General features: G+C 39.2%; 3 protein-coding genes, 3 long non-coding RNA genes and 1 pseudogene across 17 annotated transcripts; 4 read left to right on the top strand and 3 right to left on the bottom strand.

Annotated features, from left to right (window-relative positions):
- Positions 1-1127: 1127 nt before the first annotated feature.
- On the bottom strand, positions 1128-146122 carry SLC41A2 (solute carrier family 41 member 2). 7 transcript variants are annotated; one of them, XM_077954831.1, is made up of 12 exons: positions 146022-146122; positions 124250-124364; positions 113163-113884; positions 99154-99261; positions 85707-85778; positions 79552-79696; positions 76486-76632; positions 62841-62988; positions 57489-57568; positions 42581-42712; positions 40886-41034; positions 1128-3937 (listed from the first exon to the last, which is right to left on the bottom strand). In XM_077954831.1, the coding sequence occupies exons 3-12, from the start codon at positions 113715-113717 to the stop codon at positions 3752-3754; spliced, it is 1722 nt and encodes a 573-aa protein (XP_077810957.1). In that variant the 5' UTR covers positions 113718-113884; positions 124250-124364; positions 146022-146122; the 3' UTR covers positions 1128-3751. The 7 variants fall into 7 exon arrangements, with proteins under 7 accessions (XP_077810957.1, XP_015008137.1, XP_077810958.1 ...); XM_015152651.3 differs by lacking the exon at positions 124250-124364; XM_077954832.1 differs by lacking the exon at positions 99154-99261.
- A 26447-nt stretch (positions 146123-172569) lies between these two features.
- On the bottom strand, positions 172570-174761 carry LOC701173 (keratin, type I cytoskeletal 18 pseudogene; annotated as a pseudogene).
- A 9176-nt stretch (positions 174762-183937) lies between these two features.
- Positions 183938-192317, top strand: NOPCHAP1 (NOP protein chaperone 1). Its single transcript, NM_001194107.2, is given in 4 exon segments — positions 183938-184085; positions 185760-185846; positions 189329-189465; positions 192068-192317. Coding segments are annotated over 4 exon segments (558 nt in total). The 5' UTR covers positions 183938-183970; the 3' UTR covers positions 192287-192317.
- A 472-nt stretch (positions 192318-192789) lies between these two features.
- Positions 192790-253948, top strand: LOC144333007 (uncharacterized). 3 transcript variants are annotated; one of them, XR_013401299.1, is made up of 4 exons: positions 192790-192918; positions 212020-212177; positions 214835-214998; positions 216257-217427. It is a non-coding gene; the product is annotated as an uncharacterized LOC144333007 (long non-coding RNA). The 3 variants fall into 3 exon arrangements; XR_013401301.1 differs by lacking the exons at positions 192790-192918; positions 216257-217427 and adding exons at positions 193953-194111; positions 253266-253948; XR_013401300.1 differs by lacking the exons at positions 192790-192918; positions 212020-212177 and adding an exon at positions 193960-194111.
- LOC144333005 (uncharacterized) lies at positions 217493-219953 on the top strand. Its single transcript, XR_013401297.1, has 2 exons — positions 217493-219378; positions 219693-219953. It is a non-coding gene; the product is annotated as an uncharacterized LOC144333005 (long non-coding RNA).
- LOC144333006 (uncharacterized) lies at positions 225874-228222 on the top strand. Its single transcript, XR_013401298.1, has 2 exons — positions 225874-226260; positions 226575-228222. It is a non-coding gene; the product is annotated as an uncharacterized LOC144333006 (long non-coding RNA).
- ALDH1L2 (aldehyde dehydrogenase 1 family member L2) lies at positions 226786-288261 on the bottom strand. Of its 4 annotated transcripts, XM_001089566.5 has the most exons (23): positions 287863-288261; positions 276760-276904; positions 273250-273484; positions 271409-271574; positions 270056-270157; positions 268746-268835; positions 266686-266820; positions 265378-265503; positions 264743-264834; positions 261880-262027; positions 256187-256306; positions 255462-255589; positions 253288-253438; positions 250068-250138; positions 249879-249984; positions 242555-242642; positions 241684-241777; positions 240082-240181; positions 237129-237227; positions 234959-235124; positions 233199-233304; positions 229092-229291; positions 226786-227035 (listed from the first exon to the last, which is right to left on the bottom strand). In XM_001089566.5, exons 1-23 carry the CDS (start codon positions 287908-287910, stop codon positions 226980-226982), a joined length of 2772 nt encoding a protein of 923 aa, XP_001089566.2. In that variant the 5' UTR covers positions 287911-288261; the 3' UTR covers positions 226786-226979. The 4 variants fall into 4 exon arrangements, with proteins under 4 accessions (XP_001089566.2, XP_077810961.1, XP_077810959.1 ...); XM_077954835.1 differs by lacking the exon at positions 273250-273484 and having other exon boundaries at positions 287863-288108; XM_077954833.1 differs by lacking the exons at positions 226786-227035; positions 229092-229291 and adding an exon at positions 231141-231463.
- Positions 288262-288358: the final 97 nt, after the last annotated feature.

Here is a 288358-nt window from a genome sequence, read left to right on the forward strand (position 1 = left end):
CTATTCCTGAATATCATTTCCTTTTAGAAACCTTATCTCTGTTTACTATCTAGGTTGACAACAAGTTTGGTTCAGTAAAGTGCTGGGGACAAAGACCTGTCTCAAAGTAAAGTCATTAGAGAAATAGAGTAGGTTGCTGGATAGTTGAGGGTTAACTTGATATCTGAGGTGATAAATTTAAACATCTGTCAGAGGAGTTGTGTGTTTTTCATGAGCCATATTGAGCACTCAGGTACAGGCAAAACATAGAGAGCTGTCTTTATCCAGAGTTTGTGTTCTGTCCTGCCAGCATGAGAGAGGCAGTTGCAGATGTATGGATTGATGAACCAAGCAATGTAAGTTGGATAATGAGAAGAGTGAGGAAATGAGGAGAGTATTTGACCGTCAAAAACTAGTAAAGCAATGCATTGGAGGTATCATATGTATACATAAATTACCCCAGTCTCCTCTGGGAGATTTCCACACTGGCTTGATGTTCTCTAGTTCATCAAGAAGTAAGCATAACAAGACTGGGTAATTATTTCTTAAATTTTATTCTTATTTGAGTTTAAAACAATTCGAAGATGGCAGAACCCCATTATAAATGGGTACACTATACCATAGATATAAGGCAAGGAAGCCCAGTTACTGAAAGATTTTTTTGAATGGCCTTTATTTGGCCACATCATTGATAGTTTATGGTGTGGAATTTTTGGACATCTCCCAGAAGATATATTACCATAAGTTTCCATTTTATCAGGTTCTAAGAAACTTTATTTTTGAAAGAAAAAAAATGGGGAAGAAAGAAAAATGTTTTTAAAAGTGTTATCTGTGTATAAATAAAGTGGCTGATAAATTAGTGAAAAGGAAGAAGTTTGGAAAGCAGAAGTTTTTATGTTGTATAAAAAGACAGTGAATTAACACTACTTAAGACTAATACTAGATGACTGTTGTGGGTAAATGAGTCATTTTATCTGTTGCTTACTTGTGTGAAGGCTTTCAAAAGGTCAGTCATAATTTAAAGGAATCTACATCCCTTTTATAATCAGTGAATTGGTAACTAATTTTTTTTCTTCTATTACATGCCTTTTAGGCATTTGGTTGCTCTCACCAAGGTTGGGTAGCAAAAGAGAAAGGAGACAGAACTCTGTCAGTCATTATATTTATTTAACAGCATTTATGGCAAATGGCCAGACCTGGGCAGGGTGGTAGCAATGATAGATTTTACAAATTAAGGCATTGTTCTTTATTTCAATATTTTCATTTACCTATATTTTCCTTGTCTTAGGACTATGAATAATTTCGACCTGGCAATACTCACCATCAGGATATAATAAATGGAGATTTCTTTGTCTGAAATTGAAAAGATGTAGTAATACTCTATTGTACTTGTAAAAATTCTGTTTTTCCAGTTGGCTTCCTCTCGGTGAAGTAGTTAGGTAGTCCTGGTATATCTGGAGGGTCATAAACGTGTCATAGAAAGAGTACTGGCATTATGAAAACCTGGATGTTAGGGACTTCACAATTTGGTCATTTTGCAGTGGTACAATCTTAGAAATGCAAGTTCTCTGAATGTCGGTTTCCTCTGCTGTAAAATAGACATAGGAACATCCATCTGACATATTTCACAGGTACTACTGTGAGTATTAAATGATATTGTGTGCTGGAATGTGTACTGGAATGTGTAATACAATAAAGTTGTTGATTAATGCTTTTCAAACGTAGCTTGCCCTGTATATTTTTTAAAAATCAAAATAGAAATCATTGGGAAACGTAAATGTTTATGAATCATACAGTCAAAATGTAAATAATTTACAAATGCTTTACAATAAAATCAAAGATATTATTCATGGATTTTTTTTAAGTAAAAAATCTTTGCAGCTAAATATTCATCAACTTAAACTTATTCTTTCTTTTATAAGAATGTTCACTATGTGACATTACAACTCTCCAAAGGAGAAATTCTATAATTAGTTCAGTTCTCTGCCTTAAAAGTTTCATTATAAGGCAGAATGGAATAAAGTTTAAAAATAAGCAAAAATATATAACTCTAAACTACAGTACCCTCATTTAAAAGAGCTTAACAAGAATACTTTTCCCAATATATTTATAAACAACCTAATATTTGTATAACACAAAGTTACAACTTAAATCATGATGATCAAAGTTAATGTGCATTTTTATGCCCTTATCAGCTTAAATTATTAAATATCTAACGGTCTTGAGATTGAATTTTAAAAAATGAACTACACGTGCTTTAAAAACGGTTACCTATTCAATAACTAAGGTGTTGGTCAAGTGTTTAGAATATAGGCCAGAGTTTTAGAAAAAATATTTGAGAAATATAGTATATATGATAAGGTCCCATGTAGAAATAAGCCTGTACAAATGGATGTTTAAGCATGAACAATAATTGAGGTAACCCACCAACTTCTTTTTTAAAAGGGTAAGTCATGGGCTTCTTTAAAAGAGCAAATGAATCACTTGCTCATTTTAAATCTCCTATCTTGATTATATTAAATAGTACCACTTTTTAAAATAAGAAATTATTAATTACAGTGTAGGTAACAAATTAGCTGGGCGTGGTGGCACATTCCTGTAATCCCAGCTACTCAGGAGGCTGAGGCAGGAGAATCACTTGAACCCAGGAGGCGGAGGTTGCAGTGAGCCAAGATCACACCACTGCATTCCAGCCTGGGTGACAGAGCAAGACTCTGTCTCAAAAAAAAAGAAAAGAAAAGAAAAGAATATAGGTAACAAATAGTAAATTCCGGTCAGTAGCAAAATTTTTGGACCAAATGACAAAACCATGTCAATAAAATGTGTTTAAGAATAACTATATTGCTGATATTCCAACAGCACTATGACCTTTGCTATCAGCAATCCAAGATTTAGTTCTTCATCAAAAGTCTCTCTCTCTCTCTCTCTCTCTCTCTCTCACACACACACACACACACACACACACACACACACACACACACACACACAATTTCTCATACCGTCTTGTCTCTACAAATGCATCTCAGGTTATCTTCTGTTTTTGAAGATTACATTTTTTAAAACACTTCAACATTTTTCCAACAAATCAACGATCAAAAAATAACCCACTGCTCTCATTAACAATCTCTCAAGATCACTCGATGTTTAAAGGTTAGCCTGACAAGAACTTGCAGAAATGAAATTGAATTGGCATCAGCACAGGGTAATTTTAGATGGAGGTAAAAGTGAGTTTATCTTATGCTCAGCAAAACATATTTAGGTCAGTTTAAATATGAGCAATTGGTAAATTTATCCTCAGTTAGCATAGTGGTGGGCATTGTTAATACGATTCAAAGCTTGGTTGGGCACCCTTCGCTTTATAGTATGCCTGGGATACAGCACATCTGTGAGACAAGAAAGGCTAAACTAGAGCTCTGCTTCTTCTAATCCTGCATTACAAATTAAATAATACAGTACATTTCTGCTATGTTTGTGGTTTTAAAATTATTCACTATAAACATCCTATATTCTTCCCTAATTAATTTCAGAGCTGGAGCTTATATCTATGTCTATGTCAAATTATTTATTCTATGAAAAGCAGCACAAATACTCTTCATTCTGGTTTTGACACAAATTCCTTAAAAAAAAATTAAGGCCATTTAATTGAATCAGGGCCAACTGAAGATTACCCTGGCAAAAGTCAAACCACTGATTTAAGAGTTTTGAAAAAGAGCCATAAGTGGTTGTCGTGTATTTTCTTCATTGGTAACTTGAGAGCAGTTTGTAGAATTTATTAGTCTCCAACATCTCCATCTCGATCTCCAATAAGCCAAAGAAAATGAAAACTTAAGGCTAACAGAGCTGTCCCGAGCAGATCACCCAATGCTGTTAGGTAGGGGATAGAGAAACTATCCGGGTCCTTTCCTTTCCTCCAGAAGTGATGGACCATCCAGTCAGCAATCCACAGCAAGGTAAATACCTAGAAAAGAACACCAGAGATTACTCCTGCTGCCTGGACATTCCTAGCCCATGAAACATGGCCACAAGCCTAAACCACTGGCTTCTGGAAGGAACCGCATATGTCTAAGTCAAGAACCATGCTTGAAAAGAAGAAATACTTAGTGGACAAGAATATCTCCATTTCACAAGAAAAAAAACAGCATGTATGTTTACAGGTACTAAAATTTTTCTTGAACTTTTCATATAGATCTCATTCTAGCCTAATAGCCATAATAATTTTGATATTTTAATAGCATTGTACTGTTTCCAAAAGACTTTTTCTATGTGATAAACCTGTGAAAAAGGACGATATTATGAAGAAGGAAATAAAAATTAAAATAAGGAATTATTTAACAGTCTCCTGCTGCAGGTATATCAAATAAAATAAAGATGGAAAACTGACCATTCATTTACTAACTATAAGGCCATTTGTGACTTGCCAAGGAAAATTTCAGTTCAGTAGTAAGACCAATAACTAGAAGGTAAATGCATTTAGAAATGGCTCATCTATGTAGTTATAGATACATAGATATATCCATAAAATGGAAATAGTTTAAAAGACTATTCAAACATGAAGGTGTTATATATAAATATTTTCTAGAATATCAGGAATATAAAGACTTTTGTGATGCTTTGAATTTTGGGACCAGATAAATGATTTTTTTCTTTGATCCACCTAGAGTAGGGAGACTTTCTAATTTTCAAATCCCTGAAGCAGTGAAAGAAATCTGGGACTAGAAAGGATAATGTTCACTGGTTTTGGACAAGTTGGCAAGTATAGCACAGTGGTTAAAAGCACTTCTTTACGGCCCTTCTCTATTGTCTACTAGCTGACTGTAGGCAAGTTACTCAACCTTTCTGACTCTGTTTATCCAAATGAACATTAAAATGGTACCTACCTCGTAAGAATGTTGTGAGGATTAAATAATATACTAAATAATTCAGTACCTGGCACACAATAAACTTTCAATAAATGTCCGTTATTAGTCTATTTTAACAGTTTTATTCTTATTACTATTTGTGGCCCCTCAAGTATTGGGAACACCTGGTATGTGCAGGAGGAAGCCAACCCCAGGTCTAGGGTCTAGGCCAACAGACCTTTCACTAACCTGGCAAGTAGGCCGTGGGGGTGAGGCATTTGCCTGGGGACCTAAACTGCTGCGTGCTATCATTTTAGCTCTAACACCTTTACCAGGAAGGAGAGTGGCTTGTCCAAACGTAGGAAGACATGTACCTATTCCAAATGCATGAACTTTACATGCTTTGGACATCTGTCAGAGGTTGTACTTTAAGCCCTATTGTCTTTTGCATGTGGTCAGTTCTTCATTAGTGTTTCACCGGTAGAGACTGTTTTGGAATCATATAAAGTTTTACCAGGACAATCTGTTTTGGGTATGGAGGAAGCATGAAATATTAGAAAGAATCCTGGACTTGGAAGTTATAAAATCTGGATTTGATTCTCAGTTCTGCCTTTGGGTAGGTTTCTTACCACTCTGAGCCTAGCTATTCTCATTTGAGGAAAATATGGGGCCTAATATTTGCCAAACTTACTTTGAAATAATAAAAACTTTGGTTTAGGGGGATGAAAGGAAAGGCAAAAAGGCAGCATGATGTCAAGTTCCATCACTGAAAGCAAAATGCACAGACTGAGAGACAGAGAGTCATCCCATAAGACCCCCAGTGAGCCAGGCCACATCTAGACTCTGTTTTGGATGCCCTATTTTCAGAGAAACTGGTTCATATCTGCGTCTTCAGTACCTAGCAAAGTGACTAACCTAAAAAGTAGACAACATCTGATTGATGGAATGCAAATCAGCTGGAGACAGTGTCATATAGGAGATTCCTATGAGAATAAGAATTGTTTGTCCCGGGCAAGGTGGGTGGGAGAAGTGAACCTGAGACAAAGGTTATGTCAGGAGACACTAGGTTTCTAGTATGTTGCTTCAGAGAGTAGAGTGTTAGGTTAAAGAAAAAAAGACCAAAAGCAGAACTTAAAAAAAATTGGCTATCTATAAATAGAACAAGTTATATAGTAAACTCAAAATTACTGAAGTATATGGAGGTTTAATAACTACATTTGCTGATCGAATAAGTAATATATACAGGAAGAAACAATTGTTTTTAAAAGAATGAGGGTAGCTAATTTCCCTGGGATTAGCAAGAAAAATAAATGAATAAATTTATATTCTATATTATAATATTACATGTTTACATATTAACAATGTGTTAAATATATACTTATATACACAAATTTATATATGATACATACATCATTTAGTAATTTCTTATATAATATCTGCCCTGAATGATTTTTCTAGACTAAGGTTGGCAAACTACAGCCCATGGGCCAAATTCAATCTGCCACCTGTTTTGTAAATAAAGTTTTATTGGAACACAACCCATTTTATTGCCTATTTAGTTGATTTTTTATTCCTTGCCACATTCTCAGGAAGTAGGTAGGCTTACTATTCCTAATGTTCATTTGAAGAAATTGAGTCGGAGAGGTTAAGTGGCTATGTAGCTGTCACAGAGCGCATATGTTCCACTAATCCTCTGACATATAAAAAACTTGCTGGCAGATTGCAGGGTTGAAATGTGTTTTATCTGTTTTATATTTTAAAAGATTCTGCCAGAAAATAAAACCAACCTTCTTCAAACAAACAAACAAACAAAGAAACTAAGGCAAAGTCCAAGAAACCTGCCCATGATCACACAGCTTACAGGTGGAGTCTGGTTCAAATTCACTGAGTCCAACACTAAAGCCAGTGTTCTTAACCATCACTACAGTACCTTGTTTTAGTAAAAAAAGAACTTTACATTATGAGAACATAAACTGGTACAACTACTTTGGAGAACAATTTGGTAATATCTATTAAATTTGAAGATGTGCATCTCCTTAATTCAGCATTCCTACATAGAAATAATGTTTTGGTTTTTTTTTTTCTGTGCCACTGGGGAAAAATAAAATTGTTCATGGTCAAAGGATACTAGCTCAGGGGCTCTGCTGACTCTAGGTCTCCCTGTTGCTACCCCAAGGACTGAGAAGACCAGTATCTTGGTGTACTTATGGAAACCATACAGAGAAATTCTTATAAAAGCATACTGAGAGATGTGCAAGAATATTCACTACATGTCTAAGAGCAAAAAATTGTATCTGTTGACACAGAATGGCTAAATTCACTGTTAAGTCACACAACTGAACACTATGTAGAAGCTAAAATAAATGAAAAATGAACTATATAAATCAACACGAATATATCTCAAAAGCACAAGTTGAATGAAAAAAGTGGAAGACTATGCATATCATTTCAATAAAGTTTATAAGTATAAAACTATGTTATTTATAGATATATACATTTGTAGCAACAGTATAATAAATAATATAATGGCAAGAATAGATGCCCATTTAGAAGGCTGATAACTGTTAGGGAGGGATGAAATGAGCTCAAGAAGGGATACACGGGAGTTATCAACCATATATATGATGCATTTTTATTTATTTTGAAATATTTGCTTCAGATCATTGATAAAGCTGAGTGGTAAATACATGGTTATCTTATTTCCTATTACTTCCTGTATGTTTATATTTCATAATTTAAAAAAATGTAAACAGTTGGGTTAATGGTAACTCACTGGCCAGGGCCACATGAGCTACAACTTAGAATATCTACTGAGAGGGACACATGAGAAAAGAAGTCAGTGTGTCCTGTAGAATCCACGAAAAGTTTGGACTTGGAAGTACCAGATGGTGCAGAGGCTGAAAGCAAGGCTAAGGCCAAAAGATTACTTAAATGTCTGTGTGTAGAGCTAGCTCCACATTCACCATTTCTGCAAACTGTCCTCTCCATGTAGGAAAATAGAAGGATGTTTTCTGGAGAAACAGTGTTAGAGACTCAGGACTCAAAGACACTAGAAACTATGAAGTACTAGCTGAGAATCGGGGGTAACTGAGAGTCTGCATACCTAACCAGAGTATTCCTCCAGATTCATATTTTGTTCTGAGAACAGTCAGGAAGAGAGGAGAGTAGATGCTCACCTTTGGAGGCCCCCAGTTAAATGGCCAGTCCCCATGTCCATTAATGTAAAGCATCCAGTCAACAGCCCACCCCTACTTCCATGTTACTTAACCTCTCCATGTCTCAGTCTCCTCCCTGTTCAAGACAGAGATGTGATGTGAATGTTAAATAATGCAGAATGGTTAGAACAGTGTTTGGCACATTGGAAGAACTTAAAAAAGATTTGCTATGATTTTTAAAAACAGGTTATGAAGAAATAAGAATCTGATTTTTTTCAACAGCAACACTGGGAGACAAGGAGTAACATCTTCAAAATCCTGAGAGGGAAATATTTCCAATCTATACATCTGTGCCCAATTTATCAGTCAAGTGTTGAGAGTAAATGAAAGGCCTTTTAAGACATGCATGTACTTAGAAAATATTTCTCCCATGTTCTCTTTCTTTGGAACTTTCTAGAAAATGTGTTGAAGCAAAATGAGGGCTTGAATCGAGAGAAAAATGGAATTCAGAAAATGGAAGAGGCAACATAAGAGAGCAGTGAGAGAAGGTTCCAGGATGACAGCTGTGCAGTGGCCCAGGGCACCAAAGCCCGAGCAGGAGAGTGGACTGCTCTGGATACGAGGTCTCCATGATAAAGGCAAGTGGGCAAATTATCTGATATAATAAACTTTGGAGGGGCAAAACACTAATTTAGGCATGTGATAGCTGTTGATGGAGCACCTGCAAAAAAAAATTAAGAAATTTAAAAATTCAGGCTAGGCATGGTGGCTCATGCCTGTAATCCCAGCACTTTGGGAGGCCAAGGCAGGTGGATCACCTGAGGTCAGGAGTTTGAGACCAGCCTGGCCAACACAGTGAAATCCCACCTGTACTAAAAATACAAAAATTAGCCAGGTGTGGTGGCACAGACCTGTAATCCCAGCTACTTGGGAGGCTGAGGCAGGAGAATCACTTGAACCCAGGAGGTGGAGGTTGCAGTGAGCCGAGATCATGCCACTGCACTCCAGCCTGGGCGACAGAGCAAGCCTCTGTCTCAAAAAAGAAAAAATAAAATAAAAAATTCAGAAATGTAGAAAACTATGCAAGTGGAAAAATATGGTAATTATCTCCAAAAGAAAATTAAAAAGAGATAAAGAGAAAGAAAATAGAATACACTACATGGCTCCGTGAGAAATGACATTTATAAGTCATAGTAATAAAACCATTTATTTAAAAAAGTTTGAGCATTACTACACTAGGAGGATGGAAGGTGGGGAAATAAGGCACAGGGCAAGGTAGCAAAATCCTCGTCTACCACAACTGGAAGTCAATAGATAATTTCTCAAGTTAATAAAGCAAAATTAGCAATCCAAACAAAATATGGGGATAAATAACAAAATAAATAGCTAAAGGAGCTTTGGAGGACTATTAGTAGTTAGAGTTTTACACATACACACACACAATTTAAATATATATGTATATATCCATATAAATACAAACGGGTTTTTTGGTTTTGTTTTGTTTTTGAGATAGAGTCGCGTTCTATTGTCCAGGCTGGAGTGCAGTGGCATACTCTCAATTCACTGCAACCTCTGTTTCCCAGGTTCAAGTGATTCTCCTGCCTCAGCCTCCTGAGTAGCTAGGACTACAGGCGTGCACCACCAAGCCTGGCTAATTTTTGTATTTTTCGTAGAGATGGGGTTTCACCATGTTGGCCAGGCTGGTCTCGAACTCCTGACCTCAGGTGATCTGCCCACCTCGGCCTCCCAAAGTGCTGGGATTACAGGCTTGAGCCTCAGCACCCAGTCACAACTGGCTTTTTAAAAAATTGAAATAGAATAGAATGGACTAGAATAGAAAGTAGCATGTGTAAAAAAGTAGCACTGTAAGGGTATTTCATAAAACTTTTGTTTTAGCTATGAATTTGCACATATTTATCTATGTATGTATATGTTTCAGAATAAACATATTTCTTACAAGTGCTGTGGTCAAAACATAAGAAAGCTACTCGGTCAGGCATGGTGTCTCATGTCTGTAATCCCAGCACATTGGGAGGCCAAGGCAGGTGGATCACTTGAGCCCAGGAGTTTGAGACTAGCTTGGGCAACAAAGTGATACCCTATTAGCCCCCTGTAGATCCAGCTACTCAGGTTGAGGTGGAAGGATCCCTTGAGTCCAGGAGGCAGAGCTTGCAGTGAGCTGAGATCTCACCACTGCACTCCAGCCCGGGTGACGGAGCAAGATTGTGTCTCAGAAAAAAAAAAAAAAAAAACAAAACCAAACAAACAAAAAAAACTGCTCATTTAACATACTCATCTTACATGTTAGGTTGTAGGGATCTAATGTATCAATCCCCGAAAGAAGAAAACCATGTCTTCTTTCTGTTTGGTCCCTTGGTTTCCAGCAAAATACTTATACATGATAAATGAAACAAATGTTTGCTATTGAAGAAGCTCTATCACTGAATAACTGTTACTGTCAACAAGTGAAAATTTCCTCATCTGTAAAATGGGGTTATCATTACCTACCGGATGGGCTGATTGCCAAAATTAAACAACATATGTAAAGGGCTAAGCAAATGCTTGGTTTAGAGTAAGTACTCAGTAAATATTGGTGCCATCATCACTGATACATCAATTATTACACTGTCTCAGAATTCATGGACTTTATTTAAAAGATTGTTGGAATAGAAGTCTGGTTTCTAACACTAATCAGTCATATGATTTATCACTTCTCTGATCCCTCATTCTTTAAAACAAATAAATTTATGTCTTCATAATCTGTTCTAGCTCTAAATTACAGAGGTAAGAAATTTCATTGTGAACTACGCAGAAATTGCTCTACTCACCTTTGTGATATTCCCTCTCTGCTTTTGCACATTTACTTATACAATATGAGTAAAGTTCTCTTCCCGTGCAATTTATTTTTAAAGGTATTGTGATGATAAAGTTCAAGCAGGTTTAAATTTATGCGTTTTTTGCAAGTTAACAAAAGACATCAGTTTCCTTGGAACTCTGTGTGTAATAAATTATTAAAATGACAATAAGTGGCAGACACTTCTTAAATGCAACATTTTTTGTTTTAAAACTAAATGATAATTTAAGGAATGCATGCTTTTCCTTGGGAAAGCACATTGAACACACCAAGGGTAGACTGTGCTTTTATATCGTCTGTTCTTTATGAAATATGCATAACCTTTCTAGGTAAATATGCCTTTTGAAAAGGCAACTTTGTAACCTCAGCTAATTATGCATGTTCTAAATGTATTTCTTGGAATTTAAATAAATATATAAAGTACAAAAATATATATTTGCTTTGGACGATATTGATTCTTTCAGCCAGCTCCTTCTTTGAGCTAGAATCAACATTCCCTTGTGTTAGCATCCCCTTAATGCCTCAACTGCCAATAACCACCTTGTGTATAGTGTGAAGAAAGATGATTTCTTTGGGAGAGGAATGCTTAGAAATATGATACAAATAAACCCGAGAAGTAGCAAATTAATACAGTTCTTCCTAACCCCTAACTTTACAAAGGTTGAATTCAGGTCCCCTACAAAAATATGCTTCCCTAATCCAGGTTTCCAGGCTGGAAACCCTACTCATTAAAATCTAATATTTTAAATGTCTGCTAAGAATAATTTAGGATTATCAATGAACAGGAATTCAGTCTACTTCTTATATTCAGATATAAGCATCTTTTCTTTGGCTTGAACTATTTCGTTGGGTGGCAGGTGGGGGAAGGTGGGAAATAAATGGTGTTGCTGAAAAGAAAACTAATGTTTGATTACCTTTTTCCTCCTGGGTACTATAGTGGGTATTAATATCTGTATTTTCAGAAGGGAAAATTTAGATGCAGAATGGTGAAGTGGTTGCCCGGTAACACAGCTAGCAAGTGGTAGAGTCAAATCCAGGTCTGTTTGATTCCAAAGCCCACACTGCTTCCCCCATACCACATTACCCCTGCTGCGCACTGATGGGGGGCAGCCGAAAAGGAGAAGGAAGTGTTTCTACTTGTAGATATGAAAAAACAAAAATAGAAACACAACCCAAAAAACAAGAACACAAAAAAGACCCAGATGAAACTTCCATTTTTAGCAGCATTATAAACAAAATACCCCAATGACCTACCAACAGAAAACAACGTAAAACGTTCAATAAAATATAAAAACTATCTTTTAAAATGCATCACTGAGCTGGCATGAAGGAAAGGAATCCTCGGAGGCCCAAAACAAAGGGAAATAGCACGCCAGGGTAAGACTATGAGGATTCTGAGCAGGCGGCTGCCCTGGGCCGTTTGTGCCCTGGGCCGTTTGTGCCCTCTGCCTCTCCAGGGGACATGGAGGCATCCTCCGCTGGTTTTGATGGTGGCACAGCAGACAGGAGACAAAAGCAAGGCCTGTCTCAGGTAGAGAGTCTAATGGAAGATTTTCATGTAAAATAAAAAGCTGCATCTCTGAATAAGAAATACACCAGCCCAGGCCGGGCGCGGTGGCTCAAGCCTGTAATCCCAGCACTTTGGGAGGCCGAGACGGGTGGATCACGAGGTCAGGAGATCGAGACCATCCTGGCTAACACAGTGAAACCCCGTCTCTACTAAAAAATACAAAAAACTAGCCGGGCGCGGTGGCGGGCGCCTGTAGTCCCAACTACTCGGGAGGCTGAGGCAGGAGAATGGCGTGAACCCGGGAGGCGGAGCTTGCAGTGAGCTGAGATCCGGCCACTGCACTCCAGCCTGGGCGGCAGAGCGAGACTCCGTCTCAAAAAAAAAAAAAAAAAAGAAATACACCAGCCCCTGCAGAAGGAGCAGGAAAGAAACTTATCTGACTGTGGTACTACCATGGTGGGAAAAAAGTCTCCCCTAAGAATTTATAACCACAGGTGACCACTACATGGATTTGGGCCAGGATCCAACTACCTATGTGATCTAACAATCCCAAATTGAGGACAGTTGTCCCTCGGTGTCCACATGGGAGGACTGGTTGCAGGACCCCTATCCCGCAAGGATACCAAAATCCAAGGATGCTCAAGTTCTTTACATAAAATGGTGTAGTATTTGTATATAACCTATGCACACCTTCCCCTATACAATTATGCTTTGCTTAATAATGGGGATACATTCTAAGAAATGCATCGTTAGGCAATTTCATCACCGTGCAAACATCAGAGAGTATATGTACACAAACCTACATGGTATGGCCTACCACACACCTAGGCTATGTGGTACAGCCTACCGTTCCTAGGCTACAAACTGTATAGCATGTATGTGACTGTAATGAATACTGTAGGCAACTGTAACAGAACCGGAAGTATTTGTATACCTAAACAGAAAAGTTGCAGTAAAAATACAGTACAAAAGATAAAAAAAAAAAGGTACACCATGTAGAGCACTTACCATGAATGAAGACTGCAGGACTGGAAGTTGCTCTGGGTGAGTCAGTGAATGAGTAGTAAGTGAATGTGAAGGCCTGGGACATTACTGTACACTTATGTAGACTTTATAAATACAGTACACTTAGGCTACACTAAATATATAAAAAATCTTTTTGCTAATCATTAAACTTAGCTGAAAGTACCTTTTTTACTTCATAAACTTTTTGTTTACTTTTTAAACACTTTTGTAATGACAAAACACAGAAACATTGTACAGCTGTACAAAAATATTTTCCTTCTTTATATCATTATTCTATAGGTTTTTTTCCTATTTATTTTTATTTTTTCCTTGCCTCTCTCTCCTTTTTTCTATTTTTGAGTTTTTACTTTTAAACTTTTTTTGAATATAGTAGTAAGTACCCAAACCAGTAACAGTTGTTTACTATCATTATCAAGTATTATGCATAATGAAATGTGCTAGACTTCTATATGACTGGCAGTGCAGCGGGTTTGTTTATGCCAGTGTAACTAGGACACACTAGATAACTAGCGTACACACTAGGTACAGCACAACTAGTAACACACTAGGACGGTAGAGCCACAACATCACTAGGTGATAGGAATTTTTCAGCTCCATTATAATCATAGGATGCGATCATATATGTGGTCTGTTGTTGACCAAAACCTTGACACAGAGCACATGACTACACTGAAGATTGTTAAAAGAGTAGATTTTAAATGTTCTCATCACAAAAAAATAATTTTGTGAGGAATGGATATGTTAATTAGCTTGATTTAGCCATTCCACAATGAATACATATATCAAAACAGCATGTTGTATATTATAAATATATACAATCCTTGTCAATTAAAAAATAAAAAGCATCGGTGTTCTAAAAGAGCAAGAGCTTGGTATAAAGAGTCATATGACATAGACATGAAATGAAACAAGATACTAATAGGAAAAATAATAGAAAGCAGAATCAGAACCTGAAAGATTTTAGACACTAGAAAAATCTGGCACAGAATATAAGTATGTATCATATTTTCAAAGAAAAAGAAGAAATGAACAAATTAGTTAGAAAACCAACCAGAACTTTTAGAAATAAAAGTTTCATCCTCTGAAATTTAACTCAATAAATAGGTGAGATTAATAGCACATTAGACACACTTGAATATATACGTAATGAAAGATGAATCTAGAGGAATGGAAAGTAGCACAAAGATATAAAGAGTGGGGAAATATAAAAATAGATGTCATAAATATGGAGGGTAGCATAAATATGTAGGATAGTAATTCTCAAGCACATCTATTTGGAGATCCAGAAGCAAAGAAAAGAAAAAACAGAGGACAGCCGGACGCGGTGTAATCCCATTGGGATCATGCCTGTAATCCCAACACTTTGGGAGGCTGAGGTGGGTGGATCACAAAGTCGGGAGTTTGAGACCAGCCTGGCCAACATGGTGAAACCCCATCTCTACTGAAAATACAAAAATTAGCTAGGCGTGGTGGCAAGCGCCTGTAATCCCAGCTACTCGGGGGGCTGAGGCAGGAGAACTGTTTGAACCCAGTGGGTGGAGGTTGCAGTAAGCCAAGATCGCGCTATTGCACTCCAGCCTGGGCGACAGGGTGAGACTCTATCTCAAAAAAAAAAAAAAAATTTAAAGAGAAAGTCACCATCTTAGTGGGAGATGAGAAAACCAGATCATTTCAAATACACAATTAACAAATTTGATCTAATGGATGTATATAGAATACTGTAGCCAACATTTAGAAAATATACTTTTTTTCAAACACATAGGTAATATTTATAAAAACTGTCCACCTACTAGGCAATAAGAATATTTTCAATAAAATCCCAAAGGATTACTGTCACAAAGGCCACACTCCCTAATTGCAGTGCAGGTAGAAATCAGTAACAGATACCAAAAAAATCCCATATTTTTGGACACTTTAAAGTACACTTCAAAATACATCATGTGTCAAAGGGAAATCATAATGCAAATTATTAAATATGTAGAGCTAATAATTAAATCTTATGTATCAAAAATTGTAGAATGCTGGAAATGCAGCACCTAAATGGTTATATTACAAAAGAAAGACTGAAAATAAATGAGTTATGTATGCATATCTAGAAGTTAGAAAAAGAAAAATAAACCTAAGGTAGAATGAAAAAATACTAACGGTATTAGAAAACAAACATGATAGTGAAGACAAAGTCAAAGTTGATCCTCTGAAAAGGCAAATAAGACTAATAAATGTTGGATAATCTTAAGATAAAAACAGAAGATACAAATAAACTATGAAGAATGAGTACTGTGCTAGATATTGACTATTGGCACTCAGCATCCATTCTCACTCCTTTTGTGGTCTTTCTTATCTTACGAGGAGAGAAACGCCTACAGCTATAATTCTCAGACTTCCTTACCAGTAGGGTTCCAGCTAGAGATTAGGTTACACCATGTTGCACTCATGTAAGACTTTGGAGGTATGAATTCAGTAGAACCCCCCCTTCCCAACCCTTTTTTTCCTCCTGTAAGAATACAATGCTGTGGAGTCTTTAGTAGGCATGAGTTTTCACAAGGGTTGACCAGATTCAGCAGTTAACAGCCTCAAGGTCTGGGAATAGCTGTGATGCTGTAGTAGTTGTGTTAAGTTTCCTAACGTCTCAGTAATACCAGGCATCCTGACTCTCTGGACCAAATCTGCTATAGCAAACCTAAAGCCAGTGGCAGCTCCCTTCCCTCCACACTGGCTTTCTGTCCTCCCACCCTGGCAAGGTCTAACAATGCTTTCAAATACCTTCCTCCATTCCTATCAACACACCTCTATGAGACTGGTATGAGCATCGGTAAACCAAACCTAGGCCAGGCATGGTGGGTCGTCCCTGTAATCCTAGTGCTTTGGGAGGCCAAGGCCAGAGAATTGCTTGAAGCCAGTAGTTTGAGAACAGCCTTAGCAACATGATGAGACCCTGTCTCTACCAAAAAAAAAAAAAAAAAAAAAAAAAAAAAGTCAGGCATGGTGGTGTACACCTGTAGTTCTAGCTACCCAGGAGGCTGAGGCAGGAGAATCACTTAAGCCCAGGAGTTCAAGGTGATAGTGAGCTATAATCATGCCACTGTACTGCAGCCTGGGCAACACAGTGAGACCTATCTCTATTAACAACAAAACAAAACCTAGAAACAATTTACATATACATTATCCTTGTGAATAGCGTTACAGCAGAGTAGATAAGTTAACAAGAAACAAGGTCATTTGTCATATTTAACATTTTAAATATTTACATACTTGACATTTAATCAAAATATGCACAGTCATTTAATGTAGGGTTTTTTTTGTTTTTTTCAGAGTTTTGCACTTGTCACCCAGGCTGGAGTGCAACGGTGCGATCTCAGCCCACTGCAACCTCCACCTCCTGGGTTCAAGCGATTCTCCTGCCTCAGCCTTCCAAAGTAGCTGGGATTACAGGTTCCTGCCACCACACCCAGCTAATTTTTTTGCATTTTTAGTTGAGACGGGGTTTCACCATGTTGGCCAGGCTAGTCTTGAACTCCTGACCTCAGGTGATCCACTCGCCTCAGCCTCCCAAAGTGCTGGGATTACAGGCATGAGCCACTGCGCCCCGCCTAATGTAGGGAATTTCTATATCACTCTTGACTTTTTATTTAGTTCCAATGTGAAAAGACAAAAAGTTATGTGTATAATAACAATCTTCTATATTGTTATACAAGAACTTTCAGTGAACAATGTGTACAGTTTCTATGATTCTTTTCTTTTCCTCTATGTTATGTTTCTTCTGACTATATTTCTTGAAATGTAATTTTGTATCTATTGAATCTAATAATTAAAAAATCAGGTCTTTAAAAATATGTAGATATGTATTTTACATTACATATATATACAAAAGTTGGTTTCCTTTATAATCCTATGTATTTTATTGCATGCATTTAAAAACCTTAACTTGAGAAGAATCCCTAATATTAAAAAAAAATTCCGAAGGAATCCATGACATAAAATGGTTAAGATCTTCTTTACAAAATAAACTCTTGTAATACTTTCCAGGAGACCTACACGATAATATTCATAGCCTTGATTTTTAATAGTAAAAAGCTAAAAACAATCTAAAAAGTCCATTAAAAGAAAAATGGTTGAATAAATTGTGGAATATTCACACAATAGAATACTGTGTAACAGTAAAATAGCTGAATGGTAGTCCAACTAAATATAGTAGATGAATAACACTTACATATGTGAATGAGTCTCAAATACAAGGCTGAGCAATAAAAGTACTTAAGCATATATTCAGTATGATTCCATTTTCTAAAACTTAAAAACATGTTGAAATAAAACAACATTCAGGTGTCCAAATACATACAGTAAAATAACAAGGGAAAACATAGCCATGAAAGCTATCAGGATGAAAAGTTTCCTCTGGAGAGGAGAATGAGGCACATAGGTGTCTTCTAAACCTGTAGGTACTAGGGCAATTGTAGTGTTATATTTTTGAGCTGACAGGGAAGTGTGCTAGTATTTACTATGTTATTATTCTTTATACCTTATACATATTGTTCTTTATTCAACAGTTAATGTACAATTTAGAATTTTAAAAAATATCATCATTCTTGGCTGGGTGTTAACTATTGCCTAGTTACACCTGCCATGGACACTCCCTCATCTGACCATGACATTCTGATGGAATAATGCAAAGAACTAGAGACAGCTAATGTCACCTGATATTAAGAAATGATAGCCTAAAAATCAAGGAAATATTCAAACTAAATAAGTTATTTCTTGGTTTCTAACAAGAAGAAGGAAAAAGAAAAAAAGTGTGAATGAAGCATATATAAATAACTAAAATAAATGAACATTTATTGATTTTCTACTATATGCTAAGTATAATTAGTGTAATACTCTTGATATCCATAGAATATTAAGGAAAGGTGCAATCAACAAAGGCTAGGCCCTGTACAACTTATGTGCTCCCTTTTTACTCTTTGTCCATAGTCAAAATGGCCCTGATTCTACTATCATGCCCGCTTCAAACAGGCCTTCTGCAGGTTGCCCAGCAAAACATTTCACTGGAAAAACGCATATTCGCTTATTGAAAAGTGTTTATTGAGTGTCTTTCCAAAGCACTACTCAAATTTGAAAAATTATTTTTTAAAAAGTTTTAAAAAATAGCATACACACCAAAATATTTGTGATGATGGCCTTTGAGTGTGGGGATTGTGAGCAATTTTGACAATAAGGAATATATGCTGTTTTATGAGAAGAAAACTCAATAGACTGAAAAACAAAAACAAAAATAGCCCCATGAAACAATGACCTAACATCCCTCTCTTGACTAAGCTCAGTATAGAGACCCATTTCTTAAGTAGGGGACATATGGTCTCAGAAAACAGATTTAGAAAGATGATTTTGAAATCTGTAGGAATTGAGTAATAGATACCTCTAGAAAGTGAAACTACCTGAAAAAATTTTAATTGCAAGTAAAAAAAAAAATCAGAAGTATAGCTCTGAACTTCTTTGACATAAGAAGGGTAAAAAACAAAACAAGAACCGTGATAAGAAGAAAACTCATTATATTGAGAGGGGATTAAAGGAAGGGGCAAAGAAATAACGGAGAAATTTGAACACTATAAAATAAATTTTGTTTTGACATGGGAGAGTCTAAAGTCATTGCTTGGAGAAAGAATATAGAGAACAGCATAGAGTTTGATGTACAAAAGGAAAAAATGCTTAATTAATTAACATCTTGGAAAAAGCAGCTATGAGAAATGACAAGTGTGAAAACCCAGACATAATCAACTTGGACTTCCAGAAGGTCTGAGATACAGCATCACATAAGGATTTGTAGATATAATTACTACTGCTGTTGAAATGCCAAAACTCTATGTTGAGAGTAGAGAATAAAAGGATGTTGATTTTGGCAGAAATCACAGTGGCAAAAACATCTACATTACATTTGGTTATTCAGTATATCTATACCTATCAACATAAAAATACTCATATATGTATGAGAGCTACCTACAGAAGAGTTTGCAATTTAAATAAAAAGGTAAATGATTTCTTTTTAAAACTAAAATCAAGAACAAGTTAAGGCTTAAAAGAAAACAACAGTTGCTTAAGAATAGACATATAAATCAGTGGAACAGAAGAAAGTCTAGAAATAGACCTGCATATATATATATAGTAAACTGATTTTTGACAAAGATGCTAAGTTAATTCAAGGAAGAATGATAGTCTTCCCAATACATGCTGCTGTAACAACCGGATATTCATACTGAAAGATACGAACCTCAAGCCTTATCATATACCATACACAAAAATTAATTCAAAATGGTCAGAGACTCAAATAAAAACTAAAACTAGAAAATCTCTAAAACAGAAAAGCCTCACAACTGAGGGATACGCAAAGATTTCTTAGGATATAAAAAGCACTAATCATTTGCAAAAACTGATAAACTGAACTTCATTAAAATTAGAACTTCTGCTCTTAAAATACATGGTCAAGAAAACAAAAAGGCAAAATTTAAAGATCTAATATACAACATAAAGACTAAAGTTAATAAAATTGTATTGTATTAGGGATTTTTGTTAAATAAGTAGATTTTAGCTGTTCTTGTCACACAAAAAAGTTACTACAGGAGATGATAGATATTTTAATCTACTTCACTATAGTAACCATTTTATTATCTATATGTATTTCATAACATTGATATGGAAGTGCCAGGAGGGGTGTGGTCCCTTTAAATGATATGGAAGAGGGGAAGGGAAGTGCTGAGGGGAAGGGAAGTGCTGTGTGGAGGAGGGCATGGTCCCTGGCTAGGGTTCCACCCTCGGGCCTGTGCCCATGGACCTATGTGAAGACAGGCATTTTTGTTTCTCTGCCCAAATGTTGCATTTCCCAAGAACACCCTGGCCTGCCACATCCCCATCCTGTGCCTATAAAACCCCCCGAGACCCTAGCAGGCAGACACACAGGCAACTGGACATCGAGAAGAGCACATTAGTGGAGGAACATATGGGTGGCTGAACATCAGGAGGAACACACTGACAGGCACCAGCATGCAAGCAGGCCATCCACCAGCAGAACAACGTGGAGTCTGGCTGGGGCAGGTGGAGGAGAGCCCAGGCCTCTGAGCGGCCTGGCTCTGGGGGAAAACCATCTCCCTTCTGGCTCTCCCATCTGCCAAGAGCTACTTCCACTCAATAAAACCTTGCACTCATTTTCTAAGCCCACGTGTAATCTGATTCTTCAAGTACACCAAGACAAGAACTCAGGATACAGAAAGCCCTCTGTCCTTGCGATAAGGCAGGAGTCTTAACTGAGCTAACACAAGCTGCCTACAGATGGCTAAACTAAAAGAGCACTCTGTAACACATGCCCATTGGGGCTTCAGTTTTAAACATTCACCCACAGACACTGCTGTGGGGTCAGAGCCCCACAGCCTGCCTGTCTGTATGCTCCCCTAGAGGTTTGAGCAGCTGGGCACTGAAGAAGTGAACCACACTCCCATCACATGCCCTGCAAAGGGGACAAGGGAACTTTTCCCTTTTCAACTGGGGGCTCATCCAGGATTGTGGAAGGTGTGAGTGAATGTGAAACTGTCAGGTTTCCTCTCTTCTGAAACTCCACCACCTTTCTCTCTTTCCTATGGGTAAGAGGCTCTGTCTCCCTTCATGGAGTTTTAAACCGCCCTAACTGGGCCAGGTAAAACCCCTAGACTTTGTCTCTTTTTTTTCTCTCTCTCACATGGTTTAAAATGGCTCTTATCTCTTTCTTTATAATGTTAACAGTTTTGCTACAGGCTGTGGCAATGTTACTAAGTAAAATGAGCATTTGGCTCAGTCACCAAAGGTGCAAATCAGACCAATTTTTTCCTAGAGGTGCATGTATGCTTCCACCTCGACAGCCACAGGCATGCATGACTCAGGGCACCTCTCCTTATTCTTACCCCTCCAAGTCCAGGCACCTGAGCATGCCTGCAGCAGGCAAAAGCCAAACTCAACAGTCACAAGGAGGGCAGGAGAAAACCAGTGGTAGCCATAATCCCATGGGGTCAACAGATAGGGCGCTTCTCGCCTGCTGTGCCAATGGAACATTTCTCCTTTGGCCAAGGAATTTGACCCAGTCTGAACCAAGGGAAAGATATAAGAATTAGAGGAACCCAGCTGCACTAAGCAAGGGGTTCTTCCCCCAGAATCTCCCCCTTTTTGCCCCTTAAACTGTTTTTCTGTTTTTTTCCTTTTCTGTGTGAGAGGGCTCCCCCTCCCAACTCTGTTTCTGATACGGAAGTTAAGGGAGGAATGACCCCTGCTGGCTGAGAACTGCAAATTCAGCAGGGCTCATTTGAGACACTCTAAACAGATACAAACAGCCTCTGAAATATCTTTTCAGTTCCAAACTCGACTCCAAGCTTCAGGCTGAAGCCCTAGAAAGAAAAACCAGGTCCAAGGGATCCAAAGCCAGGCAACAGGCACAATGTAAATGAGAAGGACCAATTTCTGCCGACTGAACCCCACTCCACGGAAGGAGGCCATGCTTTATGGCATAAACAGGCCCAGGGAACTCAAAGATTGCCAGCAACAGGGAGAAAGGGAGGCATAGGTGACAGCGGTTAATTCCTATTCTCCAGGTTTTCTCTGCTTCATGGGTACATACTGCAATTGTACCTATGGCCAGCACCTGCCAAGGTCACCAGGACTCAGGGATAAGAGGTGGAGAGTGAAGGGAGGATGCTCACTTTCTCTCTCCATTACATTCTGAGTTTTCACTGAAAGAAGGAAGGGAAATGAGGGAAGCCTCTATTCCCTGTCTTTCAGAATGGGCAACTAGTTCTCTTCACCACCCCCAGCTTATACTCCTCTGGAGTGTATCCTCAATCATTGGGACTGCTTTGACCCTCAGAATCTGGAGGAAAAGCACCTCATAGCTCCCTGCACAATGGTTTGGCCAAATTATGATTTACAGGAAGGACTGGCTTGGCCTCAGGAAGGGACCATTCATTTCATTACTATCTGGCAATCAGAACTTTTCTGTAGACGTGAGGACAGATGGTCTGAGGTCTCATATGTGTAGGCTTTCTATACCTTGCAAGGCAATTCCAACCTTTGCTGACAATGGAGGATTGACCCAGCCTCCATGTTTGCCATCTCAGGGAAGGCTGCAAGGGGCCAGGCCAGGAAATTAAAGATATGAGTCCCAGAGGCATCCCCAGCAGAGGAGCCAGCACCCTTAAGCCCTGCTCCTCTGGGTCCACCCCAACCTTTCTATCCAGCTTCAGCCTCTCCCTTACCCCCTCCTAGAAATCCTCACTCTAAACAAGCCCCAGTCTCACTCTTGCTCCTCCAACAGATGCCCAGTGAATTTGGGCCCGGTAAGGTCCAGGTCCCGTTCTCCCTACAGAACTTAAAGCAAATGGGGGATCTTGGCAAGTTTTCAGATGACCCTGATAGATATATAGAGGCTTTCTAGAATTTCACCCAAATATTTGAACTCTCCTGGAGAGACATTATGTTACTTTTGAATCAGAACCTGATGGACGCTGAGAAGCAGGCTGCTCTGCAAGTAGCAGACAGATCTGGGGATGAGTTTTGTATCACATATAGTGTCAGGGAAGGGGGCGAATATTATCCAATTGGAAGAGAAGCAGTACCAGTGTATGACCCTAAATGGGATCCCAGTGACAAGGTGGAGGACTGGAAGAGGAGGCAACCTTAGGTGTGCATAATAGAGGGCTTATGTAAAACTAAGACCAAACCTCTCAATTATACTGTTGTCCATGATCCATCAGGGATTTGATGAGAATCCCGCTGCCTTCCTGGAGCAGCTAAGAGAGGCCTTGGTAAAGCACATCTCTCTTATCTCCTGATTCAGTTGAGGAATAGCAATCCCAAAGGATACATTTATTACTGAGACAGCCCCTGATATCAGGAGGAAGCTATAAAAACAGGCCCTGGGACCAGATAGTACTTTAGAGAACCTCCTTAAAGTAGCCACCTCCGTCTTTTATAATAGACAGGGAGGCCCAGCAAAGGGAGAGAAATGCAGGAAATAGAAAGAAGCTTTAATGGCCCCCAAGCAACCCCAGAATTCCCGGAGTGCACCTATCAACTGCTAAAGATATGGTAAGAACAGCCATTTCTCATTCTAAAAGTTTATCCGCTCCCATATAGTCATACAGGGTCATACAGTTAGTTCAAGGTACAATATTGTTTTTCTTTTATTTCACTTCTTATCTCTGTAATCTTTGGCACTAAATTCTTTCCCTGTATAATACACGTATAACCCATGTATTCTTAACCTTATAAAACTTGTTTTTTTCTCTCATGCCTAGAAGCCATCAAACTCCAAACTGGCAACCAAAGCCTCAGACGATGACTCCCCTTTGCTAGGAACCCTTAGATAGACTGGGAGGAATCTGACTGCTGTTTTGCCCAAAACAATGCCCCCCATTGGCAGGAAACAGCTAAGAACAGTCATTGTCCATATTCTAACGGCAGTACCATGTACCTCTTCAGAGGGGGGAAATGATATGGAAGTGCTGGGAAGCGCAGGGTCCCTTTAAATGAGAGGGAAGTGGGGAAGGGAAGCGCTGTGTAGAGGAGGGCGTAGTCCCTGGCTAGGGCTCCACCCCCAGGCCTGTGCCCACGGACCTAGGTGAAGACAGGCATTTTTGCTTTCTTGCCCAAATGTTGCATTTCCCAAGATCACCCTGGCCTGCCACGCCCCCATCCTGTGCCTATAAAAACCCTGAGACCCTAGCAAGCAGATACACAAGCAGCTGGATGTCAAGAGGAGCACCATCAGCGGAGGAACATATGGGCGGCTGAACGTCAGGAGGAACACACCGACAGGCACCGACATGCCGGCAGGCCATGGACTGGCAGAACGATGTGAAGTTTGGCTGGGGCAGTTGGAGGAGAGCGCAGGCTGCTGAGCGGCCCGGCTCCAGGGGAAAACCATCTCCCTTCTGGCTCCCCCATCCGCTGAGAACTACTTCCACTCAATAAAACCTTGCACTCATTCTCTAAGTCCACGTGTAATCTGATTCTTCTGGTACACTAAGGCAAGAACCCCAGTATACAGAAAGCCCTCTATCCTTGCGATAAGGCAGGAGTCTAATTGAGCTAACATAAACCATCTATGGATGGCTAAACTAAAAGAGCACCCTGTAACACACGTCCACTGGGGCTTCAGCGGTAAACATTCACCCCTAGACACTGCCGTGGGGTCAGAGCCCCACAGCCTGCCCGTCTGTGTGCTCCCCTAGAGGTCTGAGCAGTAGTGTATGGAAGAAGCCAGCCACGCCACCATCGCATGCCCTGTGAGGGGGACAAGGAACGTTTCCTGTTTCAACATCAATGTAAACCTCAAAAATACATAATAACATTTTTAAAAATGAAAATAAAAAGACAATTCATAGACTGGGAGAAAATATTTCAAATACATCTATCTAACAAAAAAAGTAGTATCCATAATATAAAAAGAACTCTTAAAACTCCATAAGTCAACCCACTTTTTTTTTAAAAAAAAAAAAAGGGGGCATAACATGAATGGTTAATAAATCCATAAAAATATAGTCAATATCATCAGTCATCAGGTAAATGCAAATTATGATCACCATGATACTACCTTTACAGCCACTACAATGGCTAAAGGTATTAATAGAAAGCCTGACAATACTAGGTGATAGCAAGGATGTGGAGCAACTAGAACTCTCATACTAGTGGGAATGCAGAATGGTATAATCATTTTGGAAAACATCTTAGCAGTTTCTTGTAAAGTTAAACATTTACTTCCATAAGACCCAGAAATTCTGCTATAGGTGTTTACCCAAGAGAAATGAAAATATATCTGCACAAAAATGTGTACATGAATATTCATAGCAGCTTCATGCATAACAGCTCCTACTGGAAAAAACCCAAATGTTCACTCACGGGTGAATGGATAAACCAGTTGTGATTTATTCATACAATGGAATATTACTCAGCAATAAAAATAATTAAACTACTAATACATGTAACCATATGGATAAGTTTCAAAATATTACATTGAATAAAAGGAGGAAACAAAGAGTACATATTTAGATTCATTATATAAAATTCTAGAAGAGGGAAATATAATTTATAGTGACAGAAAAGAAACTAGTGGTTGCCTAGTGCCTGGCATGGAGGGGAACTGACTGCAAAGGAGCATGAGGAAACCTTTTGGAGGTGAAGGCAATATTCTATATGTTGATTATAACAGTCATTACATGGGTGTATGCATATGTCAACATGGGTGTGCTTTATATAAAGTATGCCTTAATGTCGATCTTTTAAATTCTCTTTGTAGATTGCAGATTTCGTCTTTGTATATTGAGTAGCAGTGTGCAGCCCTCCAAGCCAACAGCCTGTAGCCAGGGTCACCTAATGATAGCCTGTAGGGCAAATCTAGCCCTATATGGCCCACAAGATGGGAATAATTTTAGTTTTTAACATTTAAAAAAACAAAGGAAGAATATTGCTTTGTGACACATGAACATTATATAAATTTCAAATTTCAGTATCCATAAACAAAGTTTTATTGGGACATAGCCATGCTTATGTAGTTACATATCATATATGACTACTTTTGCACTATTATGGCAGAGTTGAGTACTTGTGACAAAGACTATATGGCCTAAAGGCCTAAAATATTTACTATCTGGCCCTTTACAGAAAAAGTTTGTGACCCCTACCCTAGAGTACAGGAATTCTTCCTGTCACTTCCCATTACCAAATAATGGAATTAACCAGATTGTTCTCAGTCCTTTTACTTATCTCCTGTGATTGGGGAGGTGGATCATAAGCTTTGGAGTAATATAAGTCTAAGCTCAAATCTTATTTACCACTTAACTACTACAGTTGTCCCTCTATATCCATGGAGATTGGTTTCAGGACCTCCTGCAGATAGCAAAATCCATGGATATAAAAATCTGCAGACACTGAAGTCCCTTATATAAAATGGCACAGTATTTGCATATAACCTACATATGTCCTCCTGTATACTTTAAATCATCTTTAGATTACTCATATAATACCTAATATAATGCCAACACATCACTTCACTCACGAGGATTCAATGTAGTGTGAAACAAATTCAAGTTTTGGTTTTTGGAACTCTGTGGAATTTTTTTCCTGAATATTTTTGATCCAAGTTTAGTTGAACACACATATATATATATATGGAACTCACAGATGTTGAGGGCTGACTGTGTATTACTTTGGGCAAATTTTTTAAGTTTTCAGTTTTCTCAGATTTTTCACTTGGAAAGTAGGGGAGATGATATACATCTCAGAGGACTGCTGAAGGATTAATGAGATAATGTAAATAAAATACATATTGTCTAGTTGTTAATAAACACTTAATATTTCTTCATATTCTCCTTCTAAATAAAGTATTTAAAAACAGGGCTTGTCAAATGGGGAAAAAAGAATGAGCCTGATCACCTACCAGTTAGTTTTCAAATTAGAAGGCACAAGCTATTATTTCCTACATTATATTAGTTCTTATGCTGGCAGAAGTTAGTTATCAAACTTCATTTACTTTTAAAAAACCTTTTATGCCTATATTCCTACTTGCTATAATCATACAATATGTAGTTTGTGTCTGGCTTCTTTTGATTAACCTTATGTTTGTGAGATTTACTACATTGTTGTATGGAGTTGTAGATCATTCATTATCCCTGATGTATATGGTATAATAGTACTTCACTGTGAAGCTTTACTTACTTTCTTTTCTTAAATTTTCATTTTCATTTTTAAGAGATGGGGTATTACTATGTTGCCCAGGGTGGTCTTGAACTCCTGAGCTCAAGCAATCTGTCCGCCTCAGCCTCCTAAAATGCTGAGATTACAGGCGTCAGCCACTAAGCTCAGCCTATTTACTTTCAATCATAAAATTAAAATCTCTTTTTCTCTCTGTCTCCGTAGAGACTGGGTCTCCCCGTGTCTTAAAAAATATAAAATGTCTTAAACTCCCAGCCTCAAGCGATTCTCCCACCTCAGTCTCCCAAAATGCTGGGATTTTAGGCATGAACCACCATGACCTGCCAAATGTAAAGTTTAGCATTCTAAACTGGCTATGATGTTAAAATACCTACAGTTATGCTCCAAATAATTACATTTCTGTTAACAATGGACCACATAGATGATGGTGGTTCTGTAAGATTACAATACCGTACTTTTACTGCACTGTTTCTAAGTTTAGATATTGTATCCCCATTGTTAAGCAACATATCACTGTAGTCGTTCATAGAATATTTTATTACACTTGTTGAGAATGTAATTTTACTTTTTAAAAATATACTTTCAAATTGTTTATGGGTGTAAGTTTAATCTCTCCAACTGATCTGTTACCTCTTTCAGATAGAGAACCTTGTCAGGTGCTTCCCTATTACTCATACAAAGTACACTTAATATATCTAATTTAATGAATACTTATTTATATCTAACATAGAAAACAGCGTGATGACATTCCTGGAGCATTCAAAGAATAAGACATAGTTATTGCTTTCAATGGGATATCAGAATCGAAATGAAGAAACATAACTGAAATGCCTTAAATAATTCACAAATAATACAAAACAGTATTCATTTTATAAATATTTATGTGCCAAGCAGAGGGTTGGGTGCTGAAGCTTCAGTGATGAATAAAACAGAATCCCTGGATGAGCCTGAACTGGCCACATCCTCTGCTATCCTCTGGAAAATGAAAGAGACTTTGACAGAGCTAAAAAGTAACAATTCATCAGAGAACACAAACTGAGGTTCTTCAGCATACCTTCAGAAGCAGATGATCTGTGGGAATTGACTATTAACCCAAGATTCTCAGAACAAAGAGATGACTACACAAAGTAGACAGATTCCACCCATGACCATTAGAACAAAATTTTTCTGTGTCACACTCCTTTGCATTCCTGTCTTTACAGATTATCTCTCTTGTACAATTCCTGGCTCTTTCTTCCTATGTAGAAATTAGTTTCTTTAATGCCAATCCAGGAACAGATTAATTGTTCTGCAGAACTATTTTAAAGCCAATCCAAGGATACGACTCCCCAGTAGCCTTGGATGGATTATGTCTCATTAGAGTCCTTTCTGGGAAAACAGTAATTAGTGGAACAAATGCCTAAAAATATCAACCTCATCAACAGGACAGTCAACTGGACAATTCGAATTGACAATTCAAAATTGTCCATGAAGATTTACCTCTCACTTTGGCTGATACAGTAAATAACACAGTCCAAGCCCTAGGGGAACAATTTAATTTCCTTAACTCAAATAGTTATAGTTAATTGTTACAGCTATAGATAATACAATGCTGTTGTATTTTCTCTTGGGCAACCTAAAACATTGCTAACACTTCACGCTACACCTGAACTAACATTACAGATGAAATGAAGCAATCTATATTTAAGCTAAAAAGGAAAAAAAAAAAGGCAGCCAAGCTACCTGGAGAAACATACAGACTTGTTTTCTTGGTTGGGCCTCAAAATTCTTATGTCTTGGTACTGATGTGCCTTCTTGTCCCTTCTTAAAATATTTCTTATTATTTTTGTTTGTCTTACAGTCACTTAATGCTTATTGTCCAGTCTCAAATGCTTTTGCACAGCTATTGTCCCAGCAGATGGTTCAACAAATGATTCAAAGATAAAAAGAACATGAAATCATGCTGATTGACACTTAAACTGAAAAGAGTTCTTTACACTGAAATCTCATCTTTAAGGAGAATCAACAGCAGAGTTGAATGTCTGGATAATTCTTAATTATTTCTCCTGAGTGAAGAGCAAAAGTGAGAACTAAGAATAAAAAAGTTTCTACACTCCTTGGAAAAGACTGATTGTTCTTTAGCCACAGTAACAGGTAGCCACCAAAACTGGTTTTAAATTCATTCAATCAATAAACGTGCCTCATTGAACATGCTTTAGAAGTTAGCCAATCAATGATAGTCCTTGTTCCTGAAGTAGCCAATTAGGAACTAATCCATTCCAATAAACGTACCCCTGAGGGCCAACGGTCATACCCAAGTAATCATACTTCTACAGATGACATTAGACCAAACATGCTTTTGAACATTTGCCAGTTCCTGAAGCCATGCTTCTCTAAAACCCTACAGAAGATCAATAGTTGGCTCTGCTTGTGCCTGATCCCAGTATAACTCCGTTACAATAGTAAGTAAAAATTCAGCTTTGTCTTTTTATTTCAGATACTGAGTGACGGTCTCACCATCCTTTGATACCCTTTAAGCTTCCCTTTTAATAAATGCAAAAATCTTTGGAAACTTTTTGCTTTAATACATTTTCCTAGATAGTACAAAAATATAATTTAATTACCTTTGTTATGCTGAACTAATACGGATGTTTAGCTTTCAAATTAAAAAGTAGTATTACGCTAATATCTATTCCTAAAAATAGCTAAACATTTTCAATTACAGAATCATTCAGGTCAGTGTTTTTTTTGGGGGGGTGTGGGGGGTGAATACTCTAGGGTCACAAATCAACCCAGATTTTATTCTGGCAAATTTCCTGAGTAATTATTTTTATGCTTTTCAATTAAGTGGTTTCACTCGGTTATGTTATAAGATTTTTTTGTAGATGATGTGAAAATTCCGCTAAATCATATCTGCAATGTCAGCAGGATTCAGAGCACAGGAAGCAATGTCCTAAGCAGAATACTTCAGAAAAGATGGCTCAGCTTCCCTGGTTCCACCTTCACCCTTATCAGGCTTGACAAGACCGAAAAGAGCTCTCTTTCCCAATGCCTCGCTACACAGGAATCAAGCATGCTGTGCTTCCAATAAGGCAGACAGTCATTTCATCTTCTGTGCATCACTGGCCTGGAGCCCAAGCATACCTCTCTAAAGAATTAACCATAAATATGGATTTAGAAAGGTGTCTCAATTTGAGACCTTACAACCTAAGCTGTAATAGCATAATCACACTACAACATAACACAAATGCAATCACGAGGCTGTTAAAAAATCATCTCAAAAATTCACCTGCTTCAAATTCTTATCTTAAGGTAACCACATTGATCAGCTCCAAAAGTTAAAGTAGCTGTTTTTACAGCTAGAAAAAAAATTCTAGGAACTATAGGTCTTCCCTTCACATCTCCTTTATCATTCTCTTTATACTTCTCCTTCAACCCAAGCTGACAGACAGAGAAACCAATTAAGAGACAGAGGCAGAACAGTCACACAGAAAAAATAAAGAGATCCTACTTGCAGTTAGAATCTGGTAGAATTAAGTCCTGAGGAGTGAGAAGAAATGTGAAGATTAAGTAACCTGTTTAAATATCCTGGTTGCTTAGGTTTATCCTTTGAGATGCCATCTGGGAACAGGGTTTGAGTTAGCATCATGATTTAAAAAAAAAAAAAGACATAGCCACATCATGTAATGAGGGCCTACTGTGTGTCAAGTATTTAAATATTATAACTGCTGTGCAAAAAGGAAGCCTTATTATTTTATATGCAAAGAAAATAAGACTCCAAGGAATAAAGTAACTTGCCTGAGGCTAAGCTAATTAACTTGCTCAGCTACTGGGTGGTTATCCTGGGATTCCAATTATAGTCATGTTGTTACCATATGGCTACATTCTTCCTTATCTAGAAGAGTGACTCCAAGGAATGGAGCAAGGTATCAGAATCAAGGTAGAGACTCTTAATGCTGGTTTCATAGGTTCTGATTGCTCCACTGCCACCCTCAGAGAGTCACCATCCCAGTAATCCACAGCTATTGATGATGATGATGTTGATAATAAAAAAATAAGACAATAATGATGAAAATAATAGCACCTTAAATGCATTATTTCATCCTTATAACAACCCACAAGGTTGGTCTAGTCTTAGCCCCTTTCTACAGGTGGGAAACACAGTGCTTGAGCAGTGACTGCCTAAGCTGATGCAGGTAGTTGATGGTGGAAGCCAGAGCCCAAGCCCTATAAATTATCTCACACTGCATCAGATGAATGTGTCAGATCTCTCAAGTTTGTTGGGAGTGGAAAAATAGTTGAAAATCACCATTCTATAGAATAAACTAAACTCTTTATCATCTGTTCTTTAAGCTCCTTGATGATCTTGCTACAACCTGTAATTTCTAACCTTATTTTTCATCACTCCTTTTAACTCCCGGAAATTTCTTGCTGTTTTCCATAAATACCCTGAGTTTTTCTCATTTGCCTAATGCTACTCCTTTTAGCTGAAATGGCATTTTCTATGGATTCCAACAAAGCAAAATGTTATCCACTATAAAACTTCCCTCCTCACATTGAAAAAACTCTCCCACTATTGAACTTCCATAGTACTTTGTCCTTCTCTCAGAAAATTCAGGAGTTATTTATGTGCTTGGAATGGATTCCTACTTGACTTCAGTAGGCATTGATTCCGTGTGGATCCTGTGGAATGAATATCCTTCTGGGGCAATATGCCTGGCTGGAAGAAGTTGAAGATCTAATGAAACCAGAGAGAAGAGGCAGCTGTAAATCTTTAGAAGTCCTGAAAACTATGATCCTCAATAAGAGCAAAACAAAGCATCTTTTTTTTTTTTTTTTTTTGAGACAGAGTCTTGCTCTGTTGCATAGGCTAGAGTACAGTGGCATGATCTCAGCTCACTGCAACCTCTGCCTCCTGAGTTCTAAGTGATTCTCCTGCCTCAGCCTCCACAGTAGCTGAGATTACAGACATGCACCACCACGCCCAGCTAATTTTGTATTTTTAGTAGAGGTGGGGTTTCACCATGTTGACCAGGCTGGTCTCGAACTCCTGAACTTAGGTGATCCACCTGCCTTGGCCTCCCAAAATGCTGGGATTACAGGTGTGAGCCTCGCGCCCAGCCCCAAACCTATTCTTATAAAACACAGTGGTTAGGAATGTAGACTTGAGCCAGTCTCCATCTTGCTGTGTGGACTTGGACAAATCACTTAACTTCTATGCCAACTGCCTCATCTGTGAACAGGAAATGAAAACAGAACCTTCCTTACTGGGCTGTTGTGAGGACTCAATCAGTTCATATACATAAAGTGCCTAGAACAGTGCACGGCTCATGATAAATACTATACAAATATTTGCCATTATTATTTCTGAAACTCATATGTGGATTGGAAAAGTGGCTCCAGTTGCAAGAGGGGAACTGTTAGAGATCAAAAACTTTCAGAAGAAACAATTTAGATGAAGCATATAAAATGGCTTATCTATAACTGAAGCAGTACCATTTTCCTCTAAAAAGTTATAGACCAAGAGAAGATATAAGTGAACACTATAAAATAATAAATCAAATGATGGCAGAAATAGGAGAATATACACTTTCTAGGTAAAGTACAGAGACAACAGAACCAAGGAGTCCATCTGGAAACCTGAAGGAGATTGTTTTAGGTCAAACAAATTTAAAACTTGATAGCTTCTAACTTAACAGATGAATTTAAAATTAGCTATTTAGACTTGGAATACAATTGTTTTCAGGAAAACAATGTTTTAAGTATTGCCTGGGTTTTCTGGTTAATCCATAAAAGCCAATTTAACTTAATATTAGTCTAGTAGTAACAACAGATGATTTTAATATTAATAGACTATTTTAATTACCAGACTGTTTTAATATTAACATATATTTTACTAGTCATGTACCACAATGGTTTTGTAACACATCATCTGTACTGTAGGAATGGCAACTCATAAAATCATATATCATGAATGCAGGAAGGGATTTGAGTGACAGCTAGGGTCACTCAAATAATTAAGGTGGGTCACTCAAATAATTAAGGTGGCAAGCATAAACCATCACTTAGCTGGGCAAACTAGGAAGTATAGTTTGCCCAGCTAAGTAATGGTTTATGCTTGCCACCTTAATTATTAACAGCTCCTCGTTAATTAAATCACAGAGGAAATTAAGTCACAGACAGTGTTGTGACTTAGCAAAAGTCATAGAGTTAAGAAGAGACTCGAATTAGAACCCAGAAATACTTATTCCTAGTCCAGGAGTCTTCCTATTAGACTGCATGGACTCACCAGTATGAAGACGATGATGAAGGCTATGATGGTCAGGATTCGGGGCACCTGTACACATGAGATACAGAATCTGTGGGAGTAAAGCTCCCCTTATCCCAGAGGGACTTTCTGGGGTCAAGGGCTGAGGGATTTAGGGGATCCTTGCTTGTGTATCTAAGGCTGGTCAATTTCCTTTTTTATTGTCCCTACTTGTGGCTTCTTGCTCAACACCTCCCTGGAATGGGAAAAGTTATGGGGGATATAAGGAATTTAGTTTGGGATGTGTTGAGTGTGAGATGTCCCTTCAACGTTTAACTGGAGATGTAGAACAGGAGTCCAGACTGGAGATATCAGTCTGAAAGTAAGCAATGAAAGCGTGGTATGTGAAGCTTAGGGCAGTCATCAGAGAAGAAGAAGAGTTCTGCAGTAAAGAACAGGGGCCAAAAGGAAGGTAAGTGGTAAAGAAGCGAGAAGGGGCTCAGGGAATTGAATAACCAGCTGTAACACTGAGGGAAAGAAAAAAATGAGGCCGATGACAATAAACATGATAAACTGCAGCTACTACCATTATTGGAAACTTACTATGTTCCAGGCACTCTACCAATATATATATTATCTTAGCCCTCATTTCTAGCCTCTGATGTAGGGGAAAAATAAGGTTACAAGAGGTTAAGAAACCTGACTACGAATACAAAATAAGTAGCAAAGCAGAAATTCAGACTCAAGGGTGACTCTGAAGACTCTGATCTTTCTACAATGCTCTGCTTACTGGGAGCTTATCTTTTCCCCTTCGTATGTGATGTATGGATGACAGACAGTCTGGCTTATATTTTTCTTATGTGGAAAAATTTACTTTTATGTCTCTGTAGTTAAGATAATATTGAATCATGTGAACATGACTTCAGAATGAGGATACTGTCAATGCTCCTTCTGGTAAGTATGTAGAGGTCACTGGCTGTATTTCTGCTCCAAGCATGTTCTACTGGATGAGCAATGGAACATGTTTGCTCTTAATCTGCACTACTAGTATTGTAGGTATATTCATATTACAAACACATGTTCAACAACCAGGAGCTTTGATTATTTATAAAACAGAAATACTTATTAGGAAGTTTATTAGTTAATATGCTGATTATAAGTTTTGTCATGAGGGGCATTTATCTGTGCTTGGGCTTTGCTGAGAACAAGTATTTTTTTCTTGAGAATATGAATCTGTTGGAAAATATGAGATGGTGCAATTTGCATGTATGTATAAAATTCAAAAACAAGTATTGCCTACTGAAAGTAATAGCAAAAACTAATGAGACTTCTGTTTTTAAAATTATATTAATAAGAAGTATGAACATTAGTATTTTGCCAGGCCCAGTTTTATATTTGTTGATATTGAGGTTCTCAGTGGTTAAAACTTATATTGTCTGATCTCCTCCCTCCAAAAAGAATATATTAAAGCACCTTCAAAGAATGAAAGTTATGCATGGGCACAAAATTTAATTTATTCTGAAGTTACAGAAGAAAAAGACTGTATTGTTACAAGGAAGTAAGTCTTGGGCTCTTCTTTAGCTGTTTCATGCATTTCAATCTAATCTACAGCTAAGAGAAGATTCTTAAGGGCAGGGACAATCTTTTTTATTTCTTTTGTACAGTGACTAGCACAGTAGTTGGCACACTATATGTACTATATACTTGATACAATCCTGATATTTATAATTCTCAACTTTATGTATTGAGAATTTGTTGTCATTCTACCCTTTAAAGGAAACATTTGTTTCTCCCATGTGAAAACACGGATATAGCCAAAACCAAAGTTTTTCTACAACTAAACTTTCAAAATAAATTTCCCATGGAATTTGGTGCTGTTAGAATTTTAGTAGAGTTCTTAATAATCTGATTTTCTGTAAGAAACAATAATTGCCTAAAATAGAGAATTCAACATTTCATTTAGAAATAGTTTTAATTCATTGTTTACTAATTATATTAACAAATACCTTGTTGGAATTCAATAGAATAGGGCTATTGAATTTAAGGGCTAGAGAAGTCTCATTTTTCTTTTCCCACTGTGATATTTTACAACAGAAAACATATTTATATATTTCATATTTACATAATCATCATAATAAAACAGAAAACTATAATAGTAAAATAAAAGGGGTTATTGTTTTTAATCAAATGAGTAAAATAGATTATAAGGATAATGAGATTTGAATAGCAATAGACTTATTTACATTTGTGATCACTTATCTAATTATAGTCTTTTTTTCTCCTTTTTCAGTTTTTCTTTTTTTTTTTTTGAGACAGAGTCTTGCTCTGTCACCCAGGCTGGAGTGCAGTGGCATGATCTCGGCTCAATGCAACCTCCGCCTCCCGGGTTCAAGAGATTCTCCTGCCTCAGCCTCCTGAGTAGCTGGGATTATAGGCATGAACCACCATGTCTGCTAATTTTTTGTATTTTTAGTAGAGATGGGGTTTCACCATGTTGTTCAGGCTGGTCTTGAACTCCTGACCTCGTGATCCACCCGCCTCAGCCTCCCAAAGTGCTGGGACTACAGGCGTGAGCCACGGCGCCTAGCCTCCTCTTTCAGTTTTTCTAGGGGCAGTCTTTTTGCCTCTTGTAGGATATGTCATCCGACAAGATGACATGTTTATGTTTTTGTTTTTTCATAGACAGAGGATATATATTTAGGATTTCTAACACAAAGGAGAACAACTAATAGAAGCCTTAAACAGTGAAACAAACCAAAATGTACTGCTGTTCCTTCTTTGCTCAAGAGATTGTCAGTATGCTTATTTAATTGAGAGTTTTCTTTGTACCTCCTCAGGTTTATTATGCTGTCAAGGGACTAGTCTTTGAAGAATACTGTAGGGCTTAAGACAAACAAACAGAAAACCCTGAAAATGACAGTAAGATTCCCTTTGTTACATCTTAAAAGGAAGGCTAACAATGCCCATCCTAACTTGGAATCCTATATTATGCTTTTGAGTTCGTAAGTTAACAGGCTTTGAGCAGTCAATGGAGCATCCAAATAAGTAGATGTGAAGGCTGGGAAAATCACTGCTTAGAGAGAAAGAACCCAATAAACATGTCAAAATTTGTAGAGGAAAGTATACTCTGCTTCTGTGAAATCAAAGCTGTGGGTTCAATGTGCTAGTTTGACATAAATTTAAAAATTATATTCTAAAACAAACAATAGTGCCTTAAGCATAGCTGGTAGTCTTATAAAAGCTGACTGATGGTATAAAAGGTATAATGGATCAAGATGGTTAGCTAGGTACCAACCCATCCTTACTGTTGAAGAAAAATAAACTCAAAAAGCCATGTGATTGGAGGTATGTCAAACAGGAATGTCTCTTAGCACATTACTGTGGTCTTCACACGGTCTAGCTACTCTGATTGCTCTCGGGGACTAGGCAAGAACACGAATAGAGTATAACCCATCACATCTTCTGACTGTGGTCCAGTGGCCTAAACATCGCATAACAAAACCATATTTGATAGCTTCCTTCTAATTGCAAGACACATAATAAATACCCCTAAACAATGTAATTTGTGACTTACAAGTAGTTTTTCTTAAATTTAAAAAATAATTTCAAAACATGAGAGCTAGTGTGTGCCAAGGGCAAAATAAGAAACTAACTCAGCCATTCCAATGCCAGAGAATTTCAAATTTAAGTTGACTTTTTACTTTTCATTTGAAGTAAGAAATACCCATTCAGCTACAAGACCAAAATTGAGAGATGATATACTCTGAAAAAAAATCTTATACTAACATCTAAAATTTGAAAGTTTTATTTTAAAAAGTCCTTATTAAGGAAAACTTCAAGCATATACAAAAGTAGAATCGTACAAATTAACCCACTCACTGTCAGGAACTTCACTGTCAGGAACTGAGCTTCATCTATTATCAACTCATGATCAGTTTTACCCCGACACTTCTGCTTCCCAAGAAATCAAGTTATTTCATCTCCAAACATCTCAGGAAAACCTTACAGTTTTAACTGATCACTATTAGAAGTTGTGGGATTGTGTTTCATTTTTTATTGCTTTTATTTCGGATATCTATGTCAGTGAGAGAGGAAACTAGTGTTTATTGAAGACAAGGAAAATAAAAATCTAGATTTTTTTAGTTCTTCTGTGATTTTCCATACTTAAATAGTTATAAAATTTTCTCCTCCTTCCACTGAAGGAGATGAAGCTGGCAATATATAGTCATTCAGTTTTAACAAGCATTAATTGAGCACTAGGGACAGGGCTGGGTGCTGGAGATACAAAAATGAGTGAAACAAAGAACCTATCTCTAGAATGGGTGAGACAGACACAATAAATATTATAGATAACGTCAATATAATATGGAAAATGCTAGGATAATGGTATTCACAGGGTACTTTGGGAAATAGAGAATAAGGCAATTCAGAGAAAATCAGATATTCAAGAAAGGCTTCCAGGAAGAGATGATATCTGAGTAAATGCAAAAGTGCTGCAAATGATTGTTACTATGTCATTATAATAAGTGCAATATGAAGGTTCCTTCAAATCGATTTCCTTCATTTAGTGGGTTGGGGAATTAGCAGGGAGGCTCCTCAAAGAGTATTAGTCTGTTGAAGAGTATAAAACAACATTAATTTATAAAAACAGCCACTATATCATGTCCTGTGGGGAATACCAAAGGGAAAGGCATGGTCTCAACCCTCAAGAAGGTAGGAATGTAGATGGGGAGAAATTCAGCATGCATTGGAAAACTGCACTATAGAATATCCAATCAAATTAGAGAGTTTAGGGATGAGAAGAGTGGCATGAACTGAAGTATTTGAATAAGAGCTTGGACCAAGGTTGTGAATATAAATTCAACCTAGATCAAAAAAGGAAGACAATCTAGTAAAGAATATTAAAAAGGAAGTTCTAAGTGGTCAAAGATTCTTTGTCTTTAAGGAGTTATTTCGTCCTTCTGTTCATCTTTGGACTGACTGCAGCCAGGTGGGGAAGGTCAAGATCTTTTACCCAAACCTTAAAGAGGTGTGTGTGCATGTGCTTATGTATATACTAGTGTCAGAACATGTAGATTTGATCTAAGAATTTACAACCTATTCTAAGCTATTCCATTAGAAAATGCACAATATCAGGCTGCAAATGCAAAGATCTACTCTGGCGGATATCTGATTCTTGGGAGAAAAATGAAAAGCAAAGCCCATAAAAATTAAAGTTATAAAAGACACATAAGAAAATTCAATCAACAGTATAGTTTCCAGTTGTCATTCTGAAACAGTGACATACCATTTATAATACTATCTTTTTCTTTTTTTTTTTTGAGATGGAGTCTTGCTCTGTCACCCAGGCTAGAGTGCAGTGGCGTGATCTTGGCTCACTGCAACCTCTACCTCTTGGGTTCAAGGGATTCTCCTGCCTCAGCCTCCCGAGTAGCTGGGACTACAGGCGTGTGACACCACGCCTGGCTAATTTTTTATTTTTAGTAGAGATGGGGTTTCACCATCTTGGCCAGGGTGGTCTCGAACTCCTGACCTTGTGATCCACCCACCTCGGCCTCCCAAAGTGCTGGGATTACAGGCGTGAGCCACCGCACCTGGCCTATAATACTATCTTTAATAACAACAACAATAGCATCAGATAACACTTACATGGCATCTACTATAAACACGCTTTATATAAGTAACTCATTTAATCCTCAAAGCAGCCTGTCTGGTAGATAGTACAACCTCTCCCATTTTACAGAGGCGGTAACTGAGACACAGAGAGACTAATAATTACTCTTTTCTCAATTCTACTTATTCAACTTTCACTGGTGAGAATTTAGATCAGAGGTTTAAAAGGCATGTAGGTACACAGTGGATATATGTTGAAACTTTTTAATAAACTAGAAAAATTACTTATATCCTTCATTGACTTAAGTGAAATGCTACATGAGAGTATGTTGGCACAGAACCATAAACATAAATGTCAAATAATCCATTAGGCTAAGAGGTAGAGTTGCAAATAGGAATATGCTCCAGCAATGGCTTGTTTATCAGCAATTCAAACACTAGTTTCTGAATATTTCCCCTGGGATTGAAGAATTAATCTTTTTCACAATCGTTACACAGAGAACAGCATCAAACATATATGACAATAAATGACCATATAATATACAGCAATAAAAGTAGCCATTTGCTATAAGTTTTGTCCCTACTGAACAGTAGAAAAACATTACTCCCCAGGTAGAGGTACTTGCTTTTTCTTTCAAACTCTGAAAGCACTTCATATAGAGCTAAACTCAGTACTTACATTATAGTACATTATAATTCTTTGTTCATGTAGTGGCCTTCCCACTAGACTATGAGACCTGAGTACGGAGTCTGAACTTATTCCTCCCGGGATTTAAAAGCCATCCCTCTATCTAGTAGCATGAAAGTTTACTGGATGAATAAATTAATTAATTATTCAATAGGTGACTGTCAGTAAAATCTAAGGCACTATGAAGCATAATAGACAAGCTAAAAATGTCAAGTTGTAAGGGTTTTGTTATTTTAAGAATAGATTCTAATTTCCCTTGTATTTAAGGCCTTTTCTACACCAGCCTTAATCAACCTTCTTAACCTTATCTTGTCTGTTAGATCCTAGATATGAATTATTGTACCTTGCACAAGCCCTGTGCTTTCTCACCTCTGTGTTTTAACTCAGTAATCTCCAAAAAGTTTTAGATTATGCAGCTCTCTCAGTATAAAATATTTGGTATACTTATTTAACATTGTGCTAAAATATATTTATTACTAAGCAAACACAAAAATAGAAGAAAAAAGATACTTTAAATAAATGAAGTTTTAATCTTTTCTTCCTCCACATGATGCATTGCTCTGTGTGTATCCCACTTTGAAAATCGCTGATTTATATCAAAAACAAATCTCATAGCATTTTGTGAGAATTAAATGAATCAATACATATAAAGCACTTATAATGCTTCTGAGCATATAGGAAACACTATAAATGCCAACTAATTTCATTATCATCATTATCATCAATGTAGTTTCTTTTCAGTGGAATAATGTCTACATACCTACCTTCTAGCCTCATTCCTACATGCCAAACTCCTTGAAAGTCAAATGATAAATGTTATCTCTTCAAAGAACTATTTGAATCCATCTCTTAAGGGATTAGGACTTACCTCACTGAAGAAGGTACCAAATCTACAAAGTTTAGCAAGGAGCCATGCCCAGGAAGCCAAAATAAAACTAGAACCATTGGTAAAAATTAAAGATGGGTTTATGGAAAATGATGCAAATGCAAAGAGATATGATTATTAGCCCCATGGGAAAGAAAATACAAGAAAAGTAAATATAAGTCATAGTGAAATTAACTGACTCTATAATAAACAATGTTTACATGGGCCTAACAATATAAATATTGATGACTAACAAAAAATTGTTTATTGGTTTTCAGAAGATCAAATCAATATGAAGATGTTCAGTTGATTTTTGAGATGGTAAAATATGTCATGTGTTTTTAGATTTCCATAGTTGTACTTTTACAGCAGTCTCAGCATAAAAGAGGTTTCAAGAAGTTTTAACTCTTACCTGTAGCACAGCAGCAAATAAATACACTACTATGAAGATTATAGTTAAAGAAGTATGACCACTTTTCATCAAATGAATAGTGTAGAGGAAAATTAAATGTCCAGGAATCACTAAAAGCAGCAGAACTTGAGCAGACTTATTATTTACTCCTGTAATATAAAATGTAAAAGTAATTAAAACGAAATTATATTTTGGTTAATAATAGGTCATAGTTATTAAAATTTGAGGATTACTTTCTAGTTACTATACTTCATACTATCATATGAAATTTGATTGCCAAAAATAAATTTCAAGTAGTTACAATTCATTTCATTCTCTGAAATTTCTACCATATATGTTAATTAAATGAAAGGTGGTTGATAAAAACTTGCTATGAAGAACATCGGTCACACTTTTAATATCTATCATAAAAACAGAGGGAAGACAAAAGAGAAAATATAAAGTTCTTAAAGTACAAGAATGTTTTAGTTTTACTAATTTCTTTAGACTTCTATCGCTGGTATTAAAAGGGTAGCCATTTCTGATCTTCATTCATAGGTCAATAATTGCCAGGCACTGTGGCTCACACCTGTAATCCCAGAGATTTAGGAGGCCAAGGTGGGAGGATTGCTTGAGGCCAGGAGTTCAAGACCAGCCTGGGCAACATAGTGAGACCTCATCTCTACAAAAAATAAAAAAATAAAAAATTAGCCAAGCAAGGTGGCTCGTGCCTGTAGTCCCAGCTACTCAAAAGGCTGAGGTGGGAGGATCACCTGAGCCAGGAGTTTGAGGTGCAGTGAGCTGTGATGGTATGCTACTCTCCAGCCTGGGCAACAGAGCAAAGCCCTGTCTTAACAACAACAAATTTTTTTTAAAAAACAAAAGTCAATAATCACACTTATTTTCATCAGGGAAAAAAATATATATAAGAATTGTGAGGTTTAGGCCAGGCATGGTGGCTCAAGCCTGTAATCCCAGCACTTTGGGAGGCCAAGACGGGCGGATCACAAGGTCAGCAGATCGAGACAATCCTGGCTAACCCGGTGAAACCCCGTCTCTACTAAAAAATATAAAAAACTAGCCGGGCGAGGCGGCGGGCGCCTATAGTCCCAGCTACTCAGGAGGCTGAGGCAGGAGAATGGCCTGAACCCGGGAGGCGGAGCTTGCAGTGAGCTGAGATCCGGCCACTGGACTCCAGCCTGGGCGACAGAGCGAGACTCTGTCTCAAAAAAAAAAAAAAGAATTGTGAGGTTTAAAATTATGGTCTTAGTTTTTTGGTAATCGTGTGCCTTTGTTTTTTCATAGTCACATAAATAATGCATCATCCTTGAAACCGAGGTTATCCCTTCTCATCTGGTTTGTTTGAGATCAAATTGCCTACATTTAGAAAGGCCAAAATAATAATATAGATAAGATAGTACATCTGCCTCCCAAAATCACCTGGCAATGATTCTTTTGTCTTTCACAAAATAAGGTTTCTCTTTCACAACTAATAAGCAAGATACCTCAGAAACAGGCATCAAAGAAACATTATACAAAGATCCTCGGCAACTGTAGAATTGATACACATGCCTTTTCATTCACTGGGATTAGCTCTCAGAAATAGGAAAGTTCAGCAACTCTCACAAAACACATATTCAATAAATGCTGCCTGCCTATAATCTTAGAGAGCAATAGGCCTTGATCTAAAATATGCAAAAATCCATGAGCACATACCTGGACCAAAGAAAGTTCTAAATGGGTAGTAACAACCTTTGGGTTCATCAGGCAATTCTCCTGGAATGCTATGTAAATGGAGGTAGGTAGAAATCCTGCTAGCCTGAATGGCCACCAAATTACCACCAATACCTGAAACACAAGGAAAAACAAAGTAGCAATCCTCATATTTTAAACAACTTGCATAAATTCAACCAAAAGCAACCCTCTTCATGTAACATTATGGGCCAATAAAACAAAATAAAGAGTTCTGAAATGTTGATCTATTTAATGTTTAAGTAGACATTCCAAAGGCATAAAGTGATTGTTAGATAAGATTAATTCATTGTGTTTTCAAACTTGACTGTATGGTATGAAAGCAGACCAGAGCAGGTAATTTTTAAAAATCATTATCAAAACCAAGATATAAAATTAGGTACCAAGATCCTTCACGTTTATCACCTTAATGACAGGGAAGATAAGCTAGACTTACTCAAATAGATAAGGCTAGAAACTTTTCTTCTCAGTTTACTAAAGAAATTGGTACAGAGCCACTGGAAAAAATACTCATTACCCTCTAATATAATCCGAAGCAGAAGAGTTGATGCCAGGATGTGAAATGAATTCCAAAGAGTGGTAAGCCCCTCCAAGGTAAGACAGGATACTCAAATGGTTTCTCCTTTTGCAGAGTATAGGAGAAAGAAGTTAAGCCATAAAAGTGAGTAAGAAGAAAACTGAAAAATTCAAATTCTTAACTGCTGAGGGTAGGACTGCCTAAGATTGAGGAAAGAGCAAGAGAATCTCAAACCCCATCCCATGCCTTTCACTAAGAAACATCAGCAACTGACTGTTGGGAGAAGAGGAAGAGCACAGATAGTTAAACCTTCTAGGCTGCAGGCATATAGCCCTCCAAGCTGCACACTAAGCACAGGATAGCCAGAGCATGCCCATAAAGAAAGTTGAGGTTAGTGGTGTGCTGAAGGTAATGATAATAACCACAAAAACAAACCCAGTTCAAGTGCTGACTAGATTGACTCAATCCTCCATCCTAATGATGTAGCAGAAGAAAAGAACTCCTATTTCTAGGCAAAAATAATATTTATCTCAATCTCCAATGGTCTTGTATATATAATGTCCAGCATTCAATTAAAAAATTAAAAGACAGGGAAAAACAATAAAGAATATAAACCATTGGAGGAATTAAGAAATCATCAGAGCCAGACCCAGAGATAAATCAGGTTTTGAAACCATCCAACAAGGAATTTAAAATAATTATAATTAATACGTTAAAGGATCTAGTGGAAAAGGTATACAAATATATTAAAAGACAGAGACATAAATTAAAAGTAAAAATATGGAAAAAGATATATCATGCAAACACTAAGAAAAAGAAAGTGAGAGTGACTGTATCAATATCAGGAAAAAAAAGGCATTCTAACAGGGAATATTACCAAGGATGGAGACGAACATTGAATAAAGTTTAAGAAGGTCAAGATGGCCAGTAGTAGTGGCTCCCGCCTGTAACCCCAGCACTTTGGGGGGCCGAGGTGGGCGGATCATGAGGTCAGGAGATCAAGACCATCCTGGCCAACATGGTGAAACCCTATGCCTACTAAAAAAATAGAAAAATTAGCTGGTTGTGGTGGCGTGTGCCAGTAATCCCAGCTACCCTGGAGGCTGAGGCAGGTGAATCGCTTGAACCCCGGAGTTGGAGGTTGCAGTGAGCTGAGATCGCACCACTGCACTCCAGCCTGGCAACAGAGTAAGGCTCTGTCTCAAAAAAAAAAAAAAAAAAAAAAAAGTCAAGTCTTCAAAATACATCAAGCAAAAACTGATAAATCTAAGAGGGAAAACAGACAGGTCTGTTTTTACACACAGATTTTACCACTGTATCTCATTCATTGAGTACACATATAGTAAGTCCTCACTTAACGTCATTGATAGATTCTTGGAAACAGACTATAAGCGAAATGATGTACAGCAACTCCTAGAATAGCATCATTCAATGTCATTATATTATAACATTGATGAGAAAAAAGTTGGTTTTGTTATGTATTGTTTCACCTAAAGTCACAGTTTTAAGAACCTATTAACGATGTTAAGTGAGGACTTACTATATTTTAAAAATCAACAATGATATAGAAGACTTTAATACTACTATCAGCCAGTTTAACCTAAAGTACATTTATAGAACATACTACCCAAAACAGCAGCATACATTTCACACATGCACTCATGGAACATTAATGAAGACATCCAGCAACATATAAAATGTATATCATAACCAAATTTGATTTATCCTAGGAATGCAAGACTGATTTAATACTACTATCAGCCAGTTTAATCTAAATTACATTTATAGAACATACTACCCAGAACAGCAGCATACATTTTACACATGCACTCATGGAACATTAATGAAGACAGACCATATTACAGGCAATAAGACAAGTCTCAATAAATTAGAAATGATTGGAACAAGCAATGTATGTTCTCTTTCCATAACAGAAAAGTAAGGTATCTGAGGATTCCCCCAAATATCTGGAAAGTAAACAGTACATTTCTAAAAAACCCATAGTTCAAAGAAGAAAACACAAGGAAATTTGGAAAGTATTTTGAATTTACTACAAATGAAAACATAAAATATTGAGATATGTGGGAGGCACATAAAGCAGTACTTAGCAATCCATAGCATTACTTATATTAGGAAAGAAGAAAGCTTTCATATCAATGATCTAAGGCTCACATCTTAAGAACCAAGAAAAAAAAATTAAACCACAAGAAAGTATAAGGAAGGAATAAAATAAGAACAGAAATCAATGAAATAGAAAATAAAAACAGCAGAGAAAAATAAATGAAACAAAAAGCTGGTTCTTCGAATAGATAAAAAAGAGATAGAAGACACAAATTCCAATATCAAGAATGAAAGAGACATCATCACTACAGACAGTGCGTGCATTAAAAGGATAATATAGGAACATCATAAACTTTAAAAATACTAAACAATTAGCAAATCAAATCCAACAACACATAAAATGTATATCATAACCAAATTTGATTTATCCTAGGAATGCAAGACTGATTTAATAGCTGGAAAGAAACTAAAGCAACTCAGCACATTAACAAATGAATGCAGGAAAAAATAATATAATTGTATGAATAAATGCAGAATAATTTATACAATTTTATATTTATCATTAACAACTCTTAGCAAACGAGGAATCAAGTAGGACTTCTTTAACTTGATAACCACACACCCACACACACACGAAATCTGAGATATGACAAAGGAGGAACTGCAAATCAATAAATAGTGCTATAGACTTGTAATAAGTAGTGCTAAGATAATTATGGAATATGCCAAAAACCTATGCAATTTGATCCCCACTCTCATCATGCACAAAAATAAATTCCACATTAATTAAACACATCATGCAAAAGAAAAACATATTAAGTTTTACAAGATGATACAGAATGGATCAAAAAGGATTTTTTAACAAAAGAGATAAATTATACACCATAAAGGAAAAAGTTGACAAATCTGACTACAGTGTAATTAAAACCTTCTGTTCATCAAAAGACACCACAGAGAAAGTGGAAAGACAAGCCACAGAGTGGAAGAATTTTTTTTTCAACACATATAATTGTCAAAGAACTACTATCCAGAATATATAAAGAACTCCTACATGTAGAGAGAATCAGTAATTGCAGAAATGCGAATAAAAGCATAATAAATATCATTTCATACTCATCAGATTGGTAAAAACTTTTAGCGTAAAAACATCAACTATTTATAATAACGTGGAGCAATGAGCACTCTTACACAAAGCTAGCAAGAATGTCAACTGTTACAATCCCTTTTGAAAACATTTTGGCATTGTGTAATACAGTTGTTGAGGCCAAGTGTAGTGGCTCACACTTGTAATCTCAGCCCTTTGGGAAGCCGAGGCAGGAGGATCATTTGAGCCTTGGAGTTTGAAACCAGCCTGGGCAATATAGTGAAACTTTGTCTCTACTAAAAATAAAAAAAATTAGCTGGGTGTGGTGGTGCACACCTGTAGTTGCAGCTACTTAGAAGGCTGAGGCAGGAGGATGGCTTGAGCCCAAGAGATTAAGGCTGCAGTGAGCCATAGTCATGCCACTGCACTCCAGTCTGGGTGACAGAATAAGGCCCTGTTTTAAGTAAGTAAGTAAGTACGTAAGTAAGTAAGTAAGTAAATAAATAAATAAATAAATAAAGTTGTTGATAGCCATATCCTACAATCTAGCAATTCCACTCTTAGACAAATACTCAAAGAAATGCCTACATAGGTACAACAGTTGGAAGAATGAGCTCTGAAAGAAGTATGAAATCAAGAGAACTTGACATCTTAAATTTATGAAGGACTCCATTTAAATCACACCAAAAACACTGGCGAAGGAGATTTCTGAACAAGAAGAATTAGAGAACAATTGCAACAGGATGTCTGAACCAGGTGCTAAAGGTCGAAAGCTTTGATGATATCAGAGAGAATCAGAAGGCAGCAATCCTCTGGCCAGGTCTGTTACCCACTGTTGATCCAAGTTACCTGGAAGCAAAACAGATTTCCCTCCAAAAAAAAAAGTGTGATGAAACTACCTTGTTTTTGTTTTGTTTTTATAATAGGATTATCTGACTTGTGCTAGATTATTAATTCTTTGCTTAATAATTTAGGATGTAATATTTAGGATCCAGTTTCTTACTAAGAAAAAACCCAGCTCTAGCAGCCTCCAAATCTAAGCAGTTTAATCTTGGGTATCCATAAGCATTATACTCAGAAACAAAGATTGAGTAATTTTGTTCAAAGATATTTAGGTCAATATTACCTATATATCACCTATATATTGCCTGATACCTAGTGAAGTTTTGGCATTCACTGAATTCTAATAATGTTAATTTGTTATTGTGGAATAAGAATTTAATATTTTTTAATTGCAGAAAAAATGTAAGTACAGAAACAGGAAAAGCACGAGCTTCCCCCCTTCTAAGCTGAGAGGCTGATCGCTTTTTGTGCCAATGACCAAAAATGAAGCAATTTAAACATTATAGTTTTAAGGCTGAAATTATAATGTCTTGATCTTAAACTAAATGTAGCTTCATGATTTCCTCATCACATCTCATTTAGTAAATAAAAAATTCATTAAAGCAAAGCTTAAGATAATTTAAAATGCAGTTCATCATAAAAATTTTAAAATATGTATCCCAGGGAGTTCTGAAAAAATTTATAAAGGAAAATAAATTTCTTTAAAAATGTGTTTAAGAGTCACATGGACCAGACAGAATAATAAGGCACATAAATGCAGAGCTGTGTTCTCTGTAACATTCTGACTGTGGCTCAAACTATGTGGGTTTGAAAATCACCTCAGTCACTTGCTATGACATCACTGATATTTAACTTCTTGGAGCTTCCATTTTCTAATCTGAAAATAAGGATAATTTAATATCTATCTAATAAGGATGCTGAGAGAATTAAATAAAATAATGCATACATGAAAGATGCTTAGCACAGTTTCTGGACATGGCAAAGGCTTAAAAATGTTAAATATTATTATCAATAATAATAAATTTATGTAAATAATGTGATTCTGACTTGGCGTTTTCTTAACTGTAGGTCCTGACATTTTCTGGAGAATTCATCGGTCAGAGGATGTCCAGAAACTGTATTGCTTTTCAATTCACAGACTACTTTGTTTTAAAAAATATATATGAAAGAGAATAAATCATTTAGTGCCCATTCTATTTATTTATTTATTTATTTATTTATTTATTTATTTTTAGAGACAGGGTCTTGTTCTGTCTCACAGGCTGGAGTGCAGTTGCGCCATTTTGGCTCACTGCAACGTCGTACTCCTGAGCTCAAGCAATCCTCCTGCCTTGGCCCCCTACATAGCCAGGACTACAGGTATGCATCACCATGCCCAGCTAATTAAAAAAAATATTTTTTTCTTTAGAGATGGGGTCTCACTATGTTGCCCAGGCTAGTCTTGAACTCCTGGGCTCAAGAGATCCTCCTGCCTAGGCCTCCCAAAGCACTGGGATTTAGGCATGAGCCACCAAGCTTGGCTAGCACCCATATTTTAAATAATCAATTAAACAGCCTTCTGTTTACTCAATAAATTTTCCACTAGAAGTTAGAAGTGACTATCTTTTTAAAGTCTGGATTTTTCTAAATCTGAACTTACTTTCTAAAGAAAAGAATAGAGGCTGGTCCAATGGTAGTGGGTTATCAGAACTTATTCACAATAGTGTTGCTACAGTTGGTATACAACTATCAACTGCTAAACTCACTGACGTTAAAAAACAAACAACTAGACAGAACATTGAATAATTAGCATGTATTGGTACTCATCTGATAATAGCATATATAAACAAGGCCAATAGTTTATACCTCTAAGTGAGGGTAAATGAAAAAGTCTCAGAAATTGAAAGCGGCAAGAATATTTAACTATATAATGCAAGCATTTTCACAAAAAGTTACTGGGTAAACCAATAAGGGGTAACTTAGCAAAAACAGCTTTGTAATCTTTCTCTTTATAGTCACTCAAAAGGAAAAGAATCTAATATCAAAAAACTATACTTAATGCAAAGCAGAAGATTACATTCAGATACGTTTTTCAATGATGGATATTTTCCGTAGGAATGCATAAATTGCATTCCTCTTCAGTTACTCTGGGGATATTCTTGGGGGTAATGTTCTATGTGGTATTTTATTGGATATGGAATGCTTCAATGCAAAAACAGACAGCATCTGCTATTAACCCAAAGTATATCTGTTCTACAACTGCAACTTCCCTTAAATTGAGTTTGAAACAAAAAGCTACTAATGATTAATTGTAGCTCTCTTCTAAAACCCACAAATTTGTTGGTAAAACTTTATAAAACTACTTTTATAATTTATTTGTTGCCATGTAACAGACAAAGATAATGATAATAAATATAAATAAAGTCTTATAAATAAACAGCTTATCACCTTATCACAATTGTAGTCCAGGAAACACAGACATAACTGATGTTATAATTGTACCAAACTAAAAAGAAAATGAATGAGAGACTTCAGAAAGACACTGATATCATTTTTCCAGATAAGGTGAATAAAATTTTTAAGTAAACAACATAATTATTGAAGGGGCTAATTAAAGTTTTAGCCTCTCATGGTTTCATCATGATCATTGGTTATATTTTTAAACTATAACAAAATTATTACCTTAGAATAGTTTTCTTTATTTTTTATTTTATTTTTTTTTTTTTGAGACGGAGTCTCGCTTTGTCGCCCAGGCTGGAGTGCAGTGGCCGGATCTCAGCTCACTGCAAGCTCCGCCTCCCGGGTTTATGCCATTCTCCTGCCTCAGCCTCCCGAGTAGCTGGGACTACAGGCGCCCACCACCTCGCCCGGCTAGTTTTTTGTATTTTTAGTAGAGACAGGGTTTCACCATATTAGCCAGGATGGTCTCGATCTCCTGACCTCGTGATCCGCCCGTCTCGGCCTCCCAAAGTGCTGGGATTACAGGCTTGAGCCACCGCGCCCGGCCTAGTTTTCTTTAATGTCAAAAAATGCTTTCTTGCTATAATGACATATGTTTCTACTAAAAGCTAGTCTGTCAACATTTCTTTTAAATTATTTAAAGTCTTTAGGGACTAATTGTGTTATTAAAGCCAGTGGAGAGCATCTAAAGATAGTCTCACATAAATTAAAAGTATTAGTAAAAACAACTTGTCAATACACTAATTAATATGCAAGATTCCTCAGTATCCACAAGACCGAATTTTAAGTGTCTGATGCTTGAATAAGCTCAGCTGATGAAATAAAGTTTGAAAGTAGGAAGAAATTATCAGTAGGTTCATCTAGGGACTGTTTTAAAATCCAAATTTATGTTTTGTTAAATTTAGAAATATATGTTTCCAGTAAATGTTTAGCACTAACGTCATGGAATGTATTTCAAATTCTGTCAAGAATTCCTTTGTACATTCCGAAGGGAACCCAAAGCAAAAGTTCATTTTCTTAAGAAATAAATCTTTATAATCAACAGTATAATAAGTCTGGCCCCTTCCTACATCCCTAACTATTTTCGCCATCTCTACGTACCTCTGCATTTTCACCTGTTCTCCTCTCAGGACTTACCAGAACTCACATGCAGAAATTACTCTTTTAGTTTCAAGAAATGCAAAAAGATGGAGGAGAAATAGCTTCCATTTTTTTCATAGTTTTAAGAAGAAATACATTGGAACACACTTTTAGTGAAGATCTTTTTATTTAAACAAGGGTAGGCGTATTCACCTCCCTAATCCCTAATGCATTACCTTTACCATTTCCCTCCCAACACACTTGTAGACAAGGTGGTAAATGGCTGATGAACTCTCTAAATTTTCTACTTCCTTTACCATAGATCATGCATTCTTTTTTAAATAAATTACGTATGTATGTATGTATTTAGAGACAGGGTCCTGCTCTGTTGCCTAGGCTGGAATGCAGTGGTGCAATCACAACTCACTGCAGCCTTGATCTCCTGAATTCAAGTGATCCTCCCACCTCAGCCTCCCGAGTAGAGGGGACTATGGGTGTGTGCCACCATGCCTGGCTGATTTTTCTTTTCTTTTTCTATTTTTTTTTTTTTTGTAGAAATGAGGTCTCACTATATTGCCTTGGCTGGTCTCAAACTCCTGAGCTCACACAATCCCACCTCCTTGGCCTCCCATAGTGCTGGGGTTTATAGAAGTGAGCCAACATGCTCAGTTTAGATTATACATTCTTAACAGAGGTGAAAACTGGTTCTTGAGGGGAGAAAAAAAATCACTCATTTTATTTATAAAGCCCATTTACACATACAGCACATAAATGGATAAAAAGTAGATGTGTAATATGAAAATTTCATGGGTAGGTACATTTAGAAAAAAAAAATGATTCAAACGGCTCCTTCAGAAGGTGATGATGAAAATAAAAGATGGAAAAACACTGCCTTAGATCAGCAATTCCCAACCAGTGTGGCTCAGATGGGTTACAGCTGTGTCAAGATACTATCCTCTAAGCTCTTGGCATATCAGGAACCTCTGGTTGCAAATGGCTGCCTTCTTCACCCTAGGGTGCCATCCGAATATAATTTTTATGTGTGCTATGACATGAGAAAGATTAGAAAACACTGTCCTAGAGAAATGAATCTCTCTACTTTGTTGGGACAACTGAGGCTGTCAGTTGTAAGGTCCTTGTTCATCTTAGTCTCTATCCCCTCGCCCATATCTGTGTATTTCCACCTGTCTTTCTTCAGGACTCCTTTTCTTTTCTTACCACATTGAAATAAGGGGTTATCCTTTCTTCCTAAGGCTACTGTGTGGTCCATCACTTCATGGGCCTTGCTCCCTCATTATTCACCATCTCTCATGCATCCTTGATCTTTCCTTCTCTATTACTCCTTTGCCTCCTTGCCAACAAACGTACCCACATGTCTCTTCTCTTGGAAAAAGTTCCTCATCTGGACTTCCAAGTGTTATTCTAATTCTTTTCTTTTCACTGTCAATCATTTAACATGAAGTCTAAAAGTGCTACTTCTAAGATGTTTATTGTTTTATACTATTTAATAAATACAAAAATAACATTTATAAACATATGTAAGTTATAAAGATTTATACTACAAAAAAACACCCATGTACCCACCACCCAGTTTAAGAAAAGGAATGCATTATCTTTAGATTTGAAGTGCCCTCTGCACTCTTCCCTAATCTCATATCCTTCCTTCCCTATCAGAGTGACTATATTTGCGTTTTTTATTCTCTTGCTTTTCTCTGTGTTATTACCACACACATGTATATTCCTAAATACTATATAATTTGGTTTTACATACACTTGAACTTTAGATAAATGGAACAATTTATCATATAAGTTTCTGAGATTCATCCTTGCTCTTCTGGGACATGTAATTTATCCATTTTTATTGTTAATAACATTCTATTGTAAGACTGTACTCTCATTTATCTAGTCTGCTACTCAACAAAACTGAACTCTCAAATGACTTCCTGATCACTGAATAAATAGTCCCTCTTGATTCCTTCTTGGCTACAATAACATAGCTTTCATCCTCCTTCTAACCAATGCATCTCTAATTCAGAAGTTATTTCAAGAGCAGATAAAAATAGGATAAGGGAGAGGAAGTATGCGATTGGGGATGTCTTGTTTGGGACACTGGGTAGCTGACACCACTAACTGACACAGGAAACACCAAAGGGCAGGTTTGAGGGGAAGAGGATAATTTCAGTTAGAAGTTTCAAATGTTCCATGTAGAAATATCCAATTTAAAGTATGGATCTAGAAAGGAACAGATATGTCAAGACTAGGGATAAAGCCATGAAATGAAGCCATATGACAAGGACAAGTTGTTCTCAAACTTTTGCATGTATCAAAATCAATTGCTGAGTTCTACCTCAGAGCTGCTGATTCAGGCTTAAGAATTTGCATTTCTAATGAGATCCCAGGTGATATTGCTGGTCTAGGGACCACACTTCAAAAATCTCTGGATGAGACAATATTGCCCAGAAAGAAGGTTAAAAACTAAGAATAGGAGCTCAAGAGCAGGGACTTGAAGAATACAAAGAGGCAGGCAGAAAGAAGGAACCAGTGAAGGAAAATGAAAAAGAATTTTCAGAGAAGGGATCAGAATGGTAGAATTGCAAAAAGGGTATAGTAAATAGTATTAAACAACTGAATAGAATGAAGACTGAAAATAAGTCATTGGATAAAGTAATTAGGAGGTCACTGGAGAGCTTAGTAAAAGCAGTTTTGTAGAGTAAGAAGGAAGAAAAAATACTATAATGAGTTGAAAAAATACAGACTACACTTGGGAAAGTTTGACTGTCGAGAGTAGGAGAGAGAACAGAAGCTTGAGAAGGCAGAGCACTATGGGAAAGGTGACTTGGGATAAAAGACTTGTGCACATTCATAAGCTAAAGGGAAAAGATGTAAGAGAGGAAGACACGGGAGATACCAGAAAAGTTAAAATAATTGATGGAGTAAGGCTCCTGTTGGAGTTGGAATGGAATAGTATCCAGGGCACAGGTGAACTAGTCGGTCCTGGGCAAAAGAATCAGCTCTTCTGAGATAGGGGTGAAAGAATTTAAAAATAGACATTGTTAGAGATAAGAATAGTGGTGAAGGGAAAGGAGAGAGAAGCATGCTGGGAGAGACATGCCTAAAGCCTCTATTTCCTCTGTAAGCCTGCCCTACAACAAACATTAAAGGAATTTCTTCAGGCAGAAGGAAAATAACACCAGATAAAAACCTGCATCTACACAAAGAAAAGAGTGTTGGAAATATAACTTTATATGAGAAAATATAAAAGATATATTTTTTCATTTTTAGTCTCTTTAAAAATAACTGAAGCAAAAAATAATAACAATATATTACAGGACTTACTACAAAGTAAAATGTATTTCAAAAAAGAGCACATAAGAAAGAGGAGTGGTAATTCAAGTATAGTGACATAAGCTTCTTATCCTATATGTAAAGTGATTCATTATTGTTTGAAAGTAGACTGTGATAAAAAAGATATAAGCCCTAGATCAATGGTTCTCAAAGTGTGGTCTAGGGGGTCTGAGGAAGGCTAGATCTAGAAATCCCAACACCTAGCTAACAGAAGTACCAGAAAGAGAGACTCACGTATATGTTAGCATGACAAAGGCTTTAAGAAATCCTGTAGTAAACAAGTTTGTTTAACTTAATGTTTACCAAATTTGATTGACCACAGAACTCACTTTTCAAGTTATACTTATTAACATCTCACAGAACTGGTGTTACCAAGAAATACATTTTGGAAAATGCCACTAGTTCTGAAAGACATTAATACATATTAAAAGATATTCTAGTCACAATATGAACACAGATAGGCCTTACTTTAAATAATGTATGCATTCTTGTAGGTAGTAAAACATAAATTAGTAGCTGCATATTTTGAGGAAAAAAATCATAGGCTTTAGAATAGACCCAATCTGGGCTTCAATCGTGACTGACCACTCACAAGGTAAGAGACCTTAGACAACTTACTGATCTTATTGTGAGGATGACATAACATGCATAAAAGAAACCTGTGAGTTACCTGGTACTTAGTGGTAGGTACTCACTAAATAGCAGATAATGATGAGGATAGTGATGAAGATAAACAAGGGTCCTCTAAATAGTACATTCCCCAATACATTTTAAATGAAATTCAATTCTCAAATGTTCCATCTTCTTTCAGGAACATAGAATAAACCATTTCTATTAATGTTTTTTAAAGAGTGGAATTTATAAGTTCATGGTGTACCACCATGCCCAGCTAATTTTTGTATTTTTTGTGCAGACAGGCTTTGTTCGTGTTGCCCAGGCTGGTTTTTCAAACTCATGAGCTCAAGCGATTCACCTGCCTTGGCCTCCCAAAGTGCTGATAGCCAACTAACAGGTTTACTTCCTGAGAGGCTAAAAATACATTACTATGAATATCACGCAATGCCACGGCACAGACATCCAAGGAGAGCATTTCAGTGAAGCTCTAGAATTGTTTCTTATGTAAGGTAAAACAACTGAAATATGCATTAAAGTCTTATAATAAAAGGGTTATTGTAATTTAAGTTAGATTTCTTACTGAAATGTTGTTTAATATAGCTCTAACAGTCATTATGAGTAATGTTTATGCTAATGAACTCATCCATTAATATTCACAGAAGAGGATCTGAAGAGGTGGGAGGAAAGCAGTAGTTATTCCAGGCAGTGAAAATTAGATGAATCTTTGTGGGGACAATATAAAAACCTAGCTAGAATAATAATGAAAAAACTTGTACGTGTCTTTGCGAAACAATGAGTTCAACCATGTACAGAGGGCCTTGAAAGCTAGGAAGAAAAATTCAAATTTGATTTGATAGGCAGGGATAAAAAAGCCACTGTTTATTACATGGGTCTTAGGACCCATGTAATAAAAACAATGTTTAAGAATGACTAGGCTATTAGTGACACTTAATTTGCATCAAATAGAGAGTGAGTCAGGAAGGCTACTTTATTACTTGAATGATGGCTATATTGAGACATTAGGCTACAAGGGTAAGACATGCTTGTTATATAAATAAACGAGTGAGCAAGTGAACTGTGTTAAAGGGCAAGTAGACAATGGCTTGGTCACTTTTCAGTCAAAAAGGATGAAGGACCAGGTTGAAATAGATGGTCCCACAATTTTATGTGTGGGCAATGGGGAGAATGGAGGCACGAAGAGAGAGACCTATAGGGAAAATGTGTTCATTGATATTCTAAAGGGATATAAAAATTAAAATACTCAGTAGAAATTTTAGATATGAAATTAGATTTCGAAGAACTTGCCTTTATATGTCATATATATATTTTACATATATACATATATACATTTTTTTTTGAGACAAGGTCTTGCTCTGTTGCCCGGGCTGGAGTGCAGTGGCATGATCTTGGCTCACTGCAACCTCTGCCTCCCTCCCAGGCTCAGGGGATCCTCTCGCTTCAGCCTCCCACGTAGCTGGGACTACAGGCATGTACCACCATGCCTGGCTATTTTTATATTTTTTGTGCAGACAGGGTTTGGTCATGTTGCCCAGGCTGGTCTCAAACTCACGAGCTCAAGTGATCCACTTGCCTTGGCCTCGCAAAGTGCTGGGATTACAGGGATGAGCCACCATGCCCGACTGACACATTTTCTTTTTACATAGATACGCAAAGTAAATTACACTAAATATGTAGTATATCCTGGGACATGTTTTTCCCCAAGTAGAATTACTGTTTAAATTGCATTGGTCTAGGCTATACTTAAAATCTACTTTAGAGTTCAACAGTGAGAACACATGGACACAGGGAGGAGAATATCACACAACAGGGCCTGTCAGGTCGGGGGCAAAGGGAGGGAGAGCATTAGGACAAATAACTCATGCACGCGGGGCTTAAAAACTAGAGGACGGGGTGATGGGTGCAGCAAACCACCATGGCACATGTGTACCTATGTATCAAACCTGCACGTTCTGCACATGTATCCCAAAACTTAAAGTAAAAAAAAAAAAAATCCACTTTAATGACAGCCACCCCAGAAGCTGGTAGACTGGATTAAAATGATCTTATTAAATGTGATTCATACATAAATGTCTGTGAATTTAAATATTATAATTCCCATTTCATAGATAACAAAAAAATATATGACAGATTTTCAAAGGGGTCAGCTGAGGACCAGCAGATTTTTCTCTTTAATTTTTTTTTTTTTAAGACAGGGTCTCACTCTGTTTCCCAGGCTAGCATGCAGTGGCTAACTGTAGCCTCTAACTCCTGGGCTCAAGCAATTCTCCTGCCTCAGCCTCCTGAGGACACACCTGAGAATACAGGTGTGTGCCACCACACCTGGCTAATTTTTGAATTTTTTATAGAGATGGGGGTCTCACTATGTTGCCCTGGCCTCAAACTCCCAACCTCAAGCGACCCTCCTATTGAGGCCTCCCAAAGCACTGGGATTGCAGTCATGAGCCACTGCGCCCACCCTAGATTTTAATGAACTGAATGGACTCAAGCAATGTTTAAACCCAGCTGTCTCTAATTTATCCACAAAAATTGACCAAAGGAACAACAGAACAATATACGATAGCAGATAATCCCAATGTAAATAATAAACTAAATCTGAAATGTATTTTGCCACATTAATCTTAAGTCAGGTATCCCTGACTCTCAAACTAGTGGTTCATGATAAGATTAAGAAAGAGGACTTTTCAGAAATGTATTCCACCTCCTGAGATCTGCGAATGTCATTTTCACTGTGAGCAACAACTTAGGGTTGGAGGGAGAATGGCTGGATAGGAGTACAGACCTCTTGAATCTGAGCCCTAAGACTCCTAATAGTACCTAAGAGTATACAAGATTTGATATTATCAGGAAACAGTATATCTAATTCTTACCATTAATAACTGGCGTGTAAACAACAATCCCAACCAAGTTCGGGTCAGATACAGTTGTGTCCAGAATAAGGCCCCCAATACTGAAAGAGATAAAATTATACAATTTAGAGAAGAGGAAAGAGAATATACTTCAAGTTATTCTGTACATACAGACACCCCTCCTTTTTAAAATAAAATACTCACACATTTTAAAAATAGAGCAAAAAGAAAAATATTCAAAGTAAAAATCAATGTCAACAGTAAAATGTTGAAAATAAAACATGGCATAAGCTCTAGCCCCAAATTTCAGAATTCTGATGTCTAAGATATGCAACTTGTGAAAAGAAAAAGCATATGCTTTAAATGCATTAAAATGTCGTGAACAGCATACAAGAAATTATTAACCATGTCTATTTCTGGGGGTGAGGGTGACAGGGGACTGACGGTCATTTTATATTCTTCTGTGCTTATTAATTTTTTAAAACCATGCCATTGATCACTCTCATAATTTAAAAAATAATTTTAAAAAGAGTATGTTTTCATATTTGAAATAAATAAGGCATAAAATAGGTTATTTTTATTGTGTTAAAACTAGATATTGTTAGGATGTGTCTTAACTAAAATAATGAGTTATTGCTACAGAAAGAGCTGATCTTGAGAACAGAAATCTGGAAAACTAACATATCGTTATATGGTAGCAAGCCGTACACTTTCAATGTGTCAGTGGAACTTGGAGACTTTTTTAAGTTTCCAAGGCCATTATCAAATAGTTAACATCAGTTTCTGAGTCTATGTAGTATAAAACATTGCCAGTCCTAATATTCCATGGGATCCTGTGCCCAAATCTTCCAGAAAAATGCCATCTGCATTACAACAAAATGAACTACATACTGTCACAGAATGGGATTGTCAAAATATCAGATCAAATGTTCTTACCTGATAGTTAACATTAAAAAAGTATCAAATCTTTATTATTTTAATTCTTTAGTAAATAAATGAATTATGTCTTAATATGCCTAAACTGTAGGCGTTCTCACTAAAGAGGTACATTGTAGAGCCCCAAAATAGTCCTCTTTAGAAATATTTTAACATTTTAAGCCCTAATTAAAAGAACAAAGTACATATTTCAAGAACAAACTAGTTATGAGTCAAAAAATAAACCTCTCTGACAGAATATATAGATCCTGTTGTGGATATAACACAACAACAATTGCTAAAAATACACTTTTTTAAGATTCCTGTTAAGCCCGGTGATAAAAGTTACTATAGAAAAAAATTAGAAAAGACAAAATGAATAAAGTAAAAACCAACCCTAGTTACATCATTGAGTTACACTGTTAGTATGCTGTTATATAGGCTTCTAGACATTTTTTACTTACATATTTTGTTACTTATTTAAATTGACAATAAAAATTGCATATATTTATCCTATACAACATGTTGTGAAATATGTATATATTGTGGAATGACTAAATTGAGCTAATTAACTTATGCATTACTTGACATACTTATTTTTTGTGGTGAGAACACCTAAAATCTCTTGGCAATTTTGATGAATACAATACACTGTTATAAACTATCATCACCATGTTGTACAATAAATCTCTTGAACATGTTCCTCTAACCAAAATTTTTAATCCATTGACCGACATCTCCACAACCCAGCGATTTTACTATATACATTTTTTTAAATAAAAATTAAATGATAAAAGTAGTTTTATTTGCTTTTATTAAATTTTATTTTTATCATGTAGATGTATGTCATTAAAAAAGTAAAAGTACAGCCGGCATGGTGGCTCGTGCCTGTAATCCCAGCACTCTGGGAGGCTGAAGTGAGAGGACTGCTTGAGACCAGCAGTTTAAGACCAGCCAGGTCAACACAGCGAGACCCTGTCTCTACAAAAGAGTAAAAATATTAGCTCGGTGGGTGCATGCCTGTAGTCCCAGCTGCTCAAGAAACTGAGGCAGGAGGGTTGTTTGAGCCTAGGAGTTTGAGGCTGCAGTGAACTACAATCAAGCCACTGTGCTTCAGCTGGGGAAACACGGCTAGACACAATCTCTATTTAAAAAAAAAAAAAAAAAAAAAGAGGTATGTAAAAGTACCATAAAGTTTATAATAAAACAATAGTCCCTAGCCCCACCTCCAGGTCCTTCTCTCTACTAGAAATTATTTTTAACTTCTTTAGTAGTTTCTTCTGGCATTTAATTTTTCTAAATAACATGCTTATAATGCTATTTATTCATTTTAAATTTTAGACATTTAGCAAATGACTTCCTACTATGGCAGATGAGTATTTGACCTCTCTTACACTTCCCTCCCCACTTTGATCCCTTCCCAAATCCCTTCCTCCTCCCATCCTGCTAATCTGGTTATAATTTCTGGTGAAATACTTAGGGGTGACTTTATTATAACCACGGAAATTTCATTATTCATAGCTGAGCCACAGAGTGTATTATTAGGTATCTTCACTTACACTTTTTGTTTTGCCTCCTATTTTTCTTCACTTTTTAGGTACCTATTACTAATTCAACCTCACATGTGTAACTAAGTTTATGAAGTACCTTTCAATGCAGTCAAACTCATCAATTCTACTTTTATTTGTCTTAGAGACCTCCCTCCTTAAGCCCCTGTTCTCCTGCCAATCTGGATGGTTGCCTGTCTAGGCCTGATGCACAGCTGTCATCCTGTACCTTGCCTCCAATACCCCCTTGGATCTTGGTCATGTACTATAACAAAATTCCAGTATTTCGTGGGATCCTGTTGCCTGAATCCTCCAGGAAAAAATCAATCTACATTACAGAAAAATGAACCACATGCTGCCACAGAATAGATTTCTTCTTTCCTGTATCATCTTTCTTGATTTATTTCCTAACTTTGATAGACCACACCTCCTTTCAGCTTTATACAAAAGGGTAGAGGGGCAGTAAATTCCATGAGATCCTGCCTGTCTGAAAATTTCTTTAGTCTTCTCTTACACGTGATTGATACTGTGACTATATTTTATGTTCAAAATAATTTTCTCTCAGAATTTCAAAGAAATCATTTTAGTGTTGCTATGGGACATAATTCTGGTTCCCAGTGCTTTATATGTAACTTATTTTTTCTCTGGAAACATTTGAGATTCATGATGATATGCTTTGATTTGGGTCCCTCCTACTTTAATTTATTGCACTGGGTACTTAGCGGGCCCTTTCCATTATGAAGCTTGTGTTTTTCTGTTCTGGGAATTTTCTTGTATTATTTATTTGATAATTTTCTCTCCTTATTATTCACCTCCTATTGTCCATCTCTTTGCTTCATGGGTTGCTTTTCAGGAGGGTTCCTCTATTGTAACTTCAAACTTTTCTACAGAATTTGTTTGTTTCTGCTATTTATGTATTTTTTAATTCCCAAGAGCTCTTAATGTTTTTCAGATCTTCTTTTGCATTATGTTCCTATATTATGAATATTATGCAATAGCTATTATGCAATAACTTCTCTTATTTATCTGAGGATACTGATAAGAGTTTTCTGAAAGTACTGATGCTACTTTCCTTGAGTATCATTTTTTTTTCTGTCTTTTATGTTAGAGGCCTTTATGAAATGTCGAGCAATCCTTTACTGGCTGCCCCTGTTTAAGGGGCACTGCAAGGCATACTTGGAGTTCTCTGTGTACATGGGCAGAGTTTGTCAGCAAGTGGGACTCACAGAAGACAATCAGGTGGGCTTGCAGCTCTTTCATCAAAGGACTCACAAGGGTTAGTATCTGCAGGTCTGATCTTTTGTGCTGGTAAGTTTCCCCAGACAGGAATTATCTAATTTTTTGCCTGGGGGTAAAAGGCTGTCTCCCAGCATTATACAAAGAAAAGGAAGTGGGATAGGGTTCTCATTGTTCAGTGTGTAGACTTTTGCTTAGTCTTGCTATTTTTCTTTTTTTTTTTTTTTTTTTTTGAGACGGAGTCTCGCTCTGTAGCCCAGGCTGGAGTGCAGTGGCCGGATCTCAGCTCACTGCAAGCTCCGCCTCCCGGGTTCATGCCATTCTCCGGCCTCAGCCTCCCGAGTACCTGGGACTACAGGCGCTGCCACCTCGCCCGGCTATTTTTTGTATTTCTTAGTAGAGACGGGGTTTCACCGTGTTAGCCAGGATGGTCTCGATCTCCTGACCTCGTGATCCGCCCATCTCGGCCTCCCAAAGTGCTGGGATTACAGGCTTGAGCCACCGCGCCCGGCCGTCTTGCTATTTTTCATACAGTACTTAAGCCACATCCTCACATGTACATGTGTTTTTGAATCCAGAACCTCTCCAATTTAGCCTCTTGAGAGGTTATTCTTGTCTTCTGCTAGGGTGTGAGGGGACAGTCACATGGGTGCTAAAGCTGGAGAAAGATTTTGGGGATCTAGTTGCTCCTTACCTAAACTTTCAACCAATCTTCTTCATTGAAGCTTTCAGATGTACTTGATGCCTTCAATTCCTCTTTCTGGGTTTCTGAGGCTTGCTTCTGATAGTCAGTTAGGTTTCAGCTTTTTTCATTCTGCTCATTCAGTTAACAGCTCTTCATCTGATTCCTATCTTTCTAACGTTGTCAGATCTCTCACCTGCTGCCGTCTTTGCTCCCCTTCTATCTTGGTGGTTTTATAATATTTTTATTCTCTTACTGTCCTTTTAGTAGTTTCAGGAAGGAAAAGAAATGTTTCTTAACCTACCATGTTTAGTAGGAAACTCATACTCTTTTCTAGGTTGTTCTTTTCATCAGATGTATAATAAATATCTTTCCGTAGCAATAGAAATGCTACAACGTTACTTTAATGGCTGATATTCCATTTTGTGACTATATAATAATTTATCTGATCAATACCATATTGCAAGACCTTTATGTTGTCCTATTTTTTTTTTTAATTAAACACTCTGGGGTGATGAGGATGCTTGCAGCTAAATCTTTTACATACATCCTTAATTACATCTTTAAGGTCATCAGAGTCCTAGATATGGAAATAGCCAACGGAATATACATTTCTAAGGCTTTATGATATTCATCTGAGCAACTTAATACTCAGAGTAAGTAATGTCCTTGTCAGGTTAACACACACATACACACACAAAGACAAACACCACTAAATTTTACTCAGTCTGGTAAGGCTTTGGTTGGAGAGAAGTTTGAAACTGGTAGCCAAATGAGGTTCTTTATGTCTACTGATTTCATTAATAATGCCTGTCATTCAGATCCCTTGTTATAATACCTGGGAGAATAATGAATTGGCTATACAAAATAATTAACCTAAGAAATAAAAACAGGCAATTCACTTGTTTTAATATGCATGTACATATATGCTTACAGAAGACACACAAAGACAGAGAGAGACATACACACACACACACACATTTTAATACTAACCTACTTATAACCATAGCTGTTATGACAGGCTCCCAGCCTGAGTGGAGAACTGTTCTTGTGGCTGGATGTTTGGCAGCTATTATAATCCAAATAGGAGTTAGAGCCAAGAAAAATACACCAACTAATGGAGAAATGTAGTAATAGGTCTCTAAAATTAAAAAAAAGAAGAGAGAGAGACAACATTTAAATCTCTCTTCTGTATAGCAAATCTAAATTATCAAAGTTTACTAGAAGGTATGACACTATCAAACATATTAACATGCTATACATTTTCTATAAACTTCAAACAAATTTATAACTGTAGATAAGGCAAAAATATTAAACAATGTAACTGAAAAGTAAGACATTGATTGAACAAACATTTATTAAAATAGTTACATGATCTACATGGAAATAGCATAAAAACAATAAGAACAAGAAGAACAATAACAGTAAAAGGGCTAACATTTATTGGGCTCCTACTATATACCAAGTACTATGCTAAATGCTTTACATTCATCATCTCATTTCACCGTCCCCATCCATATAAAATAGATACTGTCATTTCTATTTTATGAAGAAACCGAGGCTTAGAAACTTAAGAATTCAGTGAGGAAGGCCGGGCGCGGTGGCTCAAGCCTGTAATCCCAGCACTTTGGGAGGCCGAGACGGGTGGATCACGAGGTCAGGAGATCGAGACCATCCTGACTAACACGGTGAAACCCCATCTCTACTAAAAAATACAAAAAACTAGCCGGGCGTGGTGGCGGGCGCCTGTAGTCCCAGCTACTCGGGAGGCTGAGGCAGGAGAATGGCGTCAACCCGGGAGGCGGAGCTTGCAGTGAGCTGAGATCCGGCCACTGCACTCCAGCCTGAACGGCAGAGCGAGACTCCGTCTCAAAAAAAAAAAAAATAAATAAATAAGAATTCAGTGAGGAAATAGGGAGAGCTGGAAGAAAATATGCATCTGACACCAAAGTTAATGCTCTTAACTTTAAAGGTAAATAGGATATTGTTTTTGTCCATAGGGAACTTATAGTACGGGCATTCCATAAAATATTGGCTGTCTACTGATAATAGATATCCAAGCTCCAAAATGAAATAGAAAACCTAGGTTTGATTCTCAATTCATATTTAACTGTCAATCTCCCTAGGGTTAAAAGTTGCATATCCCTTATTGAAAGTCTTATCATCTCAAGGCATTTTTTTGATAATATCATTTTAGCTGATCAGTTTCATTACTATCAGGGATTTCAGCTAGGATATTCCTGGTTTCTTCTCCATAACTCTAATTAATTTATTATGCAAAGTAAGTACTTTTTAACTTAAAGGCAGAGTTTATCTTGCAGTCCTATAGCCTACAGCCTTAGATTACTTAATCTAAGTCAAATGTTACTTAATATTTTGATCTTACAGAATGCTGCAACCCTTACCCCAACTCTTATCTTTGACTGAATTTTCTATTTCTTTTGCTTCTTAAGATATTTAAAGATCTTCTCACCTATGATTAAAGATGCTTGAACTATATACAAACCCAAAATTTTTATTTTTTCCATATCATGTAGGAATAAGCAATTATTATAGATATTAAAATAAAGCTAAACAAATTTTACTCCTAAGCTTTTGTATGGATTTGCCATCACATCTTTAAAATAATTATACTAACAAAATTAATTTTTATATTTTCTTCTATTTAAAGGAATATGACTAATGCTACATTGTGTCCTTTTCTCCGTGATTTTTTAAAAGACGAAAAAAACCTTTTATTTGTTGAACGGATTCCCAGTTCTCCTTCTAAGCCAATAGATAGGGATAAATAACATTCCAGTTAAGAAGCATTTTAATCTACTAAAACAACTAAGGTTGCCAACAATCTCTTTAATAGAACTAAATAGAAAACAAAATGCATTGAAAACCACTAAACACAAATGAAAAGAACTATTCTGCTAGGTCAGATCATCTTAGTATTTTATTCTCAGGTCAAGGGAGGAGCACCCTGCTAGACTTTAAAGAAGTTATCCTCAACATTAAATCTCTGGAAGGACATCTGAGGTTGAAAAAAGCACCTACCACCCCCACCCCAGAATCGCTGCCCTGAATTTTCAAAGAGGAGAAAAAATGCCTTAGGAAAGAAACTAAAAATAATGAGCAGGCAGTTCCTTAAAAAGTTAAACAGAGTTTAACTTGACCCAGCAATTCTACTCCTTCATGTACACCCAACAGAATGGAAAACATATTTACATAAAAAGTTGTACATTACATAAAAATTTGAATGTTCATAGCAGCACTACGCATAATGGCCAAAAAGTAGAAGCAACCTAAACGTTCATCAAATGGTGAATAGATAAAAAAAACTTGGTATATCCATAAATGGAATATATTACTTGGCCATTTCATTAATCCATACAATTGAATGTTACTCGGCACTTCATATGATTCAAAACTGATGCATGTGACAACATGATGAACCTTGAAAACATTATGCTAAGTGAAAGATGCCAGACACAAAAGGTCATATATCAAATGATTACTTTTACATACAATGCCCAGAATAGGCAAATCCAAAGAGAAAATAGATTGGTGATTGTCAGAGGAGGGGTGGAATGAGGAATAACTGCTAAAGTATTCTGTTTTGTTTACAGACAGGGTCTCACTTTGTCACCAAGGATGGTGTGCAGTGGCATAATCTTGCCTCAGTGCAGCCTCAAATCCCTAGGTTCAAGTGATCCTCCCATCTCAGCCTCCCAAAGTGCTAGGATTATAGGCATGAGCCACCACTCCAGGCCCAGCGTTTCTGTTTCAGGTGATGAAAATGTTCTGGAATTAGATCACGGTGATCCTTGTACAACCTTATGAATATACCAAAAACCACTGATTTGTACACTTTTAAAAAGTGAATTACATGGCATGTGAATTACATCCAATTTTTAAAAATCCTCACAGAGGGGAAAACAGGAAGGAGGACTGCATTCTTCAAAAATGTCAATGTCATTAAAGACAAAGGATATACATACATACATAGACAAAGAGAGAGAACAAAAGATAAAACAAATGGGGTAAAATGTTAACCTTAGGTGAATCTAGGTAGAGTATGGAGGTGTGTGTTGTTTTTTCTTGTACTGTTTTGATTTTTGCAACTATTCTATAAATACATAATTATCTTTAAATAAAAGTTTTTAAATGTTAAAAAAGTGAGAAAACCATGATAAAATCCAAATTTCCAAATGATTTACTGTAAATGTATTCTACTTCAATTATCTGCCAAATCCAACATGCCAATTCCCACCAAATTAGATCATATGGATAATTCTATAGGACACTCCTAACTTATTCCTGGCTAACTTCTAATCCAATTTTGATAGGTAGGGAAAATTACAAATATATAAAAAGAGATGATACAAACATTTCTCTTTTTTGGAAATACTGGTGTTTTATAGACGTCATAAAATTAAAGAATTACTTTTAGAAAACCACCAATGACACAATCAAGAGGAAAGAGTCAATTAAAAGCCAACTATGAACTTCCGCATTAATATTAAAATGTGAAATCATCTTCCTTCTAAGTGAAACACATTTAAAAGATCCTGGTTAAAATAATATTTTGTATTAAAATGTGGGTATATCATAATAGGTATTAGGGTAGGCTGAATAAAATCTACATAATAATTCACAGGACCTGTGAAATGCTACCTTATACGGCAAAAGGGGATTTGTAGAAATGATTAAGTCAAGAATTTTGGGATGGGAAGATTATCCTGGATTATTTGTGTGACCCCTAAATATAATTGCAGGTATCCTTACAGGAGGGAGGCAGGAGCAGATTTGGCTGCAGAAGAGGAAAAGGCAATGTGACCACAGAAACAGAGACTGGAGTCATACAGCTACCACCCAAGAACACCGGCAGGCAGCCACCAGAAGATGGAAGGGGCAAGGAACAGATTCTCCCCGGAAACCTCCAGAAGGATCCAACCCTGTTGATACCTGGATTTTATTCCTATATAACTCATTTTGAATTTATACTTAATTGTAATTGTTCTGGCTTCCAGAACTGTAAAAACAAAACAAACAAAAAAACCCCAAAAACCTTTTATATTGTTTTAAGCCACAAGGTTTGTGGTAATTTGTTACAACAGCAATAGGTAACTAATACATGCATATTTAAAACTTTTTGGAATGTTAAGCCTAATAAATGTCCATATACATTTATACTGATTCTGTGATATAGGCAAACTACAGAAAAGTACAGATTAACACAGCTAAAGTGGTTCAAATTGCTCTGATGCCACCTAACTGGCAAACATAACTAGCATCTTTTGTGACTCACAGTTTTCATTTTATATTGTTGATGGCATTTCCCAACTGCTATTATCTCATTTCATTAATAGTTTCATCATTCTCACCCCAAATTCTTCTGAAATATGTAGCTGTTATGATTGACAATTTTTATGTATCAGCTGTTTCTGTGTAAACAACAAAGCAATGGGCACTGTAAGTTGTGATTTTTTTTTCTAAATGCCCCTTAATAATCAATCTAAATGTTCTCAGGGAACTGAAACTCTAGAAATCACTCTAACCTAAGATGGTACAGTGCTAAAAACCCCTCAAGCATAGAGACATTCAAGATAAATTTAGATTCTATTCACACCACCACATTAAGGCAGAGATATTCTAGAATGGTCTGTAAATAACCAGGTGGCATCCTTGTTAGTCTCCACAGGAATGCAGTAACCTGAGGCTAATTGCTACTGCTCTTACAGCTTCAGCCAAGTCATCTGTTTAAAGTTAATCTTGAAAAATGAAAAATCAATCAACATTTTGCCTCTCAGATCTTGCCTACAAAGAGAATATCTAATAACTTTTCAAATCAATAAATATCATGTACACACAAGAATTATATAGCATTATATAATATGTGAAAAGGAATTTAAAAAATCTTATTGGAACTTATGCAAACAGAAAGAAAGAGCAACAATCATGTGAACATACATATATTCCAGTTACTGGCCCAATGCTGAATCCTGTTAATAACTTTTAAAGATTACTATATGTTTAAAGATTACTATATGAATGTATAAATGCCTTTATATTGTCCCTGTAAGCCACACAAAAGTATATCAGAATCCAGAGCTTAGATTACTCTCTGAACTTTCTATTTCCATTTGAGATAGATATTTTCTAGCCATGTGTTGCCATTTTTATTTTTCTATAGTGGTACTAATTCCCAGATACTTTCTGCTAAGGCAAGATATCCTTCCAATGTTTCCCCAATACTATATCCTCATCAAAAAGATTTTTTGTTACAATCTATTATGTTAGAGGACAGTTACTGTGCCAAATCATTCTGAATAACTTCTAATCACGTTAACTGAAGTGCTTTCAAAAGCAATAAGGCATTTGGTGAAGTACTGTTTACTAAACATCTATTTTGTACATGGCACTATAGGGTGCTACAAAGAAATAAAATAAGAACACAGTTTTGTCCTTAAGAAGGTTATATCCTCATAAGAGAAGGTATAACATTTATAGAAAAAGCTATTATGACCAGCCAAACATTAAACATGTCATAAGAGAAGTGTCAATTAAGTGCTATAGGAATTCATAGGAGAAAAAAGATGACTTAAGACTAGGAAAATCTATAAATGTAGACTTTAAAAATGAGAAGGATTTAGATTGGCCTTGATGGGAAGAAGAGGATGAATTGGAGGAGGGGAATAAGAAGGAAATAAAAAAAAAAAAAAAACAGATGATATATGAGATCAGTAACAGCTGAGTTTGGCTTGAGTAAACGGTATAGAACAGGAGAAGCAGGCAGAAGCTTGAGAAAGTAAGTTTCCAACTGATTCTGCAAGGCCTAAATACCAGGCTAAAAACTTTAATTTTGTCCATTAAGCAATAAAGAGTTACTAAGGATGACTACAAAAAATAAAGTCAATTGGGGTAAACAAAGCTTTAGGCTTGTTTTATTCTTTTTTGGAGGAGTGGAGAGGAAAAGGAGGAAAATTGCGTATTTACTTCAGATACCAAAAATCAGCAAATTTCAGCAGAAGCAAAAGAAAGGTAGCACACATTAGCTGGGTGTGGTGGCTCACACCTGTAATCCCAGCACTTTGGGAGGCTGCCACAGGTGGACCACTTGAGGTCAGGAGTTCAAGACTAGCCTGGACAACACGGCAAAACCCCATCTCTACTAAAATACAAAAATTAGCCGGGAGTGGTGGTGGGCGCCTGTAATCCCAGATACTTGGGAGGCTGAGACTCTGTCTCCAAAAAAAAAAAAAAAAGAAAGAAAGAAAAGTAGCACACATTGAATTGCATGGATGCAGAGAGCCTTAGTATATGTACGAAAGCTAACAGGACATGACGGGGTATTCAGTCATTTCAGAATACCCAGAATTCTAAGTAGTTGAATAAGACTTTTTTCTTTTTTTATACATACTTAAGGTGTACAACTTGATGTTTTCATAGACATACATATATAATTATATGGTTAATTATATAGTTAAGTGGTTACTAGAGTCAAGTAACTAGATTTAACATCCATCATCTCAGATATTTAACCCCTTTCCACCTTTTTGTGGTAATTACATCTAAAGCCTACTGTATTGGCAAACTTCTAGTTATAATACAATATTACTATAGTCGTCATTTGGTACATTCATTGGATCTCTAGATTTATTCATCCTACATAACTGCAACTTTGTACTCTTTGATCTACATCTCCCCATTTCCTGCCTCACCTCCACCCTAACCCCCATTCCCTGTAACTACCATTCTACTCTTGGTTCCTATGTATCTGACACATTTTTAAAGATTCTCTATATAAGTGAGATCATGCAGTATTTTTACTTTGGCGTCTGGCTTATTTCACTTGACATAATGTCTTCCAGGTTCATTCATGTTGTTGCAAATGGCAGATTTTCCTTTTTTAAGACTGAACAATATTCCATTGTATATATACTACAATTTTGTTATTTACTTACCCATCAGGAACATTTAGGTTGTTTCCATATCTGGGCAACTGTAAATAATGCTGCAATGAACATGGGAGTGCAAATATCCCTGTGAAGGGCTGATTTCATTTCCTTTGGATATATACCCAAAAGGGAGATTGCTGAGTCATGTAGCAGTTCTATTTTTAATTTTTTGAGAAACCTCCATACTGTTTTCCATAAAACTGCACCAATTTACATTTCTACCAACAGTGTACAAGGATTTGCCTTTCTCCACATCCTTGCCAACACTTGTTATCTTTTGTCTTATTGATAATAGCCATTCTAACAGATGTGAAATGATTATTTCATTTCAGTCTTGGTTTGCTTTTCTCTGAGGATTAGTGACATTGAGTACCTTTTCATATACTTGTTCATCATTTTTATGTGCTCTTGAGGGAAATGTCTACGCAGGTCCTTTGCCCAGTTTTTAACTGGGTTATGTGTTTTTGTTACTGAGTTATGTGAGCTCCTTATATAGTTTGGATATTAACTCTTTATCAAATATATGGTTCACAAATATCTTCTCCCAATCCATAGGATGCCTTTTCCTTTTCACTTTGTGGATTGTTTCTTTTGCTGTGTAACTTTTAAATTTGGTGTAGTCTCACTTATTTTTGCTTTTGTTGCCTGAGGTTTTTTTTTGTTTTTTGTTGTTGTTGTTGTTGTTTTTGTGTTCTTTGTTTTTTGTTTTGAGACAGAGCCTTGCTCTGGTTGGAGTGCAGTGGTGCAATCTTGGCTCACTGCAAGCTCTGCCTCCTGGGTTCACACCATTCTCCTGCCTCAGCCTCCCGAGTAGCTGGGACTACAGGCGCCCACCACCCCGCCCGGCTAATTTTTTTGTATTTTTAGTAGAGACGGGGTTTCACCATGTTAGCCAGGATGGTCTTGATCTCCTGACCTCGTGATCTGCCCGCCTCAGCCTCCCAAAGTGCTGGGATTACAGGCGTGAGTGATCACGCCCGGCCAAATGTTGCCTGAGTTTTTGATGTGATATCCAAAAAATCATTGCCAAAGCCAATGTTAAGGAGCTTTTCTCCTATGTTTTCTACCAAGAGTTACATGGCTTCAGATCTTATGTTTAGGTCTTTAATCTAATTTTAGTTGTGTAAGATAACTATTTCTGTGTATGTATAAGATAAAGGTCCAGTTTCATTCGTTTGCATGTGGATATCCATTTTTCCCAACACCATTCATTGAAGAGACTATTCTTTCCCAATTGTGTCTTCTTGGTGCCCTTGTTAAAATTTATTTTTTATTTATTTTTTTATTTTTGGTTAAAATTTATTTTACTGTATATACTTGGGTTTACTTCTGGGCTCTCTATCCTGTTCCACTGTCTGTTCCCATGCCAAAACTAAACTGCTTTGATTACTATAACTTTGTGACATAATTTGAAATCAGGAAGTGTGATGCATCCAGCTTTGTTTTTCCTAAGATTGCTTTGGCTATTCAGGGTCTTTTGTGGTTCCATATGAATTTTAGAATTCTTTTTTCTATTTCTATGAAGAATGCCATCGAAATTTTGATAGGAATTGCACTGAACCTGTATATTGCTTTGGGTAGTATGGATGATACTAATTCTTCCAATCCATAAACATGGACTACCTTTCCATTTATTTGTGTCTTCTTCAATTTATTTCATTAATGTTTAATAGTTTTTATTATAGAGATATTTCACCTCCTTTTCTAAATTTATTTCTAGATATTTTATTTTACACAGTGTGCTGTATGTGAAACCATACTTGCATCCCAGGGATGAATCCCACTTGGTCATGATGTATAATATTCTTTATGTATTGTTGAATTCAGTTTGCTCATATTTTATTGAAGATTTTTGAAGCTGTGTTCATCAGAAATATTGGCCTACAGTTTTCATTTATTTTGTTGTTGTTGTTTAGGCTGTTTTTGTCTGTTTTAGAGATGGGGGTCTCACTATGTTGCCAAGGCAGGACTCCAACTCCCAGGCTCAAGTGATCCTCCCATCTCAGCCTCCAGAGTAGCTGGAACTACTGGTATGTGCCACCACACCTCACTAGTTTTGTTTTCTTGTGGTGTCTTTGTCTGGAAAATTGGTATCAGGTGATGCTGACCTTATAAAATGGGTCTGGGCTGGGTGCAGTGGCTCACACCTGTAATCTCAGTAACTCAGGAGGCTGAGGCAGAAGGACTGTTTGAGGCCATGAGTTGGAGACCAAACTAGACAACATAGTGAGACCCTGTCTCCAAGAAAATATTTAAAAATTAGCTAGGCATGGTTGCATGCACTTGTAGTTCCTGATACTTGGGAGGCGGAGGTGGGAGGACTACTTGAGCCCAGGAGTTCAAGGCTGCAGGGAGCTATAATGCCACTGTACTCCAGCCTGGGTAACAGAACAAGACCCCCATCTCTGAAAATAAAAGTAAAAAGAAAAATAAATGAGTTTGGAAGTATTTCCTCTAGTTCTATGTGTTTGGAAGTTAAGGATTGGTACTAATTATATGAATGCTTGGTAGAATTCAGCCATGAAGCCATCTGGTCCTGGGCTTTTCTTTGTTGGGAGGCTTTTAGTTACTACTTTAATAACTATTTGTTATTGGTCTGTTCAGACTTTCTATTTCTTCCTCATTCAATTTTGGCAGGTATATGTTTCTAAGAATTTATCCATTTCCTCTAGGTTATCTAATTTGTTGGCTTAAAATTGTTCATAATCGTCTCTAGTGATTTTTATTTCTGAGGTCTCCACTTTTATTTCTGATTTTTTAATTTCAGTCTCCTCTTTTTTTTTTCTTAGTCTAGCTAAGGCTTTGTCACTCTTATTTGTTAGAAGAGCCAACTAAGTTTTGTTAATGCATTCTTTAGTTTTTCTATTCTCTATTTGGTTTATTTCTGCTCTGGTCTTTATTATCTCCTTCCTTCTGCTAACTTTGGGTTCACTTTATTCTTTTTTTTTTTTCTAGTTCCTTGAGGTGTAACATTAGGTTGTTTATTGGAGATCTTTCTTCTTTCTAAATGCAGGTGTTTATCGCTATAAACTTCCCTCTTAGAACTGCTTTTGCTGTGTCCCTTAGGTTTTGGTATGTTGTGTTTCCATTTTCATTTGTCTTGATATATTTTTTTAATTTCCCTTTGGATTTCTTCTTTGACCTCTTGGTTGTTCAGGAGCATGATGTTTAATTTCCACATGTTTTTGAATTTTCCAGTTTTTTTCCTATTATTGATTCCTAGTTTCATACAACTGTGATCACAAAAGATACTTGATATAATTTCAGTCTTCTTAAATTTCACTCTTCTTAAAGTCTTCTTTGTTAAGACTTGTTTTGTGGCCTAACATATGATCTCTCCTGGATGTTCCACGTGCACTTGAAAAGAATGTGTATTCTGCTGCTGTTGGATGGAATGTTTTGTATATATCTGCTAGGTCCATTTGGTCTAAAGCATAGTTCAAGTCCAACGTTTCCTAATTGATTTTCTGTCTGGATGATCTCTCCAGTGTTGAAAGTGGGGTACTCAAGTCCCCTACTACTATTGTCTTACGATTTTCCCCTTCATATCTGTTAACAATTGATCATATATATATTTTGGTGCTCTGATATTATGTGCATATATATTAACAATTTGTTATATCTTCTTGATGAATTGAGCCCATAAGACTTTTCTTAATGCCCAGTTCTTTGAGCACTATATAATATATGGCCTCTATAACTAAAGCCTACTGCTATCATAAAATCCTCTCTTTATCTCTAAAAACTGCTAAGTGTTTTCAATATAGTTCAGGAAATAAACTTGGTTTCCAAAAGTGAAGCTTCTCAGCAGGAGGAATGGGGTCTTGGAATTTAAATGTGTCTGTTCCAATCTTGGTATTCAGAATACAAATATAAGGCATCCAACTGCTGTTCTTATGAGGCCCCCTAGTGCTCACAGAGCAGACACTTTAGCAATGTGAACACAGACACTTTAGAAATATCTTTAACTCTTAAATTAACTATGGGATTGATCTGTAACACATTAAAAAATATCTCTTTAGGGGAATCAATGATACAGAAAAAATGTAAAAGACTATTTTAGTTCATTTATCTTGAATTACTTTGAGCCAACTTTCAGAAGACAAGGATTAGAAAATCCTAAGCAATATTTAATAACATTATTTTTCAAAATCATGATCTGTGATAGTAACATTCCATTTTACTTTATTTCTTGATCCAGTTAAATTATTAATGCACCACTATATGACATTCAAAATATTGAAAGCTTTAGATGGCAACACATTATGACTAAGTCTTTTAAAAGGAGAGTTTATCCCTTGTATAATTTAAAAAAGTAAAATTTTAGGTGGGGCAGGGTAGTTCACACCTGTAATCCTGGCACTTTGGGAGGCTGAGGTGGGCAGATTGCCTGAGCTCAGGAATTTGAGACCAGTTTGGGCAATGCGGTGAAATCCCATTTCTACTAAAAATACGAAAAAAATCAGCCGGGCATGGTGGCGTGTGCCTGTAGTCCCAGTTACTTGGGAGGCTGAGGCATAACTGTCACTTGAACCCTGGAGGCAGAGGTCGCATCGCACCACTGCACTCCAGCCTGGGTGACAGAGTGAGACTCTGTTTCAAAAATTAATTACTTAATTAAATTAAATTGTAAAGGTCAGGTGCATTATTTTCCTCAATAGTTGTTTATCTTCTGGAATCTCATAGTACTTAAGTCTGTAACATTATAACAATTGTCATGTTTATCATGATAACATTCTTCAATGGCATTCTCTTTCTTACTTTCTTACCATTGTCTTTAACTGAGGAGATATCTGGTATTTGCAAGCAGCTGAAAAATGTGTTATAAATGACTTAATGGTAATTTAAATACCCAAATCTGCAAATAATATACCTGTATTTTTTATGTATATAGGGTAACCTGTCCCAGAACCAGTACCAGCCCTCCATCCCTACCCCCACCCTCTATGTTCCTGGGCAAACCCATAGAATTTCTGTCCTTTTAATGATATTGAGACAGAACGCTTTATCCTCTTCTACTCCTCTTTTCCTCTCTCTTTCCTCCTCCTCAAATTGGGAGAGACTTATCTAATTAGTAATACTAGGGAAAGGGGCACTAACTCATGCCTAACTCATGCTGTTACTGGCTTTCTCTTTTGAGATACAGCCTATTAGTGACAGTCTCTCTTCCCCAATACAGTTAACAGCTTGCTCTATGGGTTGAGGACTACAAGTTGTCCAGCTGTCTGGCTGAGAGTGTGTGGGTGAGTTTATAATAGAGTAAAAGAAGAACATTAAGCCATAGTTTCTATTACTAGCCATAGCTAATATTTCAATCCCTGACTTCAGCATCTATTTCTAAAGAAGGAAAAAGTATTATCAATTTATCATCCAAACAATATAAATGACAGCAGATTTAAGATTATCCCTTTAATAACATAACCTACTTTCTGTGCTTTTTTTTTTTTGAGTGTGAGGGAAGGGAATGAAGTGTTGTCTTTAATATACTTGAACATATATCATTCTTTGCAAATTGCACAACAACATAAAAAAGCCAAGACCTTTGGAATAAGAGCTTACATTTAGGCCATTGATCATTTCTTGTCTTACACCTCACTTAAAGTAGATGCAACTTTATCTTCTAAATGAGAGAAATATTCTTTGAACATATACACCAAGTCTTATTAAATATTGTTTTTATGCCACCCACTAAATAACTTAAGGCAATTTTATATACTAAATGAAGCTTCCTTGGTATCTCCAAAGGTCACAGAAAACTATTGCCTTTGGTTGGTTAAAGCCCTTTATTTCAAGAACATATATCTGAGACTCTTACTTCTTCAAATGAAATATGCTTTAGATTTATTTTAAGGTATACCATAAATCTGTATAGAACCCATGAACATATGTGAGGATATGTGAATAAATGTTAGCCTCTGGCTTGGCATATATACTCATGTTTTTTTCTTGTATTACTGTAAGTTTCTGTTTTCTTTAATTTGGCATCTAAAAATAATAAAACCACAACGAACTTTTAGCATTTAATCAACGCTCACAGATCATATTCATTTACCATTTACCCAGAACACAAATTTGCATTAAAACAACTCATTAGATTCCATAAATACTCTATCACTATTTATCAGGAATTACATATATGGCTCCAACTTTATACAGCATTCAGTCTAATTTTCGTGGTGATTTTTTTTTCCTTTTTGTTAGTAGCCACGAAGCTACTTATTGGTGTGGGTTTCTAATGGGGAAAAAACATTCCATTGGTAAATTTTAAGTACCACTTATAAGCTTATATTCTGAGATGATTCTAGGCAAAGAACACTGAAAGTTGACTCCTAGCTGCTGTACATTTAGAGGAAAGGACAGAAATCACAAAGTATGATAAGCCTGCGTTCAGCTTTTTAACTAGCAGTTATATAAACTTGGGTAATATACACAACTTCTGTGATCCTTGGTTTTCTCATCTAAAATTAGAGATGATAATCCTTATTTTACAGAGTTTTAAACTCTATGAGAAAAAAAAAAAAGTGGGAACCATAACACATAGCAGGTATAAAACAAATGATAGTTATCCTTATCAGTCTCAACAACAGTTCTAATGCAAATGAAGGCTACCATGGATTCATGGCATTGCTGCAACGATATTTATTTAAAGAGACTTGAGACAACACACAATATTTAGTTTTAAATCAACTTACCAAGACAGGAGTATAAGCCCTGACTTATCCAAGCCAATATGGCAAGAGTTATAAGGTCGCCAAAACTAGCAGCAATGGGTGTAGCAACATTATCAGGATTTATACCAGTCTTCTTTGAACCAACGATAACCCCAACCATTATTATTCCTAGAAGAAAGAATGTTCATTAGTTTTTAGGCTATGATTTAAAGAAAATCAATCTCCCAAATACCAATATGTGTAGGATAGACAAACAGCCTATCAGTTCCAGTTAGACTGCTTAGATAAGCTGACTAAAGCAAACAAAACATTTACTCTAATGCTTTGGCAAAATGCCTTTCAACAAACTCCAAGTGGGGATCTTTGAAAATTTAATAAGTTCAGTGTTGCATTTAGAGGCCTGAAAGCTACTAAAATTATGTTAAAGCTAAAATTTCAAATTTAGTGAGTATATCTTAGATATAATGTATTTGTGTGTAATGAATCCAAAGGTTTTAATTTTAACCCTCAAATAAAGTATGCAAACATTTAAAAAAAGGTGAGTCATATGTATATGTACAACAACTGGGAAGAAGACCAACAAAACTAGATTTGTTCACATATGGCAGCTAGAAATAAATGCTTGTTTCGTTTTATTATTTAAAGACGTTGAAGTGTTAAGCAGCGGCACATAATTAAATTTTAAAACATTGAAGGCGAGAACACAAGAAACAGTCTTTGTAAAAGATATTCTTTAAACCTGAAGTTTCTGTCTATAAACCTACGAGAGAATAAAAGATTAAAATTTAACTGTGTACTTGTACTTTTACATCCTAATTTTCTTAAATCATACAAATGGGATAAAACTATTAACATTTTTATTCACACTAAATTGTGTAGATTTTGTCACACCAAGATACTCATTAAGAGGATGTAGTAAAGAGAAAACTTTAAATGTGCTAACCACAAATCAATATGAAAGCCTAAGTATGGCTATGGAAAAAAAAATACCAGAATCTCACTACACTTTTAGAGTTAAAATGACTCTAAATGTTTTTGCTCCAGCATACTCACTTCATAGATAACAAAACTGAGGTCCTATAGAGTAGGGCTTAAATTCTTGCCTAAAGTCACATAGCTTATGACTGTAGCCCAGTGTTTTTTACTCTACCTATTATAAAGCCAAAATTTTAATAAGCAGAATTTTTGTCTTGCATCAAACAGTGCCTTACATTTCAGTATTCTGGAGGCTTTTTAAATTACTAGAGACTTACCTTTCCCATAATATCATTGGGAAAAAAAAAAAAAAAAAAAAAAAAAAAGCTATAGCAGAAAACTTTTTAAAAAATGCATTATGCAATAATCAAGCAAGATGTAATTGCTTAGAATTTTTTTCCAAAAAGCACATTTGAAGATGTATATGGGAAGTTCTCCTATATATAGTATCATCTATATCTTTTCAGCTGAAAACAAACATTTTATGTGTATCACAGTCCAGTGGAAAGAGCTAAGAGTCAGGAAACTTGTGTTTTAGTTCTGATTCGACTGGTAACAAGTTGATCAGACTGGACAAGTCACCTTACCTAAGTTTTCTCACCTACAAATATAGCTAAGAGTTTCTACTTTACATATACTAAAGTGCTTATAAAGGTCAAGTTATCATAAAATTAGAACACACATTATTCAAAGTAAGAAGCTTTAAACAAATACATTTTAAAATTCTGAATTTTTGGTAGTTTTGAAAAGCTTTCAAATACTTGTTAGACTGAACAATTCTAAATGACACTTTCTAAATGAAATAAAATCAGAAAGAAAAAAGAAGTAAATGAGCCTTAAAAAATAGCATGCTGATGGTATAAATTCTTTTTGGTACCAAAAATTTAATATTCTGACAGCTTGACTTTACTCTGCTTTGGTCAATGTTAACTCCATTCAATTGTAGTAATTCTTCATAAAAACAAGAAACTACCCCTGATACAATTAAAGTACTAAAACAAAATGCTTGAAAATATTTTGGAAGTCATAATTTTAATAAGATTCCCTAAATTCCCAGAACCTAGCCAAAAAAGTTAGCTGCATTGTATGATCACCTCACGTGACAATAATCCATTTTAAACTTTGCTGGTGATACAAGGGCAAGAAAATGGCAATTATAAAATAAAAAGAACAAACTCTTTATGATTTTGGTTCCACAATAAGCTAATTCTCTAGTGTAAAGTTCATACTAATAAATATAAAGAAAAATAACCAAAATAGAAGTTCTAAAGTAATTAATTTTTAAAACCTTCTGGCTCTTGAAAATTCTATAGCCAACAATATACTGTCTTAAGTATAAGGTTATATTTGTATTGCCACAGAAACGGAAGAAATTTTTCTTGAAATCTGAAACAAAAAAATGTCAACAGAGGATGGCTTTTGAAACCCAGAATTCCTGGAATACTTGTTACTCAAGTGACAAGCCAGTAAATCCCCTGCATGATGTCCAGAAAGAGTTTCCCAATTCATTTAACTTACAGAAACAAATCAATGTTTAGACAATTCTCCTGATGTTTTTGGGGAACTATAACAGAGTATCCAAGGCCAGGAGACAACCTCAGAAAAGCCTGTTGTACACTAAGGTTTATAAATAATGAAATGTAAATATATCTGGAATAATTGAGACATTTTTTAAGTTTGTAGATAAGATTTTTTTTTTTTTTTTTTTTTGAGACTGAGTCTGGCTCTGTCGCCCAGGCTGGAGTGCAGTGGCCGGATCTCAGCTCACTGCAAGCTCCACCTCCCGGGTTTACGCCATTCTCCTGCCTCAGCCTCCGGAGTAGCTGGGACCACAGGTGCCCGCCACCTCGCCCGGCTAGTTTTTTGTATTTTTTAGTAGAGACGGGGTTTCACCATGTTAGCCAGGATGGTCTCGATCTCCTGACCTTGTGATCCGCCCGTCTCAGCCTCCCAAAGTGCTGGGATTACAGGCTTGAGCTACCATGCCCGGCTAGATAAGATTTTTTTCTGTTGCTGTCATAACAAGTATCATTTAAATAAAAATAGTCATCTTAAGAAATAAACCGTTTGAATGTAAAAGGCTATAGAGTAGACATTTATAAATTCACTTACCCTGCAGAAGAGATGCAATGAAGGCAGTTGCCACACTGCTGGAGCACAAAAGTATGGAATGATCAAGGTAATATTTTCCTTCCGGAATCCAGCCCAATATAATTGCTGCCACCGCTGCTAGAAAACCAACTACTGTTGCCTGAACCTGAAAATTTTTTCATAAATCCAATTGAATTATTCACTTTAAAAACACATTTAAAATTTTTGATTATGTAAATATTACTACAAAAAGTCAAAAAAAGTATTGCATATAATAATTGAGCTACATTACCTTTTAGAGTAGTTACTATATTTCAGTTTTAATATTCCCTAAGATGGTGGGTTCTCAAACTGCCCTGATGATCTGGTGACAACAGGTATGGAATGGAGTCCAGGAATCTGTTTTTAACAAGCACCCCAAGTGATGCTGATGGTATAATTAATAGATCACCTAAGAAAATGCCACCTTCAGACTGAGAAGTACCCAATCCACACATCTGAAGTCTGACTCTAGAGGTAGTGTTGGCAAGAGATTGGATTTTATAATAGAAATATAGAAGTTTGACTCCTGGTTCTAGCACTTAATCTTGTAGCAAATATTTAAATTCATTAATTCAATGAGTATTTATTTAGATTCTAATACATATAATGTGCTATGTTTTGTGTTGGGCTACAGCAGTGGTCAATGTAGATTATTCCCTGCCCTCACAGAGCTCTTGGTCAGTGGGAGAGACAAACATTTGAAAATAACCTCACAAATAAGCACAACTATGATTAGTGCTATGAAAATTTCAGTTCCTAAACAGTAAGACAACAATGATAACCTCAAACTTTGTGATTTAAATTAATTATATAAATATATAAAATGCTTTCCACAGTACTGACATAAAGCAACACTAAAAAAACCTGTGACTAAGAAATAACACTGACCGCTAACTCAGCTTTAGATTAATAAGATGTTAGAACTAAAAGAAACCCTAAGGGAATCATCTATTGCACTGATGAGTTTGTGTCATGGACTCTTTTGACAATCTGGTAAAAACTCTATAGAATAGAGTTCTCTTTCTCTAGGCAAACACAGAGGCACTCAGTATTTTGAGTAGAATTCTTGGTGTTCATGGACTCTCTGAAGCCTATCCATGTGCTGGAATTAAGGACTCCAAGCAAAAAATACAGTAAATCAACAGAAGAGCCAGGACTACAGAGACCAGATATCCTGGACTCCAGTCCCATGAACTTATATTAATACTATAGCTCCTGTGGATGTCATCCACAGATTCAGAGCTGAGATTCAAACTAATAAGCACCATGATGAGTGTAGCAGTTAAAATATTTCAGTATTTTCATTCTGGTTAGTAAATAATGTAATTACACTTTAAAGCAGTAAAATTAATTTATAATATAAATTCTAGCACTATGATTCCAAGTCCTGTCTGGCTTGACATTGGAACACAGAGCTAGAGAGCCTACTGCAGACATCATGGTGTGTATATATATATAAATCTATCAATTTCTGAGAAAATAAAAGCACACAACTGAGATGAGGAAGTCCTATTCTGGAAACCTGCAAAACAATGACTAACTGAAAAATGACTAATTGTACCCAAGAGAAAGCAAAGTCTGGGTTCAAGTAGTAGATGGGAAGGTTAATAGGGGCCATGGGCCTGAAGAGATGTTGGTACAGGACATGTCCCTCCTGGTGAGGAAACAGTTCCTCATGTGGGACTGGAGACTTTGCTTTATTTGGCTACTTATATATGTATTTGGTCCAGGAGGCCATTCTGTACAATCGTGAAGAAATCTGTGACAGGCGATCTGCCTGGGACTCCATTTAATAGTGAGAAGAGCACACCCCTGAGCAAGTGGGAGTGTGGGCCTCCTCTGTGCTTTCTACCCTTCTCTCTTTCTACCCTCCACGGCCAGTATCCAGGCAGAGGAGACTTGTGCAAGCCCATCCTACTCCCCTCCCCACACTCATCATTTACTCCTTCACAAGCGTTAGCAAAAGAAGCCTCAGGAAGAAAAAACTCTCTCTCCCAACCACTACCCCCAGCGCTCCATTTTCTTTTCTTCTCGCTTTTGTCTACTTGTGACTGGACTTCAACCAATTGCTGCCTCACTGGCTGGCACCAGGTGTGTCCTGAGGGGCCTGGTTGGGGTTCCCTGTTCTTCATACACCCTTGGCGGAGTAAGGCACATAAAGACACAGGCTTCGGGCTATGGCAACTAGAATCAGTGAATTCCTAGCCATGTCTGACTCCCATCTTGACTGACAGTTGCAGGGAGAGAGGATGATAAAGAAAAAGTGAAGACTAAGAATGGGAGGAAAAATGAAAAGCTGAGATGAAAATTATTAGAATAATTTGACAATTTATACTATAACTCATATTACTTTGTAAGAGTTTAGGGTATTTAAAAGTAAATGGAATATATTTTCAAATTTTATATACTATTTACAGTACTCTACTGGTTGTTAAATATTTTGATTATTACCCCAGCATAGATTCCTACCATTTCAAGCTGAAAAAGCTTAGACATCTCTAATACAACGATGGTATTTAGAAGAGGAAAGAGACTTTCATGACTGTTATTTAACATACTACTATGAGTCCTACCTAAAGCAAGAGAAAGAAAGAAAGGGCATCTAAATTGGAAAGAAAGAAGTCAAATTATCCTTATTTACAGATGATATAATCTTATATTTGGAAAAACCTAAAGACTCCACCAAAAAACTATCAGAACTGATAAATTCAGTAAAATTGTAAGATACAAAATCAACACACAAGAATCAGTAGCATTTCTACATGTCAACAGTGAATAATCTGAAAAAGAAATGAAGAAAGTAATCCCACTTACAATAGCTAAAAGTAAAACAAGATAGAGCTAGAAATAACCAAAGACATAAAAGATCTCTACAATAAAAACTATAAAACAGGCCGGGCACTGTGGCTCATACCTGTAATCCCAGCACGTTGGGAGGCTGAGGCGGGTGGATTACATGAGGTCAGGAGTTCGAGACCAGCCTGACTAACATGGTGAAACCCCGTCTCTACTAAAAATGCAAAAATTAGCTGGGCATGGTGGCGTGCCCAGTAATCCCAGCTGAGGTGGGAGAATTGCTTGAACCCAGGAGGCAGAGGCCGCAGTGAGCTGAGATTGTGCCATTGCACTCCAGCCTGGCAGCCTGGGCAACAGAACAAGACCTCGTCTCGGGGAAAAAAAAAAAAAAACTATAAAATATTGATGCAAGAAATTGAAGAGGACACCAAAAAGTGTAAAGATATTCTATGTTCATGGATTAGAAGAACCAATATTGTTAAAATGTCCATAATACCCAAAGCAATCTACAATGTAATCCCTACCAAAATGCCAAAGACATTCTTCACAGATATAGGAAAAAAAAAAAAATCCTAACATTTATGTGGGATCACAAAAGACCGAAATAGTCAAAACTATCCTAAGTAAAAAGAACAAAACTGGAGGAATCACATTACCTGACTTCAAATTATACTACAGAGCTACAGTAACCAAAAGACAGCACTGGCATAAAAACAGACACAAACCAATGGAAGAGCATAGAGAAACCAGAAACAAATCCATATATCTACAGTGAACTCATTTTGCCAAAAGTGCCAAGAACATACACCGAGGAAAAGGCAGTCTTTTTAATAAGTGGTGCTAAGAAAATTGGATACCCATATGCAGAAGAAATGAGACCCCTATCTCTCACCATCTACAAAAATCACATCAAAATGGATTAAAGACTTGTATCTAAGACCTCAAACTATAAAACTACTACACAAAAACATCAGGGGCATTTTCCAGGACATTGGTCTGGGCAAAATACATTGAGTAATATCCCACCAGCACAGGCAACCAAAGCAAAAATGGACAAATGGGAACACACCAAGCTTAAAACCTTCTGCACAGCAAAGGAAACAATCAACAAAGTGAAGAGACAACCCATAGAATGGAAGAAAATATTTGCAAACTACCCATCTGGCAAACGATTCATAACCAGAATATATAAGGAGCTTAAACAAATCTATAGGAAAAAAATCTAATAATCTGATTTTAAAACAGGCAAAAGATCTGAATAGATATTTCTCAAAAGAAGACATACAAATGGCAAACAGGTATATGAAAAGGTGCTCAACATCACTGATGGTCAGAGAAATGCAAATCAAAACTACAAAGAGATATCATCTCACCCCAGTTGAAACGGCTTTTATCCGAAGGACAGGCAATAACAAATGCTGGTGAGGATGCGGAGAAAAGGGAACCCCCGTACACTGTTGGTGGGAATGTAAATAGCACAAGCACTATGGAGAACAGTTTGGAGGTTCCTCAAAAAACTAAAAACGCAGCTACCATACGATCCAATAATCCTGCTGCTGAGTATATAATCCCAAATAAAGGAAATCAGTATGTTGAAGAGATACTTGCACTTCCATGTTTGTTGCAGCACTGTTCACAATGGCCAAGATTTGGAAGCAACCTAAGTGTCCATCAACAGATGAATGGATAAATAAAATGTGTACTTATACACAATGGAGCACTATTCAGCCATAAAAAAGAATGACATCTTGTCATTTGCAACAACATAGATGGAACCGGAGGTCATTATGCTAAGTGAAATAAGCTGAGCAGAAAAACAAACATTGGATGTTCTCACTTATTTGCGGGATCTAAAAATCAAAACAATTGAACTCATGGAGCTAGAGAGTAGAAGGATGGTTGCTAGAGGCTGGGAAGGGTAGTAGGAGAGTGTGGGGGAGGTAGGCATGGTTAATAAGTAGAAAAAAATTGAATAAGACCTAGTATTTGATAGCACAACAAGGTGACTTCAGTCAATAATAATTGAATTTTACAATAAAATATAACTACAAGAGTATAATTGGATTGTTGTAACACAAAGGATAAACGCTGGAGGGATGGATATACCATTTTAGATGATGTGATTGTTATGCATTGCAGCCTGTATCAAAACATCTCACGTACCCCATGAATATATACACCTACTATGTATCCACAAAAATTAAAAATGGAAGGAAAAGACCAGTCTGGACAACATGGCGAAACCCTGTCTCTACAAAAAGTACAAAAATTAACCAGGCATGGTGGCATGTACCTGTAGTCCCAGCTACTCAGGGGGCTAAGGTGGGAGAATCACTTGAGCCCAGGAGGTCAAGGCTGCAGTGAGCCATGATTGCGCTACTGCACTCCAGCCTGGGCAACAGAGCAAGACCCGGCCTTAAAATAAATAAATAAATAAAAGAAAAATTTATTTCAAAGAAAAAAAAAATAAAAGAGAAAAGTGAAGTCCGGAAAAGTCAAATAGATTAACAAAGGTTATAAACTGTTTAATGTTAAAGCTGAGGTCAGATTGCAAATTTTTCTATTTCCACGTCTGTGATCTCACAAGCACTTATACACATATTCAAAAAGTGTGCTTTATTTCTTTGTCCTTGAATTACATGAAATTCTGTTCATGCAACCACGTTCTCAACATTATGTCCTAGCTGAGCTAGTATCAAAATTAGTGTGCATTCCCTAAGCTCACACTAGCTAGAGAATTACTAGGGGTAGCCGCAGTCTTCAGTTTTAGGGGTAGGAGAGGGTGAAGGAAGAAGAAAAAGAGATATTCACCTAAGATTAGAGAGAGCTGTAGATTATACATGATCTACACTTCACAGTTCAGTGTATATGTAATTGGTAAACTACTGTATTGTGTATATTAATACTAGTAACATTAACAAATTAAGGAAAACAAACAAATATCTGACCATAATACATAGAAAAGAACTCAGTTTATCTTTAAATAGCAAAGTAAAAAAAAAAATAGCACTTAATGAAGTGTTAAATACTTACTAAACAGATATATTAATGCAAATTCTGGCTCTATCACACACTTATGATAGACAATATTTTGTATATTTTTTCCATATTTTGTATATATTTTTCATATTTATAAAAACTAGTCTCTAAACAAAGAATAGCTTTCAGAGGTCATGGGTATCCATTTACTCCATCACTTTTTCAAGGTACTAAATTATTGTTTTGGTCTTTCTGAAAACAAAGGGTAGACTCACAGTACTAAAATTTACAACAATCTTATAGGTAACACTCAAAATTTGTACACCCAAGATCTGTAAACAAATACGTGTGCCACTTACCTGCTTTAAAGCCAGGTTGCCAATTATTAGGTTCCACTTTTCAATGGGCGAATCCATCTTCCCAATATTTACCTGTTAAAATGGATATTTTCATGTATCACTGAAGAAAATCTAAATGCTCTCTGCTGTGTTCAAACAGCACATGAAATCTTAAAGCCCCAAATAATTATTCAGTAAATCCAATGAGCTCACAGTGTACTTTGAAATTAATTCCGAATTTACTACCAGCCTTTCAGCTAACGCTAGGTTTGCCTAACATGTTTAGAGAAAAAAAATTTTTTTTACTTACCTGTCTTACAAGAACTAGTGGACCCGTTAGTATTACCCACTCACTGATGTTAACTTACAACTAGCATCATCATGTATCATCTTAGTATGCCAAATTTTGTGTATTGAGGTCCATTGTAAATAATTACATAATTTTGATCCACTAGCAGTTAATTCCAAATTATAAAACTAATGTAACTTGAAGAATTATTGACCCAAAAAACAAGATATAAACAAATCATTCACATGTATACAATTTATATTTGAGTCATGACTAAAACTGTTAGCAATAAAATTCATTCAGTTTACAAATAAATTTTGATCATGTACTTCAACTATTAAATTTTACACATCTTTCTGCTAAATGGAAGAACACTCTCCAAAATAATATTATCACTTACATACTCAATTGCTCTGTGAGCTAATTCATATTTCTCAACCACTTAGGATTCAAAAAGTGTATTTCCAAATCTGCCAAGTTTTTCTAATGCAGTTGTTTGGAAAGCAATGAACAATCATTTAGTAAAAACACTACACGGAGTTGCATTTCAATTACTCATGATGTGCTTGGTCATGAAAGACTTTCAAATGATCTACAGATAAATGGATAAAGAGGAAAGTAAGTAAGGGTTGTATTCATGGGTAGTTTTAACCAGGTACAGACTACAGTTTAGGTCACTGGCTTTAGACAAGCAGGTTAAGAGTTATATAAACATTTCCTCTATCAATCTGGAAAACAGATTCTGTTCTGTAATCTCACTGTGGACTTTAGTCTCAAAGCATCCAGCAAATGCAAATATTGAGATTTCTCAGTATTTCAGAATAATTATTAATGCAGCCTTTATTTACGTATTTCTTTACTAAGACTGGGAATCTAAATCATTGGTGAAATTCATGTTTGTAGTTCTAACAACCTGGGGCTTTGCTCAAGTGAGTAATAAGGTACAAGCAATGTTTACAGAGTGAACCTACCTCAGGTTTAGAGTTCAAGAAATAGGAATGAGTGAAATTAGTCTTATTTTTAAATAACTCTTATCTATATAATAACTCTTATCTATAGGAAGCAATCTAAAATGATTCCATGAAAAAGTATAAGACATCAAGACTCCAGGGTTGCTTAATAATCAATGGAGACATACACATATTCAGGTCTAGGAAAAGATCAAGAAAGATAGGAGTTACAGAATGAATGAGTGCTATGAATTGGGTTTGCAACTGTGCCACATTAATTTGGCACTATCACCACCAGCCCCTTCTAAGGCTTGTAACTACATTCCCCAAAATCCCCTCCCCTATAGCTTCAGGTAACAGTCTGCCAGTGAGAAGAACTTGCCTACGATTTGGAAGTCACCAGTGAAGCAGAGGCTATTATTTTTGGAAGGTGATCAGACACGCAGGTGTCCAGACTTCCTTGCTGTAATGTATGTATGGCTTTCTTTCCTGCTCCAGGGCTTCAGGCAGTTTCTCTGAGCTTCCTACCACAGATCTTCATTTCTCCAACTTCTACAATCATGTAACCCCAAATTTCTCTATTAAATTCCCTATTGATTCAATACATACCATGGCTCTGTCTTCCTCACCAAACCCAAAGTGACACTTTTCTTTTTCTTTTTTTTTTTTATTTTATTTTTTGAGACAGAGTCTTACCCTGTCACCCAGGCTGGAATGTAGTGGCATGATCTCAGCTCACTGCAACCTCCATTTCCCAGGTTCAAGCGATTCTCCTGCCTCAAACTCCCAAGTAGCTGTGATTACAGGTGCCCACCACCATGCCCAGCTAATTTGTGTATTTTAGTAGAGACAGGGTTTCACCACATTGGCCAGGCTGGTCTTGAAATCCTGGCCTCAAGTGATTTGCCTATCTTGGCCTCCCAAAGTGCTGGGATTACAGGAGTGAGCCACCACACCCAGCATCATTTTTTCAATTAATCAGTTTGCTTTTTTTCATGATCTCTAGGGTGGCATTAATCAATTAATTTGTTTTATAAATGAAGATCACACTCTCTGAGTCCCTTCCTAATCTAGAAGTCTCTGAATGTTTACTCTTCTTAGTCTAAGATAAAACAATAAATAACAAATTAAAACAATGTATGGCATACAATAAAAAATAAAATGTAGAATATATTTATAAATAATAACTTCTTTTATAAAGCAAAGATTTTCCAGAGTAAGATTTTTTTTTAAAAGTAAACTAAAGAGAAATGTTGCCCCAAATTTACCTTGTTAGGGAAAATATGTCTAGTATAGGCTTGCATTGGCATGCGGATAGAGGTGTGGCAGGACACAGAAAATTGATTTTGTTGCCTCCATCTTGTAAAAACTACACCAACAGGTGCTGACCCATCCTACTGTCCAGTGGTTTAGTGTTAGTATAAGCCATCTAAGTTTTTTCTAAAGTGGAGAGGGAGAAGTATGAGTGTTCTGTGTAAAGGCCTTTGCTAGACCTACTTTTTTAGATTAGCTGACCTGATGGTGCCCAGCTAGACAAACCAAGAGCTTAGATGGTGATCAAATATAATAGGGCATGATCTAGTGAAGACTTCTGTGTAACCCAGTTTTATTTAAATTATGTATATCTTAAAGTATTAGAAAAATAGACCAATATTTTTGCAGAGACATCAACTAATTTTTTAGGAAAGAGTAGAGCTGAGGTGGCCAGAGCCTGAAGATGTGTTATGTGTGGCCAGCACAGTGGTTTCAAAATTTTTGAATCTGAATGCCTTTAGGTAGAATCTGTCATCTCTAGTTTTTATAACCCCCAAATCCTTCTTCTGCATAAGCAGACGTTACTTATCTGACACTGAGACATATTAGTTATGAGCAAGACTTAGGATTTATTGGAGCTACATACAAAAGGGGTCTTGGATGACCTTGAAATTATAGATTTATAAATATAGCCACTACAATTAATACTAGAAAAAATATGTTTAATGAATAAATACTTGAAACAAAGGTACTGAAAGTCTCCATTGATGTTATTATCTTAAAAAACATGTATTAACTATATGTGCAAAAAAATAGATTTTTTTTTAAAAAAACCGAAAGTTACCATTGTTACTTCCAAGTGTTCGGTGTATGGATAATTTCTATTTTTTACTTTGTCCTTCAGTGAATTTTTCAAATTTTTACCACTGAACATGTAGTACCAGTATAATCATTTTATTTAAAAACAGATATTTGCAAAAGAAATATCTAATAAAGGGCTGCTATCCAAATGATACAAAGAACTCTTAAAACTCAACTATAATAAACAATCCAGTTTAAAAAATGGGTCAAAGATGTTAACAGACACCTCACCAAAGAAGATATACAAATGGCAAATAAGCATTTGAAAAGATGCTCCATATCATATGTCATCAGAGAAATGCAAATTAAGACAACATAGCACTATACACCTATTAAAGTAGCCAAAAGCCAGAACACTGACAATACAAAATGCTGGTGATGATGTAGAGTAACAGGAACTCTTATTCATTGCTGGCGTAAAGGCCTTTGCTAGGTCTACTGATATTAGATTAGTTGACCTGATGGTGGGAATGCAAAATGGCACTCTTCACTCCAGACCTTCCATTTAATTCTTTTTTTATAGTTACTAGTTCTCTTTTAAGGCTCCCTATCTGATCACTCATTGAAACATATTTGTCTATTATTTGAACATATTTTCCTTTAGTTTGAACATATTCATACTAGTGGCTTTAAAGGCTATTAAATCTAATATCTGGGCCCAATTGGAATCATTTTTCATTAACTGGATATTAATTATACTTTTCTTGAATGTCAATCACACTTTTCGGTTTCTTTCCACATCTAGTGATTTTGGGTTAACCAGACAGTGTAGATAATATGTTGTAGTGACTCTGGATACTGTTATGATCTTGTGATGATAATTGAGCTTTCATTTTAATAGGCAGTGAACTTGCCCAGACTCACACTATAGGCTTTTGTCTCTCCCATAGAGTGAAGCAGCTCATCTCTCTGCTTGGTTCTTTCAGCTACCAACAAATGCCTTTTAGTATAGCCCTTTGAAAGTCTCTTCTGCACCTGTGCACTTTAAGCAAACTACACCACCAAAGATTTGGGCACAAATTATGCTCAGATTTCAGGGCTCCCTCTCCATGCAATCCTCTTGCTTCTGAGATTCCTTTATAAGTTTCCATATGCTCTGTCAGCTCCCAACTCTGTCGTCTGATAATCCAAGCCACTAAGACTTCAACTTTCTGCCACTATAGCTATGCATAGATCACAGAAGACAATCAACAAACACAGAAATCTTAACCAGTGCATTTGTTTTTCAAGTGTAGGCTTGTCTCACATTTCTGCCTACTTTATTGTTGTTGTTGTTGTTGTTGTTGTTGTTACCAGACTCATTTAGGTTATTCCTATGCATACTCACTTTAGTACTTGGCCAAAGATTTCATCAGATCTTATACTCAGATTTTGAGTCTCCCCTTTCCTGCAATTCTAGAATTTCCTCCCTTAATTCCCAGCCACTCTGCCAGCTCTGAACTCTGCTTTGAGCTAATAAGACTATCAGTTTTCTGCCATATGATATCCAAAGATAGGGGATTTCCCTCAGGCAAAAACATCAATAACTTTGCAATTCTTACTCATTGTAGTATGGTCTTTTAAAGGTAAATGCCACTTTCTACCTGCTTCTGATCACTTTCCATTGCCTTCAAATAGTTTTCTAGATTTTATAATTGTTAATCTCTGGAGGCTTCACCCAACTATTTCATTCTGCCATTAATTAGAATTAGAAACACTGTTATATATTTTCATATGCTTGAAATATTTTATAATAAAACATTGTACACAAAAACACACACACAAATATCTGTCCGAATGTACAGAGATGATATATATGCTCCTTTTCTTGATTATGATGGTAGTTTTTACAGGTATATATCTAAACTCAGCAAACTGTAGACTTTAAAATTGCAGTTTATTATATGTCAATAAAGCTGCAAAAAGAAAAAAAAAAAGGTGGGGAGGAAACCCTAATTGATTAAAAACCTAGTGGACTATAACAGTTTTTGATTATACATAAGTAGTTCTACTCCACAAAGCTATGGCTAGGGATTGACATTTATAACTTAAGAAAGATACTTTAAAGTGAGGAACTAACAGGAATATGCAATTCCATTTGTATCTAGCAATCAGGTTGTACAAGAACATGCAGAATTATGCCAAATTTAGGAAATAATACTGAGATTGTAACTATAACTAAATTGTGCCATAGTTATTAATATCATTCTCTGGGTTTTAATTTGCCTTTATTTTAGAACTTTTAGAATCTGAATTGCAAATCTAACTTAAAATTATTAGGGGAAGAGATTTTGCCAACTTATTCATATCCCTCATATCCCTCCACTGGAATGTAAGCTCAACAAAGGCAGAAATATTTTCTGTTTTGTTTATTACTGATCTCCTGGCATACACAGCAGTGCTTGGCACATAGTAAGGGCTCAAAAAATGTTTTTGCAATTAATGAATGAGAAAGGTAGAGTGTTACTAAATAATTTAGATAATCAAGTGTTCTCTGAGAAGAGGTTTGAGGCAATAGAAATCAGTTTTGCCTAGAGTAGAAAAGTACTAATCAAATCATGCTAGGTGATTTACTCCTGGGAAATAGTTTCACAAACTTTTTTAAAAAAAAATACTGGGGCCAGGAGTGGTGGCTCACGCCTGTAACTCCAGCACTTTGGGAAGCCGAGGCGGGCGGATCACGAGGTCAGGAGTTCAAGACCACCCTGGCTAACATTGTAAAACCCCGTCTCTACTAAAAATACAAAAAATTAGCCGGGCGTGGTGGTGGTCGCCTGCAGTCCCAGCTACTCGGGAGGCTGAGGCAGGAGAATGGTATGAACCTGGGAAGCAGAGCTTGCAGTGAGCTGAGATCGTGCCACTGCACTCCAGCCTGGGTGACAGAGGGAGACTCCGTCTCAAAAAAAAAAAAAAAAAAAACAGTCTTTAGGGCAGTGAACACCATTTTTGACTTCTTTATACCTAACATTCAAAAGCTGAAAATTTTAGACCTCAAACAATAGAAAAACTCAACAATTTATAGAATCACTGTACTTGGTTCATTTTCTAATTATATACTACTATTATATATCTATAATGCCTACTATAATTTCATATATACTATTGAAAAGATTAAAATCCAGGAAAAAATTATTCAAGTTAATCATCATACCTTTAGAAACAAGTTTTGACTCAAGTAAGATGGCAAGATAAAGTTGATTTGGATACATCATTTTTTAATTCCCTTGTAAAAATAAGAAACCTATTTTATTTATTTATTTATTTATTTATTTTAAGACCAGGGTCTCACTCTGTTGCCCAGGCTGGAGTGCAGTGGCCCCATCTCAGTTCACTGCAACCTCCTCCTCCCGGGCTCAAGCAATCCTCCTGCCTCAGCCTCCTAAGTTGCTAAGACTGCAGGTATGTGTCACCAAGCCCAGCTAATTTTTTTATTTTTTGTAGAGATGAGATTTCACCATGTTGCCCAGGCTGGAAAACTATTTTATTGAAATATCTTTTTATCTGTAACTGTTTAGTCTTTAGATTTATAGAATAACAAGCTTTAAAAACAACTGACCTTCCACAGATTGAATGAGTAGACTGTATTTTATGATATCTTATGTTTCAAGTTCTTTATCTTTATACTTGCCAAAGGCCTTCCTTATAATCTTATAAGCTCATTTATCCTGATTCTCCTTCAGATAATCAAAAAAATGAGAAAGGACCCTTGAATGGAGCAAAAAGATTAAAGTAACCATCAATCGGCCTTCTATAGCTATAATTATTTTTCTCCTAATTTTACAAGTGAAAACAAATACTACATAAAAAATGTAAAATGTTTAAAAGCATTTTTTTTGCACATAAATGAAAAAAACAGCTTTCAAATAGTGACTGCTTTAAGTTAAAAAAACAAACAAACTATACTCATTCACCCTTCTCCCTGGAACCACTGAGTACAGTTAGAAACCTGCTTCGGTAGTCCCAATTATAGACAACAGGCAAATAAATTAAGGTGGTGACAGGTGGGGCATAAGGAAAAAGAAAGAGGAATTTCATAGGCAGAATTCACAGACTGGACAGTAACTGGATAGAGAGCAAAGAGGGACAAGATGATTGATAATGTTAATAAACTGACAAGAAATACAGAAAAAAGAGTATGAGTATAACTGGAAATAAGAGAAACTAATGAGTTTCGTTTAGAATGTATTGAGTGGTATCCAACAGGCAACTGAAAATTCAGCTCTCAAGGTCAGGAAAGAGTCTGGAGATATAGATCTGAGAACAGCAATGTGCAAGCAGTGCTGGATTCCATGAAATTACTGAGGAAGAACATGTAGAACAAGGTACTAAAATTTCAAGAAAACCTCAAATTTAGAGGATGAGCAAAGAAAAACAAACAAAAGACATAGACTGACAAGCAGTGGTGAAAGAGCTGGGAGAATGAGAACACAGTGAGGTCTCTCTCAAAGCCAAGGGCTATAAAGTTTTCAACTAGAGAATAATCGGTGAAGAGTTCACAGAAGATGAGGCTTTGGGGATTTTGCCATCAAGAAGTCATTAACTTAGAGTTTCTTAACAGCCCATAGAGTATCAGAACTGAAATACACCCAACACTTCTCTAGCATTCTGTCGGAACTGTAGTTCTCTACCCAGCAAACTTGAGATCTAGTTCTCTAAGCAATTAAAACACCATAAACTAAAAGAATATACCATGTTATCATAACTTGGCACCACAAGTTGCTACTTTCCCATCTACTAATTTGTTGGCTTTTACCCCTCTCAGATCCAGAAAGAATTTTTAGTGATGGCTCCTAGTGTTTAATTTCAGTTAATCCATCTATCAATTCTGTTGATTCTCTCTGAAAATTAATTCTGGACTCCAGGTACCTCTCACTACATTCACTGTTACCATCTTGAATATCATCTCTAACCTATTATTGCAACAGACTCCCAACCAGTCTCCCCGCTTCAGTCCTTGGCCCCCTAAATGCATATCTCAACGCAGTAGTCAATCTGTTAAAAAATATCTATCAGATCACATTAACTCCTCTGTTTAAAACCTTCCATTGGTTTCTTATCTCACAAAGTAGGCAAATCCATATATAATCTGGCCTCTGGCTCATCCCCTAAAATTGTGCCCCCTGGCTCACTTGGTCCCAGCCCTATTGGCCTCCATGCTCTTTATCTAACACAGTGGTTTTCAAACCTCAATGTGTATCAGAATCATCTGGAGAGTGTGTTAAAATTTAGATTTCTGAGCCACACCACTGGAGTTTCTGATTTAGTAGTTTTGGAGTGGGGCTGAGAATTTGTCTTTCTAACAAGTTGCGGATGCTGCTGACCAGAAGAGCACACTTTGAGAACTACTGATCTAACATACCAACAACAGTCCTGCCTCTGGCCCTTTGCATTGCCTGGGACATTCCTATCCCAAATGGCCTCAACGCTTCTTATTTACATTTTCTTACTTCCTTATAACATTTTCTTATTTCCTTGACTGAACTATCTTCTAATCAGTAGCACAGCTCTCAATCTATGGAATCTGGCAGCTCTACCCCTACCTCTCCAAAGAAAGGCTGTTAGATCACCCTGCAGCAGAGTAGAGACCACAGATGGCAAGCTTCTCCCCTGTGCTGAGCTTCTAATCAGCTCTATTGGAGACTCCTTCTCTTAAATATGGACAGATACATATAAGCAGACATTTGAGAACAATACCTAGTGTAAAATATAGACACCACAACAAATTAACTAAGGTTAAAAAAAGATTAAATTCACCTTCATTCAGGTTTAATGGTAGTATGTGATCACATTAAACAGCAAATATCATTTGCAGCATATTGTTTTTTAACCAGATTCCCTATAGCATGGCCTATTTCAAAACAGACTGGTGTTTTAAATGTATTATTTGGACTTAAACAAATTCTGGATAATGCTCAAGAACAATGCTTTCGAAATATTTTCTTTGAGGTAAGCTAGCCAAAACTTCACTTTTCCTGCCAAAGTTATCAAGTTGCTTAAATTCTTGTATGCTTAACTGTATTCATCAGAGCAAAGTTCATTTTCCAACAAATGAAACTAAAGCCACCTTTTAACTCCCATTCAGATGACTTTCTTCTTCAAATTTTCCCGCTTTTGTTTCTCAAGGCCTCTTCATTCTCTATCTCCTGCCAAAAAGCCTCTTGGATTGAGTTCTATCTACGCAGGGTAATCCACCAGTTCTTATAACACAAGTAGGAAAAGATGAAACACATGCATATAATTTCACTAATTCTCAAAATCTCAGTAAGACTACAAAAAAGTTTTTTTGTTTTTTCTTCTTAAAGATAAAAGCTAGAGATATACTTGACACACATTGCAGCTGGATGCCAAATGGTCAAGTGTTGAAATCAACATTCAGCTGACACCAAATGTCACCATTATATAAGGAAATACTGGGATACAGGAACAAATATAAATCTTTTTTTTTTTTTTTTTTTTGAGACGGAGTCTCGCTCTGTCGCCCAGGCTGGAGTGCAGTGGCCGGATCTCAGCTCACTGCAAGCTCCGCCTCCCGGGTTCATGCCATTCTCCTGCCTCAGCCTCCCGAGTAGCTGGGACAACAGGCGCCCGCCACCGCGCCCATCTAGTTTTTTGTATTTTTTAGTAGAGACGGGGTTTCACCGTGTTCGCCAGGATGGTCTCGATCTCCTGACCTCGTGATCCGCCCGTCTCGGCCTCCCAAAGTGCTGGGATTACAGGCTTGAGCCACCGCGCCCGGCCAGGAACAAATATAAATCTTAGACCATATGCTCCAGATACCTGAGACCAAGGTATCTCAAGTTAGTGTTACTGAAGGCAGACCATGCCACCACTAGGTGCCAACCAACCCCAGGAGCACCAAGGGATGGGTGTTTGTTGGAGGTGTAGATGGAGCTTAGACATGGGGCCTGGTGTATGTGTGAGGTCTTTCAAAGTGCAGCACATATTGCCAAGGGTGGGAAGGGAATTGGGGCAGGCCTCAGACCAGGGGGTGGCTCAGTGGCTCTCTCTACAACACGATGTTCCAAAACAGAACCCAACAAGTCCAAAAATTCTAACTCTGATCTTGGACTTCCAGGTCTTCCTAAGAATATATTTGTCAAGGTAGACAGAAAGAGAAAATGTTTAAGTGTGTAAGTTTGTTGTATAATTTTAAGCTATGTAGACATATGTTACATAGGTCTCCATTTGTATTGCTACCCCAAGCCCATCTGTTAAATGCTTAAAAAACATTTAAAATGCTTTTAACAAAGCATTTAACATGCTTAAAAAGCATGTTAAAAGCCCAACGGTCTAGAATGCTTATAAATATTTGACATTGTTACAATTATTAAATACAATAGTAACCTGGATTGATTTTTTATCAGATTCTGATATGGCTGACTCACTTTTACTATTCAGGTTCCAGCTTACATATACCTCCTCAGATAAGTCTTTCCTGACCACATTGTATAAAATAGCCTTCAGGAATCATCCGTCATCACATTATCCTGTTTGATTTTCTTCACTTCCCTTACTGATATCCAAATTTATGCAAATTCCATCACAGCAGAGACCTTGCCTGCCTTGTTATTCATGTATAGACTAATGGATTCTTATTTTATTCCATGGGTTATATATAATCTGTAACTGTGATTATCTATTGTATGGCTCCAATTTTCCAAGATTTGGCCTGGCCAGTATGTCACTCGTTATCCTTTTGTCATGTCCCCATTTTTTTTTTTTTTCATTTTTAGCACTTCTTTACTTTCCGGCACCACAAGATATTCGAGGTTCATTGTATACTTTTCTTCTCCAGCCCAAGGAGCTCCTATTATTTTTCAGTCCTTTTAATATTCAATAATTACAATGACTACATAATATAGACTAAAGTGAATTTACCAAAGTAATTCTACTCTATGAGTTTGGCTCTACCTAAGTGGCTGACTGATACTCCCAGACATCATCTATAGTTTACCAACTAACTACATAGAAAAGTATTATATCTGTAAATAACAATGTTTGGAACAACATTTAAACATTTTAAATATTAAGTACCAAAAATATTATGCATTGGTGCTAAGACCAAGACCTTAGCAGATCATTCTTACAAGGCACATGGGGAAGTTATTAGGTTTTTGTTACTGCTGTTATTTATTGATTTTGTAAACTCTGACAGAGTTACTCTGTGCAGGTAAAAGGAATGGAATGTGACTTACTCCACTATATGTAGAGCTGTGTCCTCAGGAAAGTTACTCAACTGTTCTAAGCCTCAATTCCTCCTCTGTAAAGCAGGATAATAGTGCTTATTCCATAGGGTTGGTATAAGATATCCCTGAAAAGCAGTTAGCAAAGGACCTGGCGTATAATAAGAGCTCACTAATACCAGATATTTCATTATTGTCCTCTGCAGATATAGCTATATGACCTTTTATATACTATATAAGGAAGGAACTTACAAAGTTCCATAGGGTACATGAGCCATTTTCCCTTAATTAAGCAAACCAGGCCAGGCACAGTGGCTCACGCCTGTAATCCCAGTACTTTGAGAGGCCGAGGCAGGCGGATCACCTGAGGTCAGGAGTTTGAGACCAGCCCGGCCAACATGGTGAAACCCCGTCTCTACTAAAAATACAAAAATTAACTGGGCATGGTGGTGCATGCCTATAATTCCAGCTACTTGGAAGGCTGAGGCAGGAGAACTGCTTGAACCCAGGAGGCAGAAGCTGCAGTGAACTGAGATCACGCCACTGTACTCCAGCCTGGGCAACAACAAGACCCGTCTCCAAAAAAAAGAAACAATGAAGCAAACTAGTAACATTAATAAAACATTATTTTATGCATTTCTTTCCAAGCATCTGCTTTACTCAAGAAACTTTAGGAAACTGACAGTTGCCTGGGTGGAAAAAGGGGGAGAGGGGAAGTGGGACAGAGGGTGGAGAGTCCTCCCATCAACAGCACGGTTTTCAGCTCCCACTTCTTGCCTTTAGATACGTAAATTTTTTCCTAATTGGTAGATGGATCAACTCTATCTTGCTCTATCCTCTTAAAGGAAAAAAACTTTATATACTAAAGGAATTTCAATTAGTAATATTAGCTGGTGACTTAGTTAAGTTTTGGCTAGCATTTCATAGGCAGATAGCTCTTTGAAGTGAACCTTACTGGCTACGTGGTTTTAACCATAACTTGGTTCCATGACGGCAAACCCCAAAATAACGTTATAATAAGATAATAACGTCCTTTTGAGCTTCTAAAAATAACTCAGAACTCTGCTACTGGCAGTTTTTAATTGTTTATGCTTTTTGAATGACAATTTTGCAATATGTAGCTGAAGACTTAAAATTACAGATTTCTTTTTTCTGAATAGTAATTACAATCCTAGAATTGGCCCTAAAAAAATAAGAATGGAAAAATATCTGTACAAGAATGAATATTCATCACAACTTTGTTTATAACAGAAGACTGTTAGAAGGAGCTTAAACATCCAGTAACGGATGATGAAGTAAACTGTAATAGAGATATACAACAGAAAAGTACATAGTCAATAATGACACGGATCTACATTTACTGATATGGAAAGATGATCATGATGTATTTTTGAATGGAGATCACATTATAAAAGAGAATATATAGAATTCTAGTTCTGTTTTAGAATACACAGTATGTATTTGCATTATGATATACCTAACTATATATAAGTATAGATATGTAGGTATAGAAGAATCTGTATCAAAATATTAGTAGAGGTTACATCTAAGTGGATAATTAGATTTTCTTTTTTATATTTTTCACTTTTCTTTAGTTTTTATAATAAGCATGTATTACTTCTACAATTACAGAAAGTTTAAATACCAATCAATCAACCATCGAACCATGACGAATCTCAATATCTGATTTACCCCATGCCTTAAACATTGATGATAAATACCAGAATGTCCTGGCATCAAAGGAGGTAAGTAACTACTTCCTGGGATAAAAGAGGGCCTATAATTATCAGATGAGACAATCTTTCAGAATATGGTATCAGGCATAATTACTTAGCACAGCCCTGAAGTGCAGAAGCATATCAGAGAAAGAAATATTTTCCTGATACAAGTTTCCCTTAACAGAGAGAAACAGTATAGGTAACACACATAATTTGAGGTAGGAAAAAACTTACTGCAGTGGATAATCTGGATGCCAATGTCATTTCCAAGTTCCCTTTGAGACCAAGAAGTGCCGGGACTAAAATGAAAACTTCTGTAACTTTTCTGAACACCTCCCAGTGCTGTAAGAAAAATAAAATAAAATTTTCTGGCACTCTTTAAAAAATACTTTAGAACAAAGACATTTCTAAAAATCTCAAAATCTCAGTCTTTTTCCCAACTTGGCATCTACATTTTGAATAACTACACAGTTCATGTAATCAGCGAGCACCTAGCTTAACCCCATTCTCCTGAGCTCTGAAGCTCCAAGTCCCTTTAGAAGATACAGTTAGAGCTGGGAGTCAGCTGACATGCTGCTACAACCCATTCTACATCTACTTGTTACATAAGCCTTATATTCCTAAAGGTTTTACTTTATCCCTTTATGATGACAATCGTTAGACTGGAACCAGACAATTGATTTGAATCTTGCTTCCAATACTAATTAGAACAAACCCACTGGAAAACTATAGTGCTATTACTATCTAATTTCACAAATGAAGGAATAAAGACTCAGAGAGATTAAATTATTTCCCCAAGATCAAAAGATGGGACCTAGAGTTGACCCCAAGAGTTCTAAGTAATTCCATGTTTTGATCCCCATTTTAAGGTGTGAGGCAGAGAGGTTCATAAAAACAGCTCTAAACTGGAAATAAGGTTTGTGCTTCTAGCCATGGATCTGTCATAACTTGGCTTCATGATCCTGGATGAGTCATGTATCTTTCTGATCTCAATTTCTTCATCCATTAAATGAAAATAATATCCGGGCCGGGCGCGGTGGCTCAAGCCTGTAATCCCAGCACTTTGGGAGGCCGAGACGGGCGGATCACAAGGTCAGCAGATCGAGACCATCCTGGCTAACATGGTGAAACCCCGTCTCTACTAAAAATATAAAAAAACTAGCCGGGCGAGGTGGCGGGCGCCTGTAGTCCCAGCTACTCGGGAGGCTGAGGCAGGAGAATGGCGCAAACCCGGGAGGCGGAGCTTGCAGTGAGCTGAGATCCGGCCACTGCACTCCTGTCCAGCCTGGGCGACAGAGCTAGACTCCGTCTCAAAAAAAAAAAAAAAAAAAAAAAAAAAAAAAAAAAAAAAAAAAAAAAAAGAAAATAATATCCGTCCTGTCTAGCCTTTGGAGAAATACCATGTATAAAAGAAAAATAAACTTCTAATCTCCCCAACCAAACGAATAGACCCCCTTCTCAGCCAAGGGCATTCCAAAGCAAACCTGAAAAACTAGCTTAGCCATGATGGGAAGGGGGCGGGTCAGACATGCCTCATTATACCCTCCTCCCTTTAAAACTCAGGCACAACTGACCAACATTAACATTAAAACAGAGATCTTAAGACTGACAAAATAGACTCTTTGTAGCAATGAGATACCAAATTCCAAACTGTCTCTAGTATACATGACAGCAGACCCTGAATGAAACCAAAGTATTTCACCCCAAAATGTATTTCTTTGACATATTTTTTAATGGCCCTGCAAAGCTGTCTCTTGTGGGGAAAATCTACACTCTGTAGCAAAACCTTTTCCCTTTTCAGGTCTTTTCCTAATCCAGGAGAGATTAAGAATCTGGCAACTTTTTAAGTCTGGTAAGAAACATTTACCGTCTATTCTCTCTGAAGCCTGCTACCTGGAGGCTTCATCTGCATAGTAAGAATCTTGGTCTCCACGACCCCTTATCTTAACCCACATATTCCTTTCTATTGATTCTACGTCTTCAAATAATTTAGTTCTTTAAACCAATTGCCAATCAGAAAATCTGTGAATACACCTATGACCTGGAAGCCCCCACTACATTTTGAATAATTACACAGTTCACGTAATCAGCGAGCACCTAGCTTAACCCCATTCTCCTGAGCTCTGAAACTCTGAATCACTTTAAAAGATGCAGTTAGAGTTGGGAGTCAGCTGATACGTTGCTACCACCCACTCTACATCTACTTGTTATACAACCCTCGTATTCCCTTATATTGATTGCAGGTCCCACATTCCTGAACCAAACCAATGTATAACTTACATGTATTGATTGATGTCTGCCTATAACTTCTGTTCCCCTTAAAATGCATAAAATCAAGATACAACCCGACCATATTGGGCACATGTTCTCCATATCTCCTGAGGCTATATCACAGGTCATGATCTGTAACCCTGGCACAATAAACTTCTAAATTGAGACCTGTCTTGGATGCTTTTTGGTTTACATATGATAATAAAAATAACAGATATTAAACTAACAGATATTAAAGAGACATATAAAGATATTAAAGATACAAGTATCTTAATAACACAAAGTGACATTTTACAGGTGCTATTAAAAGGTGATTGTACCAGTAAGAGATTTTATGAGCTAGGCATATTAACTTTATGTCAAAAAGTATCAAAAATACACATGTTATGAATACCAGGACAGATGAGAAAAGTAAAACTTATTATCTATCAGATAAATGAAGGAAAATTTCAATTTGTTTCCAAATTTTCCCTAGGCTGTTCCAAATAGATGTAGAACTGGGGGGCCTAAAGAGACCTCAGAAAATATTTATCAGATCAGTCTTCTGTAAAATCCTGGTTCAAAGAGTTCACAAGAGAAATCCCTCTAATTGGGTTCAAGCCAATTAAGGATGGGCCTAAAAAAGCACTGGGAGGGGGGGTTCAATGGCACCCCAGATTATTAGTCTTAAAAACTAACCATCAAACAATTTTGTCCATGTTTACAATGGGCTAATGATTCTGATGTGCTAGTGAAATATGTATCTTTCAAAGACATTGGTAGCAATGATGATAATGATGACTAACAGATAATAATAATAAATATGAATAATATCTGACATTCACTGATTGTTATGTTCCAGGCACTTTTCTTTAGACTCACTCACTTAATCTTCACAACATGAGAGATAGGTATGATTTTTATCAGATCCCAGATATAATTCAGAATACCTTTTACCTAGGTCATCATTTTATGGCACCTGCTATGATACCGTGAAGCATATATTTGGTCTTCAACCCTGTTTCCTGGCATATATCTAAAATCGTTAGAATCTCCAAAGTGATGTCTTTGTGTATGCTGATTGACGACAGCTGGCAGCCCCAGGTAGCTTCAGGATGGGGACTGGTCACCAGAAAGACCAAGGCATGATTAGAGGACTGGGACTTTCAAACTAACCACACCCACACAAACACCTTTGGGGAGGATGGAGGGACTGAAGGTTAAGTTGACCACTGATGACCAGTGGTTTAATCAGTCATGCCTACATCATGAAGCTTCATAAAAGTCCAAAAGGACTTGGTTTGGAGAGCTTCCACACAGCTGAACATTTGGAAGTTCCTAGATGACGGAGCACACAGGGAAGGCATGAAAGCTCCGTGCCTCTGCCCCCATACCTTGCCCTACATATTTCTTCATCTGTATTCTTTGTAATATCCTTAATGATAAACAGGTAAACATAAGTGTTTGCCTGAGTTCTGTGAGCTGCTTCAGCAGACCAATCAAACCCAAAGAGGAGATCATGGGAACCCCAGCTTGAAGCCAGGTGGTCAGAAACTCTGGAGGCCAGGACTTGCATCTGGTATCTCAAGAGGTGGACAGTCTTTTGGACTGAGCCCTCAACCTGTGGGATCTGATGCTACCTCTAGATAGATAATGTCAGAATTGAATTGGAGAACACTAATTCTGCATCAGCCAGTGTCTGCTGCATAATTGACTGCTTGCTAGTGTGTGGGGTAAAACCCCCATACATTTGGTCACAGAAGTCTTCTGTGTTGGTTGTTGCACCATGAAAGCATCACATGCCATCACGATTTAGACCTGCTAGAATGCATGCCTATAGGTTACTCCCTTTGGTTATTCTTTCCACATTCAATTCAACTGAAATACTTATGTGAGAATTACTACGAAATACTTAACACCTTAGCATTGGTGTGACAACAGTAAGAGTTATGAATTATTGATTTCCCATATTGTGCCAAAAAATTCTCCATTATTTTCTCCATACTAGTGAGAAATAAAAATCCAAATCCCCCCAAAGCAACTGAAAGAACCCCCTCACAGCCAAGAGGGGCCCCAGAATAATCTTGAAAACTGAGTTATCGGCCAGGACAGCATGGGAGATCAACAACCACATCCCATTATACCCCTTTCCTTGTTAACTGCCATAACGCTTTCTTCCCTAAGGGCTAAATAAAAATCAACCTTTTCAAAAGACTCCACTGCTGATCTTGACTGCTTCCACCCTCTTTTGTAGTTTCAACAAAACAACTGACCAGCACTCCTTCCTGATAAGAGACCACCGATCACAGAGTGGTTCTGGCCAGTCTACATGCAACTCATGAAGAGGTATGAAGTTCCACTGCACGTGCACACGTTTCTCCTTTTACAAATATTCATGACTCCTCTTACAGAATATTAAATATGTACATTTGGCCACCCCACTCAGCATAAATTCCTATTTCCTTTTTCTCCTCCTTTGAAGTGTCTGTTTCTGGCTTCTGACTAGAGGCTATGCTTCCCAGCCTGTCAGAATGGCCACCTTGCAGGCTGCAACCCTGTATGAGATATAAAGCTTTCCTTTCCAAATTTATGTACCTCATCATTCAAAAGTTAACACCAGGTCAGGCAGTGGCTCACGCCTGTAATCCCGACACTCTGGAAGGCCGAGGCAGATGGATCACTTGAGGTCAGGAACTCAAAGACCAGCCTGGCCAATGTGGTGAAACCTCATCTCTGCAAAAATCAGCTGGCATGGTGGCATGTGCCTGTAATCCCAGCTCCTTGGGAGGCTGAGGCAGGAGGATCGCCTGAACCCAGGAGGCAAAAGTTGCAGTGAGCTGAGATTGCGCCATTGCACTCCAGTCTGGGTGACAGGGTGAGACTCTGTCTCACACACACACACACACACACACACACACACACACACACAAAGTTGCCACCACCTGATGTGCTTGCAGAAGTTCCCAAACTTTCTCAGTTCATGGCATGCTTAGTATCTGAGAAATATTTTCATAGCATCCTTAGGACAAAAAGAATACCTAACAATCCTATGTATTAAGCAGTTAGGTCCGAACAACTTAATAAATATTTATTTCCTAACATTTTAGTAACCATTTGAGGAACTTATACAAGTAAACTGAAAGAAAAAAATAGTATTTTATGTCATTTTCTACAACCACAATTATTTACTAATGGGATATACATACGTGTTGGGCACTGCACAACTTCTAAATGTTGGAATTGGAAACTGTCACCCTCATTTCCTGTTTTATATTGATTTTTGTGTGACTCTTGCTTTTTATCACAGTGCTACTGAAAACACAGTTTTGCAAAGACATATCATCCAAAGAAATGGCATGTGATCTAATGTTGAAATGTTAAGCCACTTTGAGCTAGTAGTCTGTAGTGCATCCAGGAGACACTGCGTTTCCCTCGAAAACTTAAAATACCCCACAGTAACCCTGGGGTGTCTTGACACACAACTGGGAACTACGAGAAGGGCGAGAAGTAGTATGCACAGGGGTCAACAGCAAGGGCTCTAGAGTCAGATCACCTTCACTGAAATTCTGACTGTACAACGTACTGTGTGATTTGCGCAAAATTATGCTTTACTTTCTGCATCTAAAATATGGACATACTTGTACCACCTCAGAAGATTCTGCTCATGACTGTGCCTGCACATATTAATAATTGAGTGTTTATTAGCTGTAAGACCAGGATGCATTGTCAGTTAATTTTCCTGTCAAGAGGACATAATGCAGAAAATGTCCAGAGAGGGAATGCTGAGGCAGCTAGTTTAAAAAATAATGTTCACTTACTTACAAATTTCACCATGATCCAGCATGTGCTCTGGGGCTATGAACCTGCCCTAAAGTATGACTTCTTGTCATACCTAACTTTGCAAGTGCATCAATGCAGAAACTGAGGTATACATCTACAAGTCAAACATAATGTCAGATTACTTACATAAATACTAGACTTAACACCTAAAAATCTGTTTAAATCCACAAGAATAAACAAAAATGAAAATTAAAAATAATAAGTTGAAGAACACTTCTATAGACTCCTAACTTTAAAATGACAGAGAACATTTTTTAATTGGTAAAAGAAGGTTATGCAGTTAAAAAAAAATACATACCCCAAATCCTTATATATGGGAAAAATTTTATTGTCATTTAAACTTAGTTTGAAAATAAACCTATTCACTTTTAAACATACGACAAAATTACCTTCAATCATAATTATAGAAATACAAATGAAAAGGTGAAAAATTTTCATTGATGAGTTGGTAAAGATCAAAATGTTGGAAAACATACTTTTGCTAAGAGTATAAGGAAATAGGCACTCTTTTGCACTGCTTGTGAAAACGTAAAGGTTTAACTTCTTTGGTGGAATCTGATAATACCAATCAAACGTAAAATAACCATAATTTTGACTCAGAATTCTACTTCTAGGAATTTGACCTAAAAACAAACTTGCATATGAGTTCAAAAACACACCCATATAATAACTCTTCTTCATCACTGTTCATAACAGTCAAAGATTTGAGGGAATTAAAATCCCCTTCATAAGGTAACTTGGCAGATTGATTATGATACATCCTTATATAAGTGCATTATCTGTCTGAGAAGAATTTGGTAAATCTGTGTGTACCTACATTGAAAGAGCTCTAAGACAAATTAAGAAGATCAAAGTGAAGAGCTACATTATAGAGTATTATTTGGTTTTTGTTTTTTAGAAAATACATATATTAGTGCAAATGCATGCATTTCATATCTGCTGAAGGAGATACAAAAAAATAAAATAAAAACTGTCATTTCTATGGAAGGGCCCAGGGTAAGGGTGCATACCGCAGAGCAGAGACTTTTTTCTCCATCACTTATGCTTTCATACTGCTTAAATATGCTTAACCAGGTACACACATTACTTTTTTTTAATTAAACTTTTTATTTTGAAGTAATTGTAGATTCACGTGCAATTATAAAAAACTAATACAGAGAGATCCCATGTAACCCTTACCCCGTTTTTCCCCAATGGTATCTTGCAAAACTACAGTACAATATCATAACCAAGATATTGGCCATCCTGGCTAACACAGTGAAACCCCGTCTCTACTAAAAAAAAAAAAAAAAAAAAATTAGCCGGGCATGGTGGCGGGCGCCTGTAGTTCCAGCTACTAGGGAGGCTGAGGCAGGAGAATGGAGTGAACCCGGGAGGCGGAGCTTGCAGTGAGCCAAGATCGTACCACTGCACTCCAGCCTGGGCAACAGAGCAAGACTCCATCTCAAAAAAAAAAAAAAAATTAGTTGGATATGGTGTCACATGTCTGTGGTCACAACTACTCAGGAATTGAGGTGGGAGGATCACTTGAGCCCAGGAATTTGAAGCTGGGCTCCAGCCTGGGAGAAAGAAACCCTGTCTCTTAAAAAAATAAGAAGGAAGAAAAGAAACAAAGATTGTCTACAACCTATAAAAAACTACCTTGAGAGACCAAATATAATAATTATTCGTATTCAAGAGGGAGTTGAGCAAGAGCAAGAGATAGAAAGCTTATTAAAGGAAATAAAAACTGAAAACTTTCCAAAACTTGAGAAAGCTATAAATATCCAGATACAGTAAGGTCAGAGAACACCAGATTTGACCCAAATAAGACTACCCCAAGGCATATAATAATAAAATCTCAAAAGTCAGAGAGAGAATTCTAAAAGCAGGAAGAGAAAAAGAAGAAATAACATATAAAGGAGCTCCAGGTCATCTGGCAACAGACTTTTCAGCAGAAACCATACAGGCCAGAAGGAGGTGAAATAACATTTTCAAAATGCTGAAAGGAAAAAAAAAAAGCTACCATCCAAGAATACTATATCCAGCAAAGCTATCCTTCAAATATGAAGGAGAGAAAGTTTTTCCCAGACAAACAAAAGCTGGGAGCATTCAGCACCACTAGATTTGTCTTATAAGAAATACTAAAGGAAGTTCTTTGACCTGAAAGAAAAAAACACCAATGTGCAAAAAGAAAACATTTGAAGATATAAAATCCACTGGTAAAATTAAGTGCACTGCAAAACCAAGAATATTCTAATACTGTAATTAGGGTGTGCAATCTGCTCATAACTCTAGTATGAAGCCTAAATCACAAATCTATCAAAGACAATAATAGCTACAGCAACCTGTTAAGAAATAGGCAATATAAAAATGTGAAAATTGGAATAACGAAAGGTCAAAATGGAGGGAGCAGAGTTAAAGTGTAGTTTCTTAGTTTTTTTCTTTGTTTCTACTATTTTCTTTGTGATCTAAGATAAGTTGTCATCTCCTTAAAATAACATTTTAAGATTTTTTGTTAAGCCTTATGGTAAACACAGTGTAAAAATCTATAACTTATTCACTAAAAATAAAAAGCAGCAAATTAAAATATGCAGCTAGAGAAAAAACACAAAGGAATCACAGAGGAAGACAGTAAGAAAGGAAGAGTTACAAAACAGGTAGAAAATAAGCAACAAAATGTCAATTGTAAGTCCTTACTTATCAATAATAATACTGAATGTAAATTACTCGGTTCTCCAATGAAAAGGCATAGAGTGGCTAAATGGGTAAAGAAATAAGATCCAGGTTTCCGCCTACAAGAAACCCACTTCATCTATAAAGACACACCTAGACTGGAGGTGAAGCAGTAGAAAAATATATTCCATGCAACTAGAAACCAAGAAAAGAGCAAGGAGTAGCTATATTTATACTAGATAGAATAGACTACAAATCAAAGACAGTAAAAGAGAAAGAGAGACCACTGTATAATGAATGATAAAGGGGTCAATTCAGCAAGAAGACATAACAATTACATATATAATACATATATTATATATATATCCACCCAACACCAGAGCTTCTAAGTATATAAAGCAAACATTTATAAATCTAAAGAGAGAGAGATAGACTACAATACAATAATAGTAGGGGACTTCAACACTCAACTCTCAATAATGAACAGATCAGTCAGACAGAAAATCAACAAAGAAACACTGGAGTTAAACCACACATTAGACCAAACAGGCCTAACTGACATTTAGAGAACATTTCACCCAACAGCTACAGAAGATACATTCTTTTCATCAGCACGCAGAGCATTCTACCAGAATAGATTATATCTTAAGCCACAAAATATTCTCCACAAATTCAATAGACTAGAATCAATAAGATGAACCTCAGAAACTACACAAACACATAGAAATTAAACCACATGCTTCTGAGTGACCAATGAGTCAATTAAGAAATTAAGAAAGAAATTTAAGATTTAAAATTTTCTTGAAACAAATGAAAATGAAAATACAACATGCCAAAATCTATGGAATACAGCAATAGCAGTATTAAGAGGAAAGTTTATAACAATAAATACTATATGAAAAAATTGAGGCCAGGCGTGGTGGCTCACACCTGTAATCCCAGCACTTTGGTAGGCCGAGGCAGGTGGATCACGATGTCAGGAGATTGAGACCATCCTGGCTAACACAGTGAAATCCCCTATCTACTAAAAATACAAAAAATTAGCGGGGTGTGGTAGCGAGCGCCTGTAGTCCCAGCTACTCGGGAGGCCGAGGCAGGAGAAAGGCGTGAACCTGGGAGGCGGAGCTTGCAGCGAGCCGAGATCACACCCCTGCACACCAGCCTGGGCAACAGAGCAAGACTCCATCTCAAAAAAAAAAACAGACTTCAAATAAACAAATTAACAATGCACCCCAAGGACTAGAAAAGCAAGAACAATCCAAACCCCAAATTAGTAGAAGAAAATAAATAATAAAGATCAGAGCAGAAATAATGAAATTCAGACTAAAAAATACAGATGGGTTAAACGAAAAGTTATTTTTTGAAAAGATAAACAAAATCAACAAACTTTCAGCTAGACTATGAAAAAAAGAGAGAAGTCCCAAATAAGTAAAATCAGAAATGAAAAAAGATTCATAACTGAGACCACAAAAATACAAAGAATCATCAAAGATTATTATGAACACCTATACGCCAACAAATTGGAAAACGTGCAACAAGGATAAATTCTGGACACATACGACTACTGAACCATGAAGAAATACAAAAAACTCAAGAAACCAGTAACCAAACATAAGCCTCATTTCATACTCTACACAAAAATCCATTCCAGGGAGGGAATGATCTAAATGTAAGAGCAAAACAACAAAGCTTCAACAAAGTAATGCAATAGAGTATCTTAATTACCACAGGGTATGGAAAGATTTCTTAGACAAGAGACATAAAATACAAACTATAAAAAAGTAGAAGGAAAAGAACTATTTCAAAATTAAGAACTTCTGCCACAGAGGAGAGAAAAGGTATTAATATGTAGCACTAAAAGCCTCATATCCAAAATATAACTCCTACAAATCTATAAGAAAAACACTAACAGCTCTCATAAATCTATAAGAAAAACAAATAGAAAAATGGACAAAAAAAGCTTTACCAGTAATATCCAAATGGTCAGTATACATCATTAGTCATCACAGAAATCTCCATTAAAACCACAATGAGATACCACTCCACATGTGCCAGAATTTCTAAAAATAAAAAGACTACTGATTCCAAGTAGAAATAAGAATATAGAGTATTGAGATCTCTCATACTCTGCTAATTAGACTGTAAATTCGTACAACCAATGTGGAAAATCATATGACATCTACTAAATTTGAGTATCTCCATATCCTAAGACCTGGAAATTCCATCTCTACATACATACCCAAAAGAATTTCATGAACATGTGCATTAAGAGTCTGGAAGCAGCCGGGTGTGGTGGCTCATGCCTGTAATCCCAGCACTTCGGGAGGCTGAGACAGGCGGATCACCTGAGGTCAGGAGTTCAAGACCAGCCTGACCAACATGGAGAAACCCTGTTTCTACTAAAAACACAAAATTAGCCAGGCTTGGTGGTGCATGCCTGTAATCCCAGCTACTCAGGAGGCTGAGGCAGGAAAATCGCTTGAACCTGGGAGGCGGAGGTTGCGGTGAGGCGAGACTGCACCATTGCACTCCAGCCTGGCAACAAGAGTGAAATTCTGTCTCCAAAAAAAAAAAAAAAAAGAGTCTGGAAGCACCATTGCTCCCAATGTCTATCTGTAGCAGAATAGATACATTGTGGTATAGTATATCCATATAATGGATTACTATCCAGCAATGGAAATAAACTACAGTTTCATGAAATTTATATAATGTGGAGGGGAAAAAAGCCACACACACACAAAAAAACATGTTCTATACTTCCATTATATAGTTTATAAAGAGTCAAGTAAAACCAAACTATGTGTTTAGGGATACACACTTATAAAGACAAGCAAGGAGGCGCTTACCAGAAAATCAGATTAGTGATTACCTTTGGTGATGGGGACACAAAGTGCAGCAATTGGAAGAAGGCACAAGGAGGACTAAAGAAGTAGTACTGGCAAAATTGTATTTCTTGAGCTGGTTGATCATTATACAGTTGTTTATATTAGGAAAATTCACTGAGATCTATTTTGTATTTTGTATACTCTAGATGTATTACATTTCAATTAAAACATTTAAAAGAGCACATTCAAATAAAATATTAAAAAATATTTATATTATGTTTCTACAATGTTTAACACTAAAGTTTAACATTATAAAATCCTTAGGGCTAGCACTGTAAAAGTTCATAAAATCATAAAAGGAACTTTTTCCAATTACATGTGTGCTGTTCTCTCAGTATCAGGAAGTAAGTCAACATTACTCCAGATACACAATGAGCTATGTAAATATTCTGCTAAGCTGTACTCTAACACCTTAGTCCTATAGATGTTACCATTCTATAGTTAAATACTAAGTGTTTCTTCAGAATAACTGGTATCTCAATAAAAAATCCCAACCAAAACTAGTCTATCTATTGTCGCAGCTGTGATACTACTATAAGAACTTACAACAATTATATTTCAAGTGAATGGAGGTTTGATATCTCTTTGGTATTATTATCTTTTTAAAACTTTAATGTACTGCAATACAGTTCCTCTCATATCCTTTCTCCAACTGATGGTGGAAAAATGTTTCTATGTACATTTTCCATTTAGATAAAAATATTACCTCTTGAATAGCATCTTAGAGTCACAAATAACCTGAGGTTCCTTTAGGGAAAAAAACAATGAAAGATAAGAGCACATTACAGGATAATATGTCTAATACTTTCCATTTCTATGACTGATAAACAAAAACTGACAGAATAAATTGTCAAATTTTGGCAATTTATTACTTTAGAAAGATAATTACATAATAGGTATTTGGTAACCACAAGGCATTAAGAACACCTACAAATCTGCTAGACATGGTGGGTCACACCTGTAATCCCAGCACTTTGGGAGGCGGAGGCAGGCGGATCACTTGAGGTCAGGAGTTTGAGACCAGCCTAACCAACATAGTGAAACCCCATCTCTACTAAAAATACAAAAATTAGTGAGCCATGGTGGTGTGAACCTGTGGTCCCAGCTACTCAGGAGGCTGAGGCAGGAGAATCACTTGAACCTGGGAGGCAGAGGTTGCAGTGAGCCAAGATCATGCCACTGCACTCCAGCTTGGGCGACAAAGCTAGACTCTGCCTTAAAACAAAACAAAACAAAACAAAACAAACCGAGAATATCTACAAATCAATAAGGAGCACATAAATTTTAAAAATAAAAGATACAAAAACAATTCACAGAAAAAGAATGGCCAATAAACATATGACAATATGCTAAACATTAATAATAAAGAATGCTAATTAAAACATGATAACATTTTCCTGCCATTTGGCAAATATGAAAAAGATCAAGAAGACTCAATGTTGGCTGGGCACAGTGGTGCACACCTGTAAACCCTAGCACTTTGGAAGGCCAAGGTGGGAGGATTGCTTGAGTCCAGGAGTTTGAGACCTGCCTGGGCAACACAGCAAGACCTTGTCCCCCAAAAAAATTTTTTTTAATTAGTGAGGTGTAGTGTGCCTGCAGTCCCAGCTACTCAAGAGGCTGAGGTGGGAGGGTCACTTGAGCCCAACAGGTTGAGGGTGTAGTGAGCTGGGCCACACAGCGAGACCCTGTCTCAATTAAAAAAAGAAATAAAATAAATACCCAATGTTGATATGGACATGAAAAAATAAAAGTACTTATATTTTGACAGTAGGAGTATAAATTGGTACAAATTTTAGACTGCAACTTGACAGTATCTACAAAATTTTAAACATAGATATTAATACATACCCTAATATCCAATAATGCTGTTTTTAAATCTAGCCTATGAAAATATTATTATATGAATATATATCCTTATATTTGTAAGGATAGTTATTACAGCACCAACAGGGAAGAAGGAGTAACTAAATTTTGGTATATACATTCAGTGGAATATCATGCACTCAGTTTAAAATGCAGAAAATGTTTGTGTACCAATTTGGAGAGATGTATTACTAAGCAATGAAAATAAGTTGCAGAAAAATATATATAACATTTTATTTTTATTTTTGAAAAAACTCTCTTATGTATATATGTAAGCACAGAAAAAAGCCTGCAAGTGTATACAACAAACACTTCACAATGGTAATCTCTGCAGAGGAGGAGAGTTTTGATTTGGAGATAAGGAATAAGAGAAACTTCATGTTTTATTTAATACCTTCTAATGTTTGAATTCAATTTAATGAGTATATATTAACTTTTATTTTAAAAGTAAGAAAGTATTTAAACATAACATTTTGGGAAGTTTTTCTTTTAACCAAGCTATTTTGGGGTCTGTAGAGAAGAGTTACTTTATAGTCAGAATAACTATTCTTTCAGAATTTCTAAAGGGGAAAAAGAAAAACTCCCACATAGAAATAGATTCTCTCCCAGAGTCAGCATCTGTTCATTTTACCAGGGATAAATTAAATCTAAAGTAAATGTTTGAGAGTAGTAACCTACAAAAAGCATTTTAAACAGAAATGGAGTAACAAAAAAAGACAGGAAAGTTAAAGGAAGATGAAAGCCCACCTGTACTATATCCAGTACCATGCCAGCTGAAACTGTTCCAAAACCCGCTAACAAAAAGGGCACAAGTATTTGCAATGCCATGATGCCACTGGATTCCTTTGGTAATTTTGGGGTCACTTCTACAATAGCATCTTCATCACCATCACTAGATACATCTTCATCTTGTAACATGGCAGTGGTTTCTGAAGTCTCCCTTCCATCACAGTAATTATAATTGGCATAGTCATCATACTTTTGGCTGCAGCTTGATGATGCGTGCCCATTATTGGCATGAAAAGACTGCTCTGAGAAACTGTGATACTCCATGTGTTGCTCAGATCTATTACTAAAAGTCTGTACTGCAGTTGATAATCCATCTTGCCAAATGCCGTTTGCTTTTTTGTGCCTGTCTTCTTGGTTTTTCTGGTAAATTACCGGAACCATACTCAAGAGTAAATTTAAAAACTTGTCAGATTGAATTGTGTTTAAACGTAAAGTCCAATCTACAAAACCTCCTCCATTACTTGGACCACCACTTGTTTTATCGGTAATAGATCTTCCTTTACTATTAGTCATATTGTCATCGCAAAAGACCCTGTACTCCTCAGATCTCAAGCTTCGTGAACCACAGCAGATGAATCAGAACCACACGAACACTGGTTTAAATTAAGTTGTTGACTTCATTATGTAGAAAATATTTCCACTAATAAAAGATGTTCAGAAGTTCCACAGAAGGACTGGATCTGGAAAAACAAATAATTTTTAAAAATCAGATAAACAAGATAGTTTCAGCATCAAGATAGATACTTAAATTCTTACAAAGGTATTAAACACACACATTCTTAAACCAACCCTAAGGTACTGATACTATACTTTGTGGGCTTAAAACATAACTGCTTTGTGCCATACAACTTCTTTGTGTACAGAAATATAATACGAGCTATTTTTGTGCTCAGTCTTGGTTAAAAGTATTTCTTATCTTTGCATACTTTCTGTGATCAATATCCACATAAGGTCTTCAATTGCCTCTGAAATCCCACAGTGGACAAATGTTTTAAATAAAGTAATGGCTTTTATTACTATTGCAGGGACTCAGAATCAAATTGCTACACCCTTTGCATATGTTAGTACACTACAAAAGTAAGATATATGGCATTATACTTTAAACATTAAATAATAAACCATATTACTTTATTTACAATATAATATACATTTTATTATTAAGACATGAAGAGACAAGGATGATGTTTACTATAAAAACACTTGGTAGGTATCCTGAATACTATATAGGGCATTTATTTCACATATAAAATGAGGCTGGAGTCATATTTGTACCTCTGAGATATAAAAACTCATTATAATTGATTTGGGAATATAATCCTTCTTTCATTTAGGAATAAGAAAACTAAAAAGAAATTACAAATATTCATTTAAACCTCCATTTGCAAGCCAGCCAGAAGAAAGCTTGTAATGCACTTATTTATGCCCTGCTCTGTCCATTAATGGTTCTCAGTTGCTCTGGCCCATAATCCCAGGGGAGGTCCCTGACTGGCTGGCCATTCAGTGACTAGAGTCTCTTTGAAGACTTTGAACTAAGAGACACGAACACATAACTGTGGCACATCAAAGAGTGATGGGCACTGAAGCTGCAAGGTCACCCACCACCTGACCAGGGAGACAGCCTGACAATTGCTGCCATAGCTGGCAAGGCTTTCCAAGCTATCAGGTGCGTCTCAGAAACACCTAGACCTGTCTTATACTTCTAAGAGCATCCAAGACCAAACAAATGGCACTGATTTGATAAGGGATGGGTGGCCCCAACACCTAACTGGACTGCATTTCTGCCAAGCTAGACTGAGAATTGTTGCTGCTACTATTGCTTTTAATGAAAACTACTATATTCCTTAGTATTTGTTTCCAATGTCTTAGAATATCCAGCTCCTCTCTGGATAGGAAGATCAATAGCAAGGAGTGGCAAAGGGAGAAAGAGAAGCGGCTATGTAGGACATAAGTGGGTGCTAGGGCCTGGCTCATCAATTCTATCACTCACTCACTTTCCTTTCCTCTCTCTTGTGATTATGGAGAGGTCTGGGATCTGGGAATTCCTTCTGGGGAACATTCTTAAAATATAGATTCCAGGACACCAGACCTACTGTACTGACTCAGAATGTCTGTGTTTGAGGCCCATAAATTTTTTATTTTTAACTTCTCCATGTGATGATTATGGTGCAGACTTCCTGTGGACTTGAACTGAGACTCTGATGAGTAGATTAAGCACCAGTTCCCATTTTTGCCACTTATAGGCTGGCCAGTATACAGAGAAAGTTGGTGTTTAAAGAAAATCAGATTTGGCCGGGCGCAGTGGCTCACGCCTGTAATCCCGGCACTTTGGGAGGCGGAGGCGGGCGGATCACGAGGTCAGGAGATCAAGACCATCCTGGTTAACACGGTGAAACCCTGTCTCTACTAAAAATAAAAAAAAATTAGCCGGGCAAGGTGGCGGGCACCTGTAGTCCCAGCTACTAGGGAGGCTGAGGCAGAAGAATGGCGTGAACGGGGGAGGCGGAGCTTGCAGTAAGCCAAGATGGTGCCACTACACTCCAGTCTGGGAGACAGAGCAAGACTCCATCTCGAGAAAAAGAAAAAAGAAAATCAGATTAATGAAACCAATGGCCAGAGTGAAGCAGAGATGAAACCCTGTAGTCCCAGAAAGAGAGAAAAGAGCAGAGAGCCTTCCAGGTAATGAAAGGCTGAGCTATACATCTGGAACTTAGGAGATCCCCTGCAGCCTTACATGAGTTAGATGGAGTGGGTGTCTGTTCCTTGAACTCATCTACCTTTTTAAAAAGTAGTGAGTATTTCACTGCCCCAGTAGATCTTTAATCAAATAAAAGGCAAAACAAACCCCAAAGGGATTGAGCTATAAGACAGTTCTATTCCACAGGAGGACCAGTGATAGGAAACTTCTTCCTCCTGATGCAGAATTTTGAGGATGATCAAAATGGAAATGCAGAGAAATGTAGGTAAACAAGAAAGAAAGATGACAGTGTCACCACTCAGCCATTCTAAAGTCCAGAAAGCTCAAAATCTGTGCTTTGAAAACCTGACCGACTATCAAAACTAGGTAGAAAAATGGAGAGGAGAGAAAGAAAACAAGGGGGAATTTCCCAAGACCAGTCATCTCAGAATTTCCCAAGATCAGTCATCTCTCAGAATATGTGCAAACATGGCTAAGCACGTAGTCAACACTGAGCGGGCCCGTGGGATCCAGATGCACAGACACATCCAGGTCATACTTTTGCTCCTAGAATTCTTACTTTAGTATAAGCTATTCAGAAGTTTAGATGGAGAGATGGATACTCAACCAAGGATACCATACACAGAGACCATCCAAATGTGTACAAAATTAAAAACAGAGTGCCTCCTGGAAAAAGGAAGCCCTGTAAGTGGAGCTCTGGTCTGGATTTTAGCCCACGCTCTGTCCCCTCAGCAAACTCCTTCATGCAGTGCAGAATCTGCATAACATTACACATCAGACTAGGTAGTTGGGTAAAATATGAAACTGTGCTTTAAGGACATAAAACACATATGGTGGACAGATATTTTTTGTTGTTTGCTCAGCATCTTTTCCCAATTCCTTTAGCTAATGTTATCTCCATTACCTATGGTAAATCCATATCCCTATTCCATGAGATTCTAGTAGGTATATCAATCACAGTACCCTACCCTGCAGACCACAATATTGTCAAGTGGCTCAAAGAGGATCTGAGTCCCTTCCTGGAATTTTATATATTTGCTGCTTACTATTTCCTGAGTGCCCACTAGATGCTGGGGCTACAGTAATGAAACAAATAGGCACAGTTACTGCTCTGATGGATTTTACCTTGCAGTTGGAAGGAAAAACAATAATTAGGTAAGCAATTAAATAAAGGAGATAATTTGTGATAAAGGCTACGGAGGAAACAGTTGATTAAACAAAAAATAAATGACTTACAGGGCTATTTCAGAGGGGAAGGCCTTTGCGGGAAGAAAGTTCTCATTTTCCTTTAGAATGACTTAATTCTGAAACTTTCTGTCACTATGTCTTCCTCCTCACAAAGCTCCCTCTACCACCACCACCATCACCACCACTTGGAAGAAAGCCATCTACATGAGAAGAGGACCTACAGAAAGAGGGAATCAGAGCTGAGGTAATGAGAGAGTCCTGACAACATAATTAGAATCTCTATACCATTTAGTTAAAACCCACTCCACTCCTGTTCTTCCCAAGTATAGGCCAATAAATCTCCTTCATTGCTTAAGCTACTCTGAGTCATGTTTCTGTCCTAACAGCTGGGTTTTTTTTCTGTTTTTAAATAACGCAGTTTGAAAGTGCCAGGAATGACCTTGATACAAGTATATGCCACAGACCATATCACCATCGTGCATTGAGGAAAATGTGGGCTTTTAAAAATTTTATCCTTCTTTTTATCTGGTTAATGAATAATTATCAGTTATTTCAATGCTTGTTTATTGACAAGGTCTATTATCTCCTTAAGGATTCCTTAAACTTTCTTCCTTTAACTAAATAAATCACCTGTTATAAACTCTTCTTGCTGAATAACGAATTACAATCAAAATAGCTTTGCGAGTAATCCTAAGCAAAAAGAACAAATCTGGAGGCATCACATTACCTGTCTTCAAACTACACTATAAGGATATAGTAGGCAGGGTGCAGTGGCTCATGCCTCCAATCCCAGCATTTTGGGAGGCCGAGTCAGGAGAACTACTTGAGCCCAGAAGTTGGAGACCAGCTTGAGCAACAAGGCAAAACATTGTCTCTACAAAAAATACAAAAATTAGCTGGGCGTGATGGTGTGCACCTGTAGTCCCAGCTACATGGGAGGCTGAGGTGGGAGAAGCACTGGAGCCCTGGAGGTCAAGGCTGCAGTGAGCTGTAATTGCCTCATTGCTCTCCAGCCTGGGTGACACAGTGAGACTTTTGTCTCAAAAAGAAGAAAAAAAATATATATAGTAACCAAAACAGCATGATACTGGTATAAAAGTAGATAAATAGACCAAAGGAAGAGAATAAAGAACCCAAAAATAAAGCCAAATACAACCAACTGATATTCAAGAAGCACACAAAAACATAAATTGGGAAAAGCACATTCTGTTCAATAAACAGTGCTGAGAAAATTAGACAGCCACATGTAGAAGAATGAAACTGGATCCCTCTCTCTCACCATATACAAAAATTAACTCCAAATGGATTAAAGACTTAAATCTAATACCTAAAGCCATAAAAATTGTAGAAGAAAACCTAGGAAAAAACTCTTCTGGGCATTCGTGTAGGCAAATAACTTATGGCCAAGACCCCTAAAAGCAAATGCAATAAAAATAAATAAGTAAATGAGACATAATTGAATGAAAAAGCTTTTGCAGAGCCAAAGAAACAATCACAAGAGTAAACATAACCTACAGAATGGGAGAAAACATTTGCAAATTATGCAGCCCACAAAGGACTAATATCCAGGATCTACAAGGAAGTCAAATCAGCAAGAAAAAAACAAACGATCCCATCAGAAAGTAGGTAAATGACATGAATAGACACTTCTCAGAAGAAGACATACAAATGGCCAACAAACATATTTTAAAAGTGCTCAAAATCACTAATCATCAGGGAAATGCAAATTAAAACCACAATGAAATGCCACCTAACCCCAGCCAAAACTGCCATTATTAAAGTGTCAATAAACAATAGGTGTTATCACGGATGTGGTGAAAAGAGAATGTTTACATACTGCTGGTGGGAATGTAAATTTGTACAGCCTCTATGGAAAACAGCATGGAGAGTTCTTAAAGAACTAAAAGTGGATCTACCACCATTCGATTCAGCAATCCCACTACTGGGTATCTACCCAAAGGAAAAGAAGTCATCAAATCAAAAAGACACCTGCACACATATGTTTATCTGTTTATTACAGCACAACTCACAACTGCAAAGATACGGAACCAACCTAAGTGCCCATCAATGAATTAGTGGATAAAGAAAATAAACATAAATATAAATATATACATATACACACACACACACACACACACACCATGAAATACTGCTCAGTCATAAAAAAAGAACAAAATAATGTCTTTTGCAGCAACTTGGATGGAGCTAGAGGCCATTATTCTAAGTGACATAACTCAGGAATGGAAAACCAACTACTGCATGTTCTTAGTTTTAAGTAGGAGCTGAGCTATGGGTATGCAAACGCATACAGAGGGGTATAATGGACACTGGAGACTCAAAAAGGGGGAGGGTGGGAGGAGGGTAAAGGACAAAAACTACCTGTTGGGTACAATGCACACTACTTGAGTGATGGGTGCGCTAAAATCCCAGACTTCACCACTATACAATTCATCCATGTAGCCCAAAACTACTTGTACTCGTAAAGCTACTTAAAAAAAAAAAAAAAAAATTGTTTAAGTTTTATGGTCGATTTAAAATGGGCATTGTGCATATATACCACAAAATTAAAATCATTTGTTCTGTATTTGTTATCCATCAATCCATCAATGAATGGGAAAAAAAAGTAAATTTAAAAAAAAAGAAATAAAATTGGGCAGTTTCCACTGGTTTTAATGTGCTTAAAGAGTGCCATTGAGATATTTATCTCTAGCTACTTTAATAAGTTATACTAATCTGATAGTAGCATAGTGGGGAAGAACCAGTGTCTTTAGAACTCCTAGTATTCTTACTTCAATATAAGCTATTCAGAAACTTACGTGGCTTAGGTTTAAATTCTGGACTCTCTTTGTAAACTATAAAGCAACAAATGCTTAGAAGAAAAGATCCACTACTTTATTCCTTAACAGCCAATATTTGTACAAGAGAGATGTTTAGAGAAAAAGAAAAAAGAGCATCTACAACCGGTACAGAAAGTAGAGTGGTTAAAATCGTGGCTTGGGATTCTATCTGCACTCCCATGTTCATTTCGGTATTGTTCACAATATCCAAGATATGGAAGCAATCTAGGTGTTCATCAACAGATGAATCGATAAATACAATGTGGTTTATAAACTACAATGAAATACTATTCAGCTTTAAAAAGTAAGAAAATTCTGTAATTCTTGACAACATGGGTGAAACCAGAGGACATTATGCTAATTGAAATAAGCTAGGCACAGAAAGAAAAATATTGTACTTATGTGGAATCTGAAAAAGTTGATATCTTAAAAACAGAGAGTAGACAGGTGGTTACAATGGGTGGTGGGGAGGAGGAGGAATGGGGAAAGGAAAGTTGTTGATCAAAGGGTATAAAGTTTTAGTTCCTGGGAGAGACAGTTTTTGGTTTATTGTTTGTTTTGAGACGGAGTTTCATTCTTGCTGCCCAAGCTGGAGTGCAATGGTGCAATCTTGGCCCACTGCAACCTCCACCTCCCGGGTTCAAGCAATTCTCCTGCCTCAGCTTCCTGAGTAGCTGGGATTACAGGGGCACGCCACCATGCCCTGCTAATTTTTTGTATTTTTAGTAGAAATGGGGTTTCACCATGTTAGCCAGGATGGTCTCAAACCCCTGACGTCAGGTGATCCGCCCTCCTCAGCCTTCCAAAGAGCTGGAATTACAGGCATGAGTCGCCGCGCCTGGCCTGGAAGAGTAAGTTTTGGTGATCTATTGCACTGTATGTTGACCACAGTTAATAATATATTCTATGTTTCAAAATGCCAAAAAATATATATATATAGATTTTCAATATTCTTACTACACACACACAAAAAAATGATGTCAGTGAGGTGATGTATATGTTAGTTATCTTGATTGAATATTTTCTATAATGTATACATAGATCAAAATATCACATTACATATCATATAGTTATTACTTATTAAAAATAAATAAAATTTAAGAATTATCTAAATTGCTCATGTACTGTCAATAAAAAGATGAAGCATGATTCAAAAATCTTAGATTCAGTTGGATGTAACAAATGTTGTTATTTACTGGTCTTGTTCCAAAGACTCTTTAGGTGCTACGGGCAGACAACACAAAGGCCACTCTGACCACGGTTATACACTGCATAACATTTTGGTCAAGGATGGACCACATATATGATGGCGGTCCCATAAAATTATAATGGAACTCAAAAATTCCTATTGCCAGCCTGGGCGTAGTAGCTCATGCCTGTAATTCCAGCATTTTAGGAGGCTGTGCTAGGCGGAGCCCTTGAGGCCAGGAGTTTGAGACCAGCCTGGCCAACATGGCGAAACCCTGTCTCTAGTAAAAATACAAAAATTAGCTGGGCATGAAGGCACATGCCTGTAATCCCAGTTACTCGGGAGGTCGAACCATGAGAATTGGTTGAACTTAGGAGGCAGAGGTTGCAGTGAGCCAAGATCGTACCACTGCACTCCAGCCTAGGCAACAGAGCGAGACTCTGTCTCAAAAAAAAAAAAAAAAATTCCTGTTGCCTAGTGACATCGAAGTTGTCAAAATGTATGTCATAGCATGAGGCATTAGCCACACGTTTGTGGTGATACTGGTATAAATAAACCTACTGTGCTGCCAGTCATATAAAAGTATAACGCAGACAGTTACGTATTTATAGTACATAATATTTGCCAATGATAATAAATAATGGTTCTGTTACTGGTTTATGTATTTACTATACTATACCTTTTATATTATTTTAGCATGTATACCTGCTCCTTTGTGTGCTACTGGCCCAGAAAACCTTGCAGTGGGGCAAGATGGAAGGTGGAAGACAGTGATAGTGATGTTCTTGACCCTATGGAGGCCTATGCTAAGGTGTGTGTGTATTAGTCCATTTTCATGCTACTGACAAAGACATACCCAAGACTGGGCAATCTACAAAAGAAAGAGGTTTAGTTGGACTCACGTGGCTGGGGAGGCCTCACAATCATGGCAGAAGGCAAGGAGGAGGAAGTCACATCTTACATGGATGGTGGCAGGCAAAGAGAGAGCTTGTACAGGGCAATTCCCATTTTTGAAAAACCATCAGACTTTGTGAGACCCATTCACTCTCATCAGAATGGCGCAGGAAAGACCTGCCCCCATAATTCAGTCGCCTCCCACTGGGTCCCTCCCACAACACGTAGGAATTATGGGAGCAACAAGATGAGATTTGGCTGGGGACACAGAGCCAAACTGTATCAGTGTGTGTCTTAGATTTTAATTAAAAAGTTTTAAAAAGTAAAAGAAAAAAAACAAAAATTGAAAAAAGTATATAAAGAAAGAAGGAAAATATTTTGTGCAGCTGTACAATGTGTGTGTGTTTTAAGCTAAATATTATTACAAAAGAGTCAATATTTTTAATATTTAAGGTTTATGAAGTAGAAATGTTACAGGCTGGGTGCGGCGGCTCATGCCTGTAATCCCAACACTTTGGGAGGCCAGGGTGGGAGTTTTCCTTGAGCCCAGGAGTTCAAGATTACAGTGAGCTACGATTGTGCACTGCACCCCAGTGGATGACAGAGCAAGACCCTGCCTCTAAACAATTATTTAAATTAAAATTCAAACAATGAAAAATTAAAAGTTACAGTAAGCTAGAGTTAGTTTAATATTAACAAAGAAAAATATTTTTGTACATTTTATGTAGCCTAAGTGTGTTTATAAAGTCTACAGTAGTGCACAGTAATGTCCTGGCCCTTCACATTCACTCACCCCTCACTTACTGACTCACCCAGCGCAAATTCCAGTACTGAAAACTCCATTCATGGTAAGTGCCCTATACAGGTGTATCATTTTTTATTTTTTTCTACTGTTTTTACTATACGTTTTCTATTTTTAGATACACAAATACCATTGTGTAACAACAGGTTTATACAGCGTTACTGTACAGTAGCCTAGGATCAATAGGCCATACCATACAGCCTTGGTGTGTGGTAGGCTCTACCATCTAGGTTTGTGTTAGCATACTCTATGATCACGCAGCAATGAAATGCATCTAACAACACGTTTCTCAGAATTTATTCCCATCGTTAAGCCCTTCATGAAGTGATGCATGACTGTATTTAGTGCCTTAGATTATTGGTATCAAAGTGTGGTCTCGCATCCAATGGCATGGCATCAACTGGGAGACTAAGAAATGCAGGACCTCAGTCAGCTCTCATCCCAACTCAACCTCCTGAATAGAAATCTGCACTTTAGGCCGGGCGCGGTGGCTCAAGCCTGTAATCCCAGCACTTTGGGAGGCCGAAACGGGCGGATCACGAGGTCAGGAGATCGAGAGACGATCCCGGCTAACACGGTGAAACCCCGTCTCTACTAAAAAATACAAAAAAATAGCCGGGCGAGGTGGCGGGCGCCTGTAGTTCCAGCTACTCGGGAGGCTGAGGCGGGAGAATGGCGTAAACCCGGGAGGCGGAGCTTGCAGTGAGCTGAGATCCGGCCACTGCACTCCAGCCTGGGTGACAGAGCAAGACTCCGTCTCAAAAAAAAAAAAAAAAAAAAAGAAATCTGCACTTTAAATGGTATCCCAAAGGATTTGTGTTACTTTGAGAAGCACCTCCTGATACATTCAAAAAGGAATCTGATTTATACCTAATATACCAGACATTTGATATTACCAGGTTTTCAAGCGTGAACAAGGATGTAAGCAGTGGTAATGCATACAGCCCTACTTGTGCAAGTATAAACTGCCAAAACCACTTTGGAAAACAATTAGGCATTATCTACTGAAACTGAGAGGCATGTACCCCACAATCCAGCATTTTCATCCTTAAATCCCTGCCCTAAGGAAATATACACTGTACACCGGAAGACACATGAAAGAATGTTCTTGGTAGCATTATTCATACTAGAAAAAAAAAGGAATTAATCTATGAGAAAGGATAAATTGTGGCATATCAATACAACGTAATATAAAAATAAGGTTATGATAAACACACATTTCAAGAGAGTGCTTACATTTGGTGAAGTGATACAAAAGCACCCAGGAGGTTCCAAAGGTATTGGTTATATTTTTTAAGTTTGGTGGTAGGTACCTAGTGCTTATTATTGTTTTTCAAATTGTGCATATACAAGACTGCTTCAATGTGATTGATACTGTGATGGATGTTATTATTACTCCCCATTATTGCTCCCCTCCTGCAGGAGGATTCTTGTCCCTACCTGTTGCCATGTTATTTGCAGGGACTATAGGAGAATTATACTTCCTCATCTGCAATAGCATCAGGTTTGGCCATGGGACTCCCTTTAGCCAACAGAATAAGAGCATCAGCAACACCTACAAACAGAAACAATTCAGCTATGTCTCTTTATCATGAGAATGGCATGTCCTAGGCAGTTGCTGCTTCTTCAGACTGGGTCCCAAGACAAAGACACATGGAGAGATACAGCGACCACAGCCACCCCACATCAATCCACAGGCTACACATAACAGGAGAAAGAAATAAAGCTTTGTCCCAGAAAGCCACTGAGAGTTTGGAATTGTTTGTTACCACAGCATAATCTAACAAAAGCTAACTTAAAAAGTGTATGTCTTAAAAAGTAATCTGACCCATAGATTCCTATCCATTTTAGTTTAGAAGAGTCTCTCTGACATACTGAGCACTTAAAGGTTCCAGTCTATGGTCAAGGAGTTTTAAAACACTGGCTTCCAAACATTTGAATCTCAAAAACGTAAATTTCCTCCGAAATTTTACAAAGTCATAAAACAGTCTTTTCCTAAAAAATGAGTATACATTTTAATGCCAAAATATAGAAAGGACAAAATCTCAGACTAAAGGGCAGTCCTTTTCATCGAACACATTTACATTTATGGAAAAGTTCATTTCATGTTCCCTGCGAGAGCTTTGTCATAGTTTACCACTGGTTTATAGAGTCATGTCAGGGAATCATTGACTTAAAAGAAAATAAGATCAGACGCTCCTTATGAATTCAACTTTACTTACAAAAATAAAAAAGGTTCTTGCTCTGTCACTCAGGCTACAGTGCAGTGGTACAATCATAGCTCACTGAAGCCTCAAACTCCTGGGCTCAAGTGATCCTTGCACCTCGGCCTCCCAAGTAGCTAGGACTATAGGTGCAAGACACCACACCCAGCTAATTTTTAAATATCTTGTAGAGACAGGGTCTTGCTATGTTGCCCAGGCTGGTCTCAAACTCCTGGCCTCAAGTGATCACTTCCTCCTGCCTATACCTCCCAAAGTGCTGATATTACAGGCATGAGCCACCGTGCCCAGCCATAAAATTGCTTTTTTAAAAAAGTAAAGAAAATGAAGTATATTGTATGTGTGTGGATTTACCAAACCAGAATCTTGGAGAAACTCTGCCTATTGCACTGAAAGAGGCATTCTATTCCATTGCAAAAGTTAAATAACAATGCTTAGGAAATCTAGCAGAGCTGAGAGTCAGGAGACACAGGTCATTCTTAATTACTAAGGAAGGTATTAAATTGGAGTTTAATGTTTTGTTTTCTTCCCACAACAATAAAAGAAGAAATTCTAATGCAATCTATTACCAGTAATTATTTCATTTAGTTGAAAATCCCAACTTGTTGAGCAGGTATGTATATTTATATAAACATACTAAAATCCATGGTACTATCACACACACACACACTCACACACACATACAGACACACCCAGAAATTGACTCTTTATGGTCATTATATATTCTTACTTTTGCCACTCTGCAAGTGTTCTTTTCATTTTTTCTTTATACCTCCTCTCTATGTTTCTGTTTGCTATTTTTTTGTTTGTTTGTTTGTTTGAGACGGAGTCTCACGCTGTTGCCCAGGCTGGAGTGCAGTGGCGCGATCTCGGCTCACTGCAAGCTCCGCCTCCTGGGTTCACGCCATTCTCCTGCCTCAGCCTCCTGAGTAGCTAGGACTACAGGCACCCGCCACCGCGCCCGGCTAATTTTTTGTATTTTTAGTAGAGACGGGGTTTCACTGTGGTCTCGATCTCCTGACCTTGTGATCCGCCCGCCTCGGCCTCCCAAAGTGCTGGGATTACAGGCTTGAGCCACCGCGCCCAGCCTGTTTGCTATTTTTTTTAAAGGCTCACCTCTAAAATGGAATGAAAGTATCTGAAAGTATCTCCCTTTTTTTTTTTTTTTTTTTTTGCTAAAATACATAGTTAGCTCCTGGCCGGGCATGGTAGTTTGTTCATGCCTGTAATCCCAGCACTTTGGAGGGCCAAGGCAGGTGGATCACCTGAGGTCAGGAGTTCGAGACTAGCCTGGCCAATAGGGTGAAACCCCATCTCTACTAAAAATACAAAAAATTAGCTGGGCATGGTGGTAGACACCTGTAGTCCCAGCTACTTGGGAGGCTGAGGCAGGTGAATTGCTTGAACCCGGGAAGCAGAGGTTGCAGTGAGCCGAGATCATACCACTGCACTCCAGCCTGGACAACAAAGCAAGACTCCATCTAAAAAAAAGTAAAAATTAAAAAAAATTAAAAATAAGAAAAGTTAGCTCCTAAGAAAAATCTTGACTTTTTTGCTTAACCTAGAAACTTTCCACTGAAACTGAATTCAAGAACTCACATAGGTTTAATTTAGGAAACAGACAGTGATGTCAAACTTTCTTAACAAGTTGGGGAACATGGAAGAGAGGTGAAAGGACAATTAACTGTCATGTCAGTAACACTGAATTGCTGTAAACTGGATGGTCCTGAATTATCTGCACAAACATGAGCGCTTGAGACATCACAGACACAATTTAGCTACTGATACCCCAAAGCTAGCTGATTCCATAAAACAATTGCTCAGTTCTAGGGTTGCCCACTGATAGAAAAGAATAATGTCATAACATTTCTCAATCCTAAAGTTTCTACATGCCTAAACATTTGTAAAGTATTTGTTTAAGCCTACAGAAGAAATAACAGATACATTGAATAAATCCTCTATATAATAAATCCTCAATACATCTAAAATAATTTTTGAAATAAAACCAGACCCAGAGCCACTGATTTTGTTCTCAGAATCACAACCCTCAACTCCAGCCTCCCAAAAAAAATTAATATAAATTTTTAAAGGAATTTTTATTTGGAAGAAGGATACATCAGAAGCAAGCCAATCAATCAACTCAAACACAATCCAGTTAAACCAACTCTTAACTGAGAAAATATTGACAGAATAAATATGCTACGTGTCCAAAGACCTAAGTAGATTGCATAAACAGAGTACAGTTCATTCTATCAGTTAGATTATATCTAGCTCCTATCAAACCAGGCGACTGAAAAGTGAAAAATATCAAATAGTTAATGCACGTGGGGCTTAAAACCTAGATGATGGGTTGATAGGTACAGCAAATCACCATGGCACACGTAAACCTATGTAACAAAACTGCACCTTCTGCACATGTCTCCCAGAACTTAAAGTAAAATTAAATTTTAAAAAGTGAAAAATAATTCAATCATTTAACTTGGAATTCTGATTACACTGAGAGCGATGAATAAACAGTTTTTATAATACAGGAACAAACAATTAACAAAAGTATTAGCACTGCTGTCTGAGACAAGTCAACCAGTAGATGGATGCAAACAAGGTGAATTAGAGAACTCTATTTTGAAGTTGAGAAAGTGCTTTTAAACAACAAAGAAAGAGAGGTATATTTATTTCCCCTACTCTATCTTAAACATTTCTTACATGTATCTTATTTTTTAAAAACTACCAAACACTTAATGACTCTCTCTTACAATTGACATGTGGCGGGGCACAGTGACTCACACCTGTAATCCTAGAACTTTGGGAGGCCGAGGCAGGTGGATCGCTTGAGCCAGGGAGTTTGAGACCAGCCTGAGCAACATGGCAGAAACCCAACTCTAAATAAATACAAAACTTAGCCAGGCATGGTGGCGCATGCCTGTATTCTCAGCTACTCTGGAGACTGAGGTGGGAGGATCACCTGAGCCTGAGAAGTCAAAGCTGTAGTAAGCCATGATCGTGTCACTGCACTCCAGCCTGGGCTACAGAGTGAGATCTTGTCTCAAAAAAAAAAAGGGCTACAGAGTCTCAAAACAAACAAAAAAAGACACAATTCATAAATTTCCTGCAAATGATTTCAGAGAACTTTACCTCCTCATCACTCAGCACCTCCTCTCCTATATAGTCACGGGAACGTTTATTTAGAAATTACAGCTACAGAAGGCCTTACTACTTAAAAATAGTATTTTTGCTTTTCTTCAATAAAAATTGAGCCAGCTTTTTTTACTTTAGCAGTGAGGAAACTTACAGCTACATCTGAGACTCAAATTTCATAACTGACTTACTCATCTAATGGTATACTCCTAGTTTTATTTTCTCTGGTACTCTGTAAGTTGTATTATTTATGTTTTATTCTTATGTACTCTATCTTGTTACACAGAGTCAGCTTATAAAAAATACCTACAAGAAATAGTGAGTTCCCTGGCACTTATAAATCTGAAATAGCTAAATTTAGAAACTAAATAACTGCAGTTCATTAGCATTTCAAATGACTAGAAATTGTTATTCAGGATTCATATAAAAGTATACTTTCATACTTTATCCTTAACACATTTTTATACTCTCACAGTTCAATTTTTAAAATGCAAAACCCACTCTGGGACCAAATTAAAATACACACTTGACTCTGTATAATTAAACTGAAAGTTAAAAGCTTCCAGAATTTTAAGGTGCAGAAAAGATGCCAATGGGTTAAAGTTTAAAAGGAAAAAAAAGCAAAAACCTTCTTTTTAAGAGGAGAGAAAGGCAGAAAGGGAGCCAACGTATCAATGTTTAGAAGAAAAACAAAATCATCTTTTTAAGAAAAGTAAATTATGTTAATCAATCTGGAATCCTCGCTGAGAAAGTTAAAGAAATTCGAAATTGAATACAATGTAGAACAGAGGAGCTTCAAAACACTGGACCCTGGGGCCTCCTCAGCCAATGGATGCCCTGGATTCTCCCCTTCTTAGGACCTCTAGCAGCTATAATATTGTTATTCCTCTTTGGATCCTGTATCTTTAACCTCCTTGTTAAGTTTGTCTCTTCCAGAATCTAAGCTGTAAAGCTACAAATTGTTCTTCAAATGGAGCCCCAGATGCAGTCCATGACTAAGATCTACCCAGGACCCCTGGACCAGCCTGCTAGCCCATGCTCCGATGTTAATGACATTGAAGGCACCCTTCCCAAGGAAATCTCAACAGCACAACCCCTATTACACCCCAATTCAGCAGGAAGCAGCTAGAGCAGTCGTCAGCCAACGTCCTCAACAGCACTTGAGTTTTCCAAGTTGAGAGGGGGAACTAAGAGACAGGACTAGCTGGATTTCCTAGGCCAACTAGGAATCCCTAAGCCTAGCTGGGAAGGTGACTGCATCCACCTTTAAAGACGGGGCTTGCAACTTAGCTCACACCCAAACAATCAGGTAGTAAAGAGAGCTCACTAAAACGCTAATTAGGCAAAAACAGGAGGTAAAGAAATAGCCAATCATCTATCACCTGAGAGCACAGTGGGAGGGACAATGATCGGGATATAAACCCAGGCAGTCGAGCCAGCAACGGCTACCCTCTTTGGGTCCCCTCCCTTTGTATGGGAGCTCTGTTTTCACTCTATTAAATTTTGTAACTGCGGGAAAAAAAATGTAAAAGAAAACAATTACTTGCCATCTATAAGGTTATCATTTTTATTCTACAATCTTAGACCACGAATATCTCATAATTTTCACGGCTATCACATCTTAAATACTTACTTGGAGCACTCATCCACTAAGCCCTTCTCTTTCCCCTATCCCCAGAGAGAAGTAGCACTCTACCATGAACTGGTGGCACTGAAGCACATTACCTCCCATTAGATGATAAAGTGGGCAGCCTCCACACCGAGGTCTTCCTCAGGTGGTGGCCTAACATCACCTTCCCTCTCTGGGACACCTTCGTAATGGCACCACCCAGGGGATGAGGCCAATCTTCTACCTTCCCCAAACTGCACTTTCCATAAATCAGTTCAGGTGCACCAACTCATCACAAGAGACTAAATTGAGATTACGTAAATCACAGGTACACAGTATCATGTTACTCAATTATCTGGGCATCAAGTTAAAACAATGACCTAACTCTGAGTTCTTTACTCCTGCAATCAAGTTTCTCTTCTACTCTTTGGTCAGGGCTGAGCACTATTTCATTCAAATGGCAGTTTGTGGGTTTGTTTTCAAAAGAACTCTTGGCCGGGCGCGGTGGCTCAAGCCTGTAATCCCAGCACTTTGGGAGGCCGAGATGGGCGGATCACGAGGTCAGGAGATCGTAGACCATCCTGGCTAACACGGTGAAACCCCGTCTCTACTAAGAAATACAAAAAAAAAAAAAATAGCCGGGCGAGGTGGCAGCGCCTGTAGTCCCAGCTACTCGGGAGGCTGAGGCCGGAGAATGGCGTGAACCCGGGAGGCGGAGCTTGCAGTGAGCTGAGATCCGGCCACTGCACTCCAGCCTGGGCTACAGAGCGAGACTCCGTCTCAAAAGAACTCTTTTCTGGAGGGTTCTAAGCCCAAAATGAAATTTAGGCTAAAACTATTCTCAAAACCACCCCAAAGGCCAATTTAGCTGTCATATAGTGATCTTTGCTCATAAAAATTCCCAACTACCCTTCTTTCCCGGATTATTTAAAAGTGTGTTTCTAATATCCACTGGCATAGAGTTCTCTCCCATTGTTTTAATTTTTTTCATAAAAGTAATATGTATTCAATGTAAAAAGAAAAAGAAAAAAAGAGGTCAGGCATGGTGGCTCATGTCTGTAATCCTAGCACTTTGGGAGGCCAAAGTGGGCAGATCACCTGAGGTCAGGAGTTCGAGACCAGCCTGGCCAACATGGTGAAACCCTGTCTCTACTAAAAATACAAAAATTTGCCAGGCGTGATGTCGCACACCTGTAATCCCAGCTACTCCAGAGGCTGAAGCAGGAGAATCGTTTGAACCCAGGAGGCAAGGCTGCAGTGAGCTGAGATCACACCACTGCACTCCAGCCCAGGCAACAGAGCAAGACTCCATCTCAAAAAAAATAATAAATAAAAATAATAAATAATGAAAAGAAAAGAAGGCTGGGAACAGTAGCACCTGTATTCCCAGCACTTTGGGAGGCCGAGGCAGGGGGATCACAAGGTCAGGAGATTGAGACCATCCTGGCTAACATGGTGGAACTCTGTCTCTACTAAAAATACAAAAAATTAGCTGGGCGTGGTGGCGGGGGTCTGTAGTCCCAGCTACTCAGGAGACTGAGGCAGGAGAATGGCGTGAGCGTGGGAGGTGGAGCTTGTAGTGAGCCAAGATCGCACCACTGCACTCCAGCAAGGGCAACAGAGCAAGACTCCATCTCAAAAAGAAAAAAAAAGAAAAAAAAGAAAAGAAAAGAAAAAGAAACAACAAAAGATAAATAAAAACTGTTTATCCTGAAAATCCACCATCCAGAGATAGTCATTGATAACATATTGGTATATATAAATTTATTATATTTTTTCCAAATACACGTTTAAAACAAAAATAGGCTCAAATTGGACATACTGCTTTCCAACCTGCTTTTTCCATTTCATAACATATCCAAAAAATTTTCTCAATCAATATTCTACAGTTATCTTTAAATAAAAGGTGACAGCCTTCATTCAATTAATACATCCTAAATACTTTCAGACAATTCAGAATTCTGCTGTACTCCATTTTTTCATAGCCATAATTCACTTATATTTTATATCGGTTACATACTTGTGAATAAATAACTACAAATGAACCATCAACCTCCAAGGTGAAGCAAGGTGATACACCAAGTCCATGGTGTATTTTCCCTTCAAACCATCAAATATAATTCAAAATGAAAATAACGCCAAACAAAACAAGTATAAGAGTCACAAAAAGGTGCAGGGCGCAGTGGCTCATGGCTGTAATCCCTGCACTTTGGGAGGCTGAGGTGGGTGGATCACGAGGTCAGGAGATCGAGACCATCCTGGCTAAGACGGTGAAACCCCGTGTCTATTAAAAATACAAAAATTAGCTGGGCGTAGTGGCAGGCGCTAGTCCCAGCTACTCGGGAGGCTGAGGCAGGAGAATGGTGTGAACCCAGGAGGTGGAGCTTGTAGTGAGCTGAGATGGCGCCACTGCACTCCAGCCTGGGCACAGAGTGAGACTCTGTCTCAAAAAAAAAAAAAAAGAGTCACAAAAAGGTATGATTTTTCCCCATGAATTCTACTTCATTGTTTTTTAAAAATGATAAAACATTAAATTTTTAAAAATCTTTTTTGGCAACCCTTTCTAGCACTCAAACATGCTTCAACTGCATATCAAGCATTGTTCCCAGGGATTGAGAAAGGAATAGATTTTTTATTCTAAGAAGTAGCATAGGAGTTTTAAATTCAGGTTATAAAATCCTTAAACAATCAAAATCCCTTGGCCGGGCGCGGTGGCTCAAGCCTGTAATCCCAGCACTTTGGGAGGCTGAGACGGGCGGATCACAAGGTCAGGAGATCGAGACCATCCTGGCTAACCCGGTGAAACCCCGTCTCTACTAAAAAATACAAAAAACTAGCCGGGCGAGGTGGCAGGCGCCTGTAGTCCCAGCTACTCCGGAGGCTGAGGCAGGAGAATGGCGTGAACCCGGGAGGCGGAGCTTGCAGTGAGCTGAAATCCGGCCACTGCACTCCAGCCTGGGTGACAGAGCGAGACTCCGTCTCAAAAAAAAAAAAAAACAAAAAAACAAAAAAACAAAAAAACAAAATCCCATAACTAAGTTTACAAATTTCAATCAGGCACTTTCTTTTTCTTTCTTTTTTTTTTTTTTTTTTTTTTTGTAGAGATACAGTCTCACGTTGTTGCCCAGGAGGAACAGGATGGAGTGCAGTGGTGTGTTCCTGGCTCACTTCTTCCTTGAACTGCTGGGCTCAAGCAATCTTCCCACCTCAGCCTCCCTAGTAACTGGAACTAATTTTTTTTTTTTTTTTTTTTTTTTTTGAGACGGAGTCTCGCTGTGTCGCCCAGGCTGGAGTGCAGTGGCCGGATCCCAGCTCACTGCAAGCTCTGCCTCCCGGGTTTTTACGCCATTCTCCTGCCTCAGCCTCCCGAGCAGCCAGGACCACAGGCGCCTGCCACCTCGCCCGGCTAGTTTTTTGTATTTTTTAGTAGAGACGGGGTTTCACCGTGTTAGCCAGGATGGTCTCGAACTCCTGACCTCGTGATCCACCCGTCTCGGCCTCCCAAAGTGCTGGGATTACAGGCTTGAGCCACCGCGCCCCGCCACTGGAACTAATTTTTAAAAAGTTTTTGTGGAGACAGTCTCACTACATTGCTCAGGCTGGTCTTGAACTCCTGGCCACAAGCTGTCTTCCCACCTTGGGCTCCCAAAGTGTTGGGTTTACAGGTATGGGCCACCACACCTGGCCCAGGCACATTTTTAAAAAGAGAATACTAACTACTTATTTAAAGTTGTATTATTCATGTGGAATCTTTATGGCAAGTACTTTATGCTATGTTTGAAATTGTACAAAGTTTACTGAGATGTTTGCAATGCTTTCATTTGATGAAATATGACTTGTATTGAGTGATTTTTATGGGGGAATTTCAAGTGACTTATTTGTCAAATCTTTACACTTCAATTAAGAGAGACAATCTGCTTCCAAAAATTAACTGTCAAGAAGTGTCAACACGATAATGATAATAAGAGCAGTTAAGAGCTAGGGCTTCAGAGTCAAACTGGCTTACATCCCGACTTTCACAAACGGTGGGACCTATGCCTCCATACCTCAGTTTTCTCATGTAAATACATCTCCTTCACTGGTTTATTGTGGGGATTAAATGACTTAATACATATAAAGTGCTTAGAACAGACTTCAATAAATGTTAGCTAATATTATTACTATTCATCACTATTATTACACATTTTCATAAAAGGCTCAAAATCTAACTTCCCACCTCTTTCTCTTCTTACTAATGAAATATACTATGTCATACAATCACAAAAATGTTGTACATTACTGTATTGAATTGCTGGCTTTTAATTTATTTTTATCTTTTTTTTTTTTTTTTTTTTGAGACAGAGTTTCACTCTGTTGCTGAGGCTGGAGTGCAGCGGTGCTATCTCGGCTCACTGCAACCTCCACCTCCTGGGTTCAAGAAATTCTTCTGCCTCAGCCTCCTGAGTAGCTGGGGCCACAGGTGCACACCACCATGCTCGGCTAATTTTTATATTTTTAGTAGAGACGAAGTTTCACCATGTTGGCCAGGCTGGTCTGGAACTCCTGACCTCAGGTCCACCCGCCTCAGCCTCCCAAAGTGCTGGGATTCCAGGTGTGAGCCACCATGCCTGGCCACTGGCTTTTAATTTTAAGATAAACTGTTTTGTTCTAATTTTCTATTAAAAAATCAACTGGATTTTAGTATTTATATTTTATATAACATTCTATTTTTCATTAAACTGCCAGTATATTTTTAAGTTACATACATATTTTACATATATATATGTGTGTGCACTGACGAATATAAATACATACTAAACAGTACATATGTATACCAAAAAGTACAAGTCTTCAGGGAATCACAATGTTTTAAAAGGAAAAAAAGACAATGAAAGTTGGATTAGGAACTAGCCCTAATACTGTTTTTTTTAATCTAAATATCATATCTCACATATATTTTAATTCACAAAAGACATCTAAATAACATTTTTATAACTTACAAATAAACCAGATTATCTTAACTCACACAATAAGGGTTATCCTGGGCTAATGAACTAAGTCTACTCAACCAGAACTCATGAAAGCATTAGAATCCACCATGAGTTTGCCTGGGGTCATTTTGAAACTCCACTAATCTAGAAATGTGACAACACAGTTTGCTGACTTTTCTCTGAAATAATTAAAATTGTTGTTATGGAAATTCTTTATTGTTTCTTATCTAAAAGACAGGCAAACGTAGCAGATAAAATGTAGCAGCTGAGCTTTTGGGAGCTAGGGATCCCTAAAAATTTTGCTTTCTTTGTCATATTTATAACAGTAGCCCTTTGTTAAGTCCCAGTAGAATACATTGGATAATGATGAAAAAAATGTTTATTTCTCCAGGAAGTAGTCCTTTGGCCTAATTTGCTTACTATATCATTTACACTTACCAGGAACATGAATAGCTTATCAAAATGCCACGCTCAGACTAAAAAAGCGCTGCTCCAAAGAACTAAACTCTAATCAATAAGTCCTACAAAATATGTAAAAACTTAAACCTAAAGGAAAGGAGATCACCCATTCTATCTACATCAACACTACTTAAAGCAAAAAGAATCGGTTTCTCTTATATATACTGACCTCATTTTATCTTTTGTGAAAAACCTAGAAGATAGGTATGTTCATCCTTTACAGTTTAGAAAACTGCATCTCAGAGAGGTTAGATAATATGCCCAAAGTTACAACGTTAGTAAGATAAAGACACAGGACTTGAGTTCATGACTTTCTGACTAACCAGTTAATGATAAGGAAGCCACTGCAGATATTTCTCTGTGTTCTAATCCTCCAGCAACAGTGTACGCAGCCATGGGCACGAGGATGATAGAACCAAGGTGTATCATCAGTGTTCCCTCTCAGCTCCTTTCATGCCCAACACTGGAACCCAGTAAACTGGATTCAAGTTATTTTTGAACACAGTTTATTGCTCAAGAATGGAAATAGCTCCTTCCCAGGTTTCACCTCTGATTCATAAGTGAACTATCTCTGCACTGTCTTCTGTTACTCAATAAATGAACAAATATGGCTGGGCACGGTGGCTCACGCCTGTAATCCCAGGACTTTGGGAGGCCGAGGTAGGCGGATCACCTGAGGTTGGAAGTTCAAGACCAGCCTGACCAACATGGAGAAACCCTGTCTCTGTTAAAAATACAAAATTAGCTGGGCATGGTGGCGCAAACCTGTAGTCCCAGCTACTCGGGAGGCTGAGACAGAAGAACTGCTTGAACCCAGGAGGCAGAGGTTGCGGTGAGCCGAGATCATACCATTGCACTCCAGCCTGGGTAACAAGAGAGAAATTTCATCTCAAACAAATAAATAAATAAATAAAATGAACAAATATTTTCTGAAGATCCAGAAAAGTAATATCATAAATTGCCTTGTTTATAAGTACCAATATAAAACAGTGTGGAAGAAATAAGAGACCACTTAAAACTTTAGTACCTGCTCCCAGAATGCTCTTGCTTTATAACACATTATTTCACCTATTTACATTAAGATCATCCTTTATTAGTCTATGAGCTTTTGCTATAAAATTCTGCATATTACCTACACAGTATTGGACAAAATGTAAGTGTTCACCAACTACAAGCTGAAAGGAGGAATGAATAAAATGATGGTGAGCTAAACTTTTTTTTTTTTAAAGACAGAGTTTCGCTCTTGTTGCCCGGGGTGGAATGCAATGGCGCAACCTCGGCTCACCACAACCTCTGCCTCCTGGGTTCAAGCAATTCTCCTGCCTCAGCCTCCTGAGTAGCTGGGATTACAGGCATGCGCCACCACGCCTGGCTAATACTGTATTTTTAGTACGGACAAGGCTTCTCCATGTTGGGCAGGCTGGTCTCAAACTCCCGACCTCAGGTGATCCGCCTACCTCAGCCTCCCAAAGTCCTGGGATTACAGGCGTGAGCCACCGTGCCTGGCTGGTACACTGAACCTTTAAGGAAAGGTAAGATTTAGAGAAATTGAGGGGAGGCTGGGAGGGGAGAGACGGAAAAGTGCCTTTCAATGAGGTGAACGGTAATCAGGCAGAAAATGATGGGAAAATGGGAAGATATGAAGAGAAGATTCAATATGACCAAGCAGCAAAATGAGAAACTTGGGGAAGACATGGAATGCCTGACTAGGGGGCTTAGGACTTTGTTTTCTAAATTAGGACAGTTGTTTTTAAACTTCCATTTATTCATTGATTTTAATTTTGAGACAGGGGCTCTGATATGCTTTGGTTGTGTCCCCACCCAAATCTGATCTTGAATTGTAATCCCCATAATCCCCACGTGTCTAGAAAGAGACCTGGACGGAGGTAGTTGGATCATGGGGGTGGATTCCCCCAAGCTGTTCTCGCGAAAGTGTGTGAGTTCTCATGAGATCTGATGGTTTTATAAGGGACTGTTCTGCCTTCGCTCCTCACACTTTTCTCTCTCTTGTTGCCATGTAAAGAAGGCCCTTGCTTCCCCTTTGCCTTCCACCACGACTATGAGTTTCCTGAGGCCTCCGCATGCGGAACTGTGAGTCAATTAAACCTCTTTCCTTCATAAATTAGGCAGTCTTGGGTATTTCTTTATAGCACTGTGAGAATGGACTAACACAGTCTCACTACTTTTCCCAGGGTGGGTCACGAACTCCTGAACTCAAGCCATCCTCCCACCTCAGTCTCCTGAGGTAGTTGGGACTACAGGAACTGTGGTTGGCTAAACCTTTATTTTCAATGCAGAGGAACCCTTTATTTAAATTAAACCCTATGTGAAATCCTAACAAATAAAACAGTTTTATAAAAGCAAAATAGTACCCATTGAAGCACCCTGGTTTCCAACCACTGGGTCCCCATGTTATCCAACTTGAGAAGACCCTGAAACTCCTCCTCACAGTTTAAAAACCACTGGATTAGAAAAAGATCTGCAAGGCAAATACCAAAGTGCTCAAAGCATTTACCTCTAAGGAACTGGGTATGCCTAGATTGAAGTGGCTGGGGGAGGGGTAAGCAGTAATATAAGCAAGATTGAAATACCATTTTCACTTTTTTTGATTCTGCATATTTTTATATTATTTGAACTTCTCTTTAAATTGAGTACTTTTTACTTTTTAATTTAAAAAGTAATTAACAGGAAGAAACTACTGCTCTATAAAAGAATTTTTAACGGTTAAACTTTTTCAAATGGATTGCCATATTTTAGTAAATAATTTCCCTATAGCAGGACATTATTTGGCTAAATTACCTTGCAATGAAAATGAATATCTCTGTGCCTAATACTTTCCCATATTTAGAGTTATTTCCTTAGGAGAAATTTATACAAGTTAACAGTTTCCATTTAGTTCTACAATGTACTGCTTAAAATAAGACTCTGGGGAATATAAAAAGATAAAATTCTCTGAGTGCTTTTTAAAAGCCATCCCATATTAGCAAAATTTGATTTTGGCATTCCAGTTTAAGATACATAAACCCTAACTTAAAAATTAATTAGCAAAATTTTCACAAATCAAAAATTTAGTAAGATAAATTTGAATCAGAACTGAAATTTCCTTACCTTTCATGAACTTATCATAACTTATTTTACCACTGATCAGAACCAAACACTGAAAGAATTCTTCCTCTATGGTTGGGTTTCACAATTTAATTCTGTGAAGTCATAATACTGTGACAGTAGAATCATTCATTCTCTGGCAACAAACTGACATCATTAAATTCTTATTTGTAAATTCTTTAGGCTATATGGATGTTCTATTTTCATTTGTAAGAACAAAATCTATTTACTGTTGACTCTTCATTAAGCTCATATGATTGATATATTTTCATCCATTTAGGTTGGTGCATAAGTAATTGCAGTTTTTGTCATTACTTTTAATTGCAAAAACTGCAATTACTTTTGCACCAACCTAATAATTTATTCCTTTTGTCCTTAGCCATTTTTCTAAAACTGCCTTTGGGTGAGTGCTCAGAGAATGCCTCTAAATTCAAACAAAACAGAAATGATTTCTGGATTGGCTGCTCCTGTGAGCAATCTGTGTCACTGCCCTGTACTCCCTGGGAGAAGAAACATCAAAACCACAATGTTCATTGTCCTTTTTATTATCTCTACTACTGTTTCAATATAAGAATGACCTTTGTTAAATTATCTTTTAATAAATGTATGCAATTCTATCACTAAGATGATTTCAACTGAGAAAAAAAAATTTGAATGAAAACTTTTTCTTTGTCCCAAAGCAGACATTACTAGAAACAGCAACGTCATGTCTACTACTGCATAACGTTCCTCATATTAAAGGTAGTTAGACTCTATCAACGAAGATTTGCTTAGTCTCTATGGTGAGCCAGGCACTATACTAGTTGGCAGAGAAATCTGTTCTCACAGACCTTTTGGTCTTGGTGCAAAGGTACTTAGGCAAACGAATCTTTATGAACTGGGAGATTCTAATAACAAAAACAGTGGGAAGATTTTTTACAAGAAATAGATTGGAACCAGGTTTTGGAATACCTGTAATGCTGGGCCAATGAATTTGAAGTTTACATTCGAGTTAAGAAAGACCAAGTACTCAAAGAGATCTTTTTCTAAAGATCTCTAATCAGCCCCCAATTAGAACTTTTCAATAGCTTGTTATTTCCACTAAGATAGATAAATCCAAATTCTTTAACAACTTAACTAAATCCTGCATAAACACCCCTACTTACTCCTACAATCCAGTAAGTATCTGAGTGACACACCCTGATTTTCTACTGTATTTCTTTAAAAAAAAAAAATCTGGATTACAACTCACTAATTTGCTTTCACAATCTACTAGTAGGTGCCTGCAGTTAAAGAAAAAAATATGTCACTTTAGTGTACCACATTCGCACACCTCTTGGCCTTTCCACATGTTCTTTTTGCTCAAAACACTTTTGGTCAACCTCACTCTTCCCTTTTACCTAGCTACTTCCTATTCAACTTAAGATCTCAGCTCTTAAACATCATGTCCCTGGCCCTCATAGATAAGTTCCCCTACTTCTGTCGTTCCAAAGCACTCTACACTTAACCAATGCTTATTATGCTTTATTGTAATGGAACTTGTACTAATTGTTTTTCTAGGTAGTAAACTAGAGCAAGGACCCATTCTTGTTCATCACAGAATCCCAAAGCCTAGCCCAGTGCCTGTTATGTATTAGACATTCCATAAATATTTAACCAGTACTGGTAAAACAAGGAAATATACTTGAATAATCTATATATTTAACCACACAGTAAAATAATCACTCAAAAGTTTCTAAGAGATTTAGCTATTTCCAAGGAAAATATATAGTCAGTTCATTTTTATAAATGGTGAATTAGTTCCTAGGCTAGCCTACAAAACACTATTTCCCATAACATACTTAGAGGATGGCTGTTTACTTCTCTCTGCAATGACAACAGAACTTGCACTCCTCTAAGTAGGAGAAAACAAGATTAAAGGAACACTTTTCTTTCTCTCCACCCCCATCACTGGTTCCTCCTGCAGGAAAGTGACTTATCTAATTGCTAGGATAGGTATAAAGGTCAACTTTTCAGACAGGCTCCACCCCTGAGCTCTCACTGGCTCTCTTGGACTTGCTGTGCCCTCAAGGACAGAAAGTTTTCCTTTCCATTGTAACTCCTACAAGATAAGCTCCTTAGGACAGGACTTTCCCTTCCATTTCCTGGTGCAACAGTTTCATCTGTGTAGGTAAATTAAGAAAGAACAGTAAGCATGAGTCTAAGCTCAGTTCCCCAATCTAGCTTTAATCAGAAATGAAAATTACACTACTATTTTAATAGTATTTAAATCCTCATCTGGCTTGAGTCTGATCTCAATTTGACTAGAATCTGGAGAGAAAAGGGGTGTAACTAGCACACTTGAAAGCTTCAACACGAACAACAGTAATCCCAGTCTGATTTCCAGGTCCTAGAACAGTTAGCATGGAGAAGCAGGCAGGCAAAAGGGAAGAGGGATCAAATGAAGGAAAAGGTTCCCACTTTTCCTATTCAGACATTTTTCTTGGGCAAAAATGTCTAAATAAATCGAATCTGTCTTTATATCCTACAACCTTTCCTTCCAAATTGTTTCAGTCTTTTCTCATGTTTCAGATCCCTCACGCTATCTGAAGCTTTCCATTTTTATTTTTTTTTTTATTTTTTTTTTTTTTGAGACGGAGTCTTGCTCTGTCGCCCAGGCTGGGGTGCAGTGGCCGGATCTCAGCTCACTGCAAGCTCCACCTCCCGGGTTTACGCCATTCTCCTGCCTCAGCCTCCTGAGTAGCTGGGACTACAGGCGCCCGCCACCTCGCCCAGCTAGTTTTTTGTATTTTTTAGTAGAGATGGGGTTTCACTGTGTTAGCCAGGATGGTCTCGATCTCCTGACCTCGTGATCCACCCGTCTCGGCCTCCCAAAGTGCTGGGATTACAGGCTTGAGCCACCGCGCCCAGCCGAAGCTTTCCATTTTTAACATCCTCACTTTCAGAAATAGGGCAAATTTTGCCCAAAATTCCAAAATGTTCCATGATCCCATAATACTTACATCTCCTATCCCTCCTCAAATCAAAACTCCCACTTCCTTAGTGTAGCTAACCAAGAAGAAAGCAATCTGATTAAATCCATTCACATTAAAATAGAGTAACTGACAGTTCTAGTCATTTCCATCTAAATAGTGCTATATTTGTTATTTTTAAGCTAAATAAATCTAACTATAGTACGTTCAGAGAGAAGAAAAGAGGTCTCTACCCTCATCTACCATAAAGGAGACAGGTCAGCTGTGACCATCACTTCTCAGGGATACCTCCATATTGTCACTTCTCAGGGATACCTCCAATTGTATCCCTTCTCAGGGATACCTCCAATTGTCACTGCCCTCTACTTTCAGTCCTTCCCAATAAGAGCCACTAAAAACTCCAGGAGGCAGAGAAGGACAATTTGGGAAAACATCTGTAGCTGCAGGATATTTGTACATCATTGAGTAAGTTGGTAACAATCAATATTAGGTTGGATAGTTGATATTTTCAATATGTTTGATAATAATTTCATTAGTTAAAACAAAGTGAAAACACATTTTGGGTTATAAACCTGAAATTACCAGCCTCATTCTTCTAAATAAAGGCAGGGGCATAAAAGGGTTAATTCATATATCCATCATTTTGTCATGTGTAGGTTGATGAGCAGAGTAAGGCTGTGCTTCACACGCTTTTTATCAGTTGCTTACCTATTATTTCCATTGGAAAACCTTTACTTGTATTTCCATAAAGTTTTGGAAATTGGGAAGTATACTTTTAAACAATGACAAAGATTCTTTTCTTGACGAAATTTTACTCAGGCTCCTGAACCTTCTCCTAGGCCCATCTGCGCACTTCCTTGTAAAATGCGGTTTTATCAAAGAACCTTGCTAAGTCAGTTTAGCAAGAGCCCCTGACTCTTGGCCCTCGCTTTTTTTTTTTTTTTTTTCCAAGTTGAGACAAAGTTTTGCTCCGTCACCCAGGCTGGAGTGCAGTGACGTGATCTCAGCTCACTACAACCTCCACCGCCTCCTGGGTTCAAGCAATTCTCCTGCCTCAGCCTTCCGAGTAGCAGAGATTACAGGCGCCCACTACCACACCAGGCTAATTTTTGTATTTTTAGTAGAGACAGGGTTTCACCGTGTTGGCCAGTCTGGTCTAGCACTCCCAACCTCAGGTGATCAGCCCGCCTCGGCCTCCCAAAGTGCTGGGATTAAAAGCATGAACCACTGCACCCAGCCGGCCCTGGCTTTCTGATTACCCTTGCTGCCTGATTAACCTCACAATCTGATTAGGTTCCTCATCTTCCACTGTCCCCCAGGTGGTGTCTGATCACCTGGCCTGTCTTCAGCAAGAATCCTGTTAGGTTGGTTTGGTCTGAATATCCATTACCCCCGATGTTTCCTCTCAGTACTTTTCTGTCCACTGACCATAACACTGCTCCTTGGCTATAAATTCCCATTTGCCCATGCCATATTCAGAATTGAGCCTAGTCTTCCTCCCACACTGCAAAATCTCATTCCATGGTCCCTTCACCTATCACAGTCGTCCTGAATAGACTTCTTTACCATGCTTTAACAAGTATCATTGGATAGCCGGGCGCAGTGGCTCAAGCCTGTAATCCCAGCACTTTGGGAGGCCGAGACGGGTGGATCACGAGGTCAGGAGATCGAGACCATCCTGGCTAACACGGTGAAACCCCGTCTCTACTAAAAATACAAAAAAAACTTAGCCGGGCAAGGTGGCAGGCGCCTGTAGTCCCAGCTACTCGGGAGGCTGAGGCAGGAGAATGGCGTGAACCCGGGAGGCGGAGCTTGCAGTGAGCTGAGATCCGGCCACTGCACTCCAGCCTGGGTGACAGAGCGAGACTCCGTCTCAAAAAAAAAAAAAAAAAAAAAAAAACAAGTATCATTGGATAACTTTTTTCTTTATCAACAATCATATTAGATCAGTGGAAAATTGAGTTTGAATTCCTGGGAGGTAACATCAGGACTTTTTAGGTGTTTTTTGCTATGAAAGACCTGATGGTGAATTTGTGTGCACTCAGAAATTAACCATGAAATAAGCACAGCAGCATTCATTTAGCTGTAAGTGGCTCTTAACCTTTGTGCCATCAAAAATAGTTATTTACCACCCACACATGAACATAATTGTAATAAAAACTACACTGCACAAACTTAAGAAAACAAGATTCTCCACTTTACTGAGAAGTTAAACATATAAAAATTTGAGTAATTTGTTCTTGCCATTTATTGTTAGTTTGTTCAGCTGGCCACCAATATAAATTACTTGCAATTAACGTGATAACAGGGATTTTCAAATTGAGCATAGAATATATGAAAGTACCAATTAAGGGTGGTCTCTCTTGACTCCAGTCAGGAATATGCCTTCTGTAGCCTTGCTCAAAACACCAGGGCAGTAAATGTAAAGGGGCAGTAAGATGTCCAAGAATGAACACATAGGGTATTCTTACAGACTGAAGTGGCACTTATTCAACCTTTACCCAATAGTAAGCATTAAGTTTTTCAGTATCAGATTGGCTGGATTTTTTTCAAGTCAGTGCCAGTATCCAAACCTATTAATAGAATTTTTTTCCATAAAGGAAGAATAGGGCCGGGCGCGGTGGCTCAAGCCTGTAATCCCAGCACTTTGGGAGGCCGAGACGAACGGATCACGAGGTCAGGAGATCGAGACCATCCTGGCTAACACGGTGAAACCCCGTCTCTATTAAGAAATACAAAAAACTAGCCGGGCGAGGCGGCGGGCGCCTGTAGTCCCAGCTACTCGGGAGGCTGAGGCTGGAGAATGGCGTGAACCCGGGAGGCGGAGCTTGCAGTGAGCTGAGATCCGGCCACTGCACTCCAGCCTGGGTGACAGAGCGAGACTCCGTCTCAAAAAAAAAAAAAAAAAAAGGAACAATAAAACTCAATAAAAAGCCAAGCAACCCAGACTGACCGCGGTGGCTTATGCCTGTAATCCCGGCACTTTGGGAAGCCGAGGTGGGCAGATCACTTGAATTCAGGAGTTGGAGACCAACCTGGCCAACATGGTGAAACCATGTCTCTACTAAAAATACAAAAATTAGCCAGGCAAAGTGGTGCATGCCTGTAGTCCCAGCTACTCGGGAGGCTGAGGTAGGAGAATCGCTTGAACCCCGGAGGTGGAGGTTGCAGTGAGCCAAGATTGCACCACTGCACTCCAGCCTGGGTGACAGACTGAGAGTCAGTCTCCAAAATAAATAAATAAATAAGTAAGTAAATAAGTAAAGAAAAAGAAAACGCCAAGCAACCCAATTAAAATATGGGTAAAAGATATGAACAGACATTTTCTCCAAAGAAAATATATGAATGGCCAATAAGCACATGAAAAGATGCTCAGCATCTCCATTCATTAGACAAATGCAAATCAAAACCACAAAGAGATACCATTCCACACTCACTAAGATGGCTATAATAAAAAATAACCAGTAAAAAGTAACAAGCCTTGGGGAAGATGTGAAGAAATTGGAACCCTCATACACTGCTTGGTGGGAATGTAAAATGGTACAGCTGCTTTGCTTGGCAGTTCCTCAAAAAGTTAAACACAGAGCAATTGCCCTCCTAGGTATATATACCCAAGAGCACTGAAAACACATGTCCACAAAAACCTGTACACAAATGTGCATAGCAGCATTACACACAATGGCCAAAAACTGGAAACAACCCAAATGTTCACCAACTGATGAATAAACAAATGTGGTACACTGATACAACAATATTAATATGCTATAAAAAGTAAAGTACTGATACATACTACAACATGAGTGAAACTTGAACACATTACGGTATGTGAAAGACGCCAGACCAAAAAGCCACATATTGTACGCTTCCATTTATATGAGATTTCCACAACAGGCAAACCCACAGAAACAGCAAGTAGATTAGTGGTGGCTAGTGGGGTGGGGTCAAGGGGAAATGAGGAGTGACTACTAAGAGAGACAGGGTTTCTTTTGGGGATGATGATCTGGATAGTGGTCATATTTGGAAAACTTTGTGAATATATTAAAAGCCACACTTTAGAAGAATGAGTTTTATGGCATGTGATGTATATCTCAATTTAAAAATTGTCCACTACAAAAAAAGATGACATATATACGTAATATACATATCAATGTATATAGGTAGCACATACATATGTGTCATCTCTCTCTATAAATGAGCATTTGGGCTTTTAAAATTGAGATATCCTCCATATATATAAAGAGAAGAATGAAAGAACAGGGTGACGGGGCCCTCGCGGAGCCCTGAACAGGCATATGGGGTGTGCCCGAGCCAGCCTCGCAGCATCTCCATCCCAGCTCACCTTCAGCCATCACTCAGTCAACCACCCGCCGCCTGCCCCTGCCTTGGGCGCCCGAGACCGCTCATCCGCGGCGGCCGCGGAGCAGCTTCCCATCGCCCGATGTGGGGCAGGCGCGGGGGCCTGGGCTCGGGCGCTACCCGGCGGCCCCGGGAGGCGTCCGCAGGGGGCACGGCGACTCGGGCGGGACCGCTCCCACCGCTCCCCGCGCCCCCGCCGCCGGGTCCCGAGCCCAGGCCTCTCGGCCCCACCTCCCTCCTGCACCTGGGATGCGCCCGAACGCGGTGCAGCGGCTGAAGCCGAGACTTCCCCTCCACCGTCACCTGTGCCGGAGCGCGGCGGCGGCAGCGGCCGGTGTGAGAAGGGTCCCCGTCTCCTCAGACCGGACCGAGACACCCGGGGCGGGGGATGGAAGGGGCATTCACCTAGTCCCCAGCACCGGTGGTGGCGGGGAGGACAGCGGCTCCCAGCCCACGGCTCCTTCCTGCTCCCGCGCCTCCTCGCTCCGCGGCGTCTCAGAGCTGACAGCCCGGCCGCCGGCGCCCGCGGCCCCCTGACTCCCTGCCGCCCCGCCCCCGCGCGGCAGTCCCGCGCAAGCGCAGCCGCGCCGCCGCCGGGGAAGCCCGGGCCTTGGTGATGTGGCCCGCGGGGCGGCGATCTGGAGCGACAGCGCCGCCCCGCCCGGACCCCGGCCGCGCCCTGGCAGACAGCTGTCGGGAACGGGGGCGCTGGACGACGGCGAGGGGGCAGTTTTCTGGGGATCCTGCCCAGGAGAGAAGGGCTGTGGCGTCCTTCCGCAGCCCTCTTCCCCACCAGCCCACGCACGCCCACTTCACCGCCTGCTCCAAGGTCCGAACCCCCGAATCCATGACTCATGATTTCTCTTCTCAGACCAGCGGCCTGTTTTTGGCTGAGGTCACATTTCTTGCAGACAGGGGTTAAAACCGAAGCACGTGTCTTTCGGCCCGGCAGCGCATAGTGTGGGCAGTGCAGGAGCCGAGAAGGGCAGGGACCACCGCCGAAGGGGTGAGGTTTAGGGCAGCCCCGTAGCACCCTCCCCGTGCCAGGCAGGTGTAGGCGCCAAGCACACGGGGCGCTGAGGAGTTGGCTGGGGTGCCAGGCTTTTCAAGTTTCCCCACACTTGCTTTTAAACCTAGATCAAACTGATCCAAAGTCTGCAGGTAAATCCAAGAGCTCATTTATTTTATTTACAAAACTATTTATTGAGCATCTACTGTGTATGATTCAGGGAATGAGACACACCCCAGGGATACTACAGTGAACAAAAGCAAGGTGTTGGTACGAAGCCTGTTACTTTACAAATTACACAGCTATTGCTAGGATTGGTGGCTCATGCCTGTAACTTCAACACTTTGGGAGGACCAGGCGAGAGGATCGCTTGAGGCCAGGAATTTTGAGACCAGCCTGAGTAAACACAGAGAGACCCGAAGTAGCTAGGAGACTGAGGTAGAAGGATCGCTTGAGCCCAGGAGTTCAAGGCTGCAGGGGGCTGTGATCGCATCAGTGCACTCCAGTCTGGGACACAGAGTGAGACCTTGTCTCTAAAACAACTCAAAATGACACAGCTAATGATACTCTTTTCCTCAAATCAAAGCCTCTACCAATTCCAACCCACACCAGTGATTTAGTAGCAGCTTTTTCTGGTGCTGAAGGACACCGGCATACATTTATCCAGGTTTTGTTTTTTGTATTTGTTGTTGTTTTTTTTCCCCCCTTATCCTTTGCAATCAGACTCTGAGCTTTAACCTTCACCTTCAGGGTGAAGGGTGCGTCCGTATCACTCTTGGCCATCTGCAGTCATGCTTTTTATAATGGTTCATCCTGGTGTTCCTCACTACCTAAAAATGAAAGTATAATTGCAAGGAATATGGAAAAGCAATGTTTTGACTGCATTTCCAACTGGTTTTTGTTCTGGTTGTTTTTTGAATTACAGATCATTAGAAAGTAGCTGCTCTTGAAAGTCTGGCAGAAGTTCCACCCAGTAAGTGTTCCTCCCCTGAGTGTGTAGTCTTTCAAGATTTCTACACAAAGCATATACAGAAGCCAGCCTCTCTTGGTTTTGAAAATTCTTCCACCATTTTTTTCTGAGCAAGCTGGTGGTTTCTACTGTCCTTCAGAGCATTACATGGCATGTGGCAGGCAACCTTCTACTTATCTTCTTCATTCAGTACCACAAAGTAGTACTTTGGAGTTATGTTAAGCTTCAAGTTGGAATTCAAATTTAAATCAAATTTCAGCCCTGAAAATAACTCACATTGGAATCGGATGAGGAAATGCCCCCTTGTGAAAAACAGGGTCCTAATGGGTGCAGACAACAACAATCCCATTGCTACTTCATCTCCCGTCTGACAGCTGGCAACTTCAAATGTGAAGCAAGTGGCTTGGAATGAGGCTGTGTAGTAATGCTGTTGTGATTGCTGGAAAAAAGCCTGAGAGTTATGAGAGTGTATAACAAAGGAGCCTGTCTGTGCTAGGGGGTAAGAAAGATCTCCTTGAGGAAGTGACATTAAATCTCAGCCTTGAAGAATAAGGAGTTAGGGCAGGCAACAGAGAGAAGGGGGTGGGGTGGGCAGTGCATTTAGCTGTGGAAACTGCAGGTTTGAAGGCCCTTTGGTAGGAAGCGGTTCTGTGAAGGCTTTGGGAAAAGGCCACTGTGCTTAGACTGAGAGAGCTACCTGGGAAGGAGAGGTGGGTGGGCCCTTGAGGGTCAGGTTAAGGACTTTGGGCTTAATCCTAAAGACAAAAGAAGCCAATGAAGAGTTGAAAAGGTCCATCTGGACATGAGAAATTGCATTTGTAAAAGATGATCCCAGACGCAGTGGCTCACGCCTGTAATCCCAGCACGTTGGGAGGCTGAGGTGGGAGGATCACTTGAGGCCAGGAGTTTGAGACCAGCCTGGGCAACATTGCAAGACCCTCAGATCCCCAGACCCCCATCTCTACAAAAATAAAATAAAATTAGCCAGGCTTGGTGGCACGCACCTGACTGAGCCCAGGAGTTCAAGGCTGCAGTGAGCTATGATCACGCCTCTGCATTCCAGCGTGGGCAGCGGAGTGTGAGACCTCGTCTGTTAAAAAAATAATAATAAAGATTATTCCAGCTGCAAAGTGGAGAATGAATAAGAAAGGTGCAACAGAGGATGTGTGACAACCAGTTTGCAGGCAATGGAGATTAGGAGACAATGGTGGATTGAAGATATAGGTCAGGTATAGAACTGTAAGGATTTGATCGAATGCACCGAAGGTAGTGGCAAAAAAAGTGTCAAAAAATGACTCCCAAGTTTCTAACTTGAGCTTATGCCATTTCTGACTTGGGAAATGTGGAGGAGGAGATCAGAAGGGGACAATTTTGAATGGCTTTAGATATGTTGAGTTTGATACCTCTATGAGACATTCAAGTGAAGATACTGACTCTGTTTGAAAAATAAATCTGCAACTCAAAGTAGAGATCTGGATTGAGATGAATCAAAACTAAATTTTAGGAGAGCATGTATAATGAACTGTTCATAAGAATTTAACCTCTAAACTTCAGAGAAAACCTGAGCAGACCGGGTGTGGTGGCTCACGCCTGTAATTCAGCACTTCTGGGAAGCCGAGGCAGGTGGATCACTCGAGGTCAGGAGTTCGAGACCAGCCTGGCCAACATGGTGAAACCCTATTTCTACTAAAAATACAAAAATTAGCCAGGTGTGGTGGCATGAGCCTTTAGCCCGGCTACTCAGGAGGCTGAGGTATGAGAATCGCTTGAACCTGGGAGGTGGAGGTTGCAGTGAGCCAAGATCACGCCACTGCACTCCAGCCTGGGTGACAGAGTGAGACTCCATCTCAAAAACTGTGGGGAAAAGAAAGAGATCAGCCTGTTACTGTGTCTATATAGAAAGAAGTAGACATAAGAGACTCCATTTTGTTCTGTATTTGAGATGCTGTTAATCTGTGACCCTACCCCCAACCTTGTCCTTGCAAGAGACATGTGCTGTGGTAACTCAAGGTTTAATGGATTTTGGGCGTGCAGGGTGTGTCTTTGTTCCTAGAAAAGCTAGGTATTGTCCAAGGTTTATCCCCATGTGATAGGATGAAACAATGCTGCTAAAAGGTTTATCTCAAGGCACAGGATTTTCCTTTAAACTTATTCCTGTCACAGAGATCCTTGTTCTTATGTCTTACTGCTGATTTCCTCCCTAAAAACAATCCTATTGTCCTGCCACTCCCTTATCTTTAAGATGGTAAAGATAATTATCTATAAATACTAAGGGAACTCAGAGACCGGTGCCGGCGTGGGTCCTCTGTAAGCTGAGCGCCGGTCCCCTGGGCCCCCGCTTGTCTTTCTCTATACTTTGTCTCTGTGTCTTATTTATTTTCTCAAGTCTCTCGTTCCACCTAACGAGAAACACCCACAGGTGTGGAGGGGCAGGCCACCCCTTCAAAAACAAAAACCTGAGCAGAAGCAAAGGGAATCTAATATTTACTATGTATGAAACACTTCGCATAGATGATTTTCTTTAATCCTGACACTCTATAAAATGATATTATAATCTCATTTTAAATATGAGGAAACCGAGGGTTAAATCCTTGCTCAAAGTTACTCAAATTCCCAAGTCCTACCTCAGACCCATTAAATAAGAATCTCTGTGGGTATTTCTGGTGATTACTGAGGTTCAAGAACCACCATGTGGCCTACTTAAAAGTGGTCCCACAAACCATATAAAATGCCCATAAAGAAAATTAACTAGAGAAAAACCATCATTCAGGGGACATGCAGCCCATGCAGCCAATGTTCCAGACACATGTGCTAGCTTCTGCCCCTACCCCCATTATCAGTGCCCTTCCTGGGAATCTCTACAATATTCATTTGTTCGTTCATTCAACAAGTAGCTATTGTGGGCCTCTTTTGTGCCAAATATAAATCATCATTCATTCATTTATAAATATTTTTTGAGCACTTAGCTAAATGCCGTGCTCTGTCCTATGCTCTGGGAATACAGTATTGAACAACATAAAGCAATGCCTGCCTTACGGCGTTCATGTTCAAATGGGGAAAGACAATAAACAACTAATAAATAAGCAAATATATATCTAGGTATATGGTGATAACTACTATGAAAAGAAATAGAGTTAAAGAGTTATTACTGAGAGTTTGGGGGCAGGGGTGGGGAAGGTGTGGAGAGGAGTGGGGACTGTTTTATATAAAGTAATCCAGGGAGACCTTGATGGCTTGAACAAAAAGGAGTGAGGGAGCAGTAATGATATCTGGGGAAAGTACAGCAAGCACAAAGGTCCTAAGACAGGAGTGTGTATGTTGTGTTTAAGAGACAGCAAGGAGTCTCCTGTGACTGTAGTGAAGTAATCAAGTGGTTGAGATGAAGCAAAATTAAATTTGCAGGCCAGGTGCTGTGGCTCATGCCAGTAATCCCAACACATTGGGAGGCCGAGGTGGGTGAATCACTTGAGGTCAGGAATTCGAGACCAGCCCGGCCAACATGGTGAAACCCCGTCTCTAACAAAAATACAAAAATTAGCCGAGCCTGGTGGTGCGTGCCTGTAGTCCCAACTACTTGGGAGGCATGAGAATCGCTTGAACCCGGGAGGCGGAAGTTGCAGTGAGCCAAGATTGTGCCACTGCTCTCCAGCCTGGGCAACAGAGCGAGACTCCAGGAATAAAAAAGGAAAAAATTAGATTTGCAGATGCAGTCAGAGAAGTGGCTAGGGGCAGCGCTTGCAGGCCATTGGCTTTGACTCTGAGCAAGGTGAGGGCCACTAAAAGGATCTCAGTGGAAGTGGCCCACTCTGGCTTAGGTTTCAGTGGGATCACTGTGGACAGCCAAGTGCGGAAGCCAGGGCAGAAGCAGGAAGACCCCTGAGGAGGCTTTTGTAATAATCCCAATGAGAGGGATGGTAGCCCAGCCCAGGGTGGGCACTGAGGAAAAGCACTGGACTCTGATACATTTGTTTGAGAGTAGAGCTGAAATACAGGATTTCCTAATGGATTAAATGTAGAGTTCAACAGGGAGAGAGGAGTTAATGATGCCTCCAAGGTTTTTGGCTCAGGCAGCTAGAAGAATGGAATTCGCATTTGCTGCAGTGGAAATGACGGTGAGAATAAAGTCTTGAGGCAAGTATGAGATCACCTACTGAGGGCTTACTGTTCTAACCGCCTTGTCTCTATGAACTCCTTCAGTACTCATGACAACTCTCTAAGACAGGTACTATTTTCATTCCTGTTTTATAGATGCGGAATAGAGGCTTTACCCTACAATGTACCTCAGATTCCATGTCTGTAAAATGGGAATAATACTCCTGAGTTTACAGCTGCATTGCCTATCAGGGAAGCCAGACAATTAGATAAACAATATAATATCAACAGTGATGGTCGGGAAAGTCTGAGGGGCTATAGTTACACAAAACAGAAGCATCATTCCAAGTTTGGGGGTGGGGGCAGAAAAACATCAGGGAAGACTTCTAAGAGGATGTAATATTAGACTAAGAGCTAAAGAATCAATAGTCATGCTGCTGTGCTTTGAATGTATCCCCCAAAGCTCATGTGTTGGCAGATTAATTCCTGATACAACAGTGTTGAGAAGTGGGTGATTAAGAGATGATTAGGTCATGAGAGTTCTGCCCTCCTGAAAAGATTGTTATCTTGGGAGCGGGCTCATTATCACGAGAGTGGGTTTGTTATAAAACTGAGTTCCGCCTTCTCTTGCACACATGCATTTTTGCTCTTTCACATACATATGCGTGCGCACACACACACACACACACACCCCGCTTTGTGATGCCTTCTGCCATTTTATGAAGCACCAAGAAGGCCATCGCCAGATACAGCCTCTCAATCTCAGACTTTCCAGCCTCCAGAACTGTGAGCCAAATAAATTTCTGTTCGTTATAAATTACCCAGTCGGTGATAATCTGTTACAGCAACTTAAAACAAATTAAGACACATGCTAAGAGAAATTTTAGGACTTGCGATAAGAAAGGAAGGAAAGAGTATTCCAGGAAGAGGGAACTGCTTGTACAGAAAAAAGAGAGGGGCGACTTTTAGTAATTGAAAGGATTTCAGTGTGATGTTTGTACTCTCTCAGAGCACCTTATTCATTGGTCCCTGCTGCGAGTTTTTCTCCACAAGTACATGGTAATGCTGAGGCACGATAGGTAGTCAAGGAAACGACCATGTTCTTGGAACGCAGCAACCATGGTGACTGTACGGCCAACACAGTCAGTATTCGCATTGGAATTGAGTTCATTCAAGCAAAGCTATCTTCAGTAGGGATTTTGCCTTGTAAAAAGCATGCATATTTTAATTTTACCTGTCTTCAAACTGACGCTTTGCTCAGTATAATAGTAAACACACTCCTGGGTGGAGATTTCAGATGCTAATGAGACATGCGACATATGAACAAGTATGACCAGCTACTGTGCGTGTGCACCCAGAAGACCACCCAGAACTTGCTTACTAGTAACACTTCTTCCCATCTCCTTATGAATAACCATGTAAGACTCTCATAAAGGGAGTTTCTCCAGCAATAATCAACGCTGCACCACCCTTACGAGCAGCCCACCCTGAATTCTCTCTCTCTCAGGGTGTACTGTCTATTTCTGCATGTAACTTTCAAAATACTCTTTTTCTTTTGCAATAAATTACTCTACGCCATGTGTCTCCTATTTAAATTATTTTAAATTAAGAAGCCAAGAAATGAGGTTTCAAAACAGCTGTCAACAGTGCTTCAAAGGATTTCTGTTTCTGCTGTCCTTACAATGTATCTCTGAGGAGGCAGAAGTCCACCGTCCTTGAATGCTCACTGGGTCCCTGTTGTTCCTTAACCATGCCCACGAGTTCCTGCCTCCAGACTTTAGACTGTTCTCTTTAACTAGGACATTCTCTTCTCCCAGAAATCTTCCAGGATCCACACCCACCATGTGGACTTAAGGGTATCAGTCCTCTTTATTTCCATAACAGCCATTGAATAACATGATCAACTCTTTAAAATACCAAATCATAAAGGTTTGCTTATCTGTCCATTTCTCTACTAGGTTATCAACAGGTTCTTTATATCTCGGGCTAGCATGATGTTGTTAGCCCCAAGTGAATACTCAATAACTTTCCCCCTGCAATCAATGAATGGATACATTTACCTCCCTTTACCATTAGTGGTGCTGCTACTGGCATTTTGATTTTCTATTCTGGTTCTAGCAGAATTATTAATTTGTTTTAAAATCTTAACTATATATTACAGTATCTTGGCTTTCTTAACCTGATTTTGTTAGGTTTTTGCCAGGAGACATGATTTCCACAACACTGGGATGTTGAAGGCTAAGATATTTTTCAGGAACATATAGGCATTGACTGCTTTTCTGGGGGGTGAGAATGTGCGCTTCCCTATACTGTTTGGTTTAAGGGCTATAGAAACTCAATATCTGATACCATTCCCTTAAATGGAGGCTCATCTATCCACAAAAAGACTTGTATAAAACTGCCGATAGCAGCTTTATCATAGTAGTACATAACTGGAAAGAACTCAAAAGCTCATCAACAGGAGAATGAAAAAACTAACTTGGGTATATTCATCCAATGCAATACTACTCAGTAATAAAATGAAACAGATTATGGATATGCTTAACAAAATTGTGAAACTCACTAACATTATTCTGAAAGAGAGAAGGCCCTGATAGTAAAAACAACAACAACAACAACATACTAGGCTTCTGTACCAAATTACCACAAACTTAGTAGCTTAAAGTAACACAGATTTTTTTTTTTTTTTTTTTTTTTTTTTTTTTTTTTTTGAGACGGAGTCTCGCTCTGTCGCCGGGGCTGGAGTGCAGTGGCCGGATCTCAGCTCACTGCAAGCTCCGCCTCCCGGGTTTGCGCCATTCTCCTGCCTCAGCCTCCCAAGTAAATGGGACTAGAGGCGCCCGCCATCTCGCCCGGCTAGTTTTTGTATTTTTTAGTAGAGACGGGGTTTCACCGTGTTCGCCAGGATGGTCTCGATCTTCTGACCTCGTGATCCACCCGTCTCGGCCTCCCAAAGTGCTGGGATTACAGGCTTGAGCCACCGCGCCCGGCCTGTAACACAGATTTTTTATCTTACAGCTTGGTAGGGTAGAAGTTCTAATACATGTCTCATTGCACTAGAATCAAAGTGTCAGCAGGGCTGCATTCCTTGTGGAGGTTCTAAGGGAGAACTTTATTCCAGCTTCTAGAGGCCACTCACATTCCTTGGCTTGTGGGCCCTTTTCTCCCTCTTCAAAGACAGCAATGTGTTAGGTTGGTGCAAAAGTAATTGCGGTTTATGCCATTACTTTCAAAGGCAAAAGCCACAATTACTTTTGCAACAGCCTAATAGCATTTTTGAGCCTGCTTCCATCCTCACATCTTTCTCTGCCTCTTTTTCTGCCTCCCTCTTCCACTTTTAAGGGCCCTTGTGATTATATTGGACCCACCCAGATAATCCAGGAATCTTTATTTTAAAGCCATTAGCGAACTTAGTTTCATCTGTAACCTTAATTCCTTCTTGCCCTGTAACCTAACAGGTTACGGAATCAGGACATGTACTTATTTGGGGATTGTAGGGAGCATCATTATGCCAACCACACTGTGTGATTTCATTAAGTTTTTAGAGAAGGCAAAACTCAGCTATGGTTTAAAAAAAAGAAGAAAAAGAAGAAAAGGGGAAAAAGAGAAAAAAAGACCAGGAGAAGGGAATGGGGAGGGGTGAGGGGAAGGAGAAAGAGAAGAAAAAGAAAGGTGATTGCCTTTAGGTGGGAGGAAATTGACTAGAAAAGCACATGAGGGAACTTTCTGGGTTATGGAAATATTCTGTATCATTAGAGGCATGTGGGTTAAACATACACATGGACTTATCAAAACTCATCAAATTGTAGATGTAAGATTTGTGCAATTCACTGTATGTAAATTATACCTGTAAAAAAAAAAAAGAACTGTAAACAAATATTGATCTCTAGATTTGCTTTTCATAGTGCTATGTATGAGCAGGTCTGAAACTAGTTTCTGAGTATGCTGAATGACAGTAAGGTTTCCAGTGGTGTGCTGCTAAACTGGCTCTCTGGGGAAAAAAAAAAAGCACACACACACCCCCACACCTTGATTTGTAGCATTGGCTAATTGCTATGTTGTGAATAGTCCCATAGCTGATTTCAAAACCAGCTCGCAAAATTACAAACCTTTAGTAATCAGTCCTATGAGCTGATTGAAACTGGCATACATGCCGGGCACGGTGGCTCAAGCCTGTAATCCTAGCACTTTGGGAGGCCGAGACGGGCGGATCACAAGGTCAGGAGATCGAGACCATCCTGGCTAACACGGTGAAACCCCGTCTCTACTAAAAATACAAAAAATTAGCCGGGCGAGGTGGCGGGCGCCTGTAGTCCCAGCTACACGGGAGGCTGAGGCAGGAGAATGGTGTAAACCCGGGAGGCGGAGCTTGCAGTGAGCTGAGATCTGGCCACTGCACTCCAGCCCGGGCGACAGAGCGAGACTCCGTCTCAACAAAAAAAAAAAAAAAAAAAAAAAGAAACTGGCATACCACTGCAGGTTTCCCCTTGTTTAAGTTTTAAAACATGCATTAATAGATATAGAAATATAGATATATGAGGAGATGAGTGTGTGTGTGTGTGTGTGTGTGTGTGTGTGCATGTGTGTATCTGTCTCCTTGCCCTCTGCAATGAGAAGACCTAAAAGTTAGGACATATTGGTAGCAGGTGCACATTTTGCTTCCAGATATCTCTTTCTAAATACCATCATTCTCCACTTGAAAAGGAACCAGTGTTCCTTGGCGAAAAGGCTAGTTCCAGGGCTGGAGTATAACAAAAGTACAAAAGGAGCTTGGAATAATGGATTGCACCAGAAATTAAGGAAGTGCTTAAAGAATGATGGGCATTGGCCAGGTGCGGTGGCTCATGCCTATAATCCCAGCACTTTGGGAGGCCAAGGAGGGCGGATCACTTGAGGTCAGGAATTTCTGGCCAACATGGAGAAACCCCAGCTCTACTAAAAATGCAAAAATTAGCTGGACGAGGTGCTGGTGTGCCTGTAATCCCAGCTACTCAGGAGGCTGAGTCAGGAGAATCACTTGAACCCGGGAGGCAGAGGTTGCAGTGAGCCAAAATTGTGCCACTGTACTCCAGCCTGGGTGACAGAGCAAGACTCCATCTCAAAAAAGAAAAACAAAAAAGAAAGAATATAGACATATATAGAAAGGAGATATTTGCATACTGAACAAGTTCTACTTGGACAATTTTAGTACCAAGTGTAATAAAATTACTGTTGTATCAAATATAATAGTAATGGACTAAAGCTCATTAAATGAAGTTACATGTGTCAAAACTGATATAAATAAATAAATAAATAAGTAAATGGGAGAACAGAAAGCTCTGCCTCACAGTGGAATATTAACTAACACATAAAGAACAAATAAAAGCATTAGAAAATCATTAGTAGATGGAAAAATTCAGGAGTGAAAGTTTGATAAGGGACAGGATGTTGACATATATCCCCACAAATACTTGTTAATTACAAAGAGGAAAGTAGTAATTCCTTACTACTTTCTTTTTTTTTTTTTTTTTTTTTTTTTTTGAGATGGTGTCTTGCTCTGTCACCCAGGCTGGAGTGCAGTGGTGCAATCTCAGCTCACTGCAACCTCCGCCTCCCGAGTTGAAGTGATTCTCCTGCCTTAGCCCTCCTGAGTAGCTGGGATTACAGGTGCACGCCACCACACCCGACTAATTTTTTTTTTTATTTTTAATAGAGACGGGGTTTCACCAAATTGGTCAGGCTGGTCTCGAACTCCTGACCTCATGATCCACCTGCCTCACCTCCCAAAGTGCTGGGATTACAAGCATGAGCCACTGCGCCCGACCATGCCTTACTATTTTCAAGGGGGATTTGTAGTAATCACCCTTACCCATGTGATTAAAGTTAACATCACCAGTAATGAGACAAATCTACATCATGGGCCTCCCGATATGATGCAGTGAGAAAGACCCAGTATCACTTCTGTGGTATTCCTGGCAAAAATGTATAATCTGAATCTAATCATGAGGAAACAGCAGACAGACCTAAACCGAGGGACATTCTGAAAATTCTCTAGCCTATCCTCTTCAAAAATGTCAAAGTCACAAAAGACAAAAAGGATGAGGTATTGTCACAGATTGATGAGAGAAGACTGAGTGCAATGCATGATCTTATGTTGGATCCTGTACTTGGAAAAAATTAAGCTATACATGACGTTATTGAGACAATTGCAATTTGAAGACACACACTAGATTCCATGGTAGTACTATATGTTAAATGTTCTGCTTTTGATCATTGTACTCTAGGTATATGAGGATATTGTTGTACTTAGAATTTACACACTGAAGTATTTAGGGATAAATACGCATAAAGTCTACAACTTGCCCTTGAATTTTTTTTTTTTTTTTTAAAGTTTGGCAGTAGGAAGAAAGAGATAGAAAGAACGAGATGTGATACAACAAAAAACAAACGGAGCACAATGTACCATTTTTAATCTATTTAAAAGGTATACAGGAGTTATAGTACTATAGCAACTTGTTTGTAAATTTGAAATTATATCAAAATAAAAAGGAACAAAATAGGGTACCTGTAGTGCCAGCTACTGAGAAGGTTGAGGTGGGAAAATTGCTTGAGCCCAGGAGTTTGAGGTTACTGTGTACTATCATCATGCCACTGCACCAGCCTGGGCAACAGAGGAAGACCCCATCTCTAAAAAAAAATAAATTAAAAAAAAAAAATTGTGACGGGCACATAGCAAGCTTCTTTGGCAGGGCAGAGAGGTAAAAGCCCTACAAAGGTAAAAGCCAATGCGAAGAGGTAAAAGCCCTACAAAGATATGCCGTTTCTGTTCCTGTTCTCTGTAGTCACCTCTTTTTCCCATATTCCCTGTATTCTTGGCTAAATAAATCAGGAACTGATAGGCAGTGTGTAGGTGGTGTGTTTGGGCAACTTCAAAGGGAAAGACAGCTATTGTGACTATATGAAAGTATTCATTTTGAAATAATCTAGACCTCTCTGTCCCAGAGAGCAACTAGGGGCCCTGTAACGGTTTGTAATCAGAATATGTAAACTTGCAAAATGTTCTTAACATGAAATAGATAAAAAAAGGTAGTGTAGGATGAGGAAAAAGGAACAGTACAAACTGTACACAATTTACAGATGTAAAAAAGAAAGTTTCCTTGTAGTCCTCTCCCATTATTTAATTATTCTATGTAGTCTCTCTTCTGATAGTTTCTATCAGATTGTACACCTTTCATAAAACAAATCATCAGAATGCATCGTTATCAGCCTAATTATTCCTATGTCTCCTAAATACTTTTGAGGAAATGCTAGTGACCTAGCCCGAGATACTTTGTTTTGCTAGAACAAGATCCTGGAGAAGAACTACAGGGAATAAAAATAACTAAAACTGATTAAAATGGAACAAATACTGTTGATCAAAAACCAATGAATTATATAATAGGAAATTGTTCTCTCCTGCTATAAATCTGAATCTTTGTTTCCCCCCACCTCAAATTCATATATTGAGACCTAACCCCCAAGGTGATAGTATTAAGAGATGAGGCCTTTGGGAGGTGATTAGGCCATGAGGGCTCTGTCCTCAAGAATGGGATTAGTGTCCTTATATAAGAGGCCCAAGGGAGCTTGTTCACCCCTTCTGCCATGTGAAGACTCAGCAAGAAGGCACCATCTTCGAAGCAGAGTGAGCCCTCCCCAGACATTAACTGCTGACGCCTTCCTGACCTCCAAAATTGCGAGCAATACATTTCTATTGTTTATAAATTACCCAGTCCAAGATATTTTGTTACAGCAGCTTGAACAGAGTAAGACATTCCCCCTGGCCAGGCACCGTTGCTCATGCCTATAATCCCAGCACTTCGGGAAGCTGAGGCAGGAGGATCTGTAGAGGCCAGGAGTTCACGACCAGTCTGGGCAAAATAGTGAGGACTCATCTCTACAAAAAAAAGAATTTAAAAAATTAGCCAGGCGTGGTGGCATGCCCCTGTTGTCCTAGCCACCCAGCAGGCTGAGGCGGGAGGATTGCTTGAGTCCAGGAGTTCAAGGCTGCAGTGAGCCATAATCACACCATTGCACTCCAGCAGCCCGGGCAACAGAGCAAGACTCTCAAAAAAACACTGCCCACCCACTTCCCTGTGCACATTCTCACCCTTTGTTACTAAGTTGTCATTTCTGATTCACTGATATTTAGCAGAATTGAACATCAGTCTTTTTTATGCCATGCCATGGGTGAAATTTTGAGGAAGAAATGATGCCCTATGCTATGTTCAAAATTCAACACTGAGCAAACTAATTTAAAAATTCCAGCACATGAGGCAGAGAATCAAGCTAAGTCCAGTTTAAGATGGCTACTCTTCAGAATAGTAGTCTACTAGAAATAAAATCCTGCTTCTCCACCAGGGAAAATATTATGTTGCTAGAAATCAAAGCATTTCTTTGACACAAATGTTTTATTTTATCCATACGATCAAAATAGGTTAAGAGCTAACCAAAATAAATGATTTGCACTATAATTACACCATAATTTTCAGCATTAATATACATGTCTCTAGAGATAAAACAGTTTTAATTGGCAAGATTAGGTAATTAAATTAAATAGATAATTGTTCCTAAGGGCCAGGTAATAGCCCTTTGAAAACTTACCGCCCTAAATACTCAGTTTGGTTAGTCTCCTGAAGATAAAAACTGAAGCTGAAAGATGAAAAATGACCTTTTAGAAAAACCTCAAAATTATCAGCCCAGAATTACAAATTGCAAATATTATTGTCTATAGTCGACCTATGGGTCGACTGATTTGCATATATGTTATAGTCATTTTTATGGGCAAGCTCTAATCATAAGAAACTGAAGCTGGACCTTATTGCCGATTGGCTGATTTCCTTGCATCCTCCCCTAAAGCTACAGCTCCGCCTTCTGGGTGGGATTAGTTCCCTCCCTGGCCAGCTGCAGGGGTGGGACCTGATTCAGATAATTCCACTTCCCTTGTCTCAGCTAGTTCAAGGGTGGGCCTATGACTCAAGTTGGTTACTTTGACATTTTAACTTTTAAATACCAGTCTTATTTTACCTCATTTCCCTCAATTTCCTGAAAAAAGTTTCAATTTTTTTTCAAAAAGAAAAAAGAAACTCAGGAATGTATACACATATTGCCAATTCAAATTCAAGATTACAGGAATAGGGCAGTTACTTATTTTTTTTTTTTCTTGCACAAAATATCTGAGATGTGGCTGGGCGCAGTGGCTCATGTCTGTAATCCCAGCACTTTGGGAGGCCTAGACTGTGGGGAAAAGAAAGAGAGATCAGCCTGTTATTGTGTCTATATAGAAAGAAGTAGACATAAGAGACTCCATTTTGTTCTGTATTTGAGATGCTGTTAATCTGTGACCCTACCCCCAACCTTGTCCTTGTAAGAGACATGTGCTGTGGTGACTCAAGGCTTAATGGATTTTTGGCTGTGCGGGATGTGCTTTGTTAAACAAGTGCCTGAAGGCAGCTTGCTGGTTACAGGTCATCACCATTCTCTTAATCTCAAGTACCCAGAGACACGTACAGGGCCAAAGGTCGCAGGGACCTCTGCCTAGGAAAGCTAGGTATTGTCCAAGGTTTCTCCCCATGTGATAGTCTGAAATATGGCCTCATGGGAAGGGAAAGACCTGATCGTCCCCCAGCCTGACACCCATGAAGGGTCTGTGCTGAGGAGGACTAGTACAAGAGGAAAGAAGGCCTTTTGGCGGATGTTGGCAGTTAAGGTAGAGAAAAGCATCTGTCTCCTGCCCATCCCTGGGCAATGGAACATCTCGGAGTGAGACCCGATTGTATGCTCTGTTTACTAAAATAGGAGAAAACTGCCTTACGGCAAAAGGTGGGACTTGCTGAAACAATGCTGCTAAAAGGTTTATGGAGATGTTTGCATATGCATATCAAGGCACAGCATTTTCCTTTGAACTTATTCATGTCACAGAGATCTTTATCCATATGTCTTACTGCTAATTTTCTCCCTACAATGATCCTATTGTCCTGCCACTCCCTTATCTTTAAGATGGTAAAAATAATTATCAATAAATGCTAAGGGAACTTAGAGACCGGGGCTGGCGTGGGTCCTCTGTATGCTGAGCGCCGGTCCCCTGGGCCCACTTTTTCTTTCTCTATACTTTGTCTCTGTGTGTCATTTCTTTTTTCAAGTCTCTCGTTCCACCTAACGAGAAACGCCCACAGGTGTGGAGGGGCAGGCCACCCCTTCATAGACGAATGGATTGCTTGAGCTCTGGAGTTCGAGACCAGCCTGGGCCATATGGTGAAATCCTGTCTTTACCAAAAATACAAAAAATATTAGGAGTGGTGGCACATGCCTGTAATCCCAGCTACTTGGGAGGCTGAGGTGGGAGGATTGCTTGAGTTGGGGAGGTGGAGGTTGCAGTGAGCCAAGATCCTGACGCTGCACTTCAGCCTGGGCCCATCTCAAAAAGCAAACAAAACCCAAAACAGCCGGGCGCAGTGGCTCATGCCTGTAATCCCAGCACTTTGGGAGGCTGAGGCAAGTGGATCACGAGGTCAGGAGATCGAGACTATCCTGGCTAACATGGTGAAACCCCGTCTCTACTAAAAATAGAAAAGATTAGCCGGGCGTGGTGGTGGGCACCTGTAGTCCCAGCTACTCAGGAGGCTGAGGCAGGAGAATGGCGTGAACCTGGGGGGCGGAGCTTGCAGTGAGCCGAGATCGTGCCACTGCACTCCAGCGTGGGCAACAGAACGAGACTGTCTCAAATAAAACAAAACAAAACAAAATCTGAGATCCAAATATTAATATAATTACTTATTTGCGTTATTCAAGAATACCCATATAGCAGTTTTTAAATAACCATACAAATAATACTACTAAAAATTAAGATGATTCAATTCATTGTAACAGCCAATCGACAATAAGGTCCAGCTTCAGTTTCATATGATTAGAGCTTGCCCATAATAATGACTATAACATATATGCAAATCAACCAACAAATTTCTTATATTTATATTCCTTTCAAATATCGTAAAATTTATTTTATTTTATTTTATTTTTTATTTTATTTATTTATTTTTTTTTTGAGACGGAGTCTTGCTCTGTCGCCCAGGCTGGAGTGCAGTGGCGCAATCTCGGCTCACTGCAAGCTCCGCCTCCCGGGTTCACGCCATTCTCCTGCCTCAGCCTCCCGAGTAGCTGGGACTACAGGCGCCCGCCACTGCGCCCGTCTAATTTTTTCTATTTTTAGTAGAGACGGAGTTTCACCATGGTCTCGATCTCCTGACCTTGTGATCCGCCCGCCTCGGCCTCCCAAAGTGCTGGGATTACAGGCCTGAGCCACCGCGCCCGGCCAAATATCGTAAAATTTATAACAGTTTATCTTTTTTCATATTTTCCTATAACAGAAGCAGCTTCCTTCCCCCTGCATTGCTCTTCTTGTTCAGAGCCTGTCTTATGGCTATTGTCTACCTTTTTATACGAACTTTGTAATCCATTTTCTCACTCAAAGGGAAAAAATACCTGATGAGATTTTTATTAGCATTGTGAAATGTTCACAGACTACTTTGGGATATTGACATATTTTTTATGTTTGGTCTTCCATCTAAGACCATGGTATATCTTTCTACTTCCTTAAATCTACTTTTTATCTTTCAGGAATGTTTTGTGGTTTTCTTGATGTGTGTTTTGCATGTTTCTTGTTAAGCTCATACCTAAGTATTTCACTTTATCTTATTCCTATTATAGATTTTCTCTTCCAACCTGTTTTCTTTTTTTTTTAAAAAAATTAATTTTTTGTGGGTACACAGTAGGTGTGTATATTTATGGGGTACGTGATGTACTTCAATACAGGTATGCAGTGTATAATAATCACATTATGGAAAATGGGGTATCCATACCCTCAAACATTTACCCTTTTTGTTACAAACAATCCAATTATACTCTTTTAGTTATTTTTAAATATACAGTTGAATTATTATTGACTAAAGTCACCCTGTTGTGTTATCAAATACTAAGTCTTATTCATTCTATTTCTTTTGTACTTATTAACCATGCCTACCTCCCCCACGCCCTCCTACTACCCTTCCCAGCCTCTGGCAACCATCCTTCCATTCTCTATTTCCATGAGTTCAATTGTTTTGATTTTTAGATCCCACAAATAAATGAGAACATGCAATGTTTGTCTTTCTGCTTGGTTTATTTCACTTAGCATAATGACCTCCAGTTCCATTCACGTTGTTGCAAATGACAGGATGTCATTCTTTTTATGGCTGAATAGTGCTCCATTGTGTATAAGTACCACGTTTTCTTTATGCATTCATCTGTTGGTGGACACTTACGTTGCTTCCAAATCTTGGCCATTGTGAACAGTGCTGCAACAAACATGAAAGTGCAGATATCTCTTTGACATATCGATTTCCTTTATTTGGGATTATATACTCAGCAGTAGGATTGTTGGATCATATGGTAGCTGTATTTTTAGTCTTTTGAGGAACCTCCAAACCATTCCCCATAGTGCTTGTGCTATTTACATTCCCACCAACAGTGTACGGGGGGTTCCCTTTTCTCTGCATCCTCACCAGCATTTGTTATTGCCTGTCCTTCGGATAAAAGCCATTTCAACTGGGGCGAGATGATATCTCATTGTAGTCTTGATTTGCGTTTCTCTGATGATCACTGATGTTGAGCACGCAGCTTTTCATATGACTGACTGCCATTTGTATGTCTTTTTTTGAGAAATGTCTATTCAGATATTTTGCCCATTTTAAAATCAGATTATTAGATTTTTTTTCTGACAGTTGTTTGAGCTCCTTATGTATTCTGGTTGTTAATCCCTTGTTAGATGGGCAGTTTGCAAATATTTTCTCTCATTCCGTGAGTTCTCTCTTCACTTTATTGACTGTTTCCATTGCTGTGCAGAAGGTTTTAACTTGATGAGATCCCAACTTGATGAGATCCCGTTTGTCCATTTTTGCTTTGGCTGCCTGTGCTTGTGAGCTATTGCTCAAGAAATTTTTGCCAAGACTGATGTCCTTGAGAGTTTCCATAGTGTTTTCTTGTAATAGTTACATAGTTTGAGATGTTAGATCTAAGTCTTTAATCCACTTTGATTTTTGTATCTGGTGAGAGACAGGGGTCTAGTTTTGATGCAGAGCAGGGGAGCCCCAAAGTGGAGTTTAGCTTGCAAGTGTTCTTCATTTTGCCCAGAAAAGAATTCAAGGGCAAGCCAGAGGTAGAAGAAAACAGCTTTACTGAAGAGGCAGTGTTACAGCTCTATGACTGCTCCTGCAGAGCAGGGCTACCCCATAGGCAGAGGGCAGGAGTTCAGTGAAGTTTTGCAGTCATATTTATCTCCACTTCTAATTACAAGCAGATTAAGGGCGGTTTTTGCAGAAATTTCTAGGGAAGGAGTAGTAACTTTTGGGTCATTGCCATGGAAAGGGGCAGTAACTCCCAGGTGTTGCCATGGCAATAAGTTGACACGGCACACTGGTGGGCACATCTGATTGGAAAGCTGCTTCTGCCCTGGCCCTGTTTTAGTCAGTCTTCAGTCTGGTCCAGTGCCCCAGCCCCACCTCTGGAATTGAGTCCTGCCTCCTACCTGAGTGTTATCTTCTACATAGTCTTCCTGTATTTTCAAACTGCATAGAATTTGTATGTATGAAAACTATTACTTTCTGTACATTTATTTTCTTTCCTACTACTTTACAAGAGTTTCTAGTTATTTGTAGCAGTTTTTCTGTTGCTTTTTTCCCCTAGATATGGGATCGTAACATATGTATATACAAATAGTGTTACTTCTTCTATTCCAATTCTTATGTCTTTAATTGTTTCTCCTTATCTAATTGTTTTGGCTAACACTGCCACTTCAATATTTAAGTAGTGGCAAAGATTGTGAACATCCTTGTCTTTCCTCTATAGACGTTAGCAGGAAAGCTTCTAGCGCTTCCCCATTGAGTTAAATGCTGATTTGGGGGCAGTGATATACATACTCATATAAAAATATATAAATATGTGTGTATGTATATTTATATACACAAAATATATATGTGTGTATATATACACAAAATATATATATAGTGTCATTTAAATATATATATTTTGTGTGTGTGTATATATATACACATACACTCATATTTATATATATATTTTTTAGGCAGAGTCTTGTTCTGTCACCCAGGCTGGGGTGCAGTGGCTCAATCTTGGCTCACTGCAACCTCTGCCTCCCCTTCCAAGTTCAAGCGATGCTCGTGCCTCAGCCTCCTGAGTAGCTGGGATTACAGGCACATGCCACCACACTCGGCTAATTTTTGTATTTTTGGTAGAGACGGGGTTTCACCCTGATGGCCAGACTGGTCTTGAACTCCTGGCCTCAGAGGAACCACCCACCTCAGCCTCCCAAAGTGCTGGGATCATAGGTGTGAGCCACCTCGTCCGGCTGGTATATACATTTTATGATGCATAGTAAGTATCAGTTTTCATCTTACGGAATGTTGAATCATGTGAAATATCTTTTGGGTATCTATAGAGATAATATGATTTTTCTTCTTAACTCTTAAATTCATGAATTGTATTAATGAATATTCTACTATGTTAATAATTATATCAATATCCACTCTTGCCCTCCTGTAATAAGAACCACTCATTGTCAATCACTTATATTACAACTATTTTTAATGTGCTTTTGGATTCTGTTTGTTAATATTTAGTTTGTTGCATCAATATTTACAATTAAGATTGATTTGGGCCAGGCATGGTGGTTCATGCCTGTACTCCTAACATTTTGGGAGGTGAAGGCAAAAGAATCACTTGACCCAGGAGCTTGAAGCCAGTCTGGGCAACATAGCAAGACCCTGTCTCTACCAAAAAAATGCTTTTTTAAAGTTAGCCCTGCTTGGTGGTATGTGCCTGTAGTCTCAGCTACTTGGGAGGCTGGGCTCACTAGAGCTGAGTTCGAGGCTGCAGTGAGCTATGATACTGCCATTGCAGTCCAGTCTGGGTGACAGAGCTGAGGCAGGAGAATAGGGTCTGGAGGCAGGGAACCTAAGGCCAATTAATGCTGATTTCTAAGAACTGAGTCAAAAAGAAAACCTCACCTCTCCACACCCAAGTAACAAAGGATCAGAGGCTACTTCCTCTGCACTGCATCATAGATGAAAAATGGAGGCCAGGCGCGGTGGCTCAAGCCTGTAATCCCAGCACTTTGGGAGGCTGAGACGGGTGGATCACGAGGTCAGGAGATCGAGACCATCCTGGATAACACGGTGAAACCCCGTCTCTACTAAGAAATACAAAAAACTAGCCGGGCGAGGTGGCGGGCGCCTGTAGCCCCAGCTACTCGGGAGGCTGAGGCAGGAGAATGGCGTGAACCCGGGAGGTGGAGCTTGCAGTGAGCTGAGATCCGGCCACTGCACTCCAGCCTGGGCTACAGAGCGAGACTCCGTCTCAAAAAAAAAAAAAAAAAAAAAAAGAAAAAGAAAAATGGAAAGTACCTCTGATTGGCCCCCTCCTGCAACCAATCAGACTGGTCACAGGCCTCTCCTTTATTTACCTAGGGTATAACCAAGTAACCAATGGGAAACCTCTAGAGAGTAGTTAAACCCCAGAAAATTCTGTAACCATCGTTCTTCAGCTGCTTGCTTGAGCCTGCCCCTGCTCTGTGGAATGTACTTTTGTTTCATTAAATCTGTGCTTTTGTTGCTTCATTCTTTCCTTGCTTTGTTGGTGCATTTTGTCCAATTCTTTGTTCAAAACACCAAGAACCTGGATGACTAGTAGCCAAGACCCTCCACCAGTAACAGAGCAAGAACCTGTCTCTAAAAAAAAAAAAAAAATAGTTAAGTCTGTCAGTGCCTCACCCATACTGCAGTGGCACTAACTATCTGGCACACATCTTCCCAACTTACAATGAACATCATTTGCAATTCTTTGCTTTCTTTGGCCAGTTAATTAGCAAGCAAGAAACACTAGGAAATCTGCACCCCTTAGGAGCAGCCCTCAACCAATGACTGACATGAGCTAATGGATAAAATACCTAGGCCCTCCCAAAATAACTCTGAGGCACCCAGTCGTTATTATTTGCCAGAGTTCCCCATCAGGAGGAACTTCCAAGTGCCCGAAGCAGCAGTTTGCTTGATAGTAACACTTTATTGGTCACCTTCCTTTCCAGGGTTCTCTTTGTCATTCTGGGCTCCCAAACTACTTGCACTTGAATTCTTGTTTCTAAGTTAGCTTCCAGGAAAACCCAAATAAACCAGGTTTATAATTTTATTTTTTGTACAATATTTGTGAGGTTTGGGTATCAATGTCATATTCATTTTTTAAATTTTGGAAATTTTACTTTTATTTTTTATACTCTAAAATGATTAAAGTAGCATTGAATTTGTCTGATCTTTGAAGGTTTGGTAGAAATCCCCTGTGAAACTCTCTGGACATGGTGTTTTTATGTGGGAGTTTTTACAACCTTCTCCATGTCTTCTATAGAAATTGGTCTGTTTAGACTTGCTACTCATACTGGGGAAATATATTTCTGGAACACTGTCCATTTCAAATGTTCTTGTGAAAGCTGATTATATGAAGTGAGTCATTCTTGTCATACCCAACTCAAATAGACTGGAGGTTGGGGGAGGCTTGGGGGTGTGAATGTCCCTACCCCCCACAGTGGGGGGAAGAGGAGGGATGGAAAGCATTCAGGATGCATAACATTGCTCCCAAAGTGTAATTCTCTCCAACTCCAGCTGCTGAAACTGTCAATTGTAACCTGTGACCAGTTCGGTTTTATCTACAACTGAGGAAATAACTTGCTGCAACTCTAGAACTAATTTTGCCCACTGCGGTCACTCACCAGTCAGAGCTTGCCAGTTCCTCAGTACCTTACTAGTGCCAACTAACTTTCCCAAAGATCAACATCTTTCCTTTTTATAAAACCTACCTCCTCTCTGTTCTTCCGACTTGATACCGAAGAAACACGGTCTGTGCGTATCCCTGTATTGCAATTTTTTCTTCTCAAATATATCATTTTAATTTCAAAGATTGTCTCTGCATTTTTTTTTGACTTTGACAGTTTCATATAGGTTTTCAAATTCATTTGCACAGAGTTGTACAAAGTAGTCATTTAAAATTTTTTCCAAATTTTCTCTGATTTTATAGTTATTGTTCCATTATTATTTATTTATTTATTTATTTATTTTTTTGAGACGGAGTCTCACGCTGTTGCCCAGGCTGGAGTGCAGTGGCGCCATCTCGGCTCACTGCAAGCTCCGCCTCCCGGGTTCCCGCCATTCTCCTGCCTCAGCCTCCTGAGTAGCTGGGACTACAGGCGCCCGCCACCGCGCCCGGCTAATTTTTTGTATTTTTAGTAGAGACGGGGTTTCACTGTGGTCTCGATCTCCTGACCTTGTGATCCGCCCGCCTCGGCCTCCCAAAGTGCTGGGATTACAGGCTTGAGCCACCGCGCCCGGCCCCCATTATTATTTATTTAATGTATTTATGCCCCCAAACCTTCCTTCCTCCCTTTTTTGGTTTAGGGGAGTTACTGGCTTGTCTATTTTGTTGATTTTAAACATAATTAGCTGTGGTTGGGCACTGTGGTTCACACCTGTAATCCTAGTACTTCGGGAGGCCAAGGTGGGCAGATCGCTTGAGCCCAGGAGTTCCAGACCAGCATGGGCAACATGGCAAAACCCTGTCTCTACCAAAAAAAGATGTAAAAATTAGCCGGGCAAGGTAACATGGGCCTGCAGTCCCAGCTACTCGGAGAGCTGAGGTGGGAGGATTGCTTGAGCCCAGGAGGTGGAGGTTGCAGTGAGCCAAGATCATGCCACTGCACCCCAGCCCTGGAGACAGAATGAGACCCTGTCTCAAAAATAATAATAGTAAAATTAGCTTTTTTTTGCAGTTTTATTTTACTATTTCTTTTCGATGCAGGGATTGCTTAGTAATATGTTTTTACAGTTTTAGGCGGAAGAGACTTTTATTAAAAATGTCATTGTTTTAAAATTGTATTTAATTGTGGTCACAGAATATAACATATCCTTTGTATTTTTGGAATTCATTGAGATTTTCTTTGTGGCCTATGATATTTCAATTTTGTGAATACTCCATGTGACTTCAGAAGGAAGTTTAATCTCTATTATCAGAGTTCAGTGTTCAATATATATTTACTAGATCTACTTTGTCGATTTTGTTTAGCTGCTCTAAATCCATACTTTTTTTTTTTTTTTTTTGTCTAACTAGGTCTATTCTTTTCTGAGAAAGGGTATTAAACTTCCAATTATTAGCGTTTTTGCTTATTTCTCTTTTTATTCCTTTTACTTTCTGCTTTTTAATGGTTATTGCTGTGTTATTAGGCACACAAATATGAATGATGGTTGTCTTGTTTAGATCATGTCATTTAGCATCATAAAGTGTCTTTCTGTCTCTTTTTGAATTTTTGCTTGTCTAATAACAAAATTGTGCCTCCACTTTGTTTTTACTTGCATACGCCTACTTTATATATAACCACTCTCTCATTTGTACTATTTTATCTTTTATTTTAGATGAGAGTTTCACTCTTGTCGCCCAGACTGGAGTATAATGGCGCTATCTGGGCTCACTGCAACTTCTGCCTCCTGGATTCAAATGATTCTACTGCCTCAGCCTCCCAAGTAGTTGGGGATTATAGGTGCGCACCACCATGCCCAGCAATTTTGTGTGCGTGTGTGTGTATTTTTAGTAGAGACAGGGTTTCACCATGTTGACCAGGCTGGTCTTGAACTCCTGACCTCAGGTGATCTGCCCACCTTGGCCTCCCAAAGTTCTGGAATTACAGGCGTGAGCCTAGATGAGTCATTTCTATCCAGCATAGAATTGAATTTTGACTACTTCTCCAATCTGAAAATTCTTTTTCTCTTATAAATGAGTTAAGTCTATTTGCATGTAGTAATACAATTGATATGCTTCATCTCAGTTTTGTCTTTATAAATCATATGAAGTCTTTCCTATGAAGTCTGTTTTATTTGCTCTCCTTTTTCTGTTTTTTTTTTATTTTATTTTAGTATTTAGGAAGATTTGTATTTTGTTCTAATAACTTTATATGACACTATTCAGACTACTCTTATTTTGATATTGTCCTTTATCTTCCTACTATCAACAATATTAAAATTAGCTAGTAACCTCCTCTTTTCTGTCTCCCCTTGCCCCAAATGCCTAATTTAACTTTTTATTTCATTTTTTAAAAGCAATTTTTCTCTTCTCAGATAGTTTCTGCCTTCTCCCCATTTTTTATTTTTGTATTACATCTACATTATCAATACCTATAAAAATTAAATACTTTTTTTTTTTTTTTTTGAGAGGGACTCTCACTCTGTCACTGAGCAGTGGCACTGTGTTGGCTCACTGCAACTTCTGTCTCCTGGGTTCAAGCAGTTCCCCTGCCTCAGCCTCCCAAGTATCTGGGATTGCAGGCGCCCATGACCACACCCAGCTAGTTTTTATATTTTTAGTAGAGATGGGGTTTCACCATGTTGGCCAGGCTGGTCTCGAACTCCTGACCTCAGGTGATCTACCCGCCTTGGCCTCCTAAAGTGCTGGGATTACAGGCATGAGCCATGGCGCCCGGCCCATTAAACACTATTCTTTCAAACTTATTCCCATTGTTTAGCATCAATTCTACTGTAAAATGCTCACCACCATAACTGGGTGACTCTAGTTTAAGGTCTCTCAAGAGGTTGCAGTTAAGCTGTTGGTAGAGCTGTAGTTTCATCAAAAGGCTCAACCAGGTTTGGCTCACGCCTGTAGTCCCAGCACTTTGGGAGGCAGAGGCAGGAGGATAGCTTGAGCCCAGGAGTTTAAGACCAGCCTGGGCAGCAATGTGAGACCCCACTTCTACAAAAAATTAAAAAATCAGCCAGGCATAGTTGGCATGTGCCTGTAGTCCCAACTACTGGGGAGGCTGAGGTGGGAGGATCATTTGAGCCTGGGAGGTGGGAGGTTGCAGTGAGCCGAAATCATGCCACTGTACTCCGCCTGGAAAACAGAGTGAGACTCTGTCTCAAGAAAAACAAAACAAAACAAGAAAACAGAAACGGTTTCACCAGGTAAGGACCTGCCTCCAAGCTCTCTTACGCAATAAACTCATCCAAGGAACTGACAGGATTCAGTTCCTTGTGGGCATTGAACTGAAAGTCTCAGTTCTGCCTTGGGTATTGGCTGGAGGCCAATCTCAGTTCCTTGCCATGTGGAACTCACACAAGGTAACTCACAACACGCCAGCTGGCTTCTCTCAGAGTGACAGAAAGCAGCAAAAACAGAAGTCAAAGTCTCTTTGTAGTCTAATTTCAGATGTAACACCCCATTACTTTTACTATATTCTATTCATTAGAAGCAATTCACTATATTTAGTCTACACTCAAGAGGAGGAGATTACATAAGGACATAAATACCAGGAGATGGGATCACTGGAGGCTATGCTGGAGACTGTCTGCCATATGACAAATACCTAGGAATGGAATTGCTGTGTCATAGGGTACACGTACATTTATAAGAAACTGCTAACCTATTTTCCCACGTGGTTATACTATTTCATTTTCCCTCCCACAAGGTATAAGAGTTCCCAGTTTCAAGGTTTCTTAACCTTGGCACTATTGAAACTTTGGCCCAGATAATTCTTTGTTCTGGAAGCTGTGCTTTGCTTTGTAGAATGTATAGCTGCATCTCGGACCTCTATGCATTAGATGCCAGTAGCTCCCTGCTGACTGTGATGCCCTACAATGTCTCCAGGAATTGTCAAATGTCCTTTGGGGCAAAATGACTCACAGCTGAAAAACACTGAATTGCCCCACATCCTAACCAACAAGGTATTTGTAATCTTTAGTTTTAGCCATTCTAATAGAAATGTAGTGTTTTTTTCATTGTAGCTTTAATTTGCATTTTTATAACGACCAATGACGTTACACCTCTATTTATTTTACATTTGTATGCCTTCTTGATGACATATCTATTGAGCTTTTCTGCCCATTTTTATTGGATCATTTGTCTTCTTAATACTGAATTGTAATAGTGTTTATATTTTTCAGATACAAGTACAGTCATGCATCATTTAACAATGTTGGATATATTCTGAGAAATGTGCTGTTAGTTGATTTTGTCATGTGAACACGGGAGAGCATACTTGCATAAACCTAGATCCTATAGCCTACTGCACACCTAGGCTATACTGTGTAGCCTATTACTCCTAGGCTACAAACCTAGGAGCATGTGCAGCATGTTACTGGACTGAATACTGCAGGCAATTGTAACACAATGGTATTTGTGTATCTAAACATACAGAAGGTACAGTAAAAAATGGCGTTAAAATCATATGGAAACACCTTTGAATATATGGTCCACTGTCGACTGAAATGTTACTGTGCGGTGCAGGCCTGTATTTCATTAGATGTAGGTTTTGAAAATATATTCTCCCAGTCTTGGCTTATCTTTTCATTTAGAGTAGCATGTTTCAAAAGCAAAAGATTTTAATTTTGCTGGAGAAAATGTATCCATTTTTCTTTTTTTTTTTTTTTGAGACAGAGTCTCGCTTAGTCGCCCAGGCTGGAGTGCAATGGCGCGATCTCGGCTCACTGCAAGCTCCGCCTCCCGGGTTCACGCCATTCTCCGGCCTCAGCCTCCCGAGTAGCTGGGACTACAGGCGCCCGCCGCCTCGCCCGGCTAATTTTTTGCATTTTTAGTAGAGACGGGGTTTCACCGTGTTAGCCAGGATGGTCTCGATCTCCTGACCTCGTGATCCGCCCTCCTCGGCCTCCCAAAGTGCTGGGATTACAGGCGTGAGCCACCGCGCCCGGCTCCATTTTTCATGTATGTTGATAACTTTTATGTCTTGTCTTATTCCATTCCGGCTGCTGTAACAAATTACTATAAACTGGATGGACTACAAAAAATAGAAATTTCTTTCTTTCTTTTTTTTTTTTGACCTCCGAACTTTTTATTTTCCTCCTGCTCCCCAGAGGGTACCCTGTCTTCTGCTGGATTAATGCCTCAGAACTTTGGTGTCCTTCATCTCAGACAACACTTTGCCATCCACTATCTGGCGGGTGGTGGTCTTCTGGATGGTTTGCATGGAGTTGTTGCTGTCCAGGGCATCACCAAGATTGAACTCCTCGCCATCTTCCAGCAGGCGGTGGCAGGTCACGATCTCAGCCTCCATCTTGACCTTGATGTTCAGCAGGGCCTCGTACTCCTGGGCCCGGCGCTGTCCCTCTGCCAGGGTCTGTGCCAGCTCTGATTCCAGATGCAGCAGGACCCCGTTGAGCTGCTCCATCTGCAGGGTGTGGCGGGCCTCCACCTCCCTCAGGCTGCCCTCCAAGCTGACTTTCAGATTTCTCATGGAGTCCAGGTCAATATCCAAGGACTGGACTGCATGTCTCAGCTCTGTGAGCGTCATTTCAGCAGCTCCAACCTTGGCAGACTGTGTGGTGACCACTTTGGTGCTCTCCTCATTCTTCTGAGACCAGTATTTGTCCAGCTCCTCTTGGTTCTTCCAAGCCAGCTCATCATATTGGTCCCAAATGTCTGCCATGATCTTGGCGAGGTCCTGAGATCTGGGGTCATCTACCTCCATGGTCAACCCAGAGCTGGCAATCTGGGCTTGTAGGCCTTTTACTTCCTCTGCGTGGTTCTTCTTCATGAATAGCATCTCCTCCTTGAGTGCCTCGATCCGTCTCCAGCTGTGGCCGAGTGACACTGGTGTCATCAATGACCTTGCGGAGCCTATGGATGTCACGGGCCATGGCCAGCTCTGTCTCATACTTGACCCTAAAGTCATCAGCAGCAAGACAGACATTGTTGATCTGCAGAACGATGCAGGCATTGCAAAGATCTGAGCCCTCAGGTCCTCAATGGTCTTGAAGTAATGGCTCCAGTCTCTGACCTGGGGTCCCTTCTTCTCCAGGTGCTCCCAGATTTTGCTCTCCAGCTTCTGGTTCTTGGTCTCCAGGCTCTTTGCTCTGTACAGGTAGGAGGCCAGGCAGTCGTTCAGGCTTTGCATGGTCTTCTTCTCGTTCTGGATGCCTCCCATTCCTGCCAGACCCCCAACCATCCCCACGGCCAGGCCCCCAGACCCCATGCCGCCCAGAAGCTGGTCAAGCAGGATACGGAAATCCAGGAACCAGAGCCCCTGGTGCCTGCATAGACGCTGACCATGCTGCTGACGGGCCAGGCACCGTAGCTGGGCGCCTGGACAGAGCCCAGGGACCGGTAGTTGTTGAAGGTGGAGCGAGTGGTGAGGTTCATGGTGTCCGGGGAGGCGGGTAAGAGGACAGGACTCAGACTTTCCCGATGACCAAAAAGTAGAAATTTATTTCTTAACGTTTCTGGAAGCTGGGAAGTCCAAGATCAAGACACTGGGAGATTTGGTATCTGGTGAGGAAGAGCTTGCTCTCAGGTTCATAGATGGCTCCTTCTTGCTGCATCCTCACTTGGTGGAAGGGGCAAGATTGCTCTCTTGGGCTTCTTTTATAAGGACAATAATCTATCCATGAGAGCTCTGTCCTCATGACCTAGTCACCTCTAAAGGCCCCGTCTCTTAGTACCATCACATTGGCAGTCAGGATTTCAACTTATGAATTTTGAAAGGATAGTAGCATGTTTTATCTAAGAAAGTTCTGCCTGAATGAAGGTTACAAATATTTTCTCTTTTTTTCTAGAAGTTTTATACTTTTAGCTCAAGTTTGCCTTTCTGATCCATTTAGATTTAAATTACATTTCTGGTGTGAGGTAAGAGTCAAGGTTCATTATTTTGCATATGGATCCAATTATTCCAGACCATTTATTAAAAAGAGTACCTTTTCCCAATTATATTATCTTGATACCTATGTCGAAAATCAATTAACTATACATGTGTAGATCGATTTCTTGGATTTCTATGCTGTTCCACTAGTCTAATAGTCTGTCTTTACACCAATACCACTCTGTTTTGACTCTTGTTATCTTTATAATATGTTCTCAAACCAGACAGTGTTACGTCCTACAACTTTATTCTTCTCTGTCAGAAATGTTTTGCCTTTTCACTTTCATATAAATGAAAGTTCTTTTCATTTTCATACAAATTTTAAATCCATTTTCTCAATTTTTACAAAATAGCTTGCTGAGATTTTGACTAGACTGCATTGGGCCTATCTATTAATTTGAGGTGAATTGACATCTTAACAGTAATGAGTTTTCTGACCCATTAACATGGTATACATCTCTATTTAGCTGTTCTTTAATTTCTTCAACCAAGCTCTTATAGTTTTCACTGTAATCATCTTTCATATATTTTGACAATTCTATCCCTATGTATTTTGTGTTTATATTATGAATAAAATTATTATTATTATTATTTTTTTTTTGAGGCGGAGTCTCGCTCTGTCGCCCAGGCTGGAGTGCAGTGGCGCGATCTCGGCTCACTGCAAGCTCCGCCTCCCGGGTTCCCGCCATTCTCCTGCCTCAGCCTCCCGAGTAGCTGGGACTACAGGTGCCGCCACCACGCCTGGCTAATTTTTTTGTATTTTTAGTGGAGACGGGGTTTCATTGTGTTAGCCAGGATGGTCTCGAACTCCTGACCTCGTGATCCGCCCGTCTCGGCCTCCCAAAGTGCTGGGATTACAGGCTTGAGCCACCGCGCCCGGCCTAATTTTTTCTATTTTTAGTAGAGACGGGGTTTCACCATGGTCTCGATCTCCTGACCTTGTGATCCGCCCGCCTCAGCCTCCCAAAGTGCTGGGATTACAGGCGTGAGCCACCGCGCCCGGCCGAATAAAATTATTTTAATTTCCCATTGCTTGTTGTTAGCATATAGAAAAATGGTTGATTATGTATATTGACTTCATATCATGCTACCTTCCCATATTTATTTATTAATTCTAATATTTTTTGTAGCTGGAACTTTGGAAAAAATCAATAAAACTGATAAACCTTAGGATTTTCTATATAGATGATTATCTCATTTGTGAATAAAAAGTTATAATCCCTTCTTTCCAATCTTTATGCCTTTTATTCTTTTTCTTGCCTTATTGCAGAAGTAAAGACCTCTAGTTAATTGATAAGTAGAGGTGGCGAGAATGGACTTCTTTGCCTTATTCTCAAAATTAGAGGAAAAATATTTATGATGTTAGCTGTTGATTTCTCATAGATGTCCTTTATTGGGTTATGGAAATTCTCCTCTACTACTAGTTTGCAGAGAGCTTTTTATCATGAATAGGTATTGAATTTTGTCAAAAGTTTTTTTGCGTTTACTGAGATGGTGATATAGTTTTTTTTTTTTTGCCTCAGTTTGCTATTAGGATAAATCACATTGATAGATTTTCTAAAGTTAAAACAATCTTCCGGCCGGGCGCGGTGGCTTAAGCCTGTAATCCCAGCACTTTGGGAGGCCGAGACGGGCGGATCACGAGGTCAGGAGATCGAGACCATACTGGCGAACACGGTGAAACCCCGTCTGTACTAAAAAATACAAAAAACTAGCCGGGCGAGGTGGCGGGCGCCTGTAGTCCCAGCTACTCGGGAGGCTGAGGCAGGAGAATGGCGGGAACCCGGGAGGCGGAGCTTGCAGTGAGCTGAGATCTGGCCACTGCACTCCAGCCTGGGCGACAGAGCGAGACTCCATCTCAAAAAAAAAAAAACAAAAAACAAAAAAAAAAAAAATCTTCCATTTCTTGGATAATTATACTTGGTAACAATATATTATCTTTTTTATACATAAAGAAATTTATTTACTAAAGTTTTGTTAAGAATTTTTGCATCTATAAGGAATATTGATCTATACTTTTCCCGTAATGTCTTTGTCTGATTTTAATATCAAGCTCACCTCATAAAATGAGCTGGGAAGTGTAATCATTTCTTTTATTCTCTGGATGAGTTTATGTAGAACCTCCATTATTTCTTTCCTAAAAGTTTCCTTTAACATATCAGTGTGTGGCTGATGTTTTCTTTCTGAGAAGATTTTCAAATATGAAATTTTTAATAGAAGATATGGGGCTATTCAGATTACCTATATTTCTTTAATGAATTGTGGCAGTTTGTGTCTTGCATAGAATTTATATGTGTCATCTAAATTAAAAATTTTTTGCTAAAATTTTTCAGAATATTCTCTTATCCTTTTGATGTGTGCTGAATTTGTAACAATATTCCTCTTTCATTTTTTTTTTAACTGATAATTTGTGTCCTCTCTCTCTCTCTTTTTTTTCCTGATTAGTCCGGATACAGTTTATCAATTTACAGATTTTTTTTCCAAATAGTCAGTTTTGGGTTTTTAAAAATATTTTTCTATTGTGTTTATTTCTTATTTTAGTCTACTCTTTATTATTCTCTTCCTTCTACTTGCTTTGAATTTAATTTGCTCCTTTCTTTCTAGTTAATGCTGAAGCTTAGATAAATTTTTGAGATTTTCTTTTTAAATATAAGCATTTAATGCTATAAATTTTCCTCTTTGCACTGCTTTTGCTTTATCACACAAACTTTGATATTTTGTGTTTTCATTTTAATTTTGCTCAAAATATTTTATAACTTCCCTTGTATTTTTTATTTGACTCATGAGTTTTTTAGAATTGAATTATTTAATTTCCAAATATTTGGAGGTTGTCAAAATATCTTTTTGTTATTGATTTCTAGCTTAGTTAAGATCAGATAACTCTGTATTATTTAAGTTTAGTTTAGTTAAGATCAGATAACTCTATATTATTTCAGTTATTTTCATGTTTTTTGACTTGTTTTATGGCCTTGCATATGATCTATGTTACTGATTGCTGTAAACAGTTCAAACAATGTATATTCTGCTGTTGCAGGGTCTGTATGTCAATTAGGTTAAGTTGGTTGATAGTAAGTCTTCTTTATACTTATTGGTTTTATGTCTACTTGTTCTATACCAATTTCTGAGAGAAGAGGGTTGAAGTCTCCAAAAGTAATATAATATTTGTCTATTTCTCTTTTTAGTTCTATTAGTTTTTGCTTCTTATTTTATAAAGCTCTGTTATTAGGTGCAAACACAATTATTGTTATATCATCATGACAAGTGTATCTCTTTATCATTATGAAAAGTCCCTTTTTACCCTTGGTAATATTGTTTTGAAATCTATTTTGTCTGAAAGCAATATAGCTACTTCAGCTTTATTTTTGTTTAGTATTTGCATAGTTTATCTCTTTAAATCACTTCACTTTTACCCTAACCGTATCTCTCCAGTTAAAGCAAATTTCTTGCAGAGAGCCGACAGTTGGGCTTTGTTTTATCTAGTCTGTCAATTTTTTTTGCTTTACGTCTTAGAACAATTGCTATGGTCTGAATATTTGTGTCCTCTCAAAGTTCATATGTTACAATCCTAACCGCCAAGATGATGATATAAGAGGTGGGAACTTAAGGACGTGATTAGGTCATAAAGGTAGAACCCTTATGAATGGGATGATGCCCTTATAAAGCTGCCTTGTCCCTTCTGCCATCTGAGAATGCAGCAAGAAGGGGCCATCTATGAATCAGAGTGTGAGTCCTCACCAAAAACCAAATCTCCTTGTACTTTGGTCTTGCACTTCCAGCCTCCAGAACTGTAAGAAATAAATTTCTTTTATTTATAAGCTTCCCAGTTTATGGCATTTTGTTATAGCAGCCCAAATGGAGGAAGACACCAATTTACATCTAATGTCATTACTGAAATGGGTATAGCTTACCTGTACCATGATGTTATTTGTTTTCTATTTGTCCCAAATGTTCTTTGTTCCTCTTTGTTTTTTATGTTGCTTTCTTTTGGATTAATTGAATATATTTTATGGCTTCATTTTTTTTTTTTTTTTTTTTGAAACCGAGTCTCACTCTGTTGCCCAGGCTGGAGTACAGTGGCATGATCTTGGCTCACTGCCAACCTCCACCTCCCAGGTTCAAGCAATTCTTCTGCCTCAGCCTCCCAAGTAGCTGGGACTACAGGTGCACGCCACCATGCCCAGCTAATTTTTTGTAATTTTAGTAGAAACAGGGTTTCACCAGGTTGCCCAGGCTGGTCTTGAATTCCTGAGCTCAGGCAATCCGCCCACCTAGGCCTCCCAAAGTGCTAGTATTACAGGTGTGAGCCACTGCGCCCAGCCTATGGCTCCATTTTATCTTCACTATTGGCTGATTAGATATCCATCTTTTTAAATTTTTTTGTAGTTGCTCTAGTATTTACAATGTAAAATTTTAACTTGTCACCATCTATTTTCAAACCCTACTAAAAACACTCCACATAAAATATAAGATCCTTACAACATATATTTCCATTTACCACCTCCGTTTTCTGTGCTATTCTTGCCATACATTTTGCTTCTATATTTGTTATAAACCCCACGATACATATTTTTTTGCTTTAAACACTCAATTATCTTTCAAAGAGATTAGAAGTAGAAAAACTATGTTTTATATTCACCTTCATATTTTACAAAACTGCTCTTTTAGTTAACAACATAATTTTCTGGAAGGGTGACTAAATTCTGCCAGTGCATTTTCTACACTATCTTGGCAAGATATGAATGTCTTCATTTCTCATTTCTAAGTTATTCTTACAAACTAGCAGTGTTGATATAGTTTGGATGTGTGTCCCTGCCCAAATCTTGCACTGCACCATGTCTGGCCACCTTGCTCAGTCTTTCTTGCTACTGCTTTGGCCTTGTGATGTGCCTGCTCCCCCTTTGCCTTCTACCATAATTGTTGGTTTCCTGAAGCCCCCACCAAGAAGCTTAGCAGATGCTAGCATCATGTTTCCTCTACAATCTACAGGATGATGAGCCAATTAGCCTCTTTTATTTATAAATTTCCCAGTCTTGGCTATTTCCTTATAGCAATGCAAGAACAGCCCCATTCATTTTGCATGGCGCTGTACCTGTGGGATACTTCAGATCTCAACCAACAATTCACAAAAGTGATTGAGGACATTTCCAGTGGCTAGAATCCAGGTTTGTCGAGGTGGTCAATCAATAAAACAGTTAATTAACAATTATTCGTTTGTTCATCTTCTTTTTGTTCTTTCATTCATCAAACACAGATTAATCATTAACTGTGTACCTATTACAAGCTCAGTGCTGGGAATGCAAAGGATCTCTAGATTTAATAGGTTTTAACTGGAAGTATGAGATTTAATAGGTTTTAACTGGAAGTAGGAAGATAGTGAAATAACTTTTAAAATGCATTAATCAGTGTTTTCTTCCTCAGTGCCTACTGTTATTTCTCTCATAATTCTTAAGGCCTAGCTTTTGTAACTTGGTATAATATAGTGTTATTTTATGATGATGATCATCATAATGCTGCTACCAGTGAGATGGGATTATTCCCTTGACCTTGACCCCCTTCATGGGCAGGAACTGGAATGGCTCATTTCACTCAGCCTGCTGCTTGCCACTCCTCACGAGAGGGAGCGTGCAAGTGAGTCAGGAACCAGAGCGAAAATATGAATGCTGGAACTGACCAGTCACTCCTCTCTGGTGAGAGCAGGCTGTGTGTGGGCTCTGGAGCAATGTCCCAGCCCCTGCCCTCATGGGCTCTTGTCTGGTATCCAGAAAGAATCAGGTCACATGAACAGATCGAAGGGTAGTATATGTGGAGGATTTTCTTGGGCAATGGATGTGGCTGTCAGTGGAATGGGGAATTGGAAAGGGAATGGTGGGGGAAGAAGGTGATCTTTCCCTGAAGCCACACCATCTGAAGTTGACCGCATTTATCTGTAGTCTCTGCTTGTATCCCCAACACTTAGCCATTTATATTGCTCTTCCAGCTGAAGTCTTTTTATGGGCACAGGATAGGGGCATGGCGGGCTAAAAAGGCAACATTTAGCTGAAAAATGGGGTCAGCTATTGTCACTTAGGGCCACAGTTCCATGCTTTAGAGTGGGGTTTAGCCGGGAGCCCAATCATTCTGTGTCACCAGTGCCATTACATACATTTTACTCCTTTTCTCTTTTATCCCTTATAACATCCCCAGGAAGTATTATTTTCCTGATTCTACAGAGAAGGACAGAAGCTCAGGGAGTGATCTGCCCAAAGTCACAACTACTATATAAATAATATGACACTGGATTTAATCCACTCCAGGCTGACTCTGGAGCCTCTGCTCTGTCAGAAATAAGCAGAAAAGATTGGTCCAAGATTTCTGCTGCTTCTGCTTTGAATCCTGTGTAAGAGGGGTCTGGACATACTGCAGGTGGTCAGTAAAGACTTAACAAAGAGGAAAGGACACAATAGAGTGAAAAGGCAACCTACAGAATGAGAAAAATATTTGTAAATCATAATATATCCAATACAGGGTTAATATCCAGAACATATAAAGAACTCCTATAACTCAACAACAAAAACACAAATAACCAGATTTTAAAAATGGGTAAAGGAGTTGAATAGTCATTTCTTCAAAGAAGATACATAAATGGCCAACAAGCCTATGAAAAGATGTTCAGCATCACTAAATCATTAGAGAAATGCAAATCAAAACTTCAAGATATCACTTCACACCTACTGGGATGCCCACTGTCAAAAAGAAAGAAGCAACCACACAGAAAAAAGGAAATATTGACAAGGATGTGGAGAAATCGGAACTCTTGTGCACTGTGGGAATGTAAAATGGTACAGCCACTATGAAAAACTATATGGAGGCTTCTCAACAAGCTAAAAGGTAGAATTACCCTATTATCCAGTAATCTTACGTCTGGGTATGTATCCCAAAGCAGTGAAAAGCAGGGTCTCTAAGAGATATTTGTACAACCATGTCCATTGCAGCATCGTTCGCAATGACCACGAGGTGGAAGCAGCCTGCACACCTGCTGAGAGATCAATGGTAAGAAAATGTGAGGCTCTAGAACTAGAAATACCATTTGACCCAGCCATCCCATTACCGGGTATATACCCAAAGGATTCTAAATCATGCTGCTATAAAGACACATGCTTACGTATGTTTATTGCGGCACTGTTCACAATAGCAAAGACTCGGAACCAACCCAAATGTCCACCAATGACAGACTGGATTAAGAAAATGTGCCACATATACACCATGGAAAACTATGCAGCCATAAAAAAAGGATGAGTTCATGTCCCTTGTAGGGACAGGGATGCAGCTGGAAACCATCATTCTCAGCAAACTATCGCAAGAACAGAAAACCAAACACCGCATGTTCTCACTCATAGGTGGGAATTGAACAATGAGATCACTTGGACACAGGAAGGGGAAAATCACACACCGGGGCCTGTTGTGGGGCGGGGGGGAGGAAGGGGGAGGGATAGCATTAGGAGATATACCTAATGTAAATGATGAGTTAATGGGTGCAGCACACCAACATGGCACATGTATACATATGTAACAAACCTGCACCTTGTGCACATGTACCCTAGAACTTAAAGTATAATAGAAAGAGAAAGAAAAGAAAGAAAGAAAGAAAGAAAGAGAAAGAAAGAGAAAATGTGGTATATACATACAATGGCATATTATTCAGGCTTAAAAAAGAAGAGAATCCTGTTATGTGCAACAACATGTCTAAACCTTGAGGGTATAATTTTAAGTGAAATTTAGTCACAAAAAGACAAGTATTGTGTGATTCCACCTACATAATTGTATCTGAAGTAGTCAAGCTCATAGTAACAGAAAGTAGAACAACGGTGGCCGGACATGATGGCTCACGCCTGTAATCCCAGCACTTTGGGAGGCCAAGGTGGGTGGATCTCCTGAGGTCAGGAAACCAAGACCAGCCCAGTCAACATGGTGAAAACCCGTCTCTACACAAAAATACAAAAATAAGCCGGGCGTGGTAATGTGCACCTGTAACCTCAGCTACTCGGGAGGTTGAGGCACCAGCCTGGGCGACAGAGCAAGGCTGTTTCAAAAAGAAAGAAACAAAGAAAGTAGAATGGTGGTTACCAAGGGACTGGAGTAGGGGTAAATGGGTATAGTTTCAGTTTTGCATGATGAAAATGACCCAGAGGTCTGCCACCACTGAATCGTACAACTAAAAATGGTTAAGATGGTAGATTTTGTTACGTGTTTTTTCACCAATTAAAAAATAAATTTAATAAAAAAGGATAAAGAGGAGGGCAGCCTAATGTTATGCTCTTTATGCCCGAATTTGGCGAAATCGAGCCAGCTCTTTTTTCCTATGACAGAGTCTGAACCTTACTTTATCCCAGGGATAGGAATGGCCCCAGCTCCCGCGCAGCCTCCGGGCTGCACCACGCTCACCCCGGAGTCTCTCTCCGCTCCTTACTCCGCCCACCGCAGTTTCCTCCAATCGTGGCCCTCGCCCCGCCCCCTTACCCGAGCCTCTTTCCTGCATCCGGGCCTGAGAGGGCAGGCTTGAGGGAAGCATGGAGGTCCATGGCAAGCCCCAGGGTAGCGCGAGTTGCTTGTCGCCCACCCGGGACTCCTCTAGAGTCCCAGTGTCCAAGGAGCTGCTGACGGCGGGAAGCGACGGCCGCGGAGGTGACGGACGGGTGACAGAGGCATGGGCCGCACACATGCGGCGGAGGCGGCGCGGCCGGTGCAGCCCGGGGCCTGTGGCTCCCTGTCCGTGCTCCGTACCCTCGAGGGGAGCCCCGGGGACTGCTGCGGGATTCCGGCGTGCTTTGCTGGCGGCAGGGGTGGGGGCTTTGGGGCGGGCACCCGGCTGCGGGCCCCGAACAGTTTCCCCAGCTAGTGGTTCCTATTCTACAAGGTAGTGAGCGCCCACCCTGCCAGGCGCCGCTGCTAGGCACCTCCCCTGCACTGAAAGCTGGGACGCTCTCGAACTCTTTTGGAGAAGGGAGGGCTTTTGGTCTGGCTGCCTGGGTCAGAGCAGTTGGCTGGTAGGGGGAAGCGGAGTAATATTATGCTAACAGTCTCTTCCTCCTTCACACCCACACCGACCACCCCTTAGTGTTGCTGTTTTGTACAGGAAGACATGCATCCGGGAAATCCACACAGCATTTCAGACACTATAGGTAGAATTTAAAAGCATGAATTCGAATCCCAGCTCCACTAGTAATTAACTGGTGGGACTTATTTTCATTCCCTACGCCTCAGTTTTTGCATTTGGAAAATGGTGGTAGTAGTAATGCCAGTAGAATTTTTGTAAGGAGGAGAATGCGTAAAAAGGCTTGGGCATGTTGTCAGTAAATACTAGCTTGAAGAAGGGTTTTATGAGAACCCAGAGATTCCGAAGGAAGTATAATAATGATAACCAAAGCTTATGTAGTCCTTACTATGTATGCCCCAGGAACTAACTCATCTACTCGTCACAACAACCCTTTGCAGAAACTCTGTTATCTCTGTTTCATAGTTGAGGAACCTGAGACATGATTTATCATACAGGTAATTTACTTTCTGGAGATCATGTGGCTAGAAAATAGCAAAACTGGGATTTGAATTCAAGTAGTCTGGCTCTAGAGTCTGTGCTCTCATCTCGAATCCAGTAGGCTTTCAGTAGTAGGCATTCAATGGATGTTTGTTGCGCTCTGCTTTGCTGATTTGTTTTTTAACCAGAGAGTTAAGGGATTTTCCGGGTATTAGAAATAGGGTGTGCAAAGCCTTGAGTTTCGTAAGTTCCCCTCTTGGAACTCTGATGGGGTAGAGAGTTGGGATGATTCAAGTGTGAGAGATGAGGGTGAAAAGGTAGAGTGGGTAACAAAATCGCCAAAAGGCTGTTTTTCTTGGGTTGAACATCTTCAGAGAAGGGAAAATACCAGGCAAGCGTGTTTTACTAATGAAGAAACAAATGCTTTGAGATCAGGTGAGTGGCCCAGTGTTACACAACTAGTCACCATTTCTGGCTTCACTTAACCATTGTTATGCTCTGTACTGCTTCCTCCATTCTGTCATTGCAGACCCACGTTTGTCTACTGATGAATTTCTGATCCAGAAAAGTGCAGATTAATGTGCATTTATTACCTGGCATTGGTGTTAGAGGTGAATGAGACAGGCTAGATGTAAGAAAGGAGAGGTGTCTGTACATAAAGAATTAAAATGTTGTAATGGAGCTTGGAGTGCTGCTTTAAAAAAAAATCTTGGGGTGTGTGAACAGTCAAGACTTAAAGACTGGTCATGTGAGAGGCTTACTGGTGGGCCTTTGCTTTTTTGTGCAGTAGTAAATTAAGGGTGTTTGTGTGTCTGTATTTTCAGGTGTATGGGACAGGTTACTCATCAACTCCCAAAATAAGTCCAGGAAGACCTCCTCTCTTCAAACAGTTCGGATAGAAAGGAGTCCCTGTAAGTACCTCTTCTCCTCTCTCACGCTCTCTAATGCTGAGTTTTGTCTAATTAAGCTGTTATTTGTTGGGACGGTCTCTGCCTTTATGGTCAGGTATCAAACCACAGATAGTCCAGTGGAACAAGTCTTACTTGGGATTTACATGATAAAGTCGGTACACAGGATAGAATTTCTTACATTATTTCTCTACCTTAAGAGGGTAGCTTTTTTGTGAAAAACTGCTTGTTGGATGAATTTTGGGAAGTCAAAAACAATTGTTAATCTCCATGGCAAATTTTTTTAGAGGTTACTGAGCTTCAAACTTAATATATATGGATGGAAAACCACAACCACATCCCATTGAATTGGACACAATTATTTAAATGATAAATATTACTTAGAATACAGCATAATGGCCAATTCTCTTTATTAATTATTCTGTATGTTGCTGTACTGCACATTCGTAAGTATGTCCCACACTCAGACTTTAAGTATTACATGAATGCCCTCTCTGTAATTCACTCTTAATGTTAAAAAAAAAAAAGGCAAAAATTCAATAAAAACAATGTAAATAAGCATGAAGGTTATCACATCAATAAACTAAGAAATCATGAGTACTCTGAAAGGAAAATTTAACTAGCATTATTACTGTAGCACTAAATCTACAATAGCTAAAATGACGACATGGTGGCTGTCCATCCAAAAACCGGTTTTTGTGGACATAGGTTTTTGTTTTGAGGGGTTCCTTACCTAGGAGTGGAATTGCAGGTATATGGAAGGTGTGAATTTTTTTTTTTTACGAAGAAGAAATTGCCATTGTGCATTTCCACCAGCAAGGTATGAGAGTTTAGTCGCTGCATATCCTCACCAAAATGTGGTGTGGCCTTTTTAATTTTAACTAGTCTAGTGTGGATATAGTGGTATCACGTTGTGATCTTAATTTGTTTATAATGGCTAATAATGTTGAGCATCTTTCCGTGTATCACTGTTTGTATGTCTTTGGTAAACGGCCTGTTCAGCACATTTAAATCTTCAGCACATTTAAAAAATCAGGTTTCTCATTGTAAACATCATTCTTGATAGTGCAGCTCCGTTGGTGATAGACTTACCAGCCCTGTGTGTCTGAGAAAGTCTTTATTTTGCTTTCAGTTTTTGGAAGATGCTTTAATGGATTTAGAATTCTAGGTTGACAGTGTGGGTTTTTGCTTTTTCTTTTTTCTCCAGTACTTTGAAGACGTCACTACACTTTCTTTTCAGTAGCATTGTTTCTGATGCCTGTGTCTACTGTCAATTTGTGTCATGAATATGGTGTTTCTTTTCTTCTCTGGCTGCCTTTAAGATTGTCTTCATTACTGGTTTTTACTGATTTTATGGTGATGTGCCCTTTGTAGTTTTCTTTGTGAGTCTTGAGCTTGGGTTTGTTGAACTTACTGGATCTATGAATTTATAATTTTTATCAAATTTGGGAAATTTTTACGGATGTTATTGCTTGCTCCTGTCTTGCCTCTCCTGAAGGGACTCCAGTTACACCTAATTTTGACAGTTGGGGTTGTCCCACGGCTCATTCATTGTTTGTTTGGGTCTTATGTTTTGTGCGTTTCAATTTGGATAGCTTCTATTGCTGATTTCCTTGAGTTCACTATTCTTCTATATTGTCTAATCTGCTGTTAATTCTGTCAAATGTATTTTTTCAAGGTAGATACAGTTTCCATCTCTAGAAGTTTGAGACTGTTTATATCTTTTGTTTCTTTCCTTGTGTTTGTGCTTTTCTTTTCTTCCTTGAACATACAAAGTATATTTATAAGAGCTGTTTTAACATTCTTGTTGCTGATTCTATTGTCTGCGTCACTTCTGAATCTTTATTTTTTTCCCTACTCTTTATGGATTATGTTTTCCTGTTTATTTGCATGTTTGCTAATTTTTTATTAGATGCTGGACATTTTTAATATTACGGTGTCGTGTGTTGGATATTATTTAATTTAGAAGAACTACGACTGGACTAGCCTCAGCGTTCAGCATATACTCTCCTAGAGTACCATGGAATTATTTGGCTTCTGAGGATCAGGGTTCAGACCACACATTTTGGTACTTGTTTTGCTCTACTTGATTCATTAGTTGGAAACAAAAGCGGGACCAGGTTTTCTGTCTGTAGCAATAGATTTAAATCTGAGGACAGAAAAATACCTTTTATTTGTATTAGTAATTTCTCTTTCTGTATATCCGAAGGGGAATGAGAGCTAACATTCCCTATTGTGTAGGGCTTTATTTGTGTACATGCTCTTAGGGAGTCCTTCCAGCACCTTATTTTACAAATAGAGGTCGTCTACTTGACCTTGGCCCCTATTTTCTTTTCTTCTTCCTTACGCTGGACATTTTAGTCATCTGTTATGTAGCCATAACAGTTACGTAAGTTCTGAGAGCTTGTTATATGCATGATTATGTGCTGGGCCTCTTTTGAGAGAGAAAATAAATATTCTTGTTTGTTGACTGCTCTGTATTTGGCATAGTGACTGACAGTTATCACTCCCTTTTTATAGATTAGTACATTGAGGTTTCAAGTGGTAAAATTAAATGTATTAATTAGGATTCTTAGTTGCAAATGGCTAAAATCCAGCTCAGATTGCCTTAAGCAGAAAAAGAAATTATGTTGGCTCTTTTTATTGGGGGAAAAAATACTCCAGGTGCAGTAATTTCAGGTGCGTCTGGATCCAGGTGCTCAGTGTTCTCAGAGGTCAGCCACTCTGTCTCTTAGTCCTGCTTTCCTAGGCATTGGGCTAATCTAGAGCATACTCTTCCCCCACGTGTGGCGAGTTGCCAGTTTATCAGCAGCTTCAGCCTTATATTCAGCCAACTCAGTCATTCACTCAGAAAGATTTCTCTCTCAACAGTTCAACAAAAGGTCCCGAGTAATCTCTTATTGGCCTGACTAGAGCAGCGTGTCACTGTGATACCACTAAAGCACAGTACAGTGGCCAAGGATGTGGAGGATGTAGGCATGGGGTGAGGGGCAAGAGTGACTAAGAGTGACACCAGCTTAAAAGGAAAGCAAGGGTTATATTATCAGAAGAAGGGGAACAGATGTTGGGTAGGCAGAAATAATCACTACTTAATTAACTGGCCCAGGGTAATTCAGATAGAGGTAAAACTAGGATTCTGTATATACCTAGTCAGTCTTACCCTAAAGCCTCAGAACCTGGTGCTCTTAACTGTTAAGTCACACTGCCTCCCTATTTAGTTACTATTCGTTGAATGCTAGCCTTCTAGGAGTTTACAGTCCTGGGGATATATGAGAAACAAAACATTTGAGAAACAATTAATTGCGGGATTGTGTAGTCCTACTGCTTTATTCAGAAGAGGATGGAGGGTTTTTAAATGAAGGGAACTAAAAGATATGTAATTATGATTGCTATTATTAATACTCAATTCAGAAGTGTTTATAGGAAATCCTAGGTTTCAGAATTTACTAGCATAAATGTTGATATGCTGTATTTACTTTCCACAGTATTGGACCAGGTGCAGACCTTTCTCCCGCAGATGGCACGGGCAAATGAAAAGCTAAGAAAAGAAATGGCAGCTGCGCCACCTGGTCGTTTCAATATTGAAAACATTGATGGGCCTCATGGTAAAGTTATACAAATGGTAACTATGCTTTGTTTTCATATGGTGAAATTACTAGTCTACTTGTCACCTAAGAAGAAGAGAACTTTTCCATTTTATTTTCAAGTTTTCATTGTCCTGGTGTTAACTCATGTTTCCAATGTTGTATAGGTACATAGTCATTTTATGATTTAGTCATATGATGTCACAGGAAGGTTTTTTTTTCCTAAGTCAAATGCTATATTTGTTATTCTGAAGCATTAATCTACTCAATGTCCTAACTGGATTTTTTTTTTCTGTCCAAGCCCCAAAAGAGGTGATCATAGTCTGATTTATTGAGTATGCAAAAATAAATGATGTGTAGAAGAGAGCAATTGATTACATAAGCTATGTGTAAAAATGTTCTCTCAGTTTATACTCATGTCTTGTTTCTGCACTGGAATTCCCTTTATAATATCTGTGTCTGGACAGAGCTGAGACAATTGTTAATAATATCTAATTCATTAGCCAGTCTGGTCAGCTCTCCCTCCAGAATATATCCCAAATCTAACCACTTTGTACAACCTCTGCTGTTCCTTTGGACCTTTGTTGGCCCAGGTAATTATGGTCTCTCCTTTGGAGTATTGCAGCAATTTCTTAACAGGTTTTCCTGCGTTCACTGTTTCTTCCCTGGGGTCTGTTCTTCACACAGTTTGGGACCTGGGGGCTTCCCATCACGTTTCAAATAAATTAAGTCCTTCAAGGGGCCCATATGATCCTGCCTGCAGTTCTCTTATCTCAGAGGTTCCCAACCCCCAGGCTGTGGACTGGTGCTGGTCTGTGGCCTGCTAGGAAGCAGGTCGCACAGCAGAAGGTGAGCAGTGGGTGAGCGCGCATTACCACCTGAGTTCTGCCTCCTGTCAGATCAGCAGCGGCATTAGATTCTCATAGGAGCACGAACCCTATTATGAACTGTGCATGTAAGGGATCTAGGTTGTGTGCTCCTTGTGAGATTCTAATGCCTGATGATCTGAGGTAGAACAGTTTCATTCCAAAAACATCCCTGCCAAGGTCTGTGGAAGAATTTTCCACAAAACCGGTCCCTGGTGTCAAAGAGGTTGGGCACTGCTGCTCTGTCTGACCTTATCATTTACTACACAGTCCTCATCATTTACTGCCCTCCAGCACCAGTCTCACTGTGCCTGATCTTCTCCCCCATGGTTTTCTCAGGTAGAATGCTTTTCCCTAGATTTCTCCATTTCGACTCCCTCTGTCTCTTTTCAGTTGTCACCTGATCGAGAGGTCTTCCCCGATAGCTCTATTATTATTTTATCTTGCTTTATTTTTCCATATTTTCACAATCCTACATTATGCTTTATATGTATTTGTTTATTGCCTTTCTTTCGCCTCTGGAACAAGAGTCAACAAATGTTTCTGTAAGAGGCCAGATAGTAAATACATTAAGTTCTGTGGGGCTTACTGTCAACTCTGCTGTCATAGTGTGAAAGCAGCCATTGACAATACATACATGAATAAGCAAGGGGAAAACATTTTATTGGGGAAAAAAACCTCCAGGGGTGGTGATTTCAGGTGCACCTGGATCCAGGTGCTCAGTGTCCTCAGAGGTCAGCCGCTCTGTCTTTTGGTTCTGCTTCCTAGTGTTGGCCTAATCTAGAGCATGCTCCTCCCCCACCTGTGGCAGTTTGCCAGTTTATCAGCAGCTTCAGCCTTAGATTCAGCAACTCAGAAAGATTTCTCTCTCAACAGTTCCAACGGAAGGCCCCGAGTGATCTCTTACTGGCTCAGTTAGAGTAGTGTGTCACTGTGTATGGGTGCTGAAATGAGAATTTCATACAATTTTCACCTTTCGTGAATAGCAGTATTTTAATTTCTTCCCCTCAACCACTTAAAAATAGAAAAAACTTTCCTACTTTGTGAGCTGAACAAAAATAGGCAGTGGGCAGGATTTGGCCTGCAGGTTTTAATTTACGGGTCTCTGCCTGAAAATACAAATTTCACCAAAGCGAGAGGTTTGTTTTGATTTTTTTGTTGTTGTTGAGTCTCTGGTACCTAGTGTAGTGCCTAACTCATGTTAGTATTTGCAGAATGAATGTTGTTGAATGTGTTTAAGGTATATAGAATTAGGCCATAGCAGATGTTTTAGACACTTATTGTAAATTTAAATCATCATTATGGCAGACCCTGACAACTAAAAGTATAAAAGAGCCATGTTGTATTAAAAACGTTTCTTATCCTTGTGGCCTGGTGTGCTGTCTCACACCTGTAATTGCAGCACTTTGGGAGGGCAAGGCAGTGGATCATTTGAGGTCAAGAGTTCAAGACCAACCTGGCCAACAGGGTGAAATCCCATCTCTATTAAAAATATAAAAATTAACTGGATGTGGTGGGGCACACCTGTAGTCCTAGCTACTTAGGAGACTGAAAGGTGCAAGAATCACTTAAGCCCAGGATGTGGAGGTGGCAGTGAGCTGAGATCACGCCACTGCGCTCCAGTCTGGGCAGCAGAGCAAAACTGTCTCAAAAAAAATTCTTATCCTTTATGTTTCAGTATTTTTGCTGAGTATTGGTTATTCTCAATATTGTTTTATTATGACTTTTTAAGGAATTGCTCTGAAATAGATTTCCTGCCCACTACTTTTTGCAGGATGTGGCTTTGTTTGAGATGAATCAGTCGGATTCAAAAGAAGCGGACAGTTCAGAAGAGAGTTCACAAGACAGTTCAGAGAACAGTTCAGAATCAGAGGACGAAGATGACAGCATCACATCTGAAGTCACCATAGATAACATTAAGCTTCCCAATTCTGAAGGTAGAAAAGGCAAGATTGAAGTTTTGGACAGTCCAGCAAGTAAAAAAAAGAAATAGTCAAATAAATTATCTGAAAAGAAACAGGTGACATATGTCTGCAAATTCTGTGAAAAAGAATGATTCACTGACTTTTGCTTTTCAGGCACCTATAGTGCTTTTATGTGTTAAAAACTTCAGACAAATTAAATTTGACAGTTTATTTGATCAAAGAATGATTCATGAGTTAGGTAGCATTGTAAACTGAAAGGGGTTCAGAGACCTCCACTCTACAGCATGGAAAGTGTGCTTTTATCAGCTGAACACAGAAGTAGAGTACAGAAATAACTTGATGGGTTACAGCTAGGTGTTTGCCTAAATAAGGCAAAGAGGAGACTTAAGGCTGCCCGATGTCCCATAGGTATGATCTGATCTAAGGAGACCTAAGGCTGCCTCGTCTGATGGGCTGAGGCTTGGCTGTTTGTGATTGGCTGAACTTGGCTATTTGCTATAAAAATACACTCCTGAGTTAGGTTTTGGTGTGTTCATGATTGCGGTTAGTAATGGCCTCCTGCTTATTTAACAGTTTCCTTTTTATCAGTCTCTGGATCTTGAAGAGATTGACCAAAACCTTAGGCATTGATGCCACTCTCCATCACCATTATAATGGACTTGTTTGGTCTCAGGATGGAATTCACAAGTCATGATGTCAGGTCAGTAATACCATTTAGCACATAATGGATGGCTGTATAAAAGTGCTTAAGACTCTTGAGAGGGTATCGCACACCAAAGAGACTATTACGATGACTTTCAGGAGAATAATACCAAGAAACTGAAGTGTACTGCTTGACAGGAGCGCCTATGAACCATACTCATCAAAATCAAACAAGTCAAAGTTCAGGCAATATAGACGGTTCACAGTATTTGAGAACAGTTAATCATGGTATTTGTTTGGGAAGTGATGGGGATTAAGGACTGTGGTTGCTGTAAATGGTCTTATTTAAAGAGGTAGCCGTTTTTTGTCATTAGCCTTATAACAAAAGTCATAGGAATCTGGAGACCCCCTGGAAGAAACATAAAGATTAGAAAACCTTGGAAAAGCCCAGCTTGTCATCCACCATTTGGGATGCCTGCAAACTTACTGTTAGCTCTTCCTGCAAACATCATATGTTCTGTTCCCTTGAGAAATGTATTTCATGCATATGGTGGCAGTGTCCAAAGAAACAACAGTATCAGTTACATTATTGTATTGAATTTTCCGTAGTAGCAAAATCTGGAAAAATAGGTACAACATTCGGTTTTGTTTAGCACCACACATAACTCCCAACATGAGCAAAGAGGAGATCTAAGGCTGCATGATATCCCATTAAGTGCTTTTGTTAAATACTTTCAGAGGGTGACTTCTACCCCAGGAGGTCTGGTTGGCCGTAAAATAAGATTTTTCCCTATCTGTGCATTAGTTTTAAATTCCATATGACTAGCACCCAACCACCACAAAGAGTGAGTCCCCAGGAGCCCCACTGCAGTCTTTCCTCAGTGGAAACTAGCTTATCTTTTTTTTTTTTTTTTTTTTTTTAAGATGGAATCTTGCTCTGTCGCCCAGGCTGGAGTGCAGTGGCGCAATCTTGGCTCACTGCAAGCTCTGCCTCCCAGGTTCACGCCAGTCTCCTGCCTCAGCCTCCTGAGTAGCTGGGACTACAGGTGCCCGCCACCATGCGCAGCTAATTTTTTTTTTTTTTTTTCCGTATTTTTAGTAGAGACGGGGTTTCACCGTGTTAGCCAGGATGGTCTCAATCTCCTGACCTCGTGATCCACCTGCCTCGGCCTCCCAAAGTGCTGGGATTAGAGGCATGAGCCACTGCCCCTGGCTGGAAACTAGCTTATCTTTATTTTCATCTATTCCAAGGTTGGTGCTAATTTCAATTGCTAAGCATTTTAGACTCTGATAATAGGAGGTATTTATGGGGACTTTCGGGGAAGCTATTTGGAAGGCAGGATTGAACCATGCCAAACAGTAAGATCCTAACCAGTGGGGAGCAAAATGGAGTAAGCATATTTTCTGTAGACCAATACAGGCAGACCCTCTGAGACTGGAAAAGAGGGCTACCTAGTAGTAATTGAGCATGAGTCAGTTCAGTTCATCCACTGGTACATCTGTATAGTTCCTGAACAAGGTCTAGAAGGAAACTTACTTTTTTATAGTTCCTCTCCTTTTAAAAAAATATTCTACATTTTATTATTTTCTTTTTTTTTTTTTAACTTTCAGGTTCAGAGGTACATGTGGAGGTTTGTTATATAGACAAATTGTGTATTGTGGGGGTTTGGTGTACAGATTATTTCGTCACCTGGTGATAAGCATAGTGCCCAATAGGTAATTTTAAATCTGCACCCTCCTCCCACCCTCCATCCTCAAGTGGGCCCTGGTGTCTGTTCCCTTCTTTGCGTCCATGTGTACTCAATGTTTAGCTCCCACTAATAAATGAGAACATGTGGTATTTTTCTGTTCCTGTGTTGGTTGCTTAGGTCCTGATTATCTTTTTTAGTTTTCTGCCTTGAAGATCTGCCTGATATTGTCAGTGGGTCTCCCAGTATTATCTAAATCTCTTTGTAGGTCTCTGAATGCTTGCTTTATGAATCTGGGTGCTTCTGTGTTGGGTGCATATATGTTTAGGATAGTTAGGTCTTGTTGAATTAAGCCCTTTACCATTATGTAATGCCCTTCTTCGTCTTTTTTTTTTTCTTTGTAAAATATATTTTGTCTGAAATTAAAATAGCGACCCCTGCCTTTTTCTTTTGGTTTGGTTGGTAGATTTTCTCCATCCCTTTACTTTGAGCCTCTGGGTGGCATTGCACGTGAGGTGGATCTCTTGAAGATAGCCTACCATTGGGTTTTACTTCTTTATTCAACTTGCCACACTGTTTCTTTTGATTGGGGCATGTAGCCCATTTACATTCAAGGTTAGTATTGATAAGTGTGGATTTGATCCTGTCATATTGTTAACTGGTTACTGTGCAGACTTGTCAGTGTGGTTGCTTTATAGTGTTACTAATCTGTGTACTTAAGTGTGTCTTTGTAGTGGCTGGTAACCCAGTCTTTCCTTCTTATAGTTAGCACTCCCTTCCAAAACTCTTGTAAGGCAGGTCTGATGTTAACAAATTCCCTTAGCATTTGCCTGTCTGAAAAGGATCTTATTTCTCTTTTGCTTATGAAGCTTAGTTTGGTCAGATATGAATTCTTGGTTGAAAATTATTTTCTTTAAGAATGCTACTATAGGCCCCTGATCTCTTCTGGCTTGTAGAGTTTCTGCTGACAGTTCTGCTGTTAGTCTGATGGGGTTCCCTTTGTAGGTAACTTGTCCCTTCTCTCTTGCTGCTTTTAGCATTTTTTCTTTCATTTCCACCTTGGAGGATCTGATGACTATGTGTTTTGGGTTGATCTACTTGTATAGTATTTCACAAGGGTTTTCTGCATTTCTTGAATTTGAATGTTGGCCTCTCTAGCAAGGTTGGGGAAATTTTCATCGGTGATATCCTGAAATATGTTTTCAAAGTTGCTTGGTTTCTCTCCCTTTCAGTCACAGCAGTGAGTCATAGATCGGGTCTCTTTACATAATCCCATATTTCTCGGAAGTTTTGTCCATCTTCTTTATTGTTTTTTTTCTCCAAGTTATTTCAGAGAGCCAGTCTTCAAGCTCTGAGATTCTTTCCTCAGCTTGGTCAATTCTGCTGTTAATACTTGTGATTGCATTATGCAATTCTTTTAGTGTGTTTTTCAACTCTATCAGATCAGTTTGGTTCTTTCTTATAATGGCCATTTTGTTTATCAGCTTCTGTATTGTTTTATTGTAACCCTTAGATTCCACAGATTGCGTTTTGACTTTATCCTGTATGTTGATGATCTTCATTCCTGTCTGTATTCTGAATTTTATTTCTGCCATTTCAGCCATCTCAGCCTGATTAAGAACCATTGCTGGGGAACTACTGTAGTTGTTTGGAGGTAAGAAGACACTAGTGCTTTTGAGTTGTCAGTTTTTGCACTGGTTCTTTTTTATCTTTGTGGGCTCATGTGCCTGAAGTTGCTATCCTTTGGATGCTTTTTTTTTCTTTTATCCTACTTTATGTCCTTGTGTGTATGATTGTGGTATGAAGTGGGTTTAGCCAACTGATTTCATTTCTAGAAGGTTTTCAGGGGCCAAGGCTCAACTCAGGACTCCTAGACTATGTGCTGTAATTCTGCGGGGGGCTGATGTCAGGTCCCCGGCTTTGTTCTCTGGCCACTGGAGGTTAGGAACCTGCTCTGCTAGAGGGGCCAAGATATTTCTGGACCACTGATCAGAACACTTCAATGGGTGGTCCCAGCCAAAGTGCTTTGTATGGCAGTGGCAGTGGGATCTGTCCTTATATGCACGTGCCAGCAGTAGCAGTGGGGTGCGGTGCACACTCACCAGCTTCGGAGGGGTGCTGGCAGTTGCAAGGGTGCTGTTTTTGTGCAGGCTTTTGCAGTGGCTGTGGTGTTAGCATGGGGGTGGGGCGCTGCGGCCACTGCTAGATTGTGTGTGCCCTCTGTGCGTGGCAGTGGCCACTCAGGGTATGAGGGCAGGCCGCTGGTCTCCATGCATAGTTTCACACCACTGGCAGTGTTGACACAGAGGCAGGGTACTGGTGGCTGTGGGACTGGTGCCAAATGTGTGCACATTCTTGCTGGCAGCAGTGACTGCGCAGGGTGCAGGGCAGGTCCACTGGTCACTGTGCCTAGTTTTGCAACTGGTGGCTGTGTTGGTATCGGGGTGGGGTACTGGTGGTCTCTGTACCTGCAGATGCTCCAGTGGCAGTGGCAGCATGGTGGTCGGGTGCAGTGCACTCAAGCCAGCAGTAGTGGCATGGCCGAGTGCACTGGCAGGAAATTGAAAGCAAGGTCTGTGCACAGGTGCTGGGAAAGTGATTCGGGTATTGGCTGCATACGAGCACCTGCAGGCAAGCTGGCATGGGGGAGGCTGCAGTGGGAGGAGAGAGTGGGATCAGGTGGTCTGGTGCATGGTCTGTTGTGGGTGGGAGTGGTGCTGGAGTTCTCCGCCATTCAGGCACGATCTGCCAACTCAGGTTGGTGTAGGCCCCCAGGACCCATCCCACCTGGGCATCCAAGGCTGCACTGCAAGCAGGGACAGCCAGGCTGAGGCCCAGGAAGAGGCCAGGAAACTGAGGAGTGCTTAGTTCAGATTGGCCAGGTCTCATAGGAAAGACTGCCCTGCATTTTTTAGGTCTGATAGTTCCTCTAGGGTTGAAGTCTCTTAGGGGAGCAAGGTGAGTCATGGGTGATGGGCATCGCTGGCCATGATCCACTACAGATGCTCCTGCACCAAAGCCTCTGGGCTCGGCACCAGCTAGAGTTCTGCTCCTACCACTTCTCTAAGAAGCTCTCCCTGCAAGCTCAAGTGTTCATGGGGATCCTGGGGTCTCCTGCCAGATTCCAGAGGCCTGTGGTGAGAGTCACTTGCTGTTTGCCTGCTCAACTCACCCCATTTCCAGGAGTCGGGGGCCAGGAACGAGTCCTAGTGTGTGGTAGCCCCTTGCAGCGTTCCTCGTTCCTCCCTCTTCAGCCCAGCACCTGTGTCTTCCCTTCATCCACTCTCAATGCCCTCCCCCTGAAGATCTGCTACGAGTGCACCAGTGTTCCTGATATCCCAGGCCCTTGGTGGCAGGTGTTCCTTCTGGCAGCATCTAGCTGATCATCTTGCCTCTGACCTGTTCCCTTTGTAGCGTAAGTGTGCATAACCACATTTAGTGGAAAAGCACCTTACTATATTTAATCCAATGACATTATACAAATAATCACAAGTGCCCACATAGGTAGTCCCCAAGTCTTGAGTATGTGATGCCTGGAAGCATAATATACCTTTTGTAGGCATCGCTTGGTTTGATGTTCTTTATTTGATAGTGATTAGGTTGTTAATTGGAAAGGTTAGGATATTGCTTTCAGTGAGTGTAGGCAGGCAAATAGCAGTGACATTTAGAACATCAAGGATTGCTTTCTCTTCCTTTGGGGTTTCAGGGTAATTCTCTTTGGGAACTCAGAGAGGTGTTGGCATTAGTGGAACTGTTTCCTGGTTTTTACTCATTAGCCCACAAACCCAAATAGTTGCTCTGTTTTTTTTTTGCTAGAGCATGAGCCTTACCTAAAGCGGTCATAAATTATGGTCCTATGGATTTTCCTGTAAGAAAAAGGAAAGATTAAGGCAATAGGAAATAAGGGAAAAAGAAAAGGGACATAGTTTTCATGATGACAGAGAAGAGAACTCTTGATCCATGATCAAATTCTTACCATCCATACTGCAGCAAAAGTCTGGAGGCTCTGAACTTTTGCTGCAGTATGGGTGGTAAGAATTTGATATGGTCCCTTCCATAAGGGTTTGAGGGCAGTGTTTCACTTATGTTGTTTTCAGAAGACCCACTTTCCATGTTCCAGATTGTGAAAGATTTGGTTGTCCTCCATTGATAGATCATGAAAGGCTTTTTTTTTAACCTGGTGAAAATACACTTTGGCATAATACATTAAGGCCTTGCAGTATTTAGTCATGTCAGTTTATAGGAGCAGGAGATATATGAGGTTTTGTTATTAGGGGCATAGGTTTTTCAGTAGCTATTTCATAAGAAACTAATTTATTTTGTATTTTCTGTTGGAGTGGATCTAATTGCCCATAAAGCCAATGGTAATACCTTTGGACAAGGCAATTCAATCAATTCGGTTAACTTTACCAATTTCAGTTTAAAGTTTCATTTATTCTTTAGACCTTTCCAGAAGATTAAGGGTGTTAGGGATGATGGTAATACTATTGTGTTTGATGAACTGTTTTAGCTGTTTTATAACTTGTCCACTGAAACAGGTTGTTCTATTGCTGGAGAGTCCTCCAGGGAAGCCCCAGAAGGAACATACTTTCTAACAACTTCTTAGTTATCGTCATAGCATTGGCCTTCCTACATGATAAGGCTTCTATCTGACTAGAGAACACACAGACTTTTGTAAGAACATATTGTTATCCCATTAAAGGTGGCAATTGATGAAATCCATCTGTAAACATTCAAATGGCCCAGCAGGCAGTAGAAATGTACCACCTAAAATTTTGATTATCTTTCCAGGATTATGAGCTTGATAAACCAAACATTGGTTGTAAACCATTTAACAATTTTAGAATACTCATCCCACCAATATTTTTTCAGTTTCTGCCTTTAGAGAGCATAACAGTTCTGGTTCAGGAGACTGTAAGATTATTTGTCCCTCTGAAAGAGAATTTTATATGCCCTTTTGCCTTGGAGAGCAAGTCTTGCCCCAGCAGATTTACTGGGGCAGTATCACATAGTTAAAAAGTATGATTTTCTGTAAATGACACCGATGTCAGCTGGATGGCTTCCACTATGGGAACCTTTTGAACTTCATTTGAAACCCTACCACAGAAATGATGTTTCCACAGAGTACATGTTTTTACTCTGAGGGATGTATTAGCTTATTAAGGTAGAGTTTATGGTAGATGAAAGTGGCTCTAGTATCCACCAGAATTGTGTAAGATTTTTCATTTGTTTTAACTTTTGTTTTTCCATGTTTATTTAAAGGTATTATGGGGAGCAGTTTTCTGGAGAATTCCCTGGATGCTCATCAATGTTGATTATTATCTCTAGAGTTAAGACCTTGTGGACTCGCTCTGGTGGGGGGGAAATAGTATGGCCCAAAGGAAGGAGGCTTACTGGTATACCGACATAAGAGTGTGAAATCTCTTTTCCAGCATCCTAGTTGTTTGCAATGAAGGGCGACACCTTAGGGCAAATAATTTATTGGTCTAAGATCTCTTGGTTTTAGCTTGAAATAAGGGAGAGGAAGTCCCTTTGGTCTTGGTCTTTGTGATTATTGTAATTAGAGAGACAAGCTTTTTGACCTTTGGTCTTTTACTTACTCTAGAATTCTAGAGTTTAGCTAGGGCTATCAATTCAATCACATCTGTAACTTCTCATCCTGGTTTGTGTTTTTTATTCAGGTTACTAAGTTCAAGATGAGCCCCATTTACAAATAGAGCAGTTAATCCTGTTTCAGGCATTGCCAGAAGTATCCCTTGGTGTATTGGAACCTGGAATGTTTTGCAAATAGTCTTTCTGAATGGACCCTGTAATCTGAAACTGGTTCATTCTGTTTTTTGTCTATGAGATTGTACGATGGACCAATTAATTTTTTGTAGCAATATCTTAGGAATTGAATTTTAAAGGTTTTCGACAATTTTTCCAGCTCTCGTTGTCCCTACCCTTGATGAGGTTTTGGGGGAGTCTTTTTTTTATTTATTTATTTATTTATTTATTATTATTGTACTTTAAGTTGTAGGGTACATGTGCATAACGTGCAGGTTTGTTACATATGTATACTTGTGCCATGTTGGTGTGCTGCACCCATCAACTCATCATTTACATCAGGTATAACTCCCAATGCAATCCCTCCCCCCTCCCCCCTCCCCATGATAGGCCCCTGTGTGTGATGTTCCCCTTCCTGAGTCCAAGTGATCTCATTGTTCAGTTCCCACCTATGAGTGAGAACATGCGGTGTTTGGTTTTCTGTTCTTGTGATAGTTTGCTAAGAGTGATGGTTTCCAGCTGCATCCATGTCCCTACAAAGGACGCAAACTCATCCTTTTTGATGGCTGCATAGTATTCCATGGTGTATATGTGCCACATTTTCTTAATCCAATCTGTCACTGATGGACATTTGGGTTGATTCCAAGTCTTTGCTATTGTGAATAGTGCTGCAATAAACATACGTGTGCATGTGTCTTTATAGCAGCATAATTTATAATCCTTTGGGTATATACCCAGTAATGGGATGGCTGGGTCATATGGTACATCTAGTTCTAGATCCTTGAGGAATCGCCATACTGTTTTCCATAATGGTTGAACTAGTTTACAATCCCACCAACAGTGTAAAAGTGTTCCTATTTCTCCACATCCTCTCCAGCACCTGTTGTTTCCTGACTTTTTAATGATGGCCATTCTAACTGGTGTGAGATGGTATCTCATTGTGGTTTTGATTTGCATTTCTCTGATGGCCAGTGATGATGAGCATTTTTTCATGTGTCTGTTGGCTGTATGAATGTCTTCTTTTGAGAAATGTCTGTTCATATCCTTTGCCCACTTTTTGATGGAGTTGTTTGTTTTTTTCTTGTAAATTTGTTTGAGTTCTTTGTAGGTTCTGGATATTAGCCCTTTGTCAGATGAGTAGATTGCAAAAATTTTCTCCCATTCTGTAGGTTGCCTGTTCACTCTGATGGTAGTTTCTTTTGCTGTGCAGAAGCTCTTTAATTTAATGAGATCCCATTTGTCAATTTTGGCTTTTGCTGCCGTTGCTTTTGGTATTTTAGACATGAAGTCTTTGCCCATGCCTATGTCCTGAATGGTACTACCTAGGTTTTCCTCTAGGATTTTTATGGTATTAGGTCTAACATTTAAGTCTCTAATCCATCTTGAATTAATTTTCGTATAAGGAGTAAGGAAAGGATCCAGTTTCAGCTTTCTACTTATGGCTAGCCAATTTTCCCAGCACCATTTATTAAATAGGGAATCCTTTCCCCATTTCTTGTTTCTCTCAGGTTTGTCAAAGATCAGATGGCTGTAGATGTGTGGTATTATTTCTGAGGACTCTGTTCTGTTCCATTGGTCTATATCTCTGTTTTGGTACCAGTACCATGCTGTTTTGGTTACTGTAGCCTTGTAGTATAGTTTGAAGTCAGGTAGTGTGATGCCTCCAGCTTTGTTCTTTTGACTTAGGATTGTCTTGGAGATGCGGGCTCTTTTTTGGTTCCATATGAACTTTAAAGCAGTTTTTTCCAATTCTGTGAAGAAAGTCATTGGTAGCTTGATGGGGATGGCATTGAATCTATAAATTACCTTGGGCAGTATGGCCATTTTCACGATATTGATTCTTCCTATCCATGAGCATGGTATGTTCTTCCATTTGTTTGTGTCCTCTTTTATTTCACTGAGCAGTGGTTTGTAGTTCTCCTTGAAGAGGTCCTTTACATCCCTTGTAAGTTGGATTCCTAGGTATTTTATTCTCTTTGAAGCAATTGTGAATGGAAGTTCATTCCTGATTTGGCTCTCTGTTTGTCTGTTACTGGTGTATAAGAATGCTTGTGATTTTTGCACATTAATTTTGTATCCTGAGACTTTGCTGAAGTTGCTTATCAGCTTAAGGAGATTTTGGGCTGAGACAATGGGGTTTTCTAAATATACAATCATGTCATCTGCAAACAGGGACAGTTTGACTTCTTCTTTTCCTAACTGAATACCCTTGATTTCTTTCTCTTGCCTAATTGCCCTAGCCAGAACTTCCAACACTATGTTGAATAGGAGTGGTGAGAGAGGGCATCCCTGTCTTGTGCCAGTTTTCAAAGGGAATTTTTTCAGTTTTTGCCCATTCAGTATGATATTGGCTGTGGGTTTGTCATAAATAGCTGTTATTATTTTGAGGTACGTTCCATCAATACCGAATTTATTGAGCGTTTTTAGCATGAAGGGCTGTTGAATTTTGTCAAAAGCCTTTTCTGCATCTATTGAGATAATCATGTGGTTCTTGTCTTTGGTTCTGTTTATATGCTGGATTATGTTTATTGATTTGCGAATGTTGAACCAGCCTTGCATCCCAGGGATGAAGCCCACTTGATCATGGTGGATAAGCTTTTTGATGTGTTGCTGAATCCGGTTTGGCAGTATTTTATTGAGGATTTTTGCATCGATGTTCATCAGGGATATTGGTCTAAAATTCTCTTTTTTTGTTGTGTCTCTGCCAGGCTTTGGTATCAGGATGATGTTGGCCTCATAAAATGAGTTAGGGAGGATTCCCTCTTTTTCTATTGATTGGAATAGTTTCAGAAGGAATGGTACCAACTCCTCCTTGTACCTCTGGTAGAATTCAGCTGTGAATCCATCTGGTCCTGGACTTTTTTTGGTTGGTAGGCTATTAATTATTGCCTCAATTTCAGAGCCTGCTATTGGTCTATTCAGGGATTCACCTTCTTCCTGGTTTAGTCTTGGAAGAGTGTAAGTGTCCAGGAAATTATCCATTTCTTCTAGATTTTCCAGTTTATTTGCGTAGAGGTGTTTATAGTATTCTCTGATGGTAGTTTGTATTTCTGTGGGGTCGGTGGTGATATCCCCTTTATCATTTTTAATTGCGTCGATTTGATTCTTCTCTCTTTTCTTCTTTATTAGTCTGGCTAGTGGTCTGTCAATTTTGTTGATCTTTTCAAAAAACCAACTCCTGGATTCATTGATTTTTTGGAGAGTTTTTTGTGTCTCTATCTCCTTCAGTTCTGCTCTGATCTTAGTTATTTCTAGCCTTCTGCTAGCTTTCGAATGTGTTTGCTCTTGCTTCTCTAGTTCTTTTAATTGTGATGTTAGAGTGTCAATTTTAGATCTTTCCTGCTTTCTCTTGTGGGCATTTAGTGCTATAAATTTCCCTCTACACACTGCTTTAAATGTGTCCCAGAGATTCTGGTATGTTGTATCTTTGTTCTCATTGGTTTCAAAGAACATCTTTATTTCTGCCTTCATTTCGTTATGTACCCAGTAGTCATTCAGGAGCAGGTTGTTCAGTTTCCATGTAGTTGAGCGGTTTTGATTGAGTTTCTTAGTCCTGAGTTCTAGTTTGATTGCACTGTGGTCTGAGAGACAGTTTGTTATAATTTCTGTTCTTGTACATTTGCTGAGGAGTGCTTTACTTCCAATTACGTGGTCGATTTTGGAGTAAGTACGATGTGGTGCTGAGAAGAATGTATATTCTGTTGATTTGGGGTGGAGAGTTCTATAGATGTCTATTAGGTCTGCTTGCTGCAGAGATGAGTTCAATTCCTGGATATCCTTGTTAACTTTCTGTCTCGTTGATCTGTCTAATGTTGACAGTGGAGTGTTGAAGTCTCCCATTATTATTGTATGGGAGTCTAAGTCTCTTTGTAAGTCTCTAAGGACTTGCTTTATGAATCTGGGTGCTCCTGTATTGGGTGCATATATATTTAGGATAGTTAGCTCTTCCTGTTGAATTGATCCCTTTACCATTATGTAATGGCCTTCTTTGTCTCTTTTGATCTTTGATGGTTTAAAGTCTGTTTTATCAGAGACTAGTATTGCAACCTTGGGGGAGTCTTTAATATCCTCAGTAAGTTTTTCCCATTCTGTTGTCATACATTTTCAAGCTTTGCTGTGTCCCAGTATCATATGAATAAGTTGGTCGGGGAGTCCTGGCTTGTAAGCTCCTGTGAGAATTCTGAAATCTTCAGTACATTTTTGGGGGTTTTCCCCTGGGCTAGGGAAGTCTTTTACCATGTCTGGAAGCTTAATTTTTGACCATGGAGTAAAGGTGGTTATGACAGGCAGGCCTGGCTGATCAGAGAATCTCGTTTTGTAAGGCATTTGTCTAACTTGCTTTTTTTCATTATCTTTAGAGTGAAAGAGTAGTTGAGCAAAAAGGTTATTAGACTCAGAGTATTGAGGTAAGGATGGGTAAAGAGAAAGAACAAAACAGGTTTGAATCAGTCAAGTTAGTCTTTTTTTGTATCATCCTTAAGCTTCTTAAGCTTTTCATTTGCCTTCTCTAAGAACTCTTAGCTGCCTGTGTGTACCAATTTAAAAAATGCATCTCATTGCTTATGAAGCATTTTGGATTCTTTCTTTTGTAATGTGCCTTGCAAGTGAACAAGTTTATGTAGGTTAAAACTTTCCCACTGTGGGCCACTGGAATTCTAAATTATTTTTTGTAAGTTTCACTCATTTTTTAGAAAAGCAACATGCCCCGAGTCTGTAGTTCTTTTTTTTTTTTTGAGACGGAGTCTCGCTCTGTCACCCAGGCTGGAGTGCAGTGGCCGGATCTCAGCTCACTGCAAGCTCCGCCTCCCGGGTTCACGCCATTCTCCTGCCTCAGCCTCCCGAGTAGCTGGGACTACAGGCGCCTGCCACCTCGCCCGGCTAAGTTTTTGTATTTTTAGTAGAGACGGGGTTTCACTGTGTTACCCAGGATGGTCTCGACCTCCTGACCTCATGATCCGCCCGTCTCGGCCTCCCAAAGTGCTGGGATTACAGGCTTGAGCCACCGCGCCCGGCTGAGTCTGTAGTTCTTATACACAAAATTGGCTCTAGTTCCAGATGGAGGAGTTCTAGACTCCATGGATCCAGATGAACTCATGATTCCCTGTCTTCTTGTGACTTACCATAGGCCTTCTAGTGGACCCAGTCTCTGGACCCTGTTTGGTAAAAGAATTGTTCAAGTAAATTTGGAGAGCTCAAAACATAAATCTATGTAGCTGTAATCTGAAAGGGAAATCATGTACAACCTCCAGTTGCTGTGAGAGAGGAATGGATACAATGGGCTCAGCAAATACATTCATTTGGTCACTAGGGTCCTCCTGGGTGGTTGCTGGAAGTCACCTTTGGATCCCACTTCTGACACCAAACACTTAACTGTTAAAACCTCTAGACAAATTAAATTTAACAGTTTATTTTAGCAAAGAACAATTTTATGAATTAGCACTGAAAACTGAAAGGTTCAGAGTGTTCCACTCTGTGGCACGGAGAGTATGGTTTCATAAGTATAAATCAAACGTGGAAGTAAACTACAGAAATAGCTTGATTGGTTACAGCTAGGCATTTGCCTTATTTGTGCATGGTCTGATAACTTGACTGCCTATGATTGACTGAAGCTCAGCTGTTTCTCTCTGGCTTAAACCTAACTATTTGTTACAAAAGTATACTGCTAAGTTAGGTTTTGGTTTGTTTATTACTGAGTAAGATTGCAGTTTGTATATAGGAACTACAAGTACCAAGGGAGTCTCAGGCTAATAGCCTCCTGCTTATTTAATTTCACATGTGTAATATTGGATGTGTTTTGTTTCTCAGAGAAACCAGAGCTGGTTTTTAAAGAGTTGGAATATATAGCATTTGGATGTCTTCCCAGAGTAGAATGACCTTTACTCTCTTCTGAGGTAGAGTTTAGAAAGCTTAATTTTGTGCATGGTGATGAGTGAATTTGTTAGCATCTTTTTTCTTCAGCATGGATTTCAGAAACATCAATTTTGTTTTAAAGTAAAAATAAAGGCCAGGCGCGGTGGCTTATGCCTGTAATCCCAGCACTTTGGGAGGCTGAGGTGGGCAGATCACGAGGTCAGGAGTTTGAGACCAGCCTGGCCAACATGGTGAATCCCCATCTCTACTAAAAATACAAAAATTAGCTGGGCGTGGTGGCACATACCTGTAGTCCCAGCTACTTGGGAGGCTGAGACAGAAGAATCACTTGAACCCGGGAGGTGGAGGTTGCAGTGAGCCAAGCTCGCACCACTGCACTCCAGCCTGGGTGACAGAGCAAGACTCCATTTCAAAAAATAAATAAATAAGTAAAAATTACCAGTTTTGTTTTAAATGATCCCTTTGAATAAAATAACCTAGTTTTTTTAGGTTATTATGAAGTCAAACTTATTTGTCACCATCAAAATGGGTTTAATGAGGGAGAAATATGTGAAAAAGAAAAAAGATTTTACAAAAGAATTACTTATACAGTTGATCCTTGAACAATGCGGGAGTTAGGGTGTTGACCCCCTTTGTGGTCAAAAATCTATGTATAACTTTTGACTCCCCGAAAACTTAACTACTAATAGCCTACTATTGACCAGAAGCCTTAGTGATAAGATAAATAGTTGACTAACACATATTGTGTATGTTATATATATTACATATTGTATTTTTACAATGAAGTAAGCTAGGGAAAAGAAAATATTACTAAGGAAATCAGGAAGAGAAAAATATACTTATTGTTCTTAAAATGGAAGTGGATCATCATTAAGGACTTCATCCTCATTTTCTTCAAGTTGAGTAGGTTGAGGAGGAGGAAGCAGAAGGGTTGGCAGAGGTGGAGGAGGTAGAGACGAAGAAGGCACACTCATTGTAACTTTATGGAAATACATTGTAATTTCTGTCTGACTTTCTGAGTTATTCATTTTGTTACTAGTGGAGGATCTTGACTCTGAGTCATCTGGGTTCATGGCGTTTTGAACAAAGAATTGGATAAAACATGCAAATCAATGAAAGGATGAAGCAACAAAAGCACAGATTTATTGAAATGAAAGTACCCTCCACAGAGTGGGAGCAGGCTCAAGCAAGTGGCTCGAGTACTGGTTAGAAAATTTTCCGGGGTTTAAATACCTTCTTGAGGTTTCCCATTGGTTACTTGGTTTACACCCTATGTAAATGAAGTAGTGGTCTGCAGCCAGTCTGATTAGTTGCTGAAGGTGACCAGTCAGAGGCTGAAGTGAAGTTACTGCATTACACCCTATGCAGGCATCTGATTGGTTGTGGAAGGTGAAGTGAAGTTACAAAGTTATAACCCTGCGCAAATGAAGACTAGGCCTGTGACCAGTCTGATTGGTTGCAGGAGGGGACCAGAAGTACTTGCCATTTTTCGTCTGTGACACAGTAGTGGGTAGTTGCAAAGGGAGTAGCCTCTGATCCTTTTGTTACTTGGGCATGGAAAGTTGGGGTTTTCCTTTTGATTCAGTCTAGGAAGTCAGTGTGGATTGGCCTTAGGTTCCCTGCTTCCAGACCCTATTCTCCTGGCTCAGTTTCTCTAAAAATGTTTCTATACAGTACCAATCTTCTTCTACCATTTGCTTTAGTTTTAGCGTGTGTGTCATAGATCCATGTTGTGAAAGAAGTCAAAAGCAACCTTGAATGATCAGAACCCTTCTGCCAGATTGTCTAATGTCATTGTGTTTTCTGGTACTGATGCTTCTCCACCTTCCTCATCGTCTGGCACTGTGGCTCAGAAGCATTCATCTCTATCAAGCTGTCTTCTGTTAATTCCTCTGGTGTGATGTCTGTTAGCTTTTGAATTTCTCCAAGATCCCTGTCTTGAAACCCTTCACTTCACCTGCCCCACCTTTTTTGCCACATTCACAATCTCATGATTTCCTTGATTGGCTCCATTGTGAATCTTAGAATTCATGCATGATATGTGGACACAGGTTTTTTCAGCACAAATTTATTGTTTCAGGCTTGATGGCTTTTACAGCTATAACAATGATATTGTCTTCAATGGTGTAATCCTTCTAGAATTTCATGATGTTCTATCAGTGTTCTCTTGCATAGCTTTGAAAATTTTTTCCATAGAGTATCATGTATAATGAGCCTTAAAGGTCCTCATGATCCCCTGACCCTAGAGGCTGAATTAGAGGCCTTCTGTTTGGGGGAAAGTAGACCACTTTGATACCTTCAGAGTTGAACTCATGGGTTTCTAGGTGACCCTGGGCATTGTCTGATATCAGAAGAACTATAAAAGACAGTTCTTTATTGGCAAGGTACTTCTTGACTTTAGAGACAAAGCATTGATGCAGCCAATCCAGGGAAAGGGGTCTTGTCCAAGCCTTTTTGTACAATCAGAAGACTGGCAACTGGTGTTTATCTTTTCCAGGCGCGGGGATTAGCAGCCTTACAGATAAGGGCAGCCCTGATCATAAATCTGATTGCACTTGCGCAGAACAGTAGAGTTAGCCTGTCCCTTCCTGCCTTAAATCGTGCTCACTTCTTTTACTAATTGATGTCTTTTGTGGCTCTTTTTTTTTTTTACTTTTAGGTTCAGGGGTACTTGTTTGCAGGTTTGTTATATAGGTATTTTGTGCATCATGGGAGTTTGGTGTGCAGATTATTTCGTTTGTGACTTTTTTTTTCCCAGATGAGGGTACTTTTGTTTGTATTAAAAACCTGTTTGAGAAGGTATCCTTTCTTCTCCGTGATTTTTTTTATTGACACCTGGGAACTTGGCTGGTGCCTCTTGGTTAGCAGAAGCTGCTTCTCCTGTTATCTTGACTGTTTTTGTTTTTTTTTTTAAGTCAAACCTCTAAAATTCTCAAAGCATCTTATGCTGGCATTGAATTCTCCAGCTTTAGAACCTTCACTTTCCCTTTGCTCTCAGTTGTCATTTAATAACTTCCCTTTTTTTCAAATCATATTAGAGTCTAGCCTTTTTGATAGCAATCCTGTACCCACATAAAAGCTGCATTTTCAATAGGAAATAAAAATGTATTTCACAAAAAGATTTTTGTGCCCACTGGCACAGCTGCAGCAATGGCTTCACAAATTTCCTTTTCTTTTTTAACAATGGTCCTTATGGTAGATTCATTTATCTTGAAATGGTGGGCAACCACAGATGCAGACCTCAGTCTATGGTGCACATCAAGCAATTCATATTTTTCTTGTAATGTCATGACTTTTCTCTGCTTCTTGGAAGAAATTCTAACATCACTAGTAGCACTTTATATGGTTCCTACCTATGGTGTTATTCAAGGTTTACAATATTGCACTAAAGATGAAGAACATGTGATAACCATAAGAGATCATTTGCAGGTTTGTTACATAGGTATATACGTTCCATGGCGGTTGGCTGCCACCATCAACTCGTCATCTACATTAGGTATCCCTCCTAATACTATCCCTCCTCTAGGCCCCGACCCCCCAACAGGCCCCAGTGTGTGATGTTCCCCTCCCTGTGTCCGTGTGTTCTCATTGTTCAGCTCCCACTTATGAGTGAGAACATGTGGTGTTTGGTTTTCTGTTCCTGTGTTAGTTTGCTGAGAATGATGGTTTCCTGCTTCATCCCCGTCCCTGCAAAGGACATGAACTCATCCTTTTTTACGGCTGCATAGTATTCCATGGTGTACATGTGCCACGTTTTCTTTATTCAGTCTGTCATTGATGGGCATTTGGGTTGGTTCCAAGTCTTTGCTATTGTGAACAGTGCTGCAGTAAACATACGTGTGCATGTGTCTTTATAGTAGAATGATTTATAATCCTTTGGATATATACCCAGTAATGGGATTGCTTAGTCAAATGGTATTTCTGGTTCTAGATCCTTGAGGAATTGCCACACTGTCTTCCACAATGGTGGAACTAATTTATACTCCCACCAGTAGTGTGAAAGCTTTCCTATTTCTCCATATCCTCTCCAGCACCTGTTGTTTCCTGACTTTTTAGTGATTGACATTCTAACTGGTATCTCATTGTGGTTTCTATTTGCATTTCTCAAATGACCAGTGATGATGAGCATTTTTTCATGTGTCTGTTGGCTGCATAAATGTCTTCTTTTGAGAAGTGTCTGTTCATATCCTTAGCCCACTTTTTGATGGGGTTGTTTTTTTCTTGTAAATTTGTTTAAGTTCTTTGCAGGTTATGGATATTAGCTCTTTGTCAGATGGATACATTGCAGAAATTTCTCCCATTCTGTAGGTTGCTGGTTCACTCTGATGATAGTTTATTTTGCTGTGCAGAAGCTCTTTAGTTTAGATCCCATTTATCTATTTTGGCTTTTGTTGCCATGCTTTTGGTGTTTTAGTCATGAAGTCTTTGCCAATGTCTGTGTCCTGAATGGTATTGCCTAAGTTTTCTTCTAGAGTTTTTATGGTTTTAGGTCTTACATTTAAGTCTTTAATCCATCTGAGTTAATTTTTGTATAAGGTGTAAGGAAGGGGTCCAGTTTCTGTTTTCCGCATATGACTAGCCAGTTTTCCCAGCACCATTTATTAAATAGGGAATCTTTCCCCATTGCTTGTTTTTGTCAAGTTTGTCAAAGATCAGATGGTTGTAGATGTGTGGTGTGAATTCTGAGGCCTCTGTTCTGTTCCTTTGGCCTATATATCTATTTTGGTACCAGTACCATGCTGTTTTGGTTACTGTAGCCTTGTAGTATAGTTTGTAGTCAGATAGCGTGATGCCTCCAGCTTTGTTCTTTTTGCTTAGAATTGTCTTGGCTATACGGGCTCTTTTTGGGTTTCATATGAAATTTAAAGTAGTTTTCTAATTCTGTGAAGAGGGTCAATGGTAGCTTGATGGGGATAGCATTGAATCTATAAATTACTTTGGGCAGTGTGGCCATTTTCACAATATTGATTCTTCCTATCCATGAGCATGGAATGTTTTTTCCATTTGTTTGTCTTCTCTTATTTCCTTGAGCAGTGGTTTGCAGTTCTCCATGAAGAGGTCCTTCACATCCCTTGTAAGTTGTATTCCTAGATATTTTGTTCTCTTTGTAGCAGTTGTGAATGGGAGTTCACTCATGATTTGGCTTTCTGTTATTGGTTTATAGTTATTGGTTTATAGCAATGCTTGTCATTTTTGCACATTGATTTTGTATCCTGAGACTTGACTGAAGTTGCTTATCAGCTTAAGGAGTTTTTGGGCTGAGACGATGGGATTTTTGTAAATATCATGTCATCTGCAAACAGGGACAATTTGACTTCCTCTCTTCCTGTTTTTATATGCTTTATTTCTTTCTCTTGTCTGCTTGCCCTTACAAGAACTTCCAATACTATGTTAAATAGGAGTGGTGGGAGAGGGCATCCTTGTTTTGTGCTGATTTTCAAAGGGAATGCTTCCAGCGTTTGCCCATTCAGTATGGTATTGGCTGTGGGTTTGTCATAAATAGCTCTTATTGAGATATGTTCCATCAATACCTAGTTTATTGAGAGTTTTTAGCATGAAGAGGTGTTGAATTTTATTGAAGGCCTTTTCCACATCTATTGATATAATCATGTGCTTTTTGTCATTGGTTCTGTTTATGTGATGGATTATATTTATTGATTTGGTTATGTTGAACCAGCCTTCCATCCCAGGGATGAAGCCGACTTGATCGTGGTGGGTAAGTTTTTTGATGTGCTACTGGATTCAGTTTGCCAGTATTTTATTGAGGATTTTTGCATCGATGTTCATCAGGGATATTGGCCTAAAATTTTCTTTTTTTGTTGTGTCTCTGCCAGGTTTTGGTATCAGGATGATGCTGGTGTCATAAAATGAATTACGGAGGAGTCCCTCTTTTTCTGTTGTTTGGAATAGTTTCAGAAGGGATGGTACCAGCTCCTCTTTGTACCTCTGATAGAATTTGGCTGTGAATTCTTCTGGTCCTGAGCTTTTTTTGGTTAGTAGGCTATTAATTACTGCCTCAGTTTCAGCACTTATTATTGGTCTATTCAGAGATTTGACATTTTCCTGGTTTAATCTTGGGAGGGTGTATGTGTCCAGGAATTTATTCATTTCTTCTAAATTTTCTAGAGGTGTTTATAGATTTGTATAGAGGTGTTTATAGTATTCTCTGATGGTGGTTTGTATTTCTGTGGGATCAGTGGTGCTATCCCCTTTACCATTTTTTATTGTCTGTTTGATTCTTCTCTCTCTTCTTCTTTATTAATCGGACTAGTGGTCTATCTATTTTGTTAATTTTTTCAAAAAACCAGCTCCTGGATTCATTGATTTTTTTGAAGGGTTTTTCATGTTTCTATCTCCTTCAGTTCTGCTCTGATCTTAGTTATTTCTTGATCTTAGTTATTTCTTGTCTTCTGCTAGCTTTTGAATTTGCTTGCTTTTGCTTCTCTGGTTCTTTTGTGATGTTAGGATGTCAATTTTAGATCTTTCCCACTTTGTGATATGGACATTTAGTACTATAAATTTCCCTCTAAAACACTGCTTTAGCTGTGTCCCAGAGATTCTGGTACATTGTGTCTATGTTCTCATTGGTTTCAAATAACTTACTTATTTCTGCCTAAACTTCGTTATTTAGCCAGTAGTCATTCAGGAGCACGCTATTCAGTTTCCATGTAGTTGTGCTTTTTTTAGTGCATTTCTTAATCCTGAGTTCTAATATGATTGTACTGTGGTCTGAGAGACCGTTTGTTATGATTTCCGTTCTTTTGCATTTAGCTGAGGAGTGCTTTACTTCCAATTATGTGGTCAATTTTAGAATAAGTGCAATTGTGGTGCTGAGAATAATGTATATTCTGTTGATTTGGGGTGGAGAGTTCTGTAGATGTCTATTAGGTCCACTTGGTCCAGAGCTGAGTTCAAGTCCTGAATATCTTTGTTAATTTTCTGTCTCATTGATCTATCTAATACTGACAGTGAGATGTTTAAACTCTCCCACTGTTATTCTGTGGGAGACTAAGTCTCTTTGTCGGTTTCTAAGAACTTGCTTTATGAATCTGGGTGCTCCTGTATTGGTTGCATATATATTTAGGATAGTTAGCTCTTCTTGTTGAATTGATCCCTTTACCATTGTGTAATGCCCTTGTTTGTCTTTTTCTGATCTTTGTTGGTTTAAAGTTTGTTTATCAGAGACTACAACCCCTGCCTTTTTTTTTTTTTTTGCTTTCCATTTGCTTGGTAAATATTCCTCCATCCCTTTATTTTGAGCCTATGTGTGTCTTTGCACATGAGATAGGTCTCCTGAATACAGCACACTGATGGGTCTTGACTCTTTATCCAATTTTCCAGTCTGTGTCTTTTAATTGGGGCATTTAGTCTGTTTACATTTAAGGTTAATATTTTTATGTGTGAATGTGATCCTGTCATTATGATGGTAGCTGGTTATTTTGTCTATTAGTTGATGCAGTTTCTTCATAGTGTCTTTGGTCCTTACAATTTGGTATGTTTTTGCAGTGGCTGGTACCGGTTTTTCCTTTCAATATTTAGTGCTTCTTTCAGGAGCTCTTGTATGGCAAACCTGGTGGTGACAAAATCTCTCAGCATTTGCTTGTCTGTAAAGGATTTTATTTCTTGTTCGCTTATGAAGCTTAGTTTCGCTGGATGTGCAATTCTGGGTTGAAAATTCTTCATTTTAAGAATGTTGAATATTGGCCCCCACTCTCTTCTGGCTTATAGGGTTTCTTCATAGAGATACACTGTTAGTTTGATGGGCATCCCTTTTTGGGTAATTCAGCCTTTCTCTCTGGCTGCCCTTAACATTTTTTCCTTCATTTCAACCTTGGCGAATCTGACGATTATGTGTCTTGGGGTTGCTCTTCTCGAGTAATATCTTTGTGGTGGTCTCTGTATTTCCTGAATTTGAATGTTGGCCTGTCTTGCTAGGTTGGGGAGGTTCTCCTGGAAAATATCCTGAGGAGTGTTTTCCAGCTTGGTTCCATTCTCCCTGTCACTTTCAAGTACACCAAATCAAACATAGGCTAGGTCTTTTCACATAGTCTCATATTTCTTGGAGGCTTTGTTTGTTCCTTTTCATTCTTTTTTCTTTAATCTGTCTTCATGCTTTATTTCATTAAGTTGATCTTCAATCTCTGATATCCTTTCTTCTGCTTGATTAGTTAGGCTATTGATACTTGTGTGTGCTTCACAAAGTTCTCATGCTGTGTTTTTGAGCTCCATCAGGTCATTTATGTTCTTCTCCTAACTGGTTATTCTAGTTAGCACTTCCTGTAATCTTTTTTCAAGGTTCTTATCTTCCTTGCACTGGGTTAGAACATGCTCCTTTAGCTCGGAGGAGTTTGTTAGTATCCACCTTCTGAAGCCTACTTCTGTCAATTTATCAACCTTATTCTCTGCCCAGTTTTTTTCCCTTGCTGGCTAGGAGTTGTGATCCTTTGGAGGAGAAGAGGTGTTCTGTTTTTTGGAATTTTCAGCCTTTTTGCTCTGGTTTTTCCTCATCTTTGTGGATTTACCTACCTTTGCTCTTTTATGTTGGTGATCTTTGGATGGGGTTTCTGTGCAGACGTCCTTGTTGTTGATGTTGATGCTATTCCTTTCTGTTAGTTTTCCTTCTCTAACAGTCAGGCCCCTCTGCTGCAGGTCTGCTGGAGTTTGCTGGAGGTCCACTCCAGACCCTGTTTACCTGGGTATCAGGTAAACAGCAGAGGCTGCAGAACAGCAAAGATTGCTGCCTGTTCCTTCCTCTGGAAGCTTCGTCCCAGAGGGGCACCCACAAGATGCCAGCTGGAGATCTCCTCTGTGAGGTATCTGTCAACCCCTGCTGAGAAGTATTTCCCAGTAAGTAGGCACAGGGGTCAGGGACCCACTTGAGGAGGTAGTCTGTTCCTTAGCAGAGCTTGAGTGCTGTGCTGGGACATCTGCTGCTCCTTCAGAGCTGGCAGGCAGAAATGTTTAAGTCTGCTGAAGCTGCACCCACAGACAACTGTTCCCCCAGGTGCTCTGTCCCAGGGAGATGGGACTTTTATCTATAACCCCCTTGACTGGGACTGCTGCCTTTCTTTCAGAGATGCCCTGCCAGACAGGAGGAATCTAGAGAGGCAGTCTAGCCACAGCGGCTTTGCCACACTGTAGTGGGCTCTGCCCAGTTCGAATTTCCCCGTGGCTTTGTTTACACTGTGAGGGGAAAACTGCCCACTCAAGCCTCCATCATGGTTGACACCCCATTTCCCCACCAAGCTCGAGTGTCCCACGTTGACTTCAGACTGCTCTGCTGGCAATGAGAATTTCAAGCCAGTGATCTTAGCTTGCTTGGCTCTGTGGGGGTGGGATGTGCTAAGCTAGACAACTTGGCTTTCTGTTTTCAGCCCCCTTTCCAGGGGAGTGAACAGTTCTGTCTCGCTGGTGTTCCAGGCACCACTGGGGCATGAAAAGAAACTCCTGCAGCTAGCTCAGTGTCTGCCCAAACGGCCGCCCAGCTTTGGGCTTGAAACCCAGGGCCCTGGTGGTGTAGGTACCCAAGGGAATCTCCTGGTCTGCAGGTTGTAAAGACAGTGGGAAAAGCACAGTATCTGGACCAGAGTGCACTGTTCCTCACGACAGAGTACCTCACAGCTTCCCTTGGCTAGGGGAGGGAGTTCCCTGACCCCTTGTTCTTCCCGGGTGAGGCGATGCCCCAGTCTGCGTCTGCTTCCCCTCTGTGGGCTGTACCCACTGTCTAACCAGTCCCAGTGAGATGAGCTGGGTACCTCAGTTGGAAATGCAGAAATCACTTGCCTTCTGTGTTGATCTTGTTGGGAGCTGCAGACCAGAGTTGTTCCTATTTGACCATCTTGCCAGACAGCCAAGAGATCACTTTTTACTGTGATAGGCAATTTACTGTAGAGAGGAACTGTTCACACAGAGATGATTAGTGTCACATGGTATCGTGAGTAGACACTTGCAACACGAGCTCATCGCAATAGCAACAGGAGATGACCACAAAGTTATTACAGTACCAGAGTTTTATGTAATTATGATTTAATACTGTGTCTTTGCACTTGTTTGTATTTCTTTCAACTGCAGACGGCACTAAGTACCATCTATAAGTGTTTGTGTGGGTAAGTGCTGATAAATTCTAACTTTTTATAATATATTTATATATTTTTTATGGTAGAAATGATGAGATGGACTGGTATCTACATATATTTTATGCATTTTTTACATACCTAACTTCTCAAATTTTTTTATATTTTAAGCCATGCAGTTCATCTGTGAATTTTTTCAGATTGTCACAAATCTCCAAAAATGTTAAAAAATATATTTATTGAAAATAATCCATGTATAAGTGGACCCACACAGTTCAAATCTGTGTTGTTCAAGTGTCAGCTGTATTTAGCTATTCTGAATCTATTTTTATTTTAAAAATTCCTTTCTAGTTTGAGTTGGAAAACTGATGCTTTATAGTGTAATCACTGTTGGTGACAGTGCAAGTCATACAATGCACGCAGAATTTACTGGTTGGAAAAATTAGTTTTTAGTTGATTTTTTTTTTTTTTTTGTAAAGCAAAACTTCTTAGCTATTAAAACTGTTCCACACAGTTGCCCACAGCTCGAAACCTATCAAATGTAGAAAATAGGGACATCACAGGAAAATTTGGAGGGCATAATACAAAGAAGGGCGACAGCTGGTTTTCCCTTCCAAAGGTCAAAATGACCTTAGGCTGGAGTTGCCTTTCTGCCCTATCCTTGGTTTTACTAAATTTATTTGGGACCTCATCTACCATGAGCCTGACTTTTGCTCAGGAAAGAGGCCTGAGAATTTAAGGACTATCTGTGAGTGGGTAGAGCTGATAGAACTTTGTCTGCTAATGTTTTCGGGTTTTCTTTGAATTTTATTCTTTCCGATTCCTCACGTTGGCCTGAGGCTTCTTGTGATTGCTGTGAAGATGATTATCCAGGTCCTTTGTGATCTTTCTTATTGGACGTTGGAACCAGCTCTCCTTGCCTGTGACTCACTCGCTAAATGTGTAAAGAAATGAACAGATCTGAAACAGGATTTTTTCACCTGGAAAAGAGTACACCCGAACTGTACACAGCCGTGATGAGTTACTGGCATAAATACTTATTTAAAGATCTTCTTCCACTGGATGCTGTGCTACCTTGTGTGAACAGTTGCATTTATCTATTTCACTACTTAGCATAGTGTGTGGTACACAGTAGGCATGGAATAATGATAATAAATGGATTAAATGGATACGTGAAGGTATACAGGAGACTTTAATAAGCCATCGTAGATGGTTCCAGGCAGGAGAATATGAAGGTGTAATTTCAAGTACAGTTGTTATTGTCAGTTTTGCTTTCCACAGTTTCAGCTACCCATAGTCAACCACAATATAAAAATATTACATGGAACATTCCAGAAATAATACATAAGTTTTAAGTTGCTGAATAATGTGATGAAATCTTAGGCTGTCCCAGTTCGTCTCGCCTGGGACATGAATTGTCCTTTTGTCCTGCATATTCATGCTGTATGTGTTACCCACCCTTTAGTCACTTAGTAGCCTTTTGGATTCTCAGATTGAAAACAGTGTGTATAGGGCTCTGTTCTATCAAATGTTTCAGGCATCCTCTTGGAATGTATCCTCCATGGATAAAGGGAGACTACTTGTGTAATCTGGTAAAATGGATGAATTATTCATAAACAATGTCAGAACCAGCTATTTCAAACAAGATTAGATTCTCTAGCCTTATATCATATGCCAGGATGAATTTTATATGGATTAAGGATTTAAATGTTAAAAAAAAAAATTTTAAGAGTTCCATACTAAAATACAGGTTTATATTTAGTAAAATAGTCAAGAAAGGTTTTTTTAAAAAAAGCGTAACATCAAAGCCTAAAATTACAAAGGAAAAGAGTGCAAAATTCATCCTCATAAATATTAAAAACTAGTGTGTTGCAAATAAATTCAAAAGATAAGGGAAATACTGGGAAAAATATCTGAAATATGACAGAGTGTCATTAATATATCACAGGCTTTTACATTTTAGAAAAAAATGACTGATAATCTCAGTAGTGAAAAGACCATAGGAAATAAGGAAGTAATTCACAGAAAAAGAGTTCAACTCCATTTATCAGAGAAATGCAAATGAAATCAAGATTGCATTCTTCACCTATCAAATTGGCAGATGCAACAACAGCTGGTACTTACTGAGCCCCTTCTGTGTTAGCAACTATTCTAAGAGTTACCACCACTCATACATTATGTAAAGGCTAATGGGTTGTAAATTTAACTTTTGAGGACTTTATTGTATGTATGCATATTAGTCTGTTCTCACACTGCTAATAAAGACATACCCGAGACTGGGTAATTGATGAAGGAAAGGAGGTTTAATGGACTCACGGTTCCACATGGCTGAGGAGACCTCACAATCATGGTAGAGGGTAAATGGGAAGAAAGTCATGTCTTACATGGCAGCAGGCAAGAGAGCTTGTGTAGGGTAGCTCCCCTTTATAAAACCATCAGATCTTGTGAGACTTATTCACATGAGAGCAGCATAGAAAGACCTGCCCCCATGATTGAATTACCTCCCACCAGCTCCCTTATGGGAGCTACAGTTCAAGATGAGATTTGGGTGGGGACACAGCCAAAACGTATCAGTATGTTATGGCCTTATCTTAAAAGTTGTTTTGTTTGAAAGCAGTTTGCCCTACAGTGTGTGGAAAGTACATTACTGTTGTGCTTTGGTTTTCCAACCCTTTGCTTACTCTGGTGCTTAAGTGTGAGTTGATGGCAGTCATTTGGAGAACAGTTGCACTCCTAAAATGAATGAAATGTTCTCTTCAAACTTGTGACGTACCGTCTTTCTATGGCGCTGTGACAGTTACAGATCCGAAAATTAGGTATAATGGCTTTTGAAGCAAAAATCTCATTCTGAATAAATCTCCCATCTGTTCCAATAACATTTTAATTATGCATCAAATATGGTAGTTATTTTTAAAAACTGCCTAGCAGGATAGTTTGTATTACTCTGCCTGTATCCATGACTGTGATAAGAAATGTAAGAAAAGGCCAAGCATGGTGGCTCACACCTGTAATCCTAGCATTTTGGGAGGCCGAGGTGGGTGGATCACCTGAGGTCAGGAGTTCCAGACAAGCCTGGCCAGCATGGAGAAACCCTGTCTCTACTAAAAATATGAAAATGAGGCCGGGCACGGTGGCTCAAGCCTGTAATCCCAGCACTTTGGGAGGCCGAGGCGGGTGGATCACGAGGTCAGGAGATCGAGACTATCCTGGCTAACACGGTGAAACCCCGTCTCTACTAAAAATACAAAAAAATTAGCCGGGCGTGGTAGCGGGCGCCTGTAGTCCCAGCTACTTGGGAGGCTGAGTCGGGAGAATGGCGTGAACCCAGGGGGCGGAGCTTGCAGTGAGCCGAGATCGCGCCACTGCACTCCAGCCTGGGAGACACAGCGAGACTCCGTCTCAAAAAAAAAAAAAAAAAAAAAAAAGAAAATGAGCCAGGTATGGTGGCGTATATCTGTAATCCCAGCTACTTGGGAGGCTGAGGCAGGAGAATCGCTTGAACCTAGGAGGTGGAGGTTGGAGTGAGCCAAGATCATGCCACTGCACTCCAGCCTGGGTGACAGAGACATTCTCAAAGAAAAGAAAAAGAAATGTAAGAAAAGAGGTTGAGTCTTACTTTCATTTGTATTTCTCTCACTGCCTAGCATAGTGCCTTTCACTCAGTTGGAATATACAATAAATGTTCATTAAACTGACTTGTTTCCTTTTCTTTATGTCAACAAAATAATTCAGCTTAAACATCAGTTCACAATCCTGGGTCAAAATCCTGAAGCAAAAATACAGGATATATATGATTTATAGACTTTTCCCAAAAGTTTTAATGTTGGAATCTTTGTGTTTGACTCCCCACCATCTGTTCATGGAAAACTCTTGCCAGTTACTGGTTTAGGAATGGGCACGTGATGTGAGCCTAACCAGCAAGGCTTCTGGAAGGTCTGTAGACTTTTGGGAAGGAAAGTGCAGTCATGTGCTGCATGATGATATTTTGGTCAATGATGGACCACATACACAACAGTGGTCCCATAAGATTATAATACTATATTTTTACTGTACCTTTTCTATATTTAGATATTTTTAGATATACAAATATTTACTGTTGTGTTACAGTTGCCTACAGTATTCAGTAGAGTAACATGCTGTACACGTTTGTAGCCTGGGAGCAATAGGCTGTATCATACAGCCTATTCGCATGACACAATCGCCTCATGATGCATTGCTCAGAAGAAATAGTGCGACACATGACTGTATTTCTCATTCCTAGAAAGGAGGCACATGACAAGATGATGATTGTATCATACAGCCTAGGTGTGTTGTAGGCAATACTATCTAGGTTTGTGTAAGTACATTGTGGTGTTCACGCAACAAAATCGCCTAATGTTGCATTGTTCAGAAGGAATCATGACACATGAATGTATTTCTCATTCCTAGAAAGGAGGCACATGACAAAATGATTCCTTTCTTTTAGAAGAAAGGACAAGATAGCAAGGCAGGAAATTTTCCCTGACCCCTTCGTGGGAGTGCACAGGCACTAGAACTAGCCAGCTGCTTCAGTGCCAGAAGGGGCAGACTCCACTCACTCTGTCCCACTGTGTTCCACCCCTTGCAGGAAGGGGAGTACAGGTGAGCAGGTGCAGGAGCTGGGTGAGCGCTTTTGGGCACTGGCAGGAGCAAAACTCCATGTGGCCTCACAGGATCATCTAGAGGGCTGCCTATGACCCCTGAAGCCCCAGAAAGAGGGTTACAGTCCACACTCTTTTAGCTTTACTGTCCATAGATGGCTTAAGTGTTAACAGCTCAGTGGAGGGTCAGTGTGACAGCCTTTTGCACCTGCACCCAAATTCTTGTCCAGTGTCCAGGAGGAATGAGGGTGCATGAAAATTGGAGAGGGTAAATGCAGGGGATTTTATGGCCGATGAAAGCGTCTTTCGGCGGGAAGGGGAGCTGAAAAAGGGACGGAACAGGAAGATAATCTTCCCTTGGAGTCCAGCTGTCCCTGGCCTGGCTGGGCTCCTTTTTGAAGCAACACTGTCAAGCTGTCCTTTTGAAGTCACGCTGCTTCTCTCCAACATCCAACCATAGTCTTTGACGGCCAGCTGCTGCTCCTGTTCTCTTTCTGCTTGCAGAGGTTTTTGTGGGCACAGGATTGGGGTAGGGCGGGCCATGGGTGGTTTTGGAAAAGGCACCATTCAAGCAGGAAAACAGAAATGCACGTTCTCATTTTGGGCTGTGGTTCCAGGCTTAAGGGTGGGGCCCTCACTGGGGACCCATCCTCTTCTGCCCAGAATTTTCCTGTCTCCTGTCCCTATCATTATGATGGGATATGATTCCTGGAACTCCTTTCTCGTGGCCATGAATGGAGCCAGCTCTTGAGGGTGAAGTGAGCACACCACAGATAGCAGATAAGAGCAAAGAACATTATAGAGTCACTGCATCAAATAACCTGTGTACTGCACTATTGCTGGACTCTGTTTTCGGTGGCAGAATAAATTTCCTTATTTTTTAAAAAAAGGCTATCACCTTATGAGATACACTTATATTCACTTCACAGCTGAGAAAATTGGCATAGAGATACTAAGTGCATAACTTGTAATACACAATGTTGGCAAAGATTTGGGAAAATTGTCAGTGGGATTATTGATTCAGGAATTCCACTTCCAGGTATTTGTTCTAATTACATAATTATGACTTTGGTCATAAATTTTATATAAGATGTTTTGTGACATTTAAAATAGCAAAAAGCAAATCTAAATGTCCAACAATCATATTGAATTAAAGCCATTGAAATATGCAGAATTGTGTTTATTGACATAGAAAGATGCTTATGATATATTGTTAATTGAAAAAGCAGGTAACAATATTATGTTAATTTTGTAAAAAAAAAAGTACACATATTCATAGAAAAAGTTTGAAACAATCTCAGATATCATCTGTAGGCTATTTCTGTTTGGAAATAACCATAGATTTTTGGGTTGACTCAACAAATTATGGTTGAGTCAATCTTACTTTCCTATTTTATAAAATTTGTTTTACATAATTGGGTATTTAATCATTTTAAAAATCAGGCATCATTTGTATAATATAATAATTTAATCCCCCTTATCTCTCATGTCTCATGCCTTATCCATCATCCCTCATGCCCTACTCTTAGCGCAGATTTTCCTTGACAGCTTTATTTTCTTGGAGGGCAGGTATGGGGAACCAAATTTGGTTCTTTACCCTAGCTCTAGCCACTTCCACAAAGGATTTTACAGATAATGTCCATTTTGCTTATTTTTTTTTAAGTTTAATTCTTAATATGTGCCCACAGCTCACTACCCAGGCCCTGATTTAGGCATTAGGAATAAAAACTATCTCAACTTAGTTAAAACCACCAGATTCATTGCTTGAAAACCTGTTCTGCCACTTAATAGCTGTGTGATTTCAGCAGGTTACTTAACCTCTCCATTGGAAAGCAAACATTTATTGAGCTCCTGTTACATATTAGGACTGGAGATACAGTATTAAACAAAACAAGTACCTGTTCATGAAACTCACATTCTAATGGGAAAAGATCATTGATTAATATACAATAGGTAGTGATAAGTGCTATGAAAATAATGCACTTATAAAGAGAATAAAGAATGACAGCCGATGGGGTATGAATGTGGGAGCATATGGCCTATTTTAGACAGCGTAGTCAGGGAATGTGTCTCTAATCAGATGATATTTGAGGAGAGACCTGCAGGCAGTGAGCCAGCCAGCCATGAGGTTGTGTATGGGCAAGAGTTGCAGGATGAGGCAGTGGTGTGCTGGTGCTGGCTTGCATTTGTTCTGATGGCATGCATCTCTTCCCAAACTCTGTGTTCAGTGAAGGCAAATTAGTAGCTCAAAAGTAGCCTTGATGAGAGTATTTACACACAGATACCTGCAAATGCTACAAATTAGGGTTGTCTCCCCCGCCCCTGAGAACTACTTGTTAAATATTTTACCAGCACACCCCTGGGAAGAAGAACAGTAAGGACGGAGGCCCCGAGGCAGTAGCAGGCTTGTACTTTTGAGGAAGTCAAGGCAGTCAGGATGGTGGAACAGAATGAGAGGGAAATTGACAGGAGATGAGGTCAGAGGTAGCCAGGAGCAAGATCGGTAGGCCAGGTAAATAAGCTGGACTTTGGTCTACGTGAAATGGGGGCCATTGAAAGGTTTTAAACAGAGGAGTGACACTGTCTGACTTAAGCTTTGAACAGGACCACACAAGAGAGGAATCCAGAAGACCAGTTGGGAGACTTGAGCAAAATTGTAGGAAAGAGGTAATGGGCTGGGCACAGTGGTTCATGCCTGTAATCTCAGCACTTTGAGAGGCTAAGGCAGATAGATCACTTGAGGTCAGGAGTTTGAGACCAGCCTAGCCAACATGGCGAAACCCCATCTCTACTTAGCCAGGCGTAGTGGCACACGCCTATAATCCCATCTACTTGGAAGGCTAAGGCATGAGAATCGCTTGAACCCAAGAGGCAGAGGTTGCAGTGAGCCAAGATTGCACCACTGCACTGCAGCCTGGGCAACAAGAGCAAAACTCCGTCTCAAAAAAAAAAAAAAAAAAAAAAAAGGTAATGATGGCTTTGGGGTAGAGGTAGTAAGAAAAGTACCTCGATTTCTTCATTTTTTTTCAGACATTGTCAGCTTTAAAACATGCTTAGCCTAAGGTCTTGCACACAGGAGGCCCTCAATAAATGGTAGCTATTGTATTATTGTTGACAGAAGGCCCATCCTGGAGTGGGGGAGGGTTGCTTATATCTAATTAGGAAGGCAAGTAATTTTAGTACAAGTGATAAGTGCTATGTTTGAGAAAAGTGGGAGCATTAAGGAGAGACAATTAGCCCAGCTAGGGGTAGGAATATCCAGGAAGGGTGTTAGAGCAAAAGGGGACAGCTTTAGCAAAGGTATGGGGATAGGGAATTAGAAGGAAAATGGAACTGCTTAAAGCATCCACACCTCCCGATTCAGGTGATAATAAGATCACAGCTTCATCCTTAGCATTATTAGCAAAATAATCTGTGATCTGAAGCAACAGTGATGATTTTATTACTCTGTGTGTTAAGTAAATCACCCAGCAGGCTGGGGATCGTGATGTTCCAATTCCAGCTGACTTGGTAACTTTATGTATTACACAGAGCCTTTGATTCTGATCAGCCAGATCTAAAAATGTAAGCTGGTAAGAAATGTTTAAAACTTGCTATGGAGAAAGGAATTCTTAATCTGGGGCCCAAGCATGGCCTTTGGGAGGTCTGTGAACCCCTTGAAGATATTTGCAGAATTCTGTGTGTGCACATGAATTTGGGGGTAGAAGTGGGACACAGGGAGTGTGTGTCATAGCTTTTATCAGATTCCCAAAAGAGTTTTGCAGCCCAGAGAATATTTAAAACACCGCTACTGAGATGAACATTAGAGGGTAAAGTAAAATCACTCTAGAAGAACAGGCATGTTTTTGTTTGCCATTCCATCCATCATTAAAATAATTTGATTAAATCATATTCTAAATCACATGAAATCAGTTAAAACATTTCACTTAAAAGTGATTACTTATAAAAAGGCTTTTGTCACTTTTATTCAAATATGAACTGTCATTTTGGCCCCAGTGAATATTCATTCCAACTTAAAATTTCAGCTGTGCCAAACTCTGGGATGGTAAATGAGCTATAGTATAATCAAAAGTGCTTCCAGGCCAAATTCGCTCTATTTATCATGCTAGAATCAAACCTGCTATTCTTCCTTTTGAAAATGTTCTCTGCCTCTGATTTTGTTGTTTAGTTTTTATTGATTCTCTAATCTCCTCATGTTATTCTGCCAAGTCTCCAAAATGACAAATATTCCCTAAGGGCTTCTTCAAAGCCAAAGAAAAAGGAATGTTGACTGAAATTTTATTTTTAAAGGAGGATTAATAGAATTTAACTTTCCGGCTATCTTCTGGAGACTCCTGTGATTCAGAAATTTGCCACCTTCTAGTCACACATAGATGGTGAAAACTTACTCACCTGACTACTTCTGTCTGCCAACGGGAAATGGGCTGTTAATAGTTTCCATTTCTTCAACGCTATGATCCAAATGCATTGTTAAGTGCATTATGTATATTATCTCACTGATTCCTTGCAATGCCTACTGAGATAGAGATTTGATTCTCATTGTATAGATACTCAACCTAGGCTCTGAGATATTAGATTACTGTCTTGCCCAAGATCACACAGCCAGTGAGTAGCAGAACCAATAGGTGGAAAAATGGAAAGTAAGATGTCCCATGAAGGACAAGCGAGTTGCCCAAAGAAAAGCACCCCTTTTCCTTGTACTAGTGCCATTTTTCATTATGTGGCATTTTTCAGTGCTGCTGTATCAGGCATTGTGTCAGAACAATGGATGAGAAAAATAGGAATTGATGATTGAAAAGAGTTGTGGGAAATGAATTCATCTAGTTAATTAAACTATCTCAATATCTTTTAAGAATAATGACGGAGGAAATCAGAGTTAAATTTGAGTACTTACCATGAACAAAGCAGTAATGTGAGGTGCTTTACTTACATTACCGCAAGGAATTCTCCTATTAAGGGTCCTGAGGAAGGCATTTACTATCTCTGTTTTACCCATAGGGAAGCGGAGGCTCAGAGGAGTTGCAACAGTTTCCCAAAGTCACACAGATAGTAAGATGGTATGATACAAACCAGGATCTGCCTTCAAAGGCTGTTTACTTCCTACTATACCACACGTAAAATTCACTTCAAAAGCTATTTACTAAAATTTATGTGGGGGCCAGCCATCATGTCATTAAATTCTGTATACTCCTCAGAACATAATATAGTACCTTGTACCTAGTAGGCACTCAAGATAATGTTTCAAGGTTAATCACCCATCACAGTGGGTTAAAATAAAATGGAACATCAAAGGCACAAAGATGTATCTTATTTCCAAATACTAAAAAAGAACTACCTTCACATTCCTTACAAGTTACACTGTTCCTTAGAAGCAAATTTATAGGCCGGGCGCGGTGGCTCAAGCCTGTAATCCCAGCACTTTGGGAGGCCGAGACGGGAGGATCACGAGGTCAGGAGATCGAGACCATCCTGGCTAACACGATGAAACCCCGTCTCTACTAAAAAATACAAAAAAATAGCCGGGCGAGGTGGCAGGCGCCTATAGTCCCAGCTACTCGGGAGGCTGAGGCAGGAGAATGGCGTAAACCCAGGAGGTGGAGCTTGCAGTGAGCTGATATTCGGCCACTGCACTCCAGCCTGGGCAACAGAGTGAGACTCCGTCTCAAAAAAAAAAAAAAAAAAAAAGCAAATTTATAGAAAATCTTTTTAATAACCCCCTATGTATAGTTCAGAGGTTAAAAACCTGTACATATTATACAAAGTTTCCAGTAAATGCACTTTGTGTATTATACTGCATGGTACTGACATCTTCAAGATGGAAACCATGAATAGATTCATCTAGGTAGGGGAAAAGCAGCTTGGTATTTTAGAAATGCATATGATATACAACAGTGAAAACCCAACAACTGCAAATCACTGGACGGTGTATTAGAAATAGGCACGTGTGTAAATGCTTTAGCAGGGCCTGACCCTCTTCATGGTTCATCTGTGTATTTTTTGGTTTGTGGCTGACACCTCCTGCCTCAGCACACCCAATCTTTTTAAGTGTGTCCCGAGTTGAAAAGGGCTGTCTGTCAAGGCTTTCCTGATGATGGTGTTGCTCTAATATTCCAGCGTCACCGTCTTGGTTTTGAGATACTCATTTAGAGCTTCCTCACCTAGGGCAGAGAAAAGCAGTTGACAAACCACACTCAAAGGCAGACGTGATGTCTTCAGACCTTCAGACATAGGTATACGCAGGTGTACAGGTCACTAAGTAAATGGAATGTGGCCTAAGCCAGTGCTTCTCACACTTTGAAGTTCATACTAACCATCTAAACACTTTGTTAAGCTGCAGATCCTGATCTGATTAAATCTGGTGTGGGCCCAGAGGTTATGTGTTTTTAACCATTCCCTGATGATGCTGACGCTAGTGGTCCATGGACCACACTTTTATGGTAACAGCCCAGACCAGCTACCAGGCTTTCTAAGGAGCGGAGAGTGTTGTCTGGTCAGCTTCAAACCAAAACCCTTCTCTTTTATTTCCCTACTTGATGACAGACTCTGCCTTTTTGTCCATTTAAGCTAAACAGAAGTAACCAGGATACTGTCCTCTAGATTAAATTAATTAAAGCAGAACTGAGCACAGGAAAGTTTGAGATCATTTGGTTTAATCTTATTTTAAAGATAAGGAAAATTCAGTTTATATTGTTTGTTAGAAACACAGGGGAACCTGTCTAGGCAAAAAATAAATAGGTCTGCCTTTCTTTGACTCTTTCTATTTTGAGCTATACCGTCATCAATCTCTACAATGGTTAAAGGGCAGTGAATACCATGGGGAAACTAATGAGTGCATGATTCTGGAAGTTGAGCTAAAATAAGAGCTGTCAACTTTGTCCCCACATTAGAATCACTCAGGGAGCTTTTAAGACTCCTGACCCCAGGTCACACCCTAGACCAATTAGATCAGTATCTCTGTATTTTTTGAAGCTCCCAGGTGATTTGAATCCACTGTGCAGCTAAGGTTGACAACCACTGGGCTAAGGGGTTTTAAAATCAGGGAGGAAGAAACTATTAGAAAAACTGTAGTATTTTATAGTAAAACTGACCTGAAGCTGGTCGAATACACTCTCTCAAAAGACGGGTGAAACAGGGATGCCTCACTTTCTAATGATAAGTTCCCTAAGAAAGTCTCCCACCGTGATTTGGATTCAGGCATGAAAACCAAATTAAAGACATGGAAAAGCGGGGGAAACAAGCCCTTACCTTCACCCAGTGGAATTTAAAATGAGAACTGCTTTTACTGTTGCAAATACATTGCCACAATTATTAGTAAAGAGAAAATGTAACCAAAAAAAAAAAAAAACTCCAAATGAACTAAACTTATATTTGCAGACTGTCATTTCAGTAAATCACAAACGTTTCAGTTTTTGAAACAACACAGCAGACTGAGGGTATAAGAGATGCGCTCTACAGCCAGACTGCCCGGCTTTGAATTCTCTCTTGCCAGTGCCTGGCTCTGTGACTTGAGGCAACTCACCCAGCCTCTCTGAGCCCCATTTTCCTGTTCTGTACAATAAGATAATAGTAGTACCTATTCCTCTGAGTTCGTGTGAGAATTGCTTTTGCTTACACAGGCTAAGTGGAATGGGGCCTGGCATGGGTTTGGCACTGAAAGTAAGCTATTGCTTGAAAGGTGTGAGTGTCACTGCTCACAGTGAATTACATTTCGGGCTTTTTACAAACTCTTAAGTCTTATTGCTCAGACTCCCCCGAACCCTGCCAATTGCAGGGTTTTTCAGTGTTGACTCTGAAAGCCTGCCAAGAAGCTCCAAGACAGGATTTATTCTTGGAGCTCGCTGGTTATTGCTCCCCACCCATTTGCCTCTCTCGGTTCCATTTAGTCTCGTGACAGCTAACCCGAGTTCATGCCAAATGTCAGATTAAACACCAAATATATTTCAGCTAAAGTATATTGTTGCAATTTATTTTTCCTTTCAAACATTACTCTTTTGAAAAGGAGTATCTTTCCACACTATGTGTGCGCTTTTCTGTGTGTATGGTATATTCAATAGAAATGTTTAGTATTTTAAAAAACGAGTGCCCTTCTAAACCCAGATCTAACTGCCATGTAGGAAATGCCTCTCAAAATCATACACGAGTCATGAAACATAGAGCAGATTTTTCTGTGATGTGACAACAAAGGGAATGTGAAGCAGAAAAGTAAAGCCATACCTAAGTCTTTTCCAAAGCCAGATTGTTTAACTCCGCCGAATGGGGCCGCCACATCTGTCTTGTTGTATGTGTTAATAAAAACAGTTCCTGCTTCTAGTTTTTCACTCACATACATAGCTTTGTTTATGTCTCTTGTAAAAACCCCTGAGGCCAAACCATACTCTGTATTATTTGCTCGCTGCAACACTCCATCGATGTCCCTGTGTTTTTAGGAAGGCATAAAACTTCGTTAAATGTAAAGTAAAAGATTCATTTTATGTTCTGAAAATTTTCCCATCTATGCTAGAAACAGGAAAACATTACTGCCATCTGCTTAAATGATTTTTTGTTGTTGTTGTCACTGTTGTTGTTTTTTAGAGACCAGGTATTGTTCTGTCACCTAGGCTGCAGTGCAGTGGCACAATCATCGCTCACTGCAGCCTCCATCTCCTTGGGCTCAAATGATCCTCCCACCTCAGCCTCCCAAGTAGCGGGGACTACAGGCATGTGCCACCATGCCCAGCTAATTTAAAAAAAAAATTTTTTTTTGTTTTTTAGAGACAGCATCTCCCTGTGTTGCCCAGGCTGATCTCAAACTCCTGGCCTCAAACTGTCTCCCAACCTTGCCCCTTGCAAAGTGTTGGGATTATAGGTGTAAGCTACTGTGCCCAGCCTGATTAAATTTTTATAAATGAAAAATATCAGGCTCACACCAAAAGAAAGTCCCCAAAAATATTACAAGTCTAGTATTACATTTTTCATATATATCATGCAACACCTTTTAAAATCTGACCCAAAGTCATATATTCAATCTTCTTCAATGGTTCTCATTCATGATCTCCCACTCCCTCCCTTCTCCCATGAATCCCATGAATCCACTTCTAGATGGATTTTCAGAGTGTCCTCCCTATTTCCTTCCATCTCTTCCAACTTTGCACACAAGGTTCAAGCCTCCTTCAGTGCCTGAAGCCGTTTCAGATCCCACCAGTGCCACTGTCGAGGTGGGAGAGGAGGGTGGTTCTGTGAGAGGGCCCTGCAGCCAGACTGCCTGGTGACCTTGGGTAAATGACTTCATCTCCCCATGCCTTCATTTATTATTGTGAAAAATGGAAATAATAATCAAAGGACCTGTCTAGTTGTCATGAGGATGAAATGAACAAATCATGCCTGGAACACAATAAATGTTCAATAAAAGCCAGCTACCATCAGGTAGTACATATATTTCCAAACTTGATATTTTGGTAGAACCAACTATATAGTGCTGACTTAACTCTTCCTGTAGGTAATGGTTCGCCATCCATAAATTGGAAGATAAAAGCTCCCTGAGGGCAGGGATAACTTCATGTCTCATATACCTCTTTATGCTATGGTGTTGCATCGTCGAATGAGAGTGAATGGGATTACATGTGCTTATTCAACAAAATAGGTCCCGTGATTTCCCCGCCTTTTGACTTAGTTTGTATACACATCCAAGTAGGTGAAGACATGAACCTACTCTTGTCTCAGTTGAGTCAAGTTCTAATGTGCCGTCATAGCGTATGTCCCCTTCTTCTAGCATGATCCTAATGCTTAAAAACACATTTTCTACCACATGGCCAGCAAATACAAGCCAAGTTGTTGTTGTTTTTCTTTTTGAGATGGAGTCTCACTCTGTCACCCAGGCTGGAGGGCAGTGGCACAATCTGAGCTCACTGCAACCTTTGCCTTGCAGGTTCAAGCGATTCTCCTGCCTCAGCCTCCCAAGTAGCTGAGATTACAGGTGCATGCCACCACACCCAGCTAATTTTTGTATTTTTGGTAGAGATGGCGTTCCACCATGTTGGCCAGGCTGGTCTGGAACTCCTGACCTCAAGTGATCCACCCGCCTTGGCCTTCCAAAGTGCTGGGATTACAGGCATGAGCCATTGCGCCTGGCCAAGCCAGGTATTTCATCTGGTGCTCCAGCAACGACACAGGATCTGTTCCAAAACTGGAGGAAAAAATCGTGCTGAATTTATTGAGACAGCACAGGTTTCAGTGTAGTGCCTTATGAAGGGATTTTCAAAGGCATCTTGACTATTCAAAATTTTAAACTTGCACAAGAAATCTGGAACCTAACCTGGAGTGAACTTGGGCTCTGCTAAAACTCTCACACTTCCTGATGCATAGGGACCCAAATATTTATAGAATGGACTAGAGGGAGAAAGATGGTTTTATGCCATTTCTCGAGGACCATCAGGATATCACCATAGCTCCATAGTACATTGTTTACGTCTACAGCAATGACAAGCATATATTGATGGCAGTAGCAACAGCAAATACTTGACTTAGTAATAGAATGACCTAAGGAGGTAGACATTGTTACCAAACCATACTCTGTATTATTTGCTTGCTGCCACACTCCATCGATGTCCCTATGTTTTTAGGAAGACATAAAACTTCATTAAATGTAAAGCAAAAGATTCATTTTATGTTCTGAAAATGTTCCCATCTATGCTAGAAACAGGAAAACATTACTGCCATCTGCTTAAATTTTTTTTTTTTTTTTTTAGAGACCAGGTATTGCTCTGTTGCCTAGGCTGCAGTGCAGTGGCGCAATCATAGCTCACTGCAGCCTCCATCTCCTTGGGCTCAAGTGATCCTCCCACCTCAGCCTCCCAAGTAGCTGGGACTACAGGCACATGCCACCATGCCCAGCTGATTTTTTAAAAGAATTTTTGTAGAGACAGGGTCTCCCTGTGTTGCCCAGGCTGATCTCAAACTCCTGGCCTCAAACTATCCCCCGACCTTGGCCTTGCAAAGTGTTGGGATTATAGGAGTGAGGTGCAGAGTGGTTAAGTAACCGGCCCAAGCTCAGAGAGGTAGCGAGGGGAGAGGAGGCAGAGTTGTCCTCTGACCCACTGCACCATCCTGCCTCTGACCCTCTGTGGACTAACTGTCATCTCTGTCTATCTCCCCTGTTAGATAATAAACTCCTTAAGGACAGGGGTTGTGACTTAGCCATGTTACAGGAGATTCCCTCAAACCTGACTTCTATTGTCTGCACGTTTAGCACCAACACCATGGGAGAACGTATAATGAGAAATGGGATAGTATGCATCCTTGGATGGATATATCCAAGGGTACTCACTATACCTTATAGTCCCCTGAAGTCTTTTATACTGTATCTATCAAAGACCGAGAAAGTCCATTCTTTATTTTTTTTCAAGTTCTCATTGGCTGAAATAAATCTAAAGCCATTCTGAAGAATTTTGTGCGGTATACCATGAGACCCCACTCTATTAAGTATTGTTTTAGGAGCTCAGTTACCACTTGGTCCTCTTCGATAAGCTGAACTCTTTGCCAAGTTTCATGTAGTATCACAAACCAGCATGCCATTTACTGTTGGTTATATGATGGTTGTGAATATTTCCATGAAAAGTTGAGTATCAAGCTTTGGGGGGCAATATCCCCTATAATAACAGCACTCTTTCTTTTTTTTTTTTTTTTTTTTTTGAGACGGAGTCTCGCTCTGTCGCCCAGGCTGGAGTGCAGTGGCTGGATCTCAGCTCACTGCAAGCTCCGCCTCCCGGGTTCACGCCATTCTCCGGCCTCAGCCTCCCGAGTAGCTGGGACTACAGGCGCCCGCCACCGCGCCCGGCTAGTTTTTTGTATTTTTTAGTAGAGACGGGGTTTCACCGTGTTAGCCAGGATGGTCTCGATCTCCTGACCTCGTGATCCGCCCGTCTCGGCCTCCCAAAGTGCTGGGATTACAGGCTTGAGCCACCGCGCCCGGCCAACAGCACTCTTTCTCTGGGGAAATAAGATTTCACAGATGCCACCGACCATAGGAACGTAAATGTGAAAACCAGTTTTGTTATTTCTCAGTTATTTACTCTGTTCCACAGACACCTCAAATGTCGAGTGCAGAGAAACCAAAATTTAATCAGCTAAAAGCCCATTATGTTGGCCATTAATTGAAGCTGGAAAGCAAAAATATACTATGATCTACGATGTTAGCAAAAGCATAACTTCTAATTATTTAAGTTAATTATTATGGTAGAAAATTACATGTTCATTAATTTTATGCTGTGTATATAGCAGAGTGGCAAAGGGGAAAAATGACTTATCTAGTCAGAACGTAAGTTAAATTGTGTCTGAAGAACCTACCCATTTTGGAATTTAGAAATGACCATAATAGGCCCAAAGGATTCCTCTTTGGCAAGGTACATGTGGTCTTCCACATCTGTGAACACGGTCGGCTCCATGAAAAAGCCTTTTTGGAAAAAACAAAGAGAAAAATGTCAACTATAGGTTAAGTCATTTTCAATTAATAGTCCTCTCACTTAATTACATTATAATTTTTTCTTTCCCTCTGGCTCAGTAAAACCAAGAAGAGTTGCATTTCTCTATTTGGTGTTGGCATGCCCAGGTTCTTATTTTTTAACGTCTTTATTATGAAAATATCAAACCTATGTAAAAGTAGAGAAAACAGTATAATGAAGGGTAAAATAAATATCCATGTTTTGCTATATTTATCTTTTCCTTATTGAAATATTTTAAAGCAAATTCCAGATATCATAATTTTAACACCTCAGTATTTCAGTACAAATCTGTAAAAAATGACATTTTCTTATATAACCACTATACAGTGTCATGCTTAACAAAAGTAGTAAATATTCTTTATTCAGAATTTATATTTTAATTTCCTTAATGTCTAGAAATTAGCTTTTTTGCAGTTGGTTTGTTTGATTTAGGATTCAAATTCTTCTACACATTGTATTTGGTGTTTAGATTTCTTAAGGATCTTTTACTCTAAAACATTTCCCCATTTCGTCCTGCCCTTATTTTTTATTCCATTGTCATGTTAAAGAGATGGTCAGTTGTTCTATACATTATCTTTCTTTCTGGATTTATCATTGCTTCCTTTGGGTGATATTTGTTTCTCTATCTCTTGTATTGCTTTTTTTTCCCCAATGACTTTTATTGTGGTAAAATACACATAACATAAAATTTACCATTGTAACCATCTTTAAGTGTATGGCTCAGTGTTATGAAATTCATAATATGCAACCTTCCCCACCATCTATTTTCATAACTATTTTCAGCTTATAAAACTGAAACTCTATACCCACTAAAAAATAACTTCCTGTTCCTTCCTCCCTCCCTACTGCAGTTCTTTTTTTTTTTTTTTTGAGACGGAGTCTCGCTCTGTCGCCCAGGCTGGAGTGCAGTGGCCGGATCTCAGCTCACTGCAAGCTCCGCCTCCCGGGTTCGGGCCATTCTCCTGTCTCAGCCTCCTGAGTAGCTGGGACTACAGGCGCCCGCCACCTCGCCCGGCTAGTTTTTTGTATTTTTTAGTAGAGACGGGGTTTCACCGTGTTAGCCAGGATGGTCTCGATCTCCTGACCTAGTGATTCGCCCGTCTCGGCCTCCCAAAGTGCTGGGATTACAGGCTTGAGCCACCGCGCCCGGCCTCCTACTGCAGTTCTTATGAATAGAAAGATTGGCCTAAATGTGTAATTAGATTCAGCTTAAGCTTTTTTGGCAGGAACACTTCATAGGTGATACTGTGTGTTACACATTTCATTCCATCAGGAGACACGTATTATCCAGTTGTCTCTCCTTTTGTTTTGTTTTGTTTTGTTTTGTTTGAGAGAGTCTCACTCTGTTGCCCAGGTTGGAGTGCAGTGGCTTGATCTCAGCTCACTGCAGCCTCCTCAGCTCACTTTAACCTGCCTCCTTGGTTAAAGTGATTCTTGTGCCTCAGCCTCTCCAGTAGCTGGGATTACAGGTGCGTGCCACCACACTGGGCTAAATTTTGGTAGAGATGGAGTTTCACCATGTTGCCAGGCTGGTCTTAAACTGTCGCTGTTCATTCCAACTGAAGAAGGCGGGCACCCAGTAAACCCCCACAGAGGTGATCTTACCTGGCCTTTGGACTTGTCTTCCTCCATACACCAAAGTGGCCCCCTCTTTCACTCCAGTTTCACAGTACTGCAGCAGCTTTTCCAGATGGGCCTTATGATTTTGGGGCCCATGATCAGTGGATCTGTCAAGTGGATCACCAATTTTCATCTTTTTAATTTCTTCTACCTGTATGTTACCAGTCCATAAAAACACAATTCACTGTTAATAACAATAATAATGGAGTTTCTACCATGTGGTAGGTGTTGTGCTAAGGTGTTTATAGATGTATTGTCATTTAGTCTTTACAGTAGCACTAGAGGTAGTGGTTGTTTTGTTTTGTTTTTTTCCCTTTATGGAAACGGGGTCTTACTCAACCTGTCGTCCATACTGGATCACAGTGGCATGGCACGGCTCACTGCAACCTCGAACTTCTAAGCTCAAGTGATCCTCCCCCCTCAGCCTCTCAGAAGAAGAAACTGAGGCCTAGAGGGGATAAATAAGTGACCACACCACTAAATACTGTAGACTTTTTTCCACTTGAAATCCCAAGTCCTTAGCCACTACCTACTAGCACAATATAAGCTACATATACTATATGAAAATTATCCTAAATGTTAATCCATTAAGAATAGCAAACTGATATTCCGAAATATTTATTAATATCACATACACTCTTCATGGCAAAGGAATTTCTAAAATGGTCACATTGTTATCTTTTTTTTTTTCCTCCTCAAATGTGGTAGACTGCCCTTGTAAAATTCTCATGGTATAGCCATGCCAGATGACTCACTGGAATGCTCTGATGAAAAACAATCTTTGCTGCACAATGTTCATCACTGACATGTCTTTGTAATTACCTCTTGCACTCCTCAGTTATCTTAACCTACTTCTGCATCTTCTAATGTTAAGTCCAATTCTGGTAAGAAGAATGGGAGTTATCATGACCCAGCAGGTCCATGACTTTGAATTTAGGCCTGGCCATAATCTCTTAGTGCATTCCCCAGGGTTCTGTGCTGGATGAGAAGTTCTGAGTGGCCAGGGACCATGTCTGCCTTGTTCACCTTTATATTCCCAGCATGCAGTGTTTGGTACCAAGTACCAAACACCGAGAAATGCTGCTGAAGAATGAATACGAACAGCCTGTTTGTAAAACATGCTTGTTGATGTACTAATACAGCAAGTCCTTGATATTTCTGGTCTCAGTGTTTGAAATTTCAACAAATTGTAGCTGATTGTGAAAGCCCATGACATGTAGCACTGCAGACTTTACTTTAGTGAGACACAAAATTAAACTACACTGTGATGTTCAGGAGGCAGCCACTGCCTACCTGACTGCCCTCCATCTGCCTGTCTATATGACTTCCTTGTTACTCCTTCTCATGAAGAAAGAATGAAGAATATCTTCATTTTTTTGGTGGGTGGGGGTATAGGGAATTGGTCTGGGGAAAAAAATCACTGGGTGCTGGTTTTGCAAATATAAGCAAATTCGTGATTAATACTACCTTCATAATAACATATTATAGTATAAGTTAGAGTTTATTTTAGCCACATAATTCATCTTAACACTCCTATAGATGACTTTTAGTCCCATGTTTATGGAGTTATGATCAAGGTACTGGGGCTGTTTATTTATTTAGCTAGTTATTTTAGTGGAAGGAATTATATTGCTATGATGTCAACTGCAATTGGGGATTCGTGGTGTATCTCTCATAGTTTATTTAGAGATTTATAAAAATCTAGGAGTGTAACTCTCACACGTGTCAAGGATCTAATATATTACAAATGTAGAGTAAGGTATCATAGCTCTTCAATATACTTTATCAGGTTTTTATATAAACTTCTTTTTTACTAAAAAAAAGTCATAAGCACATGTGAAAGTAGACACATAATACAGGGAAACCCCATGTACTCATCACCCAGCTTCAACAACTACCAACTTCTGGCCAATTTATTCCCCTACTCTTTTCCTGTCCTCCAGGGTTATTTTGAAGCAAATTTCAGACATCATATAATTTAATCTGTAAATATGCCAGTATGTAGCTATAAAAAAAACTAGGGGCTGATTTTTTTTAAAACATAACCACAATACTGTTATCACACCTGAAAATTCATGAACAATCCTAGAAGTATGATTTTTCAAGTAAAAGCAAAATCTCTAAATGACTCAGAGTAAATGTGAAGGTGCCTCACCACTCTTGTCACAAATTCGTCATGGATGGATTCTTCCACAAACAACCGCCCAGCAGCAATACAGTTCTCTCCTTTGTTGAAAAATACTGCTCCCATGCCCTTCAGTGGGAGAAGAGAAAATACTGCTAACATCATTTGAGAAGTCAAGATTCCCATAAAGTTGGACACAGAGGGAATTAGTTGTTTTTGGAAGACAGCAGACAACATAGATAAGTCATAGACAATCCTCTTGGCCTTGTTAGTGATGAGAGATTCTTGGAGATACTCTGTTTTGATTTAGCATGATTTGAGAGATTTTGCTTATCCTTTCCCCCTTTTGGTCCATGAGCATTTTTTTAAAAAATGTATGTGTAACAATAAAGATGTACCATTAGAAGCAAATTTTGTGTTAAAAGAAAATCTAGGCCAGGTGTGGTGGCTCACGCTTGTAATCCCAGCACTTTGAGAGGCTGAGGTGGGCAGATTACGAGGTCAGGAGTTCAAGACCAACCTGGCCAACACAGTGAAACCCCGTCTCCACTAAAAATACAAAAATTAGCTGGGCGTGGTGCCAGGTCCCTGTAATCCCAGCTACTCAGGGGGCTGAGGCAGGAGAATCGCTTGAACCCGGGAGGCAGAGGTTGCAGTGAGCTGAGATCACACCACTGCACTCCAACCTGGGTGACAGAGCTAGATTCCATGTGACATTCCATGTGACATTCCATCTATGACAGAACATAGATTCACTATGTTGCTGAGGCTGGTCTCAACACCTGGGCTTAAGCAATCCTCCTGCCTTGGCCTAGAAAATCTAGATTATTCTATAAATTTAAATGTAATAACTTGTATACCAAGTTTTGCTTTTAAAAATCTCTACATTAGATTGTATAATCACAATTTAAAAATTTTTTATTTGTATTTATTTATTTAAGACAGTGTCTGTCTCTGTTGCACAGGCTGGAGTGCAGTGGCGTGATCATGGCTCACTGCAGCCTCAACTTCCTGGGCTTAAGTGATCCTCCCATCTCAGTCTCCCTAGTAGCTAGGACCACAGGTGAACACTACGCTGGGCTAATTTTATTTTTTTGTAGAGACAGGGTCTTGCCATGTTGCTGGTCCTGAACCCCAAGGCTCAAGTGATCCTTCTACCTTGACCTCCCAAAGTAATGAGATTATAGGCATAAGCCACCATGCCCAGCCATAAATCATAAATATTTAGAAAGCCTCTCTAACCCCCTCATGAAAAGAAATACCTACTTTTCAAGGAGAAGTTGGAGAAATCTTTGAAATGAAGGCACTCAAAAATGACAGATTTGGAAGACTGATGCACTTTTGCATTTTTCCCTTTTTAGAAATCCAGTTTCTAATTCACCTGCAGGAAACCTCCCTGGACCGTATATATTAAAAAAACAAAAAAACCCCAAAAAAAACAAATGGATGTGGCTGGGTACAATGACTCACACCTGTAATTCCACCCATTTGGGAGGCCAAGGCAGGAGGATCACTCTAGCCCAGGAGTTTAAGACCCGCTTGGGCAAGACAGTGAGATCCCATCTCAAAAACAAACAAAAAGTATAACGAATGCTTTGAAATAACATGCTTTTCCTGTGCATACATTTTATCTGTAAACATTACAAAAACATGTTGACCATCTTGGGTTTGGGGTTCTTAAATGGTTAAAACAGACTCTTTAAGGTTATATATTCCTAACCCAGACATTCAGGGGAGTCCCAACCCCCAATGGCAGTTTGAGTACCCCCAGCCATTATCTGTCACTGAAACCTCCAGACGGTCCATTCAGAGGCCCTGGCCACAGGGGTACTTGGTTCTTCTTCACTCCCAGGCCACTCCATTCTCTTTGGGATGCTTACATGATGAAGTTTGGCTGTGAGTGTGCATTAAAATTACAGTTAAGGGCAATGGGGAACAGAGTCTGCTTAGTGCACAGGCTGGACAGTTGTATAGAACTGGAAAGACTGTAAGTTTCCCCCACAATTACAAGAAAGCTTAGCACAACCCATGCCAAGCATTGACTCATTTTATGCCTGTATCCCAGAGGTGAAGAATGACAACTAGGCCAATGTTTATTTGTTTTAACCTTTACATTTTATTTAAAATAAGCCTTTATCCTTTGAAATGGTTTAAGACTCACACGGTGTTGCAAAAATAGTGTGAGAGTTCCTTTGTGCCCTTTACCTAGCTTCCCCCATGATAACATCTTATAAAACCATAGTACATTGTTAAAACCAGGAAACTGATGTTGCTAATTACTTGTTAAATATTAAACCCTTTGTTGTGTCTAAAATGCTTACCAGAAGCTCAATGTGCAAAACAGGTAAAAGTAGGCCTGTTCAGGTTGATGGGGTTAGATGTTGTAGGGAAAGGAGGGAGAAGCTAGAAGCCCTAATAGAATATCTTTTGAACTTTTCTACATGCCTGCTATGACTTATATCCTGTTTTAAAAACACCTTAGTAGGGGAATTAGAAAGACATTATTTTTAAAAACTAAGTGCTCTGAGTATTCCCAGTTCTAAGCATAAAAACGATGGTTTTAATTTATGACTAGACAAAAACCAAATGTCATTTAAGACCTCTGATAAAGAAAGAAGTGAATTGTGTTTTAGAAGCAAGCACCTATTTTTTTTTTTTTTTTTGAGATGGAGTCTCACTGTGTTGCCCAGGCTGGAGTATAGTGGTATGATCTCAGCTCACTGCAACCTCTGCCTCCTGGGTTCAAGAGATTCTCCTGCCTCAGCCTCTTGGGCAGCTGGGACTACAGGTGCCCACCACCATGCCTGGCTAATGTTTTTGCATTTTTATTAGAGACAGGGTTTCACCATGTTGGTCAGGCTCATCTCGAACTCCTGACCTTAAGTGATCCACCCGCCTCGGCCTCCCAAAGTGGTGGGATTATAGGCGTGATCCACCGCACCTGGCCCAGGCACTTATTTACTTGAATCTGACCCTCTCTTACCATTCGCACAGCCTTTTCAAGTTCACAGTCATTAAATATTATAAGTGGAGACTTGCCACCAAGCTCAAGGGAAACTTTCTTCAAGTTGCTTACAGCACAGCTAAAGGAATATAAATGAGAAATGAGCATTTAGTTAACATCTCTCACACACACACACACACACACACACACAGAGACACACTTTTTAAGCTGTAAGTTACCACCTGCCATGGAAAACATATTGAGCCTCAATAATATTAAGAAACTTATTCAAGGCCAGGCATAGTGACTCACAACTGTAATCCCAGCACTTCAGAAGACCAAGGCAGAAGGGATCCTTTAATGCCAGCAGTGTGAGACCAGCCTGAACAACATGGCAAGACCTAATCTCTATAAAAAAACAAGAAAATTAGGCAGGCATGGTGGTGTGCGCCTGTAGTGCCAGCTGCTTGGGAGGCTGAGGCAGGAGGATTGCTTGAGCCCAGGAATTCGAGGCTGCAGTGAGCTGTGATCACCACTGCACTCTAGCCTGGGTGACACTGTGAGACCGTATCTCTTAAAAAAAAAAGAAAGAACGAAAGGAAAAGGGAAAACTTATTCATAGATAAAACATAGAAGGTAGAATGGTGATTACCACTGAAGCTGAGTGATGAGTACATAGAATTCATTTTGCTTTTCTGCTTTCTATATATTAGAAATTTTCCATAATAAAAAATTTTCAATAATGTTGTCATCAAATGATTAGAGATTCTCATAAGTTAATTCAAATTCTTTAGAAATTTTGGTTACATAAAAGGCTGGCAAGGAATTAAACCTCTAACCAGACTATTGAAGCATTGGGAGAAAAAATATCAATTTTTAAAAGTATGCCGTTTATTTTTCCTTTCTTACAAAAGTATTTTTATTTAAAACACTTTGAAAAGACCTCCCCCAAAATGCAAACAGAAGAAGAAAATCACAAAATTCCGTTCCATGCCTCAGTGACCATTGTTTTTACCATTTTGATATACTACCTATTTGTGATCTGTCCTACCATAGCTTTTGCCTTGTTTAACATAGTTGAGATCATCCAGTATATACAATGTTATACTTTATTTTTATTTCCATTTATTATTTTAACAACAGTTTTCAATGTTATTAAAATTCTCTATGAACGTGACTACACAGTGTTCCATTACATTGACATATTTTAACAACTGGTTTATTTTGGACATTTAGATTGCTTACAGTTTAAAAAAATATAGGGGGACTCCATTTTATGAATAATCCAGGTTTGTCATATAAAATATATAAATTTCACATGTATGTATCTTTTCAGTTTTTTACCCATACTCTGAAAACAATTTGGGCCACAGCTTTAATACAGAAAGCCTTTTGTGCTGAATTGTTAAAACTACCAGTAGGGTGTAGAATTTCAACATAGCTTTGGTTTTATTGACTCTGGGCTTTAATGCTTTGGAAAGTATTTTATTACTTTCAAATATTTCAGTACTTAGCAGTAATAAGTAGATTTCCTTTCCAAAGTAGATGTAGTTTTCCTCACTCAAAAAGTACCCTGTTTAAACAAAAATTGAAACCTAGTTTAACAGGATCTGCAGTGAATCAACATATTAAAACCAATACCTCTTCATGATCTGTTTGCCAATAGGAGTGGAACCAGTGAAACCAAGTTTGCGAATGTCAGGATGTTCAGACAGACGTTGTCCTGCTATGCCACCTGTAGAATTAGGGAATAAAACATGAATTAAAACATACTCAAGGCTGGGCGCGGTGGCTCACGCCTGTAATCCCAGCACTCTGGGAGGCTGAGGCAGGCGGATCACGAGGTCAGGAGTTTGAGACCAGCCTGACCAACATGGTGAAACCCTGTCACTACTAAAAATACAAAAATTAGCCGGGCATAGTGGCACACATCTGTAATCCCAGCTACTCAGGAGGCTGAGGGAGAATCACTTGAACCCAGGAGGTGGAGGTTGCAGTGAGCCAAGATCACGCCATTGCCCTCCAGCATGGGCGACAGAGTGAGACTCCGTCTCAAAAAACAAAAACAAAAACATACTCAAATTCTTATAGTGAAGATGGCTTTAAATTCATGAAAGTAGATATTCTAAGCTCTTATCGACACCTTAGTTTTACATTTTCTGTATTAATTGCAAACTGATGAAAGTCTAAAATAATACCCTTTATGAAACTATCAGACTCCCAAAATAATGATGGGTAAACCTTGATTTTTATCTTGAAAATCAAAATGGAACATCTTAGGGTAATTTTACATGATTGTACAACCCCCCTCCCCACTGCCACTCACCCACCACTGTATTTCCATTTTAAGATTTTAGCACATGGTAAGTATATTCATCCTTAACTGTTTGGTAAGTTGTATTTAGTTTTAATACAGTTATAATTCAGGACAAGTCTCTAGTGGTAAAACAGTCACTCGGCTCCCCCAGTACCGTTCATTAGTTATTGCACAGTGAGTCATTTAGTGGCTTGCCTGAGCCCGGAATGATGTTGATGACCCCCTTTGGAAAGCCTGCTTTCACAGACAGTTCTGCAAACTTCAGAGCAGTCAAGGGCGTGACCTGAGGAGAAGCAGACAGCAATTACCTTCTTCAGGCTCTCATCTGACCTTTAGCCCAGAACCCAGTTTTCCCTTGATAGCTGCACTAGAGCTTATTTTATTTTTATTGTACATTGTCTTATTTTTTTATTTTGCCATAATTTCAGACTTACAAAAAGATGCAAAAATAGTACAAGTATTCCTTATATACATTTCCATTCAGATTCCTCAAATGTTAACATTTTACTGCATTTGCTTTATCTTTCTATATATATTTTTCTAAACTATTTTTTAAAGATACCTTTAAGGGGTATCTTTTTCTGAACTGTTTAAGAATACAGTAAAGACATACACCATACTTCTAAATACTTCTGTGTGCATTTTCTAGAAAACCAGAAATTCTTTTACATAACCATAGTACAATTATCAAAATCAGGAGATTAACAACTGATAGAATACATGATTTGCAGACCATATTCAGATTTCACCAATTATCCCAATAATGTCTTACAGCAAAAGAAAATCCAACATCTGCATTACATTTAGTTCTATCTGTAGTCTCCAGTAATCTAGGAGAATTTCTGAGTTTTCTGTTTCATTACACTGACATTTTTGAAGAGTACAGGCCAGTTATTTCATACAATGTCTCTTTGTTTGCATTTGTCTGATGTTTTCTCATGATTAGATTCAAGTTATGCACTTTTGGGAACAATACCACTGGAACGATGCTGGGCTTTTCTCAGGACATCACATCAGGTGGCACGTGCTATAGAATAGTTCCAATACTGGAAAATCGATTTCGATTATTTGGCAAATGTGGTCTGCCAACTTCCATCGCTATAAGTTACTATTTTATACATTGTAGTTAATAAATATTTTGTGGGGAGGTACTCCTCAAATTTTTATCTACTAGTTTTAGTATCCATGGATAATTTCCGGATAATAATCATAAATAGTATTATGATGGTTGCCAAATGGTGATTTTCCAATTCCATCATTCCTTTTACATGTACTTGTTGGCTCTCTAAGTGTTTTCCTTTCTGTTTAATTAATTAATATCAGTGTGAACGCATAGATTCTTACTGTAATCAGCAGGTTGTCATCTTTTACTATTGTTATTGATTTTGATGTTCAGTCGTTCTAGATTTGGCTGAGGCAGTCCCTTTAGTACGGCCCCTTATCATTCTGCCATGCCCCTATTACTCTTCGAGCATTACATTGCTTTCAGGCCCAACAAGATATTTTAGATTCATCTTGATTCTTCCCTACTCCAGCTCCTTCTCCAAGGAGCCCAAGTTTCTTTGAGAGAAGAATGGTATTTTAGAAACCAAGATATCTGGACATTATTGAGGGGTCATCGCTTCTAGGCCCTTGTAGCAGACAGAGCTGGGAAAGAGATGTATGTATACACCACACACACACACACACATGTAAATATATGTGTGTATCTATCCCACATATGCCTATATCCATTTCTTTATTTAACTATCTAAATACATTAAAACCCATGAGTTTACACTGATACCTTTATCCGATATCTCAGGGTCGATTCTATCCTTCTGCCCTTTTTACATTAGTCATTCTCTTCTCCAAGAAAGAGAGACATGGCTCCCATTATCCACAATATATTTAATTATTTGCTTAATCCTAAAACATAGAGAAAGTCATTTGAGAATTGTTAAGCCATGTCCCTGTGAAAAAGAAGCCTATTAATTAGAGTTGAATATGTATTTGGGTTTTGTTGTTGTTGTTGTTGGTTTGCGTTGCCTTTATCCTGAGGACATATAGTCCAAAGTTAGTCAAAAGTGACTTGGGTTCATGGTTCCTCACTCTCTTCAATGGGGTCATGTTATTCATTTGAAATATGGCTTAATTTGTTTTGTTTACATTTACTTTTAGGATTTTGGCCCCATCTTTGTTGATTTTATTTCTTTTTCTTGTTGTCATTGAATATGGGGAATATGCTTCCAAAAGTCAGGACTATTCAAACGTCCATTCAGAGAATGTCGTTCTCCCACCCTCCTTTCCACCCCATTCATCCCATGTTCTATAGATAATCAATTTCATTAGTCTCTAGTTTATCTTTCCTGTGTTTCCTTTTATTCAAATCAGCAAATACATATTTTCTTATTTTCCCTTCTTTCTCACATAAAAAGTGGCATAATATGGATCTCACCTTAAACATCTATCATAGCAATGCAAATCTCCGAAGCAAAATGAAAGCAATACCTTCACACTCTTAAAAACCAACGTCCATTCAGTCTTAAGTCAGTACTTGGTTAGCTTGGACTCTAAAAATGGGATGTGCAAGAGGATCCATTGAGGTGCGAAAAGAAGATAGTGGAACTTTTATTTATATATTTTAGCTGACAAAGATATGAAGTAAATGAACCATGACTAACATTTATTGTATGGCTGGATAATGCTGCTGTCACACAGTCTGAATGAAGGTCATATGGTCATGGGCCACAAAGGTATGGGCAGTGTCCTAGGAAAGAATACAGGCTCACAAGGCCAAGGGGTAGCAGTGGTTCCTTCCCTTGCTCATTTGCTTTCAGAAGATTGCCCTCTCATGAAGTTTACAGGCCGGATTACATGGTTTCACAGACTATGTTGTTATTTTAATTAAGTTTGTCTTCATAAAACGGACAAGTGGCCAAAAAATGTGCATAGAAACTGCACAATAAATAATAATGTTAACAAGCAAACAATAAAGAGCCAGGGCTACCACTTTTCCTCCTTCTAGTAACAGGTCCATGACAGTCGCATTGTGAGGTTTGTAAAATGTCAATGTAGATTTAACTTGATGAGAAGTTGGCCCAAAATATTTGAAGTTATCAAGACTGTTAAAATAGTGGATTTACATCTAGTATAGTTGAAGATGATTCTAGCCCAAGTATATCTGATTATGCCTTGGTATGAAACCATCATAATTAGAAAGATGTTTAAAAACTATCCTGAATTAATGATAATTCTTTTAAAGTAAGAATATAAAGGTTTTAAAATGTCATTTATAAATAAAATAAATGGTTTCATCTCTATCACAGCTCTTTTCATTTCTATTGGTTTTCTTCCATTTGGCTATCCAGTGTCCCTGCAGGATTATAGGTTTGCATAATATATAGGAAAGCCTCTAGTATGGTTCTGGGCAAGTGTAGGTCATTGCTAAATATGAGGTTAATAAAGTCAGAACTTGTCACACCTGGACCAAACCACTGTAGGCCATGAAAATCTGTGCTTTCTTTTGTATGAAGCCAGGAGGGAATCTTTCACACATATAACAAAGCAGACAACCGGTTTAAGAAGAGTCATCTCAATTCAGTCCTCTTGACATTCACACAGAGCCCTAATATTATAAATGCATCACTGCATAATATTATCCAATAAAATTAAAAAGTCCAGCATAACAATGGCACCTTTGGGTCTTTCATTCTCAGGATTTAAATTATCTTCAACTATAAAACTGCCAGTTTTAAACTGCAGATAGAGCCAGACTGTAATTTCCATGGGGACAGAAACCTTGTGTATCTTCATCACTACTACCTGCCTGGCAACTGGTATGCACTCAAAGAATGTTTGTAATTTTTGGACATTATATATACTCATTGCCATTCCTCAGTAATTAGCATTCTCATTGGATATCATTCAGTGGTTCTCCACCCTGGCTGTGCCTTGGAAAAACGGGAAGCTTTTAAGCAATACCAATGCGTGGTCTCCAACTCAGACCAATTAAATCAGATCTCTCTTTTTATTTTTTTTTAATTTTTTTTTTTTTTAATTTTTTTTTTTTTTTGAGACGGAGTCTGGCTCTGTCACCCAGGCTGGAGTGCAGTGGCGCGATCTCGGCTCACTGCAAGCTCCGCCTCCCGGGTTCACGCCATTCTCCTGCCTCAGCCTCCCGAGTAGCTGGGACTACAGGCGCCCGCCACCTCGCCCGGCTAGTTTTTTGTATTTTTTAGTAGAGACGGGGTTTCACCATGTTAGCCAGGATGGTCTCGATCTCCTGACCTCGTGATCCGCCCGTCTCGGCCTCCCAAAGTGCTGGGATTACAGGCTTGAGCCACCGCGCCCGGCCCAGATCTCTCTTTTTAAAATGCTGATATGGGGCCCCATCTCTGCCAGTGGGGCCCCATATCAGCATTTTAAAAGGAGAACTTTAGGTGATTCTAATGTACAGCCAGTGTGGAGCTCTACTGGGCTAGATTATCTGTCTCCTCACTTCACTCAACTGGCTTCTTGCTGTTTAATGTGTTGTGCACCCATTAAACAAGAGTGGGAAACAGTAGTCTTGTATAATGCTGGTGAGCTAATACGACCCCCATGGATGGCTTTGTCAATATCTATCACACAAATATATGTATCTTTTAACTGAGGGATTCTGCAATTAGAAACATATCCTATAAATATACTTGCACATGTGCATTATAAGGTTTATAAGGTTATTAACTGTAGCATGGTTTATACAGCAAAAGGAGAGAAAATCTGAATATCCATAATTATGGATTGGTTAAGTAAAATATGTTTTATCTATACGATGGAAACTGCTAAAAAAAAGGAAGAATTTTTTTTTTTGGTAAGTATATAAAATGCTACTTTTTGTGTGTGTGTGTGTGTGTTTTTTTTTTTGTTTTTTTTTTTTTTTTTTTTTGAGACGGAGTCTCGCTCTTTCTCCCAGCCCAGGCTGGAGTGCAGTGGCGCGATCTCGGCTCACTGCAAGCTCCGCCTCCCGGGTTCACGCCATTCTCCTGCCTCAGCCTCCCGAGTAGCTGGGACTACAGGCGCCCACAACCGCGCCCGGCTAATTTTTTGTAATTTTTAGTAGAGACGGGGTTTCACCGTGGTCTCGATCTCCTGACCTTGTGATCCGCCCGCCTCGGCCTCCCAAAGTGCTGGGATTACAGGCGTGAGCCACCGCGCCCGGCCGTTTGTGTGTGTTTTTAAAAATTTTATTTTATTGTGGTAAGAACATTTAATGTGAGCTCTACTCTCAACAAATTTTGAAGTGTAAAATATAGTAGTATTAACTATAGGTACAATGTTGTACAGAGGACCTCTAGAACTTATTCATCTTACATAATTGAAGTTGTTTTTTTGTTTGTTTCTTTGTTTTTTGAGACAGAGTTTCACTCTTGTTGCCTAGGCTGGAGTGCAATGTTGCGACCTTGGCTCACCGCAACCTCTGCCTCCCAGGTTCAAGCGATTCTCCTGCCTCAGCCTCTGGAGTAGCTGGGATCACAGGTGCCTGCCACCATGCCCAGCTAATTTTTTGTATTTTTTAGTAGAGATGGGGTTTCACCATGTTGGCCAGGCTGGTCTTGAACTCCTGACCTCAAGTGATCCACCTGCCTTGGCCTCCCAAAGTGCCGGGATTGCCGGGCACGGTGGCTCAAGCCTGTAATCCCAGCACTTTGGGAGGCTGAGGCGGGCGGATCATGAGGTCAGGAGATTGAGACCATCCTGGCTAACACGGTGAAACCCTGTCTCCACTAAAAATACAAAACTTAGCCAGGCGTGGTGGCAGGCGCCTGTAGTCCCAGCTGCTCGGGAGGCTGAGGCAGGAGAATGCCGTGAACTCAGGAGGCGGAGCTTGCAGTGAGCCGAGATTGCGAGATTGCGCCACTGCACTCCAGCCAGGGTGACAGAGCGAAACTCTGTCTCAAAAAAAAAAAATAGACGAAGTGCTGGGATTACAGGTGTGAGCCACCTCACCTGGCCAGTAATTGAAACTTTATGCCCATTAATTAGCAATATATACATATACACATATATAATATCTATATCTACATATAATAATATATCTCTCTCTATATATACATATAAAACTACATATTCATAAATATACACATATATATGTACAGACTATCTCTGGAATATCTAAGCCACTAATAGATAACAATTAATCCCATTGGTTGTCTCTGGGAGGTAAACTGGTTGGCTGGGGAGTAATGATAGAAGGGAGACATTTCACTATCTACCTCTTTGTATCTTTTGAATTTTGAAAACTTTGAATGTATACCTACTTTCTCAAATCGTTTTTAATGATTAAAACAAAATGGCCATGGTCACATGACCATGTAGCTATGCCAAATGAAACTGTATTTTTTTAAGCTCTGAAAGAAGAAATGAAAGAATTGAGAGGTAACAAATTACAAACTCTTCTAGAATAAAGACCAAGTTTTCTCCATGAATTATGCACCTCAGAATGCCTACTACATAGTAAAGTTACCTGCATATAACAGAAACCCAATTAAGAAGTTTGTTTTTCTTCTTATTTTGCATAGTGCACTTTATATAGTAAAGTCTCAGCCAGTGTTAACTTGGCTGCCATATTTTTTTCTTAAAAAGCTATTGTAGCATTAAAATATTTTTTTGAAAACTACCTTAACTATTTCTTAAAAGTATTTTCTTGTTATCCATCTAGATATATATTTATAATTACAGATGTTCTTTTACATGCTTTTCCCTCATCTTCTACATCTTCACTATATATATATATATAGTGAGCTAATATATATATAATGTAAGATACAATATATATAATATATTATATAGTGAGCTAATATATAATACATATAAATATGTTTTATGTAATATATATCATATATAATGTATATGATATATAATATAATATGGTGAACTAATATATAATACATATAAATATATATTTTATATATTTTATATATTTTTAATATATTTTTTGAGACAGTCTCACTCTGTTATATTATATAATATATAATATATAGTGAACTTATATATAATACATATTTTATATATATATATATATTTTTTTTTTTTTTTTTTTTGAGACAGAGTCTCGCTCTGTTGCCGAGGCTGGAGTGCAGTGGCAAGATCTCGGCTCATTGCAACCTCTGCCTTTACAGTATTTTTGACAATTAAATTTGAATACCTGCATAATACTTTTTCTGATATCTCATAATTACTCTAAATAATTCCCTAAATGTTGGGCACTTGGCATTTTGGAAGAATTGAATTGGTTTGTAGAAAGTCAGTGGACTTCACTGATGTGCACCATGCTTGCTTCTATTATTATGAAAATTTTAAATTGTGGAATCTCCATACAATGTTATTAGGTAGCTATTAAAAATGAGTATTTACTGACATGAAAAGTTGTCCATGATGTATGAGAAAAATGCCATACGATCTCATTTTTGTTTGCTATTTATAAATATATGTCACTCTTTTGAAGTACTGGATGTAAGAAGGAGGCAATTCTATACCTGGCCCTTTGTGGCCTTACCTGTGCTGGCTTGAGCACTAAGGTATTGCCTGCTGCCAAACACGCAGCACTCTTCCACGCCAGCATCATCAGCGGGTAGTTCCAGGGAATAATAATGGCACAGACACTGCCGGGGAAGAAATTCGATACGCTTAGTTGTTTCAAATAACACAACTCATGATTCACTCAGAGGCACTCTCCTTATCTTACCCGAGTGGCTCTTTCTTGGTGAAGGTCAGATTGCGATTTGGACGAGCCTGGTTGATTGGAATAGTAGAACCCTAAAGAATAAGAAAAGTTGATACTTATTTTACTAATTTAAATAAGTAAATTTCATTTCAAAGGATCCATTTTCTGTCTTCCTCTCTTACTTTTTGTTAGCTGATATGAAAGAGTGTTTGTTGATAAGAACTATATCCATGCCAAAGAAGGAACAGCATTTGTTTCTCAAGAGAACCATGAAACACAGGAGAATAAACATAATTCTCATTTTGTCCATTCCCAATTGCTTGGCCTGGCAGAGAATGTGAACTGCCTGCCTATTATCCACTCTCCCCTCTGTCCTTAGTAACAGAATCCCTGTACTAATAATGGAATAGCAATATGCCTATCAAATATTATGGTTCCCATTCTCCAGGTTAGGGATGGTCAGTGGAAGATATAAGCACAAAGCATTCGAAGGTGACTGCTATTTAAACCAGACTAACTCAACTCCTTTATTCTTCCCTCCATGTCTGCTTCCTCCTTCTTCTTGTTTAGACTACTGCTGAAATGGCTGGCACTGCAGTGATTTTCTTGAGATCATGAGTCAACCTTCAGGGTAGAGGTCACATGGTACTAAAGATGGCCTGGCAAAGACAGAAAAAGAGTTTGCATCTCCCATACTAGTCCTGACTGCCTTTCTTTGGACTCCTTGAAAGTGAGAGAAAAATAATAGGGTTAAAAAACAGGATTAAGTTGGCTGTTATATGCAGCCAATTGAATCCTAACAGATTCACAATAGTAGGCTTTAATGAAAGCTATTCATTTGCTTTGCCACATAAAATCTTATTGCTACTACTAATAGAGTGTACAATTTCTTAAAATACTTGTAGCCAGTTATGTCTTGGAATTCATAATTTTTTGGACTTTAGAAACGTACTATAGTGCATGTACCTTAAATTATCTGCTACCCCAGCAGGATTTGAATAAGCGTCCCATAATCAAACACACTAGTATTTTTTTAAATGTACTTTAAGTTCTAGGGTACATGTGCACAACGTGCAGGTTTGTTACATAGGTATACATGTGCCATGTTGGTTTGCTGCACCCATTAACTCATCATTTACATTAGGTATTTCTCCTAATGTTATCCCTCCCCCAGCCCCCCACCCCTGGACAGGCCCTGGTGTGTGATGTTCCCATCCCTGTGTCCATGCAAACACACTAGTATTGATTCACTGAAACATATGAATATTCACTCTAAGTGATGTAAATAAATATTATTAATAGATTATGTTCATTCAAGTCAGGGTTTGGCATCAAATCAGTTTGAACTAATCAAACAATTTTCAGGTTTCAGAGCTATTTGGATTTCATAATTGGGGATAAGAGATGGACCTGAACTACCATTAGTAAATATCAATATATGCATGACTTTGTGGCTGAATCACAATAAAAACTTCATTTTTGTGCAAACCTGCTATGTTGCAGAGTTGTCTAATCCTGTAGTGTACAAATACTTGTTTCCAGTCCTCAAAACATAACTTGCAAAGTATGTATTATTGTGACCATTTTATAGAGGAGGAAAGTAAGGTTCTGGGAGATAAAATAACTTTAACAACTTTGGCTGATATGGGCCAAAGCTGACTTGGACTCAGGTCTGTCTGACTGTACATTAACATTGGTGGCAACAATGTGTTCAGATGAATACAATGTTTCCCAGTCTCCTTAGCAGATAGAGATGGTCAAGGAGGGATATGAGCAAAAGGTACTGGGAAGGTAAGAATGCTTTGTGAAATTCCTCTTGCCACTCCCCCTTTCTCACTTGCTTCTTTTTGCTGCTGGGAATGTGGTTGCAATAACTGGTACTGCAGTGGTTATTATGAGTCTATGAGGAACATGCATACTGCAGTTTGCTACAAGCCCTACCTCTCCCTTTTGTATCCCCAGTGCTGGAGCTAGTGTTGTTGCCATTGATCACCCCATGTTTGCTATTTATTATATAGTAAAAGGAAAATGAAATATTTATTATTCCTGTGTCTTTATCAAATTTTTCCTTAAAAAATTTTTTTTTGGCTAGGTGCAGTGGCTTACACCTGTAATCCCAGCACTTTGGGAGGCCAAGGCAGGCAAATCACTTGAGGTCAGGAGTTCGAGACCAGCCTGCCCAACATGGTGAAACCCCGTCTCTACTAAAAATACAAAAATTAGCTGGGCGTGGTGGCACACACCTGTAATCCCAGCTACTTGGGAGGCTGAGGCAGGAGAATCGCTTGAACCCAGGAGGCAGAAGTGAGCTGAGATGGCGCCACTGCACTCCAGCCTGGGTGACAGAGCAAGACTCCATTTCAAAAGAAAAAAATAAATAAATTTTAAAAAATTTATTTCTACTAGGACACATGTTCAAAGACAAAGTTTTTCTTATACTCAGTCTTCTTCCACCACCTATGTTAGCTCTCTGGCCTCTGTAGGTATTTGAATTTGTACACCCTTCATGATACTAGGCTTCTCCAAAATGTCTAGAAAAATATTCAACACCCTCAGGAGATATTATAGTAAAGTGCAAAGAATGCCATTAGACTTTAGATTCAGAAAATCTTGAGTTCAAATCTGGTCGTATGGGTTACTTTCTACGAATTATAGGAAAGGCATCCATGTCCTCAAGCCTCTGTTTGCTCACATGTAATAAGGGGATAAGAGCTATCCATTTACTTCCTGTAGTTGTTATAACCATTGCTAGGGTCTGAAAGTGTCCCCTAAAATGCATGTGCTGGAAACTTAACCCCCAATGCCACAGTGTTGGGGGGCAGGGCCTAATAGGAGGTGTTTAGGTCATGAGGGCTCCACCTTAATGAACGGATCAATGCCGCTATAAAAAGAGCTTGCAGGAGTGGGTTCACTCCCTTCTACTCTTCTGCCAGGTGAGGACACATCATTCCTCTGCACCAGAGGATGTACTATAAGGCACCATCTTAAAACTAGAGGCCAAACCTGCTGGCACCTTTATCTTAGACTTCCCGGCCTCCAGAACTGTAAGAGAATAAATTTCTGTTCTTTATAAATTACCTAGTCTCAGGTATTCTGTTATAGCAGCATAAAATGGATTGAGACAACCCTGTTATGTTGGTGTAAAAAAATCTACATAAAAAGAGGATCTGACACAGTGCCTGGTACAAACTAATCAATGTTAATCCCTTTTTCTTTCAGAACAAATAGTATTTGTGCTTACCTGAATTTTGTCGCACCAGCCAGCAAAATATCTGAATGTTTGCACAGACATTCCGATGTGAGTCTTCAGAGCCAAAGTATAGACAGCCCCTGAATCAAGGGCTTCAATGGTTGCCAGCTCTTCTTGGTTCTCTTCCAGTAGGTCTGCAAGTCTGCGTGGTCAGTGAAAGAAAGAAATTCAACAAGTATTGATTGAGCTCCTGTTACATACAATGCAGTATCCTAACGATGGAGGATTCAGAGGTAAACACATATGGATCAGATCTCTGCCCTTATGGAGATCATGGTCCAGTAGGGAAGAAAGACATTAAACAAATAATTTCATAAATCATTTGTTTCAAGAATTACAAAGGAGAAGCAGAGGGTATTGGAAGTGTGTATAATTTGCCTCATCTATGTGTAAGAAGTGGAACAATGATTGAGCCAGTACCAGTCACTGGAACCACATTCCCAGAACCCACACCTTCTGAGAACCCATGAACATTTGAGGATATCCAGTTGGCACAAAAATATTTCCAACACTAACTGAAGAGACAAGATAGCAACGTACACAATGAATTACAAACACTGCAAGAGATTTCTGTTTGGTATTCGGTTTTATGGGAAGGTAAGTGCAGGACTGTATAATGACTGTGATACAGTAAAAATTCATCTTTTGTGGTCAACTTCTCTATTTGTTTTTCTTCTGTATTTGTAGTGGTTCTCAGAGCTGTTCCTTTGGGGCCACTCTAGAGTCCAGCTTGAAATCCCCCTCCCACAATATTCATTCCAGATCTTGCTTGTATTAGTTCTCACGCTGCTCATAAAGACATACCTGAGACTGGGTAATTTATAAAGGAAAGAGGCAAGAGAGCATGTGCAGGGGAACTGCCTTTTATAAAAACATCAAATCTCATGAGACTGACTGACTTTCATGAGAACAGCACAGGAAAGACTTGCCCCCATGATTCAATTACCTCCCACTGGTTCCCTCCCATGACACGCGGGAATTATGGGAGCTACAATTCAAGATGAGATTTGGGTGTGGACACAGCCAAATCATATCATTGCTCTGAGATCTATTGATCTAGGTCAGATATTGGATTTTAGGTAAACAGCAAATGGAATTTATGATTGAATCTAGTTATTCCTGGCATCCTTCATTACTGATTTAAAATATTCTTCTCAGTCCTTATTATTTTTCTTCCTTGTTCCTATTCCTTACAGATCAAGTTGACATAAAATGTTTTTTTTTTTTAAAGAACAGGGTACTGGATATTTTCCACTTGCCACTCTGTATCCATTCTCCACCCTGCTCTGTGACCTTGACCCTGGTGAATGACCTTTATAGATTACATCACCTGGCTCCCTTGCTCTCCCATTGGGCTTGGCCAGTGAGAGGCCACTGGGAGACACCCACAGAAGATTGGTGAACTGAAGGAAAAAGTGGTTGGGGAATTGGATTCCCTGGCTCCCTCGCTGATGGACTGTGGTTCAGAAGCTGCCATGCCCCTCCACTGGAGTGTGGTTTTCTCCTATAGCTACAGATCTCGCCAGATTCCAGTAACAGCTCCTTCTCCTGTCCCTTCAGACCTTGAAGACGTAGCAGCTTCCCCCTGCTGCTAGCCCTGCCTGGATGTTTCGGTATCCTTTATTGGATTTCTTTGACCTAGCCCACGTCTTTGTAAACAGTTCTTTATTAAACTTCTTTTCCAGCTGGGACCTGCCTGGTGCAAGCAATACTAACATAATCAACATATGTAGGATTTAATATGAGTCAAGTAACAGAAGACATATTTCATACTAGGTGAATACCAGAATGTTTTGCAGGAATTTTTTAAATGTTGGCAATGTTAGCCAATATCCAAAGGTAGTAGACTTGTTTTTCTTTTCTTATCTTTTTTTTTTTTTTTTTTTTTTTGAGACAGAGTCTTGCTTTCTTGCCCAGGCTGGAGTGCAGTGGTGCGATCTTGGCTCACTGCAACCTCCACCTCCCAGGTTCAAGCAATTCTTCTGCCTCAGCCTCCGGAGTTGCTAGGACTACAGGCACGTGCCACCACTCACGCCTGTAATCCCAGCACTTTGGGAGGCTGAGGCGTGCAAATCACCTGAGGTCAGGAATTTGAGACCTGGCCAACATAGTGAAACCCCATCTCTACCAGAATTACTTTTCTAAAAAATAAAAAATAAAAATACCTGTACATCAATCTTCCTCTTTCTCTTGCATTCATTCTTCCCCATTCACCATTTTCAAAAGCATCTTTTGCTGCTGCTACTGCTTTATCAACATCCGCCAAAGAAGCGTAGGATACTTTGCATATTGTCTATTTCAAGGTAAGTAAAAATAGGTCACATGAGAGATATGAAAATATGGTTCTTGGAATTAATATTCTATTAATAGAAAAAATAGAGTATTACTGATTTTTTTAAAAATGTTATGATGAGAAATGAGTATATCCAGTACTACGGTAAAGAAAAAGAACAATTTTAATATGAAAATTGTGAACCAGAAATTCGGTACTTCTCATGTCATACTACTTTATGGAAGAACACATTTAGGAAGACAGAAGACTCTGTAGTTCTTCCAGTGCCTTGGGAAAGCTGAATTTCTTGCCATGAGTCTTCAAAGTCTGAAAAATTTTTTCACATGTATCTCTATGCAGATGAGTGCCTCTGATGTTTATAGGTAAAGCTACCTGTCTAAATTTATCATAAATGTTCTATAAAATAGGTTACTACAGTTAATAGCAGCTAGTACCAGAACTGAGTCTTTGAAAGAAAAGCATGAAGTACATTTGCATCAAGTGCTTAGAGGCAGAGTGAGAGAATTAATGGGCTTCTTAAGACTGCCTCTTTTACAATGGTGTATAAACTAAAAATCCACCACCGGTGATCACTACTAACACTACAGAATTACTCACAGATCCATCCGTTGGGTTGATAGTGTCGTAAGTCTTTCCATCGTCTGCATCGGTGAACTGTCCATTTATGAAACACTGATACGGCATTTTTACCATCATTTCATTGACCTCCTTTGAAACCTGAGAGAATTATATTAATAGAGTCAGTGGATTTCCGTGTTTACTAATTTGATGTCAAACAGCACTAAAGAAGCATATTCAAGAATGCAGAGGAAGAAGTCAAATTCTAGTTCCAACCATACAGAAGACATGCATATGTGAGATTTGGGTCTCAAGATGCTTGCCTTGGCAACTGGGGCAGGAGGGTAGAAGCTGTAAAGACAGAAGTGCTCTAGGCCAGGCTTTTTACAGATTTCAGATTTTCTTTCTTAACAGGCAAAAGGTAACTCACAAGACCTCTAGATAATGGAAACACCACCATCTAGTGGCAGCATTGGTGGAGTGCAGCTATTGCTTTCATTGAAATCCTTGAAAATGCCTTTGTCAATAGGTTTCCTTTTTACACTGGTGCCGTTTTAAGTTTGCTTTCCTTAAGTTCCTCTCGGTTTTCACTTTTTGTCTGTTACACATGTGTTGCCTAAATTGTACTCTGCCAGTGGCTGGCAAGCAAATTGAGGTTAGTCAATGATCTTTGATGAGGATCAGTTTTTTTCAACAATGCAATGGGAATAATGATACTGGCTTCATACAGTTATTGGGAGGAAAACTGAGGTAATATATCAATGCTAGGTATTCAAAAGGAAATTTATTTATTTAAAAAATTATTTCACAGGGAGGAATTGTCAGTGCTTTAAAAAGAAACAAAAAATAGCAAGAAGGTCTCTTGCCTTTTCCCACACTGAGTGCTCATGATCTATGAGCTATTTCCATTGTGTTTATGTGGGATATAATGAAGGAAATTTCATGGGAATTGATGTGTTCAGTCTCTACAAACAGTCCACTTTTCTTAAATTATCATTCTGGGAATATGCTGAATGTCTTACATATAGCACCTAATTTGATTCTCCTAACAATTCTCTGAGGTAGATATTATTATATAATATATTATTATTACATAATATATTATTATATAATATTATTACATAATACATTATTATATAATATTATTACATAATATATTATTACATATTATTATTACATAATATATTATTATATAATATTATTACATAATTTATTATTATATAATATTACCCTATAAATTGGGTGATATGAGTCAAGTAACAGAAGACGTATTTCATGTTATGTGCATACTAGAATGTTTTGCAGGTGATAATAATAATTACCCAATCTCTAGAGTAATAATAATAATGTCCACCACAGAGAATTGTTGGGAGAATCAACAATTGTTGGGAGATAATTATTTTATCTATAAATAGAGTAAAAATAATGGAGGAAATAATAATGGAGGGTAATAAACTGTGGCTTAGGGAAGTTGAGTAACTTGCCCAAGATCACACAGCTAGTAAGCCATGATACTTGGATTCAAACTTAGGTTGGTCTGACTCCAAAATTCATGTTCTTAACCAGATGATGCTAAACTGCTTTCCAGATTTGCCTAATTCTTATTAAAAACAAATGGGTGAGAAGCACTTCTGGGACAGTAAAGTAAGGACCTCTGAAAATCCACTCCTTCATAAAAGCAATAAGAACACTAGAAAATATTGTTAAAAATCACTTCTCTCAGGACTCTGGAAACTAACCAAAGGCTTGCAATAATCCATTTCAAGAAGAATAGCTGAATCACACTAAGAAAAGTGAGCTTTATGGTGTATTAACTGCCTTATTCCCATCTTTCTCAAAAGCTCTGCCATAGCCTTGAGAAAACTATCATTGCAAGTATGGTAGCTGTGAAAACCAGCAGCCTAGTAGCCCCTGGTGGGGATGAAATGGGTTTGGAGCTCTTCAAAAGCCTCATCCCAAAGAACTATTACTATTTGGCCTACCTGGCAGCTCCCTGAAAAGCTCCACTCCCAGAGATTTTCTGTCTTTAGAGGCAGAGTCTCACTATATTGTCCAGGCTGGAGAGTAGTGGCTGTTCACAGGTGTGATCAAGTGCATCACAGCCTCAAACTCCTGGACTGAAGTGATCCTCCTGCCTCAGCCTCCTGAGTAGCTGGGACTACAGGCACATGCTACCATGCCTGGCTTGGGCTTGTCTTTATTTGATCTGACTCAGAGCTTGTTATGCACAAACATCCCTATTCCTGGGACATTTGTCAAAAATAATCAGTGGCAATTATTTAATATTTCAGCTGCCCGCAGCCACTAACAAATGGCTGACCAAAAAACTTAAGAGGAATAACTGGGAATGAGATATCCATTGGAGGCATTGAAAAGCTCTGACTTATTCCTGGGAATCCAGAAGACCAATATACATGCAGGGCTTGCGCACGTGCCAGGAAAGACCTCAGAAGGCCCTTATGTCTTAATGCTCGATGACTCTTGAGGCCCTGTGCAGGCAGGAAGTGTGAAGGCTGAGGCAGAGCTGTAAACTGCCTGCTGGAGCACTGAAGGTGTATCCCAGCACACACACAGAGCCCCCTCGCAAAGGCTGGGAGACTTATTGGCTCAAGGTGTATAAGAAAATATATGCCCAATCATTAGCTGACCATTAAGGTAACTGAAAAGAGACTTCAGTGGTGGCAAACAATAAAAAATACGGACTTTACAGAATTATCGAGAAAGTCATTGAACAACAACAACAAAGCAGCAGCAGCAACAGCAACAAATGTTGTGAAGGGAGATGAGGGGAAAGTCTGCTTTCCAGAGTTACGACATTCTGTTCTTTTGAATGACCACCTGTCAACAAAAGATTACAAGATGTGCCAAGAAACAGGAAAGTATGGCCTATACACAGGTGGAAAAAAGCAGCTAATAGAAACCATTCCTAGAGAAACCTAGACACTGGATTTGCTAAAGAAAGATTTTCAATAAGCTTTTGTAAATATGTTCAATGAACTAAAGGAAACCAGGTCTAAAGAATTAAAGGAAAGTAAGAGAATAATGTCTTGCTGAACAGAGAATATCAATGAAGAGATAAAAATTATTTTTAAAAGAACCAAATAAAAATGCTGAAGTTGAAAAGTGCAATAACTGAAATAAAAAATTCACTAGAGGGACCCAATAGCAAATTCAAGCAGGTAAATAAAAGCCTGAACAACAGGAAGGAATAAGAATAAAGAAAAATGAACAGAGCCTCTGAGACTTATGAGACACCATCAAGTATACGAACACATGCATAAAAGGAATCCCAGAAGGAGAGGAGAAGGAAAAGGGAAAGGAAAAGGAAAAATATCTGAAGAAAGAATGGCTGAAAGCTTCCTAAATTTGATGAAAAACATTAAGTTGCACATTTCAAGAATGCACAATCCAAGAAGCTCAACAAATTCTGATGGGAAAATTCAAAGGCCCCACATCTAGACATATCATAACAAGTAATCAAAAGACAAAGATAAAATCTCAAAAACAACAAGACATAAGGAACTCATCATACAAAAGAGTCCTTAAGAAAATTAACAGTTGACTTATCAGAAACCATGAAGGCCAGAAGGCAATATGATGAAATATTTAAAATGATAAAAGAAAAATACCATCCAAAAATTCTATACCCAATAAAAATATCCTTCAGAAATGAAGGAGAAATTAAAACATTCCCAAATGAACAAAACCAGAAAATTGATTGCTAGGATACCTGGCCTACAAAAAGTACTGAGAAGACTCCTTCAAGTTGAAATGAAAGGACACTGGACAATTAACTTGAATACACATGAAGAAATAAAGAGTACTGGTAAAGGTAACTACATAGGTAAATATCAACATTGGTATAAATATATTTTTAACTCTATCATTAAAAATACAACCTCATAAAGCAGCAATTATAAAATTGTGTTGGTGGGCTCATGATATATAAAGATGTAATTCGTATGACAATAATGGCACAAATTAGGGAAGTACACGACAATGTTACAGCAAAGCTTTCCTATGCTATTGATATTAAGTTGTTATTCATCTGAACTAGACCATTTTAAGCAAAAATGTTAATTATAATCCTCAAGGCAACCACTAAGAAAATAGCTTAAAATATAGTAAAATTAAAAATAAGGGATTAAGGCAGGGCACGGTGGATCACGCCTGTAATCCCAGCACTTTGGGAGGCCGAGGCATGCAGATCACAAGGTCAAGAGATCGAGACCATCCTGGCTAACATGATGAAACCCCGTCTCTACTGAAAATACAAAAAATTAGCCAGGCGTGGTGGCAGGTGCCTGTAGTCCCAGCTACTCGGGAGGCTGAGGCAGGAGAATGGCGTGAACCCAGGAGGTGGAGCTGGCAGTGAGCCGAGATTGCACCACTGCACTCTAACCTGGGCGACAGAGCAAGACTCCATCTCAAAAACAACAACAACAACAACAAAATAATGGATTAAAAAGGCATACTAGACATATTTAACAAAAAGAAAGCAGTGAAGGAGAAGTAGAGGAATAAAAGGTGTCAGACAAGACATATAGAAAGCATAAGTGGTAAAAGAACGTAGATAAACTAGACATCATTTAAATTAAAACCTGTTGTATGTCAAAGGACACTCAAAGTTTTCAATAAATCTACAGAATGAGAGAAAACATTTGCAAATCTTATATCTGATAAGGATCTTGTATCTAAAATAGACAAAGAACTCTAAAGACTCAGCAATAAAAAGACAAGCCAGTTTTAAAATGAGCAAAGGATCTGAAAGAAAAGACATTTCTGCAAGAAGAAATTCAAATGGCCAACAAGTATATGACAAGATGCTCAACATCAGTAGTTACTAGGGAATACAAATCAAAACCACAGTGAGACCCCGCTTTACACCCACTAGGACAGCTAAAAGAGAAAAGACGAGAGCAAATATTGGCGAGGATATGGAGAAGTTGAAACCCTCATACATTGGTGGCATTATATAATGGTGTAGCCACTTCGGAAAACAGTTTGGCAGTTACTCAAAAAAGTTAAACATAGAGTTACCATATGACTCATCAATTCCACGCTTAGGTACATACCCAAGAGACTTGAAAACATATGTTCATGCAAAAACTTGTATGAGTTTTTCATAGCATTATTCATAATAGCCAAAAAGTAGAAACAACCCAAATGTACTTCAACTGATGAATGGGTAAACAAACTGTGGTATATTTATACAATAGAATATTACTTGGCCAGAAAAAGGAATGAAATGATGATACAACATGGATGAACCTTGAACACATTATGCTAAGAGAAAGAAGCCAAAAACAAAAAGCCACATGTTAAATGATTCTATTTATACGAAATCTCTAAAAGAGGCAAATCCAGAGAGACAGAAAAGAGATTCGCATTTTCTAGGAACTATCATGCTATCCAATTTTGGAACTTTTTTTGTATGAGGTAGTCCTGGAAGAGTAAAGAATGACTGCCAATGGGTATAGGGCTTCTTTTTGGGATGATGAAAATGTTCCAAAATTGGATGACATAATAGTTGCACAACCCTGTGAATATATTAAAAAGCACCCAAAATGCACATTTTAAAAGGGAATTTTATGGCATCTGAATTAAATCTCAGTAAAGCTGTTGTTTTTTAAAGGTCATAAATATAAAAACAAATGGGCAACAGGCACAGCAGTCTTTTATAGTGTATGGATCTCACTGATTTAGGGTTGTAACATCGAGGAAAAGCTTACATAATCTACAACCAGCTCCGCCTCTTGATCTTCTCCTCTCAGTTTCCTCACGACCTTTTGGATAAAGTCTTCAAACTTGGTGGCCATATAGACATCTTCATTCTGCAGCTGAAGCCCATCACATTTCTGTCTGATCTCTTCAACCAGCCTTAAAGTAAGAACCAGCTTCGCGTTACTCAGATTTTTAAAAGGGGTTAGGAAGACTGTTATTCGCATTTGTCAAGTTGTTTTGAGGTAAGACTTACATCGCATGCCTATTTATATCCTATGAGATCTGTGATACTCATCAGAGAAATTGATAAGACTAGGGGCAAGAAATTAAAAATATATCTTGAAGGACAGTGGCAGTTTTTTTTTAAACTTTATCCGTGACTGAAAATAAAAGAAATCAAGGCAAAAATATTTTAATTACTTATAAGCAAGATAGCAGGGAGCATATAAAGTCAACTCCTTTGCTTTCATATATACTCAAAGAATAAGAAAGAAAGACACTTTCTTAACTGTAAAGATTGTGAGAGATGTCATATTGTAGAATATTTTCTCTAATTTACAAGTATAAGATGGACATTTGTTTGTATTATGTAGTTAACACAAGTACTAGCTAGAACCATATGCAGTAGGTCAATACAATTTTTGAAGTCCTTTCCAATCCTTTGATTTCCACTGTTAGTTTGTCAAATTACAGCGGTTATCTGACATTTCTTGAATAGCAGTGGTGTATGAGGTACTGTGTAGAAAGTCCACCATGGTTGTGCTTCAATCATTTATTCTCTAAAAGAGATGATACCTTCGTAATCAAGATAATAATATCAGATGATTATGATAAGTCAGACACTCAAACAGAAAATGAGTAATTCCTGCAGGAGTATCTTGCTAGCAAAAAAAAAAAAAAGTATTAATAATACAGTACTGGCCAGGTGCGGTGGCTCACGCCTGTAATCCCAGCACTTTGGGAGGCCTAGGCAGGCGGATCACGAGGTCAGGAGATAGAGATCATCCTGGCCAATGTGGTGAAACCCCATCTCTACTAAAAATACAAAAATTAGCTGGGCGCGGTGGCGTTTACTTGTAATCCCAGCTACTTTGGAGACTGAAGCAGGAGAATTGCTTGAACCTGGGAGACGGAGGTTGCAGTAAGCCAAGATTGTACCACTGCACTCCAGCCTGGCGACAGAGCAAGACTCTGTCTCAAAATAATAGTAATAATAATACAGTACTGAGGCCAGGTGTGATGGCTCATGCCTGTAATCCCAACTACTAGGGAGGCTGAGATGAAAGGATGGCCACCCCAGGAGTGCAAGGCTGCTAGTGCAAGTGAGCTGTGATCACACCACTGCACTCCAGCCTAGGTGGCAGAGTGAGGCCCTATCTGTAATAATAATCATCATAATATAGTATTGAAATCTTTAGTTAAGCTAATTAGAAGTTTCTGGGAACTCATGAATCACAGCTGAGAAATCTATAATTTGAGGAGCCGAAACTCTTGACTTTTGAAAACACTACGTGCTCTTGAAATGATTGTTTTTGATTTCTGGAATAAAACCTCCAAGAATAAAGGGACCTTGTCTAGTTTACACTGTATCTCCAGTGCTAAAACTGTTCCTGACACATAGTAAGTGTTCAATCAGTGTTGTTAAGTAAATGAGTGAATAGATAGAATATTCATCAGGAACATTGCTTTGTCAATATGAAGGATTTTGTCAAGAGGAGGAATATTTTTGCCTTGTTTAATTAGTGAATGGCCACAATGTGGCCTGGAATCAAATCCTCTTAGCTTCTATTCTCTGTACCCACCATTAAGGGACTGAACAGTCCCTGGTGAGCTCCCAGCTGTCTTGTTATCCACGTTACTCCAAGAAAAACACCTCTGCAAGATGCTGCGCCAGTAGGATCCTGGTCCTGTTTCCTTGTGATAGAGGCTTTCTGGGACTCCAGCCCTTTCAACTTGCTCTAAACCTCTGTGGAGAAATTCTGACTGTTGGGTGATTACAATTGTCCTTGCAAGTAGCCTGATTACCCTCATTCTAGATCTATCTTACTGGGTAATTTGCGGGGGGGTGGGGGTAGGAAAAAAAAGATTTGGGGGAAAGCATAATATCAGGTATCAGATATTTTTCTGGTAATATTATTAATATCAGGTATCACATATTATTCAGATAATATTCTGGATCAGGCTGCATAGGAAATTCCCTGTTAGCATTCTCACCCAGAGCTTCTCAATTCTGATGTCATATTGGAGGAAAATTAGCTAAGAAACTGGAAGAACAAATTTTTAAAAGATGCAAAGAATTCTAAGGGTTGCTTTTTTAGGTATACGGAAGATATGAAAACAACTTCTGGTTAGCAACAAAGATAAATAAATAGATAGATATATCTGCTTGACCATGGAAACAACAGCAAAAAAGATAAAGAATAAAGATGTGTTGGCCGGGCACGGTGGCTCACACCTATAATCCCAGCACTTTGGGAGGCTTGAGGCAAGCGTATCACCTGAGGCCAGGAGTTCGAGACCAGTCTAATCAACATGGAGAAACCCCATCTCTACTAAAAATACAAAATTAGCCGGGCGTGGTGGTACATGCCTTTAATCCCAGCTACTCGGGAGGCTGAGGCAGGAGAATCGCTTGATCCAGAGAGGCGGAGGTTGGGGTGAGCTGAGATTGCACCATTGCACTCCAGCCTGGGCAACAAGAGCCAAACTCCATCTCAGAAAAAAAAAAAAAAAAAAAAAAATGTGTCATAGATAGGTATGATAGGGTAATCACATCCAGAACAAAGGATGTGTGTGGATTTCACTGTCAAAGCCAAAGTCAAAATCTCTAGTGAGGGAATCCCTAGTGAGTCAATAAGGTCGTGGTTTTACCTGGCAACATCCATTGAGCTTGCTCCAGATTTAAAGAAGTCTGTTGAGTCTTCAATAATGGGGACATTGCTTAAAATTCCAGCCCAGATGACCTACACAAAAAGGAAACTCTTACGAGGGAAGTGCCATGTAGAACAATGTGGCAGAGACTGGGCTAGCTCTTCACCAAACCAATTCCCTCTTCATCTTGTACACACAGCTGGACCACATTTCTCAGCACCTCTCCAGGTTAGATGCAGCCAATGAACAGGAGTGGAAGTGACCTGCACCACCCCAGTCCTAGCCCATGTAAACGTCCTCCACACCATTCTACATGCTCCTTTGCCCTTCTGGCTGTCTGGAATGGTGACACCCCCCAGGGAGACCTTGAAAATAACAGAAACTGAGTTCCTGAACGACTTCACCCCTAACCCCCGTGCCAACCTGGAACTGCCTTGGATGTCTTATGTGAAAAATCAGTTTGTATATACTGTGTTTGAGCATATGAATTTGGAGGTTGATTTCCTCTTGCAGCTAATACATAAAAAAGAGGAAATAAAGTTCTGATCCCACTACTTTGAGGACTGATGGTACCAGTTACAAACATGCTTCAGTTTTCCAAGGTAACAGTAAAATTAAAGTCATCATGTGTTCACCTTGATGGTCTCTGCCACTTTCACCTCTTCGGCTGTCAGTTCTACCACTGACGTCTCACCCGCTGAAAAGTACTGAGAGGCAGGGATCATTTTTCCATCTTCAAACTGCAGATTTCTCACCATCAGCTACAAAATAGCAACAAAACAAGCATAAAAATCGAGGATTGAGACAATACAAAAGTGAGGCTGGCAGGAGTCCTATAGATTATATGCATATAAGGGCAAGTTTATTTGGAAAAATACAAAAATATGGATTAAAAGCATTCACCATTATGTGTAAAAGGGCTGAAATGGCAGTTGAATAATGGCAGCAGAAAGGAAAAAGTGAGGTCTAGGGATAGATACATCTCAAAATGGCAAATAAGTCCTGGTAAATTTGACACTGGGATGTAGGTATTTGAACTAGAATCTATTGTGAAAATAACAGACACCACTAGTGCTGTGCTGCCTCTGAGCACTCGCTCTGCACCACACTCAAGAATGCATGGATAAGTGCTTGCTTTGGCAGCACATATACTAAAAAAAGAATGCATGCATGTGCTGAAGGATCTTACCTAATTTCATAAATGCCAGTGGAGGTGGATGCCATTATTATTCCCATTTTACTGATGCAGAAAGGGAGGCTCAATGAGGTTCAGTAATTTGCTCAGTGCCACACAGATAGTAAGTAACAGAGCTGGGAGTAGAATCCGGAACTAGCGGGACTCTTAAGCCTACAGTCTTAACTGATTTATCCTGCAGCAACTGGAAAATATCTGTAAGGTACAAATTCCCTTTGAACGCTTCATTGGGAAGCTTCGCAAGGGCACTCTGAGGCCCAAGGCCAACCCTCCTGAGCATAGGCAGTGTAGGTGGCACCTGCCTGGTGGATCAGTGGCAAGGGGCATCTGAGGAGGGCCACATCCATTTCTCTTGATCCTCCCAGAATCTGGCACTGGGAAGGCAAACAGACGAGATTCTCCTCTCTGTCATATAGATGGCAAAACAGACTCAAAGGGAAGAATCATCCTGCCCAAGACCAGAAAGTGGAAAGCAGTGATTCACATCCTTACCTCCCCACTGAATTCCTCTCTCCACTTTACACAAGGCAGCCTATGCAGATCTGGGGGGCCTCTCTTGAGACACCTCATCTCCATCAGGGCACTCAGAGCCAGCTCCTCCCCAGCCAGCAATGGAGGCACAGATGTCCTAGCCTGCCCATATCCCAGTGCAAATCCAGATTAACTTGTGATAGCTATTCCCTTAATAGCTTGGGTTATAGAATAAAATCAAAAGGTTATTTCATAGGCAGCCATATTGAACACTCACTGCTTTTCCATCGTTACCAAAAAGAACAAGTCCATTTTTGGTAACGAGATCAGGCTTCTTGGCACCTTTAATTTCCAGTGGTTCTCCAGGAGGCACAGAGCTATTGAGTAATGTCGAGCCATAGAAAGTGACCATCTAGTAAAGAGATCAAACACAGATTGTAAAATCAGGAGAAAAGCTGTTCATAGCGGTATGTATAAGCATCATTCTCTGCAAAAATGCTGAAGTTCATATTATCATCTGTAATAAAATTGAGACACCACAATGGGAGAAACTGTCCCAAACATCCATGGAAATGACACAAGGCAAGAAAGAGTCTGTGAATATGTCACTGGAGAGTCCAAAATGCCCCACATCCAGGTGCCATGAATATGCATTTATCACATATTCGCATTGATACAAAGGTGAATGAGATCAAAAGCTCTCAGCGTTTACAGCCTGAAGGTAGGGTTTGGGTGGGGTGGGAGGTGCTGGGAGTGGGCATCAGTGATGGGCAATGCACAGTGGTAACCAGACTATTACAGTGCAGGGTGATAAGTGATGAGAAGCACAGGGTGCTTTGTGAGTCCGTTCATGGAAAAAGGACTGGATCCAGACAGTAACCAAGAGACACTGATGCTGACTGAGTTTTTATTGCAATTCTAGGATGATCAGCTATATATATATGGAGCCTATTATGATTATGCTGTAATGGTTTGTTGAATACATACTCTAGGCCCAGGGCTAAGTACTTAAATGAGTTAATATGTATTAATTCTTTTTTTTTTCTTTTGAGACAGAGTGTCACTCTGTCACCCAGGCTGGAGTGCAGTGGTGCGATCTCACTGCAACCTCTGCCTCCCGGGATCAAGTGATTCTCCTGCCTTAGCCTCTCAAGTAGCTGGGATTACAGGCACAGGCCACCACACCCAGCTTTTTTTTTTTTTTTTTTTTTTTTTTTTTTTTTTAGTAGAGACAGGGTTTTGTCATGTTGGCCAGGCTGATCTCGAACTCCTGACCTCGGGTAATCCTCCACCCTGACCTCCCAAAGTGCTGGGATTACAGGTGTGAGCCACCGTGGCTGGCCAACTCATTTAATCTTCACAATTACCCGTAACCTAAGGGAGGCAGTATTATTAGTTCCATTTTACAATGAGGAAACCAAGGCACCCAATGGTTAAGAAACCTGCCCGAGGTTACACAGTAAATTTTCACAGAAGCATTCTGGCTTCAGATCCTGCACTTTTAACCATTACACTAAACTCCCTCCCTTGGTCACCCATCGAGCCCATGGATTTTTATTGGCACTTAGTATGTACCCAGACTCCTGCTTAACTGCTCAGATTATCAAGACAATTACATGAAGTGCTTGTCCCTAAGGAGTTCACAGGCTAGTATTGGGGGGAATAAAGAGACCCTCACAATATATGATGTGCCATACCAGAGGTAGGCAGAGTGTTGCTGGAACCCAGAGGTGAGCCATCAAACCCTGCCAGGCTGGGCATGTGAGATCAGGAAACCTCCTGAAAGAGGTGAAACCTGAGAGCCTGGGCTGAGTCAATTACCCATGGATAGAAGACCCTTCAGGCCCCTGCCCGCCTCTCCTGCCTCAGCTCTCCCCATGCCTGTCCTCACAGTCCAGACCCCGGCTTCACTGAACTCCTTTTGCAAGTCCTTGACCAGGTGCTGGAGTCTCTTATCTCTGGGGCTTCGCCTACTTGTCTTGCTCTCAACCTGGTTAACTCTTCTCAAGGTTCGAGCAAAGCAGTGAGCTTTTCTAGGAAGCCTTTCCTAATATACCTGAGTCTCAGCCTCCATGATAGCGTTTATCGTACTGCACTGAGAGTGTTTATTCACTTCTCTGCACTCCCCATAAAACTGCAGGCTCCTGGAGATCAGGGACTGGATTTAGCGTCTGCTGCACAATAAATGCTCAATACATGCTGAGTAAAGGGGAGAGTGAATCACAGACCCGCCTCATGACCAAGGAAGAACCATGGGAAGCCCAGATTTATCTGTACTGTCTCTTACAAAGGTAATAATCGGGGAGGGGAGCAGGGGGAGTGGTCCGTAGAACGTACCTGTCCATTTATCTCTGTCCAGGCTCCAGGGACTTTATCATGACCTCGAATCCAGTTATGTAAAACTTCGGCAGACTGGTCCCAAGAAATCTAGGAAGGCACAAAACACAGGCTGAGCCTCCTATGGCTGTGAACCTCAAAGGAATAAAAACGCTTCTCGTCATCAGAGGCAGAAACGAGTATGTTATTGGGAAGTAAAGGAATTTTTGCTTCTTAGTTTTATTTGGAGTATTTTGTCAGGTGGCTGATTTAGTAAAAAAGAGACTTTATTGAAGGAAAATAAAAAGCAGAGGGTTATTTAAAGGGACAGTATGCTTTGTAAAGATGACGTAGAGCGGGCTGTTGAGGGGAGGAGGCCAGTAGCTGCTGGAGAGTTTTATGTTGGGTTTTTATTAGGTTGAACTTTTTTTTGAAGTTCCCACCTCTGGTAAGTCTCTGCCTCTTTTATTTATTTATTTATTTATTGTCTAATTTGTTTGTGTCTATCTTAGCTCTCTGCTTTGTCTGCACCTAGATTTTGTCTCAGGTTTACAGGACCCCCCATATTATTAGTTGGTGTGTATGTGTGGGTTGGTTTTGGGTATGAATATGACCTAATGCCTGTATTGTTTACTATCGTCACCACAGGAAGGTTGTATAGTGGCCAAATCTATACCTACTGCATCTGTATTTTTTTTTTTTTTTGGAATTTCTTTCTCCGCCCTAAGCTGTACTTATGGCTCCAGGTTTTCATTTTTTGTTTTTTGAGACAGGGGTCTCACTGTGTTGGCCAGGCTGGTCTCAAATACCTGGCCTCGAGTGATCCTCCTGCCTCAGCCTCCCAAAGTGCTGGGAATACAGGCATGAGCCACTGTGCCCAGCGCACCTAGCATGACATTTTTTTTTAAGGAATATCCCCTTTGCCCTTTTCATTAGCATGTAGCTGGCGCTATTTTGACATTTTAACTGCAGAGTGAAGGATTATTGAGCAGACTTAAGAGGCGTTTCTGGGCGGTTTTAATTTGCTTGCTTGTTTGTTCGTTTGCATAGTATCTCCTCTCCTTTCTGTGCACATTTGGCTAAGTGCCCACCCACTCCAGCATTAGAGATACTATTAATATGCAAATTTTGGGTGCTCTCTCAGACATGAGTCTTCCCAGACTTTATTTTCTTTAGGGGACTCCCCTCTCCTGCATATGTCTGGCCACCTGTCTAACAGGTAGGGCTAGGGCAGGCTGGCTTATCTTTTGGCAAGATCATAGTACGTGGGGAACTACTGAAAGGTGGAGGGCCATGAACTCTGAGATGTGTTATTGAGTTGATATAAATACCTCAGCATTTTCCTTTTTCTGGATACCTTCATATGTTGCCCCTTCTTCTGGCTGGGGAATACGAGGAGCTTTTCCATCGGCTATGAGTTGAACAGCTTCTACCTAAGGCCAAAGACGTCACCTGTGTTACAGCCCAATGATCAACAATGGCATAGTCTATTTGACTAAAGTTTCTGCGTAACAGAATTACTACCTATAAATCTGTTCAGAGAGTCAAGAGTATGATGATAACTACCATTTCTTCAGGTCCATCCTGACAAGCATTGTGGTAGCTACTTTATGTAAAATATCCCTTGAAAACATAACAAGAATCCTGCAGGGTGGATATTGTTATTACTGTTTTACACCTGGGGAAACTGTCTGATAGCCACAGGGGAACAGAGCCAAGTTTACAGCTCATTCCACCCACCTCCATCTAGGCTATAACTTGGTCTAGAATCTGGGCTTCAGCAAATATCACTGAACACACAGAATGCTACATTGATTGTAATGATCATTTTGTGAGCAGCTACTGTGGGCCAGATGCTTTACACAAATAGTGTCACTTAATTTTCACAACCGCCCTACAAGTCAGATGGTATTATCCACACCGCATAGATGAAGAAACCAAAGCTACAGAGGCTAAGTGACTTGCCTGTGGTCAAACAACAAAGAAGAGGTAGAATGGAAACTTGAGCTTAGGTCTTTCTGACATCAAAGCCCTACTCTCTTAATCATTAAATGATACAAGCAAAGCACTGCTTTCCTGTCTCCTAAATCAATGGCTACTACTGTATATAATCTTGCTACTTCTCTCATACTAGCTCTGAAAAAAATTTAAATGACATCAAAATTATCGGCTAAAGCTTTCAATATTTTTACAAGTATTTCAATATTTTTATTTGATGGTATACATGTTTTGGGATTTTTTTTTTTTTTAACCCCAGAGCACCTCTGAATAAATACAGCCACACCAAATTTCACCCTGTTACAGAGGCTAATTTAAAGTACTTTTAAATTTCCATAACAAATTGCGTAGCAATATTTCTTAAGATTCAATATACTTCTTTACAATTAATCATTATAGGCAGGGTTGAAGATTCAAGTATTTGGCAAAAGAATGGAGCAGTTTAAATGCTACTGCATCCATTGGATCAATGCTCTCAGAAAAACAAGTCAGTTTCACCGACTAAGAAATTGAAAAGTTCAGATTTCCATCCTAAATATACCATCCCATTAGTTAAAAAAAATCTAATTTTGTTTTTAAACTTTAAGTTTTCGGTGAAAATTCATATGGATAATTTCTTGCTAAAAGAAAAAATATTTTCAAAACTTTAAAGGTTTACTAAATTCTGGGTGGCAAAATATACTAACCATGGCCTTGATTCCTTCAGGAAAAAGAAACCGATTATAAAGTGCATCCACTGTATCATTGGGTTCAACATCACATGATCTCTGAAGGAGGATGGGTCCTGTATCCAAGCCATCATCAGCCCAGAAAACAGAAAACCCAGCTTTCTTATCTCCCATAATTAGAGTCCTGTGAAAAGAAGAATTTCAATTTAAAATGTTGGTTAACTGTATCATAAAGTGATGAATTAGTGATATTAAAGTATAAGAGTTATAATGGAAAGGTAGACAATGAATGAAGCTAGCATGAGAAATTAACAGTAGAACTGGGAGACGTCAGGGCTCATAAAAAGCAGTGTCTAATGGTACTGCTATTTTATATCATACATCCTCATATCTTCACTCTTTCTTGTTAATGTATAGTAAGGACTTGCAGTGAATTCAAAAAGGCATTAGAGTCTATCGTTACTACCACTCATTGACTCTCAGGGGTCAGCTTTCTACTTCAAGATCAAGTAATTTGCCCACTAGGTCCAATTCCTACATCGTGCTTGACCCTGTATTAGGCAGAATAAGAACAGATAGGATACTCTGTGAAGGACAGAATGTGAAGCAAACGTGAAGGACAGAAGTGATTATGAATTCAAGCTAATACAGAGACAGTATGATAATAGGTCAGCCATGTAATAATTTAAATATTTTTTACTTTTGAGTACAAATCAAGACCTAAATCAATCCATCAATCACTAGCTCTTCAGAAATACTAAGAAATTAACTGGCATTGTTATCAAGATCCTTGAAAATACTGATATGCTTTGATCCAATGATTCTGCATGTGGAAACAGTGTAAACTGAGAAAAAATACAAGTTTAAGTGCGAAGATATCTACTAAATAATAGTGTGTTATTTATAAGAGCCAAAAAGAAGTCAACCCATGTAATCAAAGTTTAAATACAATTAATGTTTTTCATCACATTTAAACCAAGTGTAGGCTTCCAGCTTATTCCAACAACTTGACACCGAGGAATATTAGGAAGATGTGCAGGTAAAGGACAGAAAGCAGAAAGGGTAGGAAGGCCCAGCTCAACCCACAGCATTGTGTCCCTATGGTATTAGGTACCTACAGTGTACCAGTCACTGTTCCTGACACTGGAAAATAGCGATACAAATGTTGTGCAAAGTCCCTTTCCTCAGGAAGCTTAGAGTTGAATGGGGAAGATGGACAATGAAGGTGATCATTTCATCATTTCAAGTAATTACTTGATGATTATTTCAAGTAATTCAGCATTTCCTGAAATGTACTTGAGAAGCTCTATGCAAAAAAAAGTTCTGTGGTCAAATAAGTTTGGGAACATTGTGTATTCAGACTCCCTCTAGGGGATTATGATACTGACATTAAAGCCCGTATTAATAGCTCAAATGAATCCTGCAATTAAAAATCTGGCATCAACCAAACTTACTGACTATAAAACCTTTGTTTGCTCAATACCTAGTAACAGTCAATGGAGCTAGTACTCCATAGGCTATTCTTGGTAAATGCTGTCGTGGTTCGCACTGTATGTCTAGATCTCAGGGGAGTTCATGCAATAGTAGTAACCGATCAGGACCTCACAATTGTTCAGGCATGCCTAGTTTCTTGTCTTGATCACCTCGGTAAAAAACAGAAAGAATGTAGGCAATTGAAATACACTCACCCTCTCTGTAATTAAAAAAGCCTCACTGGGTATTGTGGCACACTCCTGAAATGTCAGCTACTTGGGAGGCCAAGGCAGGAGGATCATTTGAGGCCAAGAGTTTGAACCCAGACTGGGCAACATAGCAAGACCCCATCTCAAAAACAAAAAAGTAAGAAGAAAAAATCTCACCAATTGATAGCAGAGGCTCCTCTGTGCCTGGGCAGGATGGATGGGTGATAAATGATAGAGCCATGCTTTGGACTATCAATTATATCCATGGGGATGAACTGAGTGCAGAAAGGGAGCACATTTAGGTCTGCACCCACGGATCTGTAGGCCTCTGCCACCTCTTTGATGGTCTTGCCCTTGACTCTCCATTTAGGAAGCTTGAACACAGGAGTCCCATCTTTCTCTGCAGCCAAAGCTGAGCATAAAAAAGATTTTTTTTTAGAAGTTAGCAGTAATTTTATATCACTATGAATTCACATATTGTGATTTTGCAGTTTCATGAAATATTTATAAATAAAACATGGTGAAGAACAATTTAGATTGTGACTAGAATTTCAGCTGTTGTAATTGGATCACACTAAAGTGATACATATCTATATACTTAAGGCATAATAAATTAGAACTGAAAAGATTTTGGCTAGATGATATTTTAAGATTTTAATGAAAGCTTTTTCTTTTTTAGATCAAAAATGGTACCTTTATTACTGATACAAACTTTTAAGAACATAGCATCAGATTTGGAGGCATGCGCCAATGCTTCACCCACTAATTTGACACACTCACCTCTGGCACAGTTAGAAAGCCATGAATCTCTTCCCTTCCTACACAGAACAAACTGTAGACCAGAACACGTTCTCCCTGCCAAGTGCTGAGCTGAACTTTTCTACTTCCTTCTCCCAAATTCACCAAACAAATAAGTTAACAAAGCTGAGAGGCCAAGAATGGAGAATACATGCTCAGCTCCTGCTAAGGGCTTTGCCACACTGAACAGACCAGGATCTCCTTCCTGAGAAGAGCACTGTCCCCTCCCAAACAAATGGCTCCATCCTAATGCCATAGGAAATGGCCCACCAAAGTGCAAACAGCACAAGCCTATTTTTTTCATAATGAAATGTCGTTTTTACTATGCGTCTTATATCTTAAGTATTTATATATATATATATATATATATATATTTTTTTTTTTTTTTTTTTTTTTTAAGTATACAGGTCTTTTTTTGTTGTTGTTGTTTTGAGATGGAGTCTGGCTCTGTCGCCCGGCCTGGGGTGCAGTGGCCGGATCTCAACTCACTGAAAGCTCCGCCTCCCGGGTTTACGCCATTCTCCTGCCTCAGCCTCCCGAGTAGCTGGGACTACAGGCGCCTGCCACCTCGCCCGGCTAGTTTTTTGTATTTTTTTTTTTTTTTTTGTAGAGACGGGGTTTCACCATGTTAGCCAGGATGGTCTCGATCTCCTGACCTCGTGATCCGCCCGTCTCGGCCTCCCAAAGTGCTGGGATTACAGGCTTGAGCCACCGCGCCCGGCCAAGTATACAGTTTTATATGTAAGTAGTATTTATTTAAAAAAATAGGTTAGGCACAGTGGCTCACACTTGTAATCCCAGCACTTTGAGAGGCCAAGGCAGGAGGATTGCTTAAACCCAGGAGTTCGAGACCAGCCTGCACAACATAATGAGACCTCCATCTCCACCAAACAAAAAAAATTATTTTCAAATTAGCTGGATGTGGTGGCACGTACCGATAGTCTGAGCTACTTAGGAGGATCACTTGAGCCCAGGAGTTCCAGATTGCAGTAAGCCATTATCGTGCCACTATACTCCAGCCTGGGCAACGAAGAAAGACCCTGTCTCTAAAAAAATTTGTTTAAGTGTATAAAAAATATATATACACACACTATTATTAATATATAATTGTATATATTAATATATTATAGAAATTATGGTATATATTAATATATAGCATACCTGTTTTATAATATATTACTTTTATAATAATAGTATATATTTTTATATACTATATATATTTAATATATAATAGCATATATGTTAATTTTAGGCAATTTCCAGAAGTCTTAACTAAAGCTTTCTATCTGCATTTTTGTGTCCCTTCCTTTCTCCTACATCTGAACAACAAAATTCATTGACTCAGGATGAGATGATGCCTCCACCATGAAACCTAAATTCTGAAGCCTAAGGAAGTCCTGAAGGACCCTAGCCATCACGATTAGCCCCTGGTCAATCTGTTTGGAAGAATCTGAGAGACCAGCACAATAATGTTCACAAAATGTGAATGTTCATAAAACTGAACTCACATGTCAGATGACAGGAAAATGGATAAATGGTGGTAAAAATATGTGACCATGGGAGAAATTGTGAAAGATCATATGGCAAAGAAAACTGGGGTGGAGGAAACTTAGAAGTCTTCATTGTAAAAAATGTACTCCAGGCCAGGCGTGGTGCCTCACACTTGTAATCCCCAGCACTTTGGGAGGCCAAGGCAGGTGGATCACCTGAGGTCAGGAGTTCAAGACCAGCCTGGCCAACATGGCGAAACCACGTCTCTACTAAAAATACAAAAATTAGCCAGGTGTGGTGGTGGGTGCCTGTAATCCCAGCTACTCGGGAGGCTGAGTCAGGAGAATCGCTTCAACCCGGGAGGTGGAGGTTTCAGTAAGCTGAGTTCGTGCCACCGCACTCCAGCCTGGGCAACAGAGTGAGACTCTATCTCAAAAAAAAAAAAAATGCACTCCACTGAGACTGGCTGAGACATCCAGGTGTTAGGCTTCGTTTCAGTTTTTGGCTGCCCCAGAGCTATTTTTGGCTGTCCTCGCTGACTATTCTAACAAGAATACTCAGTTACTGTCATTAGTGCTTCCTTATTATGAACCAGGCATACTGTGAGCACTTTGTGTACATTAATCTAACTTAATCTTCATAGCAGCCACATGAGGTAGCTACTGCTGAACGGAGGCTAAGATTAAGTAACTTGCCCAAGGCCATACAGCTAGTAAGTGGCAGAATCAGAATTCATTCCTTGATTCCAGAACATATGCTGCTACCCACATGCTGTACCACTTCCTCATATAGTTACTCTATAAGTGAGGTTGGTAGTTTTTCTGAGTTATGCCATGAGCCCAAATGGCCATGACCAATGGAAAGGGGGTCCTGACCCTGGGACCAGGCACCAAGGAAAAGTTCATTTCCCAGGATTCATTCTGAAAAGAGGTCTAAAAGTCATATGCTTGCAATGCTTCTGAAGTCCACATATATGGCTGAGACTGCTAGTTGTCCCCCTTCATCCTTTAGCAGTGGATTCCCCTAGTTTAGCTGAACGCATAGCCACCCCAAATCAAATCTATATTTCTCAGCCACTCTTGCAAATAGATTTGGCCTGTGACTAAGTTCTGGCCAATGGGATACAAGTGGGAGTAATATGTACAACTCTGGATTACGCCCTTAATAAAACGCTTTCCCCTGATTCCCACTCTTTTTCCTTCCTGCTTGCTGGAATGCAGATGTGATAGTAGGGGCTGAGGCAGCTACCTTGGACCATGAGATGGAAGTCCAGCATTGGTGAGGGTGAAACAACAAACAGAAGGAGCGTGTATTGTGATGAACACAGAGTTGCCACACCAGCTGATGGCCAACCTGCACCTGAGAATTCTTGACCCAGTCGTCCCAAGATGCACTCACCCAGAGGGTCAGCTTTTCCATCCTTGTCTGGAACTGTGAACACCCCTACTACTCGGTGGCCCTCTTTGCGGAGGTGGCTATAGACTTCTTGTCCAAAGAGGCTCTGGCCAATTAGTGCCAATTTCAGCTTGTTTTTGAAATAAACCTGTGAAACAATTAAATGACGAAGACATAAGCATGGATAGAAGACATTGGATGAGGGTAAGGGTTAAAAAAGTAGCTATTGGAGGCCGGGTGCGGTGGTTCATGCCTGTAATCCCAGCACTTTGGGAGGCCAAGGTGGGCGGATCACAAGGTCAGGAGATCGAGACCATCCTGGCTAACACTAAAAATACCATCTCTACTAAAAATACAAAAAATTAGCCGGGCGTGATGGCGGACACCTGTAGTCCTAGCTACTTGGGAGGCTGAGGCAGGAGAATGGTGTGAACCTGGGAGGCAGAGCTTGCAGTGAGCCGAGATCGTGCCACTGCACTCCAGCCTGGGGGACAGAGCGAGACTCTCTCTCTAAAAAAAGTAGCTATTGGGTATGATGTTCACTCTTTGGGTATCAGGTACACCAAAAGCCCAGACTTCACCACTACGCAATATGCATGTAAGAAACCTGCCCTTGGCCAGGCACAGTGGCTCACGCTTATAATCCCAGCACTTTGGGAGGCCGAGGTGGGTGGATCACCTGAGGTCAGGAGTTCAAAACCAGCCTAGCCAACATGGAGAAACCTCGTCTCTACTAAAAATAGAAAAATTAGCCAGACGTGCTGGGCTGCACCTGTAATTCCAGCTACTCGGGAGACTGAGGCAGGAGAGTCTCTTGAACCCAGGAGGCAGAGGTTGCAGTGCCCGAGATCGTACCACAGCACTCCAGACTGAGAAACAGAGCAAGACTCTGTCTCAAAAAAAAAAAAAAAGAAAGAAAGAAAGAAAAGAGGGTAGTCAGAGGGTCATGACTTCCTATGAGCTTCCTCTCTTGGCAGTGTCTCCACAGAACTCTCTCTGCGTTACATTCTTCCATGTTAGCATGTGGCTCCATGGGATCTGAACTTAGGATGTTTATCCCCCTCCGATCTAAATGGGATTCTCTAATGTTCTGGCAAATAATTCTAAATTAGTAAAGCCTCACTAAGAAAAATCTGTTTATGAAGAAATTTAATTTTCCCTTATTTCCCACTTTATTAGAGGCATACATAGCATCCTGTTTTTAGGTATGAACTTAAAAGGATACCAGATCACAACTTCCCTGTAATTGAGCTGATAATAAAACAAAGTTTTAAGTAATTTAACTAATTAAAAAAAAATCCTAGGGTCAGCCAAACTTTCTATCCCCAAGTAACCTAATTAAGCTTCAACAAATATTTGCAAACAAACAGATTAACTCTGTAACAACCGCAAATTCACCTGCAGATAATGCACGGCTGACCATTTAATTTTCTCTTCTCAAAAAAATCAAAATGTCCTATATGCTATCTTCAAATCCTATAACTAATGCTGTCGCTTGAAATAGAATCTACATGTTTGCCACCTTACAAAAATTTTGGCTTTACCACTTACCATTACCAATGCCAGATATTCAAGACATCTAAAATACTACTTTTAAAACACACAAGAGCCAAGAGACTGAGATGACTCAAATGTAATGTGCCGCTCAGTTGTCGTCTGGTTATTTGGAGTTCAATTCCAGATTCAATCCTCTCTGAGAAATATAGCATTAAAGAAACCATGTTGGCTGGGCGCCGTGGCTCACGCCTGCAATCCCAGCACTTTGGGAGGCTGAGGCGGGTGAATCACCTGAGGTCGGCAGTTCGAGACCAGCCTGACCAACATGGAGAAACCCTGTCTCTACTAAAAATACAAAAATTAGCCAGGTATGGTGGCAGGCATCTGTAATCCCAGCTCCTCGGGAGGCTGAGGTAGGAAAATCGCTTGAACCCGGGAGGTAGAGGTTGCAGTGAGCTGAGATCGCGCCACTGCACTCCAGCCTGGGCAACAAAAATGAAACTCCGTCCCCCCTAAAAAAAAGAAACCATGTCAGTATCTTTGGAAACACTACATTCATTGAAACACTTTCTGAGCTTTACGCTGAAGCTGAAGCTGAAGCTACAAAGGTGAGTTTCTAACACTGAGAAGTTTTCAGATTTTATGACTATAAATATGTTTATAATGAGTTAGCAAGATTCCAGGAAATTGGACTGAGATATTTTACTTTATTTATTTATTTTGAGACAGGGTTTCACTCCATGGTCACCCAGGCTGGAGTGAAGTGGTGCGATCTCAGCTCACTGCAGCTTCCGCCTCCTGGGTTCAAGTGAATCTCATGCTTCAGCCTCCCGAATAGCTGGGATTACAGGCACACACCACCATGCCCAGCTAATTTTTCCATTTTTAGTAGAGATGGGGTTTCACCATGTTGGCCAGGCTGGTCTCAAACTCCTGACCTCAGGTGATCCACCTGCCTCGGCCTCCCAAAGTGCCAGGATTACAGGCTGTTTTACTTCAGTCTTATTTCTCCGGGTGTGGTGTCTGCCTGTGTTGGCAGAAGTAACTGGGAGAATATGTTTAAAATGTGGATTCCTGGGCCCTACTTCAAATCTACTGAGCCAGAATCTTAAGCCCAGGAAGCTGCATTTTAACAAACTATTCAGGGACTCATAAGTACATGGAAGTCTGAGAATCTCTGCTGTGTGGAGAGTGGCATGTCTGCCTGCACGAACAAGATTCCGCCCTGGGGAGTTTGGGTCAGGAAGAAAGGGTGGAAATAAGAGCAAACATTTTAATGAGACCCTAGTATGGGCCAAGTATTTCACATGATTGTCTCATTTGATTGCACAATGACTCGTGGAGACAGGCATTATTAAGCCACTTTATGGATAAAGAAATTAAAGCACAGAGAGGTTAAGTAGCCAGGAGTCAAATAGCTACTAAGAGGCAGCCCTGAGATTCCAACTCTGTTTATTATCCTAGTACCTACTGTTTTTCATACACCAGCTGTGCAGTCTTGAACTGGGCTTTATTTTCCATCATCAATTAAAATCAGGATAGTAATAGTACCTATCTCATAAGGTTGTTATAAGAATTCAATGGGATAAAGTGTGTAATGCATTAGCACAGTGCATGGCAATAGTAAATGCTCAGTAAATGTTACCTAGTATTATTATCATACCATAAGCAATATCTAGGTACATAAAAATAATGATAATAGATATCTCCTATTGGAAATACACCATGAGCCAAACACTATGTTGAGCCCTTTTCATTAATTCAAAAAGTATTTATCAAATGCTTATTATACATCTTTAATCCCCCCAGTGACCCATTTTGCAAATGAGAAAACAAAGGGGTCAGAAAAGTTAAGTAACCTGCCCAAAGGCAGAGCTAATAAGGGTCCAGGGCAGGATTCAAACCTGGGTCTATCTTACTTTAGCAGATGTGTTTCTAAGGCTTTCCTACGCTGAAAGTTCCCCTCCTACTTTAGAAAAACATAGCGACAGTTTGACTGGTCAATTGGGAATAGTTCCATCAGCCTGTTTAAGGAAATGCCACGCTGAAAGTGACGTGGGAGACAGCACCATTCTTTAACTGGCTCTCACTATAGGTGTCTGTTGCATTAGTGAGAAAGGGCATAAAATGACGCACAGTCATTTCCAAATCTGAATGATAAATTCTATAATCTTGTTTCTTTTTTTTTTTTTGAGACAGAGTCTCACTGTGTTACCCAGGCTGGAATGCAGTGGCACGATCTCGGCTCACTGCAACCTCTGCCTTCCGGGTTCAAGCAATTCTCCTGCCTCAGCCTCCCAAGTAACTGGGATTACAGGTGCATGCCATCATGCTCAGCTAATCTTTTTTTTTTTAGTAGAGATGGGGTTTCACCGTGTTGCTTAGGCTGGTCTCAAATTCCTGAGCTCAGGCAATCCACCCGCCTCGGCATCCCAATGTGCTAGGATTACAGGTGTGAGCCACCATGCCTGGCCTTGTTTCTTTAGAGAGAACATTCTGCACTAGAGGAGAATTTTGGAGGGAGCAGAGCCTTTGCTTTTCAAATTGTCAAATAATGCATTCCCAGGCTATCCACCCTCTGGTGGAATTCTTCAGGAAGCAAGTTAATATAGACCCTGACTATGCTCCAAGAATTAAAAAAAGTACACATAGCTTTCCATAGAAAACTTCAAGGCACAGTGCGAAGAGTCTGCCCTGATCTGAAGCCCTTTGGCCAGATGCTAATAGAACCATTTGGGGAGGGTATAAAGTAAGGCCAAAGCTATCCAAGTAAGAATTGGCAGTTTCACACAGAGGACCTTCACACAAAAGAATAAAACAAAGTACGTTTTCCTGGGACCCTGAGACGCCTAACACTTCATGGAGCATCCGGCACACAGTGTCCCACACTGTGCCTGACTCTGCGCGAGACTCATCCAACAAGCCTGGTTTCAGGCTTTGCCACGCTCTGGGCATAGTGCATGGTAGAGGTGGCACATTACTGTCCTGGCAGGGGTGTTTTATTTGGCCCACAAAGCATTTTTAAGAGGACTCTGTTAAGATTTTTAGGAGGTTTCACCTCAGAAGGCACAATTTGTAACTTGTCTTTAAAACTCAGGAAGTTTGGCTGGGCACCGATCACCTGAGGTCAGGAGTTCAAGACCAGCCTGGCCAACTTGGTGAAATCCCATCTCTACTAAAAGTCCAAAAAAGTTAGCCGGGCGTGGTGGCGCATGCTTGTAGTCCCAACTACTCAGGAGGCTGAGGCAGGAGGATCGCTTGAACCTGGGAGGCAGAAGTTGCTGTGAGCTGAGATCGCACCATTGCACTCCAGCCTGGGTGACAGAGCAAGACTCTGTCTCAGAAAACAAAAATCAAAAAAACTCAGGAGGTTTGTCAACCCTGGTCTATGGTCCCATATAGCAACAGTCAGCTAGTGCTGAGCAGTGGTGGCCCCTTTACCCTAGACATGGTCTTGCCCTCCATCCAGCTCAAATCCCTCATTTGCTTTACCTGTTTGGCCTCTGTGGAAATTTCTCTTTGCGACCCCTCCACTAAAGATACAAAGAAGTGGTCCCTGTCCTTGGGAATCCACCAACTAGCAGGGAGGGCACACAAGTTAAGACACAGTAACACAGTGCTAGAATAGGAGAGCACAGTTTGGTTAAGAGAGGAGAAGACTTCTCCAGAAGGCAACTCCTTAGCTGAATCTTAGAGAAGCCATCTTGGGAGTTGGCAGAGAAAAGGGAGAGGATTGTAGGAGGTCCTTGGGAAGTGCCAGGCGGAGGGTGCAGGATTTACAAAGAAACAAATGCATGTGCACAGCGTGTCCAATACTGGGAGTCAAGGAATGGCGACAAGTGACAACGTGGAAAGAGGGCTTTGTGTCAAATAATTTGGACCTTATTGTGAAGACAATGAGATTCACTGAGCGTCTTTAAGCAGGAGAGTTAATTGAAAGCAGGAGAGTCTAATTCCTATGCTAATAGACTGCTTAGGCAACTGTGGAGGCATGAACTAGCTCTGGGTAGGCACACCTCTTGTGTGAGAATGGAACAGAGCGTGAAAATCAAAGCTGACCTAGCAATCCACCTTCAGCATATAGGATATAGTTTGGAGTAATGTAAAAGCTCTTGCAACCGATTATAACAACATACTAATAGAAGCAACATGTTACACTTTACATAGAGGTAGATCTGCAAGATTCAATCAAGATTCAGGATACCACCATAAATGCAAACTTGTGCAACTTGATTTTCCTATTGCCGCCTTATATAAAGAAGGTATCAGCAAGGGCTTTGTTGGATGTCTGGCCAACTTTTGTTTTTTCATCATAAAAAGGATAAAAGATTTTAAAAAGAGGGATGTCAATCCAGGGGCCTATGAGCAGGGGATGTCAGAGGGGGATGCCCAGGACTCAGAGACTGGAGAGAGCTCCTAGGCCGAGGCTGGTGACCACAGAACACTTCAAAGACTTTGAGTAAAGGGAGAGACCGTCCAAAGGGCTTGAGTCCAGAAACGGACTCCAGTACTAGAGAGGCAGGATTTCCGTGCACAGCAGTTACTATAATATTTTAATTGTATAAAATTTTTTAAACTAATTTTTAACTATGCATATTACATATACACACAATCTCCTTATTTAAAAAAAAAATCACAGATAAGACTACAGCCCCTTTTGACCATCACTCCCAATCTGCATCCCTTCCTCACTCCCCAGAGGAAACTACTCTTGTAGTTTGGTGTGAATTCTACAGACCTTTCCTAGGCATTTAAAAACATGGAAATACGGCCGGTAATCCGTACAGGCTCACGCCTGTAATCCCAGCACTTTGGGAGGCCGAGGGGGGCGGATCACGAGGTCAGGAGATCCAGACCATCCTGGCAAACACGGTGAAACCCCGTCTCTACTAAAAATACAAAAAAAAATTTAGCCGGGCGTGGTGGCGGGCGCCTGTAGTCCCAGTTTCTCGGGCGGCTGAGGCAGGAGAATGGCGTGAACCCAGGAGGCGGCGGAGCTTGTAGTGAGCGGAGATCGCGCCACTGCACTCCAGCCTGGGCGACAGAGAGAGACTCCGTCTCAAAAATAAAATAAAAATAAAAATAAAAACATGGAAACATATACAAAAAGTATTATTTTGTGTTTTCAAAAATAATTCAAATGTAATAATATTATATGTAATGTTTCATAACTTTCCTTGTTAGTACATATAATTCATTCTTGAAATCGTTGCACAGTATTCCTTAGTGTAGCTATATCTCAGTTTACTTGTTCATGTCCCTATTGAGAAACATTTTGGCCTTCAATATATCATTATTACAAATCCCATGGCAATGAATATCATGGTACATGCTTCCTGTGCCCATGTGGAAGTATTTTTCTCAGATACCTACAAGTGAAACTGCAGGATCATTTTTAAACCTAAATTTAATTGAAGTAGATAGCATCAAATTGACTTCTACAGTATTGGAGGAAATGTTTTCCCCTGAGAAACACAATATCATCAAATTTACAATTTTTGCCACCCTGATGAGTGAAAAATGGTATCTTGTTCTAAATTGCATTTGATTACTAGTTTGGTTGAGTGTATTTTCATATTTTATTGTTCATTCATATTTCCTTTTTGGTATATCATTTTAGTTAGTGTATTATGTATTATTATTCTTTTCATAAAAACACAGATTTAATAGTCTATCCCACTAATCTATGAACTCCTTGAAAATGGGACTATTTCTTTCTTGCTTATTGTTTTATCTTTGGGTTATGAGAGTCTGAAGAAGTTAGTCCACTTCTCTGGGTCTCAGTTTTCTTATCAGTAAAATGGTCATAATAATCTAGGTTGAGAATCCTTTATCCAAAATGCTTCGAACCAGAAGTGTTTCAGATTTTGGATATTTTCAGATTTTGGAATGTTTGCATTATACTTACCATTTGAGCATCCCAAATCTGAAAATCTGAAATCCAAAAGGCTGTCATGATCATTACCTTTGCGTGTCATGTCAGTGCTCAAAAATGTTCAGATTTTAAAGCATTTCACATTTCAGATGTTCAGATTTGGGATGTTCAACCTAGTACCTACTTCATTGGGATGTCATGAGGATTAAAGGAGTACACAGTCGCCCTCTGTATTTGTGGGTTCCGTATCCGTGGATTCAACCAACCATGAATCGAAAACATTTGGAAAAAATTGCATCTGTACTAGACATGTATAATTTTTCTTGTCATTATTCCATAAACAATACAGTGGGACAATTATTTACATAGCATCTACTTTGTATTCATTATTATAAGTTATCTACAGGTGATTTAAAGTATACTGGAGAATATGCATATGTTATATACAAATATTACCCCGTTTTATATAAGGGACTTGAGCATCTTCAGATTTTGATATCCATGGGAGGTACTGAAACCAATCCCCTATGAATACAAGGGACAAGGAATAACTGTATATGTAAAACATTTATTAATGCTATCTATTAATATTATTATATCCTCAGAATTTAGAGACCTCAGAGTATAATTGACAACTAAATATGGTTTGAAGTTGAATTTGGAGATCCTGTGAACAGATAAGACACCAGAGCAGAGGTCAGGCAATGAGGAAACGAGTTAAGAACCTGGTTCCTAGAACTGAGAAATAAAGCAGGTACTTGGTTCCAAAGACCAAGGAAGTCTCCTGCCTCTTTGGGCTGGATCAGAAGGTAACCTCAAGTTACCTGGAGCCAGGCTATAAACTCAGAGCTACCAGACAGACCTGACCTAGACACTGGCAGAGAAAGCTAAACAAAGGAATGCCACATGAATAGAGGGCTAAATAACTCCTACCATGGGGAGAAGAAGCAGTGAGCCAGGCAGGATATCAGAGGTGGGCAATAATACCTAATTGACAAAGGGTTTTAAAACAAACGGTTGTTTTAGTTAAAAAGATCCAGCCATATCACTAAGCTGAAATCATTAAATGTTTCTAAGTCCCTTTATTTAAGACAGAGGATGGAAAAAGGAATTCTATCAGGAAGTGTTATAAACTAATTTTCCCCTTGGATTTTGCTAGGTTCTGAAAGCTTTATTTTTATTCATCCTTCATTCTGCTTTAATACTAAACTTAAAAGCATTGTTTGATTTTTCAGTTTTTAAAGATAAAGGGATAATTAGGCCAGGCGCAGTGGCTCATGCCTGTAATCCCAACATTTTGGGAGGCTAAGGTGGGCAGATCACTTGAGGCCAAGAGTTCGAGACCAGCCTGGCCAACATGGTGAAACTCCGTCTCTACTGAAAATACAAAAATCAGCTGGGCATGGTGGCGCATGTCTGTAATCCCAGCTACTCAAAAGGCTGAGGCACGAGAATTGCTTGAACCCCGGAGGCAGAGGTAGCAGTGAGCTGAGATTGTGCCACTGCATTCCAGCCTGGGCGACAAAGATTCTGTCTCAAAAAAACAAAAAATTAAAATTAAAAGATAATTTGCATACAGTAAAATGCACCCTTTTCAGTGTACCGTGCTGTGAGTTTTAACACACAGTCACGTAACCACTACCACAATCAAGATGCAGAACAGTTCCATTACCGCCCAAATTCCTTTATGCCTGTTTATAATCAATCCTTCCTCCTATCTCCAGCTCCAGACATCACGAATCTTTTTTCTGTCCCTATAGTTTTACTCTTTCCAAAATGTCAGATAAATGAAATCATAAAATATGCAGCATTTTGAGTCTGATTCTTACACTTAGCATACATATTTGAGTTCCATCCGTGTTGTATGCGTCAGTAGTTCATTCTTTTCCCCCCCTACTGAGTAGAATTCCATTGTATGGAGGGATATACCACAGCTTGTTTATCCTGTCACCAGTTGAGGACAATTTATTTCCAGTTTTTGGCAATTATGAATAAAGCCTCTATAAACATCAACGAACAGGGTTTTATGTGGGCAAATAAGGGTTTCATTTCTTTTGGGTAAATACCTAGGAGTGTGATTCCTGGGTCATATGATAGGTATATGTTTAACTACATATAAAACTGCCAAATAGTTTTCCAAAGTGGCTGTACGATTTTGTATTCCCACCAGCCGTGTATCTGTTTGATTTTGAATAACTCATAAAACACAGTCCAGAACATTTTTCACAGGATAAAACATCCCACATTTTTCATTCATCACTCAGTAGCTTCCTTTTGACCATTGAGGAAACTGTCTTCTTCCCAGCCATACGTGTCACTGCTTTTCCACACGCACCCCTGGGTACAGTCAGATCCTGACCACGCCAGTGCTTCCCCACATCCATGGCTTTGTTTATGCCATTTGCCACCTGGGATGTTTAACTTTTATTACTGAAATCTTAGCAAACTCCACTATCAAAATCTTTTCATTCCTCAAGACTTCCTTCTGCTCTCCAAAAAAGACAAGTCAATGAAAGGTGTTGACAGAGGAGGCCCACAAAACAGGCTCGGGCACTCGGCACAGCCCCTCGCTTTCTGTGCTATCCATCTGGGATCTCATGTGCCACATGGTGGGGGGAGCTAATGAGGGGTCCAGCAGAGCAGGCAAAAGTCCTAGCAGAGCAGATCTTCCCCACCGGCCCCCCCCCCCATTTTATAAAAGGTGAATATACCTCGAAGTAACTAGAACTGGTTGCAAAGAGTAAAACGAATTCTTATTATTTGGGGTTGTCTGGGATACAGAAAGCTTTTCCTTTAATGCAAGTTTGGGCCAGTTTTTGGTGCTACTCAAGACTTCTCTCTGCCTCCAAGTTTTTTACATCTGAATATATACATGTGTACATATGGCTTTGGCATGACCAAGAAAAAGAATCGATAAGCAAATTCTTTTATGTACTTCCTATAAAAGAGATACGATACATAAGACAGTTTTTATTTTTATTTCTCTCTCTCTCTCTTCCCTAAACAGTCCCGAGGTCCCCTGGGTGCTGAAGGCAGCACCACAGTGCAACGTGTCCGCTCTCGGTTCCATTTCTGGAGGAGCTGATGCAATTCCAAGGCGCGGGGCTGGGCCAGAACTCGGTTCTTGTGCTACAGTAGAATAGTGTTCCAGCGTGGCTGCCTCTGCAGCGCCTGGCAATTCTAGAAATTTTGCCATCTGTAGCTCAGCTCAGGAATACTGAGCTTGCAGCCATCGGCTTTCAGTGCCATTATCTGAACCGGCCCTGAGTGCCAGTCTCGAGCGCTTACACCTCCCAGGCCGCCAACGAGGACCCTACTGACTTGATACTCCCCTCCTCTTCCAGCAGACGGTCTCGGCCCCATACGGCTCCGGCTCTTGACCAGGGATCTCATGATTGAAGTGAAAAAGGAAAGGAAGCAGACTCTGTCCTCCTTACCAAGTGACCGTTCCCACCTTGCCATCCCAGCCAGACTTGACACGTCCAAAAACTGCATCCTCAGCCCCTTTCCGGCAGTAGACAATGGCTTGCGTGCCAGTTCCCATCCGGGACCCTCCCCAGGCCCTTCTCTGAGGTCTCTCTGTTTTTGTTTGTTTGTTTTAAACGCTGTCTTGCTTTTTAGCAAAGTCTAAGTATCGCTGCTCATCCCCAGCCCCACCGCCCCGGACCTCCCGCCCCGGAGTCTGGAAACCAGGACAGGGTGACAGCCGGGACGCTCGCCCGGGCGGGACTCACCCGGCCAGTGGAGAAGCGCCGGAGCGCCTGGCTGCCCCACCGCAGCATGCTGAAGAGGAGCGCTCGCACTGGCGGCGCGGCGGCGCGGGAGGCAGGCTGGCGGCGCAGCCTGGGCGCGGCCTGCAGCCTGGATGCCCCGGACTGCCTGGCGCGCGGCTCGCGGCTCGCGGCTGGCGGCTCTTGGCCTCAGCTAGTCCGCGCCCGGCCCGCGGCCCACCACCCGCGGCCCGCCCCACCCTACCAATGGCAAGGCCCCGCCCCCGAGCTGGCAAGGCCCCGCCCCCAGCTGGAAGGCACCCGCCCCGCCAGCTGGCTGGGCTCCCGCAGCCAACCTAGTGCGACGCGGCGGAGCGCGCGGGCTCTCCGGAGCCTGCCTGCCCTGACCTTGGTACCAAGAGCACGCCCAGTCCCAGGGACCGCACCTCTCCGCTGCCTGGACTTTACGCCAATTCCGGCCAAGGTCCAGGTGCTTTCTAACTGTGGGAGCCTCTACCAG

The sequence above is a fragment of the Macaca mulatta genome, chromosome 11 (assembly GCF_049350105.2).
Source record: "Macaca mulatta isolate MMU2019108-1 chromosome 11, T2T-MMU8v2.0, whole genome shotgun sequence".
NCBI classification, from domain to species: domain Eukaryota; kingdom Metazoa; phylum Chordata; class Mammalia; order Primates; family Cercopithecidae; genus Macaca; species Macaca mulatta.

Excerpts from the sequence above, each read along its gene's own strand:
- SLC41A2 (XM_015152651.3), bottom strand. The coding sequence starts at position 113,717 with ATGACTAATAGTAAAGGAAGATCTATTACCGATAAAACAAGTGGTGGT. Across the intron at positions 79,697-85,706 it reads GCAACCTGGCTTTAAAGCAG|GTTCAGGCAACAGTAGTTGG; the intron begins GTAAGTGGCACA and ends AAAAATTTTCAG. Across the intron at positions 41,035-42,580 it reads TAGAACTTTCTTTGGTCCAG|GAGTAAATAATAAGTCTGCT; the intron begins GTATGTGCTCAT and ends TTTATATTACAG.
- ALDH1L2 (XM_077954833.1), bottom strand. The coding sequence starts at position 287,910 with ATGCTGCGGTGGGGCAGCCAGGCGCTCCGGCGCTTCTCCACTGGCCGG. Across the intron at positions 270,158-271,408 it reads CTGAAGGAATCAAGGCCATG|GTAGAAGCTGTTCAACTCAT; the intron begins GTTAGTATATTT and ends CTTTGGCCTTAG. Across the intron at positions 265,504-266,685 it reads TTGGTAACGATGGAAAAGCA|CTGATGGTGAGAAATCTGCA; the intron begins GTGAGTGTTCAA and ends GCTATTTTGTAG.